The sequence below is a fragment of the Schistocerca serialis genome, chromosome 5 (assembly GCF_023864345.2).
Source record: "Schistocerca serialis cubense isolate TAMUIC-IGC-003099 chromosome 5, iqSchSeri2.2, whole genome shotgun sequence".
Lineage (NCBI taxonomy): Eukaryota > Metazoa > Arthropoda > Insecta > Orthoptera > Acrididae > Schistocerca > Schistocerca serialis.
In genome coordinates this window covers 384,342,414-384,630,771 of record NC_064642.1, presented here as the reverse complement: position 1 = coordinate 384,630,771, position 288,358 = coordinate 384,342,414, and positions in this window count along the sequence as shown.

Sequence of the window (288,358 nt, the reverse complement as noted above, 5' to 3'; positions counted from 1 at the left end):
CCCGACCGATCGCTGAAGCCAAACAATACATCCTTGATTCACGATTCACAAGCCTCAAAAAACTTGTAACCGCGTTAAAGGTACAAAACTTAAACCTGTACACAGCTAATTGTAGAATGCGTAACTGCATTAATTCTTCAAAATAAATCGAGGAGCGCAATCTTTGATATACTGCCGTATACTGTTTGTTGCGGTCTTTCACCGAAATACACACACCTGCAGTCATACTTTTAAAATTGAGGAACTTCCCACCTGCACAGTAAATCGATACAACCGTCCGATTAATTAATACCGATAGGTAAGGCATCAGCCCCATTTAGCGAACAAACAGCAACTGAATATCTTGTTCTTTCTACCCTCTACACACAAACATACTTCCTCTTGACTGTCTCTCACTGCTCCTCGATAGTAACTGTACTTTCCTCGGGCGTAAAACCATAGCTTAACCATTTCGTTGACAAAAATACGGCGCCGCCATTATTACTTAACAACTATCAATGAGCGACATATAGTTGTCGGTCGTTCTTCTAGCGGCCAGCAGGTGCACGTTGGTCTCTGGCTCCAAAGCGCTGCGGTTGGCTCTGGACTGACGGATGGTCTCTGCTGCACAAGATACTCGACTGTCTGCACAAATACACAAGACATACAGAAAGTTACAAATTTTTACTTGTTCATTTTCCCATATTTTATTTGTCTCGTGCTGTTTCAATAGAGCGAAACGAACCCTAAAAAATTACACTGCCAAAACCTACGAAATCATTGTCACAGCTCAACTTCTTTAACTTGAACGGTTTTTGGGTCTTGTGTGTTGATGACCGCTAATGTTGCTGCCCTGGAATCACAACATATAACTAACTGCTTTGTCGAATGTGTGTTGATAGTTGTCAAGCTGCCTTGTTGGAATTCTGATGGCTTCCAAGTCACGTTCAAAATATGAGTGGTCCGGTACTAAAGTTTGAGAGAAAGAAACAATTTTGCTGTATATTCCCAAGCCAAAGTTTCCTTCTTTTTGCATTAATAAACAATCTGTGTAGACTTGGAGACAGTGATTTTCAGGGAATGTCAGATTTCTTGTTTCCAATGCTGCAGCTGTCTTCATTAACTTATTTGTTTGACTTTATTTATAATTATCCATTATGTCTAGCTGGAATTGTAACTGAAGAAGCAGAATAGGTGAGAGTAAGAAAATATATTTTTCGGTATCAACTTTCGGCAGTTGATATTGTTGTTTTATGCCTTCTTTTTCTTGGATGAAGCTAATTTTTGTTTTCTCCTATATACTGTGATTTTATATGAATTTTTATATTTCAACCATTTAATATGATTGGATAGGTGAATCAGTTTCCCATACTGAAGCAGTGCTAAACTTTTAATACTTATTTCAGCATTACTTTTGTAAATATAACTCTCACGAAACGCTAGATATAAATTAGATTATCGACCTTTATTCCGCTTTGCTTCAGCTGTGGATATACATCCTTACATTGCACAAATAGATTTTTTTATCGGAGGTAGCACCGTCCAAGCATTAATCCAAATATAATAACGACCTGTGGCTACATTAGAACATTTAGTTTGATTGTGATCTAATTAATGGAGCTGAAAATCTTCTTCCACTTACTTTGAAAAAACCCGTCCGCTAGTTTCGGACTGTTGACTTCAAACTGAAAAGAGAATTGTACTATAGTAGCCCATCCAAAGGGAAAAAAAACAGTAACGCGGAAAATTAAACCAAAATACTTCAGGACGAGCATGCTAGAAGAATGAGGATAAAACTGTAAAATGAAAGCACTTGCTGAAAATTTTAAATTGTAATTCATTTTTCTTTCAGAGGAGTTTGTCTCCAACAGCATGAACTTACGTGCAAGGATTTCTCTCGAGTTGTAATACCATGAAATGTTCTCTCCAAGTAAAAACTCAGCATGCCTATCCTTCGGTATTTTAAGCTCGGTCTTCTAGGAGACCCTGGCAGGAGAGAACAACAGCTGGAACCTTCTCGGAAAAAGAGAGAGGGCTTCACACGCACTTCGTCATGGCGGTGACGCCTATCGTCTCGGTATTTGAAGAAGCTGCCGCCGATGGTGCGTGCGTGCGTGTGTGTGCGTGTGTGTGTGTGTGTACTCAGGTGGTAGGAGAGGAAGAGTGAGGGCGTGGCTCTGGTCGCTATTAAAGCGAGGAAGTCTTAGTCAGCGTGGGTCACAGCCGCAAATAGCCGTGGTGTGACGGTGTCGCGCCTGGAGTGTCCCGCGGGACGGCTTTCGGGAAGTCGGCTGCCTCGTCAAGAAGCAGCAAAGAGCCGATTGTTGAAAAAGCTCAGCTGCCCGGACGATCACCTGTCACTGGTCGTCTAAGTTTTCTTATGGCAAATTATCGCCTGTGATCATTGCGGTTAGTTTCGCTATTAAGATCGATTTCCATTGTTTTTTGCTATTCATCAACCAAAATGTTTGTTTGATGCAATTCTCCATTCCTGTCGACTACCACGGTCTTCATTTCAGCGTAACTGCTGCGTCCTATATCAACAACATACTGCTTCGATACTCATATCAAGACCTGCTCCTGTCTGTACTCACGAATTTTTCCTTCCGTCATCATCCGTTTTCAGCGAAGACTCATCTCTTAATACGAGACCAACCATTCTATCTCTTCGATTCATTATGTTCTTTATGGGGGCATTCTTTCTGAAAGTCACTTTGCAGGATATCTTTATTTCTTACTCCTATCTTTAACAGGCGCGTTAACGTCTTATTTCAAAGACTACTGTAGTTTCACTTCTGTCTTCCCCATTGACCACGTTTCGCACTCTTCACAACTGTGCTCCAAACATAACGTTTTAAGAATCTTTTTCTGGTTTCAAGGATTAAATTTGTCAACTATTTCTTTTTGTAGAAATCCCTTTTGCTTTGAAGAGCCCTTGTTGCTAGAACCTTCTTGCTTTCTGATTGCTGGGACAACGTGTGCTTTGGTTTTCTCGTTGTATTCTAAACCACGTATGTTAAATATCAGGATGGTCCGTGGGACAAGGTAAAGGCAAAGGCTTACCCCATCCTTTTGAGCTCCGTCATTAAGATAGCACGCACGGCGCCAGGTTGAATAATAACAAACAAGAAAAAAAGGTGAGTTCATAACGTTTATCAGGGTCGTTGCCTCACCATAAATAGTCATATGATGATCATTACTTCAGTTTTCAGTAATGTTCATCGCACTTCTGCAATAGCTTCTGTACCACAGCGAAAACAAAAGACTTTTTTTTCTCCTAGATAACCAGAGATGATCATACAGTATGTCTGATTACATTGCCCACAAAGATATTCCACTAAGAAGGGGAGCCTGTGCCTGGGACGCAAAGTCATGGTTCAATAAACGGAATCGTCTAATGCGAATTGCATCTGTGGCGATTTGGGAGTGAGGCAAATGTGCGTCTTGCTGCTCACTGACTTCAAGCCAAACTTTGCAATTTCTGAAATCTACATTCCGCTATCCGCTCACTGTCTCATTTTGCTAACCCGCATCGAAACATCTGAACAGAGTGGACATTTTCTGCGACACAAATGTCGATGATTGTACAGAGAGTTTGTCATCTCCATACCAACCCCTTCGCTCTACAATTACAGATATTGTTTCACTGAGCTTATCTATGGCGCATCGACCCGCACCTTCTTTTTTGACAGCTTTCATACTCGAAAACCATCAATAAATAGAAATTCAGTAACGCTGATAAGGTGGAAAGTTCATCAGAAAGCGAAACTTCGTAGTTTCCCTCAGATAAGAGTAGATCTACATCTACATGGATACTCTGCAAATCACATTTAAGTGCCTGGCAGAGGGTTCATCGAACCACCTTCACAATTCTCTATTATTCCAATCTCGTATAGCGCGCGGAAAGAATGAACACCTATATCTTTCCGTACGAGCTCTGATTTCCCTTATTTTATCGTGGTGATCGTTCCGCCCTATGTAGGTCGGTGTCAACAAAACATTTTCGCATTCGGAGGAGAAAGTTGGTGATTGGATTTCGTGAGAAGATTCCGTCGCAGCGATAAACTCCTTTCTTTTAATGATTTCCAGCCCAAATCCTGTATCATTTCTGTGACACTCTCTCCCATATTTCGTGATAATACAGAGCGTGCTGCCTAAGAATCCAGTTGTTGTTGTCGTTGTGGTCTTCAGTCCTGAGACTGGTTTGATGCAGCTCTCAATGCTAATCTATCCTGTGCAAGCTCCTTCATCTCCCAGTACCTACTGCAACCTACATCCTTCTGAATCTGCTTAGTGTATTCATCTCTTGGTCTCTCTCTACGATTTTTACCCTCCACGCTGCCCTCCAATGCTAAATTTGTGATCCCTTGATGCCTCAGAACACGTCCTGCCAACCGATCCCTTCTTCTAGTCAAGGTGTGCCACAAATTTCTCTTCTCCCTAATTCTATTCAGTACCTCCTCATTAGTTACGTGATCTACCCACCTAATCTTTAACATTCTTCTGTAGCACCACATTTCGAAAGCTTCTATTCTCTTCTTGTCCAAACTATTTATCGTCCATGTTTCACTGCCATACGTGGCTACACTCCATACAAATACTTTCAGAAACGACTTCCTGACTCTTAAATCTATACTCGATGTAAGAATCCAGTAGGGGGATATATGCCCGCATCTACTAGTTTAATCATTATCGTATGCCATAGGTATATGCCTTGAGTAATTCCAACGGGTTCACCGTTTCTTTCACGCATATTACGGCGCTATTGATTCTGACCGAACCTCAGAGTACAAGCGCAGGTAGAAATTACTGTTTAGCAAAGATCTAAATAATAAACATAAGAATTTGGTGAGCAGATGCATTTTCAAAGATCGGTGAACAAGAGTCGATCTACCAGTAATGTGTGTTCTGTTGCAGCTTGAAGCAGTACTTCAGTACACAATTTGAATCCTTGTTCTCTGCAACTTTTACTGTTCATAATGTGAAGCAGCGAGTAGATTTTGCTACAGAATTTGTAGCTGTATTTTTATTTACTTTTATTTACTAATTTAACCTGAGAGGATTGTGACCTCCTCGCCATGTCTTGTTTTACACATACAAGATTTTCTAGATCACAGTAATAATGACATTTATAATACTATAAATAGTCATAATAACTGCAATAAATGAAATGAAAAGAAGATTTGACACAAAATGTGTCAATGCCAAATGCATAAACAATGTGGACAAAGACTCGTAGTAATAATAAAAGCTTTACTATTGCTACTGCTACTACTTCTAGTGCTATTATTTGCCCTACTACTAGACCTCTACTGCTACGATTGATAATAATAATAATAATAATAATGCCAATAATAATAATAATAATAGCACGTCCACAATGGTAACGATACTGCTAGCCACACGGAAAATGATTTAAATCCAAATAGAGGTGTTTTGCAGGATATGCTTTCTGCAACCACTGTAGAAGGAAAACAAAGACAGAGGATGAGATGGTCAGATGAAGTTAACTGACACCTCATGTTCTGTTATTACCAAGCAACAAACTTAGGAACCAGCACAACTGGATACAGATCACAAGTATACACAACATTTATTACCAGATACCCAGAATTAAAATTTTTAACAGAACAACGACTAGCTGATCAGATCCGTGTAATAATCAAAAATAACAGGATACCCCAGTTAGAATTAGAAAACATCGAACAACAGGTACAACAAATACTGGAACAAAATAATGTGCAATCAGAAGAAGAAGAAAATACAGTAATGGACACAAACATCCCAGAGCAAACAAACAAAGAACACCACACATCAATTAAACAATCAGAGGGAAACGACATCGTAAGATGGCCACCAGAACAAGCACAAATAGAACATGAAGTGACACACATGTTAGATATAGAAGAAAAATTTCAGCTAAACGTGTATAGAATACAAAGACACAAATACAAACATTAGACCATTCTTGCATAGACCACCAAATAACCCACAAGTCGAAACAACAATAACAACTATCAACACAATCATACCGGTACACAACAAAATAAATGAAAATACAACTATGGAAGAGTTACAACTACTGATTTATATAGGAGCACTCACTACACTAAATATACACACTATGCAGAGATCAGAACCAACCAAGACACAGAAGAAACCCACAAAACCAGCATGGCAACACAGGTTACAGATCAGAATAGAAAAACTGAGAAAAGACATCGGACAGCTAACACAATTTATAAGAAATGAAATATCAGACAAAAAACGAAAAAGATTAGGTAAAATCTCACATCAAGAAGCGATAGAGCAATTAGATGAAAAGAAGCAGAAATTACAAGCATTGGCCAAACGACTTAGAAGATACAAAAAAAGTGAAAATAGAAGGAAACAAAACCAAACATCCAACACAAACCAAAAGAAATTTTATCAGACAATAGATAACACACACATTAAAATAGACAACCCACCAAACATAACAGACATGCAACACTTCTGGAGCAACATATGGTCAAACCCTGTACAACATAACAGGCATGCACGGTGGATACAAGCAGAAACAGACACATACAAGATGATACCACAAATGCCCGAAGTGATAATTTTGCAACATGAAGTCACCCGAGCAATTAATTCTACGCACAATTGGAAAGCCCCTGGAAAAGATAAAATAGCAAATTTCTGGCTAAAGAAGTTCACCTCAACACATTCACATCTAACTAAATTATTTAACAGTTACATTGCAGACTCATACACATTCCCTGATACACTTACACATGGAATAACTTATCTGAAACCTAAAGATCAAGCAGACACAGCAAACCCAGCAAAATATCGCCCCATATGATGCCTACCAACAGTATACAAAATATTAACTTCAGTCATTACACAGAAATTCATGACACATACAACACAGAACAAAATTTTAAATGAAGAACAAAACGGCTGTTGCAAAGGAGCACGAGGATGTAAAGAGCAACTGATAATAGATGCAGAGGTGACATATAAAGCTAAAACTAAACAAAGGTCGCTACACTATGCATACATTGATTACCAAAATGCTTTTGATAGTGTACCCCACTCATGGTTACCACAAATATTGGAGTTATACAAAGTAGATCCTAAATTGATACAGTTCCAAAACATAGTAATGAAAAATTGGAAAACCACACTTGATATCCAAACAGATTCAAATAATATCACATCACAGCCAATACAGATTAAGTGTGGAATATACTAAGGAGACTCATTAAGTCCTTTCTGGTTCTGCCTTGCTCTGAACCCACTATCCAACATGCTAAATAATACAAATTATGGATACAATATTACTGGAACATACCCACACAAAATCACACATTTGCTATACATGGATGATCTAAAACTACTGGCAGCAACAAATCAACAACTCAACCAATTACTAAAGATAACAGAAGTATTCAGCAATGATATAAATATGGCTTTTGGAACAGACAAATGTAAGAAAAATAGCATAGTCAAGGGAAAACACACTAAACAGGAAGATTACATATTGGATAACCACAGTGACTGCATAGAAGCAATGGAAAAAACAGATGCCTATAAATATCTAGGATACAGACAAAAAATAGGAATAGATAGTACAAATATTAAAGAAGAACTAAAAGAAAAATATAGACAAAGACTAACAAAAATACTGAAAACAGAATTGACAGCAAGAAACAAGGTAAAAGCTATAAATACTTATGCTATACCAATACTGACCTACTCATTTGGAGTAGTGAAATGGAGTAACACAGACCTAGAAGCACTCAATACACTTACACGATCGCAATGCCACAAATATAGAATAGATCACATACATTCAGCAACAGAAAGATTCACATTAAGCAGAAAGGAAGGAGGAAGGGGATTTATCGACATAAAAAACCTACATTAAGGGCAGGTAGACAATTTAAGAAAATTCTTTCTAGTACGAGCAGAAACTAGCAAAATACACAAAGCACTCACTCATATAAATACATCGGCTACACCACTGCAATTTCATAACCACTTCTACAACCCTTTAGATCACATAACATCAACAGATACAAAGAAAGTAAATTGGAAAAAGAAAACACTACATGGCAAGCACCCGTATCATCTAACACAGCCACACATCGATCAAGACGCATCCAATGCATGGCTAAGAAAAGACAATATATACAGTGAGACAGAAGGATTCATGATTGCAATACAGGATCAAACAATAAACACCAGATATTACAGCAAGCATATTATTAAAGATCCCAATACCAGACTTTGCAAACAGCAAATAGAAACAGTAGACCACATCACAAGCGGATTTACAATACTAGCAAATACAGAATACCCCAGAAGACATGACAATGTAGCAAAAATAATACATCAACAACTTGCCATACAACATAAACTAATAAAACAACACGTTCCCACATACAAGTATGCACCACAAAATGTACTGGAGAATGATGAATACAAATTATACTGGAACAGAATCATTATAACAGATAAAACAACACCACATAACAAACGTGACATCATACTCACCAATAAAAAGAAGAAATTAACACAACTAATCGATATATCCATACCCAATACAACAAATATACAAAAGAAAACAGGAGAAAAAATTGAAAAATACATCCAACTGGCTGAGGAAGTCAAGGACATGTGGCATCAGGATAAAGTTGACATTTTACCAATTAAACTATCAACTACAGGAGTCATACCACACAATATCCACCAGTACTTCAACGCAATACAGCTATATCCAAACTTATATATACAACTACATAAATCTGTAATTATTGATACATGTTCAATTACCCGAAAGTTCCTAAATGCAATGTAACATATACCGTACAGTTAAAAAGAAGTCACGCTTGATCAAGGTCCGCGTCACTTTCCATTTTTGACCAGACATAACGTCTGAGAAAAGAAAGAATGATAATAATAAAAGGCAAAAGCCCGTAACCGGGCTAGTGCGGGTACATCGCCCCAGCTGCTTATATAAAACTGAGAAGGATATATCCTGCTTGGACAACACATTTGTCATAAGAAAAATAATTGAAAGACATGTAAAGTTTAAAACAAAAACACTTCTGTTGTTCATTGACTACATAAAAGCCGTTGACATTGTAGATATGAGAATATTTTGGTCAATAAGTTCTAGACAGCAGAGGCATACAACCGACGTACGAAGTCCCCAAAATTGCCATTGTCAGAGAAGATAATGGTAAAATAACAGAAAATCTAGGCTTAGGAGAAGATGAAGTTTGTCTCCGATATTTTGTAATACCTATGTTGACGATATGTTGAGACAATGGCTAAAAGAAGAAGAGTTGTTCACCGATAACGTTTACCAACGAAATTACTCAGTGACAGTCTTTGCTGATAGAAACTTTTTATAGCTGTCAGCGGGAACACCCTTAAAAAATCCATTTATAAGTTAAATGTAACTACCAAGAAGCATAACTTTTCAACCTTGACTCAGAAAAGCAAAAGTCGCGGCTTTTGTGGGTCAAACAAACGACTAGAACAAAACTGTAAGGCTTTCGTGGCCGCTCGTGAAAAATTGCCTGTTGGCTTCTGTCTCTGGTATTTCGCCCGACGTTTGTTTGACCGTCAAAGAAACCTTGGCCGAAGAACCCGAGACAGAAGCCAACAGGCAATTTTTAAACGACTAGAAAATAGAGTTAATGAATTCAACTTCTTGGGATATACTACCTCCTTCACAAACGGAAAAGACATAACGTAATAACATTCTATAAAACAATGGCAGTACCATCTTTAGTTTATGGCAGTGAGACTTGAACAATAGCACCGGAAATGAACAAAGAATTCAAGCTGTGGAATTGAAGTTTTTACGAACAGCATCTGGCTATAGATTGTCTGATATGATGAGAAATACAACAATCAGACAAGTACTATGACTTACAAGTAAACCTACCCAAGGGAGACACTTCGATTCTGATCGGCTTTGAATATGTTATAGTACAGAGCAAAATAAGAGACACATATTTTTTAATACGTGCCCATACTGCCGTTAAAGGGGCGTAAGACCCCCTTGAAAAAATTGAGTTTAATATTTCTGAACTAAAACCGTTGAGACGATAACATACACTCCTGGAAATGGAAAAAAGAACACATTGACACCGGTGTGTCAGACCCACCATACTTGCTCCGGACACTGCGAGAGGGCTGTACAAGCAATGATCACACGCACGGCACAGCGGACACACCAGGAACCGCGGTGTTGGCCGTCGAATGGCGCTAGCTGCGCAGCATTTGTGCACCGCCGCCGTCAGTGTCAGCCAGTTTGCCGTGGCATACGGAGCTCCATCACAGTCTTTAACACTGGTAGCATGCCGCGACAGCGTGGACGTGAACCGTATGTGCAGTTGACGGACTTTGAGCGAGGGCGTATAGTGGGCATGCGGGAGGCCGGGTGGACGTACCACCGAATTGCTCAACACGTGGGGGCGTGAGGTCTCCACAGTACATCGATGTTGTCGCCAGTGGTCGGCGGAAGGTGCACGTGCCCGTCGACCTGGGACCGGACCGCAGCGACGCACGGATGCACGCAAAGACCGTAGGATCCTACGCAGTGCCGTAGGGGACCGCACCGCCACTTCCCAGCAAATTAGGGACACTGTTGCTCCTGGGGTATCGGCGAGGACCATTCGCAACCGTCTCCATGAAGCTGGGCTACGGTCCCGCACACCGTTAGGCCGTCTTCCGCTCACGCCCCAACATCGTGCAGCCCACGTCCAGTGGTGTCGCGACAGGCGTGAATGGAGGGACGAATGGAGACGTGTCGTCTTCAGCGATGAGAGGCGCTTCTGCCTTGGTGCCAATGATGGTCGTATGCGTGTTTGGCGCCGTGCAGGTGAGCGCCACAATCAGGACTGCATACGACCGAGGCACACAGGGCCAACACCCGGCATCATGGTGTGGGGAGCGATCTCCTACACTGGCCGTACACCACTGGTGATCGTCGAGGGGACACTGAATAGTGCACGGCACATCCAAACCGTCATCGAACCCATCGTTCTACCATTCCTAGACCGGCAAGGGAACTTGCTGTTACAACAGGACAATGCACGTCCGCATGTATCCCGTGCCACCCAACGTGCTCTAGAAGGTGTAAGTCAACTACACTGGCCAGCAAGATCTCCGGATCTGTCCCCCATTGAGCATGTTTGGGACTGGATGAAGCGTCGTCTCACGCGGTCTGCACGTCCGGCACGAACGCTGGTCCAACTGAGGCGCCAGGTGGAAATGGCATGGCAAGCCGTTCCACAGGACTACATCCAGCATCTCTACGATCGTCTCCATGGGAGAATAGCAGCCTGCATTGCTGCGAAAGGTGGATATACACTGTACTAGTGCCGACATTGTGCATGCTCTGTTGCCTGTGTCTATGTGCCTGTGGTTCTGTCAGTGTGATCATGTGATGTATCTGACCCCAGGAATGTGTCAATAAAGTTTCCCCTTCCTGGTACAATGAATTCACGGTGTTCTTATTTCAATTTCCAGGAGTGTATAAAAAATACTTTACATCAACGTTCTATGGTTTTTAATGTTCGTTACAACGGTGCACCCAGACTTGTCGAAAATTAATTTTTTTTTGAAATCCGCTCCCCGCCCCACTATTTCGTTTTTCATTTCGACATTTGACTAATAGCATCGTTAATAACAAATTCGGTCATACAGGGTGTTCAGAAATACTCGTTACAAACTTGTAGGACTTGTAGAGGGAGTGAGCGCATAATATTTTGAGCAGGAACTCATGGCCGCAATCGTACCGCTTCCATTCTACGACGATTTTAATTCAGATTTTTAACTTATCTGCTTCTCCTTGAGGAACAGAATTAGGCGTGACGCAGTACAATTATTAGGTAACAATTCGAAAGGAAACATAACAAAACGTCCATTTATCACTTAAACACATTTGTTTGTATTAACACTTAAATAGCGTAAGAACCCAGCATACTGTGCGTACAGAACGTAATGTTTAAGCGGTAACACAAAAAGTTATGCTTAAGTGATGAATGGTTGTTCCGTTATGTTTCCTTTCGAATTGTTACCTAATAATTATAAGGCGTCACCCCTAATTCGATTCTTTCAGTAGAAGTGGATGAGTTAAACACCTGAACTGAAACCGCGGTAGAAAGGAAACGGTGCGCTTCCGTACATGAGTTGCAATTCAAAATATTACGTATTCACTCCCCGCTACAAGTGCTAGAAGTTCGTAACGGGATTTCCGAACACCCTGTATATGACGAAGTGCTATTCTAAAGAAGAATTTGTCAGAAATGAGCTAGAAATATCACTTCATCACTGAACGCGCGACCGCACGGTGAAATTGAGCTGCAACGTCTCACGTTCATCCATAGGCCGCCAAAGCTTACAGTTTTGCATTTTTCCTCGATACCTGTATTAATATCAATTTGTGATCAATTTGCATAACTCTTCCGTTGTGCGTTGCTTTTTGTCTTAGAGTGTAAAATGGTTCAAATGGCTCTGTGCACTATGGGACTTAACATCTGAGGTCATCAGTCCCCTAGAACTTAGAACTACTTAAACCTGATTAACCTAAGGACATCACACACATCCATACCCGAGGCAGGATTCGAACTGCGACCGTAGCGGTCGCGTGGTACCAGACTGTTGCGCCTAGAACCGCTCGTCCACTACGGCTGGCTCTTAGAGTGTATTAAGCTCAATTTTTTTTCAGAGGGGTGTTTCACCACCTAAGCGGCCGTCTCATATTTTGCTCTCCGCTACAACATATTTAGAGCCGATGAAAATCGAAGTGTACTCCTTGGCTAGGTCTACTTATTAGAAGTATAAATGAACAGATGAAGGGGTTTAAAAGCAAATGGAGAGATCAATTTCGAGGATTAATGTACAGGGTGTCCCACTTATCTTGACCACCCTAAATAACTGTTTGTCCAGATGAAAATTACAAAATGCTTCAAGCAAATGTTCTTTAGCCGTCAGGGGGACATCGATCAGCATGATTGCCTTCGTTGTAGCTTTGCTTTTTTACAAAGATATGAACAGCGGTATGACTTTTTTAAATGGCACTGTGTATTTTTTAAAGACCTATTCAAAAATGTATCACAGTGTACCATTCAGTGAAACAGAACGTTATTAATTACATAACACAACATTGACTTTGAGCCACGTATCACAGTGTACCATTCAATGAAACACAACGTTATTGATTACATAGCACAACATTGACTTTGAGCCCGGGATCACAAACTCGTCCACATGCTGGAGTTGTCTCAAAACAAATAAAAACCAAGTAAAAACATAATACAAAATTGACTTTGACACTCCTGTACCATTGCCCAGGAGTAGAACATTCAAAGGTGCTGAAAGTGGTGACCCTGGACACCGGTACACTGGTGCACTCGTTGAATGAAAGAATTATTTACTGCTTCCAGTGTTGCCTGCTGAAGAGGATTACAAGCAAGCACGATACGTTCCTGCATGTCCTCTGGAGTTGTTGGAATATCGCGAAAGACAATGTTTTTAAGGCATTCCCAAAGAGAAAAAGTCCAGAGGATTTAAATCAGAAGACCTAGCAGGCCAAGTAACTGTACAATTCGTCTGAGAAAGTTGTCATACCCTGTGCTGTTTGGACTAGCATTGATGAAATAAGGGCCAATAATTGTAGTACCAAGCATTCCACACCAGATGTTAACTCTCCATTGACGCTGATGTTCCACCTGTCTTAAGCCATCGTGGACAAATAATGCATGTTCCTTGTATTTACCTGTCCATTGTTTGAGAAGGAACATTCGTTGGTAAGTTGGAGAAGAAGTTCGGTTGGTGAGGATTTGCTACTGTGCCCACTGACAGAATTGTACACGATTCTGGAAACCATTCCCATGCAATTCTTGGTGTAGGTGTACATAGTCAGGATGGAACCGGTGATGTGTAAGAATACGATGTACACTGGCTTTAGGAATGCCAATCTCGTGTTCAAGCCGTCGTGTGCTCACATGTGGAATCATAACAACGGAAGCGAGAACAGTAACTTCGGCAGCTTCGTATATGCGAGTTCTACGACTGCGTTGTCTTGGGTTGAAACTTCCCGTTTCCTGAAGCGTCGCAACAAGACGAGAAAACATCCGTCGGGAAGGTGGGTTGCCGGCCGAAGTGGCCGACCGCTTCTAGGCGCTACAGTCTGGAACCGCGCGACCGCTACAGTCGCAGGTTCGAATCCTGCCTCGGGCATGGATGTGTGTGATGTACTTAGGTTAGTTAGGTTTAAATAGTTCTAAGTTCTTGGGGACTGATGACCTCAGCAGTTAAGTCCCATAGTGCTCAGAGCCATTTGAACCATTTTTGAAGGTGGGTTCTTGTCAGGATATCGCTCTCTGGACAGTTCCGCTGCCTGCGTAGCATTTCGCCTACCTTCAACAACAATAAAAGAAACGTTATGTCGATGCACTTTGTAAGGACAGCCTTTGTAAGAAGGACAGCCTTTACTGTATGCCTTCTCCACACAACAGTATTTTAAAGGGTTAAACTACTGTACTAAATGTACCCATACATAGGAAAAAAGTATTGCAATTACTGTTCTGCTAACTTACATTCCCCATAGATGAGCAGCATTTCTACCTTCTCTTTGTTGGTGTACATTCTGCTCACACAACTCTTCAACTGGTGATAGTTGACGAATGACGGCTATCCATTCTACTTATGTTTACATTTGTCCTCTATCAGCGTCAGCATATGGATGTGTTCCATTACCCCGAGAAGCTGCACTAAGCGCTGGGAGCGTCAACGTCAGTGTTGTGTTACGTAATTAATAACGTTGCGTTTCAGTGAATGGTACACTGTGATACATTTTTGAATAGGTCTTAGGAGAGGAAATGAATTACCGAATAAAAAATACAGGGTGCCATTTAAAATAGTCATACCGCTGTTCATATCTTTGTAAAAAACATAGCTACAACGAAGGCAATCATGCTGACTGATGTCCCCCTGACGGCTAAAGAAAATTTGCTTGAAATATTTTGTAATTTGCATCTGGACAAACAGTTATTTAGGGTGGTCAAAATAAAGGGGACACCCTGTGTAATAGAATGCCCGAAATAATTACGAATTAAGCGTATCCATTACGGATATTTTAGAACCCGTGACTGTTAATTGAATGTAAATACAAATTACTGTAATGATTTATCAACCAGTAGAAAAAAGATCAATATGTGAATGAAGAAAGAGCTGTAGGGATCAAATAGAAACTATCTACAGACAACGGAGGCACTGAACAAGAGGACGTAGCAGGCAGATGCCTAACACTTGAAGAAAGAAAACCCTATGCGTTCTGTGCACGCCCATACAGTCCGCAGCCTGCTTGACGACGCGGGTCCGACGCAGAATCTCGGCGAGGATGAGCGGCAGCTGGAAGAGCCGCGGCTGGGAGCCCGCGGCTGGGTGACGTCACTCTAGGAGCTCGGAACGAACGGCTGGTGAAAAAGCATGGTGTATGGTGGGGGGTAGGGGGGGCGTAGGCGAGCCGTGGCGGAGGCCTGCAGCGATAATGGGCTGGGGCACGCGGAGCAGCGGCCGGTGCGTGCAGACTGCTGGGCTGCCGCGCTGTTGCCGCAGCAGGTGCGCCGCAGTGGGGCGCGTCACCACTGCAAAATACTCTCTCTTCTGCCGGGCCCAACAACTCCTTCAACGTCTGCGAATAGACTCTGCAAAATACACTAAGACGTGAAAAGTATTCGCAGCAGTGAATGCAGAGCAACCATCAGCTATATAAGGGAATGAGGACAATGAAAATTTGTGCCTGACCGGGACTAGAACCCGGATTTCGTGTTGTACGCGAGGTGTCGCCTTAACCGCTTTGGTTATCCGTGCACGAATCACGGCCAGACCCAATCTTCTATATGTCGTCGTTCCTGCGTCACAGCCTGTACTCGTATACACATTATGTAATTGTTGTACAGGAGAGCACATTTTAATTGAGAGTCACTGCGTGATATCGGCGGATAATCACGGTGCTGCATTACCTGTTTTGTTACGAAGACCGATGAATTTTCATTGTCATTCCCTTATACAGCTGATGGTGTTTGTATTCGCATAATGGCTACAGTCGGTGCAGTGCCTGTTCTTTAGTACGTGGATACACGTCCACAGGAACATTGCATCTTTCTTCACAAAGTAGGCACTGCAACATCGTGTGTACCAAGACACTAGACAGTGTACGACTGCGGTGATATCTAGTCAGTACTGGAAGTTTTCTAGACTATTCCACACGCATATTGAGCGAAGGAAAGAATCTAGATACATCTGTACGCGTCCTAATCGCTCTTATCAACAATGGAAAATTGTACTGAAATGCAGGAGGATCTGCAACGAATTGACGCATGGTGCAGTGAATGGCAAGTGACTCTCAATGTAGACAAGTGTAATGTGCTGCGAATACATAGGAAGAAAGATCCTTTATCATTTACCTACAATATAGCAGGTCACCAACTGAAAGCAGTTAATTCCATAAATTATCTGGGAGTAGGCATTAGGAGTGATTTAAAATGGAATGACCATATGAAATTAATCGTCGGTAAAGCAGATGCCAGACTGAGATTCATTGGAAGAATCCTAGGGAAATGCAATCCGAAAACAAAGGAAGTAGGTTACAGTACACTTGTTCGCCCACTGCTTGAATACTGCTCACCGGTGTGGGATCCGTACCGGATAGAGTTCATAGAAGAGATAGAGAAGATCCAACGGAGAGCAGCGTGCTTCGTTCAGGATCATTTAGTAATCGCGAAAGAGTTACAGAGATGATAGATAAACTCCAGTGGAAGACTGCAAGAGAGACGCTCAGTAGCTCGGTACGGGCTTTTGTTGAAGTTTTCGAGAACATACCTTCACCGAGGAGTCAAGCAGTATATTGCTTCCTCCTATGTATGTCTCGCGAAGAGACCGCTACGGTCGCAGGTTCGAATCCTGCCTCGGGCATGGATGTGTGTGATGTCCTTAGGTTAGTTAGGTTTAAGTAGTTCTAAGTTCTAGGGGACTGATGACCATAGTTGTTGAGTCCCATAGCGCTCGGAGCCATTTGAACCATTTGAAGACCATGAGGATAAAATCAGATAAAATTAGAGACCACACTGAGGCATACCGCCAATCTTTCTTTCCACGAACAATACGAGGCTAGTATAGAACCGATAGAGGTACTCAAAGTACCCTCCGCCACAAACCGTCAGGTAGCTTGCGGAGTATGGATGTATATGTAGACGTAGATCATATTTTCTCTTACCAGTGCGCGAGATATATTCCGGAGTATCTCTGTTCCTCTTTCATATTACACATACCTATTGCTATTGCAACGGCCTTCCCCAACACCCCCATCCCACCCTCCAATATGTACGCCTGTTGCCCCTCCTGCTGGATACGGACACCAAACACTGGAGCAGTACTCTAGAATTCGTCGCACTAACGACTTCTGTGCGGTTTTCTGTACATAAGAATTGCATTTTCCCACAAACCTACTAGTCTTCCCTAATAACGAATTTGTCTGTTCATTCCGTTTCAGATCCGTCCTTACGATGTCTCCAAAGTATTTATACTCTGCTCATCGATGGGTAGATATGGTCGCCAAGGATTGGGTGCTGGTCTGTTGCGCCGTCCAGAATGATGTGATCATCCATGGAATGTTAGGATAACATTCCCCAGACAATAACTGTTGCAGGGTTTTTGCTTTCAGACGTTTCGCACCGTACAGGCCAGTGGCCATGTGTCCGAAGGAGCATAAAACGTGATTCATCAGCAAAGGCCATCTGTCGCCGGTCAGTGGACTTCCAGTTGAGATACTGGCCGGCAAATTCAAGCCTTCGTCGCCGATGAACAGCAATCAGCACGGGTGCATGAATTAGGCACCTGCTTTGGAGGCCGATATGCAGTAACGTTCACTGAACGGTCGTTGAAGATTCAAATGGCTCTGAGCACTATGGGACTTAACATCTATGGTCATCACTCCCCCAGAACTTAGAACTACTTAAACCTAACTAACCTAAGGACAGCACACAACACCCAGTCATCACGAGGCAGAGAAAGGTCGTTGAAGAAACACTGTTGGTAGCCCCTTGGTTCATAGGGGCGGTCAGTTGCTCAACAGTTGCAGGTCTCTTCGCACGTACACGTCTCCGCAGACGAAGTTCACAACTGTCATCTATGATCCGTGGTGCACCACAGTTGTCTCGATACCGGTTTTGGATAGCGCCATTTGGCATGCAGGCGGTATGCCTTGAGCACAGCCACAATTTATAAACTTTGCCATTTAGGAAGTGCTTCAGCCCTTGGCTCGAAAGCAAATGATGATGCCCTTTGGACTTCGTTTACGCATTACGACAGCGACTGCACTGTTTACCTCATTCACCCGACAAGCTTTATATGCCATCCACTGGTAGTGCTGCTTCCTGCCATCTGTGAGTAATTACTGCACGTTGATGTCGGAGATGGGCGGTGGTCACATTAATGTGACTGGAACGTGTACGATGTGACATGTTCAAGATCTTCACTTCTGTCGTAGAATCAAATACTATTGGATTCTTGTTTGGCGTTAACTTGCTTTTATCAACTTTTACACAGAGGTGCCATTCTTTACACCAGTTTTCTTACGATCATCAGGCGACGATACTTTTACCCGGACGGACTGACGGGCGAGATAATGCGCCACTTCCGGCATTCGGATGGGCGAGCCAGCGCCGGATCGTATCTACTGTGTGGATTAACGATGAAGGCTGGTGAGACGGCCAGTCTCAGTGTGGATTTTTCCTTATCCAACAAGGTAAACACTGCGCTGGTACCCACATCTCGCCTCAGATACAAGTGACACAAGCATTTAGAAAACGTTCTCACAATTGAGCGTGCGATTTATTTTAGAAGCAGACAGATCGGGAACACAGAGTCCTGCCCAGAGTGAAGTGATGGCGTCAGGAAGGGCATCCGATCACAAGTCGATACTGACATCGCCACAACCCACATAATAATGCCTACGCCGTAGAGGCACGAGAGCAGGCAAAGAAGAAGATGCGACGACGACACTGCCTTGTAGGCACCAGCATCGTCAGCGAACAGGCGAGGGAGACAGAAGCTACATGTTCAGCAGCGTCTGTTGTTTTCGAGATGTCTTGTATGGACAATGTTTCCTGTGTTTCATATCACTACTTTTTTCTGAACCCTCGCTGTGGCCGTGCGGTTAAAGGCGCTTCAGTCTGGAACCGCGTGACCGCTACGGTCGCAGGTTCGAATCCTGCCTCGGGCATGGATGTGTGTGATGTCCTTAGGTTAGTTAGGTTTAATTAGTTCTAAGTTCTAGGCGACTGATGACCTCAGAAGTTAAGTCGCATAGTGCTCAGAGCCATTTGAACCATTTTTGTTCTTTGACGTAATCTTTTTTTTTTTCAGGAACCTTACATATTTTTAAAATTACATTTTGTTGATCGTAATTTATGATTACAGTTTAGTAAACAGAATTGATCTGCACAGCTTTCCAGTCCTGCGAGACTGTTCGCCGCGTAGGAGTACTCGATAAAGGAGAGCTAAGAAAAGGGCAAATACCGCAGCGTATTCAACGTAAAATCCAACTGGAATTGCGTCGAGACCTGCTACCATGCCCACTTTGAGTAGTGTTTAATCGTGCTTCGATACCAAGGCTGCTTTTATCAAAATCTCCCATTTGTGAGAGTGTGTGGCGGTCAAACATTGGTATGGTAGTATACTCATCCGTGAAATGCAGAATTTAGTGTTCCTGTTTTTGTCTGCTCTCTTATACATGACAGTATATCAAGCAACACGAACCACTTGCATTGTTACAGTCATGAACTAGGCGTAAAACTACTCTCACGTTAGTACAAAGAGTTTCATTTGGGACAAGATATGCCATGTTCCACACGAGACGTAATAAGAGAACAATTGGAGGGAAAACGACGCTTTTGATCCCAGATCCGGTCAAAATATAGCAACTGCCGGAACAGAACGAAAATAAAGATTAGACCACGGCTATATGGGAACTTCATGTTAGCGCTGGACGAGAGAGTTGACAAACATCGTGATAGAGCGTCCGGTAACGCGAAAGGTGTGTTCTAGGGCGTTGTTCTGCAGGAAGGATACGCAGCCCTGTCGTTGCAGGAAAGGCGAGGTAAGCGCAGTGTTTCCTCGAGAAACACCAACAGTCCAAATGGTCCAAATAGCTCTGAGCGCTATGGGACTTAACTTCTAAGGTCATCAGTCCCCTAGAACTTAGAACTACTTAAACCTAACTAACCTAAGGACATCACACACATCCATGCCCGAGGCAGGATTCGAACCTGCGACCGTGGCGGTCGCGCGGTTCCAGACTGTAGCGCCTAGAACCGCTCGGCCACCCCGGGCGGCACACCAACAGTGTTCCACCATTGTGCCAACAGTCACAACCATTCGTGACAGCTTGACACATTGCGACAGTTGCCGTTATGGTGATCTGCGCTGCAAGCGGCTCTCATTGTCGTCTTGACAGTGTCAATTCTCATCGTTATACACAACCCTGCGTCATTAATTTCTCCGGTTTCGTCTTTCGTTACCACATCGGAGTGCGGCTGCACGTGCTAAGGTCTGATGGAAGCCGGACAAGTGGCACTCTTTTTCAAAGTGCACCTCACAATACAAAAGTGACATATGAAAATAACTCTGTGACTCCCTGACATGCGGTGCTAAAATAACAGACATATGACGAAAGGTAAGAGGCTTAAAATAGGAAATACACTCGTAACTGCAGCTCGTGGTCTTGCGGTGGCGTTCTCGCTCTCGTGCACGTGGTCCCGGGCTCGATTCCCGGAAGGGTAAGGGATTTTTCCCTGCCTTGAGTTCATCATCATCATTTATCCCCATTACGGTCGGAGGATGGCAATGGCAAACCACCTCCGCTAGGACCTAGCCTAGTACGGCGGTGCGGGTCTCCCGCATCGCTCTCTACGCTCCTCGGAGTATGGGGCCTCATCATCAAGACCATCACTCGTAACTGCGCAGAAACTGTAAGGGGCTGAATAGAAGACTGCAGACACAATCGCTCCACCGTCTGTTACCCTTAGGCAATATGTACGCATGCGACAGCTTGCGCTACCTAATGTGCTCCAAAACACCGCGCATTAAAACGTGATTCTTCCGGCAGTCATACCTCGGATACAATTGATGGTACAAAGGCAGAGTCAAGTGTTTTGGATAGCTCTTGGGCTAGGAACAAGTTGTATACCGAACAGGAGGATCATATTAGTGGCACTCTCCAACAGCACAGGGTGTATATTAGACAGTTCGTCCTGCTTAGGCAAATGAAGCAAATCGGTTGGTTCCTTTTGCATATGAAGTGGTCTATGGTGGGCATTTAGGGACTTATGGAGGCAGAGCAGTTCCGCAGAAAACCCCAAAAAAGGGTGTTCACCGTTTCTTCGTACCAAAAGCGAGCAGCAGATTCCAAGACAGTATGCACAACAAATGGCTGAAATTTTTATAATATATTCTTAAGATTCCGATCTCGAACAACGTTGAAAATTTTCGAGATATCTTTATCCGTTTCTGAGTTACAGAGATTCAAAGTTACCCTACTTCTATAATTAAAATACGCACGTAAAGTGTGGTGTGAGGCGAAATGTACTTTATAAAGTGACGGAGCGCGGAGAAATATGCTGTAAAGTGTCATCATCATCATCAGAAGGGTTCTGGAAACCCCTTGTTGTAGTACTGAAGGACACACAAAACTTCTGGGTAGATGAAATGCGGTCTGAGTTGTAAAATTAGTTACGCGTTATTTCAATTTCATACAAGCAAGTTATCAGAATTTTATTGACCCATGAAGTGATTTTCATATGTGTGACATACCCTGCTGGGGCAGGAAAAAGAAGGGAACCAGCGGAAAAGTCCTCCTATCTGAGCACAAAAAAGGCGAATATGCTCCTGTTTAAAAGACTGACTGAAAAGTGGGATATCAGCTGCCTCATCCTACCTTCCTCAGCAGCTTTAAAATTTTTTGGGAAAATTTTTAAAAGTGCCGTGGAAAGTAGAATGAGGCAGCTCGTATCCCACTTTTCAGTCAGTCTTTTAAACAGGAACATAAACGCTTATTTTGTGCTGCGATAGGAGCATTTTCCTCTGCTCTCATTTGATGGCATGGTGGAAGATCCCCTTCTACGTACCGAAATTTTAATTTGCAATCAAGCAAACCTCTAAGAACGCTCTCGGAATTGACAACTTTTGTTACCCGAAAAGCCACATGAAAATGAAGTGTTTAGACTGCGTTCGATTGGGAGGAAATCATTTTATGTACTCATATGAAGATCAGCATTTGTATTCATGTAATGATTTCTAACGATGAATGTGGACATTTGTTGCTCATGTGTACGTTAGTGGACTGTATGATTATACTTACGTTATAGGCTATGGTTTGAAATTGGACGTGATAATCCGAAACTATAGTTGCCACAATGAGATGACTATTATCGCAACTGTGACGAATACTGAAAAAAATAAAAAATATTTTTGCCCAAATTGCTTGTTCTATACTCCATTATCCTGGAAATTCGTTAACTGTAACGAATTGTTAAAGTATTACAAGAATGGTGGCTGGAAAACAGTTATTTGCTGCATTCTATCAGAATCTCTTCAGAAAAGGAATGGGAACTTTTCACAATCATGCAGTTTTAACTATCGTTATCTCAGGTTCCTCAGCATAGTCTTCTTAGATATGTCAGCTGCATGTGATGACGTACCATTTCGTATACTAATGCTAGGTTGGCATTTGTATCATTTTCGATAAACATAGCTACGAAATAAACTTTTACATTTTATTTTCAACATCTTTGGCTCAGCGATCACCAGTTTTTTGAAAATTAGACGATTGTGTTGATTATTAGCGCATTACTGCATATATTTACCGGTTTAGGAATTTTCTGGCGAGTTAGAGCTCCTGTGAAAGTCGCTAACATAACGTTTCGCTGGCAGCCCTTTCATAGACGGCCGCCTGACTAACTTGCTGGTAGATGTTAAGCTATTACGCTTTTATTTCCGTAGGAACACGGTTTGATGATATATGAGAAAAGAAAAATAAATGTGTTGATACACTTCCACATACAGTTACTAAGAAACATAAAAGGTGCTGCTATTTTTTTAACTGTGTGCATTCGGGTACTTTCTGTTTTTCTCAAAAACCAGTTATGGTCAATGCTTTTTAAACTGGTATGAATCAAGTCTTTTATATCAAGATGAAGAGGCTGTCTTAGATTATTCTGTGTACACGCCAAAAATTCAGAAGAGGGGACAAAATGAACAATAATCGTTTACTAAATAAATTTATGAACAGATAGAGTCGCCAGTCATTTTAAATTTCATTTATTTTCCAATACTGGTTTTGAGCGGTGCGGTGTGTGGTGTAATGACGAACTTCTCCCGCCAGAAACTGATATGATCGTAAACGAATATAATTTAAGAGATCTGGTTGCCGACCTTCTCATTAATCACTTTAAGAATTATAGATCCTTTCTACAGTTGGATGATGATGATGTTTAGTTTGTGGGGTGCTCAACTACGCGGTTATCAGCCAGCGCCCGTACAAATTCCCAACCTTTGCTCAGTCCAGTCCATGAATGATGATGAAATGATCTACAGTTGGAATCAGCCCTATCAAGAGGAGGTGATTTCAGCATCTGTCTGACTGTTCTTGTTGACATTTTTTTAGAGAACTTTATCCATGACAAGATCTGCTATTACTACAGATAAGTATTACTCACCAGGTCTTTAGGAAAAAGAACATTCCGCGCCTTCTCCGAGACTCACTCGACGTTCCTTCTAGGAAAATATAATGATTTCTCCTAATTGTTACTAATTATTTTTAGTATAACCCTTTATGATCATAAAATCATTGTTGTTTCTATGGCTGATTTTGGCGAAGTGCCAAACCGAGATAGCAAAGAATGATTATTACCATGGCCCATGACTTCCGAAAACTCAAACGTGAAGAGAGCAGTTTGAAGGTCTCACAATTTATGCTTTCAGAATCAATTACGTTTTGTCGCGGAGAGGACACTTAATTTTACAACAGCTGCCATCGGCCGTGCTTGAATATTGACTTTTAGGCAACGAATGAATGTAGCGCAACGGTAGGAAAGTGAGGCGACAGTTGGTTATGCCTATACAATGCCTTAATCCGTGTTTTCAGATTTAGCGTGACAACACATGTCGTACGCGTGTTTTTCACCAAATGTCGCGTATGACGTATAGGTATGAGCCGCATGTAACTTGATTTTTGCTTCACATCATTTACTAGTAAAACTAATAAAAGATTTACATATTTTGAGATTTTAATAAGGTCTTTTTTTCTCCTTTCCCTGTTGCAGAATCTTAGGCCGGCCTCAATCGGTTATGATAATAATCGCATTTTACGAACGAAGTGTGTAATACGTGAATCACTGTTCCATAGAACGTCGCTCTTTTTTCCACATACTTCATAATATTTGTTGTTATCTCTTTAGACAAATAGACGAAGTCCCCATTTAGATCTTGTCGTTTCACATCATAGTCTCTGTGTACACGATTGAAGCAAGTCTGCTAAAACGCCAAGCGGAAAGTTGTTGTTCTGTACATGTTGTCTTTTTGTTTTTGGAGCCACTCTTCCGCAGTTACAGTTTCAGAAGTAATATGTGAGTCATGCTGTGTTTTGCGACTATATAAAGTCTCGCTCGGACCAAACGCAGTTCGTTTTATTTAAAATCATCGTCAGTGCTCACTGTGATGTCAGATTTATGGCTCCTACATTATTTCCGTGTGTTCCGCTTTTTACCACACTGCACTGCTCTGGACACACTAGTTTCCCTTTCCCGTATTTGTGTTTATACACATTCCTCTCGTGGTTACGTGTACTTTATCTTTCCTGGTTTCTGCGGGACCACCTCAGCCGAAGCTGCTGAGTCATGCAAGTAGTCGCTACATGTCTGGCACTGTTACGCATTAAGATAGCAAGGGAACGGGCATTACTCAAGCACACGGTAGTATTAACTCGAGCCAGCCGCTAGACGTAAACATTTCAACACGGGTAGTCGGTCACCAGTGTGTGCGTGCGAGAGAGCTCAGCGCAAAAGTGTAAGGCAAGTGCAGGCAAATATGTCTCCGTTACTCGCGCAACATTATGTAAGAGGCACTAGGTAGGACCTAACAACACCTAACGGGGGTTGACGAAGCAGTTATGATACTGTAACAAACTGATTAGGCCAATACAGAGAAACTGAAGGCTGCTGATGACTCACAATGAACGAGAACGATTCGGTCGTTAAAAATGATGTCTTACAGCAAAGCCTCTTCTCGGTCCCATGAATAATCCACGCCGCTAGACTAAAGGCAGTCGATCAGTAGGATCGATCGCTTTCATGTCGTTCGAACTCGGTTATCTTATTATTACATTGTAACATCTTGTGTGAGATTGTCCCAGTATTGAACATACTCTTGTGGTCTGATGTGATGACCACCGATCCATAGCCACGGACGACTGCGAACAGGCATCCAGTACCGAAGCCGCCACTGATGGGTGGCCCACTAGTCTACCAACACTATTCCAGTTCAAGGCACCAACTGGTCTGAAACTTCAGCATCGTTCGGTTCAGACGTCCCATAGTACCAGCGGGTCCAGGATGAGCGTTCAACACGTAATGGCATCTGGCGTCGCAGTCGATGTGTTGAGACAACACGGGCGATGGCCTGAGGGGCCAAAGTACTCTGAGGACAGCGTGTGAGTCACACACACACACACACACGTACCTTGGTCAAGACCTCATCCGTAGCAGACCAACCGACGGGAGGCGTCTTCCGAAACAACAGGCGGCAACCCGCCACACTCCTAGTCACCGGCCTGCGCTCGGGACTCATCTAATGATCTTCGACAGGCCCGAGCCTACCTCTGGATTCAGCGGAGTTTCACTCCGGCTCACGAGGCCACCACCTGCCGCGAAAGACACGGCGGCGGTATTTGTTGTGAGGAATAAAAGAAGTAATATTTAATCTTGTTTCATTGTGTCTGACGACGCCACACAGGTTCCTCAGCCTCCATCGTGACGAATCAATAGGGGTTTCGAGCCCGATGGGCGACCGCTATAGCACGCACGATTACCGTTAAAATACAAAACACAGTGTCGTAATACAGTGCGCACATTAAAAAAATCGGTTACAAAGAATCCCTTCAATCCAGATATGAAAAACTGTAGTTTATTAACCACATTTTGCACGCCTGTAAGAATATAAAAATTTCAACTTGCAGAATCATTCACTCCTTTTTGCATAATAATTAAGGTGGTGTTAACCCTCACAACATCAGGGGTTTGGGGTACTTTGTGCTCACCTTTTAAAAATACCGTAATCTTGTCTGGAACTTTACATTTTAAAGTTGAAAAAGAAAGTATTTCTTGTTTTTAATGATTTCTCATATTCGATTCTGTAACTGTTGTAAATTTTTTAATAAAACTGAAACAAAAAATTTAAGACGTAATTCTGAACGTGACTTTTCGCAACAAATGTCATATTCATATTTTCTGGTCCAGGACCCCTATTACACATCTATATAACTTTAAAAAGCGCATCATCAATGAAAATCAACGGCAGTTAACGGATTTTTTTCTTTAACCTTTTGTGGTTGTCATAAAGTACCCCGTATAAAGTCCCCCCCCACTAAGTATAAACGTTACGAAAAATGCGGTGGTGTTACTAAGATTGTGCTAAAAGCTATTTTTAGGTTCTGTACCCTACTTATACGTCATAATCTATTTAAAAAGTATGTTCTTAATAAAAATTAAAAACGTTTTACCGAATTTAGATTTTTTTGTGGTGGGCAAAACGTACTCCCTCCCGCCACCCCTCCCCCCCATCCTGGTACTACACGTTATGAAAAATTCGTTGGTTTTGTTAGGATTAACTAAGTGCATATAATTTTTCTGTCTGGTGTTCACCTAGTGTACGCTGCAATTCCTATTACATGGTTCTAAGCTGTTAACCACAAACGTTAGAAAAACAGCCTAGACGCTGTTCACTGTCACTCCAGATCATTTGATTACCATTTCCCGCACCAAGAATGTTGTTTCTGACTGCACACAGTTAACCCGTAAAATAATTCTGTATAAAATAATGGAGTGAAAATAGGCAAAATAAACACCTTGTGGATTCCTTAGCAAAATATGCAACTCAAAGTGGAGCATGTGTCATCATTCCACGTGGGAATTCTCTCGCTCTGCATTTCTCTGATAAAGATTATTCCGCCGGCCGCTTGGACGAGCGATTCTAGGCGCTTCAGACCGGAACCGCGCTGCTGCTACGGTAGCAGGTTCGAATCCTGCCTCGGGCATGAATGTGTGTGATGTCCTTAGGTTAGTTAGGTTTAAGTAGTCCTAAGTCTAGGGGGCTGATGACCTCAGATGTTAAGTCCCATAGTGCTTAGAGCCATTTGAACCACTGAACCAAAGATTATTCCCCCACCCCCCTCTCCTCTGCCTCTCTCCGTGTAGTGTGGCTTTGCGGAAGAGAAGCAGTTAGGTACTGAAATACCTGAAGCATGTCAGTTCATTACTCTAAGAGTAAAACCGACGACGGTGCACGATCTACACGTCACGTTTGTAATAGCTTAACAATCTGGGTAAGGTAAAGGAGTAGCTGAAATGAGGCCGAGATGATAATGTAAGATAGGAGTAGTGACTCGCCACAAATACAATGACTAAGAAACAGAAGAAGCTCCTGGCAACTTGAAAACATACCATCAGTCTTTCAGTAATGGCTAGGATGATGAAGTGATTTATTTTACCACGATAAATACCTTGGACTGTCAGCTCCCGTAACGGGAAAATTTGATGCTGCCGACTAAGAGCGTGTCAGATGGAATACTTATAGAATTGTAAGTGTGTCAAATGCTGCGGATTCTTCAGGATTCATTCCTTGTCGGTAAAGGTAGATGCTCGAAGTACGGAAGATACACTAGTAATAGTCAAAATCGAGGGTTTCGTGTAATCAAGGACTCTGTTCAAGCGAGCCAATACACATCCAGGTACCGAGAAATTTCACGAGTACAGCCAACAACAATAATAGCTCTGGCCTCGAGTGCTGCTGACAACAGCCGATCCAAAACCCAAACCGGAAGGTCTTGTTTTCGCTTGTGGCTATCTAATACTCGACATTACTTCTTGAGAACGCATTTGAATACAGTTCTTGGATTGTTCACCTGTACTATTGCAGTTCAGGGGGGGGGGGAGTCCTTTCAACGTCAAAACGACTCACCCACGGCCTGTTTTTATTCCCGTTGACCATTCCAAGTAGTTTGAATATCTCTGGAGTAGTTCATTGCACAACTGTGCTGTCTTTGTTAGCCTATAATCTTGCCTCATAAGACTAATAATGGACGCCAAGGCACTTCGCGTCCTTTCCTGATGTTACTCCCGTGGTTGCAGAAACTTTGTGTATAATAAATGTTCAGTATATACGAGAGAACATAAAGTGACGTTGAGGTTTTAAATCGGGCCACGAAACATGGTTGGATAGCTCAGTGACGAGGCGACTGGTCGTCGCAAGCATGAAATCCAGTTACAAGCCCTAGTTCAGACACAAATTTTCAATTCTATCTTCAGATGAATGGAGAATCATATTTAGGAACAACATGAAGGGCTTTGTGTTGCTCAGAAACGATTTATGTAAATCTCTTTTAACTATTGTAGTTTATATCTATGCCAACAAAATACAATATATATATATATATATATATATATATATATATATATATATATATACCGGGTGATCAAAAAGTCAGTATAAATTTGAAAACTGAATGAATCACGGAATAATGTAGATAGAGAGGTAAAAATTGGCACACATGCTTGGAATGACATGGGGTTTTATTAGAACCGAAAAAAACAAAGGTGATACTATCGGTTCTGTTGTTAATGAAATTTGTAAACTGTAAAACTCCTTTCCTTTCGTCAACAGTCTCCTGCTCAATATTATTAATTGTTGTTGTGAGCCAGTCTGATACTATTTATCACTTCCGTTAGAGTTTTATTTACTTGGAATCCAAATTCTCTGCTCCATAGTCCGTTAATTCCATGAAGTCTTTTGGAAGTCTTACTTATTTCCAGTCAGAATGAATGCGTCGTTGTCCAGCTGTAGCGTCGTTATTCATTTGAAGTTCATTTTTTGTTCGTGTTTTCTTGCTAATATACAGCTATGGAAATAAGGTGCTACCTTGAACAAACACAAATTCTTCTTGTTTAACACCCTGACCTGTTTCGATTAACAAAATATCAACTGCGATGCAAATGTCAAGACAGTCACATAAGCATCCGTACGTTATAGTAAGAAAATAAACTAAGAATTTGTGTTTGCTCAAGGGGGAAAGCGTTGTTATCCGCTACCGACACTTTGCTTCCGGTTCTGAAATTTTCGTTCATTAATTTTACGAAGCAGAAGCAAAGCGACAATGACTGTAAATCAGAATCCACTTTTACAGCCTTCTTGACACATGGTTTGCCTTCTCGAATATTTACTTCTGTTACTCACACATGGTCTTAGATATTACAAATTATTCACGTGTCTCAGCATTTAATCCTCATTACTTCCGGTATTTGAATGTTTGGTTCCACCTAACGTTGTCAGAAGCTGTTACGAGGGGCATATAATAAGTAACGCAACATTTTTTTTTCTCGATCAAAGTCGTTTGAAAAAATAACGAATTTGTTGCGGGACATCGTGGAATATTACAGCTTCAGCCTGTATAGTTTCATGAAGTTCCGACAGATGGTGGCGCTGTACATATTATTCAAGGGGGTGTCTGTAACGTAGGTGCGTTCCCAGTTGAGTTTCTTTTGGCGAAAAACTAGAGCATCGCAGATATTCATAGGCCGTTGCGGAATGTCTACGGGGACCTGTAGTAAACAAAAGCATTGTGAGTCGCTGGGCTAAGCGTCTGGTAAGATCGCGCAAGCCAGTCCGTCCTCACGCCTCCCGGTCGGCCGCACACAGCTGTGACTCCCGCAGTGCTGGAAGGTGCAAACACTATCATTCGAAATGATCGACGGATCACGAATCAAACACCTCGCTGTTCAGCTGGACGTCTCTGTTGGCAGTGCTGAACACTCGTCCGCCAGGCTCCGCTACGCTCCTCGGCGCCTAACAGTAGACCATTAACAGCAACGAAAGACCATCTGTACAGGATTGCTTGCGTGTCACATTGCTGATCGTGGCAATGTTTTGTCGAGCAAGGGTTCATCACTTCGACCGGAAACAAAACGGTAATCCAAGGAGTGGCGCTCATCGCCTCTCCTCCGAAGAAAAAGTTCAAAGCTGCACCCTCAGCCGGGGAAGTCATGCTATGTTCTTCTCGGGTTCTGACTGGGTTATTCTGCTTGATGTCCGCCCTCATGGCGCAACGATCAACTATGAAGTGTACTGTGCTACCCTCAGGAATTTGAAGAAATGACTTCAGCGCATTGGTAACCAGAACAATGCAAACGGACTTCTTCTCAATAACAACGCAAGGTCTCACACAAGTCTGCGCACCCGAGAGGAGCTCACAAAACTTCATTGGCCTGTTTCTCATCCACTCTACAACCCGGTCTGGCACCTACTGACTTCCATCTGATTGGCCCAGTGAAGGGTGCACTCCGTGGGAAGCAGTAGTGGATGATGGGGAGGTTATTGATGCCGCAAGACGTTGGCTTCTATGTCAACCGGTAAGACTGGTACCATGCTGGCGTTCAGGCTTTCCCAGTGGTAGCGTAAGGCGGGTTATGTTGAAAAGTAAGATTTTGTAGCCAAATGTGTGAATGTGTATGAATTCCTTAGGGACCAAACTGCTGAGGTAATCGGTCTCTAGACTTGCACAGAACTTAAACTAACTTACACTAACAACAACTCACACACCCATGCCCGAGGGAGGACTCGAACCTCCGGCGGGAGGAGTCACGCTAGCTAAAAGAGTATGGTATAATATGGTGTATTGGAATTCTGAATAAAACCAACATGCTTTCAGGAAAAAGTGTTGCATTACTTATTGAACTCCCCTCGTACTTGGTGCACGTAAGACTTGAAGGTGTGTCATAATTCCTCACCCATTATCAGAAACTTCTTGGGTACCTTTACTTTCTCTGAAGCAAAACTTACCTTCAAATTTTATTTTCTGCACTTCTGTCTACTGTTCTACTTTTAAATTTACTATCAAGAAATACCACTTCTGTCTATTGATCTAATTTTACATTTACTATCAAGAAATACCAGACTGAACGTCATACATTTATCATATTTTTCAGTTCTCGGCGGTGTGGAAATAATGCAGTTTTCCTTCGAAAATCTGCTTCTGCTTTTAAGTGACCTGCGAAATCACGGCATGCGTGTATGTAATGGCTTCGAGCACTATGGGACATAACATCTGAGGTCATCAGTCCCCTAGAACTTAGAACTACTTAAACCTAACTAACCTAAGGACATCACATATCCATGCCCGAGGCAGGATTCGAACCTGCGACCGTAGCGGTCGCGCGGATTCAGACTGTAGCGCCTAGAACCGCTCGGCCACTGCGGGCGGCTGTATGTAACGGAAAGGGCACTGAAGCAGTAGGGCTTGAATCAAGGATGTTTCAACAATGAGCATTTAGGAATTCGTTAGTGAGCAGACTTGCCGCTGACGGGAGTTTTATTGGTATTGTTACCAAGCAAGCAAACTAGCCTCCGAGTACAGTAACGTGAAGGCCGTTAACAACTACGATGTGCTGGGTGCAGGAAGTGGAAGACATAAAGTAGCTAATGCGTTCCATGAGCACCTGACTGTCCCTTACTTTGTGCTGCAGACGAGGTAATAATAACCACCGCAGTCGTAATAGCCAGTATTGCTGCTCGTTATGGTAAAGAAGTGCGCGACATGAATTCAGATTGCGCAGCTGGCCAGTGAACCAAAGCGGGCAGCCTGGCTGTGTACCCTGCCCTTGAGTAATAGCACTTAGCACTCATTCGCTCGTGAAGCTGAATGATGACGCGATATAAGAAAAGCCGTCGAAAGGCACACTGGCGGAAACACTTGTACTTACGCTTTTGACTACTGATGGAATGCATCGGACATTAGGCGAGGAGTGAATGTGTTTTTGCCAACGTACGTATGCACACATCCATGTACAGAATCTTATATCAGTGTTACTCTTTTTGATAAAGAGGATGACCGCTCATGGCTCCTAGTCCACATAGTACGATTGATTAAAGGCTTTCCTCTTCACTTTTGGGAAGACAGTGCATCAGATACTCAGTACGTTACTCCGAAGAAGAAAAGCAATTTTTAGCGTGGTTTGAATGCCTGTGGGGGTAGCGTTGTGTACGCTGGAAATGTCGCTCATCTTGCTGAAGAACTTGAAATTTAATGCTAATTGACAGGCTTTTTTCCCGTGTGTTCACGGGGTCGGGGGTGTTAATTTTCAGTTTTGGCTGTTCAAAAAATGGTTCAAATGGCTCTGAGCACTATGGGACTTAACATCTATGGTCATCAGTCCCCTAGAACTTAGAACTACTTAAACCTAACTAACCTAAGGACAGCACACAACACCCAGTCATCACGAGGCAGAGAAAATCCCTGACCCCGCCGGGAATCGAACCCGGGAACCCGGGCGTGGGAAGCGAGAACGCTACCGGTTACGGCTGTGTTAGTGGTAGAGGGTTGTCAGATACCCTTCCTATCGCCCCTCCACCGCGCCCCTTCGGGACGGAATTTTTGTACTCAACTATCTACATCTAGTGTTATTCCTAGTGAAAATGTACGAACATTTTCGAAACGTGTAGCTGAGGCGTGAATTTGGTGACAGTCCGGTATCAAAGTAATCGAATGTGTAATCCGCCTAAAAATCACATCCAGCCAAGCTGGATGCGACGTGCTAACATGCGTGGCTATCCGGCAGCGTCCACAGAAACCCATCTCTGCAACTGAAATCGCTAACTCACGCTATTGCAATGATGAATGATCCGGTGGTATCCTGTCAGAATCCTGGTCACGGGGTACGCTTTCGTCACCTGTATGTGGCCTATGCTGTCCACTGATAACTAGTTTACGAAATATTTTCGTATATATTAGACTGGCTCGAAAAATTTTTGCCGAATGAAACCTAGTAGCTTATACTGAACCAAAATATTGGACAGAAACGACAGTGGCCTTGGTTGTGCCCAAAGGAAGCATAACAGAAACGCTAGTGTTCCCAATACCCGTAGGCCTAATCAATTATCAAACAGGTTCAGCAGCATTTTGAGATACATCTCCGACGATGCTGTTGTCTACTGGGCCAACTAATAATTGGTATACTTACCCTATAAGTTTTTCATCTTCAACGAACATTCATGAAAACAGATTACAACATTGATATTCCAATGACTAGGCAGATCCTGACCCTGGATTGATAGTAGAGTTTGACTCAAATTCAGCTGCTCAGCTGCTCTGAGGATGCATCTGCGATCTTTTTTTTCCCTAATGCCTTAGTATTTATATTTGCATCTAATAGTATCTGAAATTTGTTTTTCGTGCTCATGATTTTTTTAAAGTAACTCTGTACAATTTCTTTTCTGTTTCAGGTAAGACCAGAGTTTTTATAACTACGTGTAGCATACACAATAGCCACACATTCCTTCCGAATAATCGTGAGAATCTGATCCTGCACTGCATTGCTAAGTGTAAGTACCCAGCGTGAAGCTACGTGTATTCCTGAACTCGCTACTACTCGCTGTTTGCGAGGCATTGAGCGGCTCGTAAGCAAATATTGTGGTGTATTTCTTCTGAGCCTTTACTTTTTCTGTGGCATGATTGGGAACTCAAGGCATATCTCAAATATGCCGACAATTTCTTAAACGACTGTTTCTCGCCGCTCACAAACAGTTTTAAGACAGAGCTCTTTCTGAGTACTGCTGTTGGCGGACGTCACAGTCACGTGACACGAATACTACACCACAATGATTGGGCTTAGGAGTTTCGTTATTGGTTGTTGTGGACGGGATTGCTTGTACCGTTAACTTGGGCTTATTTCTAATTCCGTTGTTTGTAGCTTTTTTTGACCTATTGAATACTGAGATTCTACTTGCCACTCTTCCAACTATTCCATCTGTTACTGAGCAAAAATGAAAATGTTTTGGCAACCCTTGACTTCAGCAATTCCAGTTGCAATATACGATAATGCAATACATCGTGGAAAATGGAGATAGTGTTTGTTGTAGTACTTGCACTAATAAGGTTTGGAATGTTGTAAGAAACACAACATACATGATTCACTACTTAAAATTACATGTCAAGTTGAGTCATGAAATATCGGCATCTGTAGATAAAGACGTTGCTTCTTGTAGCCATGCATCTCAAGCGAAATAGCCAGGAAAGTATTTTTGCAAAAAGGTGTCTCTTCAGAACAATATTGATGTACATTTTTTGTCTCCTTTCTCAGACTAAAGCAAATGGCAGCAAGAACTAAATTTAGCGTTTGTGTCCATGACCTCGCTCTTCGATGGATCTTTAGACATCTTTCGAAATTTGGAAAGTCACATCACGAACAGATCAGAGTAGGTACACATTTCTCACTGATTTACATTGACCAGGTAGAAGCACGAAGAATTTCGTAACTGTTAGTTTGCAGTCAGCAGAACAGAGATAGTGTACTTGTTATTCAACCTTAAATAAAATGGATTTCGGAATGTACTACTTAATATAGACTGAGTAGTATTCATGTTTGCTTCAAACGTCGGTTGAAGATCTGCCGCATTTAAGGAATAGACAGTGAAGCTGTGCTTATGGAGCCTTAATTCGCGTCGCTGTAAAATGCTTCGTAATGTTTTTCTCTCAGATGTTCGGAGAGCAGAGCACTATCGGCGTTTTCTCCATAAATCTCGAGTGAGAAGAGATGTCTTCGCGTAAGTAAGGTCATAAATCCACGCCTAAGATATATGTCTTCTCAATGTGCACTTGTTTTTTAAATGTGTCTTTATCAGTAACTGGAGATTGTTGACTGAGAGACGTGTCATAGGACCGAGAATGACCATTGTTTTTTTTTATCGTGTAGGGTCAATTATTGTTCATCGAGACAGTTTCCGAGAAACAAGTAACAAATACAGGACATAAAACGCATATTCATCACTGCAATGATACCGTGTTATTGTTTTCTGTGTATATTAGCAGTGTTAGGGTGTGCTGTCGTGCATAAATTAAGGAATGTGACAAAGCACTTGTGTTCTCATATTGCTCAGTTACCAGAATGTTTATTAAGGAGAATCAAATTGTGTGAATAGTACCATATTGTGTAATGATGCACGAGGACACTATTTGCGATTATCGGTTTCAAAGTAAGACTACGAAGATTAGCCATATAGGTAAATATTTTAACAATCAAGTTTTTCCAGTCATTTCAAAATGAATTAAAAATATTTCTTCTAATATTCTTTATATTCTTAGACGGCGAAAATTATAAACACCAAACACCTAAGTGGTTTTCCTCTTTGGCTTTCAAAAAAGGTTTCGATTTAGTATAGCCAACCGACATAAAAATTACCTATGTCTCTCCCAGATGTTGTCGCCCTGTTGTATACAGCGGCTTTACAAAAATATGGAAACACCACGGGAAATGCAGGCTTGAATATAAATGCAGAAGCTAGCTAAGCCTGCATGTGGCGCAGGTGTGTTTGACCACGAACTGGGTCTGTGCAATATTCTCATTAAGTTGCAAATGTCAGTGGTGGTCAGAATGGTGTCCTGTGTAGTTGTGAGTCCATTATATCGTAGCTAAGTGAATTCGAAGGTGAGCAAATTGTTGATGGTCGTATGGTGGGTGCTTCTGTTACTAGGGTAACCGAAGGGTGTTTGGTGTTTTGAGGGGCACCTTAGCGAAGATTTATAACACATCCAAGGAAAGCGGAAGAACATCATCTGTCAAGTCACAACGCGAACGAAAATGTGTGTTGAGTGATCGTGACGGACCAATATTGAAGAGGATTGTGACGAAAAAGAGGACGACGGTAGCTGCAGAACCGAATATCGCACTCACGATCACTTTCAGCACCTAAACAATGCGAAGCGGCTCCACACGCAGTGAACTGTTGGGCGAACTGGAATTCCAAAACCTCTTATCAGTGATGCAAATGTCCGTAACAGGATAGCGTGGTGCCAAAGCCATGAAACCTTGACTGTGGAGCAATGGAAGAATGTCAGTTGTTCGAATGAATCTTCTTTCACACTGTTTCCAACTTCTGGCTGAGTTTACGTCCCCAAAGTGAAACATGGCGGGTGTTCGGCGATGATTTTGGCAGCCATATCGTGGTATTCCAAGGGCCCCATGGTTACTATGTAAGCTCGCATTGCTGCCTAGGATTATGTGATCATTTTTGTTGATCATATTAATCCGTATATCCGGATATGTGTATACGTGGAAGAGACCTGGAGACACTGGAAGGTTTCAGATAGATTATGTAATGGTAAGGCAGAGGTTTAGGAACCAGGTTTTAAATTGTAAGACATTTCCCGGGGCAGATGTAGACTCTGACCAAAATTTATTGGTTATGAATTGTAGATTGGAACTGAAGAAACTGCAAAAATGTAGGAATTTAAGGAGATGGGACCTGGATAAAGTGAAACAACCAGAGATTGTAGAGAGTTTCAGAGAGAGCTTTAGGGAACAATTGAGAAGAACAGGGGAAATAAATACAGTAAAAGATTTGAGAGATGAAATAGTGAAGGCAGCAGAGGATCAAGTAGATAAAAAGACGAGAACTAGTAGAAATCCTCGGGTAACAGAAGAGATATTGAATATAATCGATGAAAGAAGAAAATATAAAATGAAGTAAATGAAGCGGGCGAAAAGGAATACAAACGTCTCAAAAATGAGATCAACAGGAAGCGCAAAATGGCTAAGCAGGAATGGCTAGAGGACAAATGTAAGGATGTAGAGACATACATCACTAGGGGTAAGATAGATACTGCCTACAGGAAAATTAAAAGATACCTTTGGAGAAAAGAGAACAATTTGTATGAATATCAAGACCTCAGATGGAAAACCAGTCCTAAGCGAAAAAAGGACAGCAGAAAGTTGGGGGGAGTATACGGAGGATCTGTACAAGTGAAACGTACGTGAGAGCAATGTTATGGAAATGAAAAACGACGTAGAGGAAAAAGAGAAAGGAGATATGATATTGCGTGAATAATTTGACAACGCAAAAACTTAAGTCGAAACAAGATCCCGGGAGTAGACAACATTCCGTTAGAACTACTGATAACCTTGGGAGAGCCAGCCATGACAAAACTCTTCCTTCTGATGAGCAAGATGATTGAGGCAGGCGAAATTCTTTACAGAAGACTGGAGAAACTAGTGGAACCCGATCTCGGCGAAGATCAGTTTGAATTCCGGAGAAACGTAAGAATACACGGGCAATACTGACCCTACGACTTCTTACAGAAGGTAGGTTAAAGAAAGGGAAACCAACGTTTATACACTACTGACCATTAAAACTGATACACCAAGAAGAAATGCAGATGATTAACAGGTATTCATTGCACAAATATATTATACTAGAACTGACATGTGATTACATTTTCACGCAATTTGGGTGCATAGATCCTGAGAAATCAGTACCCAGAACAACCACCTCTGGCCGTAACGGGCTATACGCCTGGGCATTGAGTCAAACAGAGCTTGGATGGCGTGTACATGTACAGATGCCCATGCAGCTTCAACACGATACCACAGTTCATCAAGAGTAGTGACTAGCGTATTGTGGCGAGCCAGTTGCTCGGCCAACATTGACCAGACGTCTTCAATTGGTGAGAGATCTGGAGAATGTGCTGATCAGGGCAGCAGTCGAACATTTTCTGTATCCAGAAAGGCCCGTACAGGACCTGCAACATGCGGTCGTGCATTATCCTGCTGAAATGTAGGGTTTCGCAGGGATCGAACGAAGGGTAGAGCCACGGGTCGTAACACATCTGAAGTGTAACGTCCACTGTTCAAAGTGCCGTCAGTGCGAACATGAGGTAACCGAGAAGTGTAACCAATGGCACCCCATACCATCACGCCGGGTGATACGCCAGTATGGCGATGACGAATACACGCTTCCAATGTGCGTTCACCGCAATGTCGCCAAACACGGATGCGACCATGATGATGTTGTAAACAGAACCTGGATTCATCCGAAAAAATGACGTTTTGCCATTCGTGCACCCAGGTTCGTCGTTGAGTACACCATCGCAGGCGCTCCTGTCTGTGATGCAACGTCAAGGGTAACGGCAGCCATGGTCTGCGAGCTGATAGTCCATGCTGCTGCAAACGTCGTCGAACTGTTCGTGCAGATGGTTGTTGTCTTGCAAACCCCCATCTGTTCACTCTGGGATCGAGACGTGACTGCACGATCCGTTTCAGCCATGCGGATAAGATGCCTGTCTTCTCGACTGCTAGTGATACGAGGCCGTTGGGATCCAGCACGGCGTTCCGTCTTACCCTCCTGAACCCACCGATTCCATATTCTGCTAACAGTCTTTGGACCTCGACCATCGCGAGCAGCAATGTCGCGATACGATAAACCGCAATCGCGATAGTTTACAATCCGACCTTTATCAAAGTCGGAAACGTGATGGTACGCATTTCTCCTCCTTACACGAGACATCATAACAACATTTCACCAGGCAACGCCGGTCAACTGCTGTTTGAGTATGAGAAATCGGTTGGAAACTTTCCTCATGTCAGCACGTTGTAGGTGTCGCCACCGGCGCCAACCCTGTGTGAATGTTCTGAAAAGCTAATCATATGGATATCACAACATCTTCTTCCTGTCGGTTAAATTTCGCGTCTGTAGCACGTCATCTTCGTGGTGTAGAAATTTTAATGGCCAGGAGTGTAGCATTTGTAGACTTAGAGAGAGCTTTTGACAATGTTGATGGAGTGCTCTCTTTCAAATTCTGTAGGTGGTAGGGGTAAGATACAGGGAGGAAAGGGTATTCACAATTTGCACAGAAACCAGTTGGCAGCTATGAAGACTCGAGGACCATGAAAGGGAAGCAGTGGTTGGTAAGGGAGTGAGACAGGGTTGTAGCCTACCCGATGTTATTCAATATATACACTCGTGGAAATGGAAAAAAGAACACATTGACACCGGTGTGTCAGACCCACCATACTTGCTCCGGACACTGCGAGAGGGCTGTACAAGCAATGATCACACGCACGGCACAGCGGACACACCAGGAACCGCGGTGTTGGCCGTCGAATGGCGCTAGCTGCGCAGCATTTGTGCACCGCCGCCGTCAGTGTCAGCCAGTTTGCCGTGGCATACGGAGCTCCATCACAGTCTTTAACACTGGTAGCATGCCGCGACAGCGTGGACGTGAACCGTATGTGCAGTTGACGGACTTTGAGCGAGGGCGTATAGTGGGCATGAAGGAGGCCGGGTGGACGTACCGCCGAATTGCTCAACACGTGGGGCGTGAGGTCTCCACAGTACATCAATGTTGTCGCCAGTGGTCGGCGGAAGGTGCACGTGCCCGTCGACCTGGGACCGGACCGCAGCGACGCACGGATGCACGCCAAGACCGTAGGATCCTACGCAGTGCCGTAGGGGACCGCACCGCCACTTCCCAGCAAATTAGGGACACTGTTGCTCCTGGGGTATCGGCGAGGACCATTCGCAACCGTCTCCATGAAGCTGGGCTACGGTCCCGCACACCGTTAGGCCGTCTTCCGCTCACGCCCCAACATCGTGCAGCCCGCCTCCAGTGGTGTCGCGACAGGCGTGAATGGAGGGACGAATGGAGACGTGTCGTCTTCAGCGATGAGAGTCGCTTCTGCCTTGGTGCCAATGATGGTCGTATGCGTGTTTGGCGCCGTGCAGGTGAGCGCCACAATCAGGACTGCATACGACCGAGGCACACAGGGCCAACACCCGGCATCATGGTGTGGGGAGCGATCTCCTACACTGGCCGTACACCACTGGTGATCGTCGAGGGGACACTGAATAGTGCACGGTACATCCAAACCGTCATCGAACCCATCGTTCTACCATTCCTAGACCGGCAAGGGAACTTGCTGTTCCAACAGGACAATGCACGTCCGCATGTATCCCGTGCCACCCAACGTGCTCTAGAAGGTGTAAGTCAACTACCCTGGCCAGCAAGATCTCCGGATCTGTCCCCCATTGAGCATGTTTGGGACTGGATGAAGCGTCGTCTCACGCGGTCTGCACGTCCAGCACGAACGCTGGTCCAACTGAGGCGCCAGGTGGAAATGGCATGGCAAGCCGTTCCACAGGACTACATCCAGCATCTCCACGATCGTCTCCATGGGAGAACAGCAGCCTGCATTGCTGCGAAAGGTGGATATACACTGTACTAGTGCCGACATTGTGCATGCTCTGTTGCCTGTGTCTATGTGCCTGTGGTTCTGTCAGTGTGATCATGTGATGTATCTGACCCTAGGAATGTGTCAATAAAGTTTCCCCTTCCTGGGACAATGAATTCACGGTGTTCTTATTTCAATTTCCAGGAGTGTATATTGAGCAAACAGTAAAGGACACAAAAGAAGTTTTTGGAGTATGAATTAAAGTCCAGGGAGAAGAAATAAAATATTTGAGGTTTGCCGATGACATTGTAATTCTGTTACTGACAGCAAACGACTTGGAAGAGCAGTTGAACGGAATGGACTGTATCTTGAAAGGAAGGTATAAGGTGAACATCAACAAAAGCAAAACGAGGAAATGGAATGTAGTCGAATTAAATCAGGGAATTAGATTATTAAATGAGGCACTTAAAGTAGTAAGTGAGTTTTGCTGTTTGGGAAGCAAAATAACTGATGGTGGTCGACGTAGGGAGGATATATAATGTTGTCTGGCAATGGCAAGAAAAGCGTTTCTGCAGAAGAGGAATTTGTTTACATCTGGTTTAGATTAAGTGTCAAGAAGTCCTTTCTGAAAGAATTTGTATGGAGTGTAGTCATGTGTGGAAGTGAAACATGGTCAAATCAAATGGCTCTGAGCACTATGGGACTCAACAACTGAGGTCAGCAGTCCCCTAGAACTTAGAACTACTTAAACCTAACTAACCTAAGGACATGACACACATCCATGCCCGAGGCACGATTCGAACCTGCGACCGTAGCGGTCGAGCGGTCCCAGACTGAAGCGCCTAGAACCGCTTTGCCACCCCGGCCGGCTGAAACATGGTCGATAAACTGTTTAGACAAGAAGAGAATAGAAGCTTTTGTTATGGTACTACTGAAGAACGCTGAAGATTAGATGGGTGATCAGGTAACTAATGAGAAGGCACTGAACAGAATTGGAAAGAATAGAAATTTGTGGTACAACCTTACTAAAAGAAGAGATCGGTTGGTAGGACACATTCTGAGGTATCAAGGGAACACCAATTTAGTACTGGAGGAAAGCGTGTGGGGGTAATAATCGTAGATGAAGACCAAGAGGTGAATACAGTAAGAAGATTCAGAAGGATGCAGGTTGTTGTAGTTACTCGGAGATGATGAGACTTGCACAGGATAGAGTAGTGTGGAGAGCTGCATCAAACGAGTCTTTGGACCGGAGACCGCAACAACAACAACATTAATCCCATGTGACAGTTATATTCCCGTATGGTGATGCTGTCTTCAAAGACGTCAGGGCCCTGTTCACACAGCTGGCATCGTCCCAGACTAGTTTTGTGTGCGCGAGGATGAACTATCACATCTGCCCTGGCCACCAAAGTCACCAGATCTCGGTATTACTGGGGTTTTGTAGTCTGCTTTGGAGAGAAGGGTGCGCGATCGCTATCCACTTCTATCATCGTTACCTGAACTTGCCACTATTTTGCAGCAATAGAGGTATAAGATTACCTTGAAAACCATCACAAACGACCGGAAACTGTTTAGACTGTCAACGGTTTTCCTCCACCGTAGAATTCATGGTAATGTGTTGTGTTTGCGGTGTTTCCATATTTTTGTCCAATCACTGTAGTTCAAGCGTGAAGCGTCCCAATTTATAAAGGAAATCAATTTTACATCTTGTGATTATTTCGTCTTATAATTTTACCGTAAGTCGGGAACTTCATTGACCAAAGTGTCTATGGATTCAAAGTTCTCTTGCAGCTTTTGTATGTTAGCACGTTTTATGAGATATACTTTAGGCCAGGCTCATTCAAGAATTGCGCCCGGCGGGCTCGCCCGCCCCCCGCGGGCGCAAGCCAGTGTAGTTCAGCGCCCCGTCCGCGACCCTGTGTCGCTAGTGTCGCCATAGGAGCGAGAGAGAGAGAGAGAGAGAGAGAGAGAAAGAGAGAGAGAGATAGAGAGAGAGAGCTGCGGTGTATGTCCCGCGGTCAGATCTAACGTAAACAAAATATTCTATTTTAGAATTAATTTTATGTAAGGGATATAGAGTCTCATTCTTACTGTTAGTAGTTACAAGTAAGTATTTTTTGTTATACTTCGTGCTACAATTTTTTGTATCCCTTTTCAGAGTTTAGAAATCGGATCCTTAGTTTGCTGTTTTGTACGTAATAATTTTAACTGACCAAGTTTGAAAACTTATTAAAATAGAATTCAGGTTATAAAGCTCTTTAATTCTTACAGTCAACATTGTTAAAGAAGATAATTAACATTTTCAGGTTTTTCTTTTTCGAGGAAACGATTTTGTCTAGGCTTGGTACAATATTCCGTGAGATTGCTAACCTCAAAGAATTGGTCAAATTTTTATCGCCAAGGAATGAAGGGTTCTTAGTTTTAGCAAGCTTTAAAAGAGAGAAAAAGCGCTCACAAATATACGTGGAACCAAACATTGAGAGAACTTTGGCAGCGTGCTTGTGCAAAAGAGGATGTTTCTCTCGTGGAAGACAGCTGTAAAAGTCATCCAAAGTTTTACGCATAAGAAAGCGGTCCTTCCGGCGGATATGGCACTGTAGGCCAATCAGCTCTAGTTGAAGCACTTGTGAGGCGTCCTCTGCCCGAAGGGAAAACGGGCGAACAAATATGTCTATCGGCTGGCGTTCGGGCGGTCCGCACGGCCAGCTAAGCGGCACGGCACGGCCACTGCAGCAACACACGAATTCGCCCGGGGCGCTGGCCGCGGGCGATCGCGGGCGCTAGCGCCCCAGGGGCACAGTTTGGACGAGCCTGCTTTAGGGTAATATTGACTTCACAAAAACATCTGGACACACACACACACACATATATATATATATATATATATATATATATATATATATATATATATATATATATAAAAGCGCGTTATAAGCTTCATAAAAGCTCTTTTGGAAAAGAAGACAGAATTTACATGCGGAACGGGGAATCCCAGCTTCGAGTAGCTGTTGGCTCTGTGTAACTAAAAACGATACATCGAGAGAAACAATTGCGTGTGATGCGACAAAAGCGCTTTACGCTGTATTTTTTACTGTATTTGCCCTTCGGCATCGAACAGTCAAGTCAGCTAAAAGGTACGTACCTGCACAGCACAAAACATAAATTGATGACATAGTATCGGAACAGATACATACAAGTTTAATGAAGGGCTTAAGTTGAAGGAACTGTACATATAACATGAAAAATTTAAATACCACTCTATGTGGGATTACACAAAGAAAGACAAAACCTTCTCGTGGAAAACTCTGCTTTCAGATGATGTAACTTATCATTATCAGTTGCTGTTCCGTTTTACAGATGCAAACAGAATGTTACTGATGTCACTTTATGTGGCGTTAGTGCAATCACAGGACGGGGTTGTATTAATTGCTATGCGGTGAAGATGCACTGGCGAAGTTCCTGGCTGAATCTCGCGTGGCAAGTGGATATGAAGCGTCTGGGTTAGCGATTATCGTGAAACTGGTCTACATGAAATAACCGGCTGAATACGTAGTGCCGTACGTGAATTTCCGTATGGATTGGGACGTGAGTTGAAGATTGGCGGCCTTGCCATTTGCGCAAGTGGCGACGAGGCGGCGGTTGGAGTAATGTTTGCTCGAATAAGGTAGTGGACATGCAAACGAACCGCCGTGACAGGGATTTTTGCCGGGCTGTGTTTGCAGAAACGTTCGTTTCGGCAAGCCCCTCTGCCGCTTTCACCAAGGCGACTGTCGCAGTTGTGTGTCTATAGGACACCGTGACATTTGTAATGTCACATCGAGCGTGTTCCTAGTCGTTCAGTTTACTGCAGTTCGTCAAGTTTCTTTCATTAAGATGAACGCAGAGAAGTTAAGGCTTGACTTTAGGATTTACCGTGAGTACACAAGCATTTAGCCACTGCCTTAATTTACATATGTTATGAATTCCTGGCATAGTCAACGATCCAGGTGACCGCAAAGCTCTCTCTGCTTTCTAAAACGTGTGCAAGGCAATGCACAAAAGGACGTATCAGTATTCATAATGTATGTCCGGAACATGTCCCAAAATTTAGTAATAAAAAACAAAGACTATATAACCAAAGATCAGCAGCTCTTTAGAACATGTGCTGTAAAGCTGAGTAAAAACGGTTTCGGTAGGGTATTTCTTTCTTTTTAAAGAGAGAATAATATTTGCATAATTGTCTCAAGACAAATGTCTAATCCATCCATATTGTTGATGTCCAAGATGTTATGGCAGATAAGGTTACTAACTGGATTAGTCCAAGACTCAACGTATATTCCTAGTAGACATCACCTCTACATCTAGTATATACGCCATAAGCCACTGCACAATACACGCCGGATGTTACTTTCTTCTATGTTAGTCATTACGAGGGATCACCAAAATCTTCTTTAATTATTATTTTCTTCTATAACTGCAGACAGTTTTAGTTTTATGTCTCATTCTCTCTTACAGCTAGTTTGTTTTATTGTGTCAGGTACCATCCGTTGAAGAACGAATCTTTAACAAATTATCATCTTACCAAGAAAACGCACATAAAGACGGCAAAACAGTCGTCAACGCGAAGGTTGATTTGAATACAATGGTGTTTTATTAGATAGAGATGGTATTTTGGAGATGCTGCGCCGTCTCCTTCCTCCGATTTTGAAGCGATTTATCCAGCCTGTTATAATGGTAGTTACAGAATAACGCGGACTCCGAACCACGATTAAAACTTACCATTCTTCAAAATGTTCAAATTTGTGTGGAATCTTATGGGACTTAACTGCTAAGGTCATCAGTCCCTAAGCTTACACACTACTTAACCTAAATTATCCTAAGGACAAACACACACACCCATGCCCGAGGGAGGACACGAACCTCCGCCGGGACCAGCCTCACAGTCCATGACTGCAGCGCCCCAGACCGCTCGGCTAATCCCGCGCGGCACCATTTTTCATATACACAAATATTGTCAGAGGTGAAAGAAGCGATAAGTAGCAGAAAAAAAGCTATAACTCACAAAGGATTGTACCGCAGGCCCTTGCATTTGTGGTATGGCACTTACTTGCAGAAAACAGTCTCAATACAGTAAGTTGCCATCGTGTCGTATATAATGATTCTGACGTGTCAATACAAACAATATCTATCGCTTGTACCACGAGGAACAGTCCCTCCCGCCTCCCCGCTTTCTCTGTTTACTCAAGGCTCATAGATAGTTTCTGTAGCAGCTGTCGATACATATGTATCCTACGAATTATACTGGGTAGAACCCTTTGTATTATTTTTCCTTCCTCGTCCTACCTATAGACTCTTCCGTAATCGTCAGTGTGTTACTCTTAGACTATATGATATTTATCGTTTACCTGTAAAATCTTACTGGGTTATCAATCGAGTGACTGCGTCATCTTGAGTCATCGTTTCGACAACTTTCCTACTTATCGTTTTCAGTCGATAATGCGGAATGTTTCATCACTGAAATCCGCTAAGCCATACTAAGCACAAGTGTACTACGTAAAATTACGAGGTTATTCGGAAAGTAAGGTCCTATAGACCGCGAAATGGAAACGACCGTAAAATTCCGATGAAGCTTTGCTCAGATGTGTTGGGCAGGGTCTCTAGTATGCCCGTCGATCGCGCCACGACGCTCTTTTCAGGTCTGAGCGCACAGCGAGCGTGTAATTATGACTAGAATAATAATCTTTCCTGCCAGTTATGAGTGCCCGCTGCTACGTTTCTCCTGATTTCATGCATCCCCACAAAACGTACTTGTCATGCATTTCCTTCTTCGTGAAAATTCTGGGGCACACACTGCAGGGACAATGAGGACGTCCCTGCAGCGTTTTCGGTGGTAAGCGTTTGATCACTAACCATAAAGCCCGGATTTGGCTTCCTCTGATGTTCATCTCTGCTCACACGAATCGCTGACTACGCAAGCAACATTTTGGCACAGACAACGAACTGCAGACCAGCGAAAAGCACAAGCGGCTGCCTGCTATGACGAAGGTACTGGTAGTTCGTTCAACGATCCGACAGCTGTCTTAAGTCGGAGCCCCCGCTACGTAGAGAAGTAGCTGCAAGGAGTAACAAACTGTTGCAATCAAAACATTTTTGATTTTCACTGTAGTTGCCATTTCGCGACCGATTGGACCTTCTTTCCGAAAAGCCCCCGTGCGGCAATACGACCAATAACGTAGCCGCTAAATGGCAAGCAATATGTTAAAGGCAGCAAATAAATGAATTAATTAAAAATCAATGAATCGACTGTCCAACATGGTTTGAGAAGAAATTGATGAACTGTCTGAGACTGCTACCAGTTGGACTGTGCCAAGATCTGATTCTGCATTGCCATCAGCTATGTAGGCAAGAAGTAAAATACACAACAGAGGGGGAGGGGACAGGTGGGTTATCCGGGGAATACGATCCTTAACCTATTTTAGGTGGTCACAGAAATATAGAATGTGCACGTTTTTAAAGTAGAAATGCTACGCCCTTGATGCAGCGCATATATTCTGATTTGTAGTACGGTTTCTTACGAGCGCTTTTGACTGGAATGTGTCAATAACAATTGCTATGTTAGTGGTCATAGCTAGCATGTCTTACTACATTTGTAGTCTTTTCGCCGGCCGGGGTGGCCGAACGGTTCTAGGCACTACAGTCTGGAAACGCGCATCCGCTACGGTCGGAAGTTCGAATCCTGCCTCGGGCATGGATGTGTGTGATGTAATTTGCTTAGTTAGGTTTAAGTAGTTCTGATGACCTCAGAATTTGAGTCCCATAGTGCTCAGAGCCATTTTTTTTGTAGTCTTTTCTTGTATGTCATTCATATCTGCATCTATACTCCGCAAGCTACCTTATGGAGTGTGATCGAGGGTACTTCTAGTACCATTCCTTGTTCTATTCGCGAATGGGGCGTGGGTTGAACGAACTTCATATGAGCTCTAAATTCTCCAATTTTCTGGTCGTGGTCATTTCGCGAGACATATATGGGAGAAAATAATATCTTGCCAGACTCATCTTGGGAATGTAAGCCCTCGTAATTGTAACAGTAAACAATCCCATAGCGAAATGTGCCCATCGTTAGATCTTCTCTATCTTTTCTGTTAATTAAACCTGGTAACGGTTCCAGTCTGATAAGCAATGCTCAAGAACCGTTCTTAAAAACTTTTGTAAGCCACATCTTTCGTCATGGATTACATTTCCTTAACATTCTTCCAGTGAATGTTAGCCTTGCATTTGCTTTTGCTGCAATTTGTTTTATGTAGACATAAAACCTTAGGTCGCTCCGGACGTTTACTCCGATATACCTGACGGTTGTTACTGTTCCCAGTGGTTAATTGCCAATAGAGCAGTCGAAAAGTAATGGGTCTCTTGGCCTGTTGATACGCGATACACTGTTTTCAAATGGAGTGTCAAGTGCCAGACCTTACACCAGTCATGCTTCCTCAGCAGGTCTTCCTGCTTGTTGCCACAGTCATCCTGTAGAGAACAGTATGCTCCCGATCATATCCACAAGGTCATTTGTGTATGTTGTAAACAGTAACGGTATTGTAACGCTCCCTTTGTGTACTCTCGAGATTACCTTTACATCCACCGGTTTGTTATAAATAATCCAAAAGTACTGACATAAAAGTTTGTAGAGCAAGTGGAAAAATTGTGCTGGTGCCAGCACTAAATTTTATCGTCTCAGCGGACGTTTTGACGAGCTAACATTCAGCAGCAAAATTTTGAAATAACTTGCGAGACTGCTTGTTGCACATAACGAGAAGCGTATTATAATTCACCTCTGAATTGGTGAACCTCACTAATCAGAGACAGGATTACTGTCATCTGTCATGTTTCTTACTTTTCGTCGCTACATGATTGGATCCCTACTACTGCTGTAATGCATAGGAACTATGGCTCAGAAGACTATGTAGCATTATTGCAAGTTTTTGGATTTTGCCAATGCCGATGTTTGTTCTAAATATAAAATCCATGTCTACCGTGACTATACTGTTTACTCACCTGTAAATGCAAATTTTGGCAAGACTTCATCGTTACCGTCGTTGATATCGAACGAAATAACCGATTTACTATTACCGATCAATATTTATTTTTTCCCACAAAGCGTTTCACAGGTGTAACCGTCCATCGTCAGGTGGATTTGTGTGGATTAACGTGGCGTGCACGTGTTCCGTTATGACTTTTGGTAACTTTTGGTACTGCTCAGCAGAAGAAGAGAAAAACGACTTAAGTATATGACTCATAGTTTTGAGGAGGTCTTCGATTGAAAGGATGAATGAAAATATAAATTTGCAATTAAAAATGAAAATAGTTCCAGTTGTCACGGGCTCCTTTTCTGTCGTGTTACATCACATACGCCATCACACTTTCTAAACAATGAAGGGAGTAAAGATGGCATCTAAAATCCAATGAGCGCACAGAGCATACAGTAAAACAAACAGTGCTTTGGAGCAAGCCTCGGAGCATTGTGTCAATCTTGGTTGCAAAAACGAACATAAATGTAAGTGTAAACAAGTCTAGTTGTCACAGATTCTTTTCTGCCACATTTTCTGGAAGGTCCATGTGCTAGTTATCTTGGATGCATTGGTGCGCCGAATACAGAGAAATTTCATACCGCTCTATTCAGCCACCTCCAGCGTTACGATCATAAGATGAACGTTGCTGTGTCTCCGTATGGCTGGGATGTTGGGTGCCGATTGTACACTTGAACGTGTCACATGTATTCCGAATATAGCAATCATATCCGCACACGTGCGCTTGGTAAGGCTAGAATCTACGGCGCTAAACTGCTGCCCTCATTCCCTAATGAGCCGGGACTAAACGGCCCGAGTTTCTTCTATATTGTGCGTCTGCCGCTGCAGAGAGCGGCCCTCGCTGACGGCCTGGCCGCATAACGCGACTGTACGCCTCCAACGCTGCGGCGCCACCCGCCGACACAGCTCAGCGCCGCCGTGCCGCGCCAGGAAAGCCGCCGTAATTATGTTCCTACCGTAAACATCGCCTCTGCGGGCTGCAGAAATAATCTCATCTGCTTATTGTCGCGCCGCTGCCTCTGCTGCGACCGCTGACCTCATTTCTTCTACATCCGGCAACAGCCAATATTTAGTGTTCTGCCCGTCCTCTGGAATCAAGAGCATTCGAAAATGTACTCTTTCTCGTGATAGGACACTGTTGGAGCAATGTGTGGTCTGTTAGTCATCCAGTGAGAGACTACCAAATCATTATCATCATCGTCGTCGTCGTCGTCGTCGTCGTCGTCATCATCAGGATTTCCTCCCAGCGAGCCGGGTCGGAACATTGTGAACGATATACCTACATTGATTTCTATCCTGGTACAGCATGTTACCCCTCTTCTCTTGAGATATTCATTAATCTGTTCTGTTCACCTCGTCTTACACCGGCCAATCGTTCTTTTCCCTGGTATCTCCATCTCCAAATACAAGCGTAGTGCCGCGCGGGATTAGCCGAGCGGTCTGGGGCGCTGCAGTCATGGACTGTGCGCTGGTCCCGGCGGAGGTTCGCGTCCTCCCTCGGGTATGAGTGTGTGTGTTTGTCCTTAGGATGATTTAGGTTAAGTAGTGTGTAAGCTTAGGGACTGATGACCTTAGCAGTTAAGTTCCATAAGATTTCACACACATTTGACCATTTTTGACTAGCGTAGTCGGGTGAATTCCCTTCGCATCACGTAACCAGTTCAATCTTGCAGCGTTCATTCTTTCCTCCATGGTGGAGGTTACCTTACGTATTCTTTCCTGACTTATCTCTCCTGGTTTTTTTGCAGAGCTAGCCTGTGGAACATTATTTTACTTGTCTGTATCTGACTCTCTTCTCTCGTATTTATGACACAGGTCTCCAGGCTATACGTCATGATCGGCAGGAGATACGTTTTATACATGGTCTGTTTGCCGGCCGGGGTGGCCGAGCGGCTATAGGCGCTACAGTCTAGAACCGTGTGACCGCTACGGTCGCAGGTTCGAATCCTGCCTCGGGCATGGATGTGTGTGATGTCCTTAGGTTAGTTAGGTTGAAGTAGTTCTAAGTTCTAGGGGACTGATGACCTCATAAGTTAAGTCCCATAGTGTTCAGAGCTATTTGAACCATTTGAATAACTTTCATGGTTCTAGAGGGAGCCGCAGACAATAAATATTGTAGAGGAAGACAGAAATTGGAATACTTCCAACAAATAATTGAAGACGATAGGTGAAAGCCTCACTCCCTCCTCAAGCATTAATTTGATGCCCATCGATTCTTATAACTGCCATCTGGTTTGTATACAAGTTATGGATAGTGTTGTCAACACTGTCGAAAGCTATCTCCAAATCTACAAATGCTTTTAAAATAGATATGCCTTTCTTCAGTCTGTCGTCTAAGGTATACTGCCGGACAAAAAAAGTTATGCGCCTAGAAGACATGCTCGAGTGTCAGTGTAACCGTGTACACGTACAAAACATCGGCGAGTATGTAAATGATTGATTCGAGTTGAAGTAATCTGTGACAGGTAGCACCGCAGCTAGAGTGCATCAGTGCAGCTGGATTTGCGTAACACCACAACAAAACTTCTGCGTTTCGAATGTTGCCGTTAGCGAGAAGCAAGGATTGCTGATGAATGACATCTCGTAGCGTTCAGCGATGAATCGCGGTTCTGCGCTATCCTTGATGATTATCGTTGGCGACTATGTTTTGGAGTGGCTCAAGCGGTAGGGGGAGCCATTGGGTGTTGCTTCAGGTCACGGCTGGTAGTGACTGATGGGATTCCAATGGCACAGCTGTATACCATCCGGCGACTTCGTATGTTATCTCACAAGCGACAGCATCGTGGTGCCACTCTTCAGCAGGCCAGTGCTCGTCCACACGTGGGTCGTGTCTCTGTGAACTGTCTGCGTGATGCTGAGGTTCTGCCGTAGCCAGCAACAGCCCTAGATTTGTCCCGGATAGAACATGTATGGGACCAGCTCAGGCATCAACCTTGTCCCATTGCCAGTATCAAGGGCCGTTTGCAACGGCTGTGAACCAGCTCGTCTCAGAAGAGGATACAACGGCCTTATGACACCGCTCCCAACCGAGTCAGTGCATGCATCCAGGCCAGAGGGGGTGACCCATCACACTCTGATAAGTGGGCTCATACTGTCATGTTCTTCGTAAATTTTACCCGAGTTTGTAACCACTGAAATAAAATCACATATCCTCTCAACCCTTGAAGTCTAATTTCGTTTCCTCCTCCCCTTTTTGGTTCTTTGCTTTTTTTTTGTCAAAAAGTGTAATTGGTAGGGCGAGTGTACCCTGGCGTATTCTTACATTTCTCCCGAACCCTATCTAATCTTCCACGAGATCTGCTTCCTTCAGTTTTTCCATTATTCTGTAAATAACTCCTGTCAATATTTTGCAGCCATTACTTAAACACTGATGGTGCGGTAGTATTCACAATTGTCACACCTGAAACTGGAATTATAAAATTCGTATTGAAATCTGAGGATATTTCTCCTGTCTCATGTATGTTGGTCACCAGATGAAATAATTGTGTCATGGCTGGCGCTACCAATAATTAGTGTCGTCTACTCCAGGGGCTTTGTTTCAACGTAGGCTTTTCAGCGGTCTGTCAGATTCTTCTCGCAGTATCACCTCTTCCACCTCATATTTATTTACTTCCTCTTCCCTTTTTATAATATTGCCTTCAAATTCATTTCTTTTTTGTACTTCCACTTTTCACGTTTTCCTTCCTTCTTTAGCACTTGCTTTCCATCTGAGCTTTGACATTCATACAGTTTACTTCTGTCTTCTGAAGGTCTCTCTAATTTTTCTATAGCCACCATCAAACTTGTCATGCATACTTTTACATCCTTGCATTTGTCCTCTAGCCATTCCTGCTTAGCCATTTTGCGTTTTGTGTCAGTCTCATTTTAAGAGGTCTGTATTTACTTTCGCCTCCTCCATTTGATGCATGTATACATTTTTTCCTTTGTCAATTTAATTAAGTATCTTGTGATATCCAAGAGTTTCTATTAGACTTTGTCTTTTTACCTATTTGATACTCAGCTGCCGTCATTATTTCGTTTCTCAAAGCTAGCCATTCACCTCCTGTTGTATACCTTTGCCCGCGTTTAAGTTAAACGTAACCTAATGCTTTCTAGGGAACTCAGTGAACAAGTCTGGCTCCTTCGGTTTATCTAAGTCCCATCTCATTAATTTTCTGCCTTTATGCAGTTCTTTTTCAGTTTTAATCTGCAGTTCATAACCAATAAATTATAGTCCGAGTCCACGTGTGTCCCTGGAATCGCGTAACAGTCTAAAATCTGGTTTTCAAATCTTTGTCATTTTATTGTGTAATCGATTTTGAAACCCTGCAGCGTCTCCAGGTCTCTTCCATGTATACAGCCTTCTTACATGATTCTTAAACCAAGTATTACCCTGTTATCAAATGGTTCAAATGGCTCTGAGCACTGTGGGACTTAACATCTATGGTCATCAGTCCCCTAGAACTTAGAACTACTTAAACCTAACTAACCTAAGGACAGCACTCAACACCCAGTCATCACGAGGCAGTTACCCTGTTATCGTTGATTAAATTATGCTCTGCTTAAACTGCTTCTCTGTTGCCGCTGTTCGCTTCTGGCCAAAGCTCTCCAGTACTATGCGCACAATTCAGTGCCCCATTGCATTCGGAAGAAGGCAGAGGAGGAGGAGGAGGAGATTAGTGTTTAACGTCCCGTCGACAACGAGGTCATTAGAGACGGAGCGCAAGCTGGGGTTAGGGAAGGACGGGGAAGGAAATCGGCCGTGCCCTTTCAAAGGAACCATCCCGGCATTTGCCTGAAAGGAGTTAGGGAAATCACGGAAAACCTAAATCAGGATTGGATTCAACCGTCGTCCTCCCGAATGCGAGTCCAGTGTGCTAACCACTGCGCCACCTCGCTCGGTCAAGAAGGCAGAGGGCCTCCCTTCTTTATCCTTATAACTTTTCTCTAAAAAACGAGGATATATGGCTATTTTATCTCTGTTACGCAGTAGTCACACCACTTGCTATGCTCCTCTCTTCATTAATTTTGTTTTGTCAAGTTCATTTTTCATACTTCCTCTCTCTTTTCTCATGTCAATCCCTGGTAGTGCCTTTAGTTTAAATCTACCTGCCTATTCTTTTACTTTGTTGTTCTGCTTTTGATGGACTCATGTGAACTGTGATTTTTTCACTAAACATTTGAAAACGACAGTGCCACTGATATAGGCATTATTTCCAGAGAAATACTGACTGTGATGGGAGAGGAAGGCATGTATTCTTAACACTTCATATGTAATACGGTGTGGAAAAATTGGTGAATAGCTTAAAGACTGGGCCACACTTGTTCTAATTCCTCTCCACAGAAGATGGCCAGTTTGGGACTGCTCCAGTTATCGGACTGTAGCATTAATATCACATGCTAGCAATGTCCTCCTGTGCATAATAAATGAACTCTTAAAGAAATCCCTGCAGTCGCAAATTTCTGCAGAACAAGCAGGTTTTTGTGACAGACGAAGGTACTCGAGAGGCAATGGAATCTGAGGCAGATAACTGAATAATGTCGTGACTTTTGTGGCCAGCTTTCATTTGTTGCCAAGTCGAAGTTTCGGTTACTTAAGAAAAGAATGAAAAAAGTGAGATCACAGCACTCAGGAATGAGCAAACCGACTAGTGATGATAGTTTCCACAATCCTAGGTTAGTACCCTGTGTTTAATGCAAAACGTGTTATAAACAAGTGTGTCGTAATGAACATAATGTGTAATACGTAGAATGCTGGTCTGACGTAAGAAATGACGTAATGGCCATAATTTTGCTGAAATAACGAAATAAAAAAAAAGTTAATCATCAAGTGTGTCGCATTAGCTAGCTAACTACTCGCGAAATCAACAAAAAAAAACAAAGTGATACTTGGAAGGGCGGGACGAATATAATGTTGCCAATAGCTCATAATTTTATCACTTTGTTGCTGTTTAGTAAAAATTCAGTTAGATTTTGGAATGACCTCATATTTGCCGAAATCGAAATGTTTCGTAGTTTAGCTTATTCTTCGTCCGAAATACTTCTCTTGCATGCGCGACGTATTTTGTAGGAGCAGCACTACTGTTCGACCTTATCGACAGTGGCCATACGCGGAACACAGTGAGCTGCAGGTCACGTCCTCAGCTACCCGTGTTCTAGAACAAGCACGTCTCTGAGCCGCGTGTGAGACAGACGTCATAGTTTATGGCGCGTGAGTCACTGCCGAGTCGCCGTGTGAGGTTTCCAAACACATCTAGTTTCTTGTGACTCTCTTCGCTGTACGCTGACCTTGGAACAGTCGCTAATCTTTCACAGTCCCAAGCGAAAAGCGCCCACTGCAAAGGTTCCCTGCGACTGCGGTTCTGCGGCCGGTGGAGGAGCAATAACCTGAGCGCTGAAACAATCGGAGCTGTCTGGCTGACCACGTACTGCTATCTGTAAAGCGCGCCACGCTTTTCTGTGTTCGTGTGTCTGTGTCTCTAGGCTTTGTAATAAGAGCGTGTTGAAATGCCAGAAGCAGGAGAAGAGTGTGTGAGACGATTTACGCCGTTAGCGAGATTTAAAAGTTCAAACGTAATGAGCGGCCTATGCATCACGAATGGACAGTTGATGTAACGTAGAAAGTAGAATTGAAAATTAGAACTGAAACACAAGCTGTAGGAATAGAGATATACATTTTTAAGGTAGGAGAGTGGGAATGAACGAACGAAAGCTGCAACTTGTCGTCGAAACCATGTCATTAAATGCAGATTGTTAGCTATAAATGATGAGGAAAGAATGGATCGTGGTTTAACGTAAAAAGCTTCGCACATCATCGTACAGTACAGCACTATATGCGCTGGGGCGTACATGTTTCATTATTTTATTTCGTTGTTTATATAATCTTTATTTCCTCTGACATGTGGATTGTAACATTATGTTGTAAATATAAATGGCAAATTGGATACTCCAGAGACAGCAGGATGTATTTTTAATTTTTATATTTTACCTGGCCTTCGATTAATCTATTCTGGACGTATATATCTCGTGTGTATTCTTATGTAGAAATGAAAAGTGGACAGTAAACAAATAGAAAAACAAGAGAGTAGAAGTTTTTGAAATGCGGTGATACAGAAGAATACTGAAACTCAGATAGGTCGATGCGATAACCAACGAAGAGATATTGTTACTAGCAGAACGTGAATGAATGGAGGTAATGGTTGATAGGACACAGCCTGAGGCATCAAGAAATAGTTGATTTGGTGGCAGGTGAGCAGGGTAAGAGATTAAAAATTTTAGAGGGCAACCGAGAAACGACCATCATTAGGCAGTTAAAAATTATGTAGGTTCCAGTAGTTGTGCAAGATAATTACACTTCTAAAGGATGGACTAGCGCGGAAGGTTGCACCATGTTAGTCTTCGGAGTGAAAGCTGCTGTAACAACTACAACAATGCATCTGTTGCACTGACGTGTTTAATCGACGCAGAATCCTTAGAGGGGTAGCTGTAATGCAGAAACCATTCATGTTTTCTTTCAAAATCGACATTCATATCAGATTTGCAGTTTACGGTAGTTTTGGAAGTAGTCAGATTCTTTATTAGACCTATTCAGGGACCTGTAAATGACAAGAACATTCCTTCCAGGATTCCAGACCACTGAAAATATCGTTGTAGGTCTGGCAGAGCCGAGAGAAACTCAGTGGTCATCGAGAACTAGAGATGGGCAAACTTGTTCATTTTTGAGAAATACTTCATTGGTGACCGGTCCTTTTTCGGACCCTTTCATTTTTACTCGTTCAGCATTCTTTTTTTATGTAACTGTATAACACTGGTGGGGTTTTAAAAATGTCAAAATGAAAAATTAGAAGTACTGTAGCCAATAACAGAAGTGTACCCAGAATTTGAGATAGAAGGGGCAAGTCATTAGTTTCTCGGTGAACGAGGAAGTTGTTTTGAAATTTCAAGATAAATTGTGTCGCTTCACTTGCTGTTATCCAGTTTTCACTACATTTCGCGCCTTACTTCAGATTACAGTGAAATTATAGATCTCTGTGTGGCAGGACATGGTACCTAACTTTATACACGATGCTATCATACGCCTGCATGTATTTCGTGCTGCCTGCTTTAAATCATTTTTTTATGCCGTGAATGAAGTAACGATGCTCGGGGCCAACACTAACCTACAGATTAGCAAGCCGTTCTTCGGTACTTTTATCCCGTCTCAAACATTGGAGCTATAACCATGGGCAATCCTTCCGGCTTTTTAAACGTAGAAATTGTTTCGTAAAAACCGAGAACAGTTACTGTGGAAATTAGGACCACTTGTTTTCAAAAGCACGGGGTAGCATGTATAAAGCGAGATCCAGTGAATCGGGACTTATTGTTTTAATTTTAATGTAAGAAGAATTAGCTATACATTACCTTTCGTGGACGCTGGACGGCGTATGCAAAGAATTAGAAATCGGAATTTCGAGAAAGGGTTGAAATTCAACAGTAACAAGCGAATAGAGTGAACGAACGGAACTGCCCAACCGGTAAAAGAATGTTGGGAAAAAGTGAGCGAGTGACTGCAAGGGTATAGAACGAGATCAGTGAGAGAACGAAGAGTGGTGGAACTGGAACGAGCAACGGCGGAGTGATCATCCAAAAAAGAAACAGGGTGACCGAAGGTGACCAAAGAGGGAACGAGACCGACCGAAAAGAACTAGAAGTCTTTTCTCCACCCTTCCGTTCAGTTAGGCTGCGTTCATAGTGGCACCGACAACGGTCACCCTACTCCGTCGCCAGCAGTCGGCCGGTTTTTGGTGGGATCAAGGAGATTTTAACGTATATCTATCTCGAAAAGAACGTGGTGAGTACAATACACTGTTTTCTGAGTTATTGGAATAACCAGAAGTTTTACGAATATATGAGATGAAGGGAGGAATGTTCAATTACATACTCAAGGTGATTTTTGATGACATTGAAAAGCAATATTACAGAGACTTTGTCTCTGCACACCTTCTGATAAAAAAATCTGCAACAGAGACATATGTCGTTTAAGCTTCAGTGACTGTCATTCAGCATGTGTGTCTCAGCCGGGTTGGGGATTTTCTCTGCCTGGGGACTGGGTGTTTGTGTTGTCTTCATCGTTTCATCATCATCATCATCATCATTTCTGGCAATGGCTAGTGTGGAATGTGAAAAAATTGGACTGTGTAATTATTGGGACTTCGTACGGGCGCTGATGACTGCACAGTTGAGCCCCTCCCACAAACCAAACATGATAATCAGCATGTGTGTGAAACAGAAATGTAAATTTTAGAATAAATTGCTCTGACCTCCGAAATTACTGAACAGTGGAAACACATACACCGTTTGCAAACCACCTCATATAAAAGAATCACCATAATCTGGGATAAAAACACCAGGTAGCAGCAATAATAATTCGTAAACAGCTAATTCTCACGAACTAATATGCAAACAAGATCTACTGCAGTAACTTTAAGCATCAGAATTGATGTTCAGATGTGTGTGAATTCCTAAGGGACCAAACTGCTGAGGTCATCGGTCCCTAGACTTACACACTATTTAAACTAACTTACGCTAAGAACAACACACATAGCCATGCCCGAGAGAGGACTCGAACCTCCTGCGAGAGGAGCCGCGCAATCCGTGAATGGCGCCTCAAATTTTATACAAGCCACCTTTCTGAATTGAACACACAATTTTTTCATTTTGTAATCTAGGCCTAAAATTTCCAACTCATATTCCCCGTGTTGCAGATAACAAGGTACGTTGAGTATAGACATGAGGCTGAAATGGTTAGACAGTCACAGAATATGCATAAGTAACGTTCAGTTACTTATTGTTAAATTTTTAAATTCGAGGCTTGTGTTTTCCAATAAAGTAGCGATTTCAGACCATAATTTCCGCGACGCAGCCATGTCGTTATCTTTACCTTTCTCAGAATGCCACAAACTCGTTCTTTCATGGACTAAACTTAAGTTTGTCACAGTCATGTTCGTATATGAGAACGATGGCCGATGCCGGAAAAAAAAAAAAAAATCCACAGACTGTCGTCCAAAATCTGTGCGTTCGGGTGATGGGATCTGCTGCATTGTGACCGAGCACGTACCGTCTTCCTCTGATGTAGGTTACTGGCGAAATCAGCCTTTTTCAGTGCCACTGCAATCGCAACCTAAGAACCGATCGGTTGGGCCCGTTCCTTTGCTGAACGACACTCCTCTATTGTCAACCGACAGTACATCGAATCTTCTCGTAAGAGAGTGAGAGGCACCCTATTGTTTCTCCTGCGGAAGAGCACTCAAGTAAGATGGGAGGAGGCGGTTGAGATTTTGGAGGTGGTGCACCGCTTACAGCGGAAGCGGTCAGCCGGCGGCCGCCGTCTCGTGTTTCGTCCCGTCTGGTAGGGACGGAGCGTCGAGCGGCGACAGCCGTGATGGAGAGGCCGCAGCGTGGCGCCTCGCTGGCCCCATTCGTCGCACGCGCCGCCGCCTTTGTTCCGGCTCTCCGGCTGCCCTGCACCGCGCAGATTGCCCTACGTACCGTTCTGTCCGCTTTGTGGACTCTCCTCAGCGTCGCTGCCGCTCTCTCCCACGGACTTCACAAAACCCTTACGAATTGCGCATCTCCATCTTATCAGGCAGTCCCTTTTTATCAAGATCACAGTCAGCTGGGTAGTAGACAGAAATGGGAAGTAACAAACAGTACTCTCCAAGCGTCTTTCTCCGTGTGTAAACCCCTGTTAAGTCAAGTCTTCTGTCTTGTGACTAGGGTTCATGTCATCCTTCTTTTCTTCATAGCTCGTGCTAATCTTTTCATATCAGCATATTTACTGCACGAGATACTATGCGTAGCCTATTCTACATTTGCTGCTGCCCATTATTTTTGAAATACCGGGAAACATCGCAAATAACGAAATTTTACTTATAGTGAGTATGAGTATGCAGCGTAGTTGTAAGAATACCCAATTAAATTTGTTGATAATTTGGGGACGACGATCTTCACGTCACTTGTATACTCCAACACCCCTGGTAACAGTTAAACCCGATGGTGTATAGGCTACGTGTACGAAGTTAATGTCTTCTGGGTGCTTCGCTTATTTTTTCAGGCAGTGTATGTACATTATACTCTTATTATCTACTATTCTGCTGTAGCCCACATTTTCTGTCTATAATTATATTTCTACTTTGACGTCAAGAAAAATAATTTTTACTCCACGATTAAAAATATTGGCAAAATTATTATAACACTTACTATCAACATACTACTCCTAATACTAACACCATCAACACGAATTCTGCTGCTGCTGCTACGACTACTACTACCACTACTGCTAATGTTACTACCATAGCGATATTACCTCTCCTGCTATTATAACGTATAACGACAGAAAACTGCTTAGACAGTGTGAAGGAAAATTCGCGCACTTGGACATGCCGAGGGTTCAGTTTTATCAAACCCCTCCAGGCATTTTTACTTTTTACTTTTACTTCTTTCTCTGGTCATCCAGTAGTTGCTTTTAACTGCCCTAAATGTAACGAAATCATCATCTTGTTCTGTGACTACATTGTGAATTTATATTATTTCCTATTCAGTATGCTGTTTATACTTAACCGTATAATAATTCATTTTCAGGCTTGCTTTCAAAGCAACTCTGTTAAGTTCTTCAATTCATATTTGTATTTGTCAGCACTAGAGTCAAACAGTATAATGTTTTCAACAAAACGAAGGCTGTTCAAGTATGTTTCATTTAACAAGCTTTGCTTCCTTCTTTTGCCACTATACTGGTCTGAATAATTGCTGTGGGACTGCAGAGAGCAGTCTTGGTGATAAGGGCTCTCCTTGCTTTACTCTTTTCAGTTTTTAATTCGTCATTACTGATGAAGACTAATGGAAGCTGAAGTGAAGCATTGAGGCATATAGTCTTCAGTGTAATAACATCAGTTGGACGGGGCTGTATGAATAGTTTGTTAGAAATGTATGAAACTCACACAAAGTGTTAACCTATGCCCTTTCCTCCGTCGTATGAATTCATTCACAGCTTGGAAATGGCTCATTGTTCACTATACACCTCTAAGACAAGTTGTTCATCGCTGAATGAATTGAAAACCAGTGGTCTTTCTATGCGATTTGTTGTACCTCGTACACTATGAACACGAGGCCGTTAGGTACTTAATTTTCATGTCTTGTGTTTCATTCTTCCTGCGAAAGTGAATTGTTACAGTAATGTTCACATTATGGGGAACTGCCTTTTGTCGTAAACATGCTGTAAATAAGTTTGTGAACTGCTTTTGTATAATTTTTCTCGGATACGTCACATAAAGTATCACTTACCTGTTCCTTCCTATGTTAAAAGTTTCCCACAAATTTGCCGCTCGGCCTGTTCTTTTCAGTAATTCCTCATTTCGTTCTATATTTTTCCGTCGTCGTCATTACGAGAGGTGTATGTTGTAGAATGTGATATATTTGCTGAGTCGTCCAGTAATTCCTCGTGTCGTTCTACACTAATCCATCAAATTTTCTGCTTCGAGCTGCAGCACCACATTTTGTCTTTCAAATCCTCACAATGTTGCGCGCGCCAGATGTATTATTTCAAAACCTGCTTCCTCAGTACCATATTAGTATTTGATAGCACTAGAGCTGTTTTACTATTCGTTAGTGAGGGACCCTTACTGAACTGGATTAGAGAAAAGAAGAACTGCGCGATTCGTCACAAGTTTATGTAGTCAGCGCGAGGACGTTATGGAAACGCTTCCTCGAGTGAGAGACCCTACGAGAAAGGCGTCGACCAACGCGGTAGTCTTACTTTCAACATTCCGGGCGCTCACGTTCCAGTACGACTCGACGAACATCTTACTTTCTACAACATAAAACTCGCGTAATGCCAATGGAGGAAAAATTACAGAAATTCGATATTACATTAACTTGTCTTACCTACAGAAAGGTACAAACGCCCTTCGCGTGTACTATCTGTGAATGAAATAAAATGGGTAAACGGTTCTGTCACACTGTGTACCCCCTGCCTGCAGAAGCAGTTTCTTTTGTTTTCTTTGCCTTCGGCTGTATGTTTCTGGTGCATCCCTTGCTTTGACTTTTTTGTGTGTAATCATCTGTCGCGGGTAGCAGAACTCTTTCACCTGTGCTACTGCGTATTCGCCAATTCAGTGTATGACAAACTGCTAATCTCCTTTTTCCTATTTCTATCAGTTTCATCATCTCTTTGCTTATCCTTAATACAAGTTCTGTGCTACTTAACGTGTCCACTCCATTCAGTACTTCTCCTCCTCCTCCTTTCCTACGTTAAACAGGAAAAGGTTGGTCGATTTGAAACTTATATAAGCTACTCGTCAAGGTCCACAGCGGTCTCAATTATGGAATAAAGTGATCTACTTACTGTGATATTTGTTTACAAAAGCAAGTGGTTTTAGTCGTTGTGTGATCACGAAGAAAGTTGTCATATTCGGGTAGTCTAAGTCGATCACGTAGGCCCACTTGTACACTATCACATGTAGATCCAGTGACGTAGAGAGCTGGTGACAACTTCAATTGACTTTTTGCACAGGCTATTTTCAACCACTTGTTTGGAGACACTACACTATTTAGAGATCATGACCCAGGAGGGAGTGCAACATACATTCGAGTCAGTCTACCGAATCTCCTCGGACTGCAAAGAGAACGTAAGCCTCTATACCAAAGTTGAATCTCTTATTTGCTGAAACGGTCTCCAGAGTTTTTCATATTTCGTGATCACTGAAAAAAATTGTAAACAATATTCGCTAACAACGAAGCCTGTTCTACACTAGTATGTTATATTAAGTTAATGTATAGCTAGTGACGTTGATTTACATTGACCATAATGTCTCTTCTAGTCATAAGAAACCATAAATTTTGCCTTATTCTCAACGTGTGTCTTTGGTTTTATTGTAGAGGTTCACATCTATTTTTAAAAGACAACTCTTTATTCGTACGAGAGCAGACACTGAAAGAAAATTATCTTTATGAACGACATTAATTTAATCTAATCCTTTCAGCCGTTATGTTTCCATAAAGATTTGAACAGTACTAAATCCTCATCAGCCCTTATTAATTATCGAACGAAAAGAGTTTCCTGTATCCTGCGGTCTGAGTTCAACATAGAGCTTTGATTTTGGTTTATTTCCTTTTTTAAATAATTAAGAACAGGTCACTATGTGATTAAAAGTATCTGGACACCAACAAGAACATATGTTTTTCATATTAGATACATTGTGCTCCCACCTACTGCCAGGTACTCCATTTCAGCGTTCTCAGTAGTCATTAGCGATCTTGAGAGAGCAGAATGAGGCGCACCGCTTAACTCACGGGAAAACATACGTTTTTCATGTTAGATACATTGTGCTCCCACCTACTGCCAGGTACTCCATTTCAGCGATCTCAGTAGTTATTAGCGATCTTGAGAGAGCAGAAAGAGGCGCTCCGCTTAACTCACGGTCTCCGAATGTGGCCAGGTGATTGGGTGTCACTTGTGTCATACGTCTGTACGCGAGATTTCCGCACTCCTAAACATCCCTAGGTCCACTGATCCGATGTGATAGTGAAGTGGAAACGTGAAGGGACACGTACAGCACAAAAGCGTACAGGCCGACCTCGCCTGGTGACTGACAGAGACCGCCGACAGTTGAAGAGGGTCGTAGTGTGTAATAGGCAGACATCTATCCAATCCATCACACAGGAATTCCAGACTGCATCAGGATCCACTGCAAGTACTATGACAGTTGGGCGGGAGGCGAGAAAACTTGGATTTCATGGTCGAGCGGCTGCTCATAAGTCATACATCACGCCGGTAAATGCCAAACGACGGCTGCTTGGTGTAAGGAGAGTAAACATTCGACGATTGAATAGTGGAAAAACGTTGTGTGGAGTAACCAATGAATCACGGTACACATTCAGCCGATCCGATGACAGGCTGTGGGTATGGCGAATGTCCGGTGAACGTCATCTGCCAGCGTGTGTAGTACCAACAGTAAAATTCGGAGGCGATGGTGTTATGGTGTGGTCGTGTTTTTGATGGAGGGGGCTTGCACCCCTTGTTGTTCTGAGTGGCACTACCACAGCACAGGCGTACATTGATGTTTGAAGCACCATCTTGCTCCGGCAGACCGTTGTGGCCGAGCGGTTCTAGGCGCTTCAGTCCGGAACCGCGCTGCTGCTACGTTCGCAGGTTCGAATCCTGTCTCGGGCATGGATGTGTGTGATGTCCTTAGGTTAGTTAGGTTTAAGTAGTTCTAAGTCTAGGGGACTGATGATCTCAGATGTTAAGTCTCATAGTGCTTAGAGCCAATGAACCAGCTTCTTTCTCCCCACTGTTGAAGAGGAATCGGGGATGGCGATTGCATCTTTCAACACGATCGAGCACTTGTTCATAATGCACGGCCTGTGGCGGAGTGGTTACACGACAATAACATCCCTGTAATGGACTGGTCTGCACAGAGTCCTGACCTGAATTCTATAGAACACCTTTGGGATATCTTGGAACGGCGACTTCCTGCCAGGCCTCACCGACCGACATCGATACCTCTCCTCAGTGCAGCACTCCGTGAAGAATGGGTTGCCATTCCTCAAGAAATCTTCCAGCACCTGATTGAACGTATGCCTGCGAGAGTGGAAGCTGTCATCCAGGCTAAGGGTGGGCCAACACCATATTGAATTTCAGCATTACCAATGCTGGGCGCCACGAACTTGTAAGTCATTTTGAGCCAAGTGTCCGGATACTTTTGATCACATAGTGTAGCAGTAAGCTTTTGTGAAGCGTGCCATTTCCGATTACTATCTCAGTTCTTGTCCGGAGACAGTTTAGCCATAAAGAGAGTTATAGACTGGTGCGAACTCTCTCACACTTGAAAAAGCTCCCTGTTATAACTGCCGTAAGCTCATTTTCACTACGAAACGCTCTAAACTTTAACAGTTTTGTGACAGCCGGCCGAAGTGGCCGTGCGGTTAAAGGCGCTGCAGTCTGGAACCGCAAGACCGCTACGGTCGCAGGTTCGAATCCTGCCTCGGGCATGAATGTTTGTGATGTCCTTAGGTTAGTTAGGTTTAACTAGTTCTAAGTTCTAGGGGACTAATGACCTCAGCAGTTGAGTCCCATAGTGCTCAGAGCCATTTGAACCAACCATTTTTGTGACATGTACGAGACTCTGTCAATAAGTAATGCCCCACAATTTTTCCTCAGAACATGTTTATTCTTAAGAGTGCGAATTTGGCTCCGATATTAAACAACATTTCTTTTATACGTACAGTTTTTCTACGTAGTCTGTATCATGTTCTATGGCTTTATGCCATCGTTGTGTAAGAGCATGCATTCCCTGTTAGTAAAAGCTCTTGCGCTATTCCCGTAGCCATGTCTTCACAGCGTGAATTACGCTCTCATCATTTTCAATGTGTGGCTCACGTAGAGAATCCTTAAGTGGCCCAAGCAAATGGTCGTCAGAGGGTGCCAGGTCTGGGCGATAGGGTGGATGAGGCAACGATGCCCAGCCGAGTTTGGCGATGTCTTCCCACGTTCTGAGACTTGTGTGGGTGTGTGTGTATGAATTGTCGTGCTAGAGCAAATTGTTTTTTTGCTTCTTGCCAGACCGACGACGTCGGAAACACTTCTTGAATTTAAGAGTTTTCGCATATGGCTTTGAATTAATGGTTGACCCATTTGGCAACATATCCACGAGAATTACACCGTCACTATCCAAAAAGACTCTCATCATGACTTTGCCAGCAGAGGGGGCTGCTGTGAAGTTGTTCCTTTTTTTTAGTGATGCGGTTATTGCAACTCCAGCGACTGCCTTTTTGTTTCCAAGTTGTTGCGCCCAGGATTCGTCATCTGTAACGATCCGTGATATAAAGGCCTTTCCATTAACCCCAAACTGCGCCAACATACCAAATGAAATGGCTTCCTTTGAATCTTGTGGTCTATTACGAGCATTCGAGGAAGCCATCTTGAGCACACCTTTGAGCATCCGAGACCCTCAGTCATTGCACACGCACACCCAATCGTCACCGATAGCTACAGAGCCAATTGTCAATTTGTTAAGTGCCGGTCTGTACGAAAAGTGACATCCGCGCGATTCACCTTGTAGAGAACAGTGGCTGTGACCGGTCGTCCCGAACGTGGCCGATCATTGAACTCAGTTTTTGCCCTTTCTGACTGTTCAGCTGTCTTTAAGCATCGCCGAACGGTGTTGGGCGTAGTTTTTAAGTGGTAGCATACACCACTACAGACATTCGATAAAATCTGTACAGGCAAATGAAAGTATAAATATCGTTATATCCTGCGAGTTCACTTCGGCAAAGTCTGTGTTCCATCAGATGACAGAAACGTCTTTGAAACAGTAAGGTAGATCGTTTGTTAAATCATTTAAGAGCCGCTATAATATTAGTAGCGTCTTGCTAGAACGTAGTGGACTCAGTGCAGGTCTTCTGTGATCCAGGCTGAGCTCGGAGTTCGGCGCCTTAAAAAGATGCGCAGATGGATACCTTGAACTGCACACAAACGTTTGTGGATGTTCACAACTCTTTCTTTTCTCGCAACCTAGAACTCAGTTACAGCCCGTTCTTGTACAAGTGTCTTGCGTAGACAGTGACACTACCATTTATCATAATTCTTCGAAACTTCGCGCACGTGTAGAAGAAACATCTAATTTGAAGCATCTGTAGGAACGTTTTCGTGTATATGTTACAGACTGTAGAAAAGGAGCATTATATATTAAACGAACCTGCTAGTTTTAGTGTGAGAAATGCAGTATAACCAACCACTGGACGCAGACGCCGAGCGTACTCAAATCCTCATTTCGTAGTGGAACGATCATGTGTCACACTTTGTAGTGTTCTCTTTTTCCTGCTCGCTTCCTGTGAATTAAGATAAGTTTTTGTCATATATCTCTTGGCGACGGACCCAAGTTCTTTATTTCTTTTCATTTTCTTCTTTTCACTTAAAGCTCTTCCGACGACGAGACATTGTTTTAGGTTATGAAATGGCTTAACAAAACCAGGAAGGTAATTTATTACCGTCAGATAGTGGAACGCGTAATCTGTGCCGCAACATAAAACCCAGCGCCGCGCGGATTGCAGAAACTAGGACGCCATATCAGCATATACGAATATGGAAAGCACCTCCACATGAAACAGCAATGCAGCCCTCCAATTTCACGGACAGCAAGCAACTAGAACGCTTTTAGAGAAAGAAGTCGATGAGAACAGTGGTTTCTGAAGTCGCTATCTTTGCGACTACAGTTATTCGCTTTGCATATTCATATTGCTCCCAGAGTCGATCTTCCTGGCGTCATTTTTGTAAAGAAGTTCACATATATCTCAACTGAGTGTATATGCTGAACATTCACTACAGAGCCACTGTCGGATTCACCATATCGCAGCAGTTTAAGTGCCCGTGAAGATGCTCAAAACTATATGTTAATTGCTAAATACAAACGATTCATCTACTGGCGTTCGGAGGTTTCTTTTACTGCTCGTGTATGTGTGGCAGCACATTAGCGTACTTAAAATAAGGGCATACAACGGGTGTACTTAAAATAAGGGCATACAACGGGTTTTAAGTAGAGTTGGAGGGACCACAGCACCGCAAAGACCGCCAGTAGTATAACGTTCAACCGATTCTCACCAGAAAGACGTCGTTTACGTATTGGAAATGCGGTAAGTGGCACCTACCGCCCATAACAAGGACGAGTTTGCGTCACGAAAACTTCCCCAACCCCCTTAATTTGTAAACGCGACTCAGCATCTGAAGGTAGTTTAAATCGCCTAACCTTTTCGAGTGAGCGGTATCGTGAACGGCAAATCACGTTGTAAAAAACATAAACAGATTAAAACATCAGTTTACCACTAATATTAATACTATCCTCTCTCTAGGAAATACAATCAAGCTCACAGAGTCATCGCGGATGTTTTAACAATAGTGACTTGGGTATACAATCGTGTCTACACCTACGGAGAGCTTTCGTACCATCCAATGGTCATTGTGGCCATGTCTCTTGATTCTTCATAGAAGCCATCGCCGAAACGAAAGATTGTTTAGCAGTTTTATTTCTGAACAAGTTGATATATTTGTAGTATTCTTTATCTTTTTCACCCCAATAAACTATAAAAACTTTTTTTATTGCCAGTTAACGGGGTGAGCTACTAAGAAATTTCAATTTGACGGAAGTCTAACCACAGTTTCCAGACGCACAGACATTTTCACTAAATGTGTGAAATCTGGATTTCTCCCTCGTGGCTGTGATTTGGTAGTTTTTTATCTGTTTGAGGCCTATATTGATGTTTTTTTCTTATCGTACGATGTTGTGATCACAGTGCTTCAGAAGCGCCAGGGATTTTTAATTAGTACCATGGCACATATCTGTCGACCAATGGTGATACAGGCGGAGCATGAAATAGGAATGCAGGATAATACTGTACGTGAACTTACTGACGCAGAGAAAAAGTAAATATTCTAAGGGCAACGGTGCGGATGTGTGCGACCCTAAGTGTCCATTTAATTTTTGTTGAAATGACAGATCATGACTGGTGAAAAGTATTCGACTAATGAACACACAGGTGGCAGTACTGCTATTTTTAAAGCATTTTACTATTTTTTTCATTAAGTATCAGCGTCTTACCTCTTGGTACTGTTGATGTTGTTATTTTCAGTCAACAGAGTGATTTGCTGTATCTCCCCACTGTAACCTATCCTGTCCAAGTCTCTTCATCGCTCCATAAATACCGTTCCATTTCAACCTGCTCTCTTCGAGCCTTGGTCTCCCTCTAAAACTGCCTCGCCCCCCCCCCCCCCCTCTCCCCCAGCACACACTCACACACACAAACACATTATATATATATACATATATTCAGCAAATTAGAGTACAATATATATATATATATATATATATATATATATATATATATATATATATATATATATATATATACACGATGCATGCTTCTGCAGACTTTCATTCGTCTTCTACCCACAACTGCTTAGCCATTTTGTACTTTCTGGCAATCTCATTTTTTGATGCTTGTACTCTAATTTGCTGAATTTTTATATATTTTTCTTTCGTCAGTTATTTTGTTTACAGTTTTCATTTAACGACATTGGATTAAAGATGTTTCTTGATGATAAGTGTGTAGTCCACGTTTATATCCAGTTACTTCGGATTGCGATGTTTGTTTTTCATCACGGCAGAACATACTTTGATAGTAAAAAAATGACCGAAAAATCAAGTCACTGTAATTCATATAAAGGAGAAATCACGTCATACGAGCTGCTGTTGTCGACAGCACCGTGACTATAAAGCCAGCAGCTTCCCAACACTCCTTCACTTTAAAAGGCCTACATGTGGTTGGGAATGTTGGAGCACGTACGCAGCCAGCTTTCCCTCTGCCGACCGACCATGCGAAACAGTTACGGTTAATAGCGGCATCTCTCAGAGTTTTACGAGGGCCGCTTTATATATGGCGCGTGCGTGCGACAATATTTTTGCGTCGGGACAATGACGTAGTCCGCAGATGGAGGACCGCGGTAGAGGCAACGTTCGCTGTCGCTTGGCAGAAGCAGGGTGATCTAGGGTAATAAAAACAGCCACTGTGTTATCGCTTGTGAAATAAGCCCTGTGTCATTATCGCGTACGACGACGTCAACAGCCTATTTTTTCTACGTAAACCAAATTTTTAACATTATGAAAAAGCATTTCGTAAGGTAAACAGAACCAAGTTATTTCAAGCGTTTGGAACAAGGGTCTTCAGCAGGTTTACTAAGAGTAATACGAAGTATGTATAACAAAATATATGTTTTTAAATGTTCTTCGGTATTCAGTCAGGTGACGATGAGCAAATTGTGCATCATTTGGAAGTTGCCACCTAGATGAACACCCGAAAACATTTCAAAATCATCATATGCCTAAAATCACACAGAGTGTGTGTTAAGGACATGGCTGCCAGGGAGAGAAAGAAAGCCAATGTGCACTCCGTGTGCATACCTGATGAAGTCATTCCAAGCGTGGAACGGGTCCTTCCGGATGCCATGTTGAGCACAGGGTGCAGCCAACAGCAGGTGATGGCTCACGTCGGTACAAATGACGTGTGTCGCTTTGGATCGGATGAGATTCTCTCTTGTTTCGAGCGGCTGATAGAAGTGGTAAAGGCTGCCAGTCTTGCTAGCGAGATGAAGGCAGAGTTCACCATTTGGAGCATAGTCGACAGGACGGATTGTGGGCCTCTGGTACAGAGCCGAGTGGAGGGTCTCAGTCAGAGGCTCAGACGGTTCTGCGACGACGTGGACTGGGCGGTTTTTTGTGTTAGAGGATCTCGGGAAAACACAAAAAAGGCTTCAGAAAAAAGAGTGCAAGACGAACACAGGAAGAACGTAAATACAGGAACCATCGGTATATCATTTGTAAACTGTCGTAGCTGTGTTGGGAAAGTACCAGAGCCCCAAGCGCTAACAGAAAGCACTGATGCTGAACTTTTTATAGGCACTAAAATCCATAGATAATTTCAGCTGAAATTTTTGCGAAGAACCTAATGGCGTTCGAAAAGGATACGCTAAGCACAGATGACGATGGTGTGTTTGTTGCTGTTAGAAGTAGTTTAGCTTGTCGCGAAATTGAAGTAGATAGTTCCTGTGAGTTAGTAATGGCAGAGGTCATTCTTTGCAACCGAAATAAAATAATAATTGGGTCCTTTTACCGACCTCCCTTTTCAGATGATACAATTGCTGAAAGGTTCAAAGAAAACTTGAGTTTGATTTCAAATACGTACCCGACTCATACAAGTGTAGTTGGTAGTGACTTTAATTTACCCTCGATATGCTGGCGAAAATACATGTTTGATTCCGGAGGCACCCGTAAAATATCATTCGAAATTCTGCTAAACGCATTCTATGAAAATTATTTCGAGCAGTTAGTTCATGAGCCCACGCGAGTAGTAAACGGTTGTGAAAACACACATGACGTCTTAGCAATAAATAATCCTGAGCTAATAACATTCATCAAAACGGATATAGGGATTAGTGAGCACAAGGTTGTGGTAGCGAGACTGAATATTGTAACTCCCAAACGAAAAATATACCTATTCAAAAAAGTAGACAAAAATTCACTTGAGGCCTTCCTGAGAGACAATCTCCACCCCTTCCAAATTATCAATATAAGTGCAGACCAGATGTGGCTTGAATTCAAAGAAATAGTATCGGCAGCAATTGAGAGATTTATACCAAATAGATTAACAAACGACGGAGCTGATCCTTCTTCCAACACAAAACGGGTTAGAACACTGTTGCAGAAACAACGAAAGAAGCACGCCAAATTTAAACAGACGCTAAATTCCCAAGATTGGCTGTCTTTCACAAAAGCTCGAAATTTACCGCGGACTTCAATGCGAGGTGCTTATAACAGTTTCCACAATGAAACTTTGTCTCGAAACCTGGCAGAAAATCCAAAAAGATGCTGGTGGTATGTGAAGTACGCAAGCGGCAAGACACAATCAATGCCTTCTCTGCGCGATATCAATAGGGATACTATCGGCGACAGTGCTGCCAAAGCTGAGTTACTAAACACAGCCTTCCGAAATTCCTTCACAAAAGTAGACGAAGTAAATATTCCAGAATTCGAACCAAGAACAGTTGGCAACATGAGTAACGTAGAAGTAGGTATCCTCACTTAACAGAAGCAAGTCTTCCGGTCCAGACTGTATACCACTTAGGTTCCTTTCAGAGTATGCAGATACAATAGTTCCAACTTCACAATCATATACAACCGTTCGCTCGACGGAAGATCCGTACCCAAAGACTGGAAAGTTGCACAGGTCACATCAATATTCAAGAGAGATAGCAGGAGTAATACACTAAATTCCATGCCTTTATCATTAATGTCAATATGTAGCAGGGTTTGGAACATGCATTGTGTTCTAACATCGTGAACTTCCTCGAAGAAAACGGTCTATTGGCACACAATCAGCACGGATTTAGAAAACATTGTTCTTGTGAAACACAACTAACTCTTTACTCACACGAAGTGTTGACTACTATTGACAAGGGATTTAAAATTGATTCCGTATTTCTAGATTTCCAGAAGGCTTTTGGCATTGTACCTCACAAGCGGCTTGTAGTGAAATTGTGTGCATTTGGAATATCGTCTCGTTATGTGACTGGATTCGTGATTTCCTGTCAGAGAGGCCACAGTTTGTAGTAATTGACAGAAAGTCGTCGAGTAAAATTGAAGTGATTTCCTGTCAGAGAGGTCACAGTTTGTGGTAATTGACGAAAAGTCATCGAGTAAAACAGAAGTGATTTCTGGCGTTCCCCGAGGTAGTTTTATAGGCCCTTTGCTGTTCCTTATCTATGTAAACGATTTAGGAGACAACCTGAGCAGACGTTTTAGGTTGTTTGCAGATGACGCTGTCGTTTATCGACTAGTTAAGTCATCAGAAGATCAAAACATGGTGCGAAAATTGGCAGTTGACCCTAAATAACGAAAAGTGAGGTCATCCACATAAGTGCTAAGAGGAGTCCGTTAAACTTCGGTTACATGATACATCAGTCAAATCTAAAGGCCGTAAATTCAACTAAATATCTAGGAATTACAACTACGAGCAACTTAAATTGGAAAGAACTCATAGAAAATGTCGTGGGAAAGCCTAACCAAAGACTGCGTTTTATTGGCAGGACACTTAGAAAATGTAACATATCTACTAAAGGGACTGCCTACACTACGCTTGTCCGTCCTCATTTAGAATACTGCTGCGCGGTGTGGTATCCTTATCAGATAGGATTGACGGAGTACATCGAGAAAGTTCAAAGAAAGCAGCTAGTTTTGTATTATCGCGAAATAGGGGATTTGGGGTGGACATCATTAAAACAGAGGCATTTTTCGTTGCGCCGGAATCTTCTCACGAAATTTCAATCACTAACTTTCTCCTCCGAGTGCGAAAATAATTTGTTGACGCCGGCCTACATAGGGTGAAACGATCACCATAGTAAAATAAGGGAAATCAGAGCTCGCACCGAAAGATATAGGAGTTCGTTTTTTCCGCGCGGTGTACGAAATTGGAATAACAGAGAATGTGATTTGCAGAGTATCCATGTAGATGTAGATGAAGATGTAAATTCAATGACGCAAGCTGAAAAAAACGAGGTACTTTAGACAAAGATGCGCTGTATCACCTATTGTCTATAATTTAAACGTTGACAACGTCGTAAATAAGTAGCAAATATAGTCTTTTACCGAAACAACCATGGGTTTTTTACTGGCATAAAAGGTGGTCTACCGCGTGGGGTGTACCTGTTCGTCACAGTAACAAATGAGTATAATTTTAATATCTCCACGTAAAAAAAAAAAAAAAACTGATGGTTTTTGAGGATGCTACCCAGATTGGGCAGCATTGGTCGTTAACGACGAAACGGTAGAGAAAGTTGATGAATTCCATTATCTTGGGTGTCGAATTACCTACATATCAAATTATTATGTGAATAGAAAAATACAAAAATTAGAATGTTTGTGTGGCACGCTCGAACTGTGGTTTCAAAATAACAGTAAAGATAATTATTATCCTGCTATGGTTGGAAGCTCCTGTTGATGGTTTTTTCAGTGTTGGCGAATTAAATTTATGTTTTTAAACTCCGCATAGTGCAAAACACAGCGTATTCTTTTTCTGTTTACCCAAAGATGTTTCGAAACCTAGGTATGTGTCACCTTCTGTGGATATCGATTTACTTCTCTAAAATATCATACAAAGTCCATGGTTGTTTATCTATTTTAGGCCTAAAATCTTTTGAGACTGAAGTATAATAACTCACAAATGGACGAAAAACATAAGTACAGGACATACACAACCACTACTTACGAAAAACTATTTTCAGAATAAGAATATTCTTTACAACCACTTTGCAGATGACATGCCGTTAAAACGAGAACGGGCATAAAAGCAAGCCGACCTGTAGAAATCCATGTACACAAGTAGTATAATTTCAGATGAGCAATGAAAACAAAATAAATAAGGTGCACATGTTATAGTTTTAGGCCCAAATTAGAAAAACAGCAATGAACTTTTTGTGGTATTTTACAGAAATAAATCGAGATCCACAGAAGAGAGGAAATACATTGATCAAGCTGTGTAAAGTAATGTCTGTACCAACGTCGTTGTTAAGTATGTGAATGTTAGACCCATACTAGGCCACGAATCAAATGGACAGACAGATAGAACAGAAACGAGATTTATGAGAGTAGTAGATGGATGCAGTTGATAGGAAGAGAAATATATATATGAAAAAATAAACACATTTTATCTGAATAACAGCGTTTAACAAGAATGCAGGAAACCACAACACAAAGTCACTGCTGAAGCATAAGACAAAATAAAGAAGAAGGAATATCGCTCGACTAAAGAAAAGATGATTAGAGTGAAACACTTGAGGACAGAACAAACCAGAGGCTGCTTAATCCTTTATAACGAAGGCGATGAGGAGAGTCATACAAATCTTCTAGAGAAATCTGTTGGATAAGTTCACGCAGTAGTGAAAAGTGTTTCTAATGATTTCAACTTTGGGCTTAAAAAACGAAAGTAAATTTAGAGTTTAACGTCCTGTCGACATCGAAGTCCTTAACGTTGAAGTACATGCTCCAATTTCACAAGGAGGCTTGAAAATGGGGCAGATACGTTCTTTTATTATCTGTGTCCGTATTCGTCGAAATAGGTTTGGGAAGTCGCAAAAAAGCATAATTGCCGGAGAAGGATACGAACCCCACTGCTTCCAAATACGAATCGTATGTGTTAACCAGTACTCTAGCCTGCTCGGTTTGAAATATGTTGTTTCATCATGTCATGAATAAATTGTACGAGGAAAAACAAGGTATTAATTTTTTGTTAGTTACAGTTCATTAATTTTTACAATTTGTGCGAGAATAGCGTTTTCGTAACGTCAGTTCTAGTGTTAGTTAATCACATTTGCGACTCATTGTTTCGAATCCGTCTGCTGGTGTAGCATAGTTGCAACATAGTTATTCAATATGTATGTGCAACTGCACTTGAAGCTGGGGTCTGCTTTCAAATTATCACGCTTCAACACTGTTTATGGAATTTTTTAATTTTGTATTTTTATTTTTTCCATAGGTGCAACATAGTTAACCAATATGTATGTGTCACTGCACTTGAAGCTGGGGTGTGGTTTCAAATTATCACGCTTTAACGTTTTTTGAATTTTTTAATTTTGTATTTTTATTTTTTCCATTTTACTGCAGATATTGCCAGTGTTTTGTGATTTTAGTTTCCTCCTCTCAAGAACTATGTATTGCAATCCCTTGGGAGACATAAAGTTGCGAGTCATAACGGTATAGCCAAATACTGATCTCTTTGCGCTTTGCCGTCAGCAGAAACATTTTTCTGATATCGTTTTAAATGCTGCGTGTGTCCACATCATGTATGTAGGTTAGAGCCCAGCGCTGAGTGCAACACTGTAGCATCTACATCTACATACATACTCCACAGGCCGCCGTGTGGTGCGTGGCGGAGGGTACCCTGTACCACTACTAGTCGTTTCATTTTCTGTTCCACTCGCAAATAGAGCGAGGGAAAAACGGCTGCCTCTAAGTTTCCGTAAGAGCCACAGGCTGTCTAATCTTATCTTCATGGTCCTTTCGCGAAATGTACGTTAACGACAGTAGAATTGTTCTGCAGTCAGTCTCAACTGCCGGTGCCAAAATTTTCTCAATAGTGCTTCTTGAAAAGAACGTCGCGCCTCCAGTGATTGCCATTTGAACCCCAAAGCACCTCCGCAATACTTGTGTGTTGTTCGAACCTACCGGTAACAAATGTAGAAGCCAACCTCTGAACTGCTTCGATGTCCTCCTGTTATCCGACATGGTGCGGATACCAAATACTCAAACAGTACTCAACAATGGGTCGCAGTAGTGTCCTAAATGCGGTCTCCTTTACAATTGAGCCACAATTTGCTAAAATTCTCCCAATAAACCGAATTCGAACATTCACCTTCCTTACTACAGTCCTTACATGCTCATTCCGTTTCATATTGCTTTGCAACGTTACGTCTAGATGTTTAATCTATGTGATTGTGTCGATCAGCACCCTGCTAAAACTGTATTCGAAAATTATGGGTTTGCTTTTCCTGCTCATCTGCATTAATTTACATTTTTGTACATTTAGAGCTAGCTGTCATTCATCACACCAACTAGAAATTTTGTGTAAGTCACCTTGTATTCTCCTACAGTCACTCAACTTTGACACCTTCCTGTGTACTACAGCATCATCAGCAAACAGACTACAGCCTACACTGTCCATCAGATCAATTGTGTATATTGAAAATTACAGCGATCCTATCACACTTACCTGGAACGCTCCTGACGATACCCTTGTTTCTGATGAACACTGACCATCGAGGACAACATACTGGGTTCTTCCATTCGGAAAAAAAAAACCGGATGAACCTTTATGTAAGTAAAAAAAAACCTGTGTAATAATGGTTTTACATAAAGTCAGTAAGCGGATCAAGTCCTCTATTCAGTCCCTCAGTGACCATAATGGCACGGAAATAGATGACAGACAGAAGGCCAACATACTGAATTCAGTACTCCAAAATGGTTTCGCCGCGGTTCTTCCTTTGTCACCACACGAACGGCGAAACGGCAGTTATTGAGATCAGCGATAGCGGAATACAAAACCGTCTAAAATCGATCAATAATGGAAAGACACCGGAGCCGTATGAGATACACGTGACATTCTATAAGGATTATGTGAAAGAACTTGCTCCCATTCTAGCAGTAGTTTATCGTAGGTCGCTGGAAAAACGAAAGATACCAAGCGATTGAAAAGAAGCACCTGTCATTCCTGTTTTGAAGAAGGGCCGTGTAAATGACGCACATAATTGTAGGCCTATATCACGTACGTCAAATCGCTGCAACATTATGGAACATATTCTGTGCTCACATGCTGTGACGTTACTGGAGAACGAAAATCTCCTCTTGAAACACCATCGTGGATTTCGTAAATAGATACCACGCGAAACAGAGCTCCCTTTGTTCGCCCATGAAATCCGCAACGCCATAGACAAAGGCTCCCAGGTTGATGCCGTATTCCCTCATTTCCAGAAGCATTCGATACAGCTCCACACTGTCGTTTAGTCGTTGAGTGATCAAAATACTGACTTACCGTGCGTAGAACCAGATTTGTGACTGGAGTCAGGATTTTCTAAGAGATAGAACTCAGTACGGTATTTTTAACGTGACGAAAGCGGCAGATTTAAAGGTAATTGCGGAATACCCCAAGACAGTGTTCACGGCATGTATAACATCGACTTTTTGCAGACGATCCTGTTATGTACAGGAAGGTGCTAACGCCACAGAACTGTAACGAAATACAGAAAGACCCACGTAGGATCAGTGATTGCTACAGGCAGTGGCAGGAACCGTGAACGTAAATAGATGTAGCATATTGCACTAAATAGGCGAAGAGATCCAATACTGTCCGATTACGCTCTTGGTGAAAACATATTGGGAACATAAACAACCGTAACACCTAGGACCAACCTTCCAGATTTACCTTAAGTGGAATGACCACGCAAAGGTGATTTTAGGAAAAGCAGATGCTAGGCCGACATTGGTGGAAGAATCTTAAGAAAAGGTAATTTACGCATGAAAGAAGTGGCTTACGAAGCACTCATTTGAGCGATTCTTGATTACTGTTCACCAGTCTGGGACCTTTATGAAGTAGGATTAGTAGAAGAAATGGAGAAGTTTCAACGAAGAGCGGCACGTTTCGCCACTGGATCGTTTAGTCGGTGCGAGAGCATTACGAAGATGCGCAACAAACTCCAGTGGCAAACGCTACAAGAGAGGCATTGTGTATTACCGCGGAATATCCAGAATGAAAATTTGATTGTGTGCAGCAGAGCATGAGCTCATATCAAACTGCCTGACAGATTAAAACCGTATGCTGAAACCAGGACTCGAACCTAGATCTCTGCCTTTTCCAGGCAAGTTCCCTAACAACTGAGCTACCCGAAAGCGACTCACGACCCGTCCTTATAGCTTTACTCTCGCCAATGCCTCATTTCCTACCTTCCAAACTGTATAGAAATTCTCCTGCGTAACTTGCAGGCGCTAGCACTCCAAGAAGAAAAGGCTTTATGGAGACTTCACTTAGTCAAAGCCTGGGAGATTGTTTCCCCAATGATTCTTTCGCCTTGCAGTGCAGTGTGCGCTGATAATGAACATCCTGTCAGATTAAAATTGTGTGCTGGGCTGGGACTCGAAACCAGGACCTCTGCCTTTTGCGGAAAAGTGCTTTACTAGCTAACCGAGCATGTTTCACGGCCCGTTCACACAGCTTTACTTCCACCAGTAGCTCATTTCCTACCTTACAAAATTCACAGTAATTTTCCTGCATACATTACGGCACTAGCACCCGTGGAAGAAAGGATGTTGCGGAGACGCCGCTTAGCCACAGGCAGGGGGACAATTTTGAGACTGAGTCTTTGACTTTGCAGCGGAGTGTGCGCTAATATGAAACTTCGTGCCAGATTAAAACTGTATGCTGGACCGAGACTCGAACTCAGGACCTTCGCCTAAGCTAAGGTTCTGGATTCGAGTCCCGGGCTGGCACGTAGTTTTGATCTGCCAGGAACTTTCACGGAGAGGTATACTGTTAAAATTCCGAGAGTGTACGATCGAAGAAAGGTTGGCAATATGTTACTTTCTCCCATATACGACCCACAAAATTAGCACGACCAGAAGATCAAAAAAATTAGAACCAATACGGAAGTTTATAAACAGTCGTCCTTCCTACACACCGTACGGAGGAGGAGGAAAATGATAGTGTGGCATCAGAAGTTTCCCTCCGTCACACGTCGTAAGGTGGCTTGCGGATATAGATGTAGGTGTAGGCATTTATGTGCCCGGGTCACATGAGCACTAAAGCAATTAGCATAAAGTTTTATTATCCATCTGATTCACCTCGTCTGACAAGAAATGCGAGAAGAAAGTGGCAAGATGTTTTCGATGCACCAGAACTCAGGTTGTTGCAAAACGCGTCGCTTTGCTTGCAGGCATACACTTCGCTTGGTAGGGCTCTTAAGTTGTTATCGTTCTGCTTCGCTGCATCACGTACCCAACATACGCATTTAGTTGTAACTTGTATGCCATGCGCTTAAATAGCTCCAAGTGAACTATATGAATGTTGTGTGTGCCTAGTTGCCATAAGGGAGACATGTACGTCCATAAAGTAATAAAAAAGGCGTGCATACTTTTGTTATTTCCTAAAAGCTGATATAAAATTAGTTCTTCTTTCATTATCTTCAAAAATCATAGTTCACTACCGAAGGTAGCACGTGGATATACAAACACAAATAGAATGTGGGAATGTTTCGTGCTAATGAGAAGTGAAAACCTAGTGGAGTAAATGATGCAGAAAACCATTGTTTTCGAAAACCAGAGTGAGGTGGGACTGTGCGAGGTTGCAGTCACCGCCCGCAGAGCGCACTCGTGCGGTCAACGTTGCCCGCCAGCGCGATGAGCCGCGGCGGCCTGTCTGCGGTCAGAATTTCATTATGCAGCAGAGGCAGGGCTCACGGCGATAAATATAGCGACAGCGGCGACGACTCCCCGTCCAGGCCTGCTCTCCAGCTTCCAGACTGCAAGTCGGCGCCGCCTATTTTCGGAGTGTCCGGATTGCGCGGAGCAGCGGGAAGCGCCACCTTCCGCGAACCGCTGCCGCCCGGCACAGCCGGACGCTGGCCTGTGCCGTATAGGCTGGCCACTTAATCCATTAACCCGCAGGCGGCCGCTCGTTGGCGACGCGACGCATCGCACGAGCCAGCCCCCACCACTTCCGGCCTAGTCAAGGGCACTGAGTCCTCTCTGGTAACGTTGCTCTGTTTGTTGACATTTCATCATTCACCGCCTTCCGCCCTTGATCTCTGCTTCCAGTTATGTTGAGCGTGTACGAGGCGTGGTGAAGCCCATTCCGGACTTGTGCTCACGCAACACGGAGACAGTTAAGGGCAGCAAACAAGCAAATACTACAAAAACTATAATGTACTGCACTTTTTGCTCGGTGGCTTGGTACGCAGTCTCATTTATTTACGATGAAGCGGCTGTGTGATCTACTTCTAAAACAAGTAGATTTGTGTTCTGAAGAGACAGTATGCTATGTCTCAGGACTTCTCGGCGTGATTGATAAATGGCGTGCTTTTTATGTCCGTACGAAGGACGATCTCGAGCAGGTTGGTGTAGCAGGCATATCAATTGCTAAACAGGGAAGGTGGTAATATCCTCCCTGATCCAGTCTTAACTTGGGCATGATAAAATACAGCAGTATCACCACTCAGCCTACAATTTTAAAAAGGACTTTTAACGGCATTTTAGTGGAGTCTCGCGAACACACAGTTTTTACCGACGGTTCACAGTAAGGGGATAGTGTCGTGTGTCCTGTTATTCTCCAAGATTTTATCATTAAAATCCGTCTACAATGTCACTTCTCGGTGTACTACGCGGAGTTGTGACGCTGAAGAAGGCACTGGAGCACATCAGAGTTGGTGGGGAGAAGTTTCTTGTCTACACGGACACTCTTAGTTCAAATGGCTCTGAGCACTATGGGGCTTAACAGCTGAGGTCATCAGTCCCCTAGAACTTAGAACTATTTAAACCTAACTAACCCAAGGATATCACACACATCCATTCCCGAAGCAGGATTCGAACCTGCGACCGTAGCGATCGCGCGGTTCCGGACTGAAGCGCCTAGAACCGCTCGGCCACTGCGGCCGGCACACTCTTAGTGCTCGGCAGGCTATCTAGCAAATGTTCCCATTAGATAGGGTAGTTCAGGTGGTCCAGGACGCTATCTACCTCCTGCAGAAGAAAGAGGTGGCCTATTTCTGGATCCCTCGATACCTGGGAATGTAGAGGATTGAAGGTGACAGAGTAGCGGAAGCAGCCTAGCGTCAGCTTCACAGGCCGCCGTGTAGTGGATGGCAGTGTGTTGGCTAAGTGGGAAAGACAGTAGCTGGAAGTGCGTAACAACAGGTTGCGTTCGGTAAGACCAACTATTCGACCGTGCTACATTTTCGATCTCCAAGCAGGGACGAAGTGGTCCTCACTGGCCTTCGTCTCGGTCACTACCTAATGACTCATGGTTATCTCCTGCAACACGAAGATCCACGAGAATGCAGTGTTTGTCGCGTCCCGCTCCGCTGCATCATGTTTTAAAGTACTGTGTTTTGTATGCTAATACTGCTGTAGCCTCTGGTCTATGGAGAAACTTACCCTCAATTGTAGGAGATCAAGAGACAATAGCAAGTAAATTGCTGACATTCTGTGTGACTCCATGACTCTTGCCCAGCTCAACTGGAGAAGGTTTCCATGTGTTTTAAGGTCGCTGGTTCATCCTGTTGGTTTCGCGATCAACCAATCATCTGAACGCCATCCACTATTTTGTTAATACTATTAATGTATGAAAACGGTATGAATAACTAGCCGTTGTAACCAGAGTGACTACTCGTTCACAAGCACCACGATCTGGAAAAGAAAGTGCTGATGACCACGTTGTTTAACACCGACAATTTTGAATCCATCCACCGGATTTTCAACCGAGTTGTAGATTCTATTTTTTGTACACGTTATTCGAAGACTGACACAGTCGGATTTTCCAGGTGCTGCGAGCTGGTTTAATGCGATACTCGTTACGTGGATTCCAACCCGGTGGCAATCCACAACTCGACTCGGGAAATCGAGGAGTCAGTCGGCGGCCGTCGCGGGTGTAGGTGTGTCGTCTGCTCTCGGGGAGGGGGGAGATAGTGTCATAAAGTGTGTTCACTGAAGACAGTAGTTGGTAATCCTGACTGATCAAATTCATTTTCCGGTAAACAAAGCCTACAAGAATTGAAAGTCTTCCTGTGAGCCGGTGTGGAATTCTGCTGAGATTCTTACCAGATTCCTAGGCAAGTTTTACCTATAAATGATCGTGTATGCGCCGGTCGGCAGACCCCTGACGTCAGATTACGGAGCCAGTAGCTAGCTGTGCGGTGGTCTCTTAGTGAGTGACTTAACGAGGTTCAGTGGAAGCCAATAACATTTGTTTCCGTGGAAATTTGAGAACGATACGGTTGTGTTACTTTTCCCCTCTTGACTTGAACTGCGTTTATGTACAGTTGTGCTGATTATCGGCGAGAGTTGCTAGCAGCGATACGGAGGCTGTGTATTGAATTCTTATCAGTGAAAATATCCAGTCCAGTGATGTCGGAATCTTTCCTGAGATGAGTTACGTAGGCATAGGGCATTTAATTATTGACCAAGGGATAGTTGCGGTAGGGCGGTGTTGTGGGGTCGATTTGGTAATAGTAACAGGTGGGCACAGATAATCCTTCGAGCAGATGTTGCTGCACTTGTAAAATTAATTCATACGCAACGAGGATTATCAAATAATGTATCCTTGCATAGGCTATTTGAACTTCTTTGCCTACTTGCAGGAGAGGTTCGTATTCTGTAGTTTCGGTGATAGAAGATTTCCTATTTACTGTGTCTTGCAAAGCTTAAGAGATCATCCTATCTACCGTCATTACTGAAAGCAACAAAAAGAGATAGTCATCAGTGAAAAAAGAGTACGAGGAATGTAGGAATGAGTTCATCATTAGCCGGCCGCTGTGGCCGAGCGGTTCTAGGCGCTTCAGTCCGGAACCGCGCTGCTGCTACGGTCGCAGGTTTGAATCCTGCCTCTGGTATGGATGTGTGTGATGTCCTTAGGTTATTTAGGTTTAAGTAGTTCTAAGTCTAGGGCACTGATGACCTCAGATGTTAAGTCCCATAGTGCTTAGAGTCAACTGAACCATTTGAGTTCATCATTCTCCAACTAGAACCCAGTTCACTATATTTAAGTTAGCCACAAATTGAACATTGCTGTATTGCAGCTAGCAGACCGAGGGAGCGCTGTGTCAAGGGCCTAACCAGAGTGAAATGATGAAGTATGCAAGAAGGGAGAGTAATCACGAGACAGGCTCACATTGTGCTAAGTCGCTCACGTGGCAGCGCGGCGCCGACGCCGATGGAGACGGACCGAAGCCGAGTGCATAACTACACTCAGGCTGAGAACTGAACACTGAGAACTGAGCAACGGTGTGCTGGCGGCTTTATAGCCTCGCCGTTCAAAATTTTTACGTCGAGCAGGTCCCCCAGCACCTGGCTCCGGATGTGAGCTCAAGCGGGGGTGACCTGAAAAGAACCTCCTCCTGACTGATCCCTAGCACGGGCCAGGGGCGAGCATCTCTCACAGTTGGAAAGACGTGACTGTATAGTGGTGAATGCAGCGGAGGTGCATTGTGTTCGCTGTCCTTGGCGCCAAGCTGTCGGGACTCTAGGGATCCCTACGCGTAAAGGCCAAAACTGGTGACCTTTTTGCCGCTCCGATGCAGCTTTCCCGCCCGTATTTGTAAGATTACGGCCAATTTATGAAATGCGCTATCGTTATCGTATTTCATGGGATGAAACTAAAAGTGGGGGATAGCTTAGTGAGGCGACCAGCGGCTCTTACAGTTCAGAACTGTAATGTTAAATTGTTTGATTAAAGATTCGCATTACAAGGATAAGCCATTTTAAGTATTTTCCATGAATCTATTGACTGTACCACCGACTCAGATATGCAGTTGGCAATACCCTCTTAATTTTTGTGCTTAAGCAATGTCATTTTAACCGTAGGACGCTAAAGGGGGGGAAATGTTACATTGCTACTAAACCATCGTAGAGTTTACTAGTCCAAATTTTATTCAAAGGAACTCATAATTTATAGGTTATACATTAATTAATTACAATTATTAGATCTCCAATGGTATACTACTTACGAAATTACACTGAGGTGACAAAAGTCATGAGACAATGATATGCGCGTATGCAGATGGCGGTAGTATGGCGTACATAATTTCTAAAATGGCAGTGCATTGCGGAGCTGCCATTTGTACTTAGGAGATTCGTGTGTAAAATTTCCCAACGTGATTTATGGCCGCACTACGGTAATTAACAGACTTTGAACGCGGAATGGCAGTTAGAGCTAGACGCATGAGACATTCCATTTCGGAAATCATCAGGGAATTCAATATTCTGAGATCCATAGTGCCAGGAGTGTACCGAGAACATCGCAGTTCAGAAGTTACCTATCACCACGGACAACACAGTGGCCCACGGCCTTCATTTAACGGCCGAGAGCAGCGGCGTTTGCATGGAGTTGCCAGTGCTAATAGACTAACAACACTGCGTGAAATAGCGGCACGAATCAATGTCACGACGGACGTATCCGTTAGGATAATGCGGCGATATTTGGCGGCTCGTGACCATATCGGTTGGATCTAGACGATTGGAAAACCGTGGCCTGCTCAGATGACTCCCGATTTCAATTGGTAAGAGCTGAAGGTAGGGTTCGAATGTGGCGCAGATCCCATGCAGCCATGGAGCCAGGTTGTTAACAAGGCACTGTGCAAGCTAGTGGTTAGTTCGTAATTGTGTGGGCTGTGTTTACATGGAATGGACTGGGTCCTCTGGTACAACTGAACGGATGTTCAGCTACTTGGAGGCCATTTGCAGCCATTCGTGGAATACATGTTCCAAAACAACTATGGAATTTTTATGGACGACAGTGCGCCATGTTACTGGGCCACAGTTGTTCGCGATTGGTTTGAAGAACATTCTGGGCTAATCGAGCGAATCATTTCGCCACCCAGATCGCCCGACATTTGTGGAACATATTCGAGAGGTCATTTCGTGCATAAAATCCTGCAGTAGCGACAATTTTGCAATTATGGATGGCTATAGACGCAGCATGGCTCAATGTTTGGGGCAGGCGACTTCCGAAGACTTGTTGAGTCCATGCCACCTCGATTTGCTGCACTACACCGCACAAAAGGAGGTGCGACGCTATATTACGAGGTACCCCATGACTTCTATCAATTCGGAGTAAGTAGAAAATGTCCTGTTTTATAGCCGACTGTAATCGTAAATTTTACGAGGATCTAGAAATCTAGGGTTAAAGAAAGGATGGCAGCTGCAGTCTCTCACCCGTTTTGGAGTCAAAGCAAGGATGGCGGTACCTGTTTAGAATGATGTGATCCTTTAGCAGAGCAGAGAATTAATACGAGATAAGCCGGCCGGTGTGGCCGTGCGGTTCTTGGCGCTACAGTGTGGAACCGCGTGACCGCTACGGTCGCAGGTTCGAATCCTGCCTCGGGCATGGATGTGTGTGACGTCCTTAGGTTAGTTAGGTTTAAGTAGTTCTAAGTTCTAGGGGACTGATGACCACAGATGTCAAGTCCCATAGTGCTCAGAGCCATTTGAACCAATACGAGATCGCCGATAAACGTTTCCGATTAAATCCGCGAAGCAGTACGTCCAGCACCTTGCTGCCAACATAGCCGAAGTGCGTGGATTCCGGCCGCAGTTGCGTGTGTGAGTTCACGCGACGCCACGAAATCTCCGAGATACAGACGAAAGGGCGTTCCACTGTTTGTACTCTCCAAGAAGTTTTTGGACGGTGTGACTGATGAGTGTAATTGAACTGATGGAAATCAAGTGACAGCCAGATTTCTTTTGGCCACCAACGTTAACTAGCAGGCACCAACGGTTAAAGTCTCTACAACTACGAAACCCTAAGTGGCCCGCGGAGTTAACTAGTCCCAAAATGTTAGGCTAATTTAGTATGAAATTATATTTTTTGTTGATATGTTAGACGCATTAAATAGTGCGTCGTTTACTAATTTACTACTTTGGTTCGTAGCTATCGAATGATTTCGGTACCAGTCACTGTATTGCGATTTTATGGATTCAGCTAATTCCGTGGTGAATATGAACAATAATCTACTTGGAGTGTTCGAACTGTGTGTACAGGCTGTCCAACGAAGAAATCCCTGATTTCAGAATTAAATATCTCGAAAACAAACTCTGTGTTATTGTAAAGTTATTGTAAAAGCTGTAAGAATTTTATACAGAATTTATATAGAAGTTTGGAAATAGTTCGAAAAGCGGTTACCAGATGGCCCTGTACGCTGTGCAGCTCGTACAGTAACACTGTGCATAATTAAACTCGTCCTTTGCATGTAGTCTTTGCAATAACATCACAGTCTCTCGCAATACGGAGGTGGCGCAAACGAACAATGAAATTTGCCATCACATCCTGTATTGTATCAGTGGAAATGGATTCAGATGCCACACAGATCGCCGGTTCAAGTTTGTCCAGCCTGGTTAGATGGTTCCCGTAGACAGTGTCTTTCAATGACCCCACAAAAAGTAGTAACAAGGTGTCAGATCGGGAGAATATGAAGGTTTCCCGTTTCTCTGTACGGGACCGGCATTTCTTATCGGGTATGGGCAATGTTAGTGGCCACTGCTGGTCAAATTCCGTTTCTAACGCCATTGCTCCCCCTGAGATGGAATTTGACTCCGTCTGCCTGTATCTATGCGTCTAGAGTACATCGTTTGTTCAAGTGTGTGAACGATTCTTAAATGTTTGCGTAAACTGTATTTGAGGCAGGACGTGGGTACCAACCCGGTACTTACCTAGCTGGATGTACGAAACCGCTCAAAAGCTACATCCAGACTGTTCGTTTCACCAGCCCTCGCCCGGGACTGGTTCGTCTCTCAGAATCCTGCATTCGGCACGTTAAAACCTTCGTCTCTCGAGTTGGTGATCATCCAGGCGACGATAAGGGCCGCAAATGGGGGAACCCACTAGCATAAGCACTTTGACCCCGCGCCTGGGAAGGAGCATCTCAGAAACGGGGGAAGGTTTCTCCTGTGCTTTCATCAGTAAGCATTAGCGGTCGTAGCACAATGAACATCCTCTGGCATATGACCAGTGGTGTACCTTTAAAATTATTTGCTCGGGTGGGTTTCCATGACGCTAGGCATCTTCACTGTGCTACAACATATCTACGAATTATGACGGTGAGGTTTCGACCACAACGCATATGCCATTCACTGGGACAGAGGGTAGCTACGCTCGTTTATATCACAGCCGAAAACACAGCACCTGCCATGCGTCTAACGTGTTTCACTGAAATATGCCACTTAATATCCGAAATCTTCATGTAATCGCCCCGCGTGTCTAAGGTGATAGGAGCTGTCGTGTCTTTGGGCGGAGCCCATGTATTAAAGCCGGTGCCGTCATTTTCCAGCGCTCTCTCCTGCTGACAAGTGAAAGGGCGTTAGCCACAACAGCGGCCCTCGGAAATTCTTCTGCCTTGTTCCAAGCATCGTGGCTCACAGGACGTCGCTGTCTAGCATTGATCCTCTTCACTACGGGACTTATTTATTATACATGCTGCCACAAATAGGTTGTTCTCTAAAAGCAACAAAACTAGAAGAAAATCAATGACAAATGATTTAGTAACAGCAACTGTTACATTTTGCCTTTTACAGATAATAATCCGTTTTATCTGTCTTCCGTGTAGTTCCGGGCGAATTGCCACGATATTTGGGTTCAAATGGTTCAAATGACTCTGAGCACTATGCGACTTAACTTCTGAGGTCATCAGTCGCCTAGAACTTAGAACTAGTTAAACCTAACTAACCTAAGGACATCACACACATCCATGCCCGAGGCAGGATTCGAACCTGCGACCGTAGCGGTCGCCCGGTTCCAGACTGTAGCGCCTAGAACCGCACGGCCACTCCGGCCGCCCGATAGTTGGGGGCATAATCTTCTCGCCATCTTCATGTTTATACTGTCGAAAGGTTAAGACATCGCCCACGCACGCGTGATGTACTCGAATATCACTGTGAAAGCTATACTAGCATGCATGCACTTCCACTGTAAATCTGTGCGTTTCTCGAAGCACCTTCCGTGGTGGAAGTTGTTTGTGTTGTTGGCTTCAGTCCGAAGACTGGTTTGATGCAGCTATCCGTGCTAGTCTATCCTGTACAAGGTTTTTCAGTCCTGCATATCTACTGCAAACTACATATATGTGAACTTGCTTATTGCATTCTACCCTTAGTCTCCTCTACAATTTTACTACAAACTTCCCTCCATTACCAAACTGACGAGTCTTTGATGCGTGCGGATGTGTCCTATCTACCGATACCCTCGTGCAGTCAAGTTATGTCTTTAATTTATTTTTCCACAATTCGATTCATTAGTTAGCCAATCTAGCCATCAAATCTTCAGGATCTCTTATAACACCACACCAGAAGCTTGTGTGATGTTCTTGCCCGAATTGATTTTCGTCCTCGTTTCACTTCCAAACAAGGCTATATTCCAGACAAATATCTTCAGAAAGGCTCCCTACCACTTATTATATCAGGTGTTAACAAGTTTCCCTTTTTCAGGAGTACTTTTCTTACTATCGCCAGCCTGAATTTTGTATCCTCTCTGCTGCACAAATAGTAAAACTCATCTACTAGTATTAGTGTCTCATTTCCTGATATAATTTCTCCAGCATTGCCTGATATCATTCGAATACATCCCATTACCCTTGTTTTGCTTTAGTTGATGTTTATACGTTAACCTCTTTTCAAGACCCTAACCATTCTCTTCAACTGATCTGCCTAGTCCTTTGCGTCTCTGGTAGAAGTTCAGTTTCATCAACAAATCTCTAACTTTTTATCTCTCTTCTGTAAATACCCTTTCCGATTTTCTCGCTCAATCTCCGGGTAGAATAACTTCGACCATAGGCAACAACCCTGTGTCTCTCACTGCCTCTTTTACATATCCTTCGCTACAGCTTTGTGTGCAAGTTTTAAATAGCCTTTCGCTCTCTGTATTTAATCCCTGCTACCTTCAAAATTTCAAAGAGAGTAGAGCAGTCAGCATTATCCAAAGCATTCTATAAAAATCTTGGCCTTTTTTCAGCCTATCTTCAAAGATAAATCATAGGGTCAGTATTGCGTCGCGTGTTCCTACATTTCAATGGAACCAAAACGGATCGCCCCCCGAGGTCGGATTTTAGCTGTTTTCCCGTTCTTCTGTAAATAATTCTTGTCTGTATTTTGCTTGTGCAACCGCCATAACGCTCATGCTGGCCGCTGCGCAGCTACTGGTGGAATACAAGCGACGGCCTAAAACTGCGAATAAAACATAAACTGAAAGGGAAGTATGACAAATTTGATGGCTCTGGAGTATGAGTATTGACTGCAGTAAGTGTGACAAATATTATATCGATCAAACGGGCCGCTCTTTTAAATTAAGGTTTAAAGAACACTCACAGCCACGGAACAAAACTGCTTTGGGACAGTATTTATCTAAAACTGGTCGTTCCGTAGGGAGCATTGAGAATTGTGTGCATGTTCTTCACAGAGTGGAAAAAGGCCGTGCTCTTAATTTGTTAGAGGAGCTTGAAATTTATAAAGCAGAAAATAAAGAACCAACAAAACTGCTTAGCTAGTAGAGATACTTTGCTTTATTTTTTTTTAAATTGTTCTACCCATCTTTTTTTATTTAATTTTTTAATTGTTTTTTTATAATAGCCAGCTATCTTAGCCACTTTTTTAACAAAAATGAAAAAAAGGAAATAGGATTTTGGAAGGTTTGTTTTTCTGCTTTTTTAAAATTTTTATTTTATTTTATTTTTATACAAATGGATAAAAGGAAGGCCGTTCCTCTTCGACTACATAAACAGAATAATAGGAAGTCGTCCCGTTACGACAAATGATGCTCCATACTATAGCCCGCTGCGAATTTTTCGATGACTGTCTTCTCGTTGCTGTGTTGTTTCCGTTGTTTGTTCAATCTCATAAAAAAAGGAACTGGGAAGAGATGCTATGGTTATCTTCTCATGTCATCGATAATCCAGCTGCGAGGCAGATTATGGAATGCGCTCCAAAGAAAATTAGAAAAATATTGCCTATATTTAGGGTTCCTGACGATCGCACAATGTCGTTCGTTGAGGTTATACCAAAAATCGGGTACTGTCTTTTCGCCATTACCGAAGAGGTAGTGAACAGCGTGGCCGCTGATCCACGTCACAGAGTTCGTTTTTGCTCTTGGGAAATAAGTCTTATCGGGGAAAAGAAGTGAAGAAGTGATCGGGTAGTTATCCTGTCGGGAGTCGTGCGTGTGAGAAAGGCCAATATCTGACTCACCAAATACCAAACGTCCTTTGCCGACCCGCATTCGAAACGATGTTCATCCGTGTCAATCACTTGGCATGTGGCACACAAGGGTGAATCAGAGAGGTGGATGTGATGTAGGCGGGACTGGCACAACTGTTTCCCATTAATAGTTACGTACCATGCAGATTGCACGTTAGTATCAAGGGTGGTGGCATTCACTGCCTGCCACACAGCGCCACTTTGTATTGGGGTGTTTGCTTTCAATCACATTCGGCGTCCTGTTCATTTGCATGGCAGCATATATCGCCCTCGTCATCATCAAGCGTGTGGGTAATAGTGCGGTGCGGATGTAGCTTAATTCAAGGAAGAATTGGCTAATGTAGAAGAAAGGTGCTGGGATGTCCGATATCATCACAGGGGGTGCGAGTGAGATTGGTCGTAAGGCTTCCAGTAAGAGACTTGTGAGGCACGTCGGACTTCGTCGCCACAGTTGCAGGTGACAGCTGACGAACAGGGCCTTCGCTCTGTTCTGAACATGACAAAGGCCTAAACCCCCTTTGCTCCTCGGGAGGGTTAGGGACTCGTAACGAATCTTAAATAACATGCCCGTATTAACAAAGGATCCCAAAACCGCCAACATGCGGTGAGCCAGGGTAGGTGGTATGGGGAGTATCTGTGCAAAATGGGGGATACGTGACGCCAAATAGACGTTAGCATATCGTGTCCGTTGCAGGAGGTCTAGATGTCTCAGACGGTGGTCACTTGTTCCTGCTCTCATCTGATTCAATAAACGCCTGTAGTTAAGGGCTGTTGAACGCTTCATGTCAGATGCCAAGACAGCGGATTGTGTCACTGATTCGTAGCGGAGCGACGCTCTCGTCGGGTAGGCCTCTGCCTATAGACAGGGCGTGTGATTTGTGGAGATTGAGATGGCTCCCCGATGCCGCGTCGTAGGTCGCCACCCACGCCAGTGCTGCACGAACATCGTTATTATTGCGAAGAAGGAGTACCAGATCATCCGCATAGGCAGTGCAGCAAAAAGTGTGTCCACCAAGGGACATCCCAGTCAGGCGTTGTCGGAGGCCGCAGAGGAGTGGTTCCAAGACGAGGGCATACAATATCGCCGAAAGAGGGCAGCCTTGTCGCACCGATTGCTGGATCTGTATCGGCGGCGTAAGACGGCCATTATATAACACCTTGGACGTCGCGCCGCGTAGGAGACGCATCAGTACATTAACTATGACGTCCGGATACCCCATGTGTCGCAGTACCTCCATCAAAAATGTGTGGTCGACTCTGTCAAAGGCCTGGCTAAAGTCGAGTGATGCCAAAACTCCTGGCAGTTGGCCAGCTTTGGATAGCGCGATCATATCTCTATATCGGCACAATGCAGTGCGAATATTGTGGTCACCACCTAACGATGCCTGGTCCTGCGACACAACACATCGTACTGATCGCTTTAGGCGTGCCGCCAGAAGCTGGGTGAAAATCTTCAAGTCACTGTTGAGTAAGGTCACGGGCCGATAGTCACTGATCCTGGGCCCGCCTCGTGGTTTGTGTATGGGCACAATCAGTCCTTCTAGGAAGGCTCCAGGTATCTGCGTCGTGGGAGACATAAGATCGCGGCAAATATCAGTCCATGCTGGTGCCAGCAATTGTTGATACGTCCGGTAAAATTCCAGAGGAAGGCCATCAGGTCCCGGGGACTTATGAGCAGCCCCAGCCTGTATTGCTTCAATGATTTCCTCTTCCGTTACATCTGCAGTCAAATCCGCCGCCCCTGTCGGAGAGATCGAGCCGTAAGTGAGTTGAGAGACTTCGGCGATCACCTCTGGGGGATGTCGATGTTCCGAGTACAGCCTAGTGTAGTGAGCATGAAGGGCGTTTCCTATGTCGCGCTGGGTATCAAGGCGTCGTCCGTCTTCCGTCGTGATAGCTTGGATCAGTGTCCTGCGTCGGCGCCGTCGTTCTGCAATGACGTGGTACATAGACGGTTCCTCCTGGGCCACTCTGTCTTGAGTGCGCGCTCTGAAGATCGCACCCTCTAGGTGGCAACGTGTTAATCTGATGATCTGTGCCTTGGCACGGTTCGCCGTCACCTGCCGTGCAGGTGAGTACGGCAGTGTTGTACATTCCCTTAAGATGCTGTAGTAAAAGTCCGTGGTATGTCTCTTCCATGCTGCAACATCTCGGCCGTAGCCTATCAAGGTCTTCCGGAGGGCTGGTTTGGCGCAGAGTAACCACCACGACAGTGTAGACCGGTAGGTGCCACGCCGGCGGCTACAAGAGTCCCACGTGTTCTCTATAAGGCGGCGGCATTCCTGAGAAGCGAGGTGGGCGTCGTTCAACTTCCAAGGACCACGGCTGTGCCATACCTTCTGGCGGCCGAGGGTAATAGCGCAGATGTAAGGCCTCGTGGTCAGAAAAAGCTGTGGGCCAAACTTCGGCAGCTCTTGTCCCCACAGCTATGGAGCGCGAGATGTAAATCCGGTCGATGCGGCTGGAGGAATGGCTGGTGTAGTGAGTAAATCCGGGCCGATCGCCACAAACATGTTCCCACGAGTCCACCAATTGAAGATTATTTATAATTGTCGTAAGTTCTGCGCAGGAAAAATGATGTGGTAACTGATCCTTAGGTGCTTGGCTACAGTTGAAGTCCCCTCGCATTACCAAGGCGTCTTGACGGCCCATAAAGAGGGGCGTGATTGTATGAGCGAAAAAGGTGGATCGTTCGCGACGCCGACCAGATCCTGACGGTGCATAGATGTTAATAAGTTTGACTCCTTGGATAGTAAGAGCCATGCCTCTGGCGTCAGGGATATACTAGACGTCTTTTGCGGATATACCTTCGCGGAGGAGGATCGCCACACCACTGCCATTGGCAGACGCATGTGAGACCCAAGTCTTGTAGCCATAGGGTCCCTTGAAGTCTGCGACATACACCTCTTGAATGAGCGCAATGTCGATGTCTGCTGCGTTGAGTAGATCCTGTAGCATCGCTAGTTTATGTCGGGCACGTATGTTGTTGATGATAATCGTCGCTAGACGGTATGTTTGGTCAGCCAGGTCGGCAACTGGGTTGTGTAGGAGGCCAGGTGTGGGCGGCAGGGGCGGCCCCACAGAGGCTGACGATACAGCCGTAGTCACTGTTGTTGGTTGGTGCTGGGTATAGCCGAGAGAGCATCTCTGCCTTCGGCATCCTCCTGGTGCTGTGGCTCATCCTCGACATCATCCGCCCAAGAATCAGATGCAGCAATTGGTAACTGTTGATTAGTGCTGTTAGTAGAGCGCTTGCGCGCATGTTCAATAGCAGAAGTGATGTTGTCAGACTGAGGCTCAGAAATTGTATCCGCCGTAGCACCGTGACGGGAAGGGTGAGTTGTGGTGGTAGAGTCCTGAGTGTCGTCCGACGCCGGATGTTCGTCCGGGTCACACATCCTAAGCAGGCAATCATCGGATGGCGTATGGCGCCGTTTCTTGCGTTTTCGAGGGGCCGTTGTTTCCGGGCATGTTGTTCTGTGTCAGAGTGCGGGTGACAATCATCTGATGCGGTCTCCATTGGTAAGAAGGCAGAGGTCGGGACAATTTCAGTTTCTATTTCCATCTTCTCTTTAGGCTCGTCTTGGTGGCACAATTGATCACTGTCTTGAGGCAAGTCTGCCGATGACGTCGTAGAGGGGGATATGCTGTCCGTCACACTGTCATCGACCACTGACTGCAATACGGTGTTTCGATCCTGGGCAGGAACAGCTGTTGCGGTTGCAGCCGCTGCATACGTGATGGGGAATGAAGGAGGCGTCGCCGGGGATGGAACTTCACCAACCGGTGCCTGAGTCAGTCGGCGTTGAATGCAGGCCGATCGGACATGTCCTTCCTGGCCACAGCCGGCGCAAGTACGCGGTTGTCCGTCGTACATGACAATGGCTCTGCAGCCGCCAATTACTAAATAGCACAGCCGGCGCAAGTACGCAGTTGTCCGTCGTACATGACAATGGCTCTGCAGCCGCCAATTACTAAATAGGATGGCACATGCTTCGTCAGTTCAACCTTAATTTGTCGCACTCCATTTAAGACGCCATACGTCTCAAACGTTTGCCATTTTTCAGCCAAGTGGCTTAGCACGTTGCCGTACGGTTTGAAAGCTGTCATCACAACATCTGGCGGGACTTCGAATGGCAGCTCGAAGACCCTCAGAGTGCGACGGCCTAATCCAGCGTGGTCGATCGTGACAGTTCCTATGTGACCATCAGAATGCTTGAATGTAAGTCCATGAGCGTGTCGGCACACAACATCAGTGCACGCCTTTTCATTGATCATTTTTACGTAGACGACACTTTGTGTTATAGAAAAGTGGATCCCAATGATGTCTTGAGGTGCAATATGAAGTTCTTCCCAGATGAAACGTTCAATGTCAAGTGCTCGAGGTCTTGCGTAGTCCGCTTGAAATGTGATCTTAATTGTGGACTTGCGATACAAGTGCGCCATGGCACTACCGAGACACGGACGCGTGACACTCGCCGCAGTAAACTGTAAACACTCGCGCGCGCGGCACGACGAGCTTGCCCCACTGCTGCTAACAGCGGACTGGTTATTTGGCAAGGTTTTACTCTTAATCACTGCATGCTTCTATTATATATAGTTTGTCGATAGTTTCACCTAGTATTGAGCGCCTCACAGATTTACTTCGTTTTCGTACGTTTTATGCATGACTCTAGTATTTTCTTGATCCTTCTCTGTTCATTTCATAGACTGCATTAACTAGATAATGTGGGTCATGCACTGTTACGGAATTTTATCATTCTTTGCTTGCAACGGAGTGCCGCAGGGTATGAGGGGCCCTCTGGCGGTCACGTTCCTCCAACCACTTCCCGCCTGTGCGGAATTCTGGCGTTAGCGCTAACAGAGGGCGCTGATTATGTGCAGCACTATGTTTTCTTTCATTGTGGCTTCGTTAGCGATTTGTTTTATGGTTGTTTAATATTATCCGGTGCACTATCAAAGGTGTTTATTATGTATGTCATTATCTAGAATATTAGCACTAGAGCATATGTCAACTACGGTTTCTTAACTCTTCCTCTGTTTAACAATCTTACTTTTGTCGTGTTCTTTTTCATTGCTTTTTATTACTGGTATGCCTTTTACACGTTATAAGTCATTACAGACTTGAACTATTGTATCCCCCTTTATTTTCGCTGCTCAATTAATTATTGAAAACTAGTGTATGCCGACATTAGCGACATCTGGTGAACCTACAACACAAACATCTTCTGGCTACTGTACGGCAGCTTGTTTTGAACAGTAGCGCTACTGACAACATGACTCGTGCATATGATGTTATTTATATATATTTGACGATGCTGGGGCTGATTCTGCATTTAACATTTGACGATGCCACTATGGCTGCAGTACATTAGGACTTTGTTTTTATAAAACAGGTATGCCTCTTCATACTTAAAGCGCACAAATGCATATATTTGTCAGTAGTTCTTTTCATTATGCTGCATGTATTGTTTTTAAGCTGGAGACAATCTATTTTTCCCATTTTTTGCTGCAGATCTGATGATGGTCATTATAGACCGAAACCGGTAATCTGTTAAGAAAAAGTTTGTGACCATAGACGTAAATTAAAGGAAACTTATTGTATATACGGGTCACTGTTTTATTCGCGACAATGTCGCAGCTTGTGAGACAAGCGACAGCCATTGCAATAAGGTAGAATGACCATGAAGTGACAGTGACATGAACGCCTGCCACCTATACTCACCGAAATCAAGCACCCCAATGGGAGAGGCAAAGGGACTCACCGATGTCAGGCAACCCGATGCGAACGGAAAACTATTACATCCACATCGTTGTTCCTGGATCACACTAAACGTACTTTCTAACCACACAGTGAGACGGCTAACAGTACCGTGCTGTACAGTCAGATTTGCAACACTAAAGAAAATTTTAGACATAGAATAGAAAGGTTTACATTTACATCGTAAATGAAATGTGGACTCCAGTGCGACGGTTCTTAATTGCAAAAACAGGTACCCTTGATTCCAGTATGAGATTTTCACTCTGCAGCGGAGTGTGCGCTAATGTGAAACTTCCTAGCAGATTAAAACTGTGTGCCGGACCGAGACTCGAACTTGGTACCTTTGCCTTTCGCGGGCGAGTGCTCTACCATTGGTCGTGCTTGGGTAGCTCAGCTGGTAGAGCACTTACCCGCGAGAGGCAAAGGTCCCGAATTCGAGTCTCGGCCCGGCGCACAGTTTTAATCTACAAGGAATCAGCACACACTCCGCTCCAGAGTGAAAATCTCATTCTGGAAACATCCCCTAGGCTGTGGCTAAGTCATGTCTCCGCAATATCCTTTCTTCCAGGAGTGCTATTTCTGCAAGGTTTGTAGAAGAGCTTCTGTGAAGATCGGAAGGTAGGAGACGAGGTACTGGCAGAAGTCAAGCTGTGAGGACGGGGCTTGAGTCGTACTTGGGTAGCTCAGTTGGTAGAGCACTTGCCCGCGAAAAGCAAAGGTCCCGAGTTCGAGTCTAGATCCGGCACACAGTTTTAATCTGCCAAGAAGTTTCAGGTACACTTGATATTTGTTGAATGCAGTGCCATCTACCACGAGTGGAAAGCAGTGATTTGAGTAAGCTGTACGTATTTTTTGACGTAGCATCCGAATATGAAATGAAATGGGGCGGGGGAGGGGTGAGGTTGCTTTCTCATTTTAAAATACTAAGTTGACCCTGCTCACCCAGGAGAGGTGGTTAGAAGGTAGCCGGTCGTAGCACAGACAGATGTCCCCTTTCCCTTTACCAAAATTAACTTTTCACATAGAACATTTTTATCGTACGATGCAATTAGAGATATGTAGCCGTCTCAAGTTAAAACAAGCACCCTGTGGACACTTAACACAGCAGCTCCTGAACATCCGACGTGCCTGGCCGCTTTTTGGTACATCTTCTCACTCGCTGGGCTTAACAGTCACCATCTGAATTGAAACAATAACTTTTCTGGCCTCCTCACTCAGTCAGCCGAATGACTTTGTCGTCAGCTGACCGATGAACACATGACCCTGATGCGAGATTTGTGAGGTAATGGTACAGCAAGTACAGCCATTGACGTCCACGGCGAGCAACGGCCGCCCGCTGGCCACGTGTTGTCGCCTCTATTGAGGTCAACTGCCCGGCAGCCGTCGGTGAATGTCATTATTAGGGCTGCTCCGCTCCTCTAACACTTCGGAGCGCAGATGGTGCTTCATCATTTAGACTTTAGAGCTACTTGCGTGCCCATACGTGAGGCGTTTGACTCTGAGAGTACTTGTGTTGAAACCACTCCCAGTGCTTCGGCTTACTCCAGGTGATAATTGCTGCGTACTGGGAAGTTTGCAGGCATTTTCTTTATGGTACATCTCGATGTAACCGATATGTTTAGGAAAGCACTTTCGCTACGTAGCTTTTGCTACGCATGGGGAGGTGCAGCATAGTTCTGTCCGTATTCTCGCTTTGGCCAAGTTGCCAAAAAGGGGTTTTGAATATATAGCTCACCGCAAAGTTCAAATCATCAATTGAATGGTTTGATATTCCCGTGCTGGGCTGCACAGTACACGAAACAGTTAATGATTTTGATACGAGCGATTCACTGCTTGTCCAAATTTGTAAGTTTACCGTCGTAGCACATGTAGCATCTAACAAGTGATGAACTGTATAACTCTCGAGGTCCTGTTTTCCGAAATTTTGAGTGGGCTTATGTCAGTAAACTCCCATGGGCTAATTATTTCAGGAAATTAATTGTTGTTCGACAACGATTTCATAATACAAACAGCAATGGCAGAAATACCAGTTCAGCCTAATATTCGCTCGATATCGTTATACACAGACCAGTGCGCCAAATTAGTGATCATTTAATTTTCCAGGAATAGGTGATTTAGTATCATGTTGCGGCTCTGGTTTTGGTTGGTTGTTTGGTTTAAAGAGAGGGGAAGGGACCAGACTACTAGATCATCGGTCCATGCTCTGATTTTGAAACGTTCGCTTAGTGCATTAAGTTGTTAAGTAATGTGTTTTAGTTGAACGAGAAGTGAAAACATGGAAGTACTTTATATTATTTTTTAGATGCAGTAAACGTTGTGAAAATTCTATCAGGAAGAATAATCCCAGTAAATCTGAAACCGGAGGATATGTAGACACTTCACCTGCAATAAGTGATTAACATGGCAGAGAGATGGCGTTCACGTTGTCTCACCAGTATCCTCCGTTATGTGACCAGATAAATCGGTGTTATGCACGCATAAATCTGTGAGGGGTAAAGGTGTGGAGTAAGTGGCAGCATTTGTCTTTGACATATAAAGTTCAGCATGAGCATGAGTTTTAACCGTTCATAGTATATAATCTTCCAGCAGTGTGTTTGCGATGTGGTTACACAGACTGAAAGAAGACTTGATTTTACGAGAGTGTCGAACATGTGAGACTAGAGTATAAAAGGGGTCGGCCGCAGTAACGAACGAGTACTGAGCCATACATTACGACTGCAGTATGGGATGACGCGTATCTCACTATCTTGTCCATAAGACCAAAACCGTGTATACAGCTATCTTCTTGCTGGATCACGGCTATGCGTGTGGACCTGTCTACGTAGGTAGTTCAACACTAATTACATTGACTAGACTGGTGGCACACAAGCGTCGGCTTGTATATTCCAAAAACAACACACGCCATATATTACAATCGGCTCGTGAACACCGTCGTTAGCATGCAAAGAGTGACAATTTGTTATGTCTTTTACGTGAAGCTCGTTTGAATCGTTCTTACGTTGGTGACCGAATTTGGCACGATATCGTGTTCTCCGTACAAAGGGCACAAATAGCGAAAAAGTATGAAATCAGCTGAAAACCTTTCGTCGCCAGGATTCGAATATCTTGTTACAAACTTGAAAACGAAGGTCTGAAGCTCAAACAGGACAGGAGGGGTGTAGAGGAATCATGGGGGTACTTTCCCGTCGTTTTATCACATGTCTCTTTAACTGGAAGTATTTTTTCTGAATTTTCCCCGCCATTTTCACATAATACAGGTGATCTATTTCTGCCATCATGGAGTGTTTCCGTAATTTTTACCGGAAATAGGATCGAATGTGATGTTATGCGATTCATTGATCTCACGGTTCTATGCGATATTAAATGGGCCAGAATCTGAGCTAAGCAACTACTTACACCATTCTATCTGAAATTCTACGAACTGAGGTTAATTCAAACATCAGGCGCTAAACCTCCTTCAGATATCTCTACTTCGACGGAAAAATGCCCAGCACATATGTGGCGAGAAAAGTGCCCTTGTCTGGAAGGTTGTCTGCATATCGCCCATGGGACACGTCTGGGTATAGTTATGCGCCAGATTGTTGGTCCCAATCCTTCAGCACCTGCTGTTCGTCTTCTATGGGCTTGCATACGAATGTTCTGAAGAGAGATTCCTCACAACATATTTATGCCGTCTTTGAGGCCATGCCACTAATTTAATGAATTTATCGGTTTAGGAGCTTAATTCCCCAAAGCCAAGGAATATGTACAGACGGTACTTCTAATCATTGGAATGTCATGCAGGTAATCTGTGGTATAATGTTCATGTGGGCTAGGAACAGCAAGGAATGAAGTAGTATGCATACAATCCCCCATAGTACAGTTCTTTTTCCCGTAGCAGAAGATAAATATTTCGTGTAGAGTAATGTAACGCCTCTTGTCTGAGGAGGTCTGATGCATGTTATGCTGAGATGAAGAATCTGTATCGGGGATGTTAGGTGCAAAGACTAATTGGAGATTAGTGGCCTGAGCACCATTAGTGCTATTGCCTGCTTCAGTACTTTCATGAACAACATAAGTTTTTCCGCGCTCTCCACACTCTTGCTTGTGACCAACTTAGATGCTGTTAGTGATTTTTTGCTCCAGATGCCCTACCCCACTCAAAGATAAAGATCTGCACTATTTTTTATAGAACGTAGTTTCTTTGACAGGCTATTACAGCAGTGAGTTAAAATCAGAACCAGTACGTGTTAAAACTTGTGGTATTACTGTGGAATCAGGCTGTTTAGTGTCTACTCGCTAGTCGTGGCGCACTGTCTTAAACATTCGTAATTATACTGGTCAAAGCACACACAGCACTGATAATAAATTAACAACATTTTTCGACTTACTTGGGAAATGTAAGGTTTCGAAATAACGAGGAAATTTTTATTTCAAGTACATGAACCATACATTGATACAGCTATTTTTATCATCAGTTAATCTTTGGTTTTCATTTCTATTTCGACTTCTGAATTCAAAAGTAAATTGCGGGCTTTGGTGACTGGAAGATCTTGGGAGTAGGTTTAGCCATATAATCGGTAAGGGTTTTCTTCCTCCTTAGTTTACTGTGGCCCCTTTCAATACGGCGTGTGGGAATTGTGTTTTAAGTGTATTTGTGGAGTCAAGGTAATTGCAATGTATGTGTGTATAGTGTGATACAATGTTTTTGTGGTGTAACAACGTTGAGAAAAGGGAGAGGTTGAAACCCGGAGCCGACACACAGCCTACTACTTTCGAGTAGTACCAAGGAGGTGGTCGCCGAGGTTAACGTCATCTTCCGACAGACTCATCATGATCATGAAATGTAATTCTTCTCTGATTACTATATTGGAATATTTATCGGTGACTGCATTTCTAGAGCTGTTCCTGCTAATGTCGCTCTACGACTAAATATTTAAGACGAACGCATCTCAAGAAATATCTAAAGAACTTAATCTGTGGTTTCGCTGGCTAGGGCTCCGCTTGCTGTCGTCTTCGTCATATTAATGACCCGGATTCTTTCATTAGTTTCTATTGAAACACATATCTACTTTTTTCCATTTTTATTTGCTTCAAAAGTAACTCCCTCACAATCAGAATAATGACTTTATTTCTCATAACAAAAAGATTCGAGACCAAAAGACAAATACATCAAGTTACTCACTGGTGGATAAGAACTTAATGTCCAGCAAACACAACAACAATTAGTAAGTTTTCGTGCTTGAATAACAAAAGACATAAATGTTACGCAAAACAAATTGAACTACGAACTGCTTGCAAAGAGGTAAGAGACTGAACTGAGAACTGTGAATGAACAAAGAAGGAATTGACTCGTTCTTGCGCGCATTCACTCTTTACCGAGCCGCCGGAGACCCTTATACCAAATACTCAGAAGGTATCCCTGAACAACCTCCGAAAGTTTGGCGATGGAGTTATGGTGCAGCCTGCGTATGCAAGTGATAGCGAATAGCATACTTCCGAACTCGTTACCCGTTCCATCTCTCGTTACACGATGCTTTTGGCATGTTCTGTCTTTGAAGTGTCGCCCGATCCACTGATAAATACGCTTTTGAAGTATGGTTTCATAACAGAAACACTTTAAAAACATTTTATCGTTCCTCGCTATTAGTGGTTTCGAACATTTTGTTCTACTTCAGATGGCTTCATTGCACTTACATGACGACGTATTAAGCATTAGTTGAGTGTTTACGGTGCCACTTTACCATTCAATGAAAAGCTATGTAGAACTGAGCACCCAAGCCTCCGCAGTCGAGGTCGCTAACGCCCGTTTGTACGATACTGTTTGACTCGAAGGATGCCGATTCGTGTCCTGTGGTTGAAGCACGTCCTGTACTTGGCCTGCAAACGAATGAAGAGGGCTAGGGTCGTCAAGTTCCTTATCACCACGTTCTGTACCACTGTCTTCATTAAATGTCAAGCCTCTCTGCAGTGTCTCATGAAGTGAGGACACGTGACGCTGTTTGTTGTAAACGCCAGTTTGGCAAAACCAGTGGTTCGATACCACTTTCGGCTCTGAACTTCTTCATTCCATTTTAGTTTTAAAATCGAGACGCTGGAGCATTTTCAGCAATAATATTTTTCTTATCTGTTTATTATTAATGAGGATATTTCTGACAGTCACAACAGGTAAATATAGTATTGCAGAAACTTAGTCATCCTATTCTTCCATTTTTTTAGTAAACAGACAACAAACAAAAATAGGTTTAAACTGTGTTAGTTAACGTTGGTTTTAATTTTACACTTATCGTTAAGCACAAACTGCAATGTGTATGATTATCCAAATTATTTAAAATGTGTTTCAAGGTTTGAAGAGCCATCATTTATTATTCATCGCTTGCTATTTACTTTGCTGATTGAAATAACGTGGGCAAATTCACTGTAAATAATTCCTTTAAACAATAATCTTGAATATGCTAACCTAGATATACCTTTTAGTTCGCGAAATTTCCATTAGGTCAACAAACTAAAATTTAATTTAAGGAATAAAACCTGTATTTTTGTTGTAGTTAAATTGTAGTTCCAAAATGTGTTCACAGTTATTGCGAATTACTTTTGTTTGGAAAAATCTTTGTTTCTGGAAGGTTCTTTACATGAACTTTGGCGCGACAAAGTGAGTTTATGAATAGCGCGTCGAACTTCACGCATGCGTTGTGCTCGGGCAGGGGCAGACCAAGCCAGCCCTGTCATTGAGCTCTGCTCGGTCCTTCTCGGAAGTACACGGAACAGCGCCACATTTCATCCAACATTTCGGTGCGGCATGTTTCGGTCATCACAAGTCTCTCAGTTCGGCAGAATCGTGCTGTTGGTGCTGTTTAACCGCCGCTATTTGTTCGTTCGTATGAAGGACGTTCACTGGTCCAGTTGCTGTTTGTACAAAGCACCTAGTCTAGTGATATATCGTCGGAATCCTTTAAAATGATTGGAAATGACGGAAGAGAGGGAATTCTCAATTCGCATGACTGACTGGTAGTGCATAGTTACTATGAAACGACATTACAATACGACGGGGTAAAGAATTGAAAGATTTAGTTGACAATGAAAGAGCAAAAAATTACAACGGTCGACAAACGAGATTCATCATTTTATACGTCAAAAGGGGCTAAATTTGCAGGCCTGGAGCGCATGAAAAAATCGGTGTTATGAATAGTAAAATTTTTGAAGTCACACACGGTATTCCATTATCAGTTCCAACAGTTTTCAGTAGAACTGAACGACGAATGTGGAGACCTCATATGTTACTGCAAAGTAGGTAGGATTAAGTCAAAGGACATATCTGGAACAATTTTTCGATTTAAAACTCGCTACTGCTGAATTTACGAAGGAAAAAGGTGTGCAGAAACTAAAGTTAGTGCATCCAGAATGGAGTGCAGAGTCCGCATTTTAAATCCACTTGACTGCACAATGCCCACAGTAAGACATTGCAGTGTAACTTGTTTCTGACTTGATGGGGATGCATTGTAAAAGGAAATGGCACTGTGGAACGGACACATTCTGACAAAAACGGTCCATTCCGAAAGCTCACTGGCGTTAAAGAAAATGCGAGGTCTGAATACTTCATCGTAGCCTAGAAGGAATTACAAGGATAGTTTTATAAAGATTTTGAGGACACTGTCAACCTTACTTCTGTTTCCGAGCTGTTTCGACTCAGTTGAAATCACCCCTGTATAAGTGCAGATGTAACCGACTGACCTGCAAGGTAATTACAGTTATGACTTTTTTTTTTTTTTTCTATGCAACTGTCCAGGGCGTCTACATTGCTTTCATGTAGAGCTTTCATGTATCCATAATAATGACACAATTATATTTCGATCGATGTATTTGTATGAAAGGCCTTTTTTGGATTGTTAAACTAAGTAAGTCTCAATTACTTGGCACTTGGCAACTGGAGTGCGAAACTCTGCGGAATTGTCTTCGCCTGTCCGTATGTCGGAAGATTGTACTAGATGAAAATTATGTCTTCAGCGCGCCAAAAATAATTAAATAATACTGAAAATTTGTTTTGTTTGTAACCTATGTTGTTGAGAAATGTGAAATATAAAACCAAGTCGTATGCAGTGCGCCTCCACTGCCATTTAAATGCGGTGCGTTAGTAGTCTTCCTCTCTTCCCCCCTCCTCGCTCTCAGACAGCATGGCATGGCGGCAGTGGAAATACACACATCAAAAGAAGTTTTGCATCACCTCGGTTCAGAGAATTCCGGAACATGTACAGAAAATTAGACTAGAAAGCAACATAAACATCATTTCCTCTCTTTTTATTGTTCATGGAAACCACACATTGCATGTTGTATCACCATACAGCGAGACCTTCAGAGGTGGTGATCCAGATTGCTGTACACACCGGTACCTCTAATACCCAGTAGCATGTCCTTTTGCATTGATGCATGCATGTATTCGTCGTGGCATACTATCGACAAGTTCATCAAGGAACTGTTGGTCCAGATTGTCCCACTCCTCAACAGCGATTGGGGGTAGATCTCTCAGAGTGGTTTGGTGGGTCACGTCGTCCATAAACAGCTCATTTCAATCTGTCCGAGGTATGTTCGATAGGGTTTATGTCTGGAGAACGTGCTGGCAACTCTAATAGAGCGATGTCGTTATCCTGAAGGAAGTCATTCACAAGATGCGCACGAGGGGGGCGCGAATTGTCGTCCATGAAGACGAATGCCTCGCCAATATGCTGCCGATATTGTTGCTCTATCGGTCGGAGGACGGCATTCACGTATCGTACAGCCGTTACGGCGCCTTCTGTGACCACCAGCGGAGTACGTCGGCCCCACATATTGCCACCCCAAAACAGCAGGCAACCTCCACCTTCCTGCACTCGCCGGACAGTGTGTCTAAGGCGTTCAGCCTGACCAGGTTGCCACCAAACACGTCTCTGACGATTGTTCTGGTTGAAGGCATATGCGACACTCATCATCGGTGAAGAGAATGTGATGTCAATCCTGAGCAGTCCAATTGGCATGTTGTTGGGTCCATCTGTACCGCGCTGCATGGTGTTGTGGTTGCAGTGATGGATCTCGCCAAGGATGTCGGGAGTGAAGTTGCGCATCATGCAGCCTATTGCGCACAGTTTGAGTCGTAACACCGACGTCCTGTGGCTGCACAAAAAGCATTATTCAACATGGTGGCGTTGCTGTCAAGGTTCCTTCGAGCCATAATCCGTAGGTAGCGGTCATCCTCTGCAGTAGTAGCCCTTGGGTGGCTTGAACGAGGCATGTCATCGACAGTTCCTGTCTCTCTGTATCTCCTCCATATCCGAACAAAATCGCTTTGGTTCACTCCGAGACGCCTGGACACTTCCCTTGTTGAGATCCCTCCCTGGCACAAAGTAACAATGCGGACGCGTTCGAATCGCGATATTGTCCGTCTAGGCGTGGTTGAGCTACAGACAACACGAGCCGTGTACCTCCTTCCTGGTGGAATGACTGGAACTAATCGGCTGCCAGACCCTCCGTCTAATAGGTGCTGCTCAAGCATGGTTTTTTTTTTTTTTTTTTTTTTTTTTTTTTTTTTTTTTTTTTTAAAAAAGCTTTGAGCGGGTTTAGTGACATCTCTGAACAATCAAAGGGACAGTGTCTGTGATACAATATCCGCAGTCAACGTCTATCTTCAGGAGTTCTGGGAACCGGGGTGATGCAAAACTCTTTTTGATGTGTGTATGAAGTGAGGCTGAGCGCTGTCGCACTCGTGCACGGGCGCGCCTGCGAGCCGAAATCATAACCGCCTCTTCTTAGAGGTATTATTCAAAATTTCAACCATCATGGTCATGGAAGAGTGTACAGCGACGCTGTATCGAATGTCTTACCTGAAGTGCTTGGAACAAAGAAAAATGAGTGTGAATATTTAGTACAGTAAACAGAAGTCGGGAAGATATTCTATACTTTCTAAACAAGACAATCCTAGCTGATTTGTGAATAATGAATAACAGTACTGTTAAAATGGCAAGAAACATCTTTTCATTACAATAAGGAGGATAGAAAGATTTTTTAGCATAATAAAGTTAAAATACGAATTTTAAGCACAGTCGTTACCTGATAAAACACCAGATTACTTCGCTAACTGTTGCTTTATTCATCAACGCCGGGAAGATTATTTCAGTAAGAGACAACGAGCCGCGCAACATACCAAAGCCGTTCCAAACAAACAAACAAAGTTCCGTTTCGAGAGTTCAGCTAAGAGGCAATAATTTTGAATAATTTTCCAATTTAGAGTGCCGAGTGGACTTCGTTATCGATGGTTTGTAGCAGATTCCAGCAATGAAGATTTCTCCATCTTGTTCGTCCTAAGCGATTTATCTAAAATGAATGTCATTCAAAAATTCATTGACCTACCGTTTTTGATCTGCGGTCTTGTAAGGGAAGTCTGGGTTATTCTGCATATAAATTGCAGCTTACTTTTTCCCCTACCTAGTTATGTTATTGTAAGTTTCCCCTAATGATTGAAGATCATCGCTTGAAATCGCCTCTCGTCGCGCAGTCTGCTCTTGCTAAACTAGATTAGCCTTAAAGCACGCTGTCTTGATCGTGATCCAGACATCTGTTTCTTCTCGTACTTGCAGGCGTAATTAATTGCCTGTAGCTTAGTCACTATGTCTATCATCAAGCTACAAATAGAAATTAAGGACAGATGAGTGGTTTAAAATGCTGCGTAAGTAAGAGTATTGTGCAAAGAAACTCATGAATAAAGCCTCATAAGCTCACGGAAGCAGTTACATGATGTCACTGAAATAAACTGCAAAGTGTGCTTAAAATATACAGTTCGTTCATGCTACTGGACTGGCAGTGGGAGCTCGATGAACAGGAAAATTCACACATGATCAATGCTGAAATATCCAAGGCATTAAGGTGACTGGGGGAGAGATCCTGTCAGACGTTCCTACGATGGAGTAGAAGTCATCCTTTTTAACCGTCATAATGCTTTTATACTTGACAGACAGGTTGTTTGATATGGACGTGCACATTATATAGGTAATATTATGTTTCTAGTTTAGTGTTTACAAAGTGTTCCTGTGTTAGTCGCATCTCTGTAACAAGTGGCACTAATGATAAGTGATATTCCCTTATACCAGTCTACCCAATAAATACTTTTGTGATGCTGCTCGTGGAGTATAACAAGATTCTTTCTATCAAACACACACAAAGATACGTTGCATCCAGCACACAAAACTTTCACATTCTTCTTCCTCTCCCTCTTTCATTCTTTCCCTCATGTCATTGCTGCTAGCTCTCATGGCTTAAATCTATCTTCCTGTAATGTATGTATTATTGTACTTCTCATGAAGAAATATAAACTGTATTTTTTCCTGTAGTATTGTAATGTCTAAATTTTGTGTTCTGTCGTACATATGAGCGTTGGAACTAAAATAGTGGCAACTATTTATTCACAACCGATACAAAAGAGTTATATGTTTGCACCTGTTACTGTCCTTCAGAGTAGTCACCAGCGTTGTGTAGAACCCGTTGCCAGCGATGTGGAAGGCGTAGTGTACCGTTAGCAGAGCCTGTTCTGTTGATGGTGCGGATGGAGCGATCTACTGCCTTTCGAATCTTTGTAGCAGTTCTGAAGCGAATACCACGAAGTGGTTCCTTCATCTTCAGAATCAAATCAAAGTCACAAGGACTTAAGTCAGCACTTCCTAGTTCCATCGACCTAACAGAGCAGCCACAGCTTGCGCTGTATGCGCCCGCGCAAATTTGGAAATTTGTGGTAAAGACGATGGGACCAAACTACTGACGTCATCGGTCCCTAGGCTTACCCACTACTTAATCTAACTTAAACTAACTTACTTTAAGGACAACTCATACACTCATGCCCGTGGGAGGACTCGAACCTCCGACGGGGGGAGCCGCGCGAATCGTGACAAGACGCCCTGGACCGCACGGTTACACAGCGCGGCGCGCCCGCGCATTGTCGCGCAAAATGATGGGTGGGTTGTGCAGAAAGTGTCACCGCTTCTTTCGCAAAGCTGATCGCAGGTGATGCTCCAAAAACGAACAGTAATACTGTGCACTGACGATCTGCCGTGGAGGAGCGTAAATGCGTAAGGATAAGATCATCACAGTCGTACACGAGAATCACCATAATCATACTGGGCTCTGACGCACTTTCGACTTTCGCGGCGACCCATAATGACGCCATTCGTTGGATTGGCGTTTCGGTTGTGGCTCGTACGATGTGGTCCATGTCTCATCCTGTGTTGCGATACCGAGTAAGAAAGCCTCTCCTTCGCGCTCATAGCGCTCCAAGTGCGTCTGAGCAGCGTCATAACGCATCCATTTCTGCATTTCCGTCAAGTCATGCGGAACCCATCATGATGCAATTTTTCGCATGGCCAGGAGTTCCTTCAGGATGCGAAGCACAGTCGTATGCGCTGATCCGGTTTCGTAGGCGAGCTCGCGAATGGTATGGCGTCGATCACTGTCCACTAACGCGGCAACAGCATGCACTTTTTCTTCAGAGACGCTAGGACGACCTGCCCAAGGCATGTCTGCCACAGTTTGCCGACCTTCGTTGAAGGCTTTTACCGAACGTACTACTGTTCTATACGGCAATGCCGATTCCCCGCACGCCTCTTGAAGACCTTGATGACACTGTCGTGCTGTATGACCTCTGGCACATTCAACCTTGATCCAACTTCTTTGTTCCTGTTTCGAAAACATAGTGACACCGTTACGTTAGACCGTTCCCTGACAAGTGACTGTGTTTCCCTCGATTGTGCGCACGACAGTGACGTGGGACGGGCGAGTCGATTTGCTCGTAGGTAAGGTAGGTATGTCAACAACATGTGCTATCAGCGACGATAGTAGATTCCATTGCATAGTGCCTCCACAACAGTGTTGCCACTATTTAAGTTCCAACCTACGTATAACTGGCATGACGCTAATCGTAATGAAAATAAAGTAAAATACAGGCTGATTCAAAAAGAAAGAACAGATTTGAGTTGTTTATTACAGACTTTGAAGTAGAGAAACACATTGCGCTATCACTGGATAGAGAAAAGTTCAAAGTTTTATGTTCGCACAGACGGTGAGGTCTGGCGACCTGGGAGGCCAAAAGCAATGAACCAGATCTTGTTGTCACCTCTTCCTATCCAGTGTCGTGAGATGGTGTTACAATAACGCCGCACCTCAAGCTGGACGTGAGGCCAGAGGCCGTCATGCATGAGAAGTAAGTAAATCATTGGACTCTTCGTGAAGTTGAGGAATCAGACAATTTTGCAACAAGCCCTGGTAGATATTCCTGTCAAGGTTTCCTCCGCAAAAAAGAAAGGTCCATAAACTTTGTAAACGGAAACGGCGCGTAACATATTCAGTTTCGGTTAGTCTCTTTCAGTTCGACGACAACGCCAGGATTCTGTGATCCCCAAATTCTTACATTACGGCGATTTCCTTTACTCGGTAGATGAAACGTCGATTCGTCTGAAAACATGAGTCATTCGGAAAAAATATCATCTGCCATGTCCTGTACTTGTAAGGCTTGCCGGCCGAGCGGTTCTAGGCGCTTCAGTCTGGAACCGCGCTACTGCTACGGTCGCAGGTTCGAATCCTGCCTCGGGCATGGATGTGTGTGATGTCCTTAGGTTAGTTTGGTTTGAGTAGGTCTAAGTTCAAGAGGACTGATGACCTCAGCTGTTAAGTCCCATAGTGCTCATTTGAACCATTTGTAAGGCTTCATATGGAGGCGTCGTTTCAGGATACGCCAGTGTTTGAGGAAGTGAAGTTCCTGGCCTGCCCGTCGTGTGGAATTTGAAGAGTTCCGTGTGAACACATCTCGGAAATGCTCGACGTCAGGCGTGTGTGGCCAGCCAGTGCTCTTCCCTCTGCATGTGCAACCAACTTCCAAGAATTTTGTATGCCAGTCATAGATCTGCTTGCGCAGGGGCAGCTACTTGCTGAGTTAGTGCTGGAATGCGTGTTGCATTTGAACAATTTATTGACCTCGTGCAAATTCCAACACACAAAATCATTTCACTTGTGGTGTAGTCGCCATGGTGCCACAAACAAACAACAGCGTGGTTGTGTGACGACTGTGAACCTTCCTTTATACAGTGACACGCGTTATGTGTTTCTATCTTTTATCGTTCGTCTGTAGTAAACTGCTGAAATATATCCTTTCTTTTTGAATCACCCAGTATGTGGGTTACTGGTTAGATGGCCCTAATCTTGCCAGGGTAAATAAGTTGAAAGAGTTGAGTTTTGAGAGGTACTGAGACGGAGGTAATGTTGGCCGTGTGCTGGAGGCAGGCCAGCTCGCAGGCGGCAACAGGTAGGAAGGATTGTGTGGGCGCCCCGCCTCTTATCTGGCGTGGCGGCAGATAGGCGCCCCGCGGCCGTTGCTCTGGCCGCAGATAAGCGGCGCCTCTCCCGTGCTGCGAGCCGCCGCTGCAGCAGCGATAACCGCGGCTGCGGAGTCTGCCAGCTGCGCCCGAATCTACGCTCCCACTATTCTTCCTACCGCTTCTCGACACTATCCTCATACGTGTGCTGCTCGTCCTGAGCAAAGAGGGATATTTTCTCTACTGGGTGTTTCTCGTACAGTCCCGTACCGTCTAAACTGCGCAAGCTCATAGTAACTTCCTGATTTCCTCCTCAGCCGTTGGTGAATGATATTTTGGGTCAAAAATGCAGCTTATCGTATCCCCTTGGTTCTTAAAATCGTAGCGTTTTCCGTAAGTTCAATAAACACAACAGATACACATAACGTACACCTTAGTCGTCAATAATACAGTATATCCTCCATGAACCAAGGACCTTGCCGTTGGTGGGGAGGCTTGCATGCCTCAGCGATACAGATGGCCGTACCGTAGGTGCAACCACAACGGAGGGGTATCTGTTGAGAGGCCAGACAAACAAGTGGTTCCTGAAGAGTGGCAGCAGCCTTTTCAGTAGTTGCAGGGGCAACAGTCTGGATGATTGACTGATCTGGCCTTGTAACATTAACCAAAACGGCCTTGCTGTGCTGTAACTGCTAACGGCTGAAAGCAAGGGGAAACTACAGCCGTAGTTTTTCCCGAGGACATGCAGCTTTACTGTATGATTAAATGATGATGGCATCCTCTTGGGTAAAATATTCCGGAGGTAAAATAGTCCCCCATTCGGATCTCCGGGCGGGGACTACTCAAGAGGACGTCGTTATCAGGAGAAAGAAAACTGGCTTTCTACGGATCGGAGCGTGGAATGTCAGATCCCTTAATTGGGCAGGTAGGTTACAAAATTAAAAAAGGGAAATGGATAGGTTAAAGTTAGATATAGTGGGAATTAGTGAAGTTCGGTGGCAGGAGGAACAAGACTTTTGGTCAGGTGATTACAAGGTTATAAATACAAAATCAAATAGAGGTAATGCAGGAGTAGGTTTAATAATGAATAAAAAAATAGGAATGCGGGTTAGCTACTACAAACAGCATAGTGAACGCATTATTGTGGCCAAGATAGACACAAAGCCCATGCCTACTACAGTAGTACAAGTTTATATGCCAACTAGTTCTGCAGATGATGAAGAAATTGATGAAATGTATGACGAGATAAAAGAAATTATTCAGGTAGTGAAGGGAGACGAAAATTTAATAGTCATGGGTGACTGGAATTCGTCAGTAGGAAAAGGGAGAGAAGGAAACATAGTAGGTGAATATGGATTGGGGGGAAGAAATGAAAGAGGAAGCCGTCTGGTAGAATTTTGCACGGAGCATAACTTAATCATAGCTAACATTTGGTTCAAGAATCATAAAAGAAGGTTGTATACATGGAAGAATCCTGGAGATACTAAAAGGTATCAGATAGATTATATAATGGTAAGACAGAGATTTAGGAACCAGGTTTTAAATTGTAAGACATTTCCAGGGGCAGATATGGATTCTGACCACAATCTCTTGCTTATGAACTGCAGATTGAAACTGAAGAAACTGCAAAAAGGTGGGAATTTAAGGAGATGGGACCTGGATAAACTGAAAGAACGAGAGGCTGTAGAGAGTTTCAGGGAGAGCATAAGGGAACAATTGACAGGAATGGGGGAAAGAAATACAGTAGAAGAAGAATGGGTAGCTCTGAGGGATGAAGTAGTGAAAGCAGCAGACGATCAAGTAGGTAAAAAGACGAGGGCTAATAGAAATCCTTGGGTAACAGAAGAAATATTGAATTTAATTGATGAAAGGAGAAAGCATAAAAATGCAGTAAATGAAGCAGGCAAAAAGGAATACAAACGTCTCAAAAATGAGATCGACAGGAAGTGCAAAATGGCTAAGCACGGATGGCTAGAGGACAAATGTAAGGATGTAGAGGCTTGTCTCACTAGGGGTAAGATAGATACTGCCTACACGAAAATTAAAGAGACCTTTGGAGAGAAGAGAACCACTTGTATGAATATCAAGAGCTCAGATGGCAACCCAGTTCTAAGCAAAGAAGGGAAGGCAGAAAGGTGGAAGGAGTATATAGAGGGTTTATACAAGGGCGATGTACTTGAGGACAATATTATGGAAATGGAAGAGGATGTAGATGAAGATGAAATGGGAGATACGATACTGCGTGAAGAGTTTGATAGAGCACTGAAAGACCTGAGTCGAAACAAGGCCCCGGGAGTGGACAATATTCCATTAGAACTACTGACGGCTTGGGAGAGCCAGTCCTGACAAAACTCTACCATCTGGTGAGCAAGATGTATGAGACAGGTGAAATACCCTCAGACTTCAAGAAGAATATAATAATTCCAATCCCAAAGAAAGCAGGTGTTGACAGATGTGAAAATTACCGAACTATCAGTTTAATAAGTCACAGCTGCAAAATACTAATGCGAATTCTTTACAGACGAATGGAAAAACTGGTAGAAGCCAACCTCGGGGAAGATCAGTTTGGATTCCGTAGAAATGTTGGAACACGTGAGGCAATACTAACCTTACGACTTATCTTAGAAGAAAGATTAAGAAAAGGCAAACCTAAGTTTCTAGCATTTTTAGACTTAGAAAAAAGCTTTTGACATTGTTGACTGGAATACTCTCTTTCACATTCTAAAGGTGGCAGGGGTAAAATACAGGGAGCGAAAGGCTATTTACAATTTGTACTGAAACCAGATGGCAGTTATAAGGGTCGAGGGGCATGAAAGGGAAACAGTGGTTGGGAAGGGAGTGAGACAGGGTTGTAGCCTCTCCCCGATGTTATTCAATCTGTATATTGAGCAAGCAGTAAAGGAAACAAAAGAAAAATTGGAGTAGGTATTAAAATTCATGGAGAAGAAGTAAAAACTTTGAGGTTCGCCGATGACATTGTAATTCTGTCAGAGACATCAAAGGACTTGGAAGAGCAGTTGAACGGAATGGACAGTGTCTTGAAAGGAGGATATAAGATGAACATCAACAAAAGCAAAACGAGGATAATGGAATGTAGTCAAATTAAATCGGGTGATGCTGAGGGAATTAGATTAGGAAATGAGACACTTAAAGTAGTAAAGGAGTTTTGCTATTTAGGGAGTAAAATAACTGATGATGGTCGAAGTAGAGAGGATATAAAATGTAGACTGGCAATGGCAAGGAAATCGTTTCTGAAGAAGAGAAATTTGTTAACATCGAGTATAGATTTAAGTGTCAGGAAGTCGTTTCTGAAAGTATTTGTATGGAGTGTAGCCATGTATGGAAGTGAAACATGGACGATAACTAGTATGGACAAGAAGAGAATAGAAGCTTTCGAAATGTGGTGCTACAGAAGAATGCTGAAGATAAGGTGGGTAGATCACGTAACTAATGAGGAGGTATTGAATAGGATTGGGGAGAAGAGAAGTTTGTGGCACAACTTGACTGGAAGAAGGGATCGGTTGGTAGGACATGTTTTGAGGCATCAAGGGATCACAAATTTATCATTGGAGGGCAGCGTGGAGGGTAAAAATCGTAGAGGGAGACCAAGAGATGAATACACTAAGCAGATTCAGAAGGATGTAGGTTGCAGTAGGTACTGGGAGATGAAGAAGCTTGCACAGGATAGAGTAGCATGGAGAGCTGCATCAAACCAGTCTCAGGACTGAAGACCACAACAACAACATCCTCCTTCACTTATTACAAAAGTCTACCAATGCTGGGGTAACTTCTCGACTCCGATACCGTAGGAATCACGTGGTTGTGAGGTGGAGAACTCGTTGTGCATTTTCACCCGGAAATGAAGTTCCTTCAAGGTTGTTCGATAGAGAGCGGGAGAGGAGAAAATCTGAGGGCGCAAGACCAGGTGAAAGAAGTGGGTCGGGATGGCTTCCCAGCCTGCTCAGTGTTTTTAGTCAGTCTAGCAGATTGCGGGTGGGGGCTGTAGTGCAGTAGCATCACTTCACACAGTCTTCCTGGTCGTTATTCTTGGATTGCGTCTGCAAGACGTCTCAATTGTTGACAATAAATGTCAGCAGTGATGGTTACACCTCTGGGAAGAAAGTCGTAGTACACTCGGACGTTGCTGTTCCACCAGATGCCTAATATTATCTTTTGTGCATGCGCGCAGCACCTTGTACGAGGAGTTGCTGATTTTTTTTGGGCTCAGCCATTCTTTTCTTTTTGTTTTCGCATAAAGACACCGTTTCTCGTCTTCAGGGCAAGTGCTCTAACAACTGAGCTACCCAAGCAAGATTCACGCGCCGTCCTCACAGCTTTAGTTCTGCCAGTACCTCGTCTCCTGCCGTCCAAACTTTACTGAAGCTCTTCTGCAAACCTTGCAGAACTAGCACTCCTGAAAGAATGGATATTTCGGAGACATGGCTTAGCTACAGCCTGGGGGATATTTCCAGAATGAGATATTCACTCTGCAGTGGAGTGTGCGCTGATATGAAACTTCCTGGCAGATTAAAACTGTGTGCCGCGCCAAGACTCGAACTCGGGACCTTTGCCTTTCGCGGGCAAGTGCTCTACCAACTGAGCTACCCAAGCACGACTCACGCCCCGTTCTCACAGCACTTGCCCGTGAAAGGCAAAGGTCCTGAGTTCGAGTCTCGGCGCGGCACACAGTTTTAATCTGCCAGGAAGTTTCATATCAGCGCACACTCCGCTGCATAGTGAATATCTCATTCTGGAAACATCTTTGGGGTTGTTTTCTTACTATTTCACTTTTAAAATTGGCTGAGAAATTTGGAAATTGATATATTTTTAAAAAATAAACACTTTTAGCAAAATGTCCTGGGTTTGGGAGAGGGGGGCGAGTGGCTTGCTATGAAGGGCAACAAAACTGGGCGTATAGTATCGTCGATGTACCGCCGTGCTATCAGAGTGCCACGGGTGACAACCAAAGGGCTCCTCCTATGAGAAGAAGTGGCACCACAGACCAGGACTGCTGGTTGTCGGGTCGTATGGCGGCCGACATTCGGGTTCGTATCTCACCGCAGTCCGGGGGTCTCCACTTCGCTGGTTATCAGGGCTCAATTCGAAGCGGTACTCGTCACTGAAGACAACTCTACTCCAGTATTTAAGATTCCAGGACGAAAAAGTGTCTGAAGACGCTCCGGAGAGCGGTGGGGTACCAACCTGAATGTCGGCTGCCATACGGCAGGACAACCAGAAGTGAAGGTCTGGGGTGCCATTTCAATTCACAGGAGGACCCTTTGGTTGTCATCCGCGGCACCCTTCCAGCACAGAGGAACGTCGAAGATATTCTACGCCCGGTTTTGTTTCCCTTCATGGCAAGCCATCCTGGGCTTATATTTCAGCAAGATAATGCCCGCCCGCACATGGCGAGATTTTCTACTCCTCGTCTTCGTGCTTGCCATACCCTACTTTGATCAACTAGGTCGCCAGACCTCTCCCCAATAGAGAATGTTTGGTGCATTATGGGCAGGGCCCTCCAACCAGCTCGCCACTTTGACGATCTAACGCGCTAATTGGACAAAATTTGAAACGATATTCCACACGATGACATCCAACAACCCTATCAATCAATGCCAACCGAATAACTGTTTGCGTGAGGGCCAGAGGTGGTGCAACGCGTTACTGACTTGCTTAATTTGTGTCGCACTTTCTCTTGAATAAATCACCATTTTTTCTAAAATTGCCATCATTTGTTTGTTTGTACATGTACATCAAATTTATCGGTTTCCGTCTCATTTGGATAATTCCTTAGTGGTGAGTTTTTTTTCTTATAGTGTAGTTGAGTTCACACTTCGATATTATATCATGTTAATGATGATTTTTTTTAGATTTTATTTCTATTATAGTTCTTAAACCTCACATTTTCGGACAGTGGTTTCAGAATACTGTAGTTTTGCGAACTGTGGTTTCTTACATGTTATGCTAAACTAAACCAACTATTGTTATTAAATTAAAACATGTTACGTGTTTCCGTGTTTTCACTTTAGTGGTTGAGGCAAATACCGGTATGGCTCCCTTGAGAAAGGATACGTCCTATTTCCTTTCCTATCCTTCCTTAGTTCTTGCTTGTGGTGCGTCTCATATGATTTCGTCATCGATGGGACGTTGAGGCCTATTGTTCTTTTGTTTTCATTACCTTACTGAAGTGCCAACATGCTTGTACGCTCTCATCTTATTGTTGCTGCTTGCAGGAATTCAACAAATAGTTCAAAGAACACTGAAGTGGCTTATTTACCTCCATGATCGTAATATTTACAAGCAACAAATGGCTGGATTCACTGTCTGATACAGAATTTTCATTGGATGTTAAGATTTAAAACAGGATGTCGTGAGCTTCATCGCTTGCTTACTTCGTTGATAATTATTGGTTGATTTATCATTTGATGATCACTTGGGGGAAAATTTAAATGTCACTATTAGTTTATTATATCATTTGCCAAAGGGTATTATCGAATTATAACATTAAAATCATGCCAAGAGATTCGTCAAAGTCTTCAACTTTCGACATTCCCTACGTGTGAATTACTGTTCAATATTCTCTCGCGACCGTAACATTCAGTACACTACTTGGTTACTATTCGAATACTTCTTCCGATCGACTGTTCACTTATTTGTATATTCCACTTCAACGACTGGCGCATGGTCAAAAATAAGCAGCCGTAAAACCCATTGTTGAGCCCAGAGATGCTTAAAAATGTTCAAATTTGTGTGAAATCTTATGAGACTTAACTGCTAAGGTCATCAGTCCCTAAGCTTACACACTACTTAACCTAAATTATCCTAAGGACAAACACACACACACCCATACCCGAGTGAGGACTCGAACCTCCGCCGGGACCAGCCGCACGGTCCATGAAGAGATGCTTAACCTTGCGTTGTCTTACTTCAGAGACGAAATATTTGTTCTCGTATTGATCGAGGTGTAGCAACGATAACCCCACAATCTGTGGAATATCTCAGTGTCATTAATTTTATTATTTCATAACCATCAGTAAAGTGAAGTTCAGGAACGTAAGAAAGATAAAATATATAAACCTTCCTCGCAAACTTTTTTTCTCGATTGTTGTAACACTATCACCTACGTGTGTGTGTAATAACTCGAAGTAAATGTAAATGTCGTGTGACCAGGGCCTCCCGCCGGGTAGACCGTTCGCCTGGTGCAAGTCTTTCGATTTGACGCCACTTCGACGACTTGCGCGTCGATGGGGATGAAATGATGATGATTAGAACAACACAACACCCAGTCCCTGAGCGGTGAAAATCTCTGACCCAGCCGGGAATCGAACCCGGGCCCTTAGGATTGACATTCTGTCACGCTGACCACTCAGCTACCGGGGGTGGACATAACTCGTAGTTAATGACTGGTGTATCTTGTGACTAACACCTCTGCCTGCGATCGCTGCAGAATTGAATATTCAGGAATTGTTTTGTGTGCTCCAGTGGTATTCGTCGCTGTCGGCTGATTTTATATAGCTTTGGGATACATGTTGTCAGAGTTTTCTTTTACATTCTGAGTGTTTCTGTATTGTTCGTTAAAGAAGAGATATTCCGATTGTCGTTGCCCAGCGTAAGAGGAAAAATAGCGCTCTCTCATTTCACGATTACAAATTTTGTGCTTCCCCATTCTGTAGACTTTCGACTGTCTTTCGACATGGTGTTCTGCAGCTTCACTATCTCTAATAGCAGCCGTATGACTAAAACGCGATGTCGTAAACGATGGCAACGCTCTGAAAATTATTACTCTAAACGCTGCGAAAATAGGGTGTAGGAATGCTTAGGAATAAAAATATTAGTTGTCAGCTGTGACCTAGTGATACAGAAAGCGGGTTCGCTGGCGCGATGACGCGACTGCTCCGTCACACTTGAGGAATAACTTTCCGCTTGCAGCTAGTGGAAGTTTGTGCGTGGCGAGGTTATCACTGATGGTGCTCCTCGCAGCAGTGGATGCCTCGAAACTCCCTGCCGCAGTAACGCCGTCTGTGGCATTTTCCTGCATTGGGCCAGGCCATTTACTTTGTCTTCGTATAGTGTCTCGGCAAGGGATTTCTGTTGGTTTATTCTGGTTGAGACGTAAGACCTGCGATGCAAAGGCCTTATGGTAACAGTCTACAACTCATCATGGCACTGCTGAAAGCACAGTGATGGGTGCAACGTGGTATCGACAAGGAAATGAGAACAGAATATTTAGCTTTGATTTGCATGCCGTGATCTATATTCGCGTCTGTGGTGGAGACTACTAACTCGCAGTGTGATGAAAGAGTAGTATGAATGTTACTTGGGAAATGGTCATTGGTTGTACAGGCAACTCGACGGCACTCGACAGTGAGTTAGAAATGACGTGATGCGGCTGGCAAGGTGATTGAGACTATCACACGGTTGAATGTTATCCGTCCTTTGTAAATTATCACTCTGCTTTGGAGTTTCGTTCACATCATTGACCACGCGCTCGTAGCACTACAACTAATATTCATTCATTACAGTCATCTACTATGTACTGTTAGAAATTTGAGGAATGGTATTGCCGACAGGTTTGACGTGAGAGTAGAACTGGTTAACTTTCACATCAACAATCTAACTACTTAGGGCTGGGTTGGCATGCGATTAATATTTTTCCAGCCATCTGAGCTGATAGTTATCAGTTGCAGAGTGATCCAAATTCTACATCTTGCTCCATGTCAGAACCAAAATAATCAGTTAAAGGTGAAGTCTTGCGGCATTGTTGGCTTAGAGACACCGAGAGGTTGGTTAAGCCACTTTTGATGCTCATCCTATCCCTCAGATCGTTTAGGTATATAGAAGACGAGAGCGGTCCTGTCACACTTCCCTGGGGCACTCCTGAGAGCTTTGTCTCCGATGTCATTAGCCGTCCAGGACAACCTAGTTTAGTCTTCGAACCATTCACATATCTGAGAACCTATCCGTATGCTCTGACATATCTTAACAGTCTTCATTGTGGTGTGTCAAATTATTTCTGGATACCTAGGAGTATGGAATCTGCTGCCTGCCCCTCGTCAATGGTTCGCAGGATACTATGCAGAAAAAGGACAAGTTGAGTTTTGCACGAGCGATGGTTTCTAAATCCACCAGCCTCCTAATTAGAAAGGCATACACCCTTGAGCCACGATGGCAGCTCTCTTAGTGACTGTTGCGTCTTAAGAGTATCTGCTCAGAGTGGGTGACTTAGAGTGCGTGGACTTATGTTGTTGCTGGCCAGGAAAGACAAGGCAGAAAACGTACCTTTCATATTATTATATTTTCATGTACTTACTGAGGTGCAGAAGATTCGCAATCACTGGTAAACAGAGACAGATTTTAGTGCAATACAAAGTACGTAATAATTGTATTCGTTCTCTCTCTCTCCCTCCCTCCCTCCCTCTCCCGTGTTCAATCCTAGGTTGGTTTGCAGCATACGACATTTCCCTCTTCTGCTTGCCTTCCTCTTCATTTCCGCGTCTGTAGTTTTTTCTACATCATTCATAGTATGCTCTATGTATGACATCCTAGATCGTCCCCGGCGGTTCCTTGCCTCAATAGTTCCTTCTGTTGTTGTTCTACTGGTGTTACTGTGCCTTAAAACGTGTCCTGCGAGCTTGTTTCTCCTTCTTTGGGTGTGCCTCTACAGATGATCATCATCATCCTTCTGTAGCAGAGGTTCTAGCCATCTCTCTCTGCTTGTCCTGTTGTCCAAGTTTCACACCCGAATAGGGTCAGACTCCAAACAAATGCTTTCATAATCCGTTTCCTTATTTCCTGATTGACGTTCTTGCTGGTAAGTAAGTTCTTTCTTAAATAAAATTTTATTTTGGATTATTATATTCTGCTTACAATTTCTTTCCGGCTTCTACCATCCCTTGTAACCCTATACCCCAAATAGGTAAATTGCTCTATCATTTCCAGTTCTTCTCTTCCAATTTTTATTCTTGAAGGTGCGTATTTTTCTTCAGCACTGCATACTATTACTTTAGTCTTCCGCGTGTTTACTCTCATACCACACTGGTTACAGACAACGCTTTCCGCTGTGCTGAGGACCGACTCTAGAGATGTTCCAATATCATCTACATGACGCAGCATGCCTATTTTCTGCCCATTAAGTTTGATCCCCGCCCTAGCTGTTTCACGAACTTGGTGTATGGTTTGTGTGCTTGTTTAAATGGCTTGTGTAGGTGAACAAATTTAACAAAACTTTAGTGAATATTTTAAAGTATTTTATGAGATATATCACACGCAGCTGACTGTGTCCTTTACTATCACTACTGGTTTCGGTTAATAACCATCATCACAGTATAAAAGTTCACACATAATTTACTTATCAAGTCATGTCGTATCAATATGACAATGTTTTGAATACAGCCCCATCGGAATTGCCGAACATAAAAGGAACAAAAGGTACCCGCACTGAGAAGGTTGGTTAGTTAGTTCGTTGTTCTATAGATCGTGATAAACCTTATGATGTGGGAACTGTCAAAAGAACAAACATACAACATATATATATATATATATATATATATATATATATATATATATATATATATATATCTACGTGCTGTTCTGTTTAAATGATTTAATTATTTCTACGTGGTATAGAATAAGTTGTTAAGGAGAAACATCTTCAATGTACATTGAAAAACACTTACCCTATCTGTCAAACATTTTATTTTCGTGGATAGATTGTCAAAGTCGCATATTTCACAGTTTTCTGAGTCAAAGTTACATTCATTAAAGGATAACCTGTATCTTTCCTTTTAGTGTTGTACGCCTGAATATCTCTGTTATTCTCAAACTCAGACTGATGTTTGATAGCAAATTTCATAGGTGAATAAATGTACTGTCAGGTTGTTGTTAATTTTCCCAGCGCCTTAAAAATATCCCTGCAAAATGTATGTGTGTAAACCCCACACATAACTCTAATTACTTTCTTTAGTCCGCAGCTCGTGGTCTAGTGGCAGTCCGCCTGCTTACCTGGGTGGTTACGTGCTTGCCTCCCATGCACTGGGCCCCGGGTTCGATTCCCGGCCCGGTCGGAGATTTTCTCCACTCGTGGACTGGGTGTTGTGTTGTCCTCATCATCCTTTCATCCTCATGCCGGAACGGGAAAAAAACGGAGTGAACGGATCAACAATGAACTTAAACAGGTGTCATGGGAAGGCCGGGTTAGGGATATTCTCTGCCTGGAGACTGGGTGTTTGTGTTGTTCTCATGATATCATTATCATTGGTGACAGTGGCTGGTTTGGACTGCTTAAAAATTGGGACTTGAACGGGCGCTGTTGACCGCGCAGTTTAGTGCCCCACAAACCAAACATCATCATCATTTTTTTACTTTCGTGTGTTCAGTGAATGATTTTTGCTTAAGTAAGTAGAAACGCCAGAATTATATCCCATTAGATGTCAGTGAATGAAAATATAGAAGACGTGTTATGTCACTCACATCTATAACGTCAGAGTTGTCAATTACGCTTACAGCAAAAACAGCCGAACCTAAACGTTTTAACATGTCACTTTAAAATTTCATCTATATGCACACCCAAAAGCTGAGAAGTTTCACCCCTGGTTTTTTATGTGTTGTTGGTATACTGCATAATACGTGTGATATTTTTGACAGTCCATAACTGAATGAGCTGTGTTTTTTCAAAGTTTAAATACAGCCCGGTTGTGGTGCTGAGCAGTTATAACTAAATTCTCACATCTGATATACTCTCTCTTGAGTAAGGATACCTGCAGTGGTTCTGACGGGGCGGTATTAATAACATTGTCATATTGATATGACATGATTTGATACGTAAATAATATATGAACTTCTGTATGGTGACTGACGATGATTATTAACTGAAAGCAGTAGTGATAGTAAAGGCACGTAGAAGGCTGCATGTAAATAATCCATAAAATACTTAAAAGCTGTTGGCAATCGCCTTCGGAAAATGTTTAGTAGTTGAAAGGTCAGAAAATAATCCTATGAAGGTCCTAGTAAAATAAAATCCGAGGATCGTCTAGCGGAGTAGAGAACTACTAGATCAGACAAATTATTATAAGAGCCTACTCGCTAAAAATCTGGGCCTGCACCTGCAGCATTCCTGGTCTGTGAGGCATATAGATCACTCGAACCCTGATTGAACACAAGCGCCAGATACACAACAGTAGTTCATATACTCTGCCAGCGTAGTGTGTTTTTAAGGGCTTCCCACATACTTTACACAGTTGCGAGGCTCATTCCTGTTGACTACCGTTGAAACACAACGCACTGAAACGAGGAAATATACCAGACAAAATTACACTATATTCAGACAAGTGGAATGCACGAATATCCCTCTCCATCTTACAGCAAATGGTGTGTGGTGACAGAAATGTAACTGGCCGTAGAAATATATTAATGGGAAATCTACAATGTACTAGTGCGCGTGACGTACGTCGTCAAAGTAGGAATGATGCAAAGGAACGAGACAGAAGGTCGAAAAAGTCGTGGGGAGTGTATAAACCTTAATTGGAAGGGCGATTGGGGACACCCAACTGGATAAGGAAGACAGGAGATAACCTGGTGTACAGGGAGCTTGTTTACAGACGGTTTGTATCCGTCTGCCGGTAAAGTAATCACCAAGGACTAGGCGGTGCGATGTGCTGGACTCTTTTTAGAGATAACGAAAGATCAACAGTGACAGTCGTTCAAGACACAACAGGGAGGCGTGTGTATAGCCTACTTACAGCGGATGTATAAGAGGACACAGAGATCTGACCCGTATTGGAGTGGGTAAGCACCCGATGGACACTGTACAAATGATCGAAGTTTCAAACGACGAATTAAAAGCAAAAATATCTGCCAGTTTCTACGTCTTATTTTGAACGAAAATCTCTCTTCTTATCGCCGTGGTATTAAATTTGTCGTTTCTGTACTGTGGTTCTTTTTTTATTTCTTTTTTTTGTTTTTTACTACGACTTATAAAGCTGCTCATATAGTAGTTTAACATAGTACGAGGACATGCTGAAAAACAATGCCTCCGAATTTTTATTTGAAAACTGTTAAAGCTTTTTAAACAATACAAATATTATTAACATCCTACATCATTATTCTTCATGGCTACACATTTATTTCTCAACATAGTCTCCCTGGCTGGCGACGAAGAGGGCAGTTTGTTGATACCGTCACTGTAGATTGTTTGATTTTATTGACGGTGCCACAACCTCGGCTCTGCTTTCACCACTCCATCACCATCAAAGTGAAGTCATCGAAGGTGCTCGTTAAGTTTTGGAAACAGATGAAAATTGGATGGTGCGAAGTCGGGACTATATAGAGAAATATCGATGACAGCAGCGATTGTTGCAGATGTCGCAGCGTCGTGTGCGATTTGACATTGCCATGCTACAGTCGAGGAGAGTGCTTCATGTGTGAAAGAACTCTTCGAATTCGAAACTCGATTAGAGTGCGATTTTTCTCGTGCACCAACACAGTACGTTACACACCGCCATGTTTTATGCTACAATTCGGTGCTCTCTAGCGGCAGAGACCTGCGAATGTGTAGGCATGAAGAATAAATATATAGAATGTTGATAACGTTTGTTTTATTTAAAAACCATCATGACTTTTCACATAAAAAATCAGAGGCATTAGTTTCCAGGACGCCTTCGTATAAGTAGTGAATTATAGTCATAATTACAAAAACAAAACAAAACCGACAGGACTGCAGTTCCGCAGTGAAACTGAAAAAACAATTTAGAGGCTACTTTCAAAATATAAATGAAAATTTCAGACAGCTTGTAAAATAAGAACGCGAATGGTTATACATACTGATACACGAACTCATAACTTCATATGAACACAGGTGAAAGAATGAATTAAGCAATCGAATAAACGAATGTAGGCGCCAGAGCAGGAAAAGATATGAAGTGGGAAAGAAGAACCCAAAAATAGAATTGAGATAAATGTCTAATATATAGAAGTGCTATGGTGCGGTTTTTAGGAAGTTAACTGCATCATTCTGAGCCGATCTCCATGTTACACCTTAGCTGCTCTACTCACGGAATAAAAACGCACTAGTTCACGTCACACTATTTGTATTCATTCTTAGAAAAGTTGTACGAAACACTCAAGTAATGCAGTATATTTAAAATTGATCATTTATGTTGCCGCCTGAGTTGCACAATAATTTTTCTGATACGATTAGTTTCGATCGAAGTTTGTCATCTTCAGATGAAAACTAGTGATTTCAGATATATGTATGTCCAGCTGAGGCGGCAAAATAAAGAATACATTTTAAATATAAACATCGTCACAAAGTCTCTCTCTCGACGAATATGTCGGCAATGGTGAGAATATAACATATGTTCGCTGCAGATAAATCGTCTCTAACAAGCACAACATTGACGCACGGGGCACACGAAACAACTCTCAAATCTTTTCACACAAAGTGTTAGATTTCTACGTGATATGAAATAATGTCACATGATATCAGCTTACCAATCATATACCATTAACTCTACCTTCCGTACACAATACAGCTGCAGGTTGTCGTCACATAGCTATACGAGTGACGGTTTGAGGCAGCGAGCTGCTGGCTGCCTCGCCCAAGACTCTGCAGCTTCCTATAAAAGATGCAACACCCCGAAACCGTGGCGCTTGAGCAGAGCTACGTTTAGATGGCAGCTGGCCCTTAACCACTCGACTCTCTAGAACGTCAATCATAATTTATGATCACATATTATCAATGACAGGTTACACAATTCCTACAGATTAATAGAAGGTGATCTTAATGTTCTGAGTTGTTTATTGATGACATTCCATGTTTGTTAGATTGGATTAATACCCAGGAAATACACTGCTGGAAAAAAAATAGTATATCGTTGTAGAGGTTTCCAATTCACTTAAGACTCATTGTTGCAACAAGGCATATGGAGTACGTGAAATGATTACATTTACAGATCAATGGCACAAGCGGTTTCGAGGTACAGGTATCGACCCATGCCGAAACACCCATACCAGTACGTGATGAAGCCCAACGGGCGGCAATGCAACTGCTGACTCTGGTATTCAGTCCATCTTATAGATGGCGAAGGGTGGCCTGGGATACTTCGACGTGCCCGCTCGATCTGTTCACGTAGTTCTGTAAGAGTTTTTGGTTGACGAGTCTCACGAGTCACTTCTCGTCCCATCACATTCCAAACGTGCTCGGTTGGAAACAAGTCCGGAGGTAGTGCTGGCCAGGGAAGTTGCTGCGCGTTTGCAGAGCACGTTGAGTTTCACGGGCAGTGTGTGGGTGAGCGTTATCCTGCTGGAACAACACATAGCCTTCTTGTTGCAAGAACGGCAAAAGAACGGGTCTAACAATATTCTGCACGTACCGAACGCTGGTTAGCATCCCCGCACCGCAGACCATAAGGCCTGGGGCGGAACCAGTTTGCTTTGGACGATTGTACTCTAAGAGACAGTGCTCACCATGTCCACATCGTACGCGCAAACGTACAGGCAGACTCTTCTTTCATCGCTGAAGACCACGATGCGGCATTACATCTTCCAAGTGATCCTCTGACGGCACCAGTTGAGTTGTGCACGTCGCCGCTATGGCGTGACTGCAAAATGGACTTGAGGTGTGCGTACCCGTAGTCTCATTGCTAATAACCGGTTTGTAACAGTTCGTCTTAACGCATTTGGGCTCACACGCCCTTTTTTCTATGCTGTGGCAGCTGTACGATCTGCCACTACTGCATGTTCACGTGACCACTGACACCAGCATCGTTGCACAACTGCAGCATCGTTGCACAACTGACGCAGCACGTCCAACTTGTGTGGCAGTTCTCCGAGAGGACCATCCCGCCACTGAAAAGGCCACAATTTAACCCCTTCCAAACTCCCTCAGCTGCCAATAGAAGCACGAGTGCGTCTTCATGGCATGGTTGCCAGTTTGATTCACACGTTTGCATTACACTGAGCCTTCTTACAGTGAGCAGTTGCTATTAAAGGGTAGACGTAAATGGCGTTCTGGTAGCCACGTCACAACGCTCTCTGTTGTCGGACGACGTTGAAACGATTATTAGTACATCTATTACCCATCACGTGCCACACGCCTTCATGGGGTGAAAATCGATGTCGACTTTCCTGGTATAATAACTTTTCCCGGCAGTGTATGCTGTCTAGACATCCTACCTCTACACCTACATACGGTGCGTGGCGGAGGGTACCTTGTAGCTCTGCTAGTCATTGCGTTTCCTGTTCCACTCGCAAATGGAGCGAGGGAAAAGAGACTGTCTGTTTTACGAGCCCTGGTTTCTCCTATCTTGTCTTCGCGGCCCTTACGCGAGATGCATATTGGTGCAAGTAACACCGTTCTCCAGTCTGTCACGAATGCTGCTTCTTTAAATTTTCTGAATTGCTTCTTTTCGAAAACAACGTTTTCTTCCCTCCAGGAATTCCCGTTTCTGCTCACGGAGCATTTCCGTAATACTCGTACCTTTATGGAACCTATCGGTAACCAATCTAGCAACACGCATATGAATTGCTTTGATGTCTTCGTTTAATACCAAACGCTCGAGCAGTAACCAAGAAGTAGTCGCACGAGTCTTCCATTCTACTCATACATGAACTAGATTTTCCTAAAATTCCTCCAGTAAGCTGAAATCGTCCATTCGCCTTCTCGACAACCGACCTTACGTGCTCGTTCCACATCACGTTGCCTAGCGGTGGAACACCTAGATATTTAATCGGCGTGACTGCGTCAAGCAGCACATCACTAATACTGTATTCGAACGTAACAGGATTGTTCTTCATACCATACTCGCTGCGTAGGATACGCAGAGTGCCCCATAAGTATGACAGGACCTTTCTAGTTCACTACGTACATAAACGATCTGATAAACAGGATGGGCAGCGGTTTGCGACTGCTCGTTGATACTGTAATGCACGGGAAAGTGTCGTCTTTGAATAAGTGTTGTAGAGTACTGGATGGCTTGACATAATTTCCTTTTAATAAATTGTTGATGCTGTACAGCAACCAGCAACAAGTTGGTTTTAGGTTACTTCATTCAGAACGTGCCGTAACCGGTGTCCAATTTTTGTGAATTCATCATCAGACGATTTTTTCATGCTTTCTTCGAAACAAACTATATATTGATTTCCTGTGACTTGCCCTAGGATAAACAATAATTCGCTGTTAGAAACGTATAACCAAAATGGCTGCGCTACACATTTGTGTTGGAATGCAACTTACGTGAAATGTCCGTCTGGCGCATTTGCTTTTGCAGTTTTCTTGCAGTGAAATGCATTCTCAAGGATGTTTGTATTTTTACAGTCACGAACGTTGCACTGCCACTTTCGTTCGGTCACAAAACGAATTATCAATGTGCACCATATGTTTTGGTTTACTACATACGAAAACAAATATACAGTTCATAATGTTGTAAATCAAAACATGTGGTGCACGTTGAAAACCAGGGCCGGTACGAAAGCGTATAGACAGTCGTTTCTCCCCCCACTCCTTTGGAGATTGGAACAAGAAAGAGAGTGGGTAGCAATGGTACAAGGTACCGTCCGCAATGAATCGTGTTTTGGCTAGCAGAGTATGCATGTAGGTGCAGATGAACGTCTGACGAACCTCGCTATTTCCGTATCCTGACTCCATGTAGGCCCACGATTGCTATCTCACCTTTGTATAACTCAAGGTTTTTCCCAGTTCTTTCACACAGACTCAGTCAGTAATATCTCTGAATCACGCCACCTATTATTTACGTATCCAGTGCACTGCATACGTTCCACAAGACCTAGGTATCACCGTGCGGCCATGGTGGTCTTAGTGTTCTGGCTGATCACTGTTGTGACACTTGATGTAATAACCGTCCAGGGAGTAGTCAACCCATATCTGATGATGTGCAGTCGGGTATTGTGTGGTTTTGATGTTTCAAGCATTTTCGGCTAAACTGATAATCTCCAGACTTTCAGCAACACGGATACATGGTATTTATGAACTGTTTATGGGTTTTAGTACATTAGTACCAACGACGTAGTCTCAGCATATTTTCACGTCTCTCAGTACAGTGGATTGGCTTCTAGCTTGAATTCATTGTCGCTGTTTAAGAATACATCTGCAGCCCAACAGAGCTATGTATGTTTCTTTAGCAATTCGCTTGCTGTTATTCTCTTGAAGTATACAGTACAAGCTCTAGTAATTTTGACTTGGATGAAAAGCTCACCATTAGCTGAGTACTATAAAGATAACCGTGGTATATCCTGATGGTAGCCATAACTTAGGTAAACTCAGTTATAAGTACAGAAGGCCACACAGAACTGGTGAGCGTTATTACGTCTACTCCCTACTAATCTTACGTTCTGCCACTGATATTTATCTAGATAGTATACACGAACTTAACAGCGTAAAACTGGCGCTTTTCGAATATAATTGTGTGTATCCTCATAGTCGCGATTTAGGGAAACTCAAATAAAAATAGTGAAACAAGGGTGTACAGGAGCTGGTGATCGTTATTACATCGAATTCACTACTTATTTTACCATTTATCACTCATATTACGCTTCGCATGATCAATAAACGTGGTTGTACATTCTCTTAAACACGTGACTCGCAGTATCTAATAGACAGTAAAAAACGGTTCACTATATATTCAATAACTACAGCTAAAACAGCCGGATTCCTTCAATCAGAAGTTTCAGACAATTTAATTATCACTCTAACTACGCGAGAACTTGTTCCCAAGACAACTAAATCTCATTTTGATACTGTGTGTGCTATGAAGAATAAAGCAGTCTAGACTCTTTGACGATGAAGGTCTGTATTTGGAGTGACAGGACTGCCGAAATAGCAGCCAGCCAAGCCGTAGATACGTCCGTTAGCGACAAGGCAACCATGAGACACTGACCTGTGATCAAAGGCGATGTAGGGTCAGAGGGTTAGTGGCGGGAGAGGGAGAGGGGGTGGCGGGTGGGGGGGGGGGGGGGCGGCCAGACGTTCCATCTCGCCTTCGTGCCTGAGACCGCGTGGCGCCAGCTGCAGCTGCCAGAATCATTAGTTCACGGGCGCAGCAGCTATTACTGAAACTACGAGAGCACGCTTGCCTCGCGAATACGATCATTACTTGCCGTGGGGGATAAGAAGGAAGAAATAAAGCAGTAGGTAAACAGAGACCACTCATTAAGTGGGGCACATTATCTGAAGCGCGTTTTTCTCGCCAGCTGCACGTGTGAACTTATATGTATATTTATAATTTCCGTCGATAGTATGGGCTAATTCGAAATGCGGAGCAAAATAGTAGCAGTGTAATTACACAGAGAAAAAAGAATGGAAGGTCGTACACCCTCTTAAAAGAAACCCTCCAGAAGTCACCGTAAAAAATTGTGGGGGGGGGGGGGTGGGCTTGGCGAGGGGGGGAGGGAATTAATGACCCTGCTCTTAATCATCACGCCTTCTCATTCTGCAGTTCATCGAGGAATCGTTTTCTCTTTGTATTTTACAATTGTGTTCGGCCATGAGGGAGCTGCTCCGTATCGTGTGGAAGGGATGGGGTGAGAAGATGATTTGACAGTTGGTTAACAGTCAGCAACTATTATACGTCTCTAATGAGAGGATTTCAGTTAAATAGAAAATTAAAAGTCAAAGTTGTGTGAGTTTTTGTTTGTTTATTTTTTATCAGCCGTCTTCTGACTGGTTTGACGCGACCAGCCACGACTTGCTCTCGTGTGGCAACCTCTTCATCTCAGAGTAGCACTTACCTCCTACGTCCTCAATTATTTGTTGGAAATATTCCAATCTCTGTCTTTCTCTGCAGTTTTGGCGCTCTACAGCTCCCTCTAATACCATGGAAGATATTCCCTGATGTCTTAACACATGTCCGATCACCATGTTTCTTCTTCTTGTACATGTTTTGCTCACCAGTTCTGCGGAGAACCTCCTCATTTCTTATCTTATAAGTCCATCTAATTTTCAGGATCCTTTTACAGCACAATATCTCAAATGTTTCGATTCTATTCCGTTTCGGTTTTGCCACAGCCTATGTTTCATTACCATGCAATGCTGTTCTTCAAACGTACATTCTCAGTAATTTCTTCCTCAAATTAAGTTTTGTACTAATAGAAATATTTTGCCTTTGTAGTCAGTTTTTATGTCCTACCTGCATTGTCCGTAATTTGTTATTTTATTTCCTAGATAGCAGAAATCCCTTCATCTACTTCGTGGGTCCCAATTTTTATGTTTAGTTTACCTCTAATCTAGTTTCTGCCACTTCTCGTTACTTTCGTCTTTCTTCGGCTTACTTTCAATCGCCGGCCGGGTGGCCGTGCGGTTCTAGGCGCTGCAGTCCGGAACCGCGGGACTGCTACGGTCGCAGGTTCGAATCCTGCCGCGGGCATGGATGTGTGTGATGTCCTTAGGTTAGTTAGGTTTAAGTAGTTCTAAGTTCTAGGGGACTTATGACCTAAGATATTAAGTCCCATAGTGCTCAGAGCCATTTGAACCATTTTTTTCACTTTCAATCCATGCTCTGTACTGATTATACTGTTCATTCTATTCAACAGGGCCTGTAATTCTTCTTCGTTTTCACCGAGAACAGCAGTGTCATCAGTCAATCTTATCACTGATATCCTTTAACCCTGAATTTCAATCCGACCTTTAAAACTTTCTTTTATTACTGTCATTTCCTCTCGATTTGCAGATTGAGCGCTAGGGGGGAAAGGCTGCATCGCTGTCTTACATCCTTTTTAATCGGAGCACTTCGTTCTTGGTCCTTCATTGTCTTGGTTCTACACATTGTATGTTACCCCTTTTCCCCTGTAGATTACTCATATTTTACTCAGGATTTCGAACACCTTGTACCATTCTAATTTTTCGAAAGTTTTTTATGGGCCGACAGCTCCAATGAACATGTCTTGAATTTTTCGCCGGGAACGCTCTCTTTGCTTGTACTAGTCTGCTTTTCATATCCTCCATGCTTCGTCTATTGTTTTCTATTTTCCTTCCAAGGTTACAGAATGCCTTCATTTCGTCTACTTCTTGGTTCTCAATTTTTATTTTAAGTTTGTCTCTGAAGTCTTTTCTGCTACTCTTTACTACTTGCGTCTGTCTTCGATATACACTCAACCATAGTGCGTGCACATTACATTGCTCATTCCCTTCAACAGGTCCTGCAATTCTTCCTCACTTTCACTGAGAATAACGATATGATCAACGTATCTTATCGTTGATATCCTGTCACACTGACTTTTTATCCCAGTCTTGAACATTTCATTTATTTACGTCCTTGCTATTTCGGTGTATGTTTTGAACAACAGAGGCAAAAGACTACAGCCCCGTCTTATACCATTTGTAATTCGAGCACTTCGTTCTTAGTATTCCATTCACCTTTTTCAGTTTTGGTTCTGGTATATTCTGTATATTACCCTTCTTTCTCCGTAGCTTTCTCCTGTTTTCCAGAGAATTTTGAACATCTTGCACCATTTTACACAGGCGAATGCTTTTTCTAGCTCGACATATCCTGTGAATATGATTTTCGGAATGAAAGCCCTCCTGTAACAACTTCCGCCTGTCGGCACGGCGGTGACCGATCTGTCGGATAGAGACGTTAAAGCTGACGGACCACGAGATGCCATTCGGGCATAAGTGGCTTTGCGCCGGCAGCCCATTTCCCCGTCACCGTTCGCCCGCTTCCACCGACAATAATGCAATTACACCGCTTCATTTCGGATGCAGCCGTCACAGTCATTTGCCTCCAGTGTTGCACATTTGATGCAGTTATCTCCCATCTAGCAGAGGAGAGGTATGAGGTGAGCCTCATGGTCTCCCTGCAAATAGAAAAATATCGCAACACCAAGAAGGAGTTGTGCTACATAAACGAATGGTGGTTGGCGTGTTTCTACATCTGGAAGATGATGTCTATTCAAATTTCACGCCAGTCGCATAAGAGTGGCGCTAGTAGCGCCACTATGAAACGCAAATCAGATTTGCTTTAAATACACGCTTTAACTGTCGCGAGTGTAGTTACCTTTGAGACTGGTCGTGGTGTGTTGATGTTAGTCAAGAATGAAACTTCCTGGCAGATTAAAACTGTGTGCAGGACCGAGACTCGAACTCGGGACCTTTGCCTTTCGCGGGCAAGTGCTCTACCAACTGGGCTACCCAAGCACGACTCTCGCCCCATCCTCACAGCTTTACTTCTGCCAGTACCTCGGCTCCTACCTTCCAAACTTAACAGAAGCTCTCCTGCGAACCGTGCAGAACTAGCACTCCTGAAAGAAAGGATATTGCGGAGACATGGCTTAGCCACAACCTGGGGGATGTTTCCAGAGTGAGATTTTCACCCTGCAGCGGAGTGTGCGCTGATATGAAAATTCCTGACAGATTTAAACTGTGTGCGGGACCGAGACTCGAACTCGAGACCTTTGCCTTTCGCGGGCAAGTGCTCTACCAACTGGGCTACGGAAGCACGACTCACGTCCGGTACCCACAGCTTTACTTCTGCCAGTATCTCGTCTCCTACCTTCCAAACTTTACAGAAGCTCTTCTGCGAACCATGCAGAACTAGCACTCCTGAAAGAAAGGATATAGCGGAGACATGGCTTAGCCACAGCCTGGGGGATGTTTCCAGAATGAGATTTTCACTCTGCAGCGGAGTGTGCGCTGATATGAAACTTCCTGGCAGATTAAAACTGTGTGCCCGACCGAGACTCGAACTCGGGACCTTTGCCTTTCGCGGGCAAGTGCTCTACCAACTGAGCTACCCAAGCGTGACTCACGTCCCGTCCTCACAGTTTTACTTCCGCCAGTACCTCGTCTCCTAGTTCTCCCTGTTCTGCAGGGTTCGCAGGAGAGCTTCTGTTAAGTTTGGAAGGTAGGAGGCGAGGTATCGGCGGAAGTAACGCTGTGAGGACGGGGCGTGAGTCGTGCTTGGGTAGCTCAGTTGGTAGAGCACTTGCCCACGAAAGGCAAATGTCCCGAGTTCGAGTCTCGGTCCGGCACACAGTTTTAATCTGCCAGGAAGTTTCCTATCAGCGCACACTCCGCTGTAGAGTGAAAATCTCATTCTTAGTCAAGAATACGTTTAAGGCGACAAAGACGCGATCATTAACAGCTCACTGAGTTTGAACGATGTCGTGTAATAGAGCTGCGAGAAGCTGGATGTTCCTTCTGTGATGCTGCAGAAAGGCATGGCGGGCATGTAGTAGCCACTGTACATGGTTGCTGGCAGCGTGGGATGGTGTTTAAGGCTCTTCGCAGATGACACGGTTGTCTGTTACAAAGTAGCAACGCCAGACGATAATAACGATTTGCAGGATGACCTCCGGAGAATTGATGAATGGTGCAGGCTCCGATAGTTTACCCTGAACGTAAATAAATATAACAATGCGCATACATAGGAAATGAAATCCACTATGTACAACTACACTATTGACGACAAACCGCTGGAAACAATATCTACCATAAAATATCTAAGGGTAATTACCCGGCACGAGCTTAAGTGGCGTGACTACATAAAACAAATAGTGGGAAAAGCAGATTCCAGGCTCAGATTCATGGGGAGAATCTTAAGGAAATGTAACTCGTGAACGAAGAAAGTGGCTTGTAACGCACTTGTTCGGCGGATTCTTGAGTATTGTTCATCTATCTGCACCAGGTAGAACTGATAGAAGAGATAGAGGAGATCCAACGAACAGCGGTGCGTTTCGTCACGGTATCTTTTAGCCGGCGCGAGAGCGTTACAGGGATGCTCAACAAACTCCATTGACAGACGTTACAGGGGGGGGGGGGGGGGTGGCGTTGTGCATCAAGGAGGGATTTACTATTGAAATTTCGGGAGAGTACATTCTGGGAAGAGTGGGACACATAATACTTTCCCCCACATACGTTTCGCGTAATGACCTCGAGGAGAAAATTCGAGAAACTAGAGCCAATACAGAGGCCTACCGAAAGTCATTCTTTACACGCGCTAATCGCGAGTGAAACAGGGTTGGAGGGCTCAGTTAGTGCTACGAAAGCACCCTCCGCCACAAATTATTAGGTGGCTTGCAGAGTATGATGTAGATCTAGATGAGAATGTACGATCGCAAGAAGACCAGGGCCCGGACAGCCAGGTGGAAGACCATCGTATTCAGTGTATGGCTCTGGCGCATCGTACTGCTTCTGCAGCAGCAGTCTGATCAGAAGTTGCCACCAACGCAACTAACGAAGTGTTACATATCGGTTACTTCAAGTACAGCTCCGAGACGGACACCCTGTAGTGCGCATTCCGCTGACCTCAAACCAGCACTATTGGCGACTTCAGTGCTGTAATGGAGGGCTCATTGGAGAGCGAGGTTGGAGGTCTGTTGTTTTTTCTGATAACAGCCGGTTCTGCCTCAGTGCCAGTGATGGCTGTGTGTTGGTTAGGCCAGTTGACGGCTTGCAATCAATCTGTCTGCGTGCTAGGCACACTGGACGTAGAGCACTCGCGCGGTTATCCCACGCACCTGACTGTAAAATTGTACGTCTATATAGGGCATCAACCTGTTGTGCTGCCATTCATCAACAGAATCCCAGGAGATGTTTTCTAACAGGATAACTCTCGCCCACAAACCACTGTTTTAACCCAACATGCTCTGAAAAGTGTCGACATGTTTCCTTGATCTGTCTCCAGTCGAGCAGATATGGGACATCATCGGACGACAACTCCAGTTTTAACCGTCGATGAACTGATCGACCAAGTGCAACAGGCATGGAACTCTATCCCACCTGTACAACACTACTCATGTACGCTTGCGAGCTTGCATTGAACATTCTGGAGGTTACACGGCTTATTAATGCACCAGCATTTCACATTCGCAATGGCTTATCTCGCGCTTACATTAAACTGTGATGTTGCAATGTTGATCACTTAAATATGTTACCTAGACGAGACGTCTTCTCCGAATTTCATTACTCTACATTAATTATTTTTTTGTGTCGCGAATTTTCTCCGTCAGTGTAATTCCACATGAACGTCGCCCATCCCCAGTCCGAAAGTATACGTGTATACGTAAACACCAAAGCTGTCACCGGGAAAAGCTGACCCTAACGACGACAGTAACTTTCCACTTGGGGGGATGCCCCTGCGGGCTATTCACCTGTCTGCTGTTGTGTCAGCTTAATTAAGTAATAAGACTTCTACGCTGTGAAGAACTGTGGTACCGTGAATCTGCTACTGCTGCTGCACAGAAAATTCCGGAAAAGCTATAAATCTATGCAGTAGTGGGTCCGTAACCAGGAGCTCTAGTTTTCGTGAGAAACGTTCATACCAAGAAGACTGGAGATCTCAGTTAAGCTCGGTTGCTCCAGGGTCTCAGTCTGGCAGGCAGTTTTACCCTTTCTGGAGGCCTCAAGAGCAGCTGCTGCTTTTCCAGTGAAGACCGTCGGCGCTTCAGTCGTTCAGTAGAAATGGAACTACTACAGAACCTTAATATAACTCACTATACATGGCGGAACATTGAAGAAAGTACAATGTTGAAGGAAGTCAGCATACAAATACATTTTTTATTCTATTGTCGTGGCGGAATTAGGGCCACTTGGCCATCTATTGCATTTCACCAGACTTCATATTATTTCATTACATTCATTACGACACAGGTTATCCGATCTGTCGGACAGGGTGAGCAGCAGTCTCTGGTTGTTGATGAAGCCGTGCTGTACAGGAAAGTGCCGTTGTTGATTGAGTGTAGAAGGTATAAGATTACTTGGATAGAATTTCTGTTTCGAGTGAGGAATAGCAGCTTGTTCTAAATGTGGAAAAATGTAAATTAATGCAGATGGGTGGGAAACACATTTCTGTAATGTTTGAATGTGGTACTAGCAGTTTGATACTTCACACAGTGTCCTCGGTTAAATATGTAGTTGTTAAGATAAACGGCGACATTTAACAAGGTCAGTTGCACAGAAGGCAAATTCTCGACTTAGCTTTACTGGGAGAATTCTATGAAAATGCAGCTCATCTGTGAAGTGGACTACCTACAGCGCAAGAGCCCTTGTGCGACACGTTGTTGAGTACTGCTCGAGTGTTTGGGATCCCACATCTGGTCGGAGACACCTAAGCAAATAACAGAGGTGCTCCTAGATTTGTCACAGGTTGGTTCGATCAACAACAACAAATCGGAAATATTCCGTGAATTCAAACGGGAATTCATCGAGAGAAGAAGACTTTCTTCTCCCAAAACACTATTTAGAAAGTTTATAGAACCGGCGTTTGTGACAGATTGCAGAACGATCTTATGTGCACCAATATGCATCTCACGTAAAGGCCACGAGGACAAACTATGTGAAATCGCGTCTCGCCCGGAAGCATACCTTTATAGATAATGGTTTTTTCCTCGCTTGTTTTTCGACTGGAACGGGAAAGGGAATGACTAGCTGTGGTACCAGGTACCTTCCGCCGTGCACCCGATGGTTGTTCACTGAATATGTATGTAGATGTAGATGGAAGCTGTTAGACATAAAGTCGAACAATTGGAAATACGAGGCGTATTCGGAAAGTAAGGTCAGATTAGGCGCGAAATGAAAATCTCTGTGAAAATCCGATGGAACTTTGCACAGTTCAGAGCGCAAAGTGATCACGTAGAAATGGCTAAAACAGCAGCGTCTTCCTGTGTGGTTCTGGTGTGAGATTTCGCCTGAAGCTACGCAGCCCACATAACATAAATGTCATGCTTTTCTTTCTTGAAGACAATTTCCAGACGCATTCTGCAGGGGCAAGGAAAACGCTCCTGCAGGGTTTTCGATAGGAAGTGTTTGATCACCCCCAATACAGCCCTTAATTGGCTCCCTCCGTCGTTCATCTCTGCTCACATGAACCACTGGCTACGAGGGCAACATTTTGGCACAAACAACGAAAGGTAGACCAGCGTAGAGAATCAGCGGAGAGCACAAGTGGCTGCTTCCTGTGACGATTGTACTGGAAAGTTTGTACAACGCCACGACAAATGTCTAAACCGGAGTGGCGACTATTTAGAGAGGTAGCTCGAAGGCGTGGCTAATCGTTGCGATTAAAAAAAGTTATTTTCACCGTGGTTTTCATTTCACGGTCGATCGGGCTTTACTTTCCGAACAGCCCTTGTAGTTGTAACTACATATATAGTTGTAACTACAAATAGTGAAAATGGTAACAAATATTCTTTTTCATTGATAGTCCTGGGGCGCCACCCTGACGAACCATTCAGTGCCGATCTGTATCCGTATCATCCTCAACCAGTGAAATCATTCGGATGCAGTTTGCAGGGGGTTGGTCAGTCTCCAAACATTGGATCCGCTACTTCGCAATTGGCATTATGGAGCTGAGTGTGGCATTATGAGTCACAGTCCTACCCAGGAAATGTCCCTAGAAGTATCGGGAATCGAACCCGGGTGCTCTGCTTGGCAGTCAGACAAGCTGACCACTCAGCTATTCAGGCGAAGTGTAACAGCTACAGCACCGTTAAATATACTTCCTGTTCATATGTGAAAAATGTAACACTAATGAAAGTTACTGGTAGCTACATCTGAAATGTGGGTACAAATAGAATTAGACGTGAGAGAAGGGAAGAGGGAGAGACGTGAAAGCACGAAAAGTAATGATGAGAAAGGAAACAAACTGCCGTGACAGACTGGGAAAGGAAATGACAAAGAAGCGTAACTGGGAGAGAGCGTATTTACTCCACCGTTTGGCATAGAGAAATGACAGTATATGTTAATTTCTTTTAGGGAAAGTTACGAGGTTAACAAAAAGGAAGCGCTTCAGTCATTGTACGCAACAGGGCACTGAAGTGTGCGCAAGTGTAATGTAGCGTGTTCCAGAGGCGGACAGCAGCAACAGAGAAGGCGTTTACGAATATTTTTGTTTTATGGATGGACATAACTGAGGAGCCGATGAAGTAAATGTTGCGTATGGCCACCACCGTCCTAACTGGGTGTATGAAGCACTAACAGACGAATGCCGCAGATTTAGCACACGAAATCATTGACGGTAGTTCTAATCGCCTCTACAGTTTTCACTACTCGTGCGTGCTGCGTTACGTGGCAGCAGTAAAGATTTGGCAGAACGAGTGATTACACAAGTCTACGTTTCACTTGCTATTGAACCATGTTCCCAAACAGCTGCAAAGGACGGGCAAAAGGCAAGTCTTTCTGCAAGTGGAGACTGTATTTTCTACTTAGAAGAGGTTTTCCTCCGAAGCTACACGCACACACCGTCTTCACCGATTTCCGATATCATATTGGGCTACCGCTGAGAAAAAAGGAGACAATCGTTCCCGGAATTAAGCTATGACAGGACACTAAAATTACTTGAGACATCTTTCCATTTAGTTTTTGCACCCATCTGAATGCTGGAGACATATCGTTATTCATCTGAACGGTTTCATTACTGATATCTTCAGGTGTGGTTGGTATGTATGTGAAACTGAAGGTCGTTAGTAGAGAAGCAACATGTACAGGAGACATGTCCAGTGCTGTCAGGAAAGAGGAAGCTACTATTGGAAGAGGTGTCCCCGCGCTGAGGACAAGCTAAAATGGGTGGACGCCAATCTGTACTTCCTGGGGCGGCATCCGCCTTGTTCAGGAAGATCACTCCCATCTACAAATGGGGTAAAATAGCACATGCACAGATTTACAGATTAATATCGCTAACTTTCTTCTGTTGCAGAGTCCTAGAGGATATTGTAAAGTCGAGCATTACGACGTTCCTGGAGGGAAAGAAGTGAAACGGGTTCAGGAGAAAACTTCCCTTGTGTAATATTCTACACATTTATTATTTAACTAATCAGTTCTCGGTTGTTAGGCTATCATCAGATGTGGCTGTCAAATTTGTGAAAACGAAGATTTTAAAATAGGTGCATCTAGAGGGTTTCGTTTGGGTGTCGAAGATGGAATTATTAACGTTCGATATAAGGCTATAGTGACACGAATTATTTCGGTAAAAATGTGAAGCATAATTATTTAGATTGACTGCAGCGCAGTGTCTGCGATGCTGCGTTGAAGATCAATAGCTGCATCCAATTTAGAATGAACTCCGAAATTGCGATTATGGATCAGCAGTAGAATATTTCAGAAGAATTGATAATTTGCGCTGGGCCCCATAAATCAATGTATTACACATTAAGTTAATGAAGTGCTTGACATACTACAACAGTTATTCAGAAAAGAAAAACAAATTGATCAAAATGCAGCAAATTTCAGGGACATGTTCCAAAGGCCTGACTGAACAAGATAATATTGTCTTAATCAAGAACAATATTACTAGTGAGACATATGACGAGACTAAACTGGTAAGTGAAACAACTGTCATTGTGCAAAGTAAAATTATCTTTCAAGTAGAAAACGGTAAATGAAATAAAGTAAACTTTGAACATGTAAGTAAGAGGGTTACTATACAAAGCAGGCTGGGTGTATTTATTTACAGTATCTGTGTTTAGAAGTGGTGAGTGAGGAAACTGTGTCCGATCATTACAGTTACCGTATTTCAAGATGGTATATCTTTTGCGATTTCTGGGTGTTGTACAAACTATCATGCAGCACCTTTGCTTCCTTAAGCAGGCGGACTACAAAGTCAGAGTCCTCTTTTCAAAGTCTGCATCGTCTGTAGTATTGCTTCAGTCGGTTAGAAGTGTGTATTTTATCTAAACTGAATCATTCTACTTCACATTTATACCGAAGTAATTATTCTCACTTTAGTCTTGTATCAAATATTAATAATTGTCATCTCTAACTGCCAATTGAGAGATGGTTTGTATGCAACTAATTTAAAATCTTTGTTCTCACAAGTTTGACAACCACACGTATTTATCTTTGTATATGATGATGATGATGGCCTAACAACCTGCAACCGCATAGTTAAAGAATAAATGTGTAGATTATTACACAAATATCGTGTGTTTCTCATTTGTAATGTACAAAATATTCTCCCAAGAACCAACAGATCAGGCAGTTAACACACCTTAATTTATACACACACAATATCTTATAAAGAATAGATACAGGCGAACAGATAGATTGCGTCTCTCTAGATAGCATCCGATTGAAAGATTGGTGGTAAACTTCTGGATCTCGTCACGTTATTTGAATATTTAGGGGCGATTTTAACAAGCAGTATGATATAGAATGAACGTTTATAATCGGTAGTAGGGAAGACAAATGGGAAACTTAAATTTTTTGGGAGGGTTGTGGATAAGTGTAGTACATTCATCAAGGAAAACTCGCCCAAGGCGAAAAAGTGGTCTAACGTTTGGTGTCCCTACCAGATAGGCGCCACAACAGACGTCGCACGAATTCTGAAACGCACTGCAAGGGTAATAGCTCCATATAGCCAATAGAAAAGTGTAACAAAGATGCTCAGAGTACTTAAACGAGAATGTCGACGCTATTGGATAAATTAAGAGAACCGGTATTCATAGAACACAGTTCTGCTGCGTTCATCGTACAGTTTTCGTAAGGAATATGAAAGGAAGGCCGCACACTGAGGCATATATTCTGTCATTTTCCCTTGCTTAATATGCGAATGGAATATAACATAAATGGTTAACTTTGGTACGAAGTACCCTTTACATTACACTGTGCAGTGGTTTGCAGATTTTATGTATAGATGTAGACAAGAAGGAGAAGAAAAACAAAATTGTCCGTCTTTCGCATTCAGCAACTTAAACTCAGAGTTAACATTATGATGATTAGTGCGTGGATCAGGAAGTATCCCTTCACTTACATGATCACGTGATGTATCTGTACAAGCTAGAGCGGTGAGCTGTCCCCAGGTGTAAAAACTAAGTAACATTCAAAATTGCTTCCTAGCAGGCGACCCATATGACCACTGGGCAGCGGAAAGTGCCGATTCTGTCACCTCAGATTTTTCTCAGATTACTGATTCACTGAAATCTATTAAAAGTGGTACGCAAGCGGAATGCTCCAGTCAATTCTCTGAAAAATGGAGGGTTATTCTCGAGTATGAGTGAAAAAGAACAACCCTGTGATCTCAGACGTATGTCACTTTTCAGGAAAACAAAGAGTAAACTATTCACGTATGTGGTAGTGTCTTATGCATTATACAAAATGAAAAACACTTCGACATAACGGTAATCGGTTGACTAAAGTATAGCTCAAAATTTACGCGTGCAGTGGTAGACGCCTAGCGTGTAGGTTGCCCGCAAGACGACAGGGTAATGTGGGTTGCATAGATAGGTAGGTAAACTGTGTTGGGAGACAAAAGCTTGTGTTCACCTGACGAGAAATTGGAATCTACATTGCACGACAGCTAAATTGCTTTCACATACATGCAGCTGGAAAAGCAACTAAAAACGTGTCTGTGCACTGTGTATTTGATAGCGAAAGTTTATTTCAGTCAATTTAAATTACGGCGTAGTTCCTCAGATTTGAATCACTAACGAAATGTTAGTTTATAGGAACTCAGTAAATTTGTGTTAGGCAGTGTTTAACAAACTCAAGTGGTGATCAATCTCAGCTTCTCTTGAGTTCACTCCGGCACATTTTTCGCGAACTTACACCCTAACTCATGCTGCCATCCTTTGACGTATTTGTTCACCATTGAGGCACAGTGTACTGTGAGAGATGCCTTAGCGTCCATTTATTTTATTTTATATTACTTTATTCACCAATAGCGTTTTGTAATTTTGATTTCCAAAGAATTGTTGTTTACTTCTACGCGGTCCTTCACGTTTCTTCGAGAACCTAATTTATAAAATAGTTGCTTTGTGATTTTTATAGACAGAGCAGCAGTAGATATAGGCGAATCTGCCCTTGTCAAAGTGAACCTTTGCACATCCAGCGAGTTTAGCATCTATAAGGGACTGAGGAGTTTAGCAGGTTTGTTATGGTACAGAGACTGCTGAACGTTTCGCATAAGAACAGCGAGCAAATAAAGACGGGAAGATCCATCTGACGATTTATGCTATTTGTTGCCTACTTCAAAGACAAAGAAGAACTGTGAACGGGATGTCCCACACAGTGTAAGGTTTTGAAAACCGAATTAATAGCGTTGTAGTTGTTTCTGACTAGTCATTGTGATTATAAAAATGTGACCTATTGGAAATGTGTGTCGAAATAATTATTCGTTGTTGTAATAATGAAACTGGGCCACAGTGAGGTAAAATATCCTTCATAATTTTTGCAGTAGTTGGGAATGTTCAATTTCATTCATTTTCGTCTTCTTTTTGTGCCCTTCATGGACTAGGCTAGAAACCTATTCTTTTTTCACAAATTATCTTTTCATCTCTCTTTTGTGGTTTGCTTGCGTGCATTTTTTCATTTGACTTATAATTAAACATCAATTTCTAAACGTGTGTTATTCGTGATTTTTGTGTGTTCGTGCTGTGTGTTGCGTTACATATTCATTTTGCTTTCAGTTGATTCTACTTTCAGTTCTTGACGTACAGTTTCGTTTCTTGTATGATTTGTTCAACAATACCTTCCACTTCTTCTTAAGATATTTTATTTGGGGATCTGTATTCTTCTGGTTGGAAATCAATACTCACTACTTTGCAGAAATACTTGGAGAACTGTAGTTTCTGTAAAACTTTAATCATTTTTTCCTGTCTTGTCGAGCTTTTTACCCTGCAGTGGATGGTACCGCTTATGTACCCTAAACATGTCTATCCATTGTTTCAGATCACTACCTTTATCTTTTTACCTAAAGTCATGAAACTGATCCTGTCAACATACACACGCTTCAGACATATTTAAAATGGTTTTTTTTTTGTCTAAAATACAACAGGAACACATACAATAAATTCAGTGTTATTGAAATATGAGGGCATCATGCAATAGCGGCAACACTGCTATATTTAAGAAATCAATGAATGTTCAGTTTCTTGTCAAAATAGTGATTATATAAATAGTAAGATTCAGAGCGCAATTGCCTAGGCGTTCAATAATGACTGTAAAAGCTGCAGATATAATTTTGGACTTCATCCCAAATTAATCCAAAGTAAAATTCATATGAGAACTATATGAGCAGTTTACAATTAAAACATACTGATTATCTGTCGCCACTACTCTTCAACTGTGCTTTGTAATGGTGAGAGAGTGGTGCAAGGAAAATTCAAAGAAAATACAAATTGGAAACAAGAACGATCAAATAAATAGTTAGGACTCGCAGACGACTTAGCGTTACTTGCTAACAACATACAAGAAGCCATAAATCGGATAACAAGCTTTCAGAACGCAGCACAGAAGAAAAAAAAAAAAAAAAAAAAAATAGGACTCAAGATATAATTCGAAAAGACTAAAAAAATAGGACTCCAGAAATCATTCGAAAAGACTGAGGTGATGATAATGACCCACTAGAAATAAACCACAAAACAGTAAACAACAGAAAAATAAAAATAGTGAAACAGATACCTAGGAAAAATTATAAAATGCAACTTGAACGAAAAACTTGCTTGGCAAGAAAGAAATAATGAAATGATAAAGGATCAAAAAATAACGTGGCCTACATACAGTAAAATATTTTTTTCAGTCAGACAAAATTAAAACACTACGAAACAGTGGTTCAGCCAGAGGTAAATACACAAGTGAAACTCTTTTTAAATCTCTCGGAGAAACAAAAACGACTATATCCTAAAAGCAGGGAGAAGAATGTTTAGAACATTATAAATAAAAAATATCAAAAAGATGGGCAATGAAGGGTAGTGCCAAATGAAGAGGTGTACAGGGAACTGGAGCCTGTTACAGAAGAAGAGTATTTCTTTCTTTGGCCACATCATGACAACACCAAAACCAGATTAACAAGAAGAATTGTAGAGAAATTATGGAACCTGAAACAACAAACAGCATGAACCAATGAATTTAGAAATGATATCGAAGAAGTAGGAGTAAGCCTGGATGATATGCAAAACAAAACAGAAAATCTCAAGAAAATGAGAAACAACAAAATAAGATTTAAACCAAAAATTGACAAATTACACACACTGTGAAAAGAGTATTTGCAGACAAGGAAAGACGGAAATGATGAGAATTAATGAAAAGGTAATGGGCAATTCGGAAGGAACGAAGCATACACTTATCGCAGAAGATAAGAAGATGACCAGCAAATGATTGACTCAAGTGATACAGTGAACCCATAAATATAAATAAATGTAAATTTAAAGTTTTCTACAGGGTGCACATAGCAACGTAACTTACGGTTTTAAAAAATCGTGACATGACACCAACTGCAGCTGAGTAGAATACAAAAAGAGGTGTCAACTGAGTTTGTGGAACACACGCCTGGAGATTAGGTTTAATACAACCATTGACAATATACCAAATTTTATAAGCACCCGCTAATATCTCGTATAAAAACGGACGTTATATTCTACGATATCGTCGAGAACAGAAGGATCGGCACACTTTGACGGGAGGTCACCTTCATTTTCACAAGATTTGTACTTTGGAAATAGTGCAGGAACACAGAAAGTGGCTTACATCTCCTCCTTATTTCTTCTGACATTCTCAGGAACGGTGATCATTGACACCAGTCCGTTATAACTGGGAAAGAACTGAACCATGAATGACACGCGTTCATAGCAGGGTAATACTTCACTGAAATTTTCGAAACAAGGGAGTGTTTCCAAGAAGCCTACGGTATGACGTGACGTAATTACGGCAGGTTTAAAAACAAAGAAATTCTTCCCACTCCTGGTCAACCAGATTCCGTAACGATGTGTTGAAATAAGAGGGAGATAGATTAATGTTAATTATAGGGCCAGAGACGCTGATCCGCTTGACCAGTTGCTCCACCTTGTCATTGTAAACAAGGCCTACGTGACCTGGCACCCAAAGGTAGGAGATTTCCATACCTCGTCTTTTGTTCTATGATGTTTCTCGTAAGATTTACGAAGTCTGGAAGTTGATTTTACTGTTCTGTTCTGTTCTGGATGTCGGTGGATAACAACGACATGTGCAAAATTACTCTAGAATTCAAACTTAAGTGTTTGGCAGAGGCTTCATACAATTTTGACCCGTCCACTGTCGAAAAGCACGTGTGAAAAGTGAACACCTAAATACTTCCGTTCGGGCATTTCAACCTAAGTGGTGGGAGGGGGGGGGGGACCACAGAATATTTCCGCATTCGGAGAAGCAAGTTCGTAATTGAAATTTCCTGGAAAGATCTCGCTGCACCGGAAAATCCCTTTGTTTTAATGGCTACAATCCCAACTAGCTTATCATACCCCTGTCTCTCACTCGCACCGTTAGATATCTCATCTTGTAATCCGTCTTGATCTTCTGATGACTTAACAAAATGGCAAACGACAGCATCATCTACGAACACTCTAAGAGGGCACCTCAAATGATCTCCTATATCATTTATGTAGATCAAGAATGGCTGGGGGCCTATATTATTTCCTTGGCGAAGCCCAGATATCACTTGGGTTTCACAAGATGACTTCCCGTCAATTACTATGAGCTGTGGCCTTTCTGACCAGATATCACGGATTCATTCGCACAACTGAGATGAGACCTCACAGGCATGTAATTTGATTAAAAAATGCTTGTCAGGAAGGTATCAAAAGCCTTCTGGAAGTCTAGAAACAGGGAACTAATTTGAGATCCCGTGTCAATAGTACTCATCACTTCGTGTGAAGAAAGGGCCACTTGTGTTTAACTAGAGTGACATTTTCTCAGTCCGTCATAGATGTGTGTCAATAGATCGGTTTCTGGAAAGCATGTCATGACGTTGGAACACAGTATGCGTTTGATAATCTTACTACAAATCAAAATCAGTGATATGAATCTATAATTCAGTGAATCAGTTCTGTTTCCTTTCTTGTATATTGGTGTGAAATGTGCAACTTTCCAATCATTAGGTACGAATTTTTTGTATAGCGAGCTGTTGTACACTGAAGCGCAAAAGAAACTGGTATAGACATGCGTATTCAAATACAGGCAGAATACAGCGATGCGGTCGGCAACGCCTATATAAGACAAAAGGTGTCTAGCGCAGTTGTTAGATCGGTTACCGCTGCTACAATGGCAGGTTATCAAGATTTAAGTGTGTTTGAACGTGGTGTTATATTAGGCGCGCGAGCGATTGGACCCAGCATCTCCGAGGTAGCGGTGAAATGGGGATTTTCCCGTACGACCATTTCATAAGTGTACCGTGAATCCGGTAAAATATCAAATCTCCGACATCGCTGCGGCCCGGAAAAAGATCCTTCAAGAACGGGACCAACGGCGACTGAAGAGAATCGTTCAACGTGACTGAAGACAACCATTCCGCAAAGTGCTGCAGATTTCAATCATGAGCCATCAACAAGTGTCAGCGTGCGAACCGTTCAACGAAACATCATCGATACGGGCTTTCGCAGCCGAAGGCCCACTCGTACACTCTTGATAACTGCGCGACAGAAAGCTTTACGCCTCGCCTGGGCCCGTCAACACCGACATTGGACTGTTGATGACTGGAAACATATTGCCTGGTCGGACGAGTCTCGTTTCAAATTGTATCGAGCGGATGGACGTGTACGGATATGGAGACAACCTCATGAATCCTTGAACCCTGCATGTCAGCAGGGGACTGTTCAAGCTGGTGGAGAATCTGTAATGGTGTGGGGCGTGTGCAGTTGGAGTGATATGGGGCCCTGATACGTCTAGATACGACTCTGACAGATGACACGTACATAAGCATCCTGTCTGATCACTTGCGTCCACTCATTCCATTGCGCATTCCGACGGACTTTGGCAATTTCAGCAGGACAATGTGACACCCCACACGTCCAGAATTGCTACAGAGTGGTTCCAGGTACACTGTTCTTGGTTTAAACACTTCCGCTGGCCACCAAATTCCCCAGACATGAACATTATTGAGTATATCTGGGATGCCTTGCAACGCGCTGTTCAGAAAAGGTCTCCACCTCATCGTATTCCTGCGGATTTGTGGACAGCTGTGCAGGATTCGTTGTGTCAATTCCCTCCAGCACTACTTCAGACATTAACCGAGTTCATGTCACGTAGTGCTGCGGCACTTCTGTGTTCTCGCGGGGGCCCTACACGATATTATGAAGGTGTATCAGTATCTTTGGCTCTTCAGTGTATATGATTGTCAAAAAAGGAGCTATTTCATCAGCATTCTCCGAAAGGAACCGAATTGGTATAGGGTAAGTTCGGATAGGAGTACGCGTCTGGTAAGAATTCGCAGTGGCATTTGCTCTACAATGAAAACACTGACCGACAACGAAAAACTACATTTGGTTGTTGGTTCTGTAGCGCCGTCTTCCCGTGTAATCTTGAAGAGCTCCGCCAGATTTATTGGTTGTAGCCGGTAAATACAGGTTTTTGTGTCAAATAACGCTATATTTAAGTAGTATATCGTATGCAATAAGCATTATCTACGAGAAAATAAAATTATTTGCCAAAAGAATCACTGTTTTGCACGACAAACAGCGAAACCAAGCAATGACTGTCATTTGTGATATTTTTTTAACTGTGTGGCGGATCGGTTAAGAGTACGCTGTAAGATAGCGTTTCTAACAGTTACTACTACAGGAAGATTAATAAGGCACACAGAAGTGAGCGTTTTGTCCCGAGCTGCACTTTCTAGACTAGCAGGAATTCAAACAGCGGAGAAACCCTTCGAATCAACGGGAGTATTCCCGTTCAGTCCGGATGGATGTCTTCACAGCAGAAGACTTTGCTCCGTCAGAAAACACTGAGAGAGTCGAATTTCCAACAACTGAAGAAGTCAGAGGAGATTAACAGATGCTCATGGATAAATGCTGCTCCTCAGTGACAGATGATTTGTCTGTGCAGTCAACAGGAAAAAACAAGAATGTGACACAAACGAAGTTCACAGAGCTGATGTACGGACAGGTGTAGGCCTGTCCAATATTTAACCGCTGCCAATATGACCGACCCCAAAAAAAAAGAAAGTGGAGAAAAAACCGGAATTTTTTGTCGTTTTCCGTGCAAAAATGCATTGTTAGAAAAAAAATTTAAACCAGACAAAACCAAGGAGATGCAAAATACAGTACCAACAACGCAGAATCTCACCGCGCCAGCATCTTCAGGAACAACCAGATGCAAATCCAAGGAGGGATCTCATGTTTTGAATTACGTACGGTGCGGTGAAGTCTACAAGGAGCCTATCGCGGAAAACCGGATTTAAGTGTGATAATTGCTCCTAGTGGTGGCACGAAGAATGCGCAGGTTATGAAGAACACGCTATATTTTCTTGTGATTTATGTTAGTGCGTACTCTCTGACTCATGTTGCGTACTCTTACGATGCGGCTAAGAGTGTGGACGAGCAGTGCCTTACATATGTTGACACTTAAGGTTTGTGTTAAAAGTTGGGCAGCTGTACCTGATATAGCCGGCCGGTGTGGCCAAGCGGTTCTAGGCGCTTCAGTCTGGAACCGCGCGACCGCTACGGTCGCAGTTCGAATCCTGCCTCGGGCATGGATGTGTGCGATGTCCTTATGTTAGTTAAGTTAAAGTAGTTCTAAGTTCTAGGGGACTGATGACCTCAAATGTTAAGTCCAATAGTGCTCAGAGCCATTTGAACCATTTTTTTTACTTTCAATCCATGCTCTGTACTGATTAGACTGTTCATTCTATACAACAGGGCCTGTAATTCTTCTTCCATTTTTTTGTACTTGATATATGTTGCTCTTAGCTATAATTTGTTTTAAGAAAAGTGTGTTTTAACCTTTTCATCTACTAGATATTATACTAAAGGGTCTCCCAGGAAGAATGGTCAGTGTTCATGGATATGACAGGAACTATAATTCAAAGCAAAAGACTGTAGTAAACATGGGCGCTAAAATGCATGCCTGAAAAGCTATGAATGCATTTTCATCTTCGATAGTGTGCAACACATCTCTCCTACTGAATAATTGCTCGTAGCTCTTAAAGTGTGCACATAAGATCCCTTGTTGACTGGACGTTTTTCTTGTTTTGATTCCTACTGTCACCTCTCAAAATGTGGAAAGCGAAGAGCCTGACGTAGAAGAAATTTATTTTACAGCATCGAAGATGAAGAAGTGTTCATAACTCGTAAGGTATGCATTTTAGAGCACTAGACTTTTTCACTTCGAATTGTCATTCCTGTCATTTCCCTGAATTTTGACCATTCCTCCTAGGACACCCTGTATAAAGTCTTTTCAAAAATCCTGTACAATCGCTGTAAAGATCAACCTGAACAGGAACTAGGGGACTACTGAGGAGGATTTAGATCCTGGAAAGCTGCTCAGAACAGGTTATCACTCTCAAAGTAGTACAAAAGAAGACAAAAAAAAGCAAATCATAACCTTTTCAAATTTCAGTAAAGCCTATGAATGCATCCACATTTCCTCAATGTTGGATATATTAAGAAATTTTGGACTTCATCGCAGATTAATATAATCGATAAAATTAACCCTCACAAACACCAGATCCAAAGTAAAATTCATATGAGAACTATTTGAGCTGTTTACGGTTGAAACAGAACTATCTGAGCTACTTACGGTTGAAACAGCGGTAAGACAGGGTGATGGTGTATCCCCACCGCTCTTCAGCTGTGCACTGTAAAACTTGATGAGAGAGTGCAAGGAAAATTCAAAGAAATTACAAATTGTAACCAAGAAATTTCAAGCAAACCCTTAGGACTCGCAGACAACTTAGGGTTTCTAGCTAACAGCATACAAGAAGCCAAGAATCAAATAACAAACTTACTAAATACAAAACCAAAAATGGGACACCGCATATCATTCGAAAAGATTGAGTTGATGGTAACAGAAACAAGCCAGGTAATAGTAAACAACAGAAAAATAAAAATAGTGAAACAAATGCCTAGGAGAAATTGTAACATACAACGTGAACGAGAAACCTGCTTGGCAAGAAAGGTCTAATAAAATGATAAATAGTCAAAAGCTCAAGGGACACCATTTATAGCCGGCCGAAGTGGCCGCGCGGTTCTGGCGCTGCAGTCTGGAACCGCGAGACCGCTACGGTCGCAGGTTCGAATCCTGCCTCGGGCATGGATGTGTGTGATGTCCTTAGGTTGGTTAGGTTTAACTAGTTCTAAGTTCTAGGGGACTAATGACCTCAGCAGTTGCGTCCCATAGTGCTCAGAGCCATTTGATTTGAACACCATTTATAAGTACGTTTGAAATGGAGACCAAATGAGAAACAAACTGCATAGCCTCTCGTAACGCTGTTGTTTGTGTGTGTGAAATCTTATGGGACTTAACTGCTAAGGTCATCAGTCCCTAAGCTTACACACTACTTAACCTAAATTATCCTAAGGACAAACACACACACACCCATGCCCGAGGGAGGACTCGAACCTCCGCCGGGACCAGCCACACAGTCCATGATACTGTTGTTTCCACAACAAAATTAGAACAATATGAGGTCACTGGAATCTGCTTGCAATCCCGCTGAACTGTTTTATGTACAATCGACAGTTTAGCGAGAGCAGGTAGCGCAAGTTTTCCATTTTGCCAGTGGGTAAAACTCGACGCAGCGTCCTGTAGCAGCCTCGCAGAGTTGAGCGTCCCCTCGGTGCGCCGGTACACCCACGGCTCCGTCGGCGTCGGCGTCGGCGTCGGCGTCGTCAGGCCGGCGCCAGATCAGCCGGCATCTGGCAACGCGGTCCGCCGGCGCCTGGCGCCGCTCCAAGATCGAACGGCGGACGCCCGCGACGCCACGGCGTCGTTCCTCTGCCGCCGCTGCGTGCCCGTCGCTGCGGCCGCACCAGAGCTTGTCGCAGCCTCTGCGCTCTCCTCCCGTGCGATATATATAGCATCCTATAGCCGGGCCCGCCGTCTCCACAGTGCATCCAGACATGCAAATCATAGCAGTGTGTGCGTGTGTGTGTATGTGTGTGTGTGTGTGTGTGTGTGTGTGTGAGAGAGAGAGAGAGAGAGAGAGAGAGAGAGAGATAGGGAGAGAGAGAGACATGGAGAGAGTTACTTTCCGCGAGTCGCATGTTAAGACAGGCTAATGATTGAATAACCCTCTGCTCTTGTGTAATTTATCTTCATGAGCGGAACCTTAACGGCGTTTAGCTTTACAGGGCTAATTCATTCGTTTTCAGAGCTCTTATATTTTCCTAAGTATTACATGTACAAATATGAATGATGCACTCTGAATTGCACCCACCACTTGGTATTACTTGTGCAGTGGTTCAAATGGCTCTGAGCACTATGGGACTTAACATCTATGGTCATCAGTCCCCTAGAACTTAGAACTACTTAAACCTAACTAACCTAAGGACAGCACACAACACCCAGCCATCACGAGGCAGAGAAAATCCCTGACCCCGCCGGGAATCGAACCCGGGAACCCTGGCGTGGGAAGCGAGAACGCTACCGCACGACCACGAGATGCGGGCACTTGTGCAGTGCCTTGACAAAATGGCCACACAGTAAAAAAAGAGATTAGGTGTTTTTGAATACGCGTGATAGCACGTGCATTCAGAAGGAATTACGGAAAAGAACCGCCATGTAAACAGAGCATTTTACGCTTATATCGACAATTTAGGGACTTTTGTTGTCCCTGTAAAGAGAAATGTTATTTGTGATCGATCAGGTGTGCCAGATGCAACCGTAGAGGGGGTGAGGGAAAGTTTCATGCCCAGTCAAAAAAAAGTCAACGGTCCGCGCAAGCCACGAACGTGGAATACCGTAGGAGACTGTGTGGAAGATTTTACGATTGCGGTTACGTTTCAAACCGTACGATCTGCAGTTCGTGCAACAATTAAAACCGGAATATTATGGCTGGCGCCTTCAATTTTGCACCACAATGGAGAAAACACATGAGGAAGAACATTTCGCCTCCAAGTTGCATTGCGACGAAGTAGCCTCTCGTTTATATGCGAAGGTTAATTGCCACATTGTGGGATGTGGGGTACTGAAAATCTTTATGAAATGACGGCACATGAACTATATTCGCCGAAGGTTAATGTTTTCTGCGCAGTGTCCCACATAAAGCTGTACAGGCCGGTTTTCTTCCGTAAGAAGACAGTGACGCGTAATATTACCTTGATATGTTGCAATTGTGGTTGGTTCCAGAACTGACGGCTGATTCCGAAAATTTCGTCTTCCAACAAGACGGTGCATCCCCTCACTGCGGCATCGATGATCGTCGCTACCTAAACAACGAACTTCCGCATCCTTGGATTGGGTGTCGTGATGAAGACGATCTGGCTCTGTTCCCTTGTCCCCTTACTTCGACCGTGACTTTTTCCTTTTGGGACGCATAAAGCTGCGTGTTTATGTGCCCCGACTGCCAAGAACGCTGGAACAGCTCAGAGACTGCATCAGTGCTACTATGATGACGATAGACAGGCTGTTGCTACGTAAGGTATGGAACGAACGTGACTGTCGCTTGGATGTGACACGACGTGACCAGAAGTGCACTTATAGAACATTTGTAGAGTGCAAAATTCAAATTTGGTGAGTTTATTCACACATAAGTCATATTTGTACATGCAATACTTTGGAAAATACAGAGCTCTGAAGACAAATCAACCATTTATAGTAGCCCCGTATTTAAGTAAGTTTCAGCGCTCAGTGACTATATTGGCAGCGAAACAGTATATGACAGAGACAAGTCTGATATAATGAATTCCGTCTTCCAAATGTTTTCGCTATGGAAAATCATAATACGATTCCTCCTTTCAGACATCGCTGAAATGGCGGCTATTGACGTAAGCGATCTCAAAACAGAAAATCAACTAAAACTGCTCAACATTGAGAAGGCAACTAGAGCAGATAAGATACCTGTGGGGGTCTACAGACATTATCCGAAAGAACTTGCTCCCCTTCTAGCAACAGCTTATCGTCTAGGTCGTCGTAACAACTGGAAAAAAGCGCAAGTTATTCCTGTTTACAAGAAGGATTGTCGGAAAAAAAAGTTCAAATGTGTGTGAAATCTTATGGGACCTAACTGCTAAGGTCATCAGTCCCTAAGCTGACACACCACTTAACCTAAATTATCCTAAGGACAAACACACACACCCATGCCCGAGGGAGGACACGAACCTCCGCCGGGACCAGCCGCACAGTCCAAGACTGCAGCGCCCCCTAGACCGCTCGGCTAATCCCGCGCAGCGATTGTCGGAAAGATGCTGTTAATTTTGACCCTGTATCAGAGATGCCAATAGCTCCTATTCTTATGTGATTTGTTTAGTGCTTACGCCTAATGAAGTTTTTAGAGAACGAAAATCTTATCTGTAAAGACCAGTATGTATTCTGCAAACAGAGATCTTGCGAAACAAAGTTTAAGTTTACTTTGTTCGTATAAGAAATACAGGGCGCCGTTGACAAGGACATCGAGGTTGATGAAGCGTTTCTTAACATGCGAGAGGCATTCGATACTGTTGTGCCGTGTCGTTTAGTGAACAAAGTACGAGCTTACCGACCACGACCAAACTTGTAGTTAGATGCAAGACGTCCTTGCAGATAAGAGTCCAGCACGTCATTCTTAACGCAACAAAACCGATACATGTAAAGGTAATTTAGGGAGTACCCCAGGCGAATGTTATGAGGTCGCTACTGCGAGGGGGGTTCAATAATTAATGCATCACATTTTTTTCGCGGCTAGCTTCGCTTGAAAAAATGTGGAATTTGTTGTGAGACATCGTGGAATATTCCCGTCCAGCCCCAATAGTTCCCATAGAGTGCCAATAGGTGGTGACGCTATACATACCCTTCAAAATGGCGTCTGTAGCGAAGGTACTTTCCAAGCAGAGAGCTGTCATTGAGTTTCTTTTGGCGGAAAACCAGAACATCGCAGATATTCATAGGCGCTTGTATAATGTTTACAGAGACCTGGCAGTGAACAAAAGCACAGTGAGTCGTAGGGCGAGACGCCAGTCATCATCGCAACAAGATCGCGCAAGCATGTCCAATCTCCCGCGTGCCGGCCGGCCGCACAGCTGTGACTCCTGCAGTCTTGGAAACGTGCGGACACTCTCATTCGAGGTTATCGACAGATCACAATGAAACACCTCGCTGCTCAATTGGACGTCTCTTTTGGTAGTGGTGAGATATCGTCCACCAGTTGGGACACTCAAAGGTTTGTGCCCGTTGGGTTCCTTGCGCCTAACAGAAGACCATAAAGAGCAACGCAGCCCCATCTCCGCGGAATTACTTGCGTGTTACGAGGCTGATCGTGACAATCTTTTGTCGAACATCGTCATAGGCAATGAAACATGGGTTCATCACTTCGAACCAGAAACAAAACTGCAATTCATGTAGTGACGCCGTAGCACCTCTCCTCTGAAGAAAAAGCTCAAAGCTTCATTTTGAGCCGGTAAAGTCTTGGCAGCGGTCGTCTGGAACTCTGTTTGATATCCTCCATTATGGTGCAACGATCAACTATTACGTGTATTGTGCTACCCTCAGAAAAGTGAGGAAACGACTTCACCGTGTTCGTTGCCAGAAAACTGCAAACGAACTTCTCCTCCCCCATGACAACGCAAGCCTCACACAAGTATGCGTCTCCGAGGGGAGCTCACAAAATGTCATTGGACTGTCATTTTCGCATCTGCCCTACAGCCCCGATCTCGTACCTTTCGCATTCCATCTGTTTGGCCCAATGAAGAATGCACTCCGTGGGAAGCAGTACGTGGTTGATGGGGAGGTTACTGATGCAGCAAGACGTTGGCAGCGATGTCGATCAGTAGAGTGGTACAGTGCGGGCATACAGGCTCTCCCAATAAGGTGGCGTAAGGCCATCACATTAAACGGAGATTATGTTGAAAAATAGGGATTGTAGCCAAAACAGTGGAGAATAAAATGTTGTACTGGAATCCTCAATGAAAACAAACCTGCTTTCAGAAAAAATGTATAGAATTACTTATTGAACACCCCTCGTATAAGGGGCGATCAAAAAGTCGAGAGCATTGCTGCGGTGTATACAGGGTGTTACAAAAAGGTACGGCCAAACTTTCAGTAAACATTCCTCACACACAAATAAAGAAAAGATGTTATGTGGACATGTGTCCGGAAACGCTTAATTTCCATGTTAGAGCTCATTGTAGTTTCGTCAGTATGTACTGTACTTCCTCGATTCACCGCCAGTTGGCCCAATTGAATGAAGGTAATGTTGACTTCGGTGCTTGTGTTGACATGCGACTCATTGCTCTACGGTACTAGCATCAAGCACATCAGTACGTAGCATCAACAGGTTAGTGTTCGTCACGAACGTGGTTTTGCAGTCATTGCAATGTTTACAAATGCGGAGTTGGCAGATGCCCATTTGATGTATGGATTAGCACGGGACGATAGCCGTGGCGCGATACGTTTGTATTGAGACAGATTTCCAGAACGAAGATGTCCCGACAGGAAGACGTTCGAAGCAATTGATCGGCGTCTTAGGGAGCACGGAACATTCCAACCTATGACTCGCGACTGGGGGATGACCTAGAACGACGAGGACACCTGCAATGGACGAGGCAATTCTTCGTGCAGTTGACGATAACCCTAACGTCAGCGTCAGAGAAGTTGCTGCTGTACAAGGTAACGTTGACCACGTCACTGTATGGAGAGTGCTACGGGAGAATCAGTTGCTTCCGTACCATGTACAGCGTGTGCAGGCGCTATCAGCAGCTGATTGGCCTCCACAGGTACACTTCTGGGAATGGTTCATCCAACAATGTGTCAATCCTCATTTCAGTGCAAATGTTCTCTTTACGGATGAGGCTTCATTCCAACGTGATCAAATTGTAAATTTTCACAATCAACATGTGTGGGCTGACTAGAATCCGCACGCTATTGTGCAATCACGTCATCAACACAGATTTTCTGTGAACGTTTGGGCAGTCATTGTTGGTGATGTCTTGATTGGGCACCATGTTCTTCCACCTACGCTCAATGGAGCACGTTATCAGGATTTCATACGGGATACTCTATCTGTGCTGCTAGAATATGTGCCTTTACAAGTACGATACAACATGTGGTTCATGCATGATGGAGCTCGTGCACATTTCAGTCGAAGTGTTCGTACGCTTCTCAACAACAGATTCGGTGACCGATGGATTGGTAGAGGTGGACCAATTCCATGGCCTCCACGCTCTCCTGACCTCAACCCTCTTGACTTTCATTTATGGGGGCATTTGAAAGCTCTTGTCTACGCAACCCCGGTACCAATTGTAGAGACTCTTCGTGCTCGTGTGGACGGCTGTGATACAATACGCCATTCTGCAGGGCTGCATCAGCGCATCAGGGATTCCATGCGACGGAGGGTGGATGCATGTATCCTCGCTAAAGGAGGACATTTTGAACATTTCCTGTAACAAAGCGTTTGAAGTCACGCTGGTACGTTCCGTTGCTGTGTGTTTCCATTCCATGATTAATGTGATTTGAAGAGAATTAATAAAATGAGCTCTAACATGGAAAGTAAGCGTTTCCGGACACATGTCCACATAACATATTTTCTTTATTTGTGTGTGAGGAATGTTTTCTGAAAGTTTGGCCGTACCTTTTTGTAACACCCTGTATACCACACAGCGCGACCCCGAGTGGACTACATAAGCAATTAGGAATTAGGTTGACGTTCGTGTCTTTCCGACGTGCGTGCAGTAAATCTGAAAACGTAGACTATGGCGACGTTTTTACAGAATGCGTCCCAAGCAGGACCAACTTGCTGTTATTAACTCAAGTGGGAGGCACACGAGTACCCACCCCATAATCTTGGTCTCTCCCCATCGGATATCACGCTTTCGCTACCTTAAGAAAGGCCTTGAGTGGTCGGCGTTACCTGTCGGACGAGGGTGTGCAGCAGGCAGTTACGGACTTCTTCACACAGCAGGACACGGTGTTTTATCAAACGCATGTCTTCAGCCTGGTGCATCGGTGATGTGTTTGCGCCACCGCTCACGGCGATTTTGCCTAATTGCCATACCGATTCTGGACTGCACGATCTTCGTACTGAAATCTTTTGATCGGTCCTTGTATTTACATTTTGTCTTAACGATCTAGATGATGACGTTGGACGTTTCGTGCGACTATTCGCGGACGATACTGCTGTCTATAAGGCCAGAAGACTGTAGCGAAATGCAGGAAGACCGGCAGAAGAACGAGGACTGGTGTAGCGACTGGCAGTTGACATTGGTCGTAAATATCAGGCGCAGAGATCCGCAGAGAGAGAGAGAGAAAAAATAAAACAGAATGAGAGAGAGGCTAAAAAATTGTTTTAAATAAGTTGAATACCGGTATTTATTGAATTCTGGATTATAACATCTTTCTTTTGAGGTTACCAGTGGTAAAGTAAATCTGTTTGTGCCTTTTAAAAGTAAACGCCTGAGCCCACGCATTGCACTTGTGATAGTTCGTTCCACCCAGCCCCAGGAGTGTGCTGTAATGGATGATGTGCTTAGCTTACAAAGTTAATCATGGTGGAAAAAATGCGAGTCTATTAAATGGTTAAGTAGAACCAAGCTTCTGACATGGAGATTATGCTATTCTCACATCAGCAGGATGCAAAGACTTTTCTGGACATCATAGCCTCGATGTGAAGCCATTTTGATGTTTTCACTAATTCAGGAAATTTCTTAGTTCGAGAAATTCCAATGTGAAATGTGAAGTTACCAGGTAATTCAATTATTACAATCATTATTACTATAATTTTCTTCGTACGGCTGCTGGAACACGTGTGCTTGAAGATCATTTAAGGGCTTTTGGTCATTACAGAAGTAGTTGGCCAAGAACGATTATGCGTTGGGTTCGTATCTCCGTCACAGAAGTTCACACCATGCGCTTTATCTTTAAATGCATACACACTTTGTCACTTCTGAGTATAGGTATATCAGACATCTTTCGTGGTTAGTTAACAGGGATGAAAGTGTCTTGATAGGAGTCCCGGTTTATTACAAAAACTGTCGTCTTTTATTTTCAAGTTTAGATTTGGTTACTGATATTGGCGAAAATGTCGGTAATTCGTGACTCTTCACGGCTAGTCAGCAATATGATATGATGAAATTAGATTAGATTAATATTTGTTCCATAGATTATGAATACGACATTTCGTAATGATGTCAAACGTGTCATTTTAATGACAGATTTCTTTACATACCGGTATTCAACTTCTTTACAACAATTTTTTACCCTCTCTCTCATTCTGTTTTATTTTCTCTCTCTCTCTCTCTCTCTCTCTCTCTCTCTCTCTCTCTCTCTCTCTCTCTCTCTCCCTCCCCCCCCCCCCCCAGTCCCACACACACACATTCTTTTTTATTTTTAGTTGTTTGATGTGCTCGAGTATCGGCGAGGCACGAAAACGTCCGTGAATGGGTTTCTTAGTTTTGAGTAGTTACGAAAGAAATATAAAAACAACTATGAGAGTTACTGACTTATGATGCTTGGTTTGCAGTCAGTTCTGAGTATTATTAGTAACTACGCTCGGGTCCCTAAACCTAGTTACAGAAACACGAATCAGATGCATTACGTATTCCAGGCCGTAGCAGCTGCGTCTTAGAGACGCCAGCTATGGTCACTTCCCAGCCCACTGTAGGATCACATTGGTTCGTCTTCTTCCTGCTGGTACTGTAACTGAGATTTGGCAACAAGGCAGGGTATGTTTGCCAACTCTGTGATCGGCGAGTTACTTCCTGGTGTGCACGGAATTAAGCCTCAAAGTTCACTTGATTTTTCCTGTCATTTCCATTGAATAATCTGAGTTATTATCGCTTGAGGTGTAACAAAAGATTGTAAATTTACGGTTTTCAGCCCAGGAAAGTCGTTGCACGTGGAAATCGCTACTAATCTCGTCCTTTAAATAGCGGTTTACGAGTTCTAGCCACTCTTGGCCTCGTAAGAGGAAAGCACAACACATACCTCTTCGCCAGCTCTGTGGGGACGTGCTGACCTGTGAAAATGCGACTGTTATGGTTCGCGGTTCCAGTCTTTCGGACTTTAACGTTTTTATCCCTTCTGTGAAAGAGCTACAAGCACTCAGATCATACATCGATAAGGAAATCGCAAGAAAATACTTTCAGCTCATAGTGCAATGGTGAAAAACTTACAATGCTGCACAACAGGTAACGCCTCTTTCCGCTACTGACAAGCAAATTTTGGGTTTCTAGGAATACCTAACTTTATTTATGAAATGCCACATTTGCATACCTGTTGAGTATGACACAGCATACCAATTAAACACAGACCCAATCGAAATCTAAGTGAGTAGTATTTTACTAATTCGTGCCGATTGAGGCACGCTTGTGTACAGATGCTCAGTTTTATTAAAACAGACTTTCGTCGTAAGGTTATCGTGGGTAGTTTTATTTCATTTCTTATAATACAGTGCACAGCTTTCATAAGGTTTCTTTCAGTGTTGTTAAAACAATACTAAACATGAAAGAGAAATTAATCATCAACGATATATGCGAATTCACTGATGTTATCTATAACAGTCTGAAAATGCACATGCAGTTTATTGATTACATGCATGTAGAAAACGTGTTCTGAGTTAAAGCTGTCAAACAAGGTTTGAAGAAGAATATAATGCCACTACCAGACGACTGCTAATGTAGAAAATACTTTTCCGACTATTTGGGCACAACGCACTCTCCTCATACAAAATACAAAAGTTTCGAGATGCATCTGCTGCCTGGCTGTCTATTAAACCTGAAAAGAACAAAATGTCACAGAAGTTAGCCCTTTTTCCACATGCGGCTATTTTGGATTGAGAAGTGAAGGGAATTATGTTCAAAGTTCCATTAAATTGATAACTTCAGAAGACAGCAGAATTGCGTTTTAAAATGTAGCAGCGAATGTAATAGAACTCGCGACGTCTTATCTACAGCGCTCGACGCTTACTGTTACGCTAGTAGCTGTCATGTAGCTACAGTGTCTCCAGAAGTCAACAACACTTCCTCCAGAACTTCCGCATTCCACAGTGCTGTGAGATAATGCATATGGCCGGATCTAGACTTCTGAGAGACAGACAGTTACAGCTTTTCTTTTGCACTGCACGTCGTTTTCAACAAACAGATAGCGCAATAGAGTAGCTCAAATGGAAAGGAACACTTGCTATTTAAATTTCTGCATCCTACACTGTTGGAAGTTCTGTGTAGGTGGCAGTTACGTGATTTTATTTCGTTGATTACAAAGTAGAGTCGAATGTATGCACTGGGTAGCCGAGGCAACTAGTTCATGGCGATTCGGTCAACCAAATAAATGAATGTACTGAACATGCTGCAAACCACTACAGGGAGCCTGTGTGTCAGAATTCTCATCGAGTGTGCCGCAACGGTGTTATGATAGAAAAATGAGCCCCTGAGAGAAGGGGATTTGGTGGTCTGTTGGATTGATGATAGGTTCGTGTGATGATGGACTGGGGTCTGTTCCATCTTCTGCCGATGATTTTTAATAGGGAGAGACTGGCTATGCCAAGTGAAGACGGTATAATGGCATTGTGGTCTGAAATTCACATTAAACATGATATTCCTTCTCTACCAAGTAAACGTTAGGTTGAACCACAATAAAATCAGGAGTGGCGAAATGTGTGAACTCTAACCTTTCATATACTAGTTATATATTTCTAGTGACGAAACAAACGCTATGTAGGGTCACAGGACACTTATTCCAACTTTACCTCACGGCATTTCAAGTAAGTTATTTGTGAAGAAGCAATATTTAACATCCCTCGTAGTTCGTTAACAGGGACAACAGATGCTGGGTAGGAATTCGCGTCCGTTAACAATATTTACCTTATGTAATTTAAAGTTAATATTTGCTAACTGATACTGAGGTATATCACTCTCTGTATGCTTAGTCAGGAATGACTGTTAGCCCCATGTCAGTCACGAAATCTTAGTCTGCATGACTTGGGTTTGAATCTATATGCAGAACGAGGCGGTTCGTCGTGTCATTTGAGGTACATACATATTCTCAACTAGCTGCTCGTGAATAACTTAAATTTTTAATGTCATCTTGTGTTAAATAACAAGTATGGTATGTTACTTTGAAGAGGAAATCTTGAATACGACGAACTTATTATGTGCATTACCTATCTGACGTAATAATGAGAGTGGTAACATTTCAGGTATGTCATTTATTGCAATAAATGTGATCTTACAAGCCTTAAGGACAGTTTTATCTGTGATAAAGTGTTCCCTGATATTTGTAGTGTCGTGGTATTACTTTACATCTTGAGTTATTGCGATACAGAGCAGAGTTTTCTAGTGGTGACTAGACTAGATTTACTTTCATTCCAATTGATCCGTAGTGAGGAGGTCCTCCAGGATGTGGAATATGTCAGAAAAACAACAATACATGACAAATATTTACAACTAAAACAAATAAGCTAATGTACCACTCCACAGGTCCCAAGTGGAATGATCGTCATTTTTTAATGAACGCTATATGAAAGAGTTTGGTTCAAATGGCTCTGAGCACTATGGGACTTAACATCTGTGGTCATCAGTCCCCTAGAACTTAGAACTAATTAAACCTAACTAACCTAAGGACAGCACACAACACCCAGCCATCACGAGGCAGAGAAAATCCCTGACCCCGCCGGGAATCGAACCCGGGAACCCGGGCGTGGGAAGCGAGAACGCTACCGCGCGACCACGAGATGCGGGCTATGAAAGAGTCATTTTACGAATACTAATGCACTGAATTTAAAATAAAAAAGTTTTTATTTATTTATAAGGTAATAAACATGTAATACAACTACTATATTACTTATTTACAATGAACACATTACTGCACTGAAATGGTGCAGAAGTTAGATTGTACTTACACACACACACACACACACACACACACACACACACACACACACACACATTTTCAATGAACACATTACTGCACTGAAATTGTGCAGAAGTTATATTGTACTTATATAAAAATCAGTTGGTTTTACTGAGAAATTCATCAATGGAGTAGAAGGAGTTGGCCACCAATAAATCCTTTAGGCTTCTCTTAAACTGAATTTCATTGGTTGTTAAGCTTCTTATGGTTGCTGGCAAGTTATTGAAAATGTGTGTTCCTGAATAATGCACACCTTTTTGTACAAGACTAAGTGACTTTAAAGCCTTGTGAAGATTATTCTTATTTCTAGTATTGATTTGAAAAAGTGATATATTTTTAATGATAAATTTCATTAAGGAATAAATATATTGGGAAGCAGTAGTTAGTATCCCTAGTTCCCTATACAGGCTTCTGCAGGATGTTCTTGAGTTCACACTACATATAACTCTTACTGCACGTTTTTGTGCCCGGAAAACTTTAGCTTGGCTTGATTAATTACCCCAAAAAATAATCCCATATGACATTATGTAATGAAAGTAAGCATAGTATGCCAGATTTTTCATTTTTATATCCCCTATGTCTGACAAAATTCGCATTGCAAACGGAGATTTGTTAAGACGCTTCAGCAGTTCTGTTGTGTGCTCCTCCCAGTTGAATTTATTATCAAGCTGTAATCCCAAGAATTTAACACTGTCCACTTCTTCTATCTTCTTGTCATCGTATGTTAGACATATACTCGTGGGACACCCCTTACAAGTTCTGAACTGCATGTAGTGTGTTTTTCAAAGTTTAGTGACAAAGAATTGGCTAGGAACCAGTGATTAATGTCCACAAATATTTTATTGACTGATCTTTCTAAGACTACACTTGATTTGCTATTTATTGTAATGTTTGTATCATCGGCAAACAAAACGAACTTGGCATCTGGTAATGTTACTGATGAAAGGTCATTGATATACACAAGAAAAAGTAAGGGCCCCAAATTGGAACCTTGTGGGACCCCACATGTAATTAGTTCCCAGTTGGATGATGCCTGATAGCTTGATACATGTCTCTTTCCTAATAACACCCTTTGTTTCCTGCCAGAGATATAAGATTTGAACCATTTTGCAACATTTCCTGTTACACTATAATATTCTAATTTACTTAAAAGGATATTGTGATTTACACAGTCAAATGCCTTTGACAGATCACAAAATATACCAGTTGCCTGCAATTTTTTGTCTAATGAATTAATCACATTTTCACTGTAAGTGTAGATAGCCTTCTCAATATCAGAACCTTTTAGAAATCCAAACTGTGACTTTGACAGTATGTTATCTGAGATAAGATGGTTATAAAGCCGACTGTACATTACTTTTTCGAAAATTTTTGAGAATGCTGGCAACAGTGAAATTGTACGGAAATTTGATGCTATTTCTTTATCTCCCTTCTTAAACAGTGGCTTAACTTCAGCATATTTCTGCCATTCAGGAAATAAACGACTGGTTACACAGATAGCTTAATATATTACTTAGCTCAGAGTCACATTCTTTAATTAACTTTGTTGATATTTCATCATAACCACTAGATGTTTTCGATTTTAAAGATTTTATGATGGACATTATTTCTGTTGGGATAGTGAGGGTCAAATTCATATTATGGAAGTTACTTGAAATGTCTGGTCTGAGGTATTCCATAGCAGCATCTACTGAACCTGACAACCCCATCTTTTCAGTAACAGTTATAAAATGTTTGTTAAAATGTTTTGCAACACTATATCCATCTGTCACCAACGTATCATTTACTCTTAATGCTATTTGTTCCTCTTCATGTCTGGTTCTACCGGTCTCCTCCTTCACTATATCCCATATTGTCTTTATTTTGTTATCTGATATGACTATCTTTTCCTTGTAATATATTTGCTTTGACATCCGTATTACAGTCTTTAATATTTTGCAGTATTTCTTATAATGTGCTATAGCATCAACATTGGAAATGTTTCGGATTGACAGATACAGTTTTCTTTTTGTTTTATAAGATATCCCTATTCCTCGAGTAATCCATGGCTTCTTTGTAGACAAGTTGGAACCATTTTCAATAGTCAAACGACTGTACCAAGGAGCGATTAGAAGACCTGATAGACAGCTGCATTGTGTGGGATGCATGCGAATCAGGCGAAATGCAATTCTGGTCGCTCGGATACTTTTGAGCACGACTGTACATACAAACGTTTGTCGCGATGGAGCCTTAACGTCAGTTTCCTGCAGGGCCTACATGAGGAAACAACGCGAGTCTGGCATCAGGTCTTGCGATGCAAAGACCGCTACGATACTGTTCTGTAATGGCAGACATGCATAGCTAAATATAAAATGACGAATACAGTTATTCAATAGGTCAGGCAAAATGCATGCAGGCAGAAACAAACAACAGAGTTTTATTATCTATGTTTGTAGTACTTATATTCAAAAAGTAGGATCCTGATTGTCGACATCGCTAGGGACATCAGAAAGTAACAGCCCTTCAGCAGCAACAAATGGGGGCCAACTACTAAGACCTCAGCCCGAAGATACAGCCTCTGAGGAAATCGCTTCTTTTTACCACCACCTGTAAATGATCAGGTGCTGCAATGCTAATTTTGTGGACCATATCAACGGCGAAGCTGGAAACAAACAGCTAAATTGAAACTTCCTGGCAGATTAAAACTGTGTGCCGGCGCGAGTCTCGAACTCGAGACCGTTGCCTTTCGCGGGCAACTGCTCTACCACTTTTTTAAAAAGTATCTCGTTTTGTTCTTTATTGATCGTTGAATTTTTTCGGGGCGTGCGTCCCACGCGATCCGTTCACTCGGTTTTCTTCTTATTACGGAGGGCAGCCAACCCTCTGACTGAACACGCTGAGCTACCGTGTCAGCTACCACCAAGGTACAGTACTACGACTCACGACCCGTCCTCACACCTTTATTTCCGCCAGTACCTAGTCTGCTACACGCATACTCCGCTGCAGAGCGAAAATTTCTTTCTGGAAACAGCTAAATTACCGCGAAATCATAACCCACGTGCAGGTGTGTTATAGCATCCTCTACTGTAAACAAGAGCGTGACAGGAGTGATCGAAAACATTGTCAGCCGAATGAGGTAGAATTAAACAGCGAACCTTGAGGCACCGTTCACCGAAGACAGTACCAAATCATTTGCTAACAATGCCGCAAAAGGAATATCATCAGGATAGGACGGGCTCTCTGCAGAATTTTACGGCCATTACTGGGGCCTTTTCGGACCTGTACTCCTGGAAATGGTAAACGAGCTATTGATCGCCGAAAATATACGTCTCGCATTCAAAGATGGCATCATCGGCCGCTATCTAAGAAAGGCAACAAGAAGAATATTAAAATGAGGCCCATTCATCTCTTAAATTCTGACCACGCGGTCATGAGTGCCGCTGTCAAACTGCAAATGCAGACGCTTCATCATTTGCATCGATTAGTGGATATTTAAGCAGGACGCTTAAAACTGAGCATTCACTACGGCAAGGATGCCCACTCTCGATTGCTCTGAACGCCGTCGCCGTAGGGCTCCTCTTAATAAACATCACGACCGCAGCAACAGGTGTGTCAGTCTGAAATGTCAAGAAATGTTGCACCCATGACATACATGTTGTCGGAAGGTCTCGTTTTGCGGGCCCGAATAATTACTGTGGTAACGAATGCTCGGCTAAATAATAGAAAAACATCCCTTCCTGTTGCACATTGATAGAAGCTTCGGTAACACAAGACACTGTGGCCAGTATCAACAAAGCAGCTGCCGCAAGCCCCTCGACATACTCCGGGAGACAGTACCCGACACGAAAATAGGCAGACATCCCAAACAAAATAAGAGCCAACATCAAACTGTTCTGCGACGCCCGCCGATCTTATTACAAAAATTGCAAACACTGAAAATCTAGATGATAGGTAAACAAGGTTACTTGGCGCAGATCCTTTCAGCGTCTGTTTCCGTAGCACGTAGCACCCAACGGTCACTATGTTGGCTTATCATGAGAGAAAATATTTTTAAAGTGCGTTACGAAACTTTAACACTGCCAGTCATGAGGAACGGTCTAGACGTCACGTACTTAAGGCAAAATGCAAAATCTCCAGATAAACTACATGAGCTAAGGTACAGAAACGGGAACGATAGTATTATTAAGACTGGTGGGAATCACTAAGCATGAAGGCGCCGGTCGACGTAAAATTAATAACAAGCGCTTTAAAATATATGTCATATTTTTTTTAGTTCAGTTAGATAAGCAAGAACCACAATCCATAGCATGTCTTAACAAACATGTCTGTGACTTTTTAGCGAAGAACACCAAACGAAATCACCTAAAGAAAGTCTACTCTCAGAGAAAGTTGAATGTTATATGGAGGAATCTACACAGTGACGTTTTATCGTCGAATGTTAAGGCCATGTGCTACATGATTGTCAACGAAAACATAGCAACTTCTGAAAAATTGTACAACATCCACCTCAGCACAACTTCCACGGGTGAAACGTGGTCTCGTCGATACGTTAATTCACAGATTGACTTGCGGAACCACATACGAGATCTGTTCTTACATTCGAAGAAGAACTGCGATCACAGATATCTTAAGTCCAAATTGCTTCGGCATAATGGAAATGGTAAAGTCGTATGAGCTGCGATACCCACGATTCAAAAACAGCGCAGCAGTTCGGATGAGCGGACACGCGGCTACTTACATTGACCAGTCCTTTTCAACGATTATTACTCATACACAGAATTAGAACATCAAACAATGTGATTTCTCAAGAACTACGCAAAATTATTTATGAACATACTGAAAATAATGATCACACTACCATAACAAGAGGGCGGGAGAAATAGGCCAGTAACTTGAGATAAACACCTTTTGCTTCATGTTGTTGTTATCATGTATTTTATAATATGTTTACCAACAATAGAATCCTGTACAGTAAAAATAGAAAGCTCCAACTATGGCCGGTTAAGAATGAAAGGTAATGTCTGAAAGTGCCGTGCTTTCATTAATATGATGCAGTAGGGGGGTTAGACTTTAACATACCGTCAACAGCGAGGTCATTAGAGACGGAGGTGAAACTTGGATTACGTAAGGACTGGGAAGGAAATCGTCCGCGCCATTTTCAAAGTAACAATCCCGGTATTTGCCTGGAGCGGTTTAGGAAAACCACGGAAAACCTGAATTTGGACTATCGTCCTCCCGAATGGGAGTCCTGAGTGCTAACCAGTGCGCCACTTTACTCTGACATATGATTGAAGAAACAACAGATATAGCACAATGTAAAATTTCTATATTATACTTTTAAATGTTTATTTTTATTTTAATATTACTATGAACAGTAATTTGTAGAATTATTTTGTTCTATGTAAAAAATCGATTACAATTCAAAATTTTCGCATTTGAATTAAATGTTTCTGATTTATTTACATATTACTTTGGGATTACATGTCTGAGAGAGAGAGAGAGAGAGAGCTGTGATTCTGCTGTTAGTCGACCACAGTGTTACCGCACCTGTGAGTGAGGGCGCATTCGGTCAGCTTATCGTGACTTTTTTATCGTGTTATTTCACTTGGTAGCGTATGGATAATTGCGTTGAAATCATTCACAGAGCGATGCGTTTCCCTTAATCACCACAGTATTTGTTTATCGTAACGTCACCACGTGTTTCCGATAATCACCACGCGAGGCCAACTGCAATAACATCGTGGTCAGGTAATTTGTTACCCGCAGTTTAGTTACATGTGAACCGATAGAATCAAGACTGCGAAGGCACCATGCAGATGACTTGCCTAGCCCCTACCCACAGTCAGTCGGTCGAGTCCCCCCAGCCCATTTAAACCAATCAGATCGTCCTCTTCCTGCTGAACTGGAAGCCGTCGGGGCGCAAGACTCAGACGAAGCAGCACATCCACACCGCACCACGCCCTCGCTCGTTTCATGGTTTTCACTAGAAGTGATGTAAATCGTCTTATTGTTCATACAAATCTCCAGAAAATATATTTGTTGCTTTGTTTTTGAACAGATGCGGAGGAAAATTTCTCTCTTTTGATTGAAATGGAAATATTAGAGGAACAGTTCAGCAAATCACAGAAGCATTACTCACGACAGGTGACAAAAAGAAGCCAATGAACAGAAAATACAGCGACAACTTCAGCTGTGCGCATAGTAGAGGTAAAACAAAGGAAAATACTGCATTACATACTCTGCTACAAATATGTTTTGGGAAATAACTATTTATTTTAACAGTACGACGTCACTTTCTCTTCAGAGAGCTATTTATTGATTTGCCGACAAATCCCTGCACATTCCACACGACCTTGAGTACAATGTTTAGGGTAAAGAACAACTGCTTATTCAAAACTAACACAAATGACGCATGCCGGAACTGCATAGAAACTTGCTGCAAATATATAAAATCATGTTTTTCCAAGCCTCAGAAAATCCTTTTTCCATCACATCTTTTCTTTCTTAATACACGCGTATTTACACAAAGCTTTCGCACTTTATACCGCAGGTTTCGTAAACAAAAATGGACCCAGATGATGAGGAAAAATACTTGCTAGATATTTATCAGACTTACAATTAAGAATGATGTTTCGGAGTGAAAACTCAGAGAAAACGAACACCATCCAAACAAACAGATTAGTTGATCGTTCTCGCTGTTGGGTTGTTTACATGTCTTCCAACACAACTAAACGATCCGCAATAAACTGGGATGTGAACTACGGGCATGGACTGCACCGGTAAAGAACCCATTAGTGATAATGTATATTTGATCATAATATTCACATTAACCGACATCTGTCTGTTGAATTCTATTGCAAGTGAGAAATGCGATTATACGGCAAAGAACTCTTCAAAATTTATGATAGTATGCCTGATCTCTAGAGTGTAACTCTGACCAATGTTTTTTCAGTATTGCACATCCCAGTCGGGGGATTGGCGGAGGGGGGGGGGGGGAGATAGGGATGCATTGTGACCAGCACAAAAAAGGTTAAAAATTTAAATGTTGTTACTTTTATTAACAATATACACTGGTCAGCAAGAACATTATGACCACCGACCTACTATCGATATAAACCCGTCCAGGCGATAGCAGCGTCACCTGGTGAGGAATGTCTGCTAGTCAGACACACGCACGGTGCCTGTAGTATCAGTGAGCGTGCTGTACGTGCGTAGAATGGAGAAGGCGCGCGATCTATCGGAGTTTGACCGAGGGCAGATTGTGATGGCCCGGAGGCTCGGCACGAGCATATCGGAAACTGCACGACTTGTCGACTTGTCGGGTATTCGAGGAGTGCTATGGTGAGTGTCCAACACGTGGCGAAACCAAAGTGAGATCACGTCCAGACGTCGTCGGGTTGAGCGGCCACCCCTCACCACAGATGTCGGACGTCGTAGGCTTGGCAGACTCGTAAAACAGGCCAGGCGACAAACTGTGGCGGAACTAAAGTCAGACTTTAATGCTGAACAAAAAACAAGTGTGTCTGAACACATAGTGCACCGAACACTCCTAACGATGTCCTTTCGCAGCCGACGCCAGATGCCAGACTGAGATTCATTGGAAGAAACTTAAGGAAATGCAATCCGAAAACAAAGGAAGTAGGTTACAGTACGCTTGTTCGCCCATTGCTTGAATACTGCTCAGCAGTGTGGGATCTGTACCAGATATGATTGATAGAAGAGATACGGAAGATACAACGGAGAGCAGAGCGCTTCGTTACAGGATCATTTAGTAATCGCGAAAGCGTTTCAGAGATGATAGATAAACTCCAGTGGAAGACTCTGCAGGAGAGACGCTCAGTAGCTCGGTACGGGCTTTTGTTAAAGTTTCGAGAACATACCTTCACCGAAGAGTCAAGCAGTATATTGCTCCCTCCTACGCATATCTCGCGAAGACATCATGAGGATAAAATCTGAGAGATTAGAGCCCACACAGAAGCATACCGACAATCCTTCTTTCCATGAACAATACGAGACTGGAATAGAAGGGAGAACAGATAGAGGTACTCGGGGTACCCTCCGCCACACACACCGTCAGGTGGCTTGCGGAGTATGGATGTAGATGTAGATGTAGATATGTAGACGACCCATACATGTGCCAATGTTAACACCACGACATCGGCAACTACGACTGAAATACGCACGTGACCATCCGGACTAGACGTTGGCGCAGTGACAGAGCATTGCACGGTCTGATGATGCCGATGGAATGCGCGAATCCGTCGTCTTCCAGGGAACACCTCTTTGACACCCGTACTACGACACGGAGAGAAGCCGGCGGCGGCTGCATTATGCTCTGGGGAACATTCTCGTGGGCATCCATGGGTCCAGTGGAACTCGAGCAAGGCACCATGATGGCCAGGGAATATCATAATTGGTTGGAGACCACGTGTACCCCTTCATGACGAACGTTTTTCCCGCAGCCAGTGGCATTTTCAACAAGATAATGCACCATGTCAGAAGGCCAGGATTGTGATGGAGTGGTTCGAGGAACACAGTGGCGAGTTCCAGTTGATGTGCTGGCCCCCCAACTCGCTAGATCTGAACCCGATCGGACACATCTGGGATGCGACTGAACGTGGCGTCAGAGCTCAGCGCACTCCAGTCACCTACCAGGGCCTCGCTGTTTCCGTGCCACGACACGTCGTTGCCGTTCTCCGTGCCATAGGTACACATATTGGCTATTATGTAGGTGTTCATAATGTTCTGGCTGATCGGTGTATATTTAAAGAGTTACTGGTCTGTAAGTGAAGCCCCGAACCAGAAACTATCATTTTTGCAAAACTATCGTAGGCTACTATAGACTGTCATCAGTATGCGTAGATTGCCGTAGTTTTCCGTTGCCTCGGTCAGTTAAGATCGCAACCGCATTATCTCTACGTGCATACCTTTAAGGCTTTACCCGGTTTGGATCCCTTTGTTAGTGTATGCGATCAGTTAGTTTCTTACTAGATTCCACTAGAAACCAGAAGCAATGAACCATTTAGAAACTGAAATAAAATATGTAAAGGGCTGCATAACCTATATAGTTTTCCTCCTGTTTCTTAAAAATAAACAGTATTTATAGCAAAATTGAAATTTTTAGTGTTTAGTTCAGGCTTTATTCGACAACTTTTGGTTTGAAACGTGAAACAGAGGCGTGATGTAGTAAAGAGATGGAGAAAAAAACGGGTTTGTCACGTAGTACTAGAAAACGTAATTTTCTAAAAAAAAAAGGGTTGTATTTAAATAAAAACAAAGCGGAAATCACTTCAATACTTCGTCAAGCTTATATAAAACATGTTCCTGTTATTCATAAACAACTTTGGCACTTATCAGTAATAACAGGAAATTCTACCCTTTGACCATGATGAAGAAGGTTTTATCCAGTACAAAATAACAACAGTTATTACATAGATTTTTCCATGTCTGTGCATGTAAACTGCACTTGCATCAAAAGTAACTACTTTGGTTACATAAAAGAGGAGACGTTACGCGATCAACTAATTTTTATTACTTATAGAATGCAGTTTATACTTTGTAAGCATTCAAAATACACAGCGGACTAACACTGAACGATGTGCGGTTCTAATTATGAGGAAAAAAAACAAAAAAGAAAGAGAAATCGTCGGTTTCCAGTTTCTCTATCACGCATTCATTTATGTTTCTTTCCTTACCAATGCTACCAATACGGGTAATCCTACCATTTACTACGTCATGTATGTAGCATACCAAATTTACCGAACCGTAGTTTTGGAAGAGTGCAACTCGCTTGTGAGCAAGTTGCATCTGCTTCTAATGGGAGGAGGAGGAGGGTGGGGGGACATACGTACTTTATGACCAGCTCAATTAGAAGTAAATTTTTGGATTAAGTTTAACTGAAAAAAATTTTTAAAAAATAGAATCTGGGAGAAGAATTCATTAAAACAATAAAAGTGGCTTTTTTTAATTTTAAAATATAAAGTACACTACTAGATTACAATATTCACAGATGGTTGGCGTAAAGCTCCCGAAGCCCCAGTGGTAGTACCAGTGTTAAAATGGTGTAGGGAGTAAATTTTAACCTGTATTTGACGTTTATACGAGCAGGGATGCGAACGATAATCTTGGGCGAAGAAGCTGCAAAATCTACATCTGCATCGATACTCCGTAATCCACCTTACAGCACGTGGCGGAGGGTACCCCGTACCACTACTAGTCATTTCCTTTCCTGTTCCACTCGCAAATAGGACGAGGGAAAAGCGACTGTCTATATGCCTCCGTATGAGCCCTAATTTCTCTTATCTTATTTCGTGGTCCTTATGCGCAATGTATGTTGGAGGCAACAGAATCATTCCGCAGTCAGCTTCATATGCCGGTTCTCTAAATTTCTTCAATAGTGTTCCTCGAAAAGAGCATCGCCTTCCCTCCAGGGATTTCCACATGAGCCCCCAAAGCAACTCCGTAAACTTGTGTGTTACTCTAACCTACCAGTAACAAATCTAGCAGCCCAGCTGTCAATTACTTCGATGTCTTCCTTTAATCCAACCGGGTACAGATCCCAAACGCTCCAGCTCTAGCGTTCTACATATGGTTTTTTTTACAGATGAATCACACTTTCCTACCATCGTACTTACAAGCTCGCTTCATTTTATATCGCCCACATATTTAAACGACGTTACTGTGTCAAACAGATCACTACTAATGTTGTATCCGAACATTACGGATTTGTTTATTTTTCTACATTTAGAGCTAGCTGCCAATCATCACACCATCTAGAAGTTTTGTCTGTCATCTTGCATCCTCCTACAGTGACTCACCGTCGAAACCTTACCGTACACCACAGCGTCATCAGGAAACAGCCGCAGTGGGCTGCCCACCCTGTGCGCCAAATCATTTATATGTATAAAGAACAACAGCGGTCCTATCACGTTTCCCTGGGGCACTCCTGATGATACCCTTGTCTCTGATGAAAACTCGCCGTCGGGGAAACGGTTCTGTAACTCAAGAAGTCTTCGAGCCACTCACATATCTGTGAATCTTTTCCATATGCTGGTACCTTCTTTAATAGCCTGCAGTAGGGCACCGTGTCAAACGCTTTACGGAAATCTAGAAATATAAAAGAAATGTTCAAATGTGTGTGAATACCTAAGGGACCAAACTGCTTAGGTCATCGGTCCCAGACTCACAAACTACTTAAACTAACTTATGCTAAGAATAACACACCCACCCATGCCCGAGGGAGGACTCGAACCTCCGGCGGGAGGGGGCGTGCAGTCCGTGACGTGACGCCTCAAACCTCGCGGCCACTCCGCGCGGCTAGAAATATAAAGGGGTTAGCTAAGTTCCGCACGAAGATGTTTTCTAAAACTATGCTGATTCGTAGACGTAAGTTTCTCTGTGTCAAGAAAATGTATTGTATTCGAACCGAGAATCGGTTCAAGGATTCTGCAGTAAACCTAAGTTAGGGATATTGGTTCCTTTGCCCCTTTTATACACAGGCGTCACCTACAGTTTTTTCTAGTCACTTCGCACTGGGCTAGAGATTCACGATAAATGCAGGTTAAAGAGGGGTCAGTGCCATAGAGTTCTCTATGAAAAACCGATCTGCAATTCCATCCGTACCTGGTGACTTATTTGTTTTAAACTCCTTCATTTGTTTCTCTGCGCCAGGGATGTTTATTTCTATGTCGTCCATACAGAAGTCTCTTCGATGGTCAAACGTCGGTACATTTGTTCGAATCTTCTGCGTGAACGATTACTTGAACGTGAAATTTCTTTTTGCAATCTTCAACTGCCACTCCTGATTGGCAAACAAGTGACTGGATGGAAGCCTTAGACCCACGCAGCGATTTTACATAGGACCAGAATTTCCTGGAATTGTCAACCAGATCTTTTGCCAAGGTATGACGGTGGTAATAATTGTGTGCTTCGCACATATATCTTTTTACAGGCGCACAAGTCCCTACTAATCTTTGCTTGTCGTCATTTGCGTGTTCTATTTCGAACCGAGAGTGCAACAGCCTCTACTTTCTCAGCATTTTTCGAATCTCTTCATTAAACCATGGTGGGTCATTTCCGTCCTTAATCCACTTACTAGGCACATAATTCTCCAGACCACGATTTACAATCTCCTGAAACCTTCTTCTACGCCCATCTTACGGAACTAAGTGATGTTAGTTCACTGTTTAAATGAAATGCTAACAACTGGTTAACCGCTCTTTCTAATAGAAACACTCTCCTAGCCTTCTTAACTGATTTATCAACTTGATGTAATTAAATTTTCCTTGACACATATCGTGATATATTAGCCTTCTTAACGCTAGTTGCTATAATGATATCATGATAGTTAATTCTCGTTTCTGTACTGACGTAGCTATTTGTAGCTACAAGGTCGAAGATATTTCCACTGCGTGTGGGCTGGCAAACTAGCTGCTCAAGGCGGTTTTCAGAAAATGTTTTCAAAAGTGCTACATAGGGCTGTCTGTGTGTACCCGCTGCATTGAATCCAGAGATATCCCAGTCTGTACTCGGCAGGTTAAAGTCGCCTCCAACTAGTAATGCATGATCTTCGTATATACGTTCTAGTAGCTATAGATATACTTTGAATGGCAGAATCGGGTGGCGAGTAAAAACATCCAACAATTAGCTTGGTTTCACTTAGGCCTATTATACGCGACCAGGTAACTCCACTCTCTCACTCAACTTCAACCTGAGAAGAGACACTATTTTCGTCAATTGCAATGAACACTCCCCCTCTTATGGTATCTAATCTGTCTGTCTGTTAGACATTCCATATATTGGTAATATCCCAGAGCTTACCACTTCGGTTTTGGAAAATTTGGAAATTTGTGGTAAGGTCTTATGGGACCAAACTGCTGAGGTCATCGGTCTCTGAACCTACACACTACTTAATCAACTTAAACTAACTTACACTAAGGACAACACACACACCCATGCCCGTGGGAGGACTCGAACCTCAGACAGGGGGAGCCGCACGAACCGTGGTATCGCCCTAGACCGCGCGGCTACCCAACGCGGCCACTTCGGTTTTCATCCAGCTCTCGGTACCGAGAATAATTTGAGCGCGAGAACACTCTAGGAGAGCAATAAATTGGGGAAATCGATTACGAATACTTAGATAATTTACTTATAAATTTTGATAGCCGAAGTGTCTTTACTCTGAACGTGGTCTGACTTCCCTTGCTGCGTACAAACTGGCGAGTCCGGAAAGAGATTTTCACTCTGTAGCGGAGTGTGCGGTGATATGAAACTTCCTGGCAGATTAAAACTGTGTGCCGGACCGAGACTCGAACTCGGGACCTTTGCCTTTCGCGGGCAAGTGCTCTACCCCCTAGGGAGGCTGTGGCTAAGCCATGTCTCCGCAGTAGCCTTTCTTTCAGGAGTGCTAGTTCTGCAAGGTTCGCAGGAAAGCTTCTGTAAAGTTTGGAAGGTAGGAGCCGAGGTACTGGCGGAAGTAAAGCTGTGAGGACGGGGCGTGAGTCGTGCTTGGGTAGCCCAGTTGGTAGAGCACTTGCCCGTGAAAGCCAAAGGTCGAGTTCGAGTCTCGGTACGGCACACAGTTTTAATCTGCCAGAAAGTTTCAAACTGACGAGTGTTTATCAGAGTACCTCAAACTACCACCTAGCCTAAAAGCCCTCATGTGCACCCCACAGGTACTCCGCTACTCAAATAGCTGCTTCCTTTGTGTAGTGCACCCCAGACCTATCAAGGATAGCCCTACAATTCCCCAACCGATAACGCAGATCTAGAGATCTGCAGCCAAGACCGCTACAGAATCGACAAATCCCTTGGTTAGGACCCTCCACTCGGCTTCAAACCAAAGGACCCTGATCAGCTTGTGAGCGCTGCTTCCACCCCACACGTGAGGCCAGCAGCCTTCACCACTTCGCCAGGCACCTGTATGAACTGAGGATGGCCTCAGAACCCATGAGACAGGCGTCGTTGGTGCCGACGTGAGCCATAATTTGCAGACGACTGTACTCTGCACGCTGTATAGCCGCAGGCAAGGTCGCCTGCAGATCACGGATGAGGCCTCCCGGTAGACATTACCGAGTGCACAACAGCTGTCTTTCCAGCCCTGAACGCCATCTGCCTAAGGGACAGACAGGAAAGGATAAAACAATGCTGATGTCGTGTAACATTGTTGGCTCTGATTGGATGTTCAGCCCCCTAAATCGGAAATGATTTGTTTATTCACACCCACTTGACATCTTTCTTAGATACGCGTGAGTGTTGTGTCATTGGGTGCGAAAGTAATCTTATTTCTTGGAAATTCTTTGAAATAAAATTATGTTTAAGTAGTTTTGGAAGGAGAGCGAACCCTATCACATACACACAGTGACTGAAAAACCAAATTTGTGACCAGAAAACTTGGTTTCAATCGTATACCAACAGAAAAGAACACCGATTAAGATAAACGCATTTTTAGAGTGCTATCAGTCTCGAAATGCGTCCCTTTGTTAACTTAGGTACAGTCGTTTCTAATAAATGTAAAATGTTACCTTACATATCCTAGTATTCCGTCCAACAGCTTGAAGAGATATTCGTGAATGCTCATGGAGATGGTTTGCACTCTTAAAATGGTGAAACTTCAGCATGGAAAAATAAAGAGCGTATTCACTCGAATGGCAAAGAATATATTGTAGTGTAAAATCAAGTGATCTGCAAAAAGCTGCTCCAATCTGTACTATTTCGTGGGACAAAATGTTTGTCGCAGTGGTCGACATTTCAGGAAAGGGTTTCAATTCAATTTGAAGTTACGTGTTCGTTATTTTCGTAACCTATCAACATAAAGCTGCAGGCGTACTGATAATCTGACATACAGATATTCACTCCGCAACAGAACTATTTGCCATATAAAATGTAGATTTTTTCTTTGTAAGTAAAAAGCGCATTAATAAAATCGTTTAAACCAAAGTATTTGAAGGGGCTGTGATTGACGATTTTTCGATGCTGCACATGGAAGTTGTAGCGTCTGAGTGTCATATGGCACCAGCCTTTTACCGTATAGAGAAAAGATATTTCCTAGCTCAAGTGTTTGCTGTCATTTGTCTTTGTTTTACTAAAATAAGTGAAATATAAAAACCAGACTACAGTAGTAATAGGAATGGTACTGCAACCAGTCGCCTTTTATGATACTTCAAGTTCTATTTGCCGCGGCGTTTCGAATCGCCTAATGAGTTATCATCTGATGGTATACTTTATAGCATGTTTGGAGCGTTGTTGGAATCGTGTAGCTGTGGCAAGACGCTGCATGTGTCGAGAATTATGTACAACACGAGATCGACTTAAGGGCATCACGTACGGTTATTAGTATTCGTTGGACAAATGCCACTTTCAGTGCTTACATGTTCCGTTTTTACATCGTACCACAGCAACATGTCACCATGCTCCAAACAAGCATCCGAAACCGTTCATGGTAAATAGAAATTTGACTCACAGAAGGCAGTAATTGCCGGAAACTTTCATTCATCACAGTTGCAATGCTCCATAATAGATAAAAGTTTTAATGGTATTGATGATTATTACCAAGAGGTTCGAACATGTGGAAATTACACATGATATTAGCTATGCCTTTGGCAAAACAACGCGAACGTAAGTTCATCGCAGCTGGGTACAGCTGGTATAGGGAAAATAGTGCTGCTGCTGATGCTGCTGCTGCTGCTGCGCGGAGAAATTTAGAACTGCTGGGAGAGCTGTACGCCACCGCTAAGAGATGGCGCTGAGGGTAGCTGTGGCTGTGCCAGTCTTGCAGAGCGTGGACGCAGGAGAGTCATCCCTGAGTGTTAAACCACCGAGATTTCAATAACTTTGATGAAATGATCAAAAAACAGAATAACATTCGTCCATTTAGAACATGTGCGACTCGGGTAGCTGCGGGTGCATTTGTTAGCAAATGACGATGGAACTCTCGGTCTAGTCTCTTACTAGCAATTGTCTTACGCTATTCAGTGATAATGATCTGAACTGTCTATAAGGCATATCATAGCACCTGCTGATTGTTATTGGCACATCAGAAATACTTGTTTACCTGCCGCGAACATGATTACCAAATGAAGAAGCCGTTCTCATCCAGCATTTTATCTACATTTCGGCATAAATAAATATTTCACACTCTTCAGAGGAAAAAAATATTTTCCCGTGCAATAAATAAAATATAACTGTAAATTAATTACTTTGTTTTATTTCATTTAAATTTTGTAATCCTTGGAAGAACACAGAATTAAGATACGTATCGAGACAAAAGAATCGTTGTTTTGGAATTAGCATAAGACTGGAGGATCGCAAGTAGAAACATAATAATCACTCAGAAATCATCTATGACAATATCGATCAAGAAACCTTACGTCAAAGTTGAAAAAAAATTCAACTTAATTAACACGCCCTTACGACACTCACAGGTAACTCGCATAACGTCGTACAGCCTATGTTTAGATGAAGCTCCCAAAACCGGTATTCATTCGTAAACCGATTTCCCAATACTGCTTCTGGTTAAATATCTAAACACTCCGAAATCGATTTTGAACATGTGGTTTTAGCTGCAGAATTTCCTTTTCTACTATCGCTTTTTATTTCATGTTCTGACTGTTTTTGAAACGTGCTTGTGTGGTTCGTACTCGCTTTAAAAATGTTGGTTAACATGAACGGAGTGATTTCTATTGCAGCGAAAGATAAGAAAAAATATGGGACTCTCCAAGAATTTAATCGCCTCCTTGATTCAAATGAAGAGAAGCAACCATCGTGTTGATTAAATATGAAGCCAAAACAGCTAATTTGCAGAGACTGGCGAAGTTCGTTTTTGGTCTTGCGGAAGTTGTGTCGAATGTAATCGTAAAGGCACAGAATGATAGGAAATCAGCAAATAACTGCTGAAATTTCTAAAATTTCTGCACCACCAACGAGGCTAATCTCTCTCTCTCCCCCCCCCCCCCCCCCCCCACACACACACACACACACACACACACACGCACACACACACCAATCTACAGTACACAGATTATTTGTGTCTGATATCAAATTATATCAGATTTCTACCAGGAATTCGTCTCCACTTATCCACGCGTATTATTTATTAGTATATTATTTATTAGTATAGTATTTCGACGAATGCCATTTCTTACAGTGGACTGGACTGCTTTCACAGATTTCTATTAATGACAGTGGCAGCTTCTGCGCGTGTGATCTGCGATTGTTTGTTTTCTTCGGATATGTCCTGTTTGTCCGGAGGAGCAGACGCGATCTTCTCGGTAGGGCAGCGGCGGTGCCTGTAACAAGTTGTGACCCGCCTGCAGCCAACAAGTGCTGACCCGCTGCTCATCACAGGTCGCCCACACCGTCAGTGTGGGAACTACAGCTATCGCAGCAGAGGAGCGATTTCATCTGAAACAAACTCTACACGATTAGTAATACGGTCTTTCTCTTTTCGTGTCAGTAGCATACAAAATGGTTCAAATGGCTCTAAGCACTATGGGACATAATATCGGAGGTCATCAGTCCCCTAGACTTAGAACTACTTAAACCTAACTAATCTAAGGACGTCACACACATCCATGCCCGAGGCAGGATTCAAACCTGCGACCGTAGCAGTGCGCGGTTCCGAACTGAAGCGCCTAGAACCGCTCGCCCACAGCGGCCGGTAGTAGCATACACTGAGTGAACAACAATAATCTCAGAAAATGTTATTACATCTGTTACATCTCAGCAGAGGCGGTTGTTGAAGTCTCCAGTTCGAAGATTGGTTTGACACAATGCTCTATGCTAGACTATCCTGCGCAAGTCTCTCCATCTCTGCAAAACTACCAGAGCATGTACCCACTTGAACACGGTTACTCAATCCGTCAGTTACCAGACTAAGTACATAAGGATCCCTCGATGTCTCAGAATTGCTCTTATCAAACTATCCTGTCATTTTGTAAAGCAGTTCCATACAGTTGCTTCCTCCCTGTTCGAACCAGTATCTCTTCGTTAATTACTCGATATCATTAGCCGATTTTCAGCGTATGTCTGTTGCATCTCATTCTCTTCTTCTTTGTATTGCTTATCGTCCGCGTTTCATTTCAGTATAACGCTACATTTCCGACAAGTAATTTCAGAAAAGTCTTCTCTTGCTGTTCCCAGTCAGCATGTGATATCCTCTTTACTTCTGCTCAAATAGTAAACATCGTCTACTGATTTCATCGTCTCATTTTCAAATAAAATTCCTTCAGCGTTATATGACTTAATTCGACTACAGTGCAGGGGCGTAACAAGGCTGGGGCAACTGAGTCACTGCCCTGGGTCACTCGATCACGAGGAGCCACTGGCGCCTAAAAAAAAGAAACGGAAACAATCCAAGGAAAAATTAAAATGCAAAAATTAGTTAAATCGATCAGTCAACTGAACTCTTTCCCTATATTAAAATAACCAAAGATAGTTTTGGAAATCATTTTGACGTAAAGACATACGAATCATTTGTGTACTTCAGCTAGCAGATGATGCTGTGGTCATCGTCTGTGTACTCGTAAACAAAAGCAGACGTAACACGCCTAGTTAAACACCACAGAAATATAGTAAGGTATCGAATTTTAAATAATTTTAATTTGTTGGCACGTTCAGTGAAAATACTATTTACACACAGTATTGAATGCTAATATTGGTAGCGACCAGAGACAAGTGAAAATCAGTCCTAAGTCTTAGAGTGTTTCGACTTCAATGGAAACAGCTGCTCCAATATTCTCAGACTGAACGACCGATACTTGTGTCGATTCAAGGGCTACATAATGGCGTAAGAGGTCATGATGCTCACTGCTACAAATTACTTATCCTGCAATGACGAATACAGTGTCAGATTTATTTCGCGCAGTATATTCCATCGCCAAAGTTGGCAATAACAATAATTCCAGCGACCTTCACCTATTCGGCTCTAAGAAGACGAGATGTCAAGTGAATGTGGGCGTATTCTGCTTGGGTCGGAGGATACGAACTACACCTGCACAAACACTGGTTACAGACCAGGTACAACCTTTCATGGTGATCGTGCTTACCGCCGGCATTGGGATTTTTCAACAAGATAATGCGCCATGTCTCTAGGCCAGGAGTGTGATGGGGTGGTTCGAGGAACACAATGGCGAGTTCCAATTAATGTGCTGGCCCCTCGGCTCGCCAGATCTGAACCTGCGATACGATTGAAAGTGGCATCAGAGGTCATCACGCCCCTCCCTAGAATGTATGGGAATTAGGTGACTTCTGTGTGCAGGTGTGGTCCCAACTCCCTCCGATGACCTACCAAAGCTTCATTGCTTCCATGCCACGACGCGTCGCCACCGTTATCTGTGCCAAAGATGGACATACCGGCTACTAGGTGGGCGGTCATAATGTTCTGGCTGATCATTGTTTGTGCGTGGAAAACGTGTGTTTCAAGACATCACAGTGACACACTCGACTTGCCGCACAATCTCTACTTTAGCAAATACAGTGATTACTTGGTGCGGAAGCTTCGCAGGAAAATGTATGATTTATAGTATTCCGATTTTCTTGTGTTACAAGATTTATGAAATTCATACTTTTCCTACACAGACTGGCTGAGTCAAACCTTGATAAACTGTGTGCGTCACTGGTTTGCAAATTCAAATTATCCTGAATGTAACTACGATGCCGAATATCTTTTTAAAAAATTCTGACTGGGGATAGACACATTCATGTTGCTTGCCAGTCGCCTCGTTACAAACTGATGCTAGGCAAAGGCGTGGGCCACTACACGGAGCCCTGTATTATTTAGAACAGAGGACACCAAACTTTTTTCACAGCGGGGCGGATAAATGGCAGAATGACGAGCGCGAGCCGCATCATCATTCTGTACAATACTTGTAATCCAGAATGAAAAACTAAGTTCAGCATTCTGTGTTTAAAAAATCGTAGCTGAGGTCCATGCAATGAACAAATGAAACCGGACAAGTGCATCTATAGGCTTTGATGACAGTTTCCGAATATCAAAATATGTGGCATGAATGGCCTTATCTTTTGACTGTTTTGACTTAGAAGCTTAAATTTTTTGCATCGCTAAGGGACCTTAGACCCTAGTATTTGATATAACTTTCAGCTTGCACGTTTACCAGTTCCGGAGAAAAAAGGGTCTTAACATACGGATAAAAAATTCAAAAAAATATTTATGTGATGTGAATATAAGTTAATTCACGGATTTTTTCTTTAATTATACTGTGAAACCTTGCCTTTTGCCAACTAGTATCATTGTAGGTTTCGATGAGTGTACTTCAGAGCATCAAAATGTTTGACATAAATGGCCGTATCTTTGACTATACTGATTTATAAGATTAAATGTTTTACACCGGCATAGGACCGTAGATTTCAGTATGTGACATAAATTTCTACTTGGTACCTTTACCCTTTCTTCAGAAAAAGGGGTCCTTACAGTTGGATGGACAGATGGATAGCAACGTGATCCTGTAAGGGTTCCGTTTTTACGGACTGAGATACAGAAACCTAAAAACAGGGACAACTATCACATTTATTTACTAAAAAATTTATCAAAGATGGTGAAATTGGCAAAAAGGTAGTTACTTCGGACCTTGTGTACACATATTCGAATCTCACAAACTAAATAGAAAAAGGCATTAGTGAGGTATGTGAAACTGACATTTGGCTTTCAAGGTATCAGTTTTTGATTGGTATTGATGCATCCCATCAAGAGATTAACTTTCGAAAGTCCGTCAATCATTTTCGTTCGATGTACTGACCTCACATACTAAATTTCTGGAAATTTTAGCGCATAGACATAAGTTGTTCCAATGACTGATGCTATACCAGAGGCAAATTTCTTCAGTCTCGGAAACCTGCCATCAGTGAGCTCAAACTGTATCTCACGTGGCACATCATCAAGGTTAAATCAAACGAATTCTGTAGCAGAAGAACGTCACTCTCAGTTGTACCAAGGTCTGAAAATCTCCGCAACAAATGCTTCTTCAAGTTAGGAATAATGTTATTTTTGTCAGAAAATAAAAGTCATCTTCGGCGCTGGTAGCACAAAACTCTTTGAAACAGTGAAAATGAGAAAAGTTTCTCCTTCCAGTTGCACTTCAGTCAATGACAGCCTTTTCTGAACTCCTTCTTTGATTTCAATTTATTCATGTGGGATGTGGTATTGACCAAAACAGACAACTTTGACAGCCAGGTAGGCTCTGACATTTGTGAATCAGCTCTGTCTTTTTCATTAGAAAAATATATATTTCGATTCGGAGCTTTTAAAACGAGGTCTTTTACCGCAGCTGAGGCACCTCACTACAATGTGATAAGGCAAGTAATTCGGAATAAATTTCTTCAAGAAAAATCCGCCGCAGACGGCGAATGCGTGCATGTTCCCGAATGAAGTTCACAATAGAAACAACTGCTTTCAGTCCGCAAGAAATATCTAAGTCTCCCCCACAAAGTGCTGGCTGATGTATGATGCAGTGCATGAAGAGAGCGCCAGAATTTGCATATCTTCCATTTGAGTCCTGATCTGCCTCGCCAAGACTTTCCTCATTCCTACTAGCAAATTTAACACCTCGAAGCTGACTCCACTGAAAGTTATAGCATTGCAAATGTTTTGCACTTCCAAGAATATGACTTTTCCAGTTTTTGTGCCATGCATGCTCCTAAAGAATAGCAACTCTTCCGTTATCTTAAAATCTAAAGTGACGACTCGAGTGTGCACAAGAAGCTGTGACGTATTCGAGAGACTCATCCAGCACCAGAGACTACCACGAGAAGTTCCTAACTTTCTCGCGTAACACTATGAAATGTTCTCTTCAGTTTCTTCTGTTCTCCGTACAACTGAACTTGCCGAAATGCTTATACATTCATGCAAATCCGATTTCTTAGGACAGAAATTATTTGATGAAGTTGCCATCGGTAAATGTTTTTCCTCGTTCTCTCACCATGTCTACCACATTACTGGAAAAAAATTAGTACAGCCCTCTCTACAATCATATCATCTTTGGTTTTCCTCTTCTGTCACTATGTCTATCACATTGCTGGAAAAAATTAGTACAGTTGGAAAGACGATGTCAGTTTTGGTCGGATGACGGTATATGCTACCTGGGGGATAGGAGACGACCGATAATGGTTTCAGAGTCGTCCGCCAACACAAAGCGTATTGGCATAGCTACCAGAGCGCCATCTACGTCTACCCTTTAATAGGGAATGCTCACAGCCACAAGGCCCGGTGTGGTGCAAACGTACGAAACAAGCAGGCAACTATACCACGGAGACGCACTCGTGCTTCCTACAGCCAACTGAGCGAGTTTGAAAGAGATCAAATTGTGGACTTCCGATTGAGGGGATGGTGTTTTCGGAGCATTGCCACGCAAGTTGGACGTGCTGCGTCAGTTGCGCAGCGATGCTGGTATCAGTGGTCACAACGGTAGACGATATTCTGGACGTCCACGCGGCGCAGACGCCTGCCAGGATGGCGTGTGAGCCCAGACTTGTCGACACCAACTGTTGCGAACCGGTTATTAAATGTAGGAGTGCGGGCACACTAACCCCTAACCCGCCTTCCACTCACACCACAGCATCGACGTGCACAGCTCGCCAGGTGTCGTCAGAGGATCACTTGGAAGATGGATTTTGTGCGCCATAGTCTTCAACGATGAAAGCAGATAATGCCTACACGCAAGTGATGATAGTTTGCACGTACGGCGTAGACCTGTTCAGCTATGTCTCGTAGAGTGCATTCGTCCAAGACACAGTGGCCCCGTTCCGAGCCTTATGGTCCGGGGTGTGTCAAGCTACAGTTCTCGTACACCTTTGACGTTTCTGTTGGCGACACTAACCAGCGCTCGGTACATACAGAATTTTGTTAGACACGTCCTTTAGCGGTTCTTGAGACGTGCAGCTACTTCCCTGGCCACCGCGATCTCCGGACTTGTCTCCATTGAGTTCGTGTGGGATATGATGGGACAAACAGTGACCCGTGCGACTTGTGAACCAACAACTGTTATAGAACTATCTGAATAGGTCGAGCAGGCGTAGCATAACGTATCCAAGGGCAGTATTCGCCATCTGTACGATCGACTGGATGTCTGCATTGCCGCCATGGAGGCCACGGCACGTACTAATACGGGTGTTTTAGCATGGATCGATACCTGGTACCTCAGACCCGCATGTGATCGTGACCTGGTAAAAGTAACCATTTCATGTATTCCATTCGCGCTGTTGCCATAATAAATGTCGAGTAAACTGCAAATCTTCAAATGGGTATACTAATATTTTTCGGCAGCGTATTTTGTAACTGGTACTAATGACAGAGTCATTTCTAGAAAACATTTTCGTGTAGAGTGTTCTTTGGGTTTCTAAATTACATTTCATGGCCTCATATTTCTTAGACCGTGACTTTCCAGAAAACTTTGAATATGTTGATAGAACTTTTGTTTCATAGTGACGCAGAAGACGCTCTTTCAAAACGGCAACCCTTTCGCTGCATAAGACGCAAGTTATTTTCTTGTCTTTGGTTGCAAAAACAAGTACTTTATTCCCCATTCTTGATTGAAAACGTGACACTTGACGACCACTCTTATTAGTAGCCATAATGAATGGTGATGTAGAACGGATCTGAAAATGAAGGAGTCAAATGGCTCTGAGCACTATGGGACTTAACATCTGAGGTCATCAGTCCCCTTGAACTTAGAACTACATAAACCTAACTAACCTAAGGACATCACACACATCCATGCCCGAGGGAGGATTCGAACCTGCGACCGTAGCAGTCGCGCGGTTCCGGACTGAAATGAAGGAGTCATTGAATTATTAATACAGTTATAATATTGGGATGGCGCGAAATAAGCAAATATTACAAATAACAAGAAAATCTAGATACTATAATTTAAAATGGAACATAGTAAGTTTAAGGCACATAGCAGCCAGGAGGTCTCTATATGTGTGTAGGTCTTCTGGTATTCTTAACATAATATTTAAAGTTGTATCTCGTAGTCTCCTGTTCCACGCGTTTTATCAAGCGAATTCAAATACCGTCGGCGGGCCTGATGAATGGAAGTCGCGGACTGCATCCTGCCGACGGGCCCTAGTTTGGTGATCCTGGTTTAGAACCACGTCACCTCGCGATATTTTGTTTACTCCAAGAGGATATGCGGAAAATAATCATCGCGCAATCCAGGAAACTGTTCAGCGACAACAGCGGTAGCGTAACTAGGCTGGGAGAGCCGGGGCAGTACCTCCGAGGATAAGGTACAACGGAATAGGAAAAATTAAAATGGTGAAGGAAAACCGGAAAAATGAGTAAAATCGGTCAGTCAAGAGAAATCTCTCCCTATGTTAAAATAGTGAAATATTGTATTGGAAATCATTCTGGCGTAAAAATGTGCGCATCATTTATCTGCATTACCCGGGTAAAAGATCAATCTGCATTAGGACTAGAGCAAGTGAGCAAGTGAGTTGCGTAAGACTATGATGGTATACAAAAAATATTCAACTCACAATTTAAATTTAGCCATTAAAGGCTCTGTAGAGGGTAAGAAGCTAATCAAGAAACAGTTCTGTATTCCTAAACAGTGGAGACATTTACAGTTCTTTTCGTCACAGCCTGCTGCGGTGGTAGGATTTAAAAACTTGTTCCGCGAGTACTGCCAAGGTAACACTAAAGACACACACAATCCAACGCATTCGGTTGGAAGATAAGAAGGCATCTAAACACTCAAAAAGAGAGATTCATTGTCGTTCTTAAGGCTCCCACAAATTTTGTAAAAGTAAGAAATGTAACGAACGGAGTGTATCAGTATGTCTTAAAAAAACACAATCTTCCTCTTTTTATATTCATTATAAATCTCTTGAAATAGTTAATACAGCACCTTAGACTTTGAATTGTCAGCGGATGGACGTTGCAGCTGAACTGAGTTCTTAGAATCGGCACTGTCAAAAATAAAGATGGAAGATTAGAGTTTACTGTCCCGCCGACGACGAGGTTATTAGAGACGGTGTGGAAAAATGACAGATAAGGAAATTGGCCATATTCTTTTCAGAGGACCCGACCAGGTGTTTGCCTCAAGCTATTTGGGGGGAAATCACGGAAAACCTCAGTCTGGATGAGAGGACGAGGATTTGAATCGCTGTCCTCCTGAATGTCTCACCACTGCGACGTATAGCCCAGTTACGTTAAAGTTTTTATTTCTTCGCCTTAAAGTTGAATTCCTCTTCGAAATTTCACCTTTGTTTCCTTTACTGCTTGCTCATACACAGGCTGAGTAAGGTGTAGGATAGGAAGCAATCCTGTCTCACTCTCCCCACAATTACTGTCTCCCTTTCATGTCCTACGAGTTGCATAGCAGTCGTCTGTCTTTTAAACATTTCGTTCCCTATATTTCATCTCTGATAACTGCAGAATTTCAAAGAGCATATTTGAGCGTAGAAGAAAAATAAAATTACACATTACAGGCAATGATTAATATTGAAATTTAACTGAGAATATACATGAAATTGGGGCTTTAAATAATAATTTATCAAAACTTCAGTAGAAAATATTATGAATATACTTCATTAGAGGCAAATTGATATTTTTATACAATGGCATGCGCCCTAATTAAATTTTGTAAGAGGGGTCAAAGCTATGACCAGTCTTAAAATTGTGATGATATTTATTAGTTATGTGTTTATCACTTATACATTTGACAGTGTTAACTGTAAGGATGCTAGCCAGTGATACGGCAGGACATATACAACTATGTTGGCACAGAAGATAACTTATGATGTGTTCTGTCATCTGAGACTCTCCACATCGGATGACTGGGAAACTTACGGAACATGGTGCGGCTTTGTTTTATTACCCACTTTCAACTGTTTTGTAACCTGTAGAAAACTGGTCGTTGAGTCGATGCGGCGGGAGACAATTTCCTTGTACGTCCAGGTGAAGAGAATTCACTTAAAATATTGTACAGGCTCCAGTCTCACGGCGGATATCGTGGACAAAGATTTGTGACAGCCTGTGATTTGTTTGTTTGTTTTATTTCGAGCAGCATGGTACTGTGATGTACGATGTACACAACTACGTTGGCGCAGATGGTAATTTATAATGTTATCTGTAGTGTGAGACTCTCGACAGCGGATAATTGGGAAATTTACGGAACGTTGCACGGTCTGGTTTTGTTGTCCATTTTGCAGTGCCGTCTAAAGTGTAAAAAACTGGTCCTGAAGTCGATGTGACGGGGGACAATACCCGTGGAAGTCCAGATGAAGAGAACTCACTTAGAATATCGTAATTGCTGCAGTTTCACGTCGGATATCATGTGGACAGGTTTTTATGATAGCCTGTGATTTATTTGCATGTTTTATTTAGACCGGCATTGTGCTGTCAGTATTACTGACAGCTGTTGTACTACAGTTCTTCATTACAGTTATCACTAATACCAACAGCTCGTTATCAGGTTGACTGTAATACTGACGACACCGATAAAAATGAAATACTGCACTCGGTACTGACGCGGATTCGAACGTTCTCATCTCGGGCCATCGGTACTGGAAAGTGGTTTGGATGCTGTCAGTAGAACTGACGGCATAATGCTCTCTCGGTTATAGAAATTCGTCACAGGATGGCAAAATATATCAGGCATTCTAAAGGTTTTCCGATATCGATGTACCGCAACGAAATTGCAAGTTCTTTTCTCAACGAGCGTATCTCATATTCGTGATGTTACTCTGCATCAACTGTTGATCACGTATAAATATACTGACTTTACTTTGGTGCTTAAAATATATTTCGTTATATTTTTCGGTTACTGCAACCGATCACACAGTGTTTAATATGAGGACGGCAGTTTATATTCCGTCTGGCTATTTTCTTCAGTACGTTATTAATTTTAAAATGTCTTGCAACGTCGCTTCAAACTGAGGTCTTCCAAAGTTTCGTGAAATGAGTGTTTAAACACGGGACTTCCAACAAGAGTTTTGCTGAAACGTAGGAAACTTTTTGTGTGAATCTGGACGGTGTTGCTGAGCAGTTTGAGTTTTTCAATTCTTATGTCGGGATATTGTCGGACAAGGATGATTAGCAGTTGTGTAAATATCAGTCGTAGTGTTGTAAACAGAACTGGCAGTTCGTACAAGAAACCGGTTCAGTTTTTAATAACACCAGCATCTGTGCTGACATTTATTCTCTTAATGCCGGCTTGCAGCTGCACGCGCTAACCAGTCCGTGTATTGCAGGAAGGACCGCTACACGGAGACTTAGTAATGATGACCATGTCACTGCTGCTCCATGTAGTATAACGTTTTCATCTCATCTCCCGCTATACGTATTTTCAGCCCATGATCGAAAGGAAATGACATCCAAAAAATTTCACCGCTGACAAATCACTTTGATTGGCTTATTTCGTTGGCACAACAGCATAGCACTAAATTAATCTTGTAGTATCTAAATGAAAGGGGATAACTAAAGATACTTTTCAATTTATATACTGTTGGTTGTAAAAGTTGTGATTTAAGGAATCGATGAACTGCCTTTGTTATCCACGCTGGCCTCGGCAATTCCTTGCAGGCCTTCTTCATAAGGGCGCTCCTGACTAACCGTGGCTTATGTCGTCTTTCTCTTACTGTATGAATACTGATAAGTGAAATTAAACGATCTTTTGTGCAAGGTACATGTTCAAGAAGCCCAGAAAAATATCACTCGAAGTATCTGTAAGCAACAGACTAGACTATAATACGCGACCTCACTAGCGTTTCCACATTCTAATCTGATAAACATAAAAACAGCAGTTTGGAGTATCTAAAATGATTCATTGTACAAAATTGACCTACTTGGCATCGTACTATTAAAGCAAGGAAATTCACAACGTAGCAACGTAGAGGACTGTTGGGCGCGCAAACTAACAAAATGCGTCATATGAATTGCTACGGCGAACAATTCTGCAAGAGCTCCACAATTTGTGTGACCCATCAGTTAGTTGCTTGATTGTGATCAGCTTTGCGTACATACGACAGCAACGTTTACCATTAGAACCAACTCAGAATCAGTCCGTTCGGTATGCGAGAGTAAAGGCAATTTAAGTTTCTTAGGACGCACACAGAATTAGCGTGCAAAAGCGTCTGGTGAATCGATGTCGCAGCGTATAAGAAGCTTGAAACAGGTAGGCCAGATATTTCCACATTTTGAGCAGAGGGATCGTCTTTATGAATTGCAGAAACACTGTTTCTTTGCTTTTTCGGATGCCATTTCGTGTGTCTGTTACAAGCTGTCGTCAAAGAAAGGAAGCCAAGAGTTTAACGTCTCGTCAGTGTCAATGTCAATGTCATTAGAATCGAAACAGTAGTTTAATTCGGTTAGGATAGGGGAGGAAATCGGCCGTTGCAGCGTTCGTTACAGTGATTTACGGAAGGCATAGAAATTCATACTTGGACGACACGTGGGCATTTAAAGCCCCTTTACCCAAGTACAAGCCCAGCGAGGTACCTAGTCGATTTCTGTTACGCGTTAGATATCACCTGCCCTTTTTGTTCTTCAACTTAGTACTATTTTTCTGAGAACGTTCTTTTTAAGTGTCCACGTGGCTGCCATGCTGTGGTATTCAAGTCAAGTTACATAATTTGTTTTTGTACTTTGGTCGTTTCTACGTGTAGTTTAAAGATGTTTTTAGTCTGGAAGTAATTATTTCGGGTACGTCTCTAGTTTTTCCGCCGCTGTAGTAACCGCAAAATGAGCAGTATGGATATACTAACGTGTCATAGTGGTTAGGTTAATTCTTTGTGAAAATAAACATTTTTGATTGCAGTCACTTTTCAATTACTGCTTACCCACAGCCATTGCTTAATGCATAATGCGAATTCGTCAAAGTTAAATGTTTGAGTTCAAAGTAAACCTAGAATCCTGGGCCAATAATCGATTGTAAAAATTATGTCAAATATGTTCCGCTTTCTGGGGACGAGTCACTGACATCAGAAAGCATTAAAGCCGTGTGGTATGAATGGATGGGAGACCCCGAAGAGCAGTTTCAGCCGCCTAACTGGGAAGGTTTTCCCTATGCTCCTCCCCCCCCCCCCTCCAGCAAGCGCCTTCCCTTCGCGAAGCATAAAAACTCTGTGTGTGTGTGTGTGTTAACTGTAGGTGACTGCATTGGGTGTTTATGTGTAGTGTAGTGTCATGTTCGCGTTGGAGAGGACGAGAGAAGGGAGGGTGAAACCCATTGCCGGCACATACTCTGGAGAGCATCACTGGAGCCGCCGAACTTAACGTTCCCATCCAACGGACAGATCACTACCAACAGTGTCACGTGTACTCACTTCATAGACACTGCGGGGAGGTTTAGAATTGAATGCAGGACATTGGCACAAAGATTGATGATCAGGGACTTCATTCCACCACCCCTCCTGTCCCCTCTACAGTAAAGGCAAAGGGAAAATTATCAACAGCGCGTGGCGTATCCGCACGATCTCCCATCCAAGTGCTGACCACGCCGGACAGTGCTTAACTTCGGTGATCTGGCGGGAACCGGTGTATCCACCTCGGCACGGCCCTTGACATCAGAAACGAGTGACCTCTCTGTGTACCCAAAAAGCCGTATAGTAGGTAAGTCAAACTGATTTGTGTTTTCGTTTGGATAAAAAACTACCTAATGAAATAGGGGCTTACTGCCTTTTTGTCTTATTGTTCTGTAATGAAAAATCATAAAAAGATAGTAAGAGTAAACAGAGCAATTAGAAGCCGAGAGCCCTAACAAAGAGCTCAACCGAGAACATTACGACAAAATTTCGGTAATTTGTAGCCTTCTGTCCGATACGCACGCTTTACTAAATGTTAATACCAGGTTTATTTTCTTGCTTCTGCTTTCTTTAGTTGAAACTAAGAGTGTGTATTACTAACTGTAGACGAATACTCACACCTGGTGGTTCTATTCTGTCGCATTTATTCTCTTCATTTTAAATCCTATATATATGTCTCATTATGTAAAAATGAAAATTAATGAAGTCCGTAAATCTCACAATTAAATAGAGAAGAGTAAGAAAATTCCTAAATACTTTTCCTTTCTCGTCGTTATCAGCAGAACTTTCGTTTATCTGAAAGACGAAAAGACATCCTTACGGTTTAACTTTCTTTACGCAGACTGGCAAAATGCCGCATTACGCGTGTTGCAGACTGTAGTGTGGACACGAGTTCCTAAAAAGAGAAGCAACAGGCGACCTGTTAGGAAGCCCGGCACGCCGTTCGAGGACTTCGGACTTCCTGCTACCTGCTCACGACTTGGACCCACACGTACTCCGTCCTGTCTCGTATGGCTTCCCGCCCGCTCCCTACAACATGCCAGCGTGCGGGAATTTCTTTACAGATTTGCACAATCCTGATATGAAATACTTAGTTACGTCGCCATCAAAGCTTCCACTTACGCTCTGGTTCTGTTCAGTCGTGGCTTACGGCTCTTACCTTTTGTAGATTGTATCTCTCACCAGCTGTTGGAACGAAATAGCCCTCCGGTGCTATAACATTTGTTTGAACGTTAATTATTTACGTGTTCCTACTCGGAAATGATTTTATTTATTCGTTCACTTGTAGAATAGAGTGAGATTGACACAACAGACTTGCATCTAGGCGGCTAAAGAACTCATCTGGATTGGCCTGACACAGCTGCAACATTCCCGCTGTCGCCGAAAACGAACTACCGCACGATACTCCAGTTTATCAGTGGTTTGCGCCTTTATGTTTAGGCTCCTCTAGTGACGTGGTATGGTACTGTAGAGCCGGAATCTGAATGTGAATTTGAATGACTGAAGACGTGTACCTGGAAACAAACAGAAAATATGCAACTTTATTTTTTTCGAATCGGATAATCATTCCTCCTCCGTCCTTTCAACTGACTCGGGAATTATATGTTAAATATTTAACTCACATTGATTAAAATATCGTCTTATGTGGGAAACTAAATGTCACTGAGAGAGCTTAATTATTTCAAAACGCTACGTCTGAAAAGTTATCCGAATCGTGCAAGGCTTTCATGCTATGGGCCTGAGGGGAGTAGCTGTTCTCCGTAAAGCCTGTCAGCTGGTTTGTATAATTAAAAAGATTAAAGTTCGTTTGTTCAGAATCTTAAATCTCTGAACGTTCTTCACCGATTGCTTTGAAATTTTGACACTACATTGCATTCAAATATGCGTGTGTTTTTATACACCTGCTGGAGTGGCATCTTATATAGGGGAAACGATTTTACCAAATATCTCGAAAAGTTCTTCACTGATTTACTTCCGTTTTGCACGTTACTCCATTTAAAGTTCGAATAGAAATAGGCAATATATTTTCAATATATGTAAAATATACACGTTCATATAATGTATAATAGTGAAACTATGCTACTAAAAATCTCCAAAAGTTCTTGACCAGTTTTATAGAAATTATTACAGACCACTCTAGTAAACATTCATGTGGACACAGGCCATATAGTTTTTTAAATAACAGTGTACAGATTTTCTGTTAAAACTGACTGTGAGAATGCTGTGCTATTCTCTGCTCTAAATGTGTGCGCTTTATTTCTGGCAATCTGTTTTAACTACGATAGTAGGGCATTTAAACCATTAGAAAAACTATTTCTCCCACACATATTCTTTCTGATTGCGAATATTTATTAATAAAAATTGCATACACAATAATGTGTTTTTTTTTTCTTTTCTTCCTGGCAGTGGTTTTCACAGAAAACAGAAAAGTTGTATTTATTCCTTTTCAGCGTATGATTAGAATACTACTACGGAATGCGAATTTCCAATAAAATAGGCTGAAAACTAATTGAAGAAAGAGGGGGAAGATTAGATAGAGAGAGAGATTGGAGAATGAGACGGATAAAGAGAGGGGGAGGAGGAAATGGACAGAGAGAGAGAGAGAGAGAGAGAGAGAGAGAAGAAGGAGATTGAGACATGTATTCAATTCCTATACATATTTATCAATTGCGAAGCATTGCCTCCTACTTATGCACTCTAATTGTTACCATCAGCATACACCAACTATCGACAAGATACGACGTGTTGTGATGTGTAGTGGACGATTGAGAAAACGACTTCATTGATTGAAGATTATCATAATCGTTGTGAGCCAAGGGGCTTAAAAGTAGCTGCTACATAAATAATAGATTAAGTAACAATAAGCTGTCGCGTCTCGTCCATAAATGTGATTGCAGTACATTGGAATTTATGGACAAATTCTGAAGAGCTTAAAAAACTTAGACATTCAAACAAAAGTGGTACCACCCAAAAGAAAGAAAGGAGGAAAGTCAGTAAACATTATAACATTATATTCTGTGTGCAACAGTTTGGGATGCCACTATTTCCCTAATTACCTGTACAAAATCTTGGAGAACAAGTATTATAGCTCTGCATATTTGTTAGATAATTCTCGAAATATTTGATTTAGAGATCCCGAACATGTACATCAGTGAGTGGTATTTGTAACCTGTAACTAAATAGCTCAAAGATACTGCAGTCTGACATCGACCGGTATTGCCCCATGATAGTTGGTGTCTAAATTTCGTATCAATGGCAGGGCCATACCCAGAAAATACGTAAAATCATCTGAACCCATTGGTACAGGGTAAATACTTTTTTTAGTTGTTTCCTAAACACTTTATTACGAGAATATTGAGTTCCAAAGAATAGTTCTCTTCTCCGCCATCTTGGTTTTCTCCCTTTTCTTTCCCCTCTTTACGATCAAGAACAAAGTTTCCTCTGCCGTTTGCAAAGACATGATGCACTTTTCTGAGGATGCTTCATTATTGAATGAGGCACGTGGTATAAACACAGGCAACTTGTAGCATGCGAAATGAGCCAAGACGTTGTTGTGGGCAATAGCAAGCTCGTAGCACAATTTCATGACACACGCTAAAACTTGACAACAGTAGACAACATGCAGCATGCGACCTGCTGTGACGTGACGCCTCATGTTACCTGGCTGGAATTCGGCCTTTCATTTTTCCCTCCCTCCATATGTGATTGGAACGAGACAGCAAATTGCTAATATTAATACAAATTGGCCTCCGCCATGTCCTAGGCAGCGCCTTGCGGACCATATGTGTAGATCACGTTCTTCGCTTCAGAAAATGTTTCCAACAAATGGTTTATTTCTCAGAAATAATCGTGTTACCCTCTCGTGTTACCCTCTCCTGATACGGAAAACAGCACAGGTCAACGCACGGCTTCAGTAGCGATAGGGCTACTGAGCGACATACAGCCATTCTGTTACCAGATGTGCAGTCCACATCTGACAGTGAGAGCGGCGTTGTTGATCAGTAACATATGCCGAGTAATGGCGCAGACGGGGGCTCCCGCTGGTTGTTCTGCTGCCACGTAGCGACGGTAATCGTCAAGAAGACGTTTCGATTCCCGCCACTAAATCTAAACTTCAGCGAGTTGTCGCAGTGATAAGACTATGGACTCGCATTCTGGAGGACACCGGTTCAAACCCGTGTTAATCTGAGATTCAGACCAAAGTGAACCAGCAGTAACACATGTGAAATACACAGGGCACCCTTTGAAAATCGAAGACAACTTGGAAATTTTGCACAAAATCAGAAATAGTAAAAGAATTTATATATTAGGAAAAAATTCAGTTCTGATTCAACATATTTAAGATGCGGCAGTGAGAAACAGCCGCGAACATTGTCGCGAAAGAAGCAGTGGACGATATCCAGTCATACAGTCAAGACTGTCATGTTATTATAAATGAGTAATATTTTACTATCGCAAAAAAATGCATTGTACAGTGAATCGGTGCAAATCGGTGTCGTTACTGCAGCACCGCTATTGGAACCAGAAGGAAAGACAATGCGAATCAAGTTACGAAACGCCGAAATTGTAAGTGAACAACTGACATGTTAAAAAGTATCACACTAGTATTGTACCATAGCAGCTGAGGCAATACTGTATGTATGATCCGTCATAGGCTGTGTTGTCCAACTGGACAGGCAAAGTGAGACATCTTTCTGAACTCCGCAAGAAAATAATAACAGCAGTGAATACCGCCGGACGTCAACTTTTGGCTACGTGTCTCTAGGTCAGAATCATACTACAGCAGCCTGAGGAACAATATAGTGCAGTCACGTTGATGTCGTGGCTACCAGATGGCCAGATGTGAACCCTACGGAATGCACCTGGGACGCTATCGAAGACCGTCTCCGCGCCCACAAAACCACCGGCCCGTAATTTACGGGAAATCCTGGCCTGTGCAAGTAGACATCTGGTGCCATATACCTCCGGGAATCTACAAAATCTGTGTCACGCAGAATCACTGCTGTATTGCATTCCAAAGGTGGACCAGCACTCTATTAAGCAAGTCGTCATGTTTGGGCTCAGCAATGTAGATGGTTCAAATGGCTCTTAAGCACTATGGGACAGCTGAGGTCATCAGTCCCCTAGACTTAGAACTACGTAAACCTAACTAACCTAAGGACATCACACACATCCATGCCCGAGGCAGGATTCGAACCTGCGACCGTAGCGGACTGAAGCGCCTAGAACCGCGCGGCCACCCTGGCCGGCTCAGCAATATAGAACCAAATGAATATTACTGAACGTTAGTTGTTCTCGCAAGTGCAGCTGCATATTTTGTCGAGTGATGGCGAGTAATGTTCTGCATCTGCATTTATATTCCGCAAGCAACCATACGGTGCATGGCGGAAAGTGCCTTTACTACTGTTATTCATTCGCTTTCCTCTACCACCAGCAAATGGAGAGAAGGAAAACCGACTGCCTACGTGCTTCCGTACCAGTTCCTATTTCGCTTCTCAACTTCGCGGTCGTTACGCAAGCTGTACGTTGGAGGTAATAGCATCGTTTTACAGTCTCTTGTAAATGCCGGTTGTCTGAACATTCACAGCAGTGTCTCGCGAAAAGAACTTCAGCTTCCCTCGAGGGATCCCATTTGAGTTCCCGTAGTACTTCCGTAACACTCGTTCGTGTGTTGGTCGAACGTGTTACTAACAAACATAGCAGCGCGGCTGCGAATAATGTTGCCACGTTGTGTAGCATTTCGTTGGTGAGAGATGAAACTAGAATAACTGCTAGCAGTGTTGTGACGCATGACAGAGTGGCACGAAATATCAGAAAAATCTATTTCAGGTGCACATATATTAGCTGGCAACTCTCGTATGTATCCATCTGGGAGCGGAAACTGTATTAGTTCATAGCAGGATTATTTTCTCGGTCACGGTCGCTAGTATTCAAATTTATTTGTAAACAAACAATGTGGACAGTCGTCCCATTGTCTACGCTACTACTTTGAGCCTTTGTAGAATTCCAAAATTCGTGACCGAGTCTTTGCTTGATTGTTACAAATATGATCAGTCCTTGAAAGATCTTAGCAAGGTAAAAGTCCGCTGGCGCTGTGGAGCGTTAGTAGGTTTATGGGTATGTCGCTTCTGTGCTTCCAGACGTACCTGTTCTTTTTCTTCTTTCTTTGTGGTGATGGTTGTCTCTCTTAACCAGAATGTTCCAGTCTGAAAGACTGGAGGCCTACCTTCACCCTCTCCAGTCTGCTACACCCCAGACTTCATGCACTGCGCGGCGGCTATGCGTTGTCTGTCATCGAGAATTCGGGAGTGGGATTTGCTGGCAGAGCTGTTACGAAAGCGTAGAGAAACTTCTCAGCGATTTAGTATATTAACCCCTCTGTGCGAAAAAAAGAAGATGGAAGATCGCCGGGCGTGGTGGCCGAGCGGTTCTAGGCGCTGCAGTCTGGAACCGCGCGACCGCTACGGTCGCAGGTTCGAATCCTGCCTCGGGCATGGATGTGTGTGATGTCCTTAGGTTAGTTAGGTTTAAGTAGTTCTAGGCTCTAGGGGACTGATGACCTCAGCAGTTAAGTCCCATAGTGCTCAGAGCCGTTCGAACCACTTTGAAGATGGAAGATCACACAGCGAAATAAATATGGACAGAGGCAAATACTTGAGGACAGAACAAACCACAGATGATAATCGTTGATGTCGTTGAAGAAGAAGATGATGATGAACAAAGAATCCAAGTGTGGTACCACAAACAAGATAGACTACGTACCGTGTATGTATTGAGGTCAGAAACGGAGCAAGTACGAGTCGAATGTTGAGGATTGCATATATTACAAATGAAGCCTCCTTTGTTAAGTCACTGCTATACCGGTTTCCTTTCTTCGCGTGTGGCGCCGCTCGTACGACGCGTCTCGCTCGAGAAGGCCGCGACGTCGGTATCGTGGATTTGCTTCAAACTCAGTATACGTTTAATAGGCCATTAAAACAACATAATGTACAAGTAGTAACGTGCACAAATTTGGCAATTTAAAGAAATTTCTCAAGAGAAGTTTTGCACGTCTATTATGTAACTGAGGTATCTGTGCGAAGGTGTCGCCTGTACGAAGTCGTGATCAAGTGATAAGCGATCGGTCGCCGTAAGGCGAACGTGCCTGAGGCGGCGGTTTGACTAACTTAATTTTTAATCTTTATTTTTTTTTCATCACTGGTCGTATTACTTAATTTATATGACATTTTAATAAACTACGTTTATTTGCATGAAGTTTCAGTGAATTCCACATTATTTTACTATTTACTATTTTTAATTAAATTAAATTATTAGAACAAACATATTTATGACTATCGACAAGTAAATGAAGAAACGCATAGATGTTGTGATCTGAGAAATCCCGTATACATGCAATCTGGTAAGGTGCTACCCGGAACTACTTTGCGCGACGCTTCGAGCTTCAGTCGCAGAGGCAGGCCCCATTTGGCAGTTAACCTGCGTAGTGGTGAGACGTTACTAGTGTAGTAAGAGCGGATAGTGTAAGTGAAAATTTTTTGAATATTACAGGATTTACATTTGTACTACACAAATGAAAGTTTGAGGGGAAGTAGAACCGTCGCCTCATACACGTTCGTCTTACGAAGCTCAAACTCTAACCACTTGACCACCATGAACTGTAACATTCAGCACTTATCAGTTAATAACAGACGTGTAAAACTTCTCTTGCGATTTTCGCGGAATTGCCAGAGTAGTGCACCTTACTACTTCCACACTATCTTGTTTTAAAAGCCTACTAAAGATTGAAATAAATCCTTGATTCCAACGTCGTGGCCTCCCCTTGTCAGACCAATCACGCTGCCTGTCGCTTCCTACTCGTCAACTCTTTCTCTCGTACTGAAACGCCCAGGAGTGAAAATCTAGTTACGACTTAGTATGAGCGATTATCAGGCTCAGATGGCCTCTAATGAAGCTGCATTTTGTGAGACTGTGGAGGGTGTAAGACGAAAATTAAGTGATGCAGGTTGTACTATTCCAAATGTGCTCCATTAGAGGAAGACTGAGATCTGCTTTAAGTTCGACGCATAGGAAAAACGTAAAAACTCGTCCAATGCAAAGAAAAATATTGTAGTATTTTTTATTCCATCTCTACCACGAGAAACATCTGTGTTCTGTCATATGAAACCTGGACATATAGGAACGTCACTGTAATGTTCCTTGGGATAAAAAGTGAATTACTTGTGAATTCTTTTGGTCAAGGAAACTTGCGTTTAAAAGCTTATAGCAAGTTGTGTAGTTTATCATTGATGTCTATAACTGGTTCGAATACTGCCGTTAATTTTATTTTAATAATTAACGGCCATTCAAAGAATGCACCTCATCCTCGTCTCCTATTTTCTTGTACTTGTGTCACAGACTTGGTAACGTGTCGAAAGTGTGTGTAGAGTATGGTGGGACTAAATGAATAATTTCAAATTTTTGGGCCCCACAGGGATAGTAAATATTTTACTAAGCACGTTAAATTTTAATTTGATTTGTGAAGATGAAAAAATCGAAATTCGAGCAATGATTAAGTGCTTTGTTAAGAAAGGTATGAAAGCAAAGGACATTCTTGCCGATTTCCAGAATGCACTGGGGGGACTCTGGTCCTTAATATTCAACTGTTGCCAAGTGGAAAAATGAATTTTAGACGATGATCCGCACAGTGGTCGGCCAAGATGTGTCACTACTCCAGAAATCTTTGCAAAAGTGCACAAAACGGTCATGGAGGATCGCCGATTGAAAGTGCGTGAAATTGCTCACGCTTGCCAGATGTCCTCTGAAAGGGTATATCACATTTTAACTGAAGAATTAGAAATGAAAAAATTATCTGCAAGATGGGTGCCGGACTCTTGACGCTGGATCAAAAACGCATGCCGTCGCCATGGCAATATTGTACGAACTAAGGTATGAATTGTTGACATAACCATCTTATTCACCTGATATGGCTCCGTCAGACTTGTATCTCTTCCCAAAACTGAAAATTTTTCTTGGTGGACGAAGATTCACTTCAAACGAAGATTTGATAGCCGGAGTTGACAACTATTTTGCAGACCTGGAGGAAACTCATTTTCGGTATGTGATCAAGGCACTGGGTGGTTCAAATGGCTCTGAGCACTATGGGACTTAACTGCTGTGGTCATCAGTCCCCTAGAACTTAGAACTACTTAAACCTAACTAACCTAACGACGTCACACACATCCATGCCCGAGGCAGGATTCGAACCTGCGACAGTAGCGGTCGTGCGGTTCCAGACTGTAGCGCCTTTAACCGCTCGGCCACTCTGGCCGGTCAAGGCACTGGAACATCGTTGGACCAAGTGCATTAATCTACATGAAGACTACATTGAAAAGTAAAAAAAAAGTTTCAGTGATGTATTTTTTTTTCTATTCCGTTCCGAGAACGTCGTGTATTTTGAAAAGTTTCTTGTCACTTGTGCACGACGTGTCTAGAAACTACAGGGACTGAGTAGTAGGATATTTTCTTATTTTCATCCACATAGTCGCATAATTCAGAAAGCCCCACCGTACCCTGTGTCAACTTGATAGTTACACATTGAGTGAACAAAAAGGGAATATTAAAATAAATGTACAGAAGTCTTTGAAAATCTTTTATACGTGTATTTACAAACACCCACACAATATATATATATATATATATATATATATATATATATATATATATATATTCCTACAATATTCACTGCTTGCAGATCAGTTATGGCAGTGATACATAATAAATGTCACGCCAACGCTTGCGCATGAGGCATCAAAGCCGCGAGTCGTCGATTGTCTTTTGTTGCGAGCTCTCGTACTCGCTCTCCTTTCTAGGCTGGCATACTCCATTTATACCCAAGAACAGCGTCAAGCGGCGATTTTTCACTTAAAATGGGAACGCCGTGTGTTCGGAAACTGTGAGTTCGATGGTGACGCCTTAGGATCCGCTGGAGAGTTTAAAGCGAGTAAACAGAGCTCATTACTGATGTCCATTGTGTATGTTTAATAAGGTGCGGACCACGGCAGACATGGGACAGCCCACTTAGTCTGGATGCGCTGTATCAGCGTGGAGCAAGTGGGCGGTGGGCGCCAGAGAAGCTGATCCTGCGCTCTGGACTGGACCGGACGGCGCCGCTTTTGCTCCGGCCGCATTCCGTTCTGCCGCCCGCCGCCTGACGACCAAAACACACGTGTCGCCTACCCGCTAGCCACGGTTGGCCTAACTCGCTGGCTGAGAGCAGCTGCGCCGGAGACGTAGATCCAGCGATCGGCGTGACATTACGTTTCTCATTCCGCGTCTCGCCGCATTATACTGACTACCACTATGCGTGCACTCCGCAAGACACGGCGCAGTACACGCAAGAGCGTACGTCAAACCATTATTAGCTACAGGGCCGGTTCGAGGACATTTTTCCTTCTTCCACACAAGCGACGCACCATTAATCCCCCCCCCCCCCAATCTCTGAGAAATTAGTTGCCATTCCTTGAGCTCTCTTTAAGACCTTAGAATGTAAACCTAATGTACGCGGATTCTTTTTCTTTTTTGTAATAACTACTAAATAGACATTCCTCTGTAACAAAAATAAGTTTGTGGAAGTTATGCAGATAGTAAAAGAAAAAACGATGCATTTCCATGTAAGGCAGTTTCTGAGATCTCTAGAAGCTTTCAGTGAACGCAAAAACGTTTAGAGGAGGAGAAGATTAGTGTTTAACGTTCCGTCGACAACGAGGTCATTCGAGACGGAGCACAAGTTCGGATTAGGGAAGGAAATCTGCCGTGCCCTTTCAGAGGAATCATTCCGGCATTTGCCTGAAACGATTTAGGGGAATCACGGAAAACCTAAATCAGGATGGCAACAGACGGGTTTGAACCGTCGTCCTCCAGAATGCGAGTCCAATGTGCTAACCAAAAAACCTGTAGACCTATTGTATTGTTTTAGCTTCAAAAAAATGTGCAATCTATTAAACTGAGTGGAAAGAATGAAAAAATAAAATTTGTGCTTTTTTTTTAAATTTAGCAATGGACCATTTCAATTCAGTAGTTTATAAATTGTTACCGTTTCCCATCGGACAAAGTGGAACAGAAACACAAAAAAAGTTATCTGTGTTATCGATTACCATTTTTCACTGAGACACAAGTAACAGGTAGCTTCAAAATGCCCAGGAGCGGGTTGGGGCAGTAACCTAGTAGCTATAGCATGAAATAAAGTGATTAATTTACAACTGCTCCTTGTCATCATAATGATGCCTCACCTCAGTATTCATCAAGGTCTTCGAATCCATCCTCTCCCAACATATCCATCAATACCTGAACCAACACCACCTCCTGCCCATTAACCAGTGTGGCTTCCGTCCCACCTTCTCCTATGATGACCGGCCCATCAACCGTAAATACGCTATCTTCGTCTCCCTCGACCCAGAGAAGACCTACAACCGTGTATGGCATTCCGGTCTCATCTTCAAACTGCAGACCTACGCACTTCTAGTTTATTATGTCCGTCATATTGCATCCTTCCTCACTAACCATCCATCCTTTGTCACCATTAACAACGTCAGTTATGGTAGCTTCTGTCCCACTGCAGGTGTGCCCCAACGCTCTGTCCTCTCTCCTTTATCTCCTTTACACTGCTCATATGCTCAAACCACCTCCAGCAGTCCACCTTCTTGAGTACTCTGATGACACTATTTTCCCCTCCCTTTATGCTACACTCCACAAATCCCAACTGTCTCTTCTCTTGCTGCAACCAAGGGCTTCTGAAGAGCCGGCCGCGGTGGTCTAGCGGTTCTAGGCGCGCAGTCCGGAACCGCACGACTGCTACGGTCGCAGGTTCGAATCCTGCCTCGGGCATGGATGTGTGTGATGTCCTTAGGTTAGTTAGGTTTAAGTAGTTCTAAGTGACTGATGGCCTCAGATGTTAAGTCCCATAGTTCTCAGAGCCATTTTTGCTTCTGAAGATCAGTCCTTCCAAACTGAGGCAATAATTATGGAACGAACCATCCGCACCTTCCGTCTCCATGACTTCTGTAACACCATTTATGACCTATTCCTATCCAGTTAACTAACACAATAAAATATCTTGAACTAACCATCGACCGGCATCTAATGTGGAAGTCTTATCTACTGACCATGCGACAGAAAGCTCACAATTGACTAAAACTACAGAATGCTCGAACTTGGGAACTGCACCGCTCCACCGTCCTCCACTCCTACAGAACCTCGATCTGATCCATCCTTTGCTATGCAAATGTTGCCCCATCCAAATTCTGTAAGTTCCTCTGTAACTTTGAACGCCATGCACTCCGCCTCAACGTGTGTGTCCGGATACCTTTCCCCACGTGCATCCTTTACCATCTCACCAAATTCCCACCGCTCTTTGATCACACTGAACACCTCTAAACGTGCCAGGTCGTGTTGCGGCACTTCTGCGTGCTAGCAGGGGCCCTAACGATGTTAGGCACGTGTACCAGTTTCTTTGGCTCTTCAGTGAATATCTTAATATTAATTCGTAGCCTTTATTAATACACGAACCTTGACAGAAATTGTTGCAGCGCCATTGCTACAGCAGGTAAATAGTAGACAGTCTCTTGATAAAACTGAAAAGTATAAATGCCACTGTCGGCATTAAATGTAGTTTCTTCCTGACAATTTCTCAATTTAGCGGGAGTAAACCAATAAATCAGTCTTATTTTTTATTCTTCAGAACTCACGTACGTGGATAAAATATGTATCGTATTGAACATTTTTATAGTTGAGTGTACTGAACATGCTTCTTTCTCTTTTCGAGGGTTGCAGCCTGTTTCTAATCCAGTAACTTGAAGTAAATCTGTCTTTTGGACCATACTCGACGTACTGGTCCTATATATTATTTCGTTTGCTTTCATCCGTACTCGTGCAATATTTTTCGGATAGACTGTTACTAAACGTCTTTATTCATGCCCGCAACTTCTGGCCGCCTGGATAACCGAGCGAATGAAGGCGCCGCTTCCAGTGTTCGGGGAGGCGAGCCTATCTCGAGTCTGTCTGTTGAGGGCTAGTGAGCCGCCCAGCTTTGATATGGTTTTTAGGCGGTTTCCCATATCCATCTAGGTAAATACTGGGCTTGTACCTACGACCCGACTCAGATACACGCTACACAAACGTTTAGAAAAATCTCATAATTGAACACAAATTTACTCTAGATGCAGACATATGGTGTACACAACTTCCGTCGCGGGATGAGTGGTTGCGTCAGGAAGGACATCCGGCCGCCAGCTACCACTAACATTGCCCCAACCCATACAACAATGCCGACACCGTAGAACAAACGGAGAAAGGTAAATGAGAAAACAAGAAGAGTCACGATCGCGATTTCCGCCTATAATGCTACGCTACTGGCCATTATAATTGCTACACGAAGAAGAAATGCAGATGGTTAACGGGTATTCATTGGCAAAATATATTATACTAGAACTGACATGTGATTACATTTTCACGCAATTTGGGTGCATAGATCCTGAGAAATCAGTACCCAGAACATCCACCTCTGGCCATAATAAAGGCCTTGGTACGCCTGGGCATTGCGTCAGAGCTAGGATGGCGCGTACAGGTACAGCTGCCCATGCAGCTTCAATACGATACCACAGTTCATCAAGAGTAGTGACTGGCGTAGTGTGACGAGCCAGTTGCTCGGCCGCCATTGACCAGACGTTTTCAGTTGGTGAGAGATCTGGAGAATGTGCTGGCCAGGGCAGCACTCGAACATTTTCTGTATCCAGAAAGACCCGTGCAGGACCTGCAACATGCGGTCGTGCATTATCCTACTGAAATGTAGGGTTTCGCAGGGATCGAATGAAGGGTAGAGCCACGGGTCGTAACACATGTGAAATGTAACATCCACCGTTCGAAGTGCCGTCAATGCGAACAAGAGGTGACCGAGACGTGTAACCAATGGCACCCCATACCATCACGCCTCGTGATACGCCAGTATGGCGATGACGAATACACGCTTCCAATGTGCGTTCACCGCGATGTCGCCAAACAGGATGCGACCATCATGATGCTGTAAACAGAACCTGGATTCATCCGAAAAAATGACGTTTTGACATTCGTGCACCCAGGTTCGTCGTTGAGTACACCATTGCAGGCGCTCCTGTCTGTGATGCAGCGTCAAGCGTAACCGCTGCCACGGTCTCCGAGCTGATAGTCCATGCTGCTGCAAACGTCGTCGAACTGTTCGAGTAGATGGTTGTTGTCTTGCAAGCGTCCCCGATCTGTTGACTCAGGGATCGAGACGTGGCTGCACGATCCGTTACAGCCATGCGGATAAGATGCCTGTCATCTCGACTGCTAGTGATACGAGGCCGTTGGGATCCAGCACGGCGTTGCTTGTTACCCTCCTGAACCCACCGATTCCATATTCTGCTAACAGTCATTGGATCTCGACCAGCGCGAGCAGCAATGTCGCCATTCGATAAACCGCAATCGCGATAGGCTACAATCCGACCTTTATCAAAGTCGGAAACGTGATGGTACGCATTTAACCTCCTTACGCGAGGCATCACAACAACGTTTCACCAGGCAACGCCGGTCAACTGCTGTTGTGTATGAGAAATCTGTTGGAAACTTTCCTCATGTCAGCACGTTGTAGGTGTCGCCACTGGCGCCAACTTTGTGTGAATGCTCTGAAAAGCTAATCATTTGCACATCACAGCATCTTCTTCCTGTCGGTTAAATTTCGCGTCTGTAGCACGTCATCGTCGTGGTGTAGCAATTTTAATGGCCAGTAGTGTATATTCAAGTGGTATTTCACTGTGAAGTGCGTCAGAGCATAACCTTCCGAGGACTGTTGCAGGGTGTTTGCTTTGAGACTTTTCACGCCGTACACACGCCAACGGCCATTTGTCCTATAGAGCATGAAACGTGATTCATCTGAAAAGGTCACCTGTTGCCATTTAGTGGACTTCCAGGTGCGTTACTGGCGTGCAAATCGAGCCTTCGTCGCCGATGAACAGCAGTCAGCATGGGTGCGGGAACAAGGCGCGTGGTGCGCAGTGCCATACGCAGCAACGTTCTCTGAACGGGCGTTGAAGTCTGTTGCTCAACAGTTGCACGCCTATTTGGCCGTACACATCTCCGCAACCGTCGTTCACCCCTGTCATCTATGGGCCTTGGAGAAGCACAGTGGTTCCTGCACGTTGGCGTCGAGCATGGGCAGTGGTCACATTAATGTACTGGACCGTGTATAAAAGAATGGAGCACTTTATCTATAATTACCATCGATTTCATTTCATCTTCGCTAATTTCGCATTTGACAGTTGTGAAATGTCACTTCTGGTGAACGCACATTGGAAATAAACTGCGCAGACGAAATGAATTTGATAGCATTAGCCGTGGTGGTCAAGCGAATAGAGCGCTTGACTCTGGCCGTGGGAGTCCAGGGTTTAATCCTAGTTAGGGAAAGGAATGTTTCCTCATTCCTGTCGCTCCAGGGCGGCTCCCAGATCCACTGAGCCTGCTGTCAGACGAGTGCCGGAGGTCTTCCCCAGGGTTAAAAGGAGGCCCATGCTATGGGCCTGTAACCCTCCCCCTTTTAGTGCGGCAGCGGAAAAAGGCTGCAGTCAAGCTAATAACCCGGTCACGCGCTTGCGCGGTACACTTTTTGTGTAAATAACGAAGACTGCTGTCTTATTGTGCATAACACTTACGTAAACACGACTAACACAAAGACAGTGTGCTATTCATATAAAAGATTATTCTTTGACGCACCTAATAGTGAAATATTGCTTGAAAATAGCGTAATAGGCGAACGTGATCGTGACTAAATAACGGGTGATCAAAAAGTCAGTATAAATTTGAAAACTTACGGAATAATGTAGATAGGTAAAAATTGACACACATGCTTGGAATGACATAGGGTTTTATTTGAACAAAAAAAATTGCTAGACGCGTGAAAGATCTCTTGCGCGCGTCGTTTGGTGATGATCGTGTGCTCAGCCGCCACTTTCGTCATGCTTGGCCTCCCAGGTCCCCAGACCTCAATCCGTGGGATTATTGGCTTTGGTGTTACCTGAAGTCGCAAGTGTATCGTGATCGACCGACATCTCTAGGGATGCTGAAAGACAACATCCGACGCCAATGCCTCACCAAAACTCCGGACATGCTTTACAGTGCTGTTCACAACATTATTCCTCGACTACAGCTATTGTTGAGGAATCATCGTGGACATATTGAGCATTTCCTGTAAAGAACATCATCTTTGATTTGTCTTACTTTGTTCTGCTAATTATTGCTATTCTGATCAGATGAAGCGCCATCTGTCGGACATTTTGTGAACTTTTTTTTTTTTTTTTTTTTTTTTTTGTTCTAATAAAACCCCATGTCATTCCAAGCATGTGTGTCAATTTGTACCTCTGTATCTACATTATTCCGTGATTTATTAAGTTTTCAAATTTATACTGACTTTTTGATCACCCGGTATATTTACTGATAGTCCAGGAGGAAAATATTGTCGTATCTAAATGTCTTGTACGCATAGGAGACAAAAGTATTTCAGTAGCACCGTAGAATGCTTGCTGCCATTGTTCCGTCTCTAGCCAGGACTACCGCATTGCTGTGAAATGACTGTTCCTTTACACGAGTACCTGGGAAACGTATAATTTGACCACTTTCGAGTCAGAAGACGGATTCCGGCAGTATTCTTAATAATAGACAGCGTTACGAGCACTGGCTGAAATGTATGGGATCTGGCAGTGGTTGTGCTTTAATGACTTAGTCGTTACGTGGGCGGAAAGTGACCCGTCGCAACAGCACGTGTCCACGTGAGGGTGGGGCTCTACGCCGCATAATCAATACAGCCGCCAATTAAGGAGAAGCCTTTTAAAGTCCGGCCGGCCGGGGGTAAACGGACCACGAGTGCACTTCCGTTCCGTAGGCGGAACTGCTTTCACAGTGACTCAGGAACAACAATGTCACTCCATAAATTTCACTTTCAATCCTCCGGGTAGTGTCTTCTACAGATGACATTTATGACGCAAATACGAAAACAAATAACAGGTATTTGACGCATGTAATATCAAGATATCCTGCCATTATCAGTCTTCCATAGACACAGTAAAACATCCTTTGTAAAATCTTTGACAGTGTACTGGAGCGCTCGTATGAGATAATTGGGTGAGTACTGGGCGTTGTCCGTCTCTTCTTCTCCCCTCCTTCTGTCCGTCTCATCGTCACCCCCTTTTCTGTCTCTTTCTCCCCCCCCTCCGGTGCCACTTCATCCCTTCCTCGTTACTTTATCTGTCCATCTCCTCCCCTCCCCTCTGTCCATCACCTCCTCCCCTTATCCGCGCCTATCTCCTCCTTTCTCCTCTCTTTCTGTCCATCTCCTCCACCCCTATTCTCTCTTCGCGCTATCACGCTCTCCCCAATACGACTCTTGTGGTTCTTACTCCCCAGCATTTCTTTCTGGGTCGTAACTAATATATGTATCATATTTGGTTGAAATCGTTACAGGGATTCTAGGAGGAGCTTTTTACCCTTGGTTTTGCCCACGTACGCTCATATCAAATATATTTCACGTATGTTTAACGTATTTCACACGTGTTTGCACCCATATTTCTCTTGTATCTCTAGCGAAATTAGTTCTGCTGTTTCATTTGCGCGCAGATAATGTTTTTTACGTCAGAACTATGTGCTGTACAGTGATATAATTTTGCAGGTACATCCAGCGGTATATGTTGCTACTGTATACGAAATGTGTTGGGAGTAGAGGTACTAGTAAGGAAGTAATAAATTAAAACGTAATGCATGATGCGACAGTTTTTCACGCACCTCAGTATTTATGACATCACATTTCCTGATGTATGTCTAGTACAGTAATATGATTTTGCCGGTACATTCAGTGTAACATGTGAATACTTGTAGAAAAAATGTTGTGGGGATTGTAAGCTATAAAGTTTCAAAAATGGTTTAAATTGTGTATAATTTACTTCCGAGTCACGAAGTGCTCTCATTCTCAAATTCTGGGTGACTACAGTCTGGTTATTCCCGTGTCGTGGTCTGCACCGCTTTTTCACTCTCACTCCAGTCCGTTTGATAGGTAGGTAGTTCTTACCCCCACAGCGAATATTTCCAGAGAGTAAGTGATAGTCCGCAGCTCGTGGTCGTGCGGTAGCTTTCTCGCTTCCCACGCCCGGGTTCCCGGTTTCTATTCCCGGCGGGGTCAGGGATTTTATCTGCCTCGTGATGACTGGGTGTCGTGTGCTGTCCTTAGGTTAGTTAGGTTTAGGTAGTTCTAAGTTCTAGGGGACTGATAACCATAGGTGTTAAGTCCCATAGTGCTCATAGCCAGAGTAAGTGATGTGTGTACCAAGTTTGGTTGAAATCGGTTCAGTGCCCTAGGAGGAGATGTGGAACATACATACAAACATATTTTGTAATATGTACGCCTTTAAAAACGCTGTGGTATTATCGAACCTCGTATAAAACTGTGTCCAAAGATCTTTCATAGTGTAATAAGCATCTTAAGATGTAAGATACATGAGTACTCAAACACAAGAATTAAATGTTTAACGATGATGAAATAAAATCCATACCGATGTTAGTAATGAATTTTACACCCTCACTAAGACGTCCTAAACTGATACTAGTTTGAATGTGACGGATAAACCTGTAGAAGCCGCATGGCCTAATCTATCATGCAAGTGAAGATGATGACGGGTAAAAATTAGATTTTTTACTTAGTCGAATTTCTGGTACCGCTATTTTGATTCATATTCTCCTTGTTTTCTTTGAATGGTTCCAAATGATTGCCAGAATTAATTCTTAAAAAAGATGCCGGTCATTCTCGCCCGCCATTATGGTTAAAAATGGGTTTGTGCTCAGCCCAAAATATCACTGGGTGATTAATCTTCAGCCGGCCGGAGTGGCCGTGCGGTTCTAGGCGCTACAGTCTGGAACCGAGCGACCGCTACGGTCGCAGCTTCGAATCCTGCCTCGGGCATGGATATGTGTGATGTCCTTAGGTTAGTTAGGTTTAATTAGTTCTAAGTTCTAGGCGACTGTTCACGTCTGAAGTTAAGTCGCATAGTGCTCAGAGCCATTTGAACCATTTTTTGATTAATCTTCAGCAATAAGCTAAGGAACAAAAAATGGTTCACAAGGCTCTGAGCACTATGGGACTTAGCTTCTAAGGTCATCAGTCCCCTAGAACTTAGAACTACTTAAACCGAACTAACCTAAGGACATCACACACATCCATGCCCGAGGCAGGATTCGAACCTGCGACCGTAGCGGTCACGCGGTTGCTAAGGAACAAAGACAAGAAGTAATAGAAGGTATTGTTGGTCTCTATGAGGAAATAACGATTTAAATTATCTAGAAGCTATATTTTTGTATTATAATTGACCTATCCTTTGTTATTTCATTTAATGAAGTGGACATAGTGCTGCTTCTTATTCGTTTCTTTCCTGGGGTAATTTGTCATTTCTTTACAATCAATGCGCTGTTAAATATGATCGGAATTGACTTTGGTTTGGCTTATGGTAGCACAGCGACTGCCAGTCTGTATAATAAAACGCGATGTTTGACGGTTGTCTGACGGCAGCGTGTACGGGCTCAAGTTCTAGGTTTAACAAATGTGGCCGGTATCGACCCTGCATTAAGGATCTGCCGCATGGGTGCAGGTGGAACTGTCCGCGGCGATTTATGACGCTGTGTCTAATTTTACTCAGGCGGAAGTCGCTATGTTTTTATTTCATACTAACAGGTCACCTTTGGGACACCGATTATCGTTCTCAAAGAACTGTAGCGCAAGCTATTTCATGGCTACATCCAAGAGATTGATTCTTTATGGGCGCGGTAACATGAGACAAGCGCATTGGCTCTCTCAACTACTTGGCAATGATTTCTCAACAAATTCCATAACATCCGAGTGAACTGAAGACAGTCACGCTCCAAGTAATTTCTCATATTAAACATGACGGAGTGACAAACTTCCGAGTTTCAGTGACATTCTGATAAGTGGCAACATCTCCCATAGCGCGATTCAGAATTAAGGTTAAAGTGTGCGAGAAAAGCTTGTAAAGGAAACTAACCCCATAAAGTGAATTGTTAGCAAACTTGGGACTACAGGGTGAAAGAATTCACGGAAAAAGTGATGTACCTCTATCTCGAGGTCGTTGAGCAAAAAACAATCGTGGCCTTTTGGAGTAATCATCCTGGCATTTCGCTAATGTGAAATTAAGATGCACGAGGATTCGACTCCGCTTCTCCCAAAAATGAATCTTATGTCTTATCTGTTGTGCCATCTTGCTCCGTAACAGCTACCTGACATGCAATTATGGATTAGGATACCTCCGATCAGAATCAAGATCTGATCTGAAATTTCGAATTTGTGCCGATATGGCAGTGCGTTTTTTGTGCTCGACCGCTTCCCTCTGTCGTGTATCTGCGAGAGAATGTTACACTAGAAGCTCCTTATTTACTAATCGAAATTACTCGAAAATTTGGATTTTTACATTTCAGAGGGGAGCGTTTTCAGTGGAAAAAAGAACCTCCAGAAGTAGTACAATCCAGTACGTTCGTTTACTCTCGCGCTCGTAAACTGTCGCGACGTGCGACTCGCATCAAGCATTACTGAATCTCTCGCACGGATGTAGAGCAATTAACGCTAAAACAGGAAGCAGGTACCGTGGCGTGAATTTTAATGTTAAGAACGAGTCCAGCGTTTAATTTTTGCACCACGTCGAATAGTATACGTAACTGCATCGCACAATGTATTCGTTTTACCCGCCGTCGATCACCCGATCAGCCGCTGAGACAGCCACGGAATCAACGACTAGTTTAAAAAAGAAAATCAAATCTTAGTCTACGAAGATTGCAGGCGTGCTTGTTGCTGTGCGTGGCCACTGATTCTGTCGACAGGTCCCATTTACGTACCAGCTCTGTGTTGTTTGGCCGACACGATTATGGGAAGGTGCCAACTCGCAAAATAGTCAGCAATCTGTCGGCTTCACTCGATTACACAGCAAAAAGCAACATCTCTCGGTTCTACGCTTGCCTGCAACAAACCGTCGTTTCTTTAGTGCCTATCTGTAAGCTTTTGGATAGCTTCGAGAATATGTGTGTGTCCAATAACGTAAAAAATCTGAAAATATATCCATCAGATGTTCCCTTTTAACGATATTTATTTGCACTCTTCTCCCCATTTATGTTTTGTATATTGGTGTTTTAAACTCATGAGCAACTGAATTAGACACACCTACGTGGTAGCTCTTAATGAGAGCGGCAGTGCGTCGTAGCATGATCTTAGCGAGACAAAGAAATCGCTGGGGAGCCAGTTCTACTCAGTAGGATTGAATGCTGGTGACATAGTGGGGAAGGAGTGGGGGGGGGGGGGGAGACACCCACAAGCACCCTTTAGCACAACATACTTCGCAAGCCAGTATGCAGTAAATGCCGGAGATGTACCTGCACTGCTAGGCGTTCCCTTTCCTGTTTCACTCGCAAATGCTGCCAGCGAAAAAGTACTTTCTGTATGCTTCCTTACGACTCCTGATTTCTCTTCCTTTCGGAATCATGACACGAGGTGTACGCTAGTGGCTATAGTATCGTTCTGAAGTCTGTCGCAAACGCCGACTCCCTAAACTTTGTGAATAGTGTTTCGCGAGAACAACTTTTTCTTCCCTCCTGAGATTCCGATTTGAGTTCACGGAGCTTTTCCGTAATACTCGCGTGTTGTTCGTACCCACCAGTAACAAATCTAGCGACACACCTTTGAATTGTTTCCATGGGCCGGCCGGTGTGGCTGAGCGGTTCTAGGCGCTTCAGTCTCGAACCGCGCGACCGCTACGGTCGCAGGTTCGAATCCTGCCTCGGGCGTGGATGTGTGTGTTGTCCATAGTTTAGTTAGGTTTAATTACTTCTAAGTTCTAGGGGACTGATGACCTCAGATGTTAAGTCCCATAGTGCTCAGAGACATTTGAACCATTTTGAACCACTTCACAAACACAATCACCAACAGTCGACTTGGGCAGCTTTAGAAGGGTTGAAATGTCTCTAACGGATTTGTTGTCGAAACACAAGTCACTGAGCTCTCTTGATCGATTTATTCTGCTGATGCTGCTTCTCTGCTGACAACACAAAAGTCCCCGCCTCCTTTTATACAGGCGGGTCCGCCTCTCGTGACATTTAGAGGTCAATCACACGTTTCATGCGGGATTTCGGATACATTCGATCTGGTAATGTAGTTACCATGCAGTTGTTTGCTGTCCAGGTTTACAAGTCCACGGTTTCACATGCTGTTTGAGGTATTATTCAACTTTATAAATAACTCAACTTCGCGTAATATTTGTTTATTTGGCAACGTTAGCGAGATTCAATCATGTCTAGCTACATCAGTGTTGCTGCTTTTACGCTACGCGAAAACAATACAGTCTAACGAGTTTGTTTGCGTGGCCATCCTACGCAGCAAGCACATAAATATTTATTTTGTATTTTATTCTCCCAGACGCGGTTCTCTTTTTCCCACATTAAGGCATCACGAGAAGGATAGTTTTGCGCGTTTTTAGTTGGCATCGGCGTTTCTTCTCATCTTTTCACATACGCTCTTCTGTAGCTGTCAAACCGTCTGCTTGCTACTCTCTTCGGTAGCGTGTCAAGACTGTCCTCAAAACTACTGCTACTGCCCAAGCGCCCACCTTCAGCTGACGCTGCTTATAAACTGAAGAGTCAAAAAAACTGGTACACCACCCTAATATCGTATAGGCCCCCCCGCGAGCACGCAGAAGTGCCGCAACATGACGTGGCGTGGACTCGACTAATGTCTCAAGTAGTGCTGAAGGGAACTGACACCATGAATCCTGCAGGTCTGTCCATAACTCTGTGAGGGCACGACGGGATGGATATCTCCTCTGAACAGCACGTTGCAAGGTATCCCAGATATTCTCAATAATGTTCATGTCTGGCGAATCTGGTGGCCAGCGGAAGTGCTTAAACTCAGAACAGTGTTCCTGGAGCCACTATGTTGCAATTCTAGACGTGTGGGGTGTCGCGTTGTCCAGCTGGAATTGCACAACTCCGTCGGAATGCACAGTGGATGCAGGTGATCAGACAGGATCCTTACGTACGTGTCACCTGTCAGAGTCGTGTATAGACGTATCACGGGTCTCATATCACTCCAACTGCACACTCTCCATGCCATAATAGAGCCCTCACCAGCTTGAACAGTCCCCTGCTGGCATGCAGGGTCCATGGATTCATGAGGTTGTCTCCAAACCCGTACACGTCCATCCGCTCGATACAATTTGAAATGAAACTCGTCCGACCAGACAACATGTTTTCAGTCATCAACAGTCCAAGTGTTAGACGGGCCCAGGCGATGCGTAAAGCTTTGTGACGTGCAGTCAGTCATCAGGGGTACATGACTGGGCCTTCGGCTCCGAAAGCCGATATCGATGATGTTTCGTTGAATGGTTCGCATGCTGAGACTTGTTTGTGGCCCAGCATTGAAATCTGCAGCATTTTGCGGAACGATTGCACTTCTGTCACGTTTCAACGAGTCTCTTCAATCGTCGTTGGTCCCGTTCTGCCAGGACCTTTTACCGGCCGCAGCAGTGTCTGAGATTTGAAGTGTTACCGGATTCCTGATTCGCGGTACTCTCGTGAAATGGTCGTACGGGAAAACGTCCACTTCATGGCTGTCTCGGAGATGCTGTATCGCCGGCCGCGGTGGTCTAGCGGTTCTAGGCGCTCAGTCCGGAACCGCGCGACTGCTACGGTCGCAGGTTCGAATCCTTCCTCGGGCATGGATGTGTGTGATGTCCTTAGGTTAGTTAGGTTTAAGTAGTTCTAAGTTCTAGGGGACTTATGACCACAGATGTTAAGTCCCATAGTGCTCAGAGCCATTTGAACCATTTTTGAGATTCTGTATCCCATCGCTCGTGCGCCAGCTGTAACAACCAGTTCAAATGGTTCAAATGGCTCTGAGCACTATGGGACTCAACTGCTGAGGTCATTAGTCCCCTAGAACTTAGAACTAGTTAAACCTAACTAACTTAAGGACATCACAAACATCCATGCCCGAGGCAGGATTCGAACCTGCGTCCGTAGCGGTCTTGCGGTTCCAGACTGCAGCGCCTTTAACCGCACGGCCACTTCGGCCGGCAACAGCCCTTTCAAACTCACTTGAATCTTGATAACTGCCATCTAACAACTGCGCCCGACACTTGTTGTCTTATATAGTAGCGCCGTATTCTGCCTATTTACATATCTCTGTATTTGAATACGTATGTCTATACCAGTTTTTTTGGCGCTTCAGTGTATTGTACTGGTATGTGACGTTAAACAGGCCCTACATCAGAACTGCAATGTGTCGAATGAATCAAATTAAGTTAAAAAAATGGTTCAAATGGCTCTGAGCACTATGGGACTTAACATCTATGGTCATCAGTCCCCTAGAACTTAGAACTACTTAAACCTAACTAACCTAAGGACATCACACAACACCCAGCCATCACGAGGCAGAGAATATCCTTGACCCCGCCGGGAGTCGAACCCGGGAACCCGGGCGTGGGAAGCGAGAACGCTACCGCACGACCACGAGATGCGGGCTTCAAATTAAGTCTCACGAAATTTTGTTGGCTAATTATACAGATAATTTAGTACATCCATTTGACACTGGGTGTTCCATACGACTTGCCGTTTTTTCGCTTGAAAATCGTGTTTATATTTATAAACGTGATTGGTAGGTGGAGGGGCTACAACACACATAAACAAAGACCGGTAGAAAAATATCAGGAAGAAAACCAAATCGAATCTTATTCTAATGTGTTAAAACAACTTACTTCGATTTAGAGGATTAGGAATCTGAAATCACATTTCGTCTACGCAAAGAATTACAAGAGCAATGCGTGTATCTTTATCGGTGTTTTAATTAATTAATAGCAATTAAAACATCGTATTTGAGGTAAAACTAACAGTCGATGTATTTTGTTCTCTTGCTTCGAATGAAATACATTAATTTCTTCAAAATACTTTCCAAAAATATGTCGAAATTAAGAGGAGCAGTGTTCTCATGTCAGGCTTTGCAGGATTGGTTGACATAATCTGTGTCGCTCAAAGGCTGTTATCTCACTGCGATTAAGAGGTGGTTCCAAGGTTGATTTCGAAAAGAGAAACCACGCACGATAATCTGAACCCCACAAAGGTATTTGTACAATAAATGCAAGTAAAAAGATCGATGTGGAAAGGGACGGATCATTTTAAGCAATTTTATATTGCGGCCAAAAATTTCTGTTTGTGTTACATCAGAATCCACTTTCATTACGAAGAATGTAGGTTATGACGCATAAAGCAGTTTTGACCAAGAGCAGTTGATTTGGAATAGATAGAGTGGTCGCAATCGATCTCGGTTTTACAAAAAAGAGCGGTGTATTGAACAGAGTTATATCCGAACTTATTCCAGTGGAAATTTGCACGCAGCGGTATCTGTCGATGTAAAAAATGGGATAGTTATAAAACGAGATTTGCATTTAGAATAGAAAAAAACTGAAGAAAAAATCTGGCAAAGGTTTTGTGAGATGGTCTGTGTAAAAGTGAGAAATAAAACAGATTATAGAAACATTTCACATGCCATTGAATGATGCTCGAAATCATGTAAAGCGTCTGCGTTAGTACGTTAGTGACGTAAGGAGAGCACTGAGTGAAACTCCAACGGGCAGATATCCTCTACTACTCCTTAAATTTATAAGATTTTAAGTTTGTTGCGACCAGACGAAACTACTATCGTCCAGTCTCAGCTGCAAGTTCTTTGATTGCTCGGTGAGGTGCCACATTAAATTATAACACATGAAATATTAGCTCACTTTATTACATAAATGAGTAAGAGACACACGTACCGTTCCCAGAGAATTGCTTCATAAATTACAACTGTTATTGAATATTTAAGCATCATTTGATGCACAGGTTAACAAACTTTTCTATTGCAGTACAATGTTCAGCATTTATATGAATAAGCCATCAGAAACTTTAACTCTCATGTGGGTCCTATTCTGTGATGGTGACGCCTTCAAATGCGGCCACGAACTCAGTCAGAGCTCTTACTAGCTCGATACTGTATTGACCTCAGTGTGACGGTACTGCTATACTCAGAGGGGAAGCATGGTCTTCAGGAGCGCCTCCAATAAGTCGTTTCGGATTGCAGGGAGCCCTCGCTGATGTCTGTGGTATCGATTCGCATAGGCAACTTTGGTGTGGCAATGTGATCTCTGTACGATACCACATAGTTCATCATTGAACTTTAAATTCTCAACTGGCACCTCTTGTGTTGTAAATTATTTCGAGCTGCATTCAGACTTGGATCATTATGTTTCTCTAATCTATTTTATTTCTTACTTTTACAGAAATCAATTCACAAAACATTTGATTGTTCTTTTCCTTCAGATTTATTTTTAGAGACTTCTAGGAACTTTGTTCAGAAAGCACGAAATATGTTTAAATATCAGTTGGTATTCTGTTATTGTTAAAGTAGCTTGTATAGATCAAGAGTCATCGAGCGAGGTGGCGCAGTGCGTAGCACGCTGGATTCGCATTCGGGGGGGGGGGGGGGGGGGGGGGGGGTGGGGGGGGTGTAACAGTTCAACCCCGTGTGCAGCTATCCTGATTTAGGTTTTCCGTGATTTTCCTAAATCGCTTCAGGCAAATGCCGGGGTGGTTTCTTTGAAAGGATAAGGCCGACTTCCTTCCCCGTTCTTCCCTAATCCGATGGGACCGATGACCTCGCTGTTTGGTCCCCTCCCTCATACCAACCAACCAACCTATCAAGAGAATGAAGAGAAGTTTCAACTATGTCGTTATTTATTATTTCTTTATACGTCATTTACATAGCAAGTAACAGCTGTTCGTGAAATATCTCCATTTCCCCTCAAATGACGAAGATTTTCGTAATTATATATATTTGACACTGTGTCAACTGTTGGGGGCTTTCTGAATTGTTATGTTCAGCATACATTCGATATGGTGCCTGTTACGAGCTCTTCAATATCTTGTATTCAATCCGCATGAGGATGCACTTAAACCTTACCGATATTTCTTAAATTAATTTGTTCTTACGTAGACCTCGAGCACTGCATCATTTGCATGTATGATTTTCTATAGTGGTCTGATGATTACTTTTATGTAAACCTAACAGTTCGTCATTTTTTATTTATTTACATGTCTAGTTCCGTAGGACCAAATTGAGGAGCAAATCTCCAAGGTCATGGATCGTGTCAGTACATGAAATTACAACGTAAAAGTAATAACAGACAAAAATAAAATGTTTATGAACTCGAAAAAAGTGAGGCCGTAAGTTTAAAGAAACGCAGTCAACAATACAACAAGAATCAGCTTCATTTTTCAAGGAACTCGTCGACAGAATGGAAGGAGTGACCAGTAGGAAATTCTCCTGTTTCGATTTAAAAGCGCGGGGATTACTGTTAAGTTTTTTGAATTCCTGTGGTAGCGTATTGCAAATGGATGCAGCAGTGTACTGCACACCTTTCTGCACAAGAGTTAAGGAAGTGCAGGCCAAATGCAGAACTGGATTTCTGCACGAGTATTAACTGAGTGAAAGTTGCTATTTCTTGGGAAGTAAGCTGATATTGTTAACAAGAAATGACAGTAAAGAATATATACGTATATTGAGAGGCCAATAACAAGAAATGACAGTAAAGAATATATACACTCCTGGAAATTGAAATAAGAACACCGTGAATTCATTGTCCCCAGGAAGGGGAAACTTTATTGACACATTCCTGGGGTCAGATACATCACATGATCACAACTGACAGAACCACAGGCACATAGACACAGGCAACAGAGCATGCACAATGTCGGCACTAGTACAGTGTATATCCACCTTTCGCAGCAATGCAAGCTGCTATTCTCCCATGGAGACGATCGTAGAGATGCTGGATGTAGTCCTGTGGAACGGCTTGCCATGCCATTTCCACCTGGCGCCTCAGTTGGACCAGCGTTCGTGCTGGACGTGCAGACCGCGTGAGACGACGCTTCATCCAGTCCCAAACATGCTCAATGGGGGACAGATCCGGAGATCTTGCTGGCCAGGGTAGTTGACTTACACCTTCTAGAGCACGTTGGGTGGCACGGGATACATGCGGACGTGCATTGTCCTGTTGGAACAGCAAGTTCCTAGCCGGTCTAGGAATGGTAGAACGATGGGTTCGATGACGGTTTGGATGTACCGTGCACTATTCAGTGTCCCCTCGACGATCACCAGTGGTTTGTACGGCCAGTGTAGGAGATCGCTCCCCACACCATGATGCCGGGTGTGTTGGCCCTGTGTGCCTCGGTCGTATGCAGTCCTGATTGTGGCGCTCACCTGCACGGCGCCAAACACGCATACGACCATCATTGGCACCAAGGCAGAAGCGACTCTCATCGCTGAAGACGACACGTTTCCATTCGTCCCTCCATTCACGCCTGTCGCGACACCACTGGAGGCAGGCTGCACGATGGTGGAGCGTGAGCGGAAGACGGCCTAACGGTGTGCGGGACCGTAGCCCAGCTTCATGGAGACGGTTGCGAATGGTCCTCGCCGATACCCCAGGAGCAACAGTGTCCCTAATTTGCTGGGAAGTGGCGGTGCGGTCCCCTACGGCACTGCGTAGGATCCTACGGTCTTGGCGTGCATCCGTGCGTCGCTGCGGTCCGGTCCCAGATCGATGGGCACGTGCACCTTCCGCCGACCACTGGCGACAACATCGATGTACTGTGGAGACATCACGCCCCACGTGTTGAGCAATTCGGCGGTACGTCCACCCGGCCTCCCGCATGCCCACTATACGCCCTCGCTCAAAGTCCGTCAACTGCACATACGGTTCACGTCCACGCTGTCGCGGCATGCTACCAGTGTTAAAGACTGCGATGGAGCTCCGTATGCCACGGCAAACTGGCTGACACTGACGGCGGCGGTGCACAAATGCTGCGCAGCTAGCGCCATTCGACGGCCAACACCGCGGTTCCTGGTGCGTCCGCTGTGCCGTGCGTGTGATCATTGCTTGTACAGCCCTCTCGCAGTGTCCGGAGCAAGTATGGTGGGTCTGACACACCGGTGACAATGTGTTCTTTTTTCCATTTCCAGGAGTGTATATTGAGAGGCCAATGTCAAAATACCCAGACTAGGGAACAGGAGTCGACAAGAGGTTCGTGAACTCACACTACTTATTGCCCGAACCGCCCGTTTCTGAGCCAAAAATATCCTTTTAGAATACGAAGAGCTACCGCAAAATATAATGCCACGTGACATAAGCGAATGAAAATACGCAAAATAGACTAATTTTCGTGTCAAACGATCTCTTAGTTCAGATAGCGTTGAAATAAGCAGCATTGTCTTTGAACAAAATCCTGAACGTGGGATTTCCACGACAGTTGACTACCACAGAGGAGTGTATTTCAGACGTCAGACTCGGAAAGGCATTTTCAAGAGAATTACGTGATTTCCTGTAGAAACTAGGATGATTTTTTAAGAAGGGTCGTGTTCATCGCCATATTGTAGATCTATTTCAATGATTTTGGATATAGATGTAATTCGAGTAGGCATCAGGCATCCTATCGAATTATACCACGAGCTCCGCAATATATTGTATTAAAAAAAAGATGATCCAACGACTGCGGTCTGTATTGTTTTGCACACAGTTACCATGGTGATTCATTTCTGTCAATTGCTGTCGATGCATGTACTTTGCGTAGATTACTAATCTGAGAAATAGTTTTATTGTAAATTTACATTTAGAAAATGATACTGTATTTTTTCAAAACATAATTTATCGTAAATTTGTAATGTATAAACGTTACCTAATTCTGTCAAAGGTAATTTTAGTAATTTTGGAGAGAATAGAGACTTTGTATTGTGGCATGATTGTAGAAAACCGCATTGAAAAGAACTGCATAGAGATTCATCTCTGCAGATGTCGTACTGTAGTCTGATTAAAATTGCGTGGCACTTGACAGTTAGTGGTTTGGAGCTGGTTTCCTCCAATCAGAGCGTCCATTGTCAAGTCCGAACCGTTCGCCATTGCCAAACTATCGCAATAGTTGGTCGGTTCACTTCCGGTTCTTTGCCTGGCATTCTGTCTTGACGTGTTTGGATCCCGAATCATGAGGCTAGCAGTTTTATTTCGTATTTCATAATACGTAAAAATACCACACCACAAACAACACACACACATAACAATGCAAATGAAATACACATGATTCATACGCAGCACTAATTAACACTGCTGGAAACTTCCGCATAAGACGCGATTCAGCGTCACATATTATCAGGCAGATCGACTCACATTACATAAGGTTCGCATGACATTGCATCAAACCGAATTTTTGAAGGCTGCAGTTCATCATTGCCACTGGGTGACCACAGTCAAAACTATAGTAACGTCATTCACAGGTACACAAGTACTTTAGCGCAGTGGTTAGCGCATTTGAAGGTCGTAGGTTCGAAGCTCGATAAATTCTGTGAAATTGTTTTTATTTCTAGATCTAATCAAAAGAGACTGATTATCATTCGTATTCACTTAACTGGTTTAAATGTAATTTTTTATTTCTAATTCTTTGCCACGTCATTTTCATCAACATATTGACTTTTTTATTTGCTTTTATTTTCCTAGTTATCATTCTTTTTTCGTCTGGAATTTGCCTGTGTCGTCTATAATGTGCAACCAAGTGCTAACGAGGACTTATCATCGGTTGGTAACGCGGCAGTCCTTGTAGCCAGGGAGAGGATGGTTTCACGATAGCAAAAACTAAGTTTGCTTTTAGCGCTGAAATTGAACATTTCTGTCTCGAGTTTGCTCGCAGAGCTTAGTTTTAATAGCGGTGAGCAAAGCGATCGTCATTTTAGTTTTGTCGCAGATTGATGATCACCGCATTCTCGGATACATTGTACACTACGAGATTGCGGTGAGCTTAGGACAGTGGTTCCCAATCATTCTGAGACCATTGCCCGTGAGTACAATCAGATATTAGATGGCACCCCCTTCCCCCCCCCCCCCTCCCCCCCACCCACCCCACGTTCTGTTGCTCCCGCGCTTCTCCACATTATCACCAACTTTAGTGCCTAACTAAACTGTGTAATAAACGATGAATAATATTGTGTGTGTGTGTGTGTGTGTGTGTGTGTGTGCTGTGTATGTGTTTTTGAATGAACGACGAAGAAGTACTTCTTAGAAAAGAAAGCTAACTATGCACAGTGAGGGTTGTCACTTGTTACGAGACATGTTTCGCCTTCATTACTCCTCTGCACTGCGGCACGTGCTTGACTTGTTACTGTTATATGTCCAACCACTCTTATAATAATAATAATAATAATAATAATAATAACTGTGAACAGCATTATAGTAGCCCTTTTGTAGTTACTGCTACATCGTGCTGTCAATTAATTCATTTATCTGTTTCGAAGCGAGTAATGAAGTAATTTCTGGACTACTGCAGGTGCTGTCTACAACTTGGAGAAGATATTTTCGTGAGATGTTTAGCATTTGTTACATATATGTCTCACTTTTACCATCAGTGATGTACAGGACAAAGCACAACACATATGCGTAGTGGGTGGACTACGTGAGGAACCGTTAACCTCCACCACATTAATGCTACTAATTGAGAAAAAGTAATTATTGATAACTTGGATAATCAATATTACAGTCTTACAAAATAGTGAAAAGGGTAATGATGTTTTGAAAATAATTTAGTTTTGTGACTGAAACAGAATCGAATTGTTTAGTTTTTACCCCACAGAAAATTTCATTTTACTCCTCAGGGGTCAATGTGGTACGGCCTATAAAGGACAGACAACGCGTACAGTGGAAGAGCGTTGTACGGAACATCAACGTTGCATCCGCCTACCGAAACCCAGCAAGTCTGTTCTTGTGGAACATGATATTTCCAACGGCCATTCAATGGAGTACGACAAAACAACAATTTTGGCCACAGCAACAACTTTTTGGAACTCCGTTATCAAAGAATCCGTTGAAATACGCATCGGGGGAAATCTAATGAACCGTGACAGTGATTACCAATTGAATAACGCGTGCAATCCCGTCATCTCCGAAATTTACTCGAGACGAAGACGCCAGAAGAGTTCGATAGCTTTGGCCAGCGACGATACCGATGGCAGCTGAGTCTTGCAGTTCCACCAGCGAGAGCACTGTTGCTGGGCGGTGTGGTCCTTCTGTCTCCGCGACTGCAACGCATTCGCGCCAGTACCATCAGCGCACTATAAGGCGGAGCGGAGAACGTCTTCGTCACCTGAAGATGGCTGGCAGTTGTCCAGCAGAAATATCCTGCAATGAAGTTTACGACACCGGCTGCAAGGCCGAAATCTTTTTGAACAAATACCCCAAGGCTGGAAACCACTGGCTTAGGACATGAGTTTAAAGTCAGCGGTACAAAACGCTCTCCTGTCGCAGTTCAGTCATTGGTCACTCTAAAAATCAGCTGTCGACAGAACATCTCGCACCTCTGACATACCTTGCGGCGGCCGCTTGCAACATTGCTCCGGGTTACACATGAACTGCATTTGTGAAATGACTTGCCGTGTTTGTGTGTTAACTATAGCCGACCGGTAGTCTGCGGCCGATGTGGCGACACCGTTAGCGGCAAGTGACAGACGTCAGCTATCAAGTAATTGTAATCGGACTGTAGGTCAGTCGGCAGTGTTGTGTTAAGTGGACGGTACGCTAGGAGATCAGCTCAACATGATTTGTGTTTTATACTTACGGTATTTTATGTTTGACATGCTGATGTTCCTTGCTACCTCTTATTGTAAAATAATAGAACGTCTCTATGTGGTTTGCAAGTTTGTAAAGGTTATCAACTTGTGTTAGTATGTTACAAGGTACTTTCTGATGCTTCAGTAATGTGTACGGCTTTTACAGAAATCGTATATGTATGAGTCACCTTGACTTGGAATGCTTCTTTATTAAACTGCCAGAGCGATGATGACACCAGAGCTCTGTCGAAAACAGTAATCAATAAAAAAGATTTACAAGCGATCTTGGCGAATCTGGTTTTTAGGAACAATTTTTTTTAAATTACCGTTATTACTTTCAAGCAGTAAGACTTCTCTTTACAAAACTAGAGCACACACTGGTCAATTCTATACTGCATTTGTCCATTTCTCCATCTCCCGTTGTGAAAATTGTAGGGAGTCTTGTGTCTACTCCTCTCAAATACACTACTGCCCATTAAAATTGCTACACCACGAAGATGATGTGCTACAGACGCGAATTTAACCGACAGGAAGAAGATGCTGTGATATGCAAATGGTTAGCTTTTCAGAGCATTCACACAAGGTTGGCTCCGGTGGCGACACCTACAACGTGCTGACATGAGGAAAGTTTCCAACTGATTTCTCACACACAAACAGCAGTTGACCGGCGTTGCTGCTGAAACGTTGTTGTGATGCCTCGTGTAAGGAGGAGAAATGCGTACCATTACGTTTCCGACTTTGATAAAGGTCGGATTGTAGCCTATCGCCGGCCGAAGTGGCCGTGCGGTTGAAGGCGCTGCAGTCTGGAACCGTAAGACCGCTACGGTCGCAGGTTCGAATCCTGCCTCGGGCATGGATGTTTGTGATGTCCTTAGGTTAGTTAGGTTTAACTAGTTCTAGGTTCTAGGGGACTAATGACCTCAGCAGTTGCGTCCCATAGTGCTCAGAGCCATTTGAACCATTTTTTGTAGCCTATCGCGAATGTGGTTTATCGTGACATTGCTGCTCGCGTTGCTGGAGATCCAATGACTGTTAGCAGAATATGGAATCGGTGGGTTCAGGAGGGTAATACGGAACGCCGTGCTGGATCCCAACGGCCTCGTATCACTAGCAGTCGAGATGAAGGCATCTTATCCGCATGGCTGTAACGGATCCTGCAGCCACGTCTCGATCCCTGAGTCAACAGATGGGGACGTTTGCAAGACAACAACCATCTGCACGAACAGTTCTACGACGTTTGCAGCAGCATGGACTATCAGCTCGGAGACCGTGGCTGCGGTTACCCTTGACGCTGCATCACAGACAGGAGCGCCTGCGATGTACTCAACGACGAACCTGGGTGCACGATTGGCAAAACGTCATTTTTTCTGACTAACCCAGGTTCTGTGTACAGCGTCATGATGGTCGCATCCGTGTTTGGCGAAATCGCGGTGAACGTACATTGGAAGCGTGTATTCGTCATCGCCATACTGGCGTATCACCCGGCGTGGTGGTATGGGGTGCCATTGATTAACGTCTCGGTCACCTCTTGTTCGCACTGACGGCACTTTGAAAAGTGGACGTTACATTTCAGATGTGTTACGACCCGTGGCTCTACCCTTCAATCGATCCCTGCGAAACCCCACATTTCAGCAGGATAACGCACGACCGCATGTTGCAGGTCCTGTACGGGCCTTTTTGGATACAGAAAATGTTCGAGTGCTGCCCTGGCCAGCACATTCTCCAGATCTCTCACCAATTGAAAACGTCTTGTCAATGGTGGCCGAGCAACTGGTTGGTCACAATACGCCAGTCACTACTTTTCATGAACTGTGGTATCGTGTTGAAGCCGCATGGGCAGCTGTACATGTACACGCCGTCCAAGCTCTGTTTGACTCGATGCCCAGGCGTATCAAGGCCGTTATTACGGCCAGAGGTGGTTGTTCTGGGTACCGATTTCTCAGGATCTATGCACCCAAATTGCGTGAAAATGTAATCACATATCAGTTCTAGTATAATATATTTGTCCAATGAATACCCGTTTATCATCTACATTTGTTCTTGGTGTGGCAATTTTAATGGCCAGTAGTGTATTAAAGCAGACAGCGTGCGGAGGAGCGGCTATCGGTGGTCGCGCTCGGAAGCCAGCTGGGAAGAGAATAGTGGCTGCAGGGGGCCGTGTGGAAGGCAAGCACGCGAGTCGCGTGTGTGGACCAGCAGTCAGGCAGGCAGCGCGCTGGGGCAGGTCGGGGCTGCGGCGGCGGCGGCGGCGGCGGCGGCGGCGGCGGCGCCAGGCAGCAGCACGGCCGTGCTGCCAGCATCCGGCACCCTCTGGGCTCCGGGCTCCGGCGCGACTCTCCACAGCAGCCGGCGCCCGCCGTTAAAGGCTCGCGTCTTGCTACCTCCATATCGACACACAATAGCTTCTGCGAGTCCGTATTTAATGTATTACGTCACATACAACACGACTGACACTTCTCGGAAAACCTTCCACAACAGCTAATGTACGGTACATGGTGCCCCAAACCGCCAGTGTCAAAATTATGTATATGGTAGGAACCTGAAATGAATATAAGGAAGCGGTGGTCGTAAATGCATATTTTGTTTCTTTACTAACTTGCAGTGTTCACAGTATCGGCTGTCAGTCTCAGCGTATGTATTACAAAATAAGCCATTCACATAACTGAACTCGGTGATCAGCGTCATTTTCTTCATTGCTTGCACACGTTGTTTGTGGTATGGGAGTAATTGCTGCTCCGTCAGTGGTCACCATACTACGAGGGGCGTTCAATAAGTAATGCAACACATTTTTCTCTGCCAGTTTCGGCTGAAATAATACGGTATTTGTTGTGGGACATGGTGGAATATTGCTGCTTCAACCCCTATAGTTTCATGAAGTTCCGATAGATGGCGGTGTTATACCTAGTCTTCGAAATGGCGTCTGTAACGAAGATGTGTTCCAAGCAGACAGCTGTCATCGAGTTTCTTTTGGCGGAAAACCAGAGCATCGCAGACAGTCACAGGGCCTTGCAAAATGACTACGAAGACCTGGCAGTGAACAAAAACACGTTGAGTCGTTGTCATCATCGCAACAAGATCGCGCAGATCTGTCCGATCTCCCGTGTGCTGGTCGGCCGCACACAACTGCGACTCTTGTTCGAGGTGATATCGACGAATCACAATGAAACACCCCTCTGCTCAACTGGACGTCTGTGTTGATAGCTCTGACACACTCGTCCACCAGTTGCCCTACTCACAAGTGTGCGCCCTGGGTTCCGCGCCGCGCAACAGAGGACCTTAAAGAACATCTGTTCGGTGCAATGAAGGATGCTCTGCGCGGGAAGCAGTTGGTGGATGATGGGGAGATTATTGATACAGCAGTATGTTGTCGACCAGTGCAGTGATACCATGCGAGCATACAGGCCCCCCTCTGTTACATGGCGTAAGGCCGTCGCATTGAAAGAGATTGTGTTGATAAATAGAGCCTGGGGAATAATATGATGAACCGAAATCCTGATTAATACCAACCTGTTTTCATGAAACAGTGTTGCATTACTTATTGAACACCCCCGCGTATATTCTTCGAATTGGTCATTTGGTAAACAAGCGGACGGGTACCATTTATAATTCTTTTCCCAAACGATCCAGCACAAACACCTGAAATCTAACTGTGCGATCAATTCTTTGGCGAGTACTTCTGTGACGTGAACGACTCAGTTTCTCATAAGTTTCCATACAAGGCGATAAATAGCTTCCAAATACGACGATACCTGTCGCTTAACTTTTCCTGTACATTCGTTTCACTTTACAGGCACTAAATCCCACTGCAGCATACATTAAATGCGTGTCTACAAGGATCTGTTATGCGAAAAACTTTGCCACCCTAAATACGCTGGCTCTCGTCGGATCACCAGTGATAAGCGTGGTCTATACTTGGACGGGTAACCGGTTGCATACGCCACGTGCTGCTATCTGCTTTTTCTTTGCTTTTACCCAAAGGGGAGGACGGGTGGCGGCATAAAGATCCGTATCACCAGACTTTGTTTCAGTATCCTGCTTTAAATTCGAAACTTCTCCACAGCGAGATCATGTGACATTGTTGAAAGTGATCCGTCCGTCGGATGGGGACGTTAAGCTCTGCGGACCTCTTCGTGCTGTTCGAGATAAGCAGGCTACGCGCCAGCACCGAGTCTCGCCCTCTCCCTCCTGTCACCGTTATCCAGCATAAACATGACGCCACACTACACACACCCATTAGTCATCTACTTGCCACATATATGTTATACGTCGTTAAGGAAAGCTGCAATTGCTGCGAAGGACAGAAAATAAATTTCAATTGAGCTGCTCAACGTACACTTCGTGGTGTTCCATTGAACAATCCCATACGAATTTACATTACCAGTGTCTATTACCGAGTAATGATCCATATTCTACGAGTCATGATCTTCAAACAATGATAAATTCGACAAATTGCCTGTTGACTTCTGTCTCAAGTTCTTCGACCGACGTTTGTTTGATGATTTTTCTGACGATTCGCCACCACGAGTGGCTGACATTGTCAGAGAATTGTCAGTGCCGCCCACTCGTGCTGGTGAAACGTCAGAAAAATCATCAAACAAACGTCGGTCGAAGAACTCGAGACAGAAGCCAACAGGAAATTTGTCAAGAAGTGGCCACGAAAGCCTTAACAAATTTCTAATGATAAATTCCACCACCTACGTATCACAGACGATTGTGAATTGTTGTTCAAGGTAGCGCCATCAGCGTGACGGGACAGGCAGTTGTTTTTGATTGAACATAACCTGTTTACACACATGACTCACACGCATTGCTCGTTCAAGACCTTGGACCATCTGAAATACTCATTTCCGGCCATTGATTCTTTATCTGCAAATACTCAGTTCAACGTACTCTTACCACCTGTATAATTTTGACCCTAAAGGTTTGGGAAGTCGTATACGAATCCTATAATTGCCTTATCTTTGTAATATAAGGGAAAACTAGTTAACCGTTTCCCGAACTGGCTTACAGCGTGCTAGAGGATTTGCCGAAATTAAAGATCACGTTAGATGTGGTTCACCATCGACAACATCTTATTCCCGAAGTTCATAAAATGCTGTCGAGTTATGTGTTTACAGTCTGCTGAGCAGGAGCTCAGCACCATCACTTCTTAATCATTGGGCTCCAAAATCAAGCGATAAAAATTTTCTACTCCACGAAGTGTGAACAGACAAGTGTCGGATCGAGTGACATGCACGGCCGGAAATTATTGTCAGTCATGGAGGTAGGTCAACCTGCTAATCTACTCGGTGCATTCTTGTACAAATACGGCAACTTACGGAAAAATACTAAGTGAATACGGACTGGACGGTCTCATTGTTTGACCTTGTAACTACTTCACTGCGTCACTGGAAATGAAATTTGACGTCTAGCACTGGTGAAAAATACCCATCCAAACGGTACATCAGTCGTATAACTTACAAATATTGGCTTCTAATTTGTCGTGTCTGTCCAATGCGATGTGTTATTCCATATTTATTAAAACATTTGGGACTGTTGCCACGACAGTCCTTTGTTCACACTTTGTGTCAAGTAAAGGTTAAGTTACACCCATGATGATATCACTGTTAAGTACGAAAGTAAGTAACAGTTATCCGTGGTATGAACCCTTCCAGTAACAAATGCTATAAAATTGACTCTATTCAAGAAGATCGGGGATCGAATCCTAGACTGACTATCCAGATTTTGGTTTTATACAGTTTCCCTAACAACACGTGAATAGTGCCATGACAGCGTGGAGAAGGCTACAGCCAATTTTCTGTCCCGTCCTTGTCTAGTTCTAGCTTCTTCTCCGCCCCTTCCGTCCCTGACACATTCTCTCGACTAAACGTCCATCACACGATAAGTCCTATGTTCACCTAGCGGTGCAGGCTGGTTGGTGTTAATACTCCGATGTGCCAAGGACGTTTGCAACATCTTAGTTATTGTCAGTATTTCTTAGTTTCCACTACGTAACAGTACTTAAAAAAATAACCGCTTCAAGACTATAACCATCGAAGATCGCCTCATGTATAATGTAAAAGGAGAGAATGCGTAACATCAGAGTAACACCTCTGAGTCTCTAACATGATAAACATCAAACTCCGCCTAGTGTATAGTGTAAAAGACAGGATGTGTAACATCAAAGTGACCCAGCACACACGGTGACTAAGAGGAGCTTGCAGATGTGTTTAGCAGCGCAGCACTCCGCACTGGAAACGCAGCGTACTTCGCCCACCAGAGTCCGCCCACCACCTTAACAACCGTGTCACTTCCACGTACGTGCGTCACATAACACGGAACCAGAAAGTGACCCTGTTCGGAGCACTTATACCATTTTTGGAATTACGAAGTCGTCAATGACATGCCTTGAGCAACTGCGTTCAATTTGGGGACCAACCCACGCTGCTGCAACCGAAAACAACTCGTTTGGTGAAGTAATAGCTATATTGAGCTAGAACTCTGTAACAAAGTTACATCCCAAAGAATCAAATGTAATGAAATACCAGTGTTTGTGTTCTGTTTCTACAGAACTCTGAACATTAAAGTAATTTCTTTGATATACAGCTGTGCAACCAGCAAAATCAGATCTTCGATATAAATCTTTTTACGAATCCTTTTGTGAAGGAGTTATGCATCTTGTCGTACTCGAGGAGTGGCATCTGCTGTAGCACCCTGTTTCCAGAGCATCACAGGGGAAACTCTTTAAGCCATAGAATGAGTTTTAATGATCTATTTTCGTGTAATACTTATAGCTGTATATGGATCATGCTTTTTTTTCACACAAGCAGAGAGACATTGAAACAGTTCATTGCGTATTTGCTTCAGCTTTAAGTTACAGCAAAGGGCATTTTCACGATTGCTGTACTATTCGATACCAGACATGCATGAGCGTCATCTTATATGTCAATACTGTGGGAACGGTGAACAACTCTATATTTGCATAGAGAACGAAGGACGACGTCTGTAGTCGATCTTAATAGTCGCTTCATTCGAACACAACAAAATGTACTAAAAATTTGTAGTGCCAACAGACTGTCTTCCTGCACTGATACCGCCCAAGCTACGCAGACAACAGCCAACAGTCAGTTTGTACTGTGACCATTCCTTCTACTTTTGTGTCTTATCATTAGAAAGTCATCATGACACTCACACGCTGTTTAATAATGTGCATAGGTAGCCACCATTACGAAAAGTGAAAAGTATTTTTGTTCACGTATAAAATCCAAACGTCAACTATTCATAGCATGATCACGCGAGACATTACGGACAATATCTCATGAGACGCCTTGCGGCAAGGTCGCATATGTTCCTATTTGAATCTCGTAAACAGAACGGCAGCCGATGTTTTCGGAACGGCGTTTAGGAAGACCCCCAGCGAACTCATCCGGGCAAGATTCCAACATCCTCATTCTCGAACTCTCAGCTTTAATTTGAGCCTTCACCTCGTCCACGCCTCCGGCCTTGTCAGCTGTGATTGGTAGCTCTAGTGGGCCATTGTCGCACCACGAACGTCTTCCGTTCTCACTCCCCTCCCACGAAACACGTACTTCCCTTGCGGAAGCACCTCTCATTCTCTAGTGCTCTACATACATTGTGACACCAGTGTAGGGGTTACTGCACAAGAGCTGCCCAAAGCCACTGTCATCTGCTCGTTGCACTCAGCTGGAGTGCCCACTTCCTATCTGTGTTCCCACTGCCGTTGTGTACCACAAATTAAACAACACGGTAAGATTAGGATGTTGATGATTGGTGGGGTGATACCGTGTCGTGACTCTCAAACCCTACTTACGTTCACTTTCACTTCTGTACCTTAAAGATAAAAAGTAATGCGCTTCTCACGCACAATATGCACACATTGTGCGGAACGTGTATTGAACCCAACGAAAAAAACACGACTTTGTTTGATACAACATCGGCGGAATGTTTATTGAACATGATGAAAAAACACGACTTTGTTCGATACAACAAACAGCTGTGCTGTCGTAGGAACAGGAAAGAAACCAATTGTGTGAGGCTCACGTGTCTGGCAGAGAGTTCCTAGAAACGCATTCAGACTATTTCTCGGCCGTTCCATTCTCGAATAGCACTTGCGAAAAGTTAACAGTTAACTCTTTCTGTGTGAGCTCTAATTTCTCTTATTTTTTCACGATGGTCTTTTCTCCCTTTGTAGGTGGGTGTCAACAAAATATTTTAGCTCTCCGGCATTGGGAAGGAAAGTGATTGTAATTTCATGAAAAGATCTCGATGCAACGAAAACTCTTTTTTTTTTTTAATGAGTGCCACCGCAGCTCGCTTATCATATCCGCGACACTCTCTCCACTGTTTCGTGATGATATAAGAAGAGCTACCTTTCTGTGAACGTCAATCATATCTGGCACAGATCTCATCCCGCGGAGCAGTACTCCAGAACACGATGGACAAGTGTAGTGTATGCAGTCTCTTTTTCAAATTTGTTGCATCTTCTAAGTGTTCTGCCAATAAAACGCAGTCTTTGGTTCACCTTCCCCACAACATTTTTCTATGTGACGGCCCCTTTTTAAGTTGTGTAAATTATCGTGTACCCTAAATTTAACTGAAAATGTTTAGCATTCGTGTGGAGGACCTCACTTCTCATTCTTCAGTGTCCATTGCCTTTCTTTGCACCATGCAAATATCTCATCTTAAACATTTTGTCATTTGTTTCTGTCTTCTGATGACTTTACTAGATGGCAGCACTTCCTTGAGGAATCCCAGGTATTGAGTATACTCATGCCTACCATGGCCGCCAAAAGTATTCACGACGACTGCAATTTACGAATGTACTACCGCCCCTGCGTATCATTCCATAGGGACTGCATAGACAAGTTTAGACTGATTATAGGGCACGCAAAGGCATTTAAGCTATCACTCTTTCTGCATGTGAACGGAACAGGAAGAAATGGTAATATGTGGTACCTAGGAACCACCTTCTGCCACAAAATTCACAATGGCTTGCGGAATATGGAATTTAGATGTTGTGATAAACACTTGGAGTTGTTTTTTGACCCAGTTTTTTTTCTTAGGGATGATTGTTATAGTACATGTGTCACTAAACAATTTGGAACCTTAGTTAACGTCACAATTGAACAAAACAAGTGAGGAGGAACAGGGGTCCTTCCAACAAGACAGGTATCGCTCAATGCCATACGAACATCAGTCCTATACTGGACTTGCTTTAGGTAGACCTAACGGTCACAGACAACTCTTCCTGCGTATGATTAACCAATCAACCCATTCACCAACTATTTTTTTCTCACAGCCGTTGAGAACATACGTTTTACACGCTTGAGAGGGCTAGGCGAGACGTCTATTGTATTTGATACTGAGCGCATCTCAAGTGCGTCCAGACTGACTATATGAAGATCAAATGTCACTTTCTGAGGGAAGCGAGGAAATTTAGCGTAAACGCCCGGTGAGATTGAGGTTAAAGTCAGCGCAATAGAGGACGGAAATCGGCTGTGGGATCGTTTCAAGAACCATCCAAGTATTCGTCTCAAATGATTGAACAGAACTGCAGACACCCTAAATAAATGCGGCCGTGAAGCACTTGTGCCCCCGTTTTCCCAAGTACGAATCTTACGCGTTGAACACTGTGTCAGCTTCCTCCGTTTACTTTCCTGGTCATCGCCTATTGTTGTTCACTGCTGGGAATATGTAACCTTATGAAACCGTCCAACACATCGTAATCAGCATGTATGTATTAATACATTGCTAGTGATGGAACTGCAACACCAGAAAGGATAGCAAATAACGAAATTTTATTTACTGTGCATATATATTACTGCTGGAAAAAATAGTACACCTGGAAAGACGACGTCGATTTTGATCTGATGACACCCATATAACATCTGGGAAGTATTAGATGTAGTTATAAATGTTTCAATGTCGTCCGCCAACAGATAGCGTGGTGGTACAGCAACCAGAGCTCCATCCGTGTCTACCCTTGAATAGGGAATGCTCACAGCCAGAAGACTCAGTGTGGTGCAGTCGTGTGAAGCAAGTAGGGAACCATGCCACGGAGATGCACTAGTGCTTCCTACAACCAACTTAGCCATTTTGAAAGGGGTCAAACTGTGGACTTCCGAGTGAGGGGATGGATGGTCTTTTCGGAGAACTGCCACATACGTTGGACGTGCTGCGTCAGTTGTGCAACGGTGCTAGTATGAGTGGTCACGTGAACATTCTCACACCCGTAAACGGGATTTTGGACGTCGTATTGTAAGGGCAGTAGTGGCAGATCCTACAGCTAACACAGAACAGATTGGAGAGCCTGTGAGGCCAGACGTGTCAACACGAACTGTCGCGAACCGATTATTATCAGTGGGACTACGGGCGCGCACATCTCTAGCCCATCTTCCACTCACGCCAAAGCATCGACGTACACAGCTCGACTGGTGCCTCAGAGGATCACTTGCAAGATGGAATGGCGCACCATGTTGTTCACCGATGAAAGCAGATTCTGTCTGCACGCAAGTGATGGTCGTTTGATTACACGACCTAGACTTGGCGAGTTCTGTCTCATAGAGCCTATTAGTCCAAGGCACACTGGCTGTACCTCAGGCCATATGGTCTGGGGTGCGATAAGCTACAACTCTCGTTCACCTTTGGTGTTTCTGATGGGGAAGTTAACAAGCGGTCGGTATGTGCAGAATGTTGTTGGACCCATTCTTTTGCCGTTTTTGCAACAGAAAGGTGAAGTGTTGTTTGGAAGTTTGTGGTAAGGTCTTATGGGACCAAACTGCTAACTGCTAAGGTTATCGGTCCCTAAGCTTACACACTCCTTAATCTAACTTAAACTAACTTACGCTAAGTACAACACACACACCCCCTGCCCGAGGGAGGACTCGAACCTCCGACGGGGGGGGGGGGGGGGGGGGCTGCGCGGACTGTGACAAGGTGCTTAAGACTGCTCGGCTACCCCGCGCGGCTCAAGTGTTATTCCAACAGGATAATGCTCTCCCATACACTACGTGTGAAACTCAACGTGCTCTGCAAGATGTGCAGCAACTGGCATGTGATGGGACAAGAAGTGGCTCTTGCGACTAATCAGCCAACAACTCTAACAGATTGGGTAGACGTGGCATAATGTATCCCAGGACAGTATTCATCATCTGCAGAACCGACTGGATGTCGGAGTCAGCCGCGCAGGATTAGCCGAGCGGTCTAAGGCGCTGCAGTCATGGACTGTGCGGCTGGTCCCGGCGGAGGTTCGAATCGTCCCTCGGGCATGGGTGTGTGTGTTTGTCCTTAGGATAATTTAGGTTAAGTAGTGTGTAAGCTTAGGGACTGATGACCTTAGCAGTTTAGTTCCATAAGATTTCACACACATTTGAACATTTTTTTTGTCGGAGTCAGTGCCTGAATTATCGCCCGTGAACGCCACACCACATACAAATATGTGTGTTTGAACATGGGTCGATACCACACACCTCGGAACCGCTTGTGCTATTGATCTGTAAATGTAATCATTTCGTGCACTCCGTATGCACTGTTGCATCAATAAATCTTGAGTGAGCTGGAAACTTCAAAAGGGAGTACTAACTTTCTTTTCTGGCAATGTGGCAGGAAGAAAACTTGAGTAAATTTCTAGGTGATCCGGGGGCACAAATGGTGCCCAATTTAATAGACAGAGATGCCATCTCAGGCATCAATAATGACTCTGCCCTGGTGGCGTACCGAGTCGATATAAGTTTGGATGACACTAACCTTAGTGGCTCGCGAAGACTGGTTCAACTTTCTTGGTGACACTTGACCAGATGTTTTCAGTCTGTGACAGATTAGGGAAACGTGCTGACCAGACCAACAGGTAAACACCCTTTCTATCGAGGTAGGCGAGGACAGTACGGGCAGCATGCGGTCTTACATTACCTTGTTGAAAGGTAGTGTCACCGGGACTTCTAAGGTAGGCACAATGACTGGCCTTAACACGTCAGAAATGTTACGCCTGCTGTCCAGATTATCGGCTACACGAACCACAGGTGATCATGTTTTGTATGTACTGGGACCAATACAATCACTGTGGGTGCTGAGCACTTATGGCGATGACGAACGCAATCTTGCAACGGTGAATCTCTTCAGGGACTCCATACACAGATACACCACGTTGATGCTGTACGCAGAAACCGGGTTCGTCTCAAAGTACGACGTGGTGTCATTCCTGGTTTCAGTGTTGGCCTTAGGCGTACCGCTGTCGGCTCACTTCTGTCTGCTGCCTCGTCAACGGAAGTCGCAGCAGCGGTCCCCGTATGGACTGTCAGTGGTGCTCCAGGCATCATCGCACTCTCTGCGCGGATACTCGTCTTCCTGCAAACAAGCCTATTTTCTGACTCAAGGCACTCGTAGGTGACGTGCCTGCTCGATCCTGCAAGGACGAGCGAACAATGTGTCTGTCCTCTCCGGCGCTAGCCGGCTGGGGCCACTGAGATGCTGTCTGGCGTTGAGTATGACCCTTCGGAATCCATCGATACCGTACTCACGTTACAGTCGTGGGGTTCCAAAAACCCGAGCAACAACATGGCGTAACCATAAGCCACAGTCTCGATGAATACGATCCTGTCACTGTCGAGTTCCGACACGTGTTGGTAGACTTTTCTCTTTCTTACACGAAGCGCAACATGATGTTCTCACAAACAAACTACCCTCTGCTTATTCTTTCCTTACATGCAGAATGTATTGTGTTGGTGCGTAAGTTCGTTGCGTTTTTCCATAAGTTTAATGAACGCAAGAAATGCACATAACAGAGGCTATAGTAGCGATCAGTAAAATATTTTCCTTCATTATCTTCGTCTGCCGATGCTGGGGTAGCTTTTCGATACCGCGATTGTAGAAAGAACGTGGTCTTGAGGCTAAGAACTCGTCGAGCCATGTTCAGAGCGCATTTTCATCCGGAAAGGAAGTTCCATGAAGTTTATTCGGTAGAAAGCGTAAAAGGCGAAAATCTGAGGGCGCAAGATAAGTTGAATAAGGTGGGTGCGGAATGATTTCCCAACCATTTCCCAACCCATCTCCTGTATAGTGGCTTTGTCAGTCTAGGACAGTGGTTCCCAACCTGGAGGTAATTACCGCCTGAGTTGTAAAATGAAAGTTTCTGAGGGGTAAAAGTTAAACGATTCGATTCTGTTTCAGTCACGAAACTAAATGATTTTCAAAAGATCATTACTATTATCACAATTTTGTAAGACTCTAACACTGAATATATAAATTCTCAATAACCACGTTTTCTCAATTAGTAGCATTAATGCGATGGAGGTTACAGGTTCCTCACATAGTTCACTCACTACACACATGGTTGTGCTTTGTCCTGTACACCGCTGATGATAAAAATGAGACATATATGTAACAAATGCTCAATGAAAATTTCTTCTCCAAATTGTAGATAGCACCTTCAGTAGTCCAGAAAGTGCTTCATTACTAGCTTCGAAGCAGATAAATGAATTAATTGACAGCGCAACACATCAATAACTACATAAGGGCTACTACAATGCTGTAGACAGTATTATTATTATTATTATTATTATTAGTGGCTGTGGTCAGACACAAAGTGTTAACAGCCTGAAGTCTTCCCATTTCTGCCAGTTCTGAAGGAATGCAGCAATCAAGTCATTTACGAACATTAAGTATGGTGCATAAATTTAACTTGGTTGACTTTAAATGGGGCTGCAGTGTGCAGGTCAAGCAAGTGCCTCAATGGAGAGGAGTAATGCAGACGAAGCATATAACAAGTATCTACCCTCACTGTGGATAGTTATGCTTTATCTGAGAAGGAGTCGTGGGTAGCACTTACGACGCACCACGGATTCCTTTGTCATTTATTCTAACACCGCCCCTTCCCCCCCCCCCCCCTTCTCCCGCACACACACACACACACACACACACACACACACACACACACACACAATGATTCACCTTTCACATCTCTTATCATTTTAAAAATGAAATGTTCCAAGAAAAGTCTTTCATTCCACGGTTTAGTTAGGTGCTAAAGTTCTTGATAATGTGATGGAAGGTGGAGGGGGGAGGCGGGGTACTAGGTAATGTCTAATTGCACTCAGGGGTAATGGTCTAAGAAGGGTTGGGAGCCACTGGTGTAAGAGTATGCGGGCGGTCGTTATCGTAGAGTATCGTAACTTCAAGCAGTCGATCTGGTCGTTGTTCTTAGATTGCGTCTGCAAGACGTCTCAGTTGTTGACAATAAATGTCAGCAGTGACGGTTACACCTTGGGAAAGCAGTTCGTAGTACACCACATGCATAACTTTATCTTTTGTGGATGCGCTCAGGTCGTTGTACGGGGCTTTGATGCTTTGTTTGGGCTCAAGCCTTCTTTTTCCTTATGTCAGTGTAAAGACACTATTTCTCGTCGCCAGGAGCGACTGCGGATAGGAATGCTCGGTGTTGTTCACGAACCAATGGAGGACGGGTAAGCAGAGATGCATATATGACCACCTGCTGACGTTGGTGAGTTTGGCGTAGAGCATGCGGTACCCATAGACCAGATTTTTGAACCTCTCCCACTGCATGAAAATATGGCACGATGGAGGAATGATCACAATTCATCAAATTTGCCAGTTCTCTAGTAGTCTTCCTGAACGTGGAGTCACTAATGTCAAAACGATGCTGCTTAAAACAAGAAAGCCATTTTCTTGCCATACTCCGTCCAATGACATTATCCCAATACACGGCGCAGATGTTTCCGGCTGCCTACGCTGCTGTCACCCCTCTACTGAACTGTAACAGAAGAATATGTCGGTAATGTTCCGATTTCTCCGCGTTGTATTCCATTTTCTAGTGTCCACAGCTTCACTCAGTTTCGCCAAATGACAAAACGACAATATGTAAACTCAAATAGCAACAGTGAACTGTTGTTGTTGTTGTGGTCTTCAGTCCTGAGACTGGTTTGGTGCAGCTCTCCATGCTACTCTATCCTGTGCAAGCTTCTTCATCTCCCAGTACGTACTGCAGCCTACATCCTTCTGAACCTGCTTAGTCTATTCATCTCTTGGTCTCCCTCTACGATTTTTACCCTCCACGCTGCCCTCCAATACTAAATTGGTGATCCCTTGATGCCTCAGAACATGTCCTACCAAGCGATCCCTTCTTCCAGTCAAGTTGTGCCACAAACTCCTCCCCAATCCTATTCAGTACCTCCTCGTTAGTTATGTGATCTACCCATCCAATCTTCAGCATTCTTCTGTAGCACCACATTTCGAAAGCTTCTATTCTCTTCTTGTCCAAACTATTTATCGTCCATGTTTCACTTCCATACATGGCTACGCGCCATACAAATACTTTCAGAAACGACTTCCTGACACTTAAATCTATACTCGATGTTAACAAGTTTCTCTTCTTCAGAAACGCTTTCCTTGCCATTGCCAGTCTACATTTTATATCCTCTCTACTTCGACCATCGTCAGTTATTTTGCTCCCAAAATAGCAAAACTCCATTACTACTTTAAGTGTCCCATTTCCTAATCTAATTCCCTCAGCATCACCCGATTTAATTCGATTAAATTCCATTATCCTCGTTTTGCTTTTGTTGATGTTCACCTTATATCCTCCTTTCAAGACTCTGTCCATTCCGTTCAACTGCTCATCCATGTCCTTTGCTGTCTCTGACAGAATTACAATGTCATCGGCGAACCTTCAAGTTTTTATTTCTTCTCCCTGGATTTTAATACCTACTCCGAAGTGAACCAAAAATTAAAAATTGCAGTCCACAGCTACCGGGATACCAATATTCAAAACAAAAACGCTACGTGCTTAAGCATCAACCTAATAGATCGCGTTTACTCTTGTGTACTTCGTGTGGTTACGTAGAAATTCTGATCATTTGCATATCCAAGCACGTAGTACACTTCGTGGGAATTAGACATTTTTTGCGTGCTGGCTTCATGCTGAGAATTTTTAGTAGCTTGTATTGTAAGTAGATACACGAAGTTATGGTGTAGTTTCCTCCTCAGCGGGTGCGGTTTGCGCGAAACGGCGTGGCGCACTTCTGACGCAAACACAAGTATTGTCGCGCACACATGTTGGTGCTTTTCGAGTTGTATCGGAGCGGGCATTCAGACCGTATTGTGTCGTGTGACGGCATCGTGTTTACTAATTAGGCGCGGCTGGCCACCGACGTGACCCAGTGGCACAGTGGTCCGTCGCCACGTCAGTCCGCCGTCGCTGTTATTTCGGTGCTCGCTGCACCTGCTCCCTGCTCCCTGTTTTGTGCGTCACGCCCTCTTCCGCAGCTCCCCTGACACCAAGGATACACGTATAAACTTCCAGAGGAATGCAAACTTAACACTGCTTGCAGCCTGACTGGTAGTATGTGCCTGGAACGAGAGCGACGCACTTGTGCAGAGTGCCCAGAAAGTGTTCATTCCCTTGTTTCGTGTATTCTTCTTCGAGAATGATAAGTGCGCACTTGGCTTAGGAAATGGCCTGGATATGCGAATGATAACGTATACGAGGTGAGAGAGAAAAGTAATGAGACTGACAACAATGCGAGCGATTTGGCAACGCCGTGTTGTTCCACTTGTGTAGGCCGGTGTGTTCATCTCTTCCAGATGCTCGGTCAGAGTTTCAGCTCGGTACAGCCATCACGCGACTTTTGAGATCGCCATCAGTGAAGTTGTCTCTTTGTCGTGTGATACGAGAACGGAGCGGCGGAATTTAGAGCAACGTTATGCCGCCAAGTTTTGTGTTAACTTTGGGGATCCGTGAGTGTGACCTTTGACTGAAACAGGCCTACGGGGAACATTCCGTATCAACAGCACAAGGTTTTTGCTGACACGAATGGTTTTGAAAGGCAGAGAACACGTTGAAGATGAACCTCGCTCAGAGGGATCTTCAACTTCAAAACCCGACGAAAACGCCGAATGTGTGCGCGCTCTTGTGACATTGGTCCTCCAGGAGAAACTGTCAACCAAAGTGTTTTACAAGGATGTCCCTGAAAGGCTCAGGAAAAGGATGAATCGAGTGAGACGGGACATTGCAGACAAGTGGATGCTGCGCCATGACGACGCTGCACGTCACACAGCCACTGCCATCACGAAAGTTTTGACCTCAAAACTCATTCATGATATTACCCAGCCTCCTTGATCTGGTCTTTGTGACTTTTTTCTTTTCCCGAAATTGAAAAAAAGTCTTAAAAGGACTCACTTTGGGACTCTGAAGAACACCCAAGCAAATGCGACTTACATGTTAGAGGCGCTACCGACTGAAGTCTTTAAACGCTGTTACCAAGAACAGGAACGACTCTACCGACGTAGAGCTGCCGAAGGGAACAGCACTGGTATTTGGAAAAAAATGAAAACCTTGGTAGATAAAATATGGGTCTCATTACTTTTCTCCTACACTGAGTATTCAGAAGCAACTTTCTGGAAATGCCACAGATGATGTCGAAGATGTCGAAATAAGTGGAGGCTCAAGCGGGGTTGGAGGCGTTATATGGGGTATTGTGCTGCCCCCACATAGTATTTTACTAAAAGCGCTTTCATTTTTATATACATCAGTTACCAAATTTCGCTGCTAACGTTATGATAATAGATTAGCATGAAAACTAAGATTCTCGAAAATGGCGAGGTTGCTTGCCTAGTGGATGGGCTAGCTGCCTGACGGCCTGCAAATAATATTCAAACTTGTTAAAGATGCATATTGACAAGTTGACCAGAGAATCAACAACAAATCTGACACGGTTCGTGAGTTCACAAGCATTACCGACAATGTGTAGGAAGTTCAGTAAGGCAAGACATCAACGGAAAGGTCCTAACCAATTGAAGACGAGACAGAACCTACCTTTCCTGAACGATGTTGTAATCTGGAGGCCTATGTTGACACTGGTGTTTCTAACCGAAATAATTATGAGCTATTTTATATCGTGTAAATTATGACGTTGTTGAAGATGTGAGTCCTGGTAGCTATTACTGTTTTTTAGTCAGTAGTATGACAAATATACTTCTCAACTTTCCTGGCAGATGCTTTTCGAATTATGTTTTTCTTTGAACTGCACTTCATTCGAGGTTACGTTACAGCCGTGCACTAATCAAATGTAAACAACTTATTATAGTCATAACTTTATATATTTTATTTTTATTGTTATTGAAAGCCAGGTATCTGGCGCACATTAAAAGTGGTGGTGCAGCAAATTACAGGGAGGAGAAGAAGGTAGTAACGAACATTGACCGCCCCCCACTCCCTTTACCACACAGGACCGAAGCCTGGACTCGCGCCTGGATCAGTGGCAAACGTTTGAATAATATTCGTATAAAGACGACCGTGCTATATACACTGAAAACATAGAGAATTTCAGTTTCATTTAGATGGAAATAGTATAGCCACTAAGGAGTTTGGATTTGACATCACTTTCTTGCGAACAAAAAAATCATCGTCAAAGACAAGTACGGGATAGACAGTTCAATTATCAATGTCTGTGAGTTTATTCCTTTCAGTACACTGTGGATATAAAATGTATTTTATGACGGAATCAGTCCTTTGCTAAGCCATTGTGTCTTCGTGCCGTGACACGACTTAAATTAATGTATATTCTGAAACGTCAAAATAAATTGTAGTATAACATTTGCATTGTTGAGATAGCTGTATGGGCACGTTCTGAAAGCCAATAAGTTAAAAAAGTCTATAGGAACCTACTTTACATAGTAAATAAGTTAATAAAATTAAATATCTATTCTGTTGACTGTTAGCAAAATACGGTTGTGGTTTGCCACATGCTTTATGCAGTCGTAGCCTTGACATGCAATACATCGTCCATCAACACGCGTCCATCAACACGTGGAAGCGTCTGAAATGTGGATGCAGTGCCACATTTTCAAAATTTCAAGGTTGTATCGACTGAAGTGTAAAGCACATCAACGTCCTGGTAAAAATCTTTAAGTCGTAACCGTCAACGCAGAAAGTTAGCATATTTTGGGCACATCTTTCGAAGCGTGAACCACAGCTCTACGTAACTTAACATCGACGGGAACCTAAAAGGCACCCATACATTTGACAGATAAGGGTTCCATCTTCACAAAATCTTCGGCATCGGAGGCATTATCACCTTTAGCAGAGAAGCTGAAAATCTGTAATATTTCATGATTGCCGTTAGTCTTGGCGTAAGGAGATGGCATCCAAAGAAGAAGAAAATGTGGATAACTCTACCTCATTCCTTCCGAAGCAAAATACGATGCAGTGCGAACCGTCTCGACACAAATACAAACTCGTGGTACCTTGCTTAGTCGAGCCGCATCTTTGAATATCCTCACATTAGACCACGTTTACAGACATTGTTTGGATCTCAAAAGGAAACGACAGTAGAGTCGTCATCCTCCGATCAAGAATCTAGAGTACTCCCAGTGACGATAGGAACCTATGAGTTTGGTCTGAGACTAGATCCCTACACACAAGTAGGCGAAAATGTCAGAACTTGAGTATGACCTCAGAGCTGCAATGTGGTGTATTATCCTGGATATAATGGTTTTTGCAATTTTGTCATATGATGACATGGTTGGAAACCGTGGCTTTTATTTGAAGACAAATGTTGATGGTGTTGGGACAGCAACCAGCCACAAATTTATTTTCAGTTCCTTTATTCAAAGGGTACCGTTACCGATTTCGAATCGTTATGATTCATCTGCAGAGTCTTCATGCTTTCATTACATTTTTTTTACAGATTAATCGTCCTAAAATATGAATAATACATAATTATAAGCCCGCCACACAGATGGTTTTTTACGGTAACCGCCACACCTTCACCGTCTGCGTCTGACTGCCCTTCTGTTTCATTTCTTTAGAATTCGGAATCATCATCCTTGACATTGTTTTTTACACAGCGCTGGATAAAGATCTCTTCCACATTTCTTTGTGTTACAACGTTGCCATTTCTGTTTCCTCATTTCGCCTATCCGTTTCGCCTTAATCGTTGCCTAAGTAGTATCTTATCACGAAGAATCCATCAAAGCATCTTCTTAGTGCATCTTTCGTCAGTTAAACTACGCATGTGAGGTGCATATCTGAGTTTCACTTTTAAATCCTCGATCACAACCTCGGTCTTTTCTCTTCCTTGTTCATAGTCCTTCCCCTTACTGTTATTCCCAGTATGAGTCCTTCCATTGCCCTTTCAAGAAGTCCAGTTTTATTTTTTTCATTGCTGTCATATGTTAGAACCGGCAGAACGCTTTGATTACGGACCTTCTGTGTGAATCATGTTCGAAATTTAATTCTGTATATAGTTCATTATCAAAATGAACTCAAAGATGTTTTATCCCACTGTTTATTAATTTGTTTACTTTTTCTTGGTTGTTCATACATACGCCATTTTTAATAGTTTTAAACTAATTCTTCATCTAGTTCAATGACGGCACTGCTAATTTAACTATTTTTTACCTTACTGTTTATATAATTTTCATTGTTACTATATTTACTTTTCAGGACTACTTTTCTTTGTTGAAATCATCCGGAATTGAATCAACGAAAAACAATGTCACACTCATAGGTTGTTCCGATACCTACTTAAAATTATGTGTAAAATAGGGACTGAGAGCAAGCCAAAGCTGTCCTTACAAAATCTTTGCGGTCACGAATAAAGAACATACTGCACGTTATTTATTAATATTTTGGACAAGAAGAGTACTATAGATTACACATTTTAGTAAAACAAACGAAAGATAGCAGACCTTTACACGGAATGTACAATTGCGTTCAGTTTAATTTGGATATCTGTTTAAACTATGTTAGCAATAGTACTTATTGTTTCCTCCGTTTCAAACTTCCTTTGAGATTTTTCGTGATGCCACTTGCCTCGAATTCTATTCTTTAGCATCACTACATCACTGTAAAACGAAAATGGGACACATCCATTGTATCATTTACTAGATGGCTGAACCAGTCACACTGTTCTGGTTGCATGTTGTCTGTCTTAACGGCTTCCAGGGGCAACTAAAATATTGTTTCCAGTATTTCATAGACGACGGCGTACTGAAAAATATTGCCTCCAAATTTTTTATGTAAAAACTCTTAAACCAATTTAAATAAAACAAACTTTATTAGCATTTTACGTCTTTATTTTTCATGGCTACGTATTTATTTCTCAGCATAGTCACCCGGTAATGAATACGTTTCTCCCAACGAGAGGCCAGTTTGTTGATAGCGACACTGTATACTGACTTTACTGACGGAACTAGAACCTCACCCCTGCGTCCACTGCTTCATCACTAGCAAGGTTAAGTCTTCGAAAGTGTTCTTTAAGTTTTGGAGACAGATGGGGCCAAATCGGGACTGTATGGAGGATGATCGACGATAGTGAATCCAAGGCGCCGGATTGTTGCACACGTCACGGCGCTCGTTTGAGATCTGGCATTTTGATGCTGAAGGGGAGGTGCTCCATATGTGGACGAACTCTTCGAATTCGTACTTTCAGTTTTCGAGCGTCTCGCAATACCTTGCAGAGTTTATGGTGGTGCCTTTAGGCGCGAATTCCAAATAAACCACACCTTGAACATCCCAGAACTCTTTGAGCCTGACTTTGCCTGCTGACGGCATGGTGTTGGGTTTTTTTGGCGTCGCGTGTCCCATGTGGCGGAACTCCGTTGAATCACTCTCGAGCTCAAAACGTAAAAGAAATTGTTGACAGATGTCCAGTCTCTCTGTTGCAATCAGGAGTGAACACTCGAGGCACCCACCGTGCACCCAGTTTACTGTCCGCAGTTCTGCAATGGTGTCCTGCACACGCTTTAGTGATAAGCCACAATTACTTGAGAGCTGTGTTTGTGTTATCCGATAATTTTCTGTGATGTGTTCGTGAATCTGATCACGATGAGTCTTCGGTTTCTGTACGTCGTCGGCCACTCCGAACGCTGTCAAACGCGTTGAGATTAGCAACTTTGTTTCCTTCATTACGAGCACGAACAACCCAACGTCGCACATTACTGGTGTAGATATTATCGCCACCCTACACAGCTTTCATTCTTCTGTGAATTTCAATTGGAGGCACTTTTTCTGAGGTTAGAAACTCGATTACAGCAAGCTGTTTCTCACGCACCGACATAGCTCCGTTAGACACCTCCGTGTAACATGTTATAATTCCGAGCCCTTTCATGGCATAGGGTTCCAACTTGTGTCAGCAAAGCGGGAAAGTCGACCGAGTAATAAGCATGGTATGAGATACCTCAAACAATATTGAGCACAGAATAAAAAATTCGGTGGCACTTCTTTTCAGCATGCCCTCGTAATTATTGACCGAATTTAATCCTTTACAATGCTGTCATAGTTTACTCATTAAGATGTATAATCTTCTGATAAAGGTTATGGCTTCACACTGTTTCATACCAGTAATTTAAACGACAATGACGCAGGAGTTATTCATTTAGTTACAATGATACATACACTTTATCTCCGAAGATTCGTGTACGTTTCATGAACTGCGAAAGTCCATTGTTCCACAGCTGGACGCTCTAAAAATGGTTCAAATGGCTCTGAGCACTATGAGACTTAACATCTGAGGCATCAGTGCCCTAGAACTTAGAACTACTTAAACCTAACTAACCTAAGGACATCACACACATCCATGCCCGAGACAGGATTCGAACCTGCGACCATAGCGGTCGCGCGGTTCCAGACTGAACCGCCTACAACCGCTCGGCCACACCGGCCGGCCTGGACGCTCTCGTCTGAAAACTAGACACTTTTGTTGTAAACTAATAGCCCATAATCTATTGTGTGACTGTAACGAGGCATCTATGAAGGTAAAAAAACTCAGTGGAAAAAATTCTGCATCACAAAGAAAGTGCCAAAAAATTGAGAACCACATCTGAAAAGGTCTTGGAAAGGAGATGACTGTTCTGAACTTAAGATATATTGCCATTAGTAATATCTACAAGTGGAATAGTTTTGGAGTATAACATACCAAAAGTGAATTTACCAATTTAAGTAACATGGAGCACCATCTAAGACAGCCAGTAACAGTGATGAACTGTTGTCGTTACAACTCTACAAGTAATCACTTTGGAATGCAGATACTTCGATAATACGGGAATACTGTAATCAAGCGATGCAGACATTTTACCAATGAAGTCCACCTTTCTTCCAGCTCGTTTCTGGCCAGTTCGGATACTTTTTTCCGTTTTCCTCATCGTTACTAATTGTAAAAGTTAAGTTCGTGGTTCGCTAGCTGCTGGTATCCCAGGCAAGCAGTTACGTCGCCATCTCGTGATGAATATGGTAGTATTGTGCAGTAAATTCCCCTAACTTGTTTATCCGCCGACTATTTTTATCTCCTGTTTGGAACCTAACTGATTCTCCCTTCCCACAAAGGGACACACATTTCTTAACAGTGTAGTCGTGTGCTGGAGCTGTCACCTCGGGACCGCCTGATCTGTCTTACTGGCTGGCGGGGTTATTTCCCGAGACACACTCAAATCTGCGTCGGCTCCTTTGCATAGGCAAACTGGGCACCATTCATAAGTCGCCGAAATTTGTTGGTAGGGGGCAGCGGCAGATTTCGGATGAAAATCCAAAAACATACGGCAAATTGAGTTTTTTGATGGAAAACGTGACCAACGATTTTGCCTTCTAACGAGTATAATGAAAAACATTTGTCATGTTACCATACAAATTCCAGTCATGTGCCTAAAAGATTGTTTCGAATAAAAAAAGGCATACTATTGACGTACTAAAATGCACACAAGTTTATCTCTACAGTTCTAAGTTTGAGTACGATGATGGCAATAGCCGAAACGTTAGGCGATCAAGACAGAATTATTTGTGAAATACATAGCTTGAAGTCGAGGTATTCTGAGCTTACATCGAGTAATTCAAGATGTAATGTAATCTCCTGGTAGCAGATTTTGCAGGTACAAATAAAAAGGCTTGTAAGAATGATGTGATCTAACATCCATTTCAGGCAGCGGATGTTGCAACATATTTCAGATAATTAAAGGGTAGAGAGACGTGAGACATAGTGAAGTACTGGTTGCCACGGTCGTTTATGAAGCATAGTTGTCTTTTTTTTTTTACAATAAACACCCAGTTACTTACTGGAAATGTTTCTTTGCGGAAGAACGAAGTATGTTTTTCCTGATCTGCTATTTAGCAGGAAAATGAATGGTAGTCGCGCTTTGTTCTTTTCTTGGCTCCAGTTAATTCACAAACTAGTGTCCATTGTTATCTACATTATCTCTGTCTACCAGCTGTTAAGAACATGTTGACAAGTCGAACGATGACGTCTACACAGTTAAACTAAGATCCATAATTAATCCGTTTGCGTGCTAAATTTACTTAATTGCTGCACAAGGTCACACATTGTTATTTGCAATCATACTGAAAAAGGAGACGGTGAACGTCGCGTTTTTTAAAATTTAGCTTTGTAATATTCGATGGCGGCGTATTTCTTGCATAAGCTTCCCTCGGTAATGGGGGCCCTTGATTCTGTGCTTCTGTATCTTACATTTTACTGGTAATTAATATTCGAAATATACATTTCGAGTGGAATTGTGAATGCGCTTTACATTCTGTAATACTTAGACGTTTTCTGTAAGAAATTATCAATTATGTCGTTGCTTTCATTCTTTTATTTTGTTGCATGTTTTCTTGCGTATTTAGCCGTTTTATGTCTCCTAAGTATAAACTGTTCGACTGAACGCAATAAGCAGATATCTATGTAGTAGAATGTTAAACACGCCGAACGATTATAATTTCCATTGTTCTTCTATATTCTTGCAATAAAGACGTTTGGTAAATTAACATCACGTCAGTGGCAACAACTAAGGCGGTTTGTCGTCGTGCTCAGAAACGGCCCAGTATTGAATTACTATTGGATAGAGGGAGATCGTGTGTGTGTGGTTGGGGCAGACGGCGGTGCAGCGGTGACGTGCTGGGCACTGACCTTTCAGAGTGATTGCAGCAATTAACGTGATCCGCGAGGAACGTGGGGCGGGCAGCCGCGGACAGTGAACCCCGCTAGGGAAGAGACTCGTCACCGCAGTCGGGATCCGTCCTCCATCACGCGCCGCGTACCGTCGACCCCACACCCGCGGCTCTCACACACTGTTACAAAGACAAAAGTTATGACGGTGCCTCAGCAGCTTCTAGATTTTGATTTCTGCAGTGCGAATGCGCACATCCGGTATGCGTCCAGAAATTACAAATGGATTCTAACATTATTCGATAACAATGGTGATAAATGAGCATGAGAAATTTCTGAAGAGCATTTAACCCTGTAATTACTTTTTAAGGACGGATATGCATAGAAGGACAATATTAACCAAGCTATCGCTCTGGAGGTTCTATACATTCGTGTTGAAAAAGAGTGTGAGAGTGTGTATATGTTTATCAGCACTGTCGCCTAATTTTTTTGTTGAATAAACTATGAAGGAGAGGTCGGGACTGTATAGAGGTTGTGAGCCGGTCCACGTGTTGCCATGATCATTTTGAGCAGGCTGCAGAGGTTTCGCTGGGAAGCCCTTACACACGCCCCATACAGCTCGGCCCTCTCCTCCGCGCGATTCCCCTATTTTTGAGTCCTGAAGAAAGGCATTCGTGGCCGTCCATTTGCCTCGGGCGACGAGGTGCACTCCTGGGTACAGTCACGGTTTCTTAGACTAGCGCAAAGATTTATCCTTGACGGCATTGACGTCTTGTCTCACAGCGTGTCAAATATATTAACAATTATGGCTATTACTTTTGAAATAATAAACAGTTTGCTTACTTTTTCTTCCTGTCTCGTTTTCCCTTGGTTACCCCTTACAGAGAAATTAAGGAATGACGGAGGACATAAAAAACTGACGACATTAGTTTGTTGTCACAACAACAATTCGGTGCTAGAACAATCGTTTCTGTTTGTTACCTGGAACACATTATTTGCATTTTTCCCGTAAGTATGCATTGACCGTTGTAGCTCTGAAGAAAGTTTGTACTGCTTTCGAGCCCAAGGAAACAAAAGGTCAGGTGGATAAAACAGCTACTTAGATTTATACTTTTTTTTTGTAGTGGAATAGAGAAAGCGGAAGCTCATGGAAACACTTAAGCCATCTACACTGAGACTTTCATTGGAAGGATAATACCAAGAATAGACTCATTCGTTTCATACAGTATCGCTTTGATGTGAGCAACTTGTCAAGTTGACGACAATGATCGAATTTTGATGACGATCCTCAAACTTTCAAAGAATCAGACTGATGTGAGCAATTCACCACGTTGACGTAAGCTATCGGATTTTGATCAAGATCCTCATATTTTGGTTGGTTGGTTGGTTGGCTGGAAGGGTGTATTGCGGCTGCCGGTGGTCATTTTGAGCACAACCTGTGATGATCAATTTCTTCTGTACTGGTGAGAATCCACATAACTAGTGTATGCACTTCTGTTGTTCTTTAGTGTGTGCTACCACAGTTATTGTACAAGTGTTTGTGTGGGAACTTTCCAAAATACGGTATCTCATAAACGACTCTCACTAGAATCCTGCAAAAGACACCACTGGCATTCTAATTTACCATATTTTTAGTTTGTTAATATCAATAGGCTTTGTTGCATTTAAGAAGTGTTTTTTGCACAAAAATACATATTCTGAGCATTATTACAATTTGTTGATCGGCTAACAATACGAGCCCCTGACTACCAATCCATTCTGTGAAAATAGCACATCAATAGCACTTTCGATTCCCGCAATATTTGCGATGCAAGTTTTAGGTGATTCACCCTGTATGTTAAACCGTACAAAGGATCTGTTTCACTACAAGAGATTATGCGGGATAAGGAACGCGTAACAATGCAAAGACTTGGATGTTTGCTTCAGCGTAGCTAAGTCATTCAGAACGATACAGAATCATAGTTTACGTCTGTCTCAAGTCTTACTTGGACATTCTTCCTAATGGTCGCGCTCGTGTCGTACTTGACAATGCCAAGTGATCTGTGGGGCCATGAATGATAATGCTGTAGTTGCAGGGGTTGGACAAAAATGTGGAAATACCGTGAGAAAAGCATACTTGAATATAAATGCAGGTGCTAGCCAAACCTGCAGATTGTGTCACTGTATTTGACCACAATCGGCACCTGTGCAATCCCCATACCTTGCAAGAGTGATTGTCAGAAAAATGTTCTGCCTAGTTGGGAGTGCATTATGCCGGAGCTAAGTGAGTTTGAACTTGTGCAAATTGTAGGTTCTCGCATGGTGAGTGCTTCTGTACCCGAGATAGCCGAAGTTTTTGGTGTTTCAACAGACACCGTATCGGAGATTTATACAACATGCAGAGAAAATGGAAAAACATCATTCGCTAAGCCAGAACGCGAACGAAAGTGTATATTGAGTGGCCGTGAGAGACGGCCATTGAAGAGGATTGTGAAGAAAGATAGGAAGAGGACAGCCGCAAAAGTCACTGCCGAACTGAATGTAGCTCTCGCGAATCCTATCTACACCAAAACAACATGAAGGGAGCTCCGTGAGCTGAGAACTGCTAGGCCGAGCTGGAATTGCAAGACCATTCATCAGTGAGGCAAATACCCGTAACAGGAAAACGTGGTGCCAAAGCAGTGAAATGTAGACTATGGAAAAATGGAATAAAGTCATTTGGTCCGATGAGTCTTGTTTCTCAGTGATTCCAACTCGTAGCCGAATTTACGTCCCAAGAATGAAACATAACGGCGGTCCGGTGATAATTTGGACTTCCATATCGTATTATTCCATGGGCCCCGTCGTTTCTCTGCAAGGTCGTAATAACTGCCAAGGATTGTGTGACCCTTTTGACTGATCAGGTGCATCCAATGATACAGTGTCTGTTCCCCAGTTGTGACGCCGTTTTCCAAGACGACAGAGCGCACAGCTCGCGTCTTCCAGGTTTTGCGGGCACGAGGATGAACTCTCGCATCTCCCCTGGCCGCCACAGTTGACAGATCATTGCGCCTTTGCGGTCTGCTCTGGAGAGAAGAGTGCGTGACCGCTATCCAGCTCCCATCATCGTTACCTGAACTTGCTAGAACAGTATTTTGCTGACACAATGGTATATGATTCCTTGAAAACCGTACAGAACCTGTACGTATTGCCGGCCAGAGTGGCCGAGCGGTTCTAGGCGCTCCAGTCTGGAACCGGGCGGCCGCTGCGGTCGCAGGTTCGAGTCCTGCCTCGGGCATGGATGTGTGTGATATCCTTAGGTTAGTTAGGTTTAAGTAGTTCTCAGTTCTAGGGGACTGAGGACCTCAGATGTTAAGTCCCATAGTCCTCAGAGCCATTTGAACCAGCCTGTACGTATCCATTCCAAGATGATTGGAAACTATTTTGAGTGCCAACGGTTTTCCTACTCCGTATTAGGCATGGTAATGTGTTGTGTTTTTGGTATTTCCATAATTTTATCGACCCCCGTACCTAGCCCACCATCACCCTCAGTACATTTACGGCTCGGTATTTGTTACATGAAACTTCCAATAAATACGACGCAAAACCAAAAACAATACATAATGATCATCATGCAGACGCTTTGAAGAGAGTTATTTCACCCCAGACATATTTAACCAGTTCTCCTCACGAAGGAACACTGAGACGATATGCTTGCTTTTTATATTATAGTAAGACTCTAAAACTGTCTTTAGTTACTAGAACTTCTACGTGGCTGAATCTGATAGTTCTATAGTCTATAACCGCATACTCCAACGTGAAAAACCCAGTGATCTCCTGTCTTTTTAAAACTATATCTCTCCAACTCCTAAGCAGCCAGACTACATCTAGCTTTCCATAGTTGCCTACACATTCTCACTCAAATGTATAGTCTCTTTAAGCTCTCACAGGCTCTCTGTCATGAGTCATCTTACCCGCTTCAATGGCCCCAAAACGCACGCCAGCTACGTATGTTCCACCGATTTTGTATCTCTACGTCCATTTTCTCCTCTCATACACTTACTCGCCCTATCCAAATTTGCAGTAGCAACTTTAGCTCTAACCATTCGCTCATCCCCCACCACCGGACATCATTTCTCATTTCTAGAAAGTATCTACCGCGCACGGTTGCGCCATTATTAAGACACTGATTTCGCATTCGCGAGGAGCGAGATTCATACCTACCTCCCCCCCCCCCCTCCCACCCCCACCCCAAAAAATCTGTATCCTACGAGTACGGCAGGCTGGAGCAGGAGTTGGAGGAGATCGACAACGTAGATAAGCGTTGTGTGTACAAACATAGTACATAGACAATAATGACAGTTGTTTCTGATGTGTTTAAATCTTGTTTGGCTGTATCGTCAGATAGTAAAAGCCGAAATAAATAAAAAAGCCTCTCCCCACCAGAGTCCGCTCACCCTTACCGTGACCTAGCTTTGGGTTTTCTTTGGTTTCCCAAACTCGATTATGACGTCTGTCGAAATAGTTTCTCAGAAAAATAGTTTGTGGTCCATCTTTAATGACATCCTCGTCGACGGGAGGTAGCGTAAACAGATCAGTAAAATAATGATTTTCAGTTTTTCGGACAAAGCGCGTGTAGCAGTCGCGTGCATAAAAATCCTAGATGCACTCGTCGTCCACAGCAGTCGGAGATTAAGTGACAAATGTAACTTCGCTGAGGTTGACCATAAGGCGCTCCGTATATACTTATAATTAAACCCCACTAAACTCCCGATTCTTTAAAGAATCGAACTCTCATCTAATCAAACACCATCAAACGTGTGATTATTTTACAAATGACTTTAAGCGTGTAAGCGAGAAAAAGTTTAGGTATTATGCTTAAAGTTTTTTGGAATTCGCTAAGCGCCCTCATTATGAAACCCTGGATGAATGAAGCCTTGGTAATTTGCGCTCCATTTTAAGCAAGAGCTAGCTTTTTACGCATCGCAACCTTTACGGCGTTATATCTGCTGAACTATGTGTCGTACAATGAAATAATTATACAGGAACATGTAGTGGTATATGTGTATATTGTGTGCAAACTGTGCTGCGGATAGAGCCGGTAGCAAAGAAGTAATGATTGGAAATGTCATGCCACATGCCGAAATTTTCATGAACAGCGAAAATGTTGTAAGCGATAAACTTTTAGCCTTTCGTCATTTTGTGGGAGATGCCAGCGATAAAAAAATGCCGCAAAGGTTTTAAATAATGTGTTAAGTTTTGTTCCAAGTCGCGAGGTGGTCTTACTCTCAAATACTGGATGAACGAAGTCCGTGTTATTGCGCGCCGGTAGTTACGTTGTCTCAGGATAAATACACATTTTCTAACTGTGCCACCTGTCTTATTGTGTTAAACTTTTAACATAAGAGTGTACGTGTTAATGAGTAGATTACGACAGCATCTTAAAATTTTAAATTCCGTCAATTATCACGCTAAATATTAAAAATCAAATTTTTATTGTCCCTGGAAGCCGTAAGACAGGCAACCTGCAACTGGTACCTTGCTTCGGGATAGTGGTTTAGTAATATAGATAATTCATGAAACAGTCGGAGAGGACGTGGTGTGCAAATGAGATTCCATTTTGTAGGCGACATGACATTGTATAATAGTATATAATGTATTTTTATTGTTAAATAAAGAAAAGAACCATAAAAAGCCGTTTAATTGCGTCGAAAATTGTCTCAACATATTACTATAATACACTGATTGTTCTTCTAAGGACATTCGTAGCGCCCCCTTAGTTTTGTTTCCTGTTTGTAAGCTGAGCGTGATTTGTCGCGACTTCTTAACAGCTTATTGCCATCTTACGCAACTGAGTAAGTGCTTTTCGAAGCAGCTGAGAATAACCAACCAAGGAAGACTGAAAACTTCAAAAGGATTTCCTTAGAGCAGTTTATGCAATGTGTATGTAATACAAATACCTGTTGCGTTTCGAGAGCAGCAGCACAACAGTGCCGGTACATGTATTCCACTGTCACAGGTATAAGAGCAGTTTTCGCTTATAACTTTCGACTCATTCGTTTCCGAACCAGGAACCCTTACCTCAAATTGATACATTTATCCTTCTACATAATCCTTGAAAGTCTGTAGCATCAACACGGAATAACCCTATATATGTACACATTTACAGGCGGCGGCGCCTATAACTTTGACGCTCTGTAGCGTCGTTGGATGACGTTTCCGGACAAGGTTTCCTGTTGAAAATATTATGTACTCACTCCCCTCTACAAGTCCTAGAAGTCTGTAACGATAAATTCCGAACATCCTGTACGTATTGTTGTAGCCTGCATGCTGATGAGTGGTTTGATACAGGTCTCAAGTAATTACAACACGTACAGTTATTGAACGTGCTTACTGCATCGAAAGCATGCTCTCCCTCTACATTTCTCCTTCTGCTCTTCTACCTAATAGCACGTTAACTAATCGTGATGGTTCAGATTGTGTCATGGCAACCTGTTTTTCATTATTTTAAACAACTTGTGCCATATATATCGTTTTTGCTGAAGTCGATTCAGTTCCTGTTCTTACGTTATCAGATCTTTGTATATAATCTTCAAGTTTCTCATATGATACTGAATTTCAAAAGCTTATGTTCTCTACGCAAACTTGACGTCTTCATTCGCTATATGGGACTCTGTACAGTTATAACTGACAAGTACAGGGTGACCCAAAAGTACGTTAACATTTCAAAATGTACTAATTCATGGAATAATGTATGTATAGAGGTACAATTTGACACATACCTGAGTCCACAGCTCGTGGTCGTGCGGTAGCGTTCTCGCTTCCCGCGCGCGGGTTCCCGGGTTCGATTCCCGGCGGGGTCAGGGATTTTCTCTGCCTCGTGATGACTGGGTGTTGTGTGATGTCCTTAGGTTAGTTAGGTTTAAGTAGTTCTAAGTTCTAGGGGACTGATGACCATAGATGTTAAGTCCCATAGTGCTCAGAGCCATTTGAACCATTTGACACATACCTGAAATTACATGGGATTTCATTGAACCCGAAAACCTTTGGAAGGACCGATCAACAAATGGCGATGGACAGCAACACGGTAGTGACGTCGCATGATAATTTCTAACATTCTGCGTGGTGTCTGTCTGTTCTAAGTCGTGTCTCCCTACCACTTTCGCGCAACGACGCTCTGAGCGTGTTTTTTTAGGGAATTGACTCGTTTGAACCTGGGACCTGTTGCTGGTAAGGAGACGCCAGACCAGACATGACATGTAGAGTTCAGAAGAGTTCAGTGAGACTAGCGATGATATAACCAAATACTTAATGATTTCAGCGTCAGCTCCACTGCGCTCCCTGTAAAAGAACCTTAATACTAACTAAATCTAGTGGAAGGGGTTCAAGGCTTTCCTATTTTTAGTTAGCTGGTAAAATAACGTCGAAAAGCAGTTAAGTTTACCATTGGGAATTTTATTCTACTCACAAAACATTGTTTATAAATTGCACTTTTGATAAAAGGAAATGTTTTAACACAGGATGATAAAAACCAACTGCGTTCAACAAAAATGTGAACGAATATTCCCTGAATGGGTTTCCAAGTTCTACAATGGATCGAAGGATGACCTATGCCATATCACATCTATAATCTAGGTTTAAATTAATTTTCACAAAAGAGAAAACTATCAAAATGGTCTACAGTGACCCTCAATTATCTTTAATTACTTATCTAACTTGTCGTAAATTATAGTGGCTGATGTGGCTTCTCAATAATTATATAACAGAAAAATCATCGTGTTTCAGATTTTAACTTACGTAGCAAATGTGAATACCATGAGCTTCAATTGACGATCGACACTAGTATTACGTAAAAAGGGGATGTAACAGATGAGACTTCTGCAGTTCTGAGTGAAGCCTTATGCGCTCAAGAATGCGGCATCGCGTGCGTTCATTACCTTGTCGGTGTTCGTCAGGGGGCGGCGGCCGGCGTAGCTCCATGCATCTCGCCGTCTCGGAAGCAACTCTCCCCTAACTTCTCCTTACTACAATTTACCGAAGTTGGTTTAAAAAAAAACTGTCTGGCTGTGTTTTCATCTGACCAGTCAGGGTCTCAATGCTAACCTTAAGCTCCGCCTACAAAAATTCTATCTATCCAATGAGAAACGTTATACTTTTCGTGGTGGGGCAATGTTTTTAAAGTTTGCAACGTAACAGAGACGCGAAAAAGTCTCACGCTAAAACTTGCAGCTGGTATGGCCCTTTTAGTGTTATTGTAAGATCTATACTGTTCTTCTGGAGGGCTCTAGCTTTTAACATGGGCTGGGGGGTGGTCCTGGTGGTTAGCTGGCAGCGTGGGTGTCCGTCCCTTATCGTAGGGCCTTCTAGCTTAACACGGTTCTGCTCTCGGCTTCTGTTCTCGTTTCCCCCCTCGGAACTGCGTCTGTCTCACGGTGGGAAGGTATGACATGCATTAGGCATTCTTGTGTTAGTCTGTGGTATTCCATTTGCTCACTCGTCACTCATATTACTTTGGTTAATTTAATGTCACGATTTATTCGGAGCTATGTGACATACTACTGGATTTGCTTATCATGTCAGGGTTTTCATGGAAGGTGTTGGATTTGCCTGACACCTTACAAGTTGTGTATTAAATGAGGTGTAATTAGAGAGGGAGTCAGATGCGCCAGCAATGGCGCGATGTTGACTTTACGAGAAAAGGTACTGTTAGTGAAGCTTTATTATTAGAATGGAGAATCGGCTACTGCGGTTTTACAATCCTCTCGCCATAAGAAAGGTATTCGAATGGATAAACGTCTTGTGATAAGTGTCGCTGAGAAGAAAAGAATCACGAAGTTTGGAGTCTCGGGTTGTTTAGAAGATCGGCCCGTTGTGGGCGACCAGAGACAAGTGCTACTGGGCTCGGACAGTTCAGGAAGAAATGGAGACTTCAGCGCGTTCATCTCCGCATGGTGAAGTCTGCGCTTGTGAAGTCGCGCCGGCCATCCACGCACTACTGTTTGGAGACCACTAAGGCGTTCCCTCCAGTGCTATCCGTACAAATTCCAGCGTCATCATGAACTGTTAGCCAGCGATTTTTTTACGCAGAGAGCACTTACAGTGTGGGCATTTCAAAAAATGGGGAAGATGACTCCGACCCACAACTTCAAGGTTTTGGATACCGAAAGTCTTAGTAGTGGAAACCGCAATGCATGACGAGAAAGTCACAGTGTGGCGGACCCTTTTTCTTCGAGGAAATACGGTGTGATGCTTTTCAAACTGTCAACGTGACGTTTGCGAGGTACGCTGATATGTTATAGAATCGCATCATACCTAGCCTGGCTGATAAACACCTGTTGGAAGGTATGACTTGTATGCAGGATGGCGATCCACACCATATTGCTACACGTCTGAGAGACCCCTTACGCACATCGTTTGATCGCGTGCTTAGCCGCCACTTCTGTCATGCATGGCCTCCCAGATCCCCAGACCAAAATCTGTGTCACTACACTATGTGATCAAAAGTATCGGGACACCACCAAAACATACGTTTTTCATATTAGGTGCATTGTGCTGCCACCTACTGCCAAGTACTCCATATCAGCGACCTCAGTAGTCATCAGACATCGTGAGAGAGCAGAATGGGGCCTGGCTTAACTCACGAAATTCCGAACGTGGTCAGGTTATTAGGTGTCACTTGTGTCATACGTCTGTACGCGAGATTTCCGCACTGCTAAACATCCCTATGTCCACTGTTTCCGATGTAATAGTGAAGTAGAAACATGAAGGGACACGTCCAGCACAAAAGCGTACAGGCAGACCTCGTCTGTTGACTGACAGAGACCGCCGACAGTTGAAGAGGGTCGTAATGTGTAATAGGCAGATATCTATCCAGACAATCACACAGGAATTCCAAACTGCATCAGGATCCACTGCAAGTACTATGACAGTTAGGGGGTCGAGCGGCTGCTCAGAAGCCATACATCATGCCAGTGAATGTCACAAGACGCTTCGCTTGGTGTAAGGAGCGTAAACATTGAACGATTGAACAGTGGAAAAACGTTGCGTGGAGTAACGAATCATGGTACACAACGTGGCGATCCGATGGCAGGGTGTGGGTATGGCGAACGCCCGGTGAACGTCATCTGCCAGCGTGTGTAGTGCCAACAGTAAAATTTGGCGGTGGTGTTATGTTGTGGTCGTGTTTTTCATGGAAGGGGTTTGCACTGCTTGCTGTTTTGCGTGGCACTATCACAGCTCAGGCCTACATTGGTGTTTTAAGCGCCTTCTTGCTTCCCACCGTTGAAGAGCAATTCGAGGACGGCGATTGCATCTTTCAACACGATCGAATACCTGTTCATAATGCACGGCCTGTGGTCGAGTGGTCAGACGACAATAACATCGCTGTCATGGACTGGCCTGCACAGAGTCCTGCCCTGAACCCTATAGGACACGTTTTGGATGTTTTGGAACGCCGACTTCGTGCCATGTCGCACCGACCGACATCGCTACTTCTCCTCAGTGCAGCACTCCATGAAGAATGGGCTTCCAGTACCTGATAGAACGTATGCCTGCGAGAGTGGAAGCTGTTATCAAGGCTAAGGGTGGGCCAACACCATATGGAATTCAAGCATTACCGATGGAGGGCGCCACGAACTTGTAACTCATTTTCAGCTAGCTACTTTTGATTACATAGTGTATTAGTTGTTAGATTATCTGAAGCTGCAAGTCTACCGTGATCGTACAAACACATTATGGATGGTAAAAGACAACATTAGACGGCAGTCTCACACCATACCCACCGATATGCTGTACAGTGGTGTTCACAACATTATAACTCGACTATAGGTATTGTTGACTGAATGGTGGCCGACATGTTGAGCACTTGTTATAAAGAATATCGTGTTTGTTAAAAATCAATTGTTATGGTAACTGTTGATTTGTATAATATGAAGCACCATCTGTTGGTCATTTTTGTGCACTTTTTTCTGAAAAAAAAATAATCATGTCATTTCAAGCATGTTTCAGTTTTTACCCACCTACCTACATTATTCAATGAAGTATTTAATTTTCAAATGTTAACGATTTCTGCGTCATCCTGTATGTAAAGTCTGCTGAAGTTTTTACGTCCTATTCAAGAAACTGCCTCTTTTTTCTGCACTTGAAACAAGTGTTTTGGATGGATGCCATGTTTCTGTCAGTCTGGGATGCTAGCCATTTGCTACTTTGTAGCAAACTGAATGTAAACATCGCTACCAGTGCTAAACTATTTCTTCTTACAACTTATTTTTTCAGCATACCGCTGATATGTATAAAGGCTCCGCCTAGCTCTTGAGTCTGTTTAAGTCACTGGCTCCGAAAGTTAAACAAAATTACCGGCGTGCTGGCGGCTTCCCAAGGCATGCATTGGAATGTTGTGTGTGTGTGTGTGTGTGTGTGTGTGTGTGTGTGTGTGTGTGTGTGTGTGTGCGAAGGACTCACGGCTATAGCTATTCCACTCGCCTTGTTTTCGTACTGAGTGTTTTAGCAAGTAAGCAACAGTTTGCTGAATATGTGTTGCACTTGTGTTTATGGATGATAGGTGTTGTATAGCCAGAAAGCCCAAATCCCTGGATCAACCATAAGATCGGTAAATACTGCACTAATTCCTTCAGAGAAAAGACTTAGCTTACAAAATGTGTCATTCAACTCTTTCACCCTCCCCGAGTGTTTGTCATGTTTCCGAGGTTTTGCTTTTAATTGTCTATCAGTAATCTGGGACAACGCATCTTTTCTGTAGTCTGCCATCGACCCTGGATATATATTTAATCATAATGTATGCCTGTTACGTTGTTTTCTGATAAAATTGCTCAAAATAACTGTGTCTTGTGTCTTATCGTGTTTCACGAGTCATTATTGACCATTTGAAAGTAAAGTTGCTTAACAGTTACTTTATGTATACTTGAACTAGTGGTTGTAATCTGTATCATTTAGCAAACTCTTCCAATCTCTTAAAAAGGGGGTATAAGATGATTGTGGCGTTTTTGTTTATGACATATTTTTACCGAGTGACCTAGTACATTGTAAATGCTGTGAAATCAGTTAAGAACATAAAAGAATGCATATAAATATACTGTTACATTAACTAACGTAGCAATTCAATCTCCTTTTCAGTCTTACTCGGGCAAAGAATTAAAAGGATTCCATTTCAATTTTGCTCACAGTTGTTTGGTGTGCATGTGCTTTTTTAAAGGAAGTGTGTCCTCCAACGAGGAAGGGAAGTTGCGGGTGTTAAAGATGTTTAGATAGACTTTGCACTGTTTGTTTAAAGGAACACACACGTTCCTTAGTGCATAAGTGGGAAAGGCACGTGATCAAGCGTTCATGAAATGTGATTTTCGAAATTGTAGAAAAGCCTTCTGCAGTGGCAGTGGGTGCCTCAGGATCAATTTATTTTTAAGCTTTTGGTGTAATTCGACTCATGTGTTTGAAATATGTAACCCGTTTGTAAAATGTAATTTTCCGTGGACTTACGCAATTTAGGTGAAGTATAGGATGACCTATACATAAAGGAGGAATTCTGACAGCAGGCACAATGTCATCCTCTTTTCATATTCACATCTTTTGTTTACTAGAGTGGGCCACAGCCTGGTGCAAGCCTTTTCTCATTGCATCATTTGGGAAGCTTGCTCGTCAGCCGGAATTATCTCGAATAGGTGTCCGCCTGCTTAGCTGAGTGGTTACGTGCTTGCCACCCCTTGCACTGGGCCCGGGTTCGATTCCCGGCCGGGTCGGAGATTTTCTCCGCTCGGGGACTGGGTGTTGTGTTGTCCTTGTCATCATTTCATCCTAATCATCGGCCGCAAGTCACCCAATGTGGAGCCTAATGGAATAAGACTTGCATTTGGCTGCCGAAAGCGAAAGGGACATCCCGGCCAATAATGCCATACGATCATTTCTTTTTCATCTCGAATAGGTGCCTTTATATAGGATGCTGTCGTGTTTTTATTATTGTTATTATAGCTATCGAGATGGTGATGATGTACAAAGCTTACCCCTCTTGAATACCAGCAAGAGTCCACCGAGCTTAGTGTCTCCATTTCACGGGGAACCTGCTGATTATATTCTTTCACGAAGAACATTGGTCCGTTTCGTAATTGCCAAGATTGTCTCTGAGGCGATATGTGATGTTAAATAGTATAACCTATATTTGAAAGCTAATTGTTGCCTACCTTTTCAACAAGAGGACTCGTTTCATATAGTATATTTCAGTTGTTCCCAAACTTTCGGAGACAATTACCGCGTTTGCAATCAGATATTACCTAGTACTCCCGCCCTCCTCCTCCTCCCCCCACCCCCTTTCCCCGCTATTATCAACATTAGCACCTAACTATACTTCGGGATTAGCCGAGCGGTCAGTCTGCCTTCGGCGGTGCTACGGCACGGACGTCTGTTAACGTCCCTGCCGGAGAAGTTCGCGCTCGCGCAGTTGTTTACCTCTTCGGCGTACTCGTGCGTTTAGACGACTCGATACAGAATGGCACATGCATACCGAAAGTCGACTCTCAAGATTAGTTTTTCGAATGAATATGCGAGACCGAAAGCCTACGAAATAGAAAGGTTCCTACGAGACGAAGTTAAACTTGACTACAACGAACTTAACGGAATCCACCTCTCCATAGTGAGCAGTGTTGTTTACGTCAAGCTGATTAACGATGCAGTATGTGACAGAATCATCCGAGATACTAAACATGGGCTCAAATTTCGTCACTCTGATGGACATGTTGGAGAAGTAACTATTGATCATGCAGGACTGGGCTTACGAAACATACGTATTTTCGAACTTCCCTTCGAGGTTCCGGCTGACTTGGTCGTTGACGCCTTACGCCCATATGGAAGAGTGCTTAGCCACGTTGAGGAAAAATGGTCCAACTTCACGACTTACCCCGTTCTCAATGGGGTGCGTCAAATCAGAATAGAACTGACACAACATGTACCCTCGTACTTGTTCATCGGCTGATGCAGAGCTATAGTCATCTACGATGGACAACCCAAAACATGCACAGGCTGCGGGAAAGAGGGCCACGTCCGTTCCGAATGTATGCAGCGGAGGATAGTGCAAGTTCCAAACGGCGAACCCGTACCTCCGTCCACGTTGACGCCGCTGCCACTAACGTATGCGGACGCATTTCGAACGGATCCCATCCCGAAGAACGACCAGCTACAGAATCCTGACAGTTTACGGCAACCGACTGCAGCAGAGACCGCCTCCAGTGACGAAACGACGCATGCCTCTGCCGTTCCGGCGCCGACGACGCACTTAACCGAGCGGAAAGGATCGGTAGGAGATATGGAAATTTATCCTGCTGTTGTGCCAACAGCTGCTTTCGTCCCTGAGCACCGGGAGTCACTTCCGCACTCGGATACGGAGGCGCACACGCGCAAACAACGATCGCCGAAGCGCCACAAGAAACGACGGCTAGCGCCGTCGGATACCTGCTTACTGCAGTCCACGTCAGATGGACTTCGGTGTAACGTCGATACAGTGCATCCGGATGCGCAACGGGAGGTTCTACCTCCCACACAGCAGTACGACGCGAATCATGCTAAACAGGGGTTGAATACAGACACACCGGACGGAAAGCCGACGGAAGGAGTCCCTCCACCCACCGCAGCAACGCCACCGCCTTCGGTCAGCCCGGCCGGAGAGACACGACGGGAGCTGGACCTCCAGCACAGGAACTGGGCCGACGAATCCGATACTAACCCACACACCGACGACGCACCCGCAATGGCGAGTGCTGCGTCCACCGGATGTTAACCGCGCACAAGATGCAGACTGACGCACAGACAGCATGTCACCGGGCAGCAGCATACGAATTAACATAAGCGTTCATGTGCGCTTTACGCACTGAGGAACAGCGGCAGCCATATCGAACAGCCTTTATTAATATTAATACGATCAGAACGCCTGTCAAATTGCAATTATTACGAGACATGTTGCATGCGTCAGACGTCGACATCGTTCTGCTGCAGGAAGTATGTGTTGAGAGCTTCCCCGACTTCTATGACTACGATACGTACATTACACCTACTACCGATGGCGGCAGCGGAACAGCGATACTTCTACGTAGCGGCATAGTAGCCGAGGACGTGGTGTACCTGCAGTCAGCGCGAGGACTGACGTTCACAGTGCTGGGAGTAAGGGTCGTTAACATTTACGCACCGTCGAGGTCAGACAGACGGCGCGACCGATCCCGATTTTACGCAGAGGAGATTGCAACACTATTCTTAGGTCGGTATGAACATGTCTTATTTGGAGCCGACTTCAACTGCGTGCTCGCACCAAAAGATCAACACCCACGTTATACTTCATGCCCGGAGCTGCGGCAACTCATACAGGACATGAATCTCATTGATACATGGGAGGCTGGCCGGGGTGGCCGAGCGGTTCTAGGCGCTACAGTCTGAAACCGCGCGACCGCTACGGTCGCAGGTTCGAATCCTGCCTCGGGCATGGATGTGTGTGATGTCCTTAGGTTAGTTAGGTTTAAGTAGTTCTAAGTTCTAGGGGACTGATGACCTCAGAAGTTAAGTCCCATAGTGCTCAGAGCCATTTGAACCATTTGATACATGGGAGAAGATACATGGCGACAGACGTGGATACACCTACGTCACGAGTCACTCTGCAAGTCGTCTCGATCGCATTTACGTAACACGTCGTCTCGAACCTGCGATCATCGATGCGGAATTGTGGCCTGTCGCCTTTTCAAATCACATAGCATATATATGCACGGTCTCCCTGAGTCGTCAACAAGTGTGGAGGAGTCGCAGTGTTTGGAACCTGAATACAGCACACCTTAGGGAACCTGAGTGCAGACGCTTAGTCGAAGACACTTGGCATGTGTGTGAACGACGCCTCCCGACATATCCGACGACGTTGCAGTGGTGGCTGGAATGCGTTAAGCCTGCATTGCGCCGAGCGTTAATTGCATGCGGAAGAGAGAAGATGATGTGGAGGCGATACACGACGGAATTTTATTTCACGATGCTCCGCGAACTTTCTGTACAAGCACCTTCACAGGAGCGTCGTGCCGGTATAAAATGAGCACAGGCCCAAATAATTTCCATAACGCGCCGCCGACTGGAGGGTGTCGCAATCCGTGCAAGGGCCTTCGAACGAGTCCGTGGAGAATCCCCGTCGATGTATCACGTTATCAGAGAAAAACAACGTAGCCGCAGAACCTCGGTCGTACTGCCAGATGGTCGCCGCATGACTACGCAAAAAGACATTGCCAACGCTTTCGTGGAACACTACGGTCATCTCTATGAAGAAGCGGAACACGATCAGGCAGCCTTTCATGAGGTCCGACGAACGCTCTCCGCGTGTCTCGACGAGTCGGCCAACCTGGAGTTAACAGGTGAAATCACAGTTGACGACGTAATGGAAGCGACTGATAAGGGAGCGTCGCACAAATCGCCGGGGCCCGACGGGTTTCCGTTAGAGTTCTATCGTACATTGAAAGATCTCATGATTCCACGATGGACTGCCATGTACTGCGAATTGATGTCTCCCAACGTGCCTCTTCCACCCTCCTTCGTGGAAGGAATGATCATCCCCATCCACAAACCATCTGGCGGCACAGGGATACAGGCCTACCAGCCACTGAGCCTTCTTAATTGCGACTACAAGATCTACGCCAGGATACTTGCAGCACGCTTTAAACGCGTAATACGCCAAGTGACTTCACTCGACCAAACCCAGTTAGGAGGAGCTAGCAATATACAAACGCCACTCAGCGACTTCCGCGATGTTATCGCACTGGCATCAACATGTCGTCTCCGGGGTGTATTGGTATCGATAGACTTCGATCGCGCATTTGACAGGCTGAGTCATGCTTATCTCACGGACGTGATGACGAAAATGAAGTTTCCGGAAAGTTTTGTCACCGTCGTCATGAGACTATTCCACGGAGCCGCATCCAAAGTGCTCATCAATGGACGCTCACGATCGGTCAGACAAGGGTGCCCGCTGTCAACGATATTGTATGCCATCGCTGTCGAGCCGCTGCTTTGCGGGCTCCGGAATCGACTCCAAGGAATGACGATAAGGCACAACAAGTTTATATGCCGAACATACACAGATGACCTAGTGTTTTTAGCACGGTCAGGCGACGAGGCAAGAGCGGCCTTGCATTGGATTAATTTGTATTGTATGGCTACGGGAAGTCGCCTGAACATGACAAAGTCGGGAGCGATGAACATCGGGAGAGGACTCCCGACAGGAAGTGTAGCACCATTACAGCCGATCAACAAGATGAAATGCCTAGGAATTATCTTCACTACAGACGTTCGACGCACGGTGGCACTGAGTTACAGACATCTTCTGCAAACACTTCGTGCGAGTGTCCGAAGTCACAGGTTACGGGCACTGGATATGATACAACGGGTCACCTTTGCCAACACTTACCTAGCCTCTCGCATCCCCCACCTGGCAGAAGTTCTTCCTATGCCGGTGGTGTTGGCCCGCCGAATCCTGGCGGCACTAGGATATTTTGTGAGCACAGGTCTGCTTTTTAAGGTAGGATACGGAACCCTCACCCTTCCTCTTAGTCGTGGAGGTCTTGTGCTAGTCCACGTACGCGACCGAGCAGTGGCTATTTATGTAACCACAATGACAAAAATGTGGACACGACACCAGACAAGTCTGACGGGCAGCTTGATAGACGAACTCGCTCCCCCTTCACGTTCGGCTCCGGTAGCGGTGGCTCACATCTCACCATCGCTTGACCATATGCGAACCTTCTTTGTGGAACACAGTTATGTACGTACGGAACTACCGACTACCAGGACGGCAACGGCACGTGATATATATCACATCTTGACTCGACGGCGGTCGAATAATGCCGTAGAGCGCCGCCAACCAACAGTTACGTGGTCAGTGGTATGGCGTACAGTGCACCACCCACACCTTGATACGGGAACGCGCGCACTGTGGTATCAGGTGGTAAATGGGAAATACGTGACTCGTTCCAGGTTGCATACAATTCATATGGCGGACGAGCCACTGTGTCCGCAGTGCAATGTTATAGACACTGAGGAGCATCGCCTGATATGCGGTCCTTCGGCGGACGTATGGTGTTTGGTCAAAAAAATGATCGCCTTCCTCCTTCGGGTGGGACCGCAAACAATAGAACCACGCACACTACTTCTCCCAGATAGGACATATTATCCCCGAACGAAGACAAACGCAGTGACTTGGATTCGAGGTTTGACTGTGCGTTATCTTTTCCGAGACGGCAGTAAGAACGTGCTTGACTTTTGGGCCTTACTACAGGAACATCACTCACAGCTTATGAGACATCCGAGATATCGAACATATTACGCAAATTTTTTAGGGAGTGCCTTGCTTGATCCCCCACCCAGTTGGGATGTCCCAGGTAGGAGAATGTAATTATTGTCTATAAGTATCAGAACAAGAAAGGACCAGGACAGTGGAGAGGATCCACAAACACACGTGAAGACGTACCCGACACCAACGCGAGGTATGACGGGACTAGCGAGGTACGCGCCTAAAAGAGGAACGTAGACCGTTATTGTTTTGTACTGACAGAAGCAGGATATTTTATTTTATTTTATTTTATTTTCACTATTATGTAAAAAAAAAGTCCACTTATTTACGTTTGCCAGAAAAATTTTATTTTATAAAGTCATCGTCTTATATATTTAAAAAAAATGCTAGAAGCAGTTATGTTTGTTATTGTTACACCGAATGTAAAAAAAAAAAAAAAAAGAGGTCCTCGGTTCAAGTCTTCCCTCGAGTGAAAAGTTTACTTTCTGGTTTTTTTTTTTTTTTTTTTTTTTTTTAAAAAAAAAGCGATCTTAGGCGCTGCATACCTGGACTGTGCGGCTGGTCCTGGCGGAGGTTCGAGTCCTCCCTCGGGCATGTGTGTGTGTGTGTGTGTGTGTGTGTGTGTGTTTGTCCTTAGGATAATTTACGTTAAGTAGTGTGTAAGCTTAGGGACTGATGACCTTAGCAGTTAAGTCCCATAACATTTCACACACATTTTTTTATACTTCGGAATAAAAAATAATTTTATTTGATTAAATTAATTTTTAACATGACAAAAGATGAGTGAAATTTAGTTTATGTTTTATTAAACTACAAACTAATGAGTCAATGAGATAATTGGTACAACTTATTTCTAACAACCTTCTTGTATAGAACACTGGAGCGATTCTCAGCACATCGTCAGCGATACCTACTAGGACAGTTGATAAAATATTGATAAACGCTTTTTTCCAACAAGTATCGAGATATATTGGCGGTTTCTTTTCCACCGATATATCGTTTTGAAAATGGCAATATCAAGTGCGATATTTTTATTTTATATTATACTTTTTCATAATTTTCGGTAAATATTTGAAGTTGTTCTTTTGAAATTGTAGTAGAACATAATTTTACTTTCACTGTGTCAAGGAGTCACACTACTTTTCATCACTTCCAATCTTTCTCTTTGACTATGTAAAGCTAGTATATGTGGCTCAGACGGAGAAGTCCGATTGCATTTGGGGGGAGGGGGGCTGATTTTCAAAGTGAAGAAATAGCACACCAGCTGCGTTAAAAAACACCGGGATTCTTCAAAAACAGTTGGTGAAAATTATGAACAAGAATCTAAATGACAAGATTGGTCTTGGCTGTGGGCGGAGACCTATGAGGGGAAATGCTGACGTAATCGTCGCTCGGCGCTACCAACAGAAACTGCAACGTTTATCTTCTCCATGCAATTTTGACCCTACAACTGCTTGGTTGCTGGCGCTGGCAGAAACGAAGATTAGAGAAGCCGACATAAAGTATTCGGGGCAAATCCGATGTATGATGAAACCGAGATAGGGACACATTGGGCACCTGTTATTGTGCGACTTACATGCAGTTATAATTGTTGCCAAAGTGGTTATCGCCAAGCGTGAACGAGCATCGCTTTCCTTTCAATTTTTGCTCTGAGAGAGCATAGGCAGTCTGCTACCTTGTTGATGTACAGAATATATAATGATAAAACCATATTTAAATATAAAGCTCTAAAACCAGCAACATACGTAGTTTGGAACTTAAATAGGGGCAACACTGCTTTGGAGACACTATGCAATGGAATCTACTATTGTCACTGATAGCACACGTTGTTAACATACCTACCTTATCTCCCAAGAAATGGACTCGCCCGTCCCACGTCACCGGCGTGCGCACAATCGAGGGAACACAGGCACTTGTGAGCGAACGCTCTAACGTAACGGTGTCACTATGTTTTCGAAACAGGAACAGCGGAGTTGGATCAAGATTGAATGACCGAGCGAGGTGGCGCAGTGGTTAGACACTGGACTCGCATTCGGGAGGACGACGGTTCAATCCCGTGTCCGGCCATCCTGATTTAGGTTTTCCGTGATTTCCCTAAATCGCTCCAGGCAAATGCCGGGATGGTTCCTTTCAGAGGGCACGGCCGACTTCCTTCCCCGTCCTTCCCTAATCCGATGAGACCGATGACCTCGCTGTCTGGTCTCCTTCCCCCCCAAAAAAAAAAAAAAAAAAAAAAAAAAAAAAAAAAAAAAAAAGATTGAATGGCCGGTCCGGTCGCGGTTGCCGAGCGTTTGTAGGCGCTTCAGTCCGGAACCGCCCGACTGCTACGGTCACAGGTTGGAATCCTACCACGGGCATGGATGTGTGTGATGTCCTTAGGTTAGTTAGGTTTAAGTAGTTCTAAATTCTAGGGGACTGATAACCTCAGATGTTCCATAGTGCTCAGAGACATTTTAACAATTTTGAAGATTGAATGTGCCAGAGGTCGTACAGCACGACAGTGTCATCAAGGTCTTCAAGAGGCGTGCGGGAAATCGGCTTCGCCCTACAGAACAGTTGGGTAAAAGCCTTCAACGAAGGTCGGCAAACTGTGGCAGACATGCATCGGGCAGGTCGTCCTAGCGTCTCTGAAGAAGAAGTGCATGTTGTTGCTGCGATAGTGGACAGTGATCGACGCCATAGGATTCGTGAGCTCGCCCACGAAACCGGATTAGCACATACGACTGTGCTTCGCATCCTGAAGGAACGCCTGCGTGACGACGCTGCTCAGGCGCATTTGGAGCGCTGTGAGCGCGAAGGAGAGGCTTTCTTACGCCGTATCGCAATGATGAGACATGGGCCACATCATACAAGCCAAAACTGAAATGCCAATCCAACGAATGGCGTCATTATGGGTCGCCGCGAAAGTCGAAAGTGCGTCAGAGTCTCAGTATGGTGAAAGTTATGGTGATTCTCGTGTACGACTGTGATGGTGTTATCCTCAAGGATTACGTTTCTCCACGGCAGACCGTCAATGCATAGTAATACTGTTCGTTTTTGGAGCATCACCCGACCAGCTTTGCGAAAGGAGCGGCGACACTTTCTGCACAACCCACCCATCATTTTGCACGACAATGCGCGGGCACATACAGCGCAAGCTGTGGCTGCTCTGTTCGGTCGATGGGACTGGGAAGTCCTGTACCATCCATTATACTCCCCGGACTTAAGTTCTTGTAACTTTAATTTGCTTCCGAAGATGAACGAACCACTTCGTGGCATTCGTTTCAGAACTGTTTCAGGGATTCGACAGACAGTAAACCACTCCATTCGCACCATTAACAGAACAGGCTCTGCTAACGGTATACTACGCCTTCCACATCGTTAGCAATGGGTTCTACACAACGCTGGTGACTACTTTGAAGGCAGAAACAGGTACATAAATATATCGATGTATTTTTGATATATCGATACTTGTTTCGCTATACCAGGAGGTGATAATGATATTTGTTTAAATGTCGTTATATCAGACTCCCGGTATTTTTAAAAATATCAACCGCCCGACTACCTACAACTCCTTCTCAGAAAAGAAAGTTGACAATCCACATTGAGAGTAGACATTTGTTACGAAGCATGCTTCATTTGTGCCACTTCTCTCCATAGCACCCGGATCCTGCACCCCCATTTAAAAATCAACCACATTAAAATGTGGGCTACGCTGACGTCTACTTTTTGTAAATCACTTGATTGTTCTACTCCTTACTACTGAAATGACAGAAATAGGCGAAATTCAGGCTGCCATTGCTTTGTGTATGATCACTGCCATTAGCAATAATAATAATGCGGTGGATGCCCTACAGCGAGGTAGTAGCCAATACATTGTTTTGTGCTGTCAGCTAGTTCGTTTATTGTTGGGAAGTGAATAATGAAGCAGTTATGATCTATTGCGGGAACTATGAGGGGCAGCCATATGAAAACGAGATAGATGAAAAAAGTAAGTAAACTGTCTATTATTATTCAAAAAGTAGTCGCCATAATACATGCACTTATCGCACTGTTGATACATATATCCGACTGTGAGACAAGACGGTCAGTGCCTTCATGGAAAAATGTTTGCAGTTTCCTTCGGAACCATGATTGTACCCAGGCGTGCACTTTTTCGTACAGGACTGTACAGAGAATGTGTAAGAACTTCCCAGTGAAACTTCAACAGCGTAGTTGAAACAACATGCACTCCAGCTCCGGAGAGTCCTGATGATCTTTTTCTTTGACTGTAAGGGCCACCCGCCGCTCTCTGATTTTGTGGAACAAGGCACCACAATTAACACACAGAGGTACGTTGGAACTTTGCAAAAATTGAAGCTTCCCATCAAATCCAAACGCCCAGGAATATTGACGGACAGCATAATTCTGTGGCAGGATAATGCCCGCCCACGTGTTGCTGAGGCTGTTTCGACTCGGCAGCAGAAGTTCCGCTGAGAAGCCCTTACACATCCTTCATACAGTTCCGATCTCTCTCCACACGATTTCTATATTTTTGAAGCCCTGAAGAAAGACATTCTTGTCCGTTAATTTGCTTCGAATGAAAAGACGCACGCCCGGGTACAATCGTGGTTCCGTAGGCAACGGCGAACATTTTTCCATGAACGCATTGACTGCCTTATCTCACAGAGGGATGATGTTTGAAATGATAAACAGTTTACTTACTTTTTTGCCATATGTCTCGTTTTCACTTGACTGCCTCTCATACTTACAACTCGGAGAAGGCATTTTCCTGAGATATCTAAGCATATGTGATGCAAGTGTTTCATAGATGCATGGTACAAAGTATGTGTGTAGTGGGTGGTCTATGCGTGGAAGATGTAGTTCATACATTAGTTTCACAAGCTGTTAGGTTCACCACATTGTCCTGCGTTAACGGTAGCACAGTATAGTCTGGACAATTCGAGGTGAACAATCGACTGTAGAAAACCGGGCTATCGAAATTTATGTGGGAAAAGAAATAAAACGATGTTTATAAGAATAAACACATGGACAACGCCTGAACTCCTTTTTTTTCCTTCAAACTTCGACGTCTTTATCATTTTTCGGTTGAGAGAATCTTCAGAGCAATTCTTTAAAGAAACTTGTTCCAATTTAAGTCGGTACCTTGGTCAGTCACCATCAGTAACTTCGTCGACACCATGTTCGAGAGCAATTTTTTTATTGTTTCTCTTATCTCAAGTCGTTTCAATGGTTCTAACTTAACATTCAAAGGCATAAGTTTGCTTTTCTTTGTTGCAGAAGTCATTTTTGAGTGTACCAGCAAAACAGTTAACAAAGGAAACGAAACACAACACTGTACATCACCGGTAATGCAAACCTAAAGCACCACTTTCAAGCCGGCCGCTGTGACCGAGTGGCTCTAGGCGCTTCAGTCCGGAACCGCTCTGCTGCAACGGTCGCAGGTTCGAATCCTGCCTCGGGCATGGATGTGTATGATGTCCTTAGGTTAGTTAGGTTTAATTAGTTCTAAGTCTAGGGTACTGATGACCTCAGATGTTAAGTCCTATAGTGTTTAGAGCCATTTGAACCACTTTCAACCAGAGGGGTGCGTATGTAAACAATTAAAAACTGGGAGAAGCGTATGTGGGGTGTACGCTGTACAGTAGTATTTTTTATTTTTATTTATTTTTGACGAGGCTCGGATTTATGGGACACTCGTAATTCCGAGAATCGAAATATCGAGACTCCAGTGTTTCGAGACTCTAGTGTATTTGAAGAAATGTTATTATTGGTAACTGATTTAATCAGTATTGTAGTCTTACTATATAGTGATGGTAGTTATGATCTTTTAAAAATAATTTACTTTCGTTACTTGTTTTTAGCCCTCAGAAAATACTTTTTACTCCTTAGGGGATAATTACACCAAGGCTGCGAACCACTGACTATAATTAAATAGCAGACTATATGTGCAGATCTGAATCCTATGACTATAATATCAGTGAGTCACTGTTGGAATCAGCCAACTCGTACAAGTACCAGGGTGTAACACTTTGTAGGGATATGAAGTAAAATGAACACATAGATTCTGTCGTGGGTAAAGTAGGCGGTAGATTTAAGCGTTATGGTAGAATGCTGGGAAGTGCAATCAGTCCACAAAAGAGATTGGTTACAAATCACTCGTGCGACCGATTCTAGAGTATTGCTCAAGTGTGTGGGACCCGTACCAAATAGGACTAACAGGGGATATTGAAAGTATACAGAGAAGGGCAGCATGAATGGTCACAGGTTTGTTTAATCCGTGGGAGAGCACTACAGAGATACTGAAGGAACTGAACTGACAGACTCTTGAAGACAGACGTACACTATCCCGAGAAAGTATTAACAAAGAGCCGGCCGGTGTGGCCGTGCGGTTCTCGGCTCTTCAGTCTGGAACCGCGTGACCGCTACGGTCGCAGGTTCGAATCCTGCCTCGGGCATGGATGTGTGTGATGTCCTTAGGTTAGTTAGGTTTAAGTAGTTCTAAGTTCTAGGGGACTGATGACCACAGATGTTAAGTCCCATAGTGCTCAGAGCCATTTGAACCATTTATTAACAAAGTTTCAATGGGGCGTAGCCTCTGCCATGTCCCTCACGGTGGTTTGCAGAGTATAGATGTAGATTTCATTCCATATTCTTCCTTAAGAATATAACCACAACAGTGTATTGTACAAGCATTTATCACGACCATCCACACCGCACAGAAAGGCTATATGCTTAAATATTTCACAAGACGTCGGAGGAAGAGAACTGCAAACACTCTTCAATTAAAACCCTGCCCAAGTCAACAATTGTGAATATTTTCAACGCCTATTTCGTGGATGAGGTACTGAATTTAATTTGAGCTGTAAAATGGATTCAGTCGGGTTATATCTCGCTTATGTCTCTGAATATGATGTTTTCCTGTAATCTTGCTTTTATATTTTACCTGGTTTGTAGAAATACTTGTATTTGCTGGCAAGATGAACTTCAGGGCTACCAAGCGACAATTTATATTTGGTTGGAAGATGTTTGTTTCCAGGTGCAGTGTTATTTTTGCTAAAACTGAATACAGTTACCACCCCGACTAAAATAAAGTCGATGAACCGTAACGGCTACCTGTGGCTCAAACGGACATGGCGTTTCATCCAAAGGGGGAAGAAGGGTGTAGCAAGCTTTACCGACATATGGTCTAATAATGTAATGTAATGTAATGTAAGTCGATGAACCGTAACGGCTACCTGTGGCTCAAACGGACATGGCGTTTCATCCAAAGGGGGAAGAAGGGTGTAGCAAGCTTTACCGACATATGGTCTAATAATGTAATGAGACATTATTGTCGTCGTCAGTATCTTTATTCTGTGTTCTCATTGGTTTTAATACATTCCAGGCTTTATTTGTTCGTGTATTCCCCATGCTTTTTTTCTCTCTCTTCACCGGTTTTCTGCCAGGCTTGGTTTTTTGCCTTAATTATTGTTTTCTGTGCATCTTTTCCCCGCTCTCTGTATTTCCACCAATCATTGTCTGATGTTGAGTTCAACCATTTATTATAAGCTTTCTCCTTACTTTCTATCTTCTCTTGTACCGAGTGGTTCCACAACTCATCACATATTCCATTACTCTTATGGATTTCTTTTTTTCCGAGTGCTTCATAAGCTGCGTTATGGATAGCTTCTTTAACCATCTCGTACATCTTATCTGGAGAGGTTCCTTAAACGGCAGCAAGTTCTTCTGCGAGCCTTTGCTGGTACGAGAAACGGGTAGCACTATGGTCAAGGCTTTGTAAATTATATTGAATATTGTCGGCTTTCTCTGGCTCGGTTTCCACTTGAATTTCTGTGTCTTTGATGAACTTGAATAATATCTTACACATTAGCAGAAAATGGTCTGATGCGCACTCTGCACCTCTCATAGCTCTCACGTCTTGTACTAATAGCTTTGATGTTTACTTTATTATGACATAGTCTATAATGGACTTGAGGTTAACGCTTGGTTTCATCCATGTGTATTTGTGGATGTCCTTATGCTTGAACCATCCATTCAGAATTCTTAAATCATTTTGCGTACAAAATTCTATCAATCTTTCACCATTATTATTTATGGTTTCTTCACCATATTGTCCCACTTGTAATTAGGTTTCCATCCTGTTCTGGCATTTAGGTCCCCTAGTAAAATGACTTCTTTGCGTTTCCCTATATTTTCAAGAGATCTTGTCAGTTGAGTGTAGAATAAGCCTTCCTTCGCTACACCAGCGTCGTCGTCCTCATTAGCATGCAGGAATGGGTACAACACTACCGAGGACTACTAATTGAGAACAGAGCTGCATTCACCGAGAACCCACCAGACACTGAAATCAGTAATGATAATATACCACCGATAACTCCGAAGGAAATCCAAAATGCAATTAATGACATGAAAAACAGAAAGTAGCCAGGTCCAGGGTTAATTTATATAGAACTGGTTAAAGCAGCACCGTCAAAGCTCTTTGAGACATTGGCAGTGATTTCTGACAAATGCCTTAGAGGTGACGAAGACCCAAAGGAGTGAAAAAGGCAACAATTACATCAATATTTAAGAAGGGCAACAGGAGAAATTGTGCAAACTATCGTGGTATTAGTGTGATGCCATCCATGGCGATAGTCTATGGCCGTATCCTAAAAAAGAGGATAGAAGAAGAAATAACTGAATCTGAAGAACAAAATGGACTCAGATCTGGTCTCTCCTGTACTGATGGAGTATTTACTCTCAAAAACCTAGTGAAGAAAAGGACAGCAAGGGGCCTTACGACCCACCTTGTCTTTGTAGACCTCCAGAAAGTTTATGACACACTTCCAAATGGTTCAAATGGCTATGAGTACCATGGGACCTAACTTCTGAGGTCATCAGTCCCCTAGAACTTAGAACTACTTAAACCTAACTAACTTAAGGACATCACATACATCCATGCCCGAGGCAGGATTCGAACCTGCGACCGTAGCGGTCGCTCGGTTCCAGACACACAGTTCCACAGAACAAGCTATGGACAAGTCTAATTGATAATAACATGCCACCGAGCTATGTGAAAGCTGTCAGACTCCTCTACCAAGGTTGCGCGGCAATGATAACAGTGAGAAACCAACTATCTCAAGCGTCTGAGGTGACAAAGGGACTACGCTAGGGATGCACACTCGCCCCTACACTCTTTAAGATCTACCTAGAAGAGGCACTAAAATCCTGGAAAAGGAAATGCGGAGGAATGGGTATCCTCGTAGACGATGAGATCTTGTTCACTTTATTTTTTGCTGACGACCAAGTGTTAGTAGCTGGAGATGAGGAAGATGCAAATTACATGTGTCCGCAAATTAAAAGAAGAATATGAAAAATGGGGTCTTGTCATAAACGTATCTAAAACAGAATATCTGAAAGTGGGAGAAAATGCAATTAACGACTTACAACTCGATGCTGATACTGTTATAGGGTGTTATAATTTTAAGTACCTGGGAGTGACACTGTCGTCCAATGGTAGAGATATGGATGATATAAACAAAAAAACTGGCCAGTGCAAGCGAGCCATAAAACAACTAAATGGTATTCTCTGGAACAAAAACATAACGCGCAGAACAAAACATATCATCTACCACACAGTTATTGTAAGTATCACAACATATGGTGCAGAGTTGTGGGAACTAACTCAGAGACAGAAAGATTGCCTGCTGGCTGTCGAGATGGATTTCTGGAGACGGAGTTGTGGATATTCCAGGCTTGATCATATTAGAAATGATAGGATCAGAGAGGTTATGACTGTCGAAAGCACAATCCTAGACGACGTAGAAAAGAAGCGCCTACTCTGGTATTGTCACTTACAGCGCTTGCTAGACACAAGATGGCCAAAGCGTGTATGGCAATGGACTCCCCATCGAAGAAGAAAGCGCGATAGACTTGCGAGAGGCTGGAAAGACGACGTCAACAAAGCAATGACGGCGAGAGGTCTTAATGGAGGAGACTGGAATGACCGTGAACGATGGAGATTGGGGTGCGAGAGGCGGCGGCAGCCGTAGAAACCTCACTTATGAAAAAGAGATACTAGCGCGAGTACGATGTCAGTCCTACACCTGCCTGATATGCTTGCGAACCTGGTATGCAGAACTAGGCGTGCCAGCCCTGCCCGTTACTTACAAGAGGCGAGGGCGCAGGGCGGCGGACTCGCATTAGCGTTAGCCCTCGGTCAGAGGTCCCTCGACCCCTGGCGCCGGTGGCCGCCAAATGGTCGTCATCGATCTTAATTCGGTAATGACCTCGCCGATATTAATCTGCCGGCCACTGCGCAACGGGATCCAGATGTCGCACGGATAGCGACGCTCCTTGCCGCGCAGACTCTTAACAGTGTGCGAGAAGTTGCCCGTCGAAAAAGACCACGCTGTCGTTTACCAAGCTACATTGTTTCTGCTAGAAACCACAAAACAGTTACCCGTTTAATGTTCAGGTTGTCACAGGAGGAATGGTAAATATTCAGAAACGAGTATTCGAAGCGAAACAGACTAGTAAACATGGGCTTCAAAGCACATCCCTTATGAGGTATGAGCACTTGTTCAGTATAAGAGATGTGTTTCGCAGTAGCGAAGATGAGCAAGTGCTCATAGCTCTTAGAATATGTATTTTAGAACCCATATTTACTGAAATTTTTTTCTTGTTTTTATCCCCACTATCACGTCGCAAAATATGGAAAGCAAAGAACTTGCACTGAGTATCAAAGATGAGGTGCACATTGCCTTTTAAGCATGTATTTTCGATCCACTGTTTGTCAAAATTTTTTACTTCGAATTATCTTTCCTGTCATATTCCTGAGTACTGATCATACCACGTGGGACACCATGTATAGTACAATGAGATTTCCACACATGGCAACTGTGTCTCCTAGGGCAGAACAGTTCTTTTTTCTTGTCTTTTGGCATTCATGTTTGGAATAGAGGATTATTACCAAGTGATTTCACAAATGACAGTAGAGCGTGTACAAAACAAGTTGCCTGGGTAGTGTGGTGGAAGAGGGTACAGTGGCTGTGAGGCTGTGGGGTAGGATGCGTTGTGGACGAACTACCGCGCGGCAGCTCAAACGGCTCTGAGCACTATGGGACTTAACTTCTGAGGTCATCAGTCTCCTAGAACTTAGAAGTACTTAAACCTAACTAACCTAAAGACATCACACACATCCATGCCCGAGGCAGGATTCTAACCTGCGACCGTAGCGGTCGCGCGGTTCCAAACTGAAGCGTCTAGGACCGCTCGGCCACTCTGGGCGGCCGAGCGGTAGCAGTTAGACAGTTGAAACCTGTGCACAAACGCATTTCTCGCATAGTTTGTAAACTACAGCTGGCGAATCTAAAAGCGATTTTATTTACTCATCACGTCGGTACGATTAATACCTCGACAAATATGGGCGTTAGTTTCTCATTAGAGTACCGAAAAAGAAATAGGTGCATAGACACAGTACCAACCAAAAGACAAACAAAGTCTGATCACGTGCTGCCAAAAGAAAATCTCATAAAACAAAGAAGGACTAAAACAATATAACATCGTAGTTCAGTATATCGCTAATTACGATGTTGAAAATGTGTAATAAAGAACATGTGCCACATGGAAATTATGTGTCAGTTCCTTCGCATACTGTTCGGCGGTATTATGTAAAAATAAAATTTTTGTCTTTTCCCATGTCTTTCCAACGTAGTGATGCTTTGGGGAAGTACTTGTAGCTACGCCTTATTCTCTTTACTGAGTGGCTTGAGTAGCTAGTGATTTCTGCAGCTCTCTTAACCAACGTACTAAATAAGATTTTGTTTCCAGTTTGGCTTCTTCTGACAAAAATTTAATGATATTGCATATAGACACATGTTCCTGATTAACAACTACTTTCACTGCACATATGGTGCGCGAAGATTGTGGTGCCATGCTGTGTACTAACAGGAACAATTAAGTCTGCACGTTGGTGGCTTTGTGTGCTGAAGCGGCTCGGAAAAATGGGATGGAATCGCCCAAGCGCTCACGACGAGAATGCGTTTCTGAGCCCTGTCACGCTATTTTACCCAAGGTATAGCTCTGTTGTGAATCTTCATGTTCTCCCGACATGTTACTTCATGTCTAGGTCCACCGTAAAAATGGCGGCACCCTGGGACATGGTGTCTTTCGCAAGCCGACACTTACGGATCTGAATCTGCGAGCGGACAGCTGTGTATCATCCTTTGCAATCCATTGGGTTCCTCACAATGGGAGTAGAAGATCAAGCATAGTCACATTAACGTCTTTATTATTCCATGAGGATTGCATCAGTTCCCTCTTCAAACTTTGCAAGCAAGTCTCTTACCACGAAACTTCCTGGCAGATTAAAACTGTGTGCCGAACCAAGATTCGAACTCGGGACCTTCGCATTTCGCGGGCAAATGCTCTACCAACTTTTTTTTATCTCATTTTGTTCGTTATTGGCCGTTGAATTTCTTTGGATCGGACGTCCCATGACGCTTGTTCAAGTTCATCGTTGATCCATTAACTCAGGTTTTTTTTATTACAGAGAGGTCCCTAACTCTGTGAGCAACTGAGCTACCCAAGCACGAGTCACCTCCCGTCCTCACAGCTTCACTTCCGTCAGTACCTCCAATGTAGAGTGAAAATCTCATTCTGAAATTTCTATCATATTAATCTAATTCGTGCTTGACTCGCAAGGCAGCAGACCTCTTAACACGCCGCTCCCGAGCCTGCCGCGGATCGAATCCGCCTTACGGATTAGCGACGAGGACTGGTTAGCCACCCAGTCTAGATGTGTTTTTAGACGGTTTTCCACAGCCAAGAAGATACATACCGAGCGCTCACCCACGTCCCGACTCAGATACTCGCTACACAAACATTTAGAAGACGTTCTCGCACTTGCACATAGATTTGTTCTAGACGGAGACATATGGAGTACAGAAGATTCCGTCCCGCAGAGAGTGGTGGCGTCAGGAAGGGCGTCTGGCCTCCAACTATCACTAAACCTGTCTCAGTCCCTGTAGCAATGGCGACCCCGTAGAACAAACGGCAAAAGGCAAAGGAGAAGAAGTAGAAGTAGTAGAAGAAGAAGAAAAATATTCAAACGCACAGTTCTCAGACTCAGACCTCCATGGTCGTGCAGACAAATTAAGTTCATTTGTGTTCCTACGAACCAGGTGTAGAAGTGTGAAACGGGAATTTGGTTGCAATAATTACACGTCTGTTGTTCGAAACTGATAAACAATATTTTATTCAAAATAATCTCCATTGCTATTTATACATTTCTCCAATCTCACTGGCAGACTATGTATGCCACGCAAAAAAAATAAAAAGAAAAGTTCTTCTTTTGAAGCGAACCACTCAGTGAGCCGTTTTCGTACATTTTCATACGAACTGAAACGTTGTTCAGCGAGAGCGTGCCCCAGTGATACAAATAGATGATAATCGGACGGAGCCAAGTCTGGAGAATGAGCCGCATGCCTTAGTATTTCCAACTGAACGCCTCGATCGTTTCCCTGACCCGGTTTGCTGTGTGTGATGGGGCGTTGTCGCGGAGCAACATGACTTTCTGTCCCCTTTCTCCATATTCCGGTCGTTTTTCACGTAATGCTCGATTTAAGTCGATCATTTTCTGTTGTTAGCGATCAGTATTAACGGTTTCATCAGCTTTTAGCAGTTCATAATAGATGACACCCCAAACACAGAGCAGTGTCTTCTTTCCAAAGTGATTTGGTCTTGCAGTGGCTGTCGATGGTTTGCCTGGATTCACCCACGATTTACGATGCTTAGGATTGTCAAAATGTATCCATTTTTCATCACCTGTTAGTATTCGATGCAGAAACGACTTTCTTTTGTATCTGGCGATCACCATTTCACAAGTGGTCTTTCGATTTGCTTGCTCTTTTTCATTGAGTTCCTGCGGAACCCATTTTCCCACTTTGTACACCATTCCCATAGCTATCAACCGAAGAGGAACGGCTTTCTGCGTCACATTCAGTTGTTCCGCGAGTTCGTATTGAGTTTGAGTATCATCTTCATCCAGTAAGGCCTGCAATTCATTGTCTTCAAACTTTCTCGGTGGTTTCCCGCGCTCTTCATTTTTCACGTCAAAATCACCTCTTTCGAATTTTTTTGAACCACTCGAAACACTGTGTTTCCCCAAGAACAAGTTCGCCGAAAGCCTCGACATGCATTCGATGCGACTCTGCAGCAGTTTTCTTCAAATGATAACAGAAAGCGAGTACTGTCTGCAAATCGTAGTTCGTAGGCACTAAACTCGACATGTTTACGCTTTTGAAACAGATACTGATGCATGGAACTTGGGTTACTGTGTGTTGACATCAGTCGTCAACCGTTGCAGGAAGCAGATGGCGCTGCAGAAGCGGTCTCACGGGTCCTACTCTGACGGCTAGCACCATCTATAGAGAAATTCCGGTTTCGAAAGTTTCATACGTCTACACCTGACACCCCAATTGAGCGGGCGATGCCGATGAGTGCGGACAACGGAACGCGCGCGTCCGAGCCAGCCGGCTCGGTCGCGCCGGGGCCGGCCGCTGGCCGGCCGGTGGGGCCCTGCCCCGCCGGCCGTCCCGGCGGCCGCTCCCCACAGGACGGATACAACGGCGACGACCCCTGCAGCGACAACGGATTCTGACAGGCAACATAATGAGGACAGGACCACGACGAGCGCTATGCGAATGCAGAGCGGAGGACGACATACGTCAAACCCCTATGACGAGCGACATCAGCTAACACAGAACGATCGGCAACAACGGGAACTAAGACGTGAAATACAACACATGATTCTGCAAAGTCAGGAAGTATTCGACAACCGCACTAGTACAGTTCCTACTTCACAGCCTGAAGTACAAGTAGACGACGTGGAACAATTTTATCCTCCAGAAGACGACGACGAAATGGAGGGAGTCTCCTCTGAAGAAGTTTGGACCGTGCAGCCCACCGACGGAGAGGGTGATTTTACACTAGTTCGCCAAAGAAAACGACTCAACGCTTCTCCTAAGCAGAACGACTCTCGGAAGCGACAACGTCCAGAAGAACTGAAAACTTCCAACCGTTATGCGGCTATTGCGACGGAAGATACTACGGATGCTCCAGAACGTATGGACCACACGAGTGATGTCAATCTCGAAGCAGATAAAGAGGGGACAGATGGCTCTGGCCGGAACTTACTACGCAAAGTCCCGCCCGTTACTATTTACCATACCAAGAACTACATGGAACTCAACAAGGCGCTGAAAGTGAATATTGACGGCAGTCTTAAGGCCATCTACCAACGAGACAGGATCAAATATCACTTTGACTCCTATGAAGATCAACGGCGGGCCATCAATTTCTTTGTGTCGAATGACATCCACTTTTTTACACATCGGGCCGCAGAGGACAAGGACCTCAAAGTGGTTGTCAAACGTCTACCTGCCGAAGTTACGGAGGAAGAACTGAAAGCCGCTCTCATAGTGAAGGGTTTCCCTGTCATCAACGTCCACCAGTTTAAAAATCGAGACGACCACACGAAGGAATTACGACCTCAAGATGCTTACTGTGTCACGTTGCCAGCCCAAAAGGAAAACTACAAGATTTACGACATCAAATACCTTCTATATACTAAAGTCGTTATTGAAACCTACAACAGACAAGAAGGACCTGTTCAATTTCGCCACTGCCAGCGATTCGAACATGCGGCTAATTATTGCAGCTTGCCTGCTCGCTGCGTTCGATGTGGAGGGCAACACCGATCTTCAGCATGTACTCATCCCCGAGGGGCTCCGCCGAAATGTGCTAACTGTGAAAAGGACCATCCTGCCACATGGCGTGGTTGCCAGAAATACCAGGAACTTCTCAGGAAATACACACAACGGTCTTCCCCGCAGCCCTCTCAACGGAGGGCTCGTGTAATACGGAACTCCAACCTGACGCCACACCCTCCGCCCCACCGTCAGCAGACGCCACAAGAACAGCCGGCGGCGACACGGCAGCCAGTAACACAGCCTCCTCCTGAAGCACTTCCATCTCGACAGCACCGCCAGCATTATTCATACGCCCACGCAGCATCACCACGCCGACCGGAACCGGAAACCTACGTCTCACCAGCCCATTTGATGGACTCTATAGCTCCAGCTCTCTCTGATGTAGCCAAACTTCTCACCGCCGTGCAGCAACAACTAGTGGGGATACTTTCTTCAATCGAAAGTGTATTGAAGGCCTTTGGAACACCTTAAGATGGATCGCCCTGGGACCACGAGAAACCTGAAAATCTGTATATGGAACGCCAACGGAATGAAACACAAGAAAACAGAATTCACTGAATTTTTACAACGTCACAAAATCGACATAGCACTTGTCTCGGAGACGCACCTTCGTCCAACCACTGAGCTCAGATTTCGTAACATGTACGTCTATAGAACGGACAGACAAGGCCAACGAGGTGGAGGGACCGCAGTTCTGCTTAAAAGGGAACTGCGGCACCATCATGAAACGCTACCACACCTCCAACATCTGGAGGCAACAGCAGTAACGGTTCGATCGGCGGCAGGCACCATCACTTTCATTGCGGCGTACAACAGCCCCGGTAAAAACCTGGTGCCAGACGACCTAAGGAGTATCTTCACCAATTTTGACAAAATCTTCCTAGGAGGTGACCTTAACAGCAAGCACGTCGCGTGGAATTCCCGGCGTATGAACCCTCGTGGACGAACTTTGATTGCCATGGAAGAAGAACTGGGCATCACATTCCATGGCCCACGAGAGCCCACACGGATTCCTTACGTCGATCGGCAAGAAGCAGACGTCATAGATATTGCTATCATCAAAAATATCGAGACGAACCTCCAGCTCCGCACCGTCGACGATCTTTCGTCTGACCACCGACCTGTTATCAGCATAGCGGAAAACGCAACGGCCAACCTTCCGTCCCCAACCTCACAAACTCTGAACTGGGGTCAATTTCGGACATATCTTGACAACAATATCTGCCCGACGCTGGACGTTTCAACACCGGAAGCCATCGACATCGCGGTACAAACTTCGACGCAGAAGATAAAGGTAGCCAAACGGAGGGCAACTACTCACACGGTCTACCCTGTAGTAGCTTTCGACGAGTTCCCGCCTCTACTCCAAGAACTGAAGACACAGAGAAACAGGAGCAGGCGACGTTGGCTCCGCTATAGAAACCCGATCGATCGACGAGAAACACACGTCTTAACACGAGAACTGCACAGGAGAGTAGCCGTGTGGCGACAGCAGGTCTGGGAAGATAAGATGGATGAGTTCTTACTTCGAACCAAGAACGAATGGCAGGTCGTCAAGAACATACGACATCAGCGGCCACCTAAACGAGCCATCAGAGGACCAGATGGCCTCCTCTTTGACGAACTCGCCCAGGCGGAGCTGTATGCTACGACTTACCAAGAACAGATATCTACACCAGCGGCCCCCGTGAACGACGTCCGCCTGCAAGAACAGGAAGCCGTCGTTACAGCAGAATGGACTGCTTTTCGTACTGCGACTGTGCAGAGCCGCCCACAACTCACCACACCAGCAGAGATCCGTAAAATTATCCGGAAGACTCGGAATAATGCGCCGGGCAACGACTCCATAAGCAACACCGATTTGAAACAGTTGCCCAGGAAGCCAACTGTGCTCCTTACCCGAATTCTCAACAGCTGTCTTCTGCAGGGATATTTTCCTACGGTATGGAAGACGGCTCGAGTAGTTCCAATACCCAAGCCAGGTAAAGACCCAGCAGAACCCAACAGTTACCGGCCAATTAGCCTCTTGCCGACCCTTGGCAAGGTGCTCGAGAGAGTGCTGTTGAAGAGGCTCCATGACACGCTTACAGCCCATGATGTTATACGACCCGAACAATTCGGTTTCAAGGACAAGTTATCTGCCGAACTTCAACTTCTACGGATCACCGAACGGATACAAGACGGATACAACAAGCAGCACTTCACGATTGGTGTCTTCCTTGACATCGAAAAAGCTTACGATAGGGTGTGGCGGCCCAACCTTATCGTCAAAATGCATCGCACTACCCCTATTGCGGATTGTTACATTAGACTCATAGACAGCTTTCTGCAGGACAGGAAACTGTATGTCCGAGTCGACGACAAAAACTCCGAAATGAAACTGATCTCCGCAGGAATTCCGCAGGGCTCTGTCATTTCGCCTCTGCTTTTCAACTTATATATAAATGACATCCCAACAGTCCCCCTTGTTACGGCGAGTTTTTATGCGGACGATACGGCCTTTCTGGCAACTGGACGACACTTGGACCAGCTAATCGCTAGGATGCAACGGCAACTTGCTGTAATGGAACGCTGGGCGCTGCAAAATAAGATAACCATCAACCCGACGAAGACGGCAGCCGTTCTATTCACACGGAGGAAACCAGTTCTGAACGACAGACTCCAAATAACTGACCAATTTATCCCATGGTCGCCTGGAGTGAAGTATCTCGGTGTCTACCTCGACAACAAATTGCTCTTTACGCAGCGTATTGACAACAAGAAGACGGCAGCCCAGAAGATGGCCAGGTCATTGATTCCGTTCCTGAAGAGTAAGGATCTCAACCCTAAGACTAAACTCCAATTGTATAAGGCAACGGTGGAACCCACAATGTTGTATGGCTCCACCTCGTGGGGAACTACGTGCGTCTCCAACTCCAACAAACTCCAAGCGCTGCAAAACATTTGCTGTCGATGGATCACAGGAGCTCCATGGTGGACAAGAAACGTCGACATCCGCACCGCACTCCACGAGACCACTATACAAGAGAAGGCCCTACGAGTTTTTGACAAGATCGATGCCCTTAGGGACGAAGTTTGACAATTAGAATCGGTAGGAACGGTAAACCCTGCAAGATGGCACAAGTATAGAGTACCGAAGTCAATAGCGTTTCACCCCCCTCATAACACGAGGAAGCAGTCACACATAACAGCCCTGACACATTTCACCCTCCACAGGAGATAGACGTCACCAAAGACAGCAGGCTAAAGGACCCATTGCGTGCCCAAGCCTAACTGAATGTGTAATAAATAAAGTGTTTTCCTTTTATCCTTACATCCCATCATAGAAGAATAAGTCATCAAGGATGATCTCTTCAGTCCACACCACACACTATTTAAAAAAAAAAAAAAACCTGACACCTTTGAGTAGAGAAGCTGGTATGTGCTGTTGGGAGAGCAGCGTCACACTGTGCAAGCTCAGACACCTGCTGCTGCTAGATTCCTGGAGGCTTAATGCAGCAAGCGTTCCGGACGGAACAAATCAAGGAAGGCGGCCGCCCTCAGCATTCCACCGGTGAGCCGCTGCCTTTCCGTAATATTTCTGGACGACGCCCGTGGCACTAAAGCTGCTCCTGGTTTCTGGAAGTGCTCAGCTGTGCTGCCACATTCTCACGGAGACAGTCAGCATCAGACCAGTCGGTAGTTTATAAGAGCACTGGCTCCAGCTGCAACGACCCTTTCCTGTCGCAGTCATAGCATTTGCCATTAGCACACTCAGTCTGATGACAATCTGTCTTACATTAGGTGGCATCATCTTAGCAGAACCGTGTGAGAAGTTACCCCGCCAGAGAGGTCACGTTGGGCAACCTGGACTCGAGGAGGAGCACGGAGAGAGGATTGTGGTTTAGAGTCGCTTCTACGTCTACAGCCGTTCTCCGCAATCCACTGTCAACTGTACGATATGTAACGTTGCATATACAGTATAAATGAACGTTTTTGTTCCTTCTAGTTCCATTCACGAACAGTGCACGAGAAAAATGTCTTTAGCTTCTACGCTACTGGCCATTAAAATTGCTACACCACGAAGATGACGTGCTACAGACGCGAAATTTAACCGACAGGAAGAAGATGCTGTGATATGCAAATGATTAGCTTTTCAGAGCATTCACACAAGGTTGAGGCCGGTGGTGACACCTACAATGTGCTGACATGAGGAAAGTTTCCAACCGATTACTCATACACAAACAGCAGTTGACCGGTGTTGCCTGGTGAAACGTTGTTGTGATGCCTCGTGTAAGGAGGAGAAAAGCGTACCACCACCTTTCCGACTTTGATAAAGGTCGGATTGTAACCTATCGCCATTGCGGTTTATCGTATCGTGACACTGCTGCTCGCGTTGGTCGAGATCCAATGACTGTTAGCAGAATATGGAATTGGTGGGTTCAGGAGGCTAATACGGAACGCCGTGCTGGATCCCAACGGCCTCGTATCACTAGCAGTCGAGATGACAGACATCTTATCCGCATGGCTGTAACGGATCGTGCAGCCACGTCTCGATCCCTGAGTCAACAGATGGGGACGTTTGCAAGACAACAACCATCTGCACGAACAGTTCGACGACGTTTGCAGCAGCATGGACTATCAGCTCGGAGACCATGGCTGCGGCTACCCTTGACGCTGCATCACAGGCAGGAGCGCCTGCGATGGTGTACTCAACGACGAACCTGGGTGCACGAATGGCAAAAGGTCATTTTTTCGGATGAATCCAGGTTCTGTTTATAGCATCATGATGGTCGCATCCGTGTTTGGCGACATCGCAGCGAACGCACATTGGAAGCGTGTATTCGTCATCGCCATACTGTCGTATCACCCGGAGTGATGGCATGGGGTGCCATTGGTTATACGTCTCGGTCACCTCTTGTTCGCATTGACGGCACTTTGAACAGTGGCCGTTACATTACAGATGTGTTACGACCCGCGGCTCTACCCTTCATTCGATCCCTGCGAAACCCTACATTTCAGCCGGATAATGCACGACCGCATGTTGCAGGTCCTGTGCGGGCCTTTCTGGACACAGAAAATGTTCGACTGCTGCCTTGGCCAGCACATGCTCCAGATCTCTCACCAATTGAAAACATCTGGTCAATGGTGGCCGAGCAACTGGTTGATCACAATACGCCAGTCACTACTCCTGATGAACTGTGGTATCGTGTTGAAGCTGCATGGGCACGCTATCCAAGCTCTGTTTGACTCAATTCCCAGGCGTATGAAGAGGCGGTTGTTATGCGTACTGATTTCTCAGGATCTGTGCACCCAAATTGCGTGAAAATGTAATCACATGTTAGTTCTAGTATAATATATTTGTCCAATGAATACCCGTTTATCATCTGCATTTCTTCTTGGTGTAGCAATTTTAATGGTCAGTAGTGTAAATGCCCCAAAATTCTGTGATTTTGCTGCCATGGTCGTTACGCGAGATGTACACTGCCTGACAATAAGAGTAAAGCACCCAGAAGACATGGTCGGATGTCACTGTAACTTCGTACACGCACACACCATCGGCGGGTATGTAAATGATTAAAATTGCAATTGTCTCTAACCAGCTGAAAAGTCACCAGAGTGTCCTAGTGTTGTTCGTGTTTAGTGTTGATATCAGACCTGGTAGGGTGTATAAGGGGCGTGAACAGCGTTAGATGTTGACTAATCACTGTGAAGGAACGGAGATGCCTAGTATACGTGCGGGACAGCGTTATCAGCACCTGACAGAGTGAGAAGGGGTCCTCATTGTGCCATCTGCTCGAATTGTGCTGTATCCAGATTTGTGGGGCATTCGGATGTGGCAGTGGCACAGTATCGGACTGCGAAGGAACGTGAGCACAAGCATGCTAGTCGTCAAGGTGCCTGTCGACAATATCTTACCATCACAAGGGAGAATCCCCGTATTGTGAACCAGGCACATCGTAACACCTTCACATCTGTGCCTGCCGTTCGAGAACGACTAATGGACTCCGTACAACAATCTGCGTCCTCTGCAGCATTGATCGGAGCCTCGCAGCAGCCGGACGAAGGAATCGCTGTCCCCTGTGTACATCGCCGTTAACACCTGCATTTAGAGAGGTGCCGTGACGGGACGGCTATTAATGTTGTTGCATTATGTTCAACGATGAATCGTGGTTCTGCACTACCCCGGGCGGTCATCGTCGGTGAGTATGGCGGCGACATGGGGAGAGGTCCTATTCTTCCAATGTTTTGGAGAAATACAGCGGTGTTACTCCAGGCGCCACGGTTTGAGAAGCGTCGGGTATTACTCCAGATCTCGGCTGGTAGTGGTTGAGAAAGCTGTGACAGCACAACGGTACG